The 234,879-nt window shown below is 39.6% G+C and overlaps 3 long non-coding RNA genes across 5 annotated transcripts; 1 reads left to right on the forward strand and 2 right to left on the reverse strand.

The window, feature by feature from the left end:
* Window positions 1–19,403: 19,403 nt before the first annotated feature.
* LOC144322594 (uncharacterized) lies at window positions 19,404–31,301 on the reverse strand. Of its 2 annotated transcripts, XR_013388243.1 has the most exons (7): window positions 31,004–31,301; window positions 30,700–30,798; window positions 29,743–29,820; window positions 27,400–27,768; window positions 27,092–27,190; window positions 24,290–24,361; window positions 19,404–19,926 (listed from the first exon to the last, which is right to left on the reverse strand). It is a non-coding gene; the product is annotated as an uncharacterized LOC144322594 (long non-coding RNA). The 2 variants fall into 2 exon arrangements; XR_013388244.1 differs by lacking the exons at window positions 24,290–24,361; window positions 27,092–27,190 and having other exon boundaries at window positions 31,004–31,297.
* Window positions 26,017–170,317, forward strand: LOC144322597 (uncharacterized). Of its 2 annotated transcripts, XR_013388245.1 has the most exons (4): window positions 26,017–26,281; window positions 118,837–118,929; window positions 125,125–125,304; window positions 126,344–126,518. It is a non-coding gene; the product is annotated as an uncharacterized LOC144322597 (long non-coding RNA). The 2 variants fall into 2 exon arrangements; XR_013388246.1 differs by lacking the exons at window positions 125,125–125,304; window positions 126,344–126,518 and adding an exon at window positions 167,983–170,317.
* On the reverse strand, window positions 86,689–100,358 carry LOC144322598 (uncharacterized). Its single transcript, XR_013388247.1, has 3 exons — window positions 100,241–100,358; window positions 87,234–87,362; window positions 86,689–86,849 (listed from the first exon to the last, which is right to left on the reverse strand). It is a non-coding gene; the product is annotated as an uncharacterized LOC144322598 (long non-coding RNA).
* Window positions 170,318–234,879: the final 64,562 nt, after the last annotated feature.

Raw genomic sequence — 234,879 nt, forward strand, 5'->3', positions numbered from 1 at the left:
ATACTGCAGCGACTTGAGAAGTAAGCAGGAGTTAAAGTTGGAGATATGGCAAGAATAGAGCACATTTAAGAAGCTTATATGGAGAGAAGGAAGGAGGAAAAGAGATCCAGAGTTTTCCAGGTGTGTATGTGTGGCCATATTTAGAACCTAAAAAAAAAAAAAAAAAGTGAAGAGGTAGTAATTAAATATCAGGATGAAAAGGACAACGTTTAGGTAAGGCTGATTACCCCACTCCTGGGGTGTGTTGTCAGAGCAAACAGACAGGAGTAGAGAGAGCTGGCCCTATCTCTGCATCTGGGTGGGAAATCACAAGGGCTATGGGAACAAAAGCACAGCTCCAGAACTTCCTATTCTAGAAATGTAGCCAGACCCTCAGCACCCCACCGGGATGAATCTTTTACTGAGCCTTCAGAGCCCTGCAGGCACCCATAAAGACAGCAGGCGTTTCCAAATTCTTCCCCTTTGGGGTGGAGGGTCTGGGTGGAACACTTACAAACCACCATCACACATTTGTTCCTCGCTTTGTTTTTTGTTTTTCCTTGGGAATCGGCACATTTTGCATTGAGGTTTGCACAAAGCAAAACTGCTCCAGTGTCAAATGGAAATCCAGCAGGCTCTTCCCAAGATGTACTGTTCCCTTTGTACGGGCTGCTGACTTGGGAGAGGGGGCCCAGGACATAATGCCTGTGCCTCTTGGGAAGCACATTCAGACAATGGTCTGTGTGTGAAAGGGGGAACAGATTAACCAGGACCAGGGTATCTCCCAATTGCTTTTCTTAAAGAAAGACTCTATTGCCGGGAAGCAAAGCACACACAAAAACAATACCTAAGCTAACAGAGTACTGGCTTTAATATACTCAGAAATAACAGAACACGGTCAGGCTACAACTTTCCAAATCCCCTCGAAAATCCTTTGCGAGAGCAGAGATGGTTTGTCAAATCTATACTCTTTGTTTAATACATTTGTTCTTTTGTTTGATCAAGGGGGGGAAGCCGTCTACCTCATTATATTGGGGGAGCTGCATTCATTCCTTTGTGCTTCTTTTTCTTCTTCTAATCTTTATTAAAATCAAAAGAAGAGCCACTCTAATCCTTCAAATGATAATTTATTTCTCAACCTACAGAAATCAGAGTCTTCCCTATGATTTTAAAAACAAATCAATGCAACGACTTTAATTAAAAATGAAACAGGGTAAACCCAAAAACTAAATAGGCATTTGTTAGATCAACGCACATGCTTGTTTACAATTAATGGGCAACAGAGCTCTTGATGGTAAAGAATGTTTCCCTGTAGTTGGTAAATTCTCTGGACTTTCATTTGAGTCTTTGGAGAGAAAAACACATCTAGAAGTCTCCTAATGAAATGCCCTAATCCTGGGAAATTTTATGCTTCAAAATGTGCTCACCTCCCCCATCTCTGCCAGCCGCCTCCTTGGCTGGAAGACTCAGTGGGTTCTATTTTAGCAGGGGTTATTCATCTCAGATAGCAGAGTAGGTTTGGTTTTCTCACAAGGAGAAAAAAGGGCTCTGTGTTAAGGAGACATGCTTTGGCCTGCCTGTTGGTGGGTGGGGCTGGTGCAGTCCACAGATGATCTTCAGGAAGGCTCCGGTTTCTCAGGCCACAGAGAAAAACCACATGTAATAGGAGGTGGACTCCCGTGCAAATGCCACTGGAAAAAAATAGTGATTTCCTAAAGAGAGACCTAGTTGAGACCGAACTTGAATATTTAAATGCGTTCAGTGTGTATTTATTTATTGAGAAGCTACTGAGTTCCAGCAATGGTGCTTAGGGATTGAATTTCAAGACATGATCTTTCAATGAGTTTATCGTGGCTCAGCAGTCAGCTGGCACCCCCTGAGTCAGGCCCTGAGCTCGGCAAAGGCAACACGGAGAGAGGATTCACACAGAGTCCAAGTTCACGGTTCAGCGGAGGAGGCAAAAACTGATGAAAGCTGTGGCTGTCGTAGATGCGAAGGGCTGTGGGAGGCCACGCGGACGAAGAGGAATCCTTCTTTGTTGTCACCTCCACCTCCAGACTGGGACAGGGGAGTTAGCACACGTGAATTTCAATTTCACATGGGCTCTGAAGACTACATTAGACTTGAGTAAGCGTGTAAGAACCAAGAGGAGGTTCGGATGCAGGGAACAGTGTGAGCAGACCCTGGGCATGAAAGTGTGTGTCTCAGTGTGACTCAAGCACTGTGAGGTTACGGAGGTGGGAGGGGTGAGACCAGGGCAGATGGTAATAATGGCAGAGGGGATGCCATTGCCCCCTTGCTTGGCCAGATAAGCTCTAATTCATCCTTCTGATGTCAACGTAAGCTTTACCTATGAGAAGCGTTCCCCGAGATCCCAGTCTTGGTCCTGGGGACTCCCCTGCTCTGTACTGTGTGTTCCTTGTTGGTCTGCCCCTTCTAAACTTTGTACCCCTACCCTGCATACTCCTTCTTCCCTAAGTGCCCCACACAGTGCTTGTGAAGTGGGCTGAGAGCAGGGCACCGGGGCCAAACAACCAGATTTCCAGGAGCAGGGTTGAATCAGATATATAACCCTTTGGGGCAGCTGGGGCCAACCCGTCATAGTTACACGAAGGATATCCAACTTAGGTTCCATCCTTGTAGAAACAGACCATCTGAGAGAAAACAGTTAATAAGTGCCAGAAGCGTGGCTATGTTCGCAAGTCATCAGGCAAAAAATTAGCAAATTATAAACAAGTAAGTAACACCCAAGTCCAGCAATTCTCTAAGTGTAATCTTCTGGGGGCAATAATATTAGTACAGGTCTTGTGGAAAGCAATTTGGTGATACATACCAAGAATTATGAATCAAACTGAGCTAGGAATTTATCCCCCCTCGCCAATCATTTAAAAAAATAAAATGCATCTGTAGAAGATAATGCTCTGCTCAGTATTTGCTTGACTGAGGAAAATATGTGAAACAGACCAAGTGTCCGACATTAGGGGACAAGCACACCACGGGAAAATCTACAAGGATAGCCACGAAGGCTAGGAGAAGGTGTAAAAGATGTATGATATAATTTAAATGAAAGAAGCAAACATTTTAAATGTCTATGAGGATTATGATTACCTAAAATCTGAGCCGATGTAGATAAAAAAAAATTTAAAAAGAAAACTCAAAGTGGTTTTGGTTAGCTAGTTTTCCTTTTCCAAATTTTATTTAGCATCATTATATTTTTTTCACTTTTAAAAATGTAACTAACAGATGATTCGCATGATTTGGCATCAAGTCCCCTTGAATGAGCAAAAGAGGGAATTAATATGAAGGAACAGAAAAGCAGACCTCAATAACCTTAGCCTAGAACAGGACTTGACCTTCCCCTGACTGCTACTGAGGCAGATCAGGGTTTTCTTTTCTTTTCTTTTTTTAAAGATTTTATTTATTTATTCATGAAACACACAGAGAAAGAGGCAGAGACACAGGCAGAGGGAGAGGTGGCTCCCTGTGGGGAGCCCGATGTGGGACTCGATCTCAGGACCCTGGGATCATGACCTGAGCCGAAGGCAGACGCTCAACCGCTGAGCCCCCCAGGTGCTCCCAGATCAAGCTTTTCAAGTGGATGCATATCATTTGATAGTTGCTTTTGAGCTTTACTTCAAGAAAAAAAGTGAAGTCATAATGCTCAAGAGGCATCGTGGTTTACGAAAAGAAGTTCTTGTTCCCAGTCTCTCAGGCTAAAGCAAATCACCCCCATCATACAACTGTCTCCTGAGGGCAACCCTCGGTCACTCTCCTTTATAGCAGAAGAGGCCCCATCACGCCTTCATAAGAAGTTCGCCTCTGGAATCCCTGCATGCCATGCCTCCAGGGCTCCTGACTCCACCTTGCTTCATGGTGCCTGGCCTGTGGGACTGGGTGGTTCTTAGATCCCTTAGCTCTGACACCCCAGGTAACAGTATGCAACGCCTGCATATCTTCTAGGTACCAGATATGTCTCTGTGCTGGGCACCACGCTAAGGTTCTTAGCTACATTTTCTCATCCTGTCCTTCTACTAACCCTGTGGCTAGCTATCACTATTCCCACTTGAAATATGAGGAAACTGAGGTTTACAGAAGGTTTTAAAAATCAGCTCAAGGGGGATCCCTGGGTGGCTCAGTGGTTTCGTGCTTGCCTTCAGCCCAGGGTGTAATCCTGGAGTCCCAGGATCAAGTCCCACATCAGGTTCCCTGCATGGGGCCTGCTTCTCCCTCTGCTTCTCTCTCTCTCTCTCTCTCTCTGTGTGTGTGTGTGTGTGTCTCATGAATGAATAAATAAAATCTTTAAAAAAAAAATAATCAGCTCAAGGGATGCCTGAGTGGCTCAGCAGTTGAGTGCCTGCCTTCAGCCCAGGGCATGATCCTGGAGTCCCAGGATTGAGTCCCACATCGGGATCCCTGCAAGGAGCCTGCTTCTCTCTCTCTCTCTGCCTATGTCTCTGCCTCTCTCTCTCTCTCTCATAAATAAATAAATAATATCTTTTTAAAAATTAAAAAAATCAAAATCAAAATCAGCTCAAGGTCAGAAGACCAGGAAAGTGTAAGACCCAGCCTCAAACCAGGTATATAACCATAAAAACCATGTCCTGACCACCACTCCTCGAGACTGTGTCAATTTAGAAAAGAGTTGACATTCTCCTTTATTCCAGTGAAGAGTATTTTGAGAAATTCCCTTCTCTTGTTTGCCTGAAAAGCACCATAAGTCTTGGGAGACATGACTACTGCCTTGCAAAGCATTCATATTAAATATGCATTACACTGTTTAGCTTATCCTGGAGACGAGCGATTCACCTTTCTTTCCCTTCTCCACTCTGCATCTCTTTATACAAGGAAATTGGTGACCCTGGCATGTGCATGATAGAGGGCAGGGGAGAGGACAAGCCGAAAAAGGAAAGAAATATGTGGGAATGAACTTAGCTCATGTCCAGAGACCCAAAGGGGAATGCCCTGTGGAAATGAGCTGTGAAAGCCGAGCCAACAGGGCTGTCTGTCGGGTCCCTTCTGCCCACCGTGTAGCTTCAGAAGATAATTATCATAGGTTAATCAGGTCAACAAACTTGCTGGGCACTCTGACAAGCCGGGCAGCCTCAGGTTTGCTCCCAGTGGGCAAGACCAAAAGGGCTCTCTGGCTGCTCAGAAAAGAAAATCAACTGGGAACAATTGCTCTGCTGAGAAATCTAACGGGCGCCCCATGTGGGATTCGAGTCTCTAGGATCACTGGGGAAGGCTGCTGGTCATTCTAAACAACTCCATGGTTTAGACCATGGTGATCCAGCTGCTTTCGTCCCTAAATCTCAAGACTGTTATCATAAATCTGGAACTGGTTTGTATTCTAAAACCCTGGCAGAAATAAAATGTTCAGTTGGCTCTGTTACAACAGGAGACAGAGTCTAGGACAGTCAGCAAAGTGAGTGGTATAATTACAAAAAAGAAGTCCAGCGCCCTTGGGAATGGCTGCACGGGGGTCTTTTACCCCAGGGAGGGGTGTGTGGGGGTGTATACATGTGGCATTTTCATCTACTGCATGCAGTGTAGAGGGAAGGCCAGGGCTTGAAGTGAGGATGGGAATTTAAGCTCCTGGTGGGCACTTAGCAGCTGTGTGACTACAGGCAAGACGCTTAACGCCTGCGAGGCGCATCTGTACGGTGGGAGTAATTATATCCACCTCTCCGGGGGGGCAGGGGGTGGGGCGTGAGAATGAAGTAAAATAAAGTACATAAAAGCCCCCAGCACTGGTGTACTCAGAAAAATATGAGCTACTCTTTCCTTTCATTGTTATCATTATCAACATGCCCACCTTCTTTTCATCATCGTCAGTAACGGTAGCATCAACCAGCACCCTGACTTTCAGGGCGATCATGAAAACACCCCAACTGCTGCTAAGTTACTGGCAACAAGGAACTGGTGAGTAAGTTATTTGGGGAAGTCAGGTCTTATCAGCGTGCATCGAGTTCCTTGCAGACCTCTCTGTCAGTCATTCTTAAGCCCTTCAGATACCCAGAACCTGTCTACTGAAAAGAACTGAACTATTAATGTCCCTCCTAGAAGAAGAAGAAAGGGAACCAGCTCCTGTGAATGTGGGTCAGGAATCACCAGGGTGGTAATGACTCAGTCTGCTCTGTGTTCTCCGGCCCTCCTTGGTCCTTCCATAAAAGCTCTCTGTCAGGAGCCCTGCTTGGCCATGGCGTGATCGCCCTTTTGTTCTACAAATTCCTGGATATGACTCACAGAACCGTTTAAGCACGTCTCTCTTCATGTTCCTAGGAATTTTCCTGACAAGAGCAGTCCCTATCCTGAGGCAATAATATTTCTCCTTGACTTCTCTCCAGTATCAGCTTGTTGCCTGACACCCCTGCATAGCTGATTTCATAACGTTGGTGAGTCTGGCTGCATTTTCCTCAGATGCAAGCCTGGTTGCCCAGTGCTGAGGCAGCATCATGGCGACAGTGAATCATTTATCCTCCGTGCCTTCCTCTTCAGCCCTCTGTGAGGCAGAGTCCTTGAAAATGTCACCTCCATCCAGTGGGTATTGTTGCAGTGATTTTTGGGAAATTATACCTAGAAAGAGAATAAGAAGTACTCTTATCCTGTGTCTCAGTAATTCTACTTCTGCGAATCTGTTCTAAGAAAATAACCTGAAATAATTTGGTCACAGGGGCTAGTAGTTACTGCACACTCACTATGTGCCACACATTTCTAATTGTTGTGTGTATATTGACTTAATTAACCACCTCAACAACTCCGTGGGAAAATAGTAATATTATCCCCATTTTGCAGATGAGGTGACCAAGGACCTGAGAGAGAATTGTGTTGCTGCATATAAGAGCTGAGCTGTGACCCAGGTGATCTGATGCCACAGGCTTTACTTTGGACTTCTTTGCTAGTGCTGCCTCAGTGTGCAAAGCTTAATATTGAAAGGAAGACAAAAAAGAAGGAGATAGAGGAGGACAAGGAACACATAGAACACATGACCCAGCAATTGGACTCCTGGGCATTTATCCCAAAGATACAAATGTAGTGATCTGAATGGGCACCTTCACCCCAATGTTTATAGCAGCAATGTCCACGGTAACCAGACTATGGAAAGGGCCCAGATGTCTATCGAGAGATGAATGCATGAAGAAGATGTGATATATATAAGATGGACTACTACTCAGCCATCCAAAAAAAAAAAGAAAAAAAGAAATTTCTTGCCATTTGCAATGACGTGGATGGAACTAGAGGATATTATGCTAAGCAAAATAAGTCAATCGGTGAAAGACAATTATCATATGATCTCACTCATATGTGGAATTTAAGAAACAAAACAGAGGATCATAGGGGAAGGAAGGAAAAAATAAAACAAGATGAAATCAGAGAGGGAGACAAACCATAAGAGACTCTTAATTACAGGAAACAAACTGAGGGCTGCTGGAGGAGAGAGGGGTAGGGGGATGGATTAACTGGATGATGGACATTAAGGAGGGCATGTGATGTAAGGAGCACTGGGTATTACATAAGACCAATGGATCACTGACCTCTGCCTCTGAAACCAATAATAAATTATATGCTTATTAATTTAATGTAAATAAAAGTTAAAAAGAAACAAAATTTTAACAGAAAAAAAGAATAAGAAAAGGAGGGAGCTCTTAGGGGCAAAAAGTTAAGGACCTTTTTGTAAAATATTTTATTTATTTATTCATGAGAGACACAGAGAGAGAAGCAGAGACACAGACAGAGCAAGAAGCAGGCTCCCTGTGGGGAGCCTGATGTGGGACTTGATCCCAGGACCCAAGCCAAAGGCTGGTGCTCAACCACTGACCCTCCCAGGCTTCCCAAAGTTAAGGACTTTTAAAAAGTGTGATATATATATATATATATATATATATATATATATATATATATTAATAAAATGATGTTTTATACTCTTGTCACTGAGGATCAACCTTCTAGAAAGTTTAGGACCTCTATCCTATACCAAAAAGTCTTCAGAATAGTTGACCAAGGAATTCTCTTCCTACAAATTTACTACAGTGAATTAATTAAAGAGAAGCATACAATTTTACCTGGGAAAATTAATCCAATGTTATTTATAACAACAAATATTAGAAATGACTCAAATATCCAATGGAGAAGTAGTTAAGTATCTTAGATTATATCTCCTCCATGGAGTAATATGCACCAATAAAAGCGATAATTTTTAAGATAATGTAGGAAATTGGGAAAATACTTATTATTTAATGAAGTACTGGAAGTAGAAGAAAGATTGTGAAGAGATTATTATTACCATCAAATGAAATACAGTTTTGCACAGAGGGACAGACACTGGAAGAGTATGCAAAAATAAACCAGATTTTATGGTGAAGGGATAAGGGATAGTTTTATTTTCACATACTCTTCTCCACATTGTATATTAAATGTTCAGTGATAAAAAGGCAAGGCATTTTATCTGTTGCAGCACAGAGGAAGTCTGGGGACAAACAAGGAGATAGTGGGAAGGTGTTGCCCTAATCAGATGTGAGATCCTAGTAGTGAACTTGGGCATCACTACAATAGTGAATTTGGGCAGCTGTGGGAGGGATTCTAGAGATAAGATACAGTGAGTGAAGGCAAGGGGGGAATGGCTAATGATTCCAAAGTTCAGGGCTTGAACATAAAATAAGGAATAACAGAAGAATAAGACTAGGGAAGATTTCAGAGATGTTATGTGGGAGGTGCCAGTGGAACATCCTTTTGGCAATATCCAGTAGGAAATTGGAAAGAAGTTTGGAGCTCAGAATAAGGTGTGACTGCGGTCCCTAAGTGGATGTATGCGCAGAGGATATTTTGCTGGCCATATCAGGATCTGAGCCCATGGTAATTCTTACTGTATAGAGTGTGGAACTCGGGCCTACATATTATTTGTCAAGATTCACCTTAGTGATTGCCAGACTTAGAGCTCTATTAGTTATCTATTAGCTACATAACATATCACCCCCCAAATTATCAACTTTTATGATCTCATAAATTATCTCAAAATTATCAACATTTATGATCTCATAGTTTCTGTGGGTTAGGAATCCAGGTGCAGCTTATCTAGAAGTCTTTGCCTCAAGATCTCCCAAAATGCCACAATCAAAGTGCCGCTGAAGCTGCAATCATCTTAAGGATCATGTTAGGGGGGTCCATTTCCAAACTCATACATGAGACTATCAGTAGGCTTAGATCCTCCTTGGCGGTTGGCTGGAGACATCAGTTCCTTGTCACATGGACCTCTCCTTCAGGTGACTAACAACATGGCATCTGAGAGAAAGAGAGAGAATGAACCCAAGAGAAAAGCCATAAATAGTCTTTTTATAACTTAAACTCTGAAATGATATCACATTACTTCTATTATATTTACTTATTAGAAGCAAAACAAGTTCAATTGCAGTCAAGGGTAAAGAATTATACAAGGAGGTGGGCATCACAGGGTGCCATCGTAGAGGCTGCCTACCCCAAGTTCTACAGAGGTAAGCTGAAGCCATTCTACACCATTAACACCATCATCACCACCACCATCTTTGCCATGTTCCTTCACTACTTACTGTTACGAAAAATGTGGAATGGACTTTTGCAGAACTATAGAATGTCAGATCTTGAAGTTCTCTTCAAGGTAATCCAACTCAGAAACTCTAAAGGCAGTAGAGGAAGATGTTGCCATTGGCCCTTAAGATGTTGCCATTGGCCCTTCTCAGACTCATGTGAGACACAACAAATCATTCAATTCCCCTTCTTACATGCATGCTAAACTTAGCTAATCATGGAAGCACATTTTTCCACTAAACCAAGATCTGCCCTCAGACCTTCTTACCCAAGCCAGTACAGTATAAGCAATCAGCGAACTGTATCATCTGTCACTGATCCAGTCTAGGCCTCTCATTTTACAGAGGAAAACTGAAACTCAGAGAGGTTAAGACTTTACCCAAAATTTTACAGTAGATGACAAAGCTGAGATTTGAATTCGGATCTGATGCCAGTGTCTGTTCTCTTCCCATTGCTTGCCATACACCTTACGACTCCACTTCTGGCAAATGACTTCTGCGTGCAGTATGGATTTCCAGTTCTAGCATTTAGGTGGTTGAGTGACCGTGAGGGTGTGTGTGCATATATGCTCTGACATATTGTATTGTTTGAAACAGTAAGCCCAGCCCACACTCACATGTTCACACATATGTACACACACATATATGTAAATATAAGGGTATATGTGTGTATGTCCTTTTTTCATTCCCACCCAATCTAGTCATGTCACATCAGTGGGGATGTTAACAAATTGTTCTCAGCATCTAACAGAGGATGGTGCAGAGTACCCAGGAAGAGTATCTAAAATTTAAAGGACAGGGACCAAGGCAGAAACTACTCATCATCTGTATACTCCTTACCCAGCATGGGGCCTGGCCTGTGATGCGCCATAAACACTGGATGAATAAACACATGAATGAATGCTTACATGAATGGAATTGGTATTTCCCAATCATTAGTCACTCAGGCACCACTTCACTATTTTTGCCATACATCTGTGTTATGTAAATGTAATGTTTCTCTTTAAATTGATTCATTTTTTAAAACCTAAATAAGTTATTTTTTAAATATCATCATTTGCTATCATAAGTGGAAAAGGGGTTCTTCCTAAATCATACATAAATAAATTTATATCTATTTTAAAAATCCACAGATCACCTAGATATCATCTTGCATTCCACTAGGAGCAAATGCACTGTAATAAATAAATGAATGTAAAATCCCACAGCATGTTCACGTTCGGTTCACGTCTGGGACTGCAAAGATGGCTCAAGAGGCCCTTTAGAGCCAGGGGCAGTGGCTGCCAGAAGGAGCCTTGCAAGAGTAATTGGTCTCTTTAACCCTAGGGAAAGATTATTGTAAAGTCAGTGAAATATAAGTGGGATTGAAAGAGGCGTGGTCAAGGTGGCAGCAGATGAGAATCCATTAAAATATTCTTGGGGGAGGCTGTTCTCACTCCCTGCCAGCCTGCTGGTCACATTCATTCACTTGCTCATTTGTCCAGCACATTCTCAGTTACTATTATTGTGCCTGGTCCTGAACTAGGCTCCATGGAGACCAAAAAGAATAACAGCTCAAGAGCTCACAATCTACTAGGGCAGTGAGAACTGCAAAAAAACAAATGAAACTCCTTCGTACTCTGACAAACGCTCTAATGGGGGACACACACAAGATGTTCAAGATCCTGACGAAGCAAATGACATTGCCTAAGAAAGCCTTCACAGGATGCACAAAAGAGGTAATACCTGCTTCTTGTTACAAAGGATATGTATGTAAGAGCACAAAGCAGAAATGGTATAGGCTATGGCCCAAGAGGTGAAGGACAATGAGCTTGACACCTCTGTGGCCAAAGCATTGAGAACCAGGGCAGGAGCAGTGGCTATAGGAAAGGAAGTTGGAGGGGAAGAGGTTAATGATGAACCATGAGCTGTAAGGGGCTGGGAGCCTAGTGACAGGGACTGGAATTTATCTTCAGGGCAAAGGAGGCCACAGAAGGATTTTAAGCAGAGGAATGAAGCAGCCAGTTCTACAGTTTAGAAAAGTCACTCTGATGTGAGGACTATATACACTCAGTTTTCTCCTATGTGCATTGGTGTCCATAAGTTGCTTCAGAGGGATAGCAAGAGAACTGAATTAACACTGAAGTGGGCACTTTGATTTCACATAGAAAAGCCAAATACTTCTTTGAAATAAAATACCACCACCCTTGCATTCCCATCATCTTGTCTCTACCCTTCCTCACCCACTGGAGCCCAGTGCCCCAGGAAAGAAGATGTCAAAATTATTCAGAAGCATTTAATTCTGCTGGACAGACTGTGTTAGAGTTTAAAACCAACCATAGTTAATTTGAATACAAAACAATAAGAATGCCATATACAACGTAATTAGCTCATCGAAGAGAATTTAAAGGAGAGAGAATCGGTCAAGAGAGGTGGAGGTCTCAGCTTGGTCACTAACCATGTGGATTTGAGCAAGTCTCAGCCTGTCTGGGCTTCACTTTTCTCAGCTGTAAAATGCTAGGATGGGTTTTGAAGATCCCCAAGACTCTTCTAATTCTGATGTTCTATGCTTTTAAGATGCTTTATACTTCATGATGATAGGAATTCTATAAATATCTGGGCTGAGAGCATTCTGGGTACACAAATTAAGCAGGGCAAAGGCTCTGGGGCAAGGATGAGTTTGCTGTACTGAAGGAAAGCCAGAAAGCCAAGATGGCTATAGCACAAGTGATCAGTGGAAAGGTGATAGAAAATGAGGTCAGAAAGGTAAGCTATGGCTCAATCAGGTAACACCTGGTAAGCCATTAAGTAGTCTGAATTTTATTCTCAGTAAAATGAGAAGTAATTGAAGTAGTTTTGGGAGGACAGAACATAATTCTTTTTAAAAAGAACACTGGCTGCTATGTAGAGAACAGGACTGGGTGGAGAGAAGAGGGAAGAGTAGAAGCAATGAAATCAATTTGTAGGTTTTTGTAGTCCAGGCAAGAGAGAATAGTGACCTAGACTAGAAGTGTTGGTAGCCAGCGAGGGAAGAGATAAGATTAAAGTAAAGCTGGCAAAATTTGCTGATGAGTTGGTTGTAGGAAACGAGGAGAAAAGAGAAATCAAGAACAATTTCTAGGGTTTAAAAAAGACTGAAAAGAATCAGAGTATTTTGAGGGGGGAAAGAGAGAACTAGCAGTTCTCTTTTGGCCATATTAAGTAAAATATACATAATATACATCCTAAACATTCAGTGGGTGTTTGGTATTTCATAACTCATGGAGGAAGTTAAGAGAAGAGATAGAAATTTGGAATTTACCAGATTGTATGAGATCTCTCAAAAGTAAATGCAGGTGGAAAAGAGGAAACAACAGAGAACCACACTGAATCTCTGAGTTAGTGCAACTGCAAGCTGGCTTAGATCAAGAAGCCAGTAAAAATCTAATAATGGGTGACCAGTGAAGGACAAAAAAATCCAGAACACACTATCCCAGAAGCCGAGAGAACAGAGTGTTTGAGGAAGGGAGAAGTAAACAACTTTGTCAGAGCTCCTAAGAGTTTAAAAGTAGTACTGAGAATTCATCATTGAATTTGACAACATGTTTTTGGTGACATTAACAAGTATGGTTTTAAAAATTGTTTTTGAACAATTGGGAGCCTAAGCCTGATTAGCACAGGTTAAAAAGAGAATTCAAGGTAAGAAAGTGGAGAGAGAGCAATTATGGATGGACAATTCTTTCTAGGAGTTTGCTTTAAAAGAGACAAAAAATATAAGGTAAGACCTGGAAGGGAATGTGAATTGAAGGCAAGTTTTGTTGTCCGAAGATGGAAGATAGTAAAGCATGTTTGTCTGCTGATGCCAATAATCAGTAGAGAAGGGAGAAATGATCATGAGGACAGGGAGAGGACAACTGCAGGAACAAAGTCCTGGAAAAGGAGATACGATCCAGTATGTAAGTGGAGGTGTTGGTCTTAGTAAGTGTGTGAACAATTTTGATGAATAAATACATAAATAGAAGGAAGGCTGAGTCTGTAAGTCAAGATGCAGACTGGTTGGTAAATTTGGTCATGAGAATAGGTGTGGTAACCATCAGCTCATGACTACTTCTTCAGTCAAACAAGAAGCAAAATCTTCATTGGAAAGTAAGGAGAAGGGAGCAGGGTAGGAAATTTGAGAAATGAGAAGCCTTGACCCTGGGTGTCTTGAAGAATGAGAGCCAACTGACTTGACAAACAGGGCCAGATTACCAAGTAGGGTACAGGGCCCACGTGAGGTTTGTGGCCACAAACCGGAGGCAGGACCAGTGAGCCTGGTGGAGTGTTTTTTTCTAGCCCACCATCAGTGACTGTGGGATAAGATATGAAGTGGGCAGGGCTGGGTTCAAAAATTAAGCTTTGCTCGTTGAGAAAGATGGAAGCGCTGAAGGGCTAGGAGAGTGAGGGTTTGCAAGAGGATGATTTTAGGTGTGGGTTCTGGAGTCTAAACCGAGTACGGCGTGAAAGGAAGACATAAAGGGGATGGGGCACTGAAAATGAAGGGGATCAACTGACCAGAGGTCCAGAGGTGGTCAAATAACGTGGGGAACAGAGACTAGAAGAGTTCGATCATTTTCTACTGGAGCAAGTGTGGGCATGTTTTTGTTGGTTTCCCACTCGCATTTTCCTCATTAGTGAAGCAAAGGTAATAATATCTACCTCAACAGGGTTGATACCATAAAAATATGTTGTTAAACAGTTAATATTCACCAAGAGATAGAATACTGGCACACAGTGTTTGCTCAAAGTCTTCTTTATAATGTTTTACCCTTTCTACAGCCAAGGCATTTGTATGACTTCAACTCAATCTACACAGTGTCAAGTAGCTTTATGAAAAGGAAAAATTCAGGGAACGGCTAGGTTGCTCCTATACCCACTTCGGAAGAGATATGGATTATGCCACTTAAGAATTTTTCTAAACATCCAGCATTGTATAAACATACACTAAATCATTTTGAATTACCACCTCTGTCTCTGAAACTATGGAGGGGTGGGAGCACTGGAAATAGGAAATGAGGTCATGCCTCTCAATTTTAGGTATATATCCAAGTTTTATTGAAAACAATCCTTCTTGTGTTTGAAGTACAAATTTCAAGTCACCATGTTTTCCCTCATTCGCTTGGTGTGTCACTGAGTTAAATCATACTTCCTGATATATGTTTTAAGTCTCACAGAGAAAATAGCGATACCATAATCACATTCCAAGGAACAATCAATACCTATAGCCATACTAAATTTAACAATCCCTCTCCCCACCCACCCCCTAAACTTACAGGCTCTCCTGTATTTCCTTCCTTGGTGAACTGGCCCATCTCCTAGGCTAGAAAATCGAGAGGCATTGAAGCTTCATCTTTCCTCTCTCTCACCTTCTACATCTGGTCGATTGTCTATTCTAGTTATCAATCCTAACTCCTAAATAGCCTTTCTACCTGCCAGCACCATCTCCAAGGTTACTACTTCACTTCATTCTCATCTCTTGACTGTATTTTTCACCAACCTTCACATATTTTCCTCCACTTTTTCTTCCTTCTGAGATAACTGTAATGGCATTTGATCTTAATCATTTTGTGTCACTGACCCTTTGAGGCTAAAGCTGAACACTACCCTGAGAAAACAAAGTCACATACATGTAAGACATAACTCTTCACCTGCAAGTTTAAGGTATCCATCATATCTATGACCATTGTGATGTCACAAATGTTAGCATCATCACTGGTCCAAAGTGAGTTTAGAAATCTCAACCCTTATAGCATTCTCTTCCTAAATAACTCCTTATATAAGGATGTCACTGAAAACTCGTCAGTGTAGATTCAGTGCTCATCCAAATCTTGCCCCAGATTTTCTTCCCAGACTCAACTCGTTGCATCTGTAAATCAAACATATCAAATATAAAATCTTGCTCCATGCTCCACATCTCTCTACTTTTGGTGACTAGCATGGTGCCCAGTGCTAAAAAGATTGAATAAATGTTTTGGGGGGGGAAGGAAGGAAGAGAGATGCTTTTTATGAGCTTGTTTTTCAGAGAGCTATTCAAAAGGCAACATTCCCCAAGAAGAACATGAAAGATGGCAAACATCTTTGGCAAATACTAATAACAACTTTACAAATCCTACTAATCTCGTTCTCCTCAGCCTTGCTCACTAGATCAATACTGGAATCTATTATTTTAGTGCATTTCCACCTCCATTCTCCAACCCCTATTTCCCCAAGGACTCTACAGTTCACTGGTTTTTTCGCTTATTAAAGTCATACCACTGATTTCTCATTCTAAAATGTCCTTACAACAAAGTAGTTGAGAGAATGGGCTCTGGAGTAAAAAAGTCCAAGATGGGAATCTTGGCATTATCAGTGATTAGCTGTATAATGTAAGGAAAGTTATTTAATCCCTCTGAGCCTAACTCTCCTTATCTGAAAAAATGAGTGTCTGTGTATATCTAGGTAAATATCTAAACAACTATAAATACGGTGTGGTATCTAAGTAAATAAAACACTACTTTCAAATTGCTTAGCACATTCTTTGGCATGTAGTTAATAGTTAATATTTGCTGTTCTATCCCAAGACTCAAACTACATTCCAATAGCTAGATGTCTTGCGGACCCTCAGGGGGAAAAAAAAACACATTTATTGAACACTTACTATGTGCTAGGCTATTTATAATCCACTGTCTCATTTAATCTTCATAATAACCCCCAAATTAGTAATCAATCAGTAATCCCTTTTAAATATGAGGCTACCGTGGCTACAAAATTTATGTCTCGTGCCTAAATTACCGGGAGAGAGTGACTGATAGAGTTGGGATAAATAATGTCCTATGCTAGAATCTGATCTCCACAGAAGCTTTGGACTGTCCTTATTCAATCTCCACATTCCTTATGAGTAAACTGTAGCCTTACATTGTTTGTTGGAGATACCACTCCTGTGTTGCTTCTTCTACTGCCAAGATGGGGTTTGCATGGCTGCTGAGACCAGGATTAAAGACTAAATGTCCATATAGAGCCTACAAAAGCTTGAACATAAATACAGTTTAAAGCCCCATCTCTCCTTGATGATTTAGAATTTTTTCAGTTTCTATTAAGCAAAGCAGAAATGTTTCTAGAAAAATGGAAATATTCCACGGAGTCCTGGACTGATGAGTTGGCTTTCATTATAGATTTATGGAGTTAGAAGAGACCTTAGCATCCTATCCAGAATCTCCTGAAATGATTAAAGACCAAACATTTGGAAAGGCTTGGTTTTGGAAGTTTCATTTCTTCGAGGATAGAGGACTAACCTGGGAGCTGACATTCTGGAATAATTGCTCACCAGAAAACAAGAAATGGTTGCTAAGGTTGAAATAACCAGAATGCTCAAAGGAAAATTTCACCTCTTAAAATCATCACAGAATACAAGGCCAGCCTAGGTCTATTGGGAGGCAGATCCCAGAGATTCAGAACACAGGACTGGAAGGAAACAAGGTACAGGAAGGCTAAGGTACTTCCAGATATGTTGTGATTTTTCAACGATCAATGATTCCAAGAGGATCACAAGGGAGAAAGCTGAGAACAGTGAGAAAGCATAGAAAGCTCTCTGACAGGCTCAGCTTTGCAGATCACGATGGGTGAGATGGAAATAAGGACATGTAACCACAGAATCAAATGAGAGAATGCTATAGAGCCGCCTAGAGAATCAACAGAGCACAGACCTAAGGGGATCACCCTTGCCTGGTTTATTCCTTCATCCACTTGTTTAGCAACATTGATTGTCTGGCCTTGCCAGTAACTGAACAAAGACTCTTCCTTCAGTTTGAGCTTGAGCATTAGGTGCTTCAGTCCTTTCTGATTCCTTCTGATCCAGCCCATGCTTATTGTCTTTATTTTTGAGTCATGCATCTATGGTCTCCTTTCCTCTCTGATAGCAAGGCCACTTGAGTTGTGCTTTCCTGAATGAAGTAAATGTCTGTGCCAGTCAATGCACAATTGTCGTTTGTGACCTTCCTGAGGTTTCCTGTTTCCTCCTAATGCATTAGAAGAACAAATCAATAAAGTCTGTGTCCCAGTACCTTGGGTAACTGCCATCTTCATGGTTACATCACTATCCAGGGCGACTGTGGAACACGGTGGGGCTCTTAACCCCAGGAGGAGTGGGAGGACTGGATTGGATGCATCACAGCCTAACATAGAGACAGTGAAATTACTCCTGCCTCCCATGGAGGCACAAAGGCTCCCCAACCACGTGGTGATTTGTATTCAGCAGCAGTCCCATCCCTTGGCACCGGGTAGATGGGGCCCCAGGAGAGAACTAAGGAAGAAGGAAGGGGCTGTTGTCCTTGACAAGGAAACGATTGATGTCTCTGCTTTCTCACCCTCTTTAAATCGAGATGGGGACAAGATTAAAAGTTCAGGCAGGAAGCCAACTGGTGACTTATAACACTGATCAACCAGCCCAGTGCATGAAGAAACCTGTGACCCAACTCTCAAGAAATGAGCTGCCTGAATTTTTTAAATGTTCTCCATTCTTGCCAGAATTTAGACATTAAGACCTTATTATGGCAGCAATAATAATAACAAGCCCTACTTATTGGATATCATATATTCTGTATTATATATTCTGTATGTCTTCTAATTCTCATAATGACAGTAGAAAGTGGGTATAATTATCCCCATTTTGTAGATGAAGAAACTGAAGCTCAGAAAGGTTAAGAAGCTTGATTGGGATGATACAGCTAAGAAGGATAGAATCAGGATTCAAACCTAGGACTGCCTGACTCCAAAGCACTTGATATTCAATTACATCACGTTGGGTGATGCACAATGACATAGTTGGCTTTATTCAAGACAAAGATACAGTTGGGTACAGTCTGAAATGAGTGCAGCTCCTTCTTTAGTTAAGAGTTTTCTAGGATGTATGCATGGATTCCTCTCACAGCTTAAGGACAAGGATAGTGGAGCACATCCTCTCAGGCCTGCAACCCTTCAGACTTTCTTGGTGGGTCCTGCCTCTGGAGTGAGAGACCTCGTGGAGTTATCAGTGTTTTCACAGAAAGAGCAAAGCCAAAAATGGAGCAGGGGTTGGAATCAAGAACAGGCACTGACAAATGGGTCTGATATCAACACCCACCTCTAGTACAAGTAGGGAAAGTAGAGTCAGGTTAAGTCAAGGTCAGGTATCAAATCAATAAGACTAGACATGTCCAGGATGAGAGTGTAAGTGTAATAAAAATAAATTAAAGGTAGATTTGAGATCAGAGATGAGACAGGTGGTAATGAGACAGGTGGTAATGAGACAAGGTAAGGAAACTAGAAAGTAGGCAGTTCTAGAAACATGATAACCTGCATGAATAGTTTATGACCATACAGGTCTTTTCTTTAGGAGGTCCCACACCCAGCTTTGAAGGTAAACCTTGACTTGTCTTAAAGGTATAGTGCTTGAAACATGATATCTGAGCATCCCATCTTCTGTTTTATGGAATGGCTGAGGCTTATTTGTAGGGGAGGCACACCCAGTTAACTCGAATGCTTAGAACACTGTAGTGAAAGGTCAGGCATGCGATCAATCCCCATGAGAGCCAGTTAGGTTAGCTCTGTCTCAGTGTCATATCTCTGCCTTCAGCCTCAGGCAGCTCTCTGGGGGAATAAATGCCATTAATCAGAAGGGGCACCAGGCAAGTTCATGTGGACTGAGCAACAAAAACCCATTCTTTCTCTTGGAAAAGATCTCAAAGCTCATGGTGACTCAGCAGCATGCTCCTTTTATGAGGACAGCACAGACTTTGGGGGTTTATCAAAGAGCATAACCATTTCATTTCTCTCCATAGAAATAACAAACTTAAGATAGAATATTATTTAAGTCATGTTTTTTAACTCATAATATGATTATTTAATGATGTTGGGTTGATCTTTGCACCCCCTTAATTTAATAACTTAGAGTTGCTCTTCTTTCACTCACGTACAAATAATCAGACAAAAACACTTCCCAGATAGGCAGATTATTCTGCATTTCTCAATCAATCTCATTCTGTCTTATTAAATTAAAAAAAGAAGACAAAAAATCTGAGTCTTTTCTGTGCCACCTCGAAGCATGCTTCCTGGGTCTTTTAGGCAAAAGCAAGACCTCTAGGATCTCAAATGAAGTTGTCTTGATTTAATCTGGAGAGATTATATCTTGGGCATTTTCAGTGTTGTCATGTTTTTCTTCTTTGCATTTTGTTCCCCATTGCTTGGTGAAGTGAGCTTCAGCTGGTATTTTATGATTTGAGTGGTTAACTCTTCTGATTCTGAACAAAGGACCATACTTCATTCTGACAATTTGTACCCTCCAGGCTTTCCTCATGAGTGGTTCCTTCCCAACCTCTTTGGAGAGAAATGGCGAAAGTCTATTTATTCAGTACTCCTCATGGGTAAAGGCTCTTCCAACCTATAAATAAAACAAATTTAACTTTTACAAGGTTACTGAATGCCATGGACAGTGGGCTGGCAGGCCCAAGGATTTTCACAAAATAGCCCAGGGCTGTGTGTGAAGAGTCTTTTATTGTGATAAGATTTTAACCAAATACTATTACTACTACTATTACTACCAATAATAATTTCCTGTTTGTTGCAGACTTCCTTACTAAAAAGGAAGAAAGCCAAAATTGACCATACCCTGAGAATATGATGGTTGAAGGATTTATGGTCACTTATTACATTTGAAATTGGGGTAAAATCTCCCAAGAATAAGGACTCTAGTGAAAGCTCTATTTGTACACTGAATGCCATTTCATTGAGTATTTACCTCTTGCCTACTGATAGGTTTAAATTTTTACACCAGGACATTTAAAGTGACATAAGAATAAATAAAATGCTATCCTTGCCCATTAATAGAATTCGCAAATGTAGCTAATCATGGTTTTTAATTTTTGTAATCTTTCCTAAATGTCAGAATATAATTATTACTTTTTTTAGTGTAAAGGATGGAAGGCAAGGTAGTGTGAAATGGAAGGGACATTTGAAATCAGACGGATATGGGTTCAAATTTTTACCCTGGTCCTTACTACCTGAGCAAACTTGGGAGCAATCTACTGAAAAATGAAGAGAGTGATAATTACTTCATGAGGTTCTTGTGAAGAGTATAGGTATCAATACTCCATAGACTGTGCTCAAAGATGCAGTTTCCCTTTCCCTTTCCTATAATAAACTCTTATAATAATGCAGGGGGAATAAAAGTTTAAATTGGGGGGGATTCAGGAAGGGTTATAGGAAGAGATAGCATTTTACCTGGGAATAAGTAGATCCAAGAAATCAGATAAATTCCTTACAAAGAGAAATAAGAATATGGTTAACTCAAGGAGGAAAGTTTCCAGGATCAAAGACCCAGAGTTAGAGGGAATTAGGAAATGGGGAGGAAACAATTTTAGGAAGAAGAATGGCATCGGCGAAGGCTAGTATGAGGTAAAAACTGCATGTATTGATGAAGAAGATAGTCGAAAAAAGTTATAAAATAGATAGAGTAGAAGAAATAAGGAAGAGGAGGGCAAAATAACATTTATCGAGTACCTCTTATATGCCAGGCATTGAACTACCTGCTTTATATACCTTATTTCAATTAACGCTCACAACAATACTGAGATATGGATTATTAGTTCCTCAGCAGACTTAGAGAGTTCCAATTATGTGCTTAACATAATTACATGACATAACATAACATAAGGTTGTACAGATAGTTAAGGACGGGGGAAAAAATTCAAATCTAAGCCTATATTACTCTACATCCTATTCATTCAGTAGGCCTTTCAGGAAAATCAACTTACTGGTTCTTGTAATCATTTAAGCATGAGATAATAAAGGACTGCAATGGGCTAGTAGCCAAAGAGAGAGATTGAGAGAGAGAGAGAAATGGATAGACAAATACATGGAAAAATGAATGGATGGATGGACATATGGGTGGAGACTGGATAAATGGTAGTATCAATACAATAAAGGAACTGGAAAGAATAAAGCATTAAATATAACTTTTGGTGCTAGAACATCTAGTAAAATCTGACAGCATTAATCAAGACCAAATGCAGGAAGAAAGAACAAGTTACTAAAAAAGGGGGAAACATTCAGTGCTGTGACTCAGACTAAAATTCTATGGGAGTTATCTGCTAAAACACTGCTAAATGAGACTCTGCTCCGGGGATGGCCAGGGCTGCATGGACAGATCAGCCACCTTGTCCCACGGGCAAGTGTGCCTGCTGGTGCCAGACAACAGGACCGACTGTCAGCCTGCATGAGGAGACTCGAGCCAAGTCTGTCACAGTACTCACCACCCTGCTCACAGCAGAATGCGGATGGAAATAGTTAATTAGTGAAAAATTAGGAAAATAAATTCTTCAAATGTTCGGCAGGCGAAAGAACAGGTTGTTTCTCTTTCTTTTGAACTCTGTACTGGCGTCGCTTAAAAACAAATCACTCACAGAGCATACTGGCTGAGGATTCTAAGGATGCCCTCCAACTGTAAAATCCTCATTCATGCTTCAGGTCAAGTTCCAGTGTAACCTCTTCTCTGAGACCTTCTCCTCTGTGTGGCCCTGACTGAATCACTTAGCGAAACAGGAATGCTAAGTTTCAGAATTTCCTTCCCTACATTGTTCCAAGTTAGTGTGGGTCATGAGACATTTTGCATGAGTTTCTGATGGTCGAATTGACACAGAATCCATATTCGTTTTGTATCCCAAAGGTCATCACAGGAGCACCAGGAGCTGCTGCAGATCATGCCTGTTGTCACTTATCTGCTGACCTATTGCCATGGAGCAGCAGCCAAACCAGCAGCAACTCCAGTCCCCGCTGGGTCCCCTTTCAGCTTGTCCAATTTCTGAGTCACATATAGGTTTAGCTCCATGAGGAAAGGCATCCCTTCTAGTGGACACTCACATCATTGAAGGTGAAGCTTTGAAGACAATGAGAGCCTGACACAGGTTCCAGATCATCTTGTAATGCTCTAGTTTGTCCCTGCTGCCTTCCACTTCACATCCATCTTCTTTGCCCAATGTCCATTCCATTGACTCCAGGCTCTGCAACCAGTCCCAAAGACAAGGGGTCGGTAAACTATGGCCTACAGGACAAATCTGGCCCGTCTCCTGTTTTTGTAAATAAAGTTTATTGGAACGTAGCCATGCTTATTTGTTTGTGAACTGCTAAGAGCTGCTTCTGTGCTAAATCAGCAGAGTTGACTAGCTGCTATGTAAAGATCTTGCAAAACTTGAAATATTTATGCCTGGCCTTTTATGGAAAACAGTTTGCCAAAGCCTGGCAAAGACCACAGTCATACATAGAATGTTAAACCGATTCTCACAATTGTGTAAGGTCAACCCCCTACGTATAAATACATATATGTAACACACATGTCTGTGTGTGTGCATATCCACCCATAGGAATATACAGACATTCATCAGTTTTGTTTCTCTGATCAAACCTTGGTAATTACACAATCTCTAGTCCAGCTGACACTTGTGAAACAGGAAAGTTGAATGCCTGCCTCTCCTGTGTTGTCACAGTGTTTTGCCATTATAGCTCTTGCCGTGTTGTATCGTAATCGGTTTGTGTCTCTGTCCATGTAGTCTCTTTCATTAAATGATGAAATCTTAGGAGCACGGTTTCTCCAAACACAGTGTTCAATAAAGAATAATTAAGTGAGTGAATAAGTAAGTGAGTATGCAAGTGAGTGAATGAATAAATGCAGAAAAGAACAAATGGATGATGGTTCTCTTCCTCTCGTTTGGTCTCTCTAGCTTTTCTAAATGTGCGTGGTCACATACCAGCCCTCAGAGCCAGAATCTGGCAGACTGATGTTTGATTCTCAGTGTTGGTGCTGACCCAGCCTGCTCAGCACGGTGGGCCATGGAGCTCCTTCCTGGGGGCTGTGTTGTCCTCCATGCCTCATAACTTGACAGGGACCAAGTCCAGTTCTGGGCAAGCAGTGCTCCACTTGACAGTGGTGCCATTGGTGGCAGACAGCCTCACAGTCACTGCCGTGACGATGGCCCTTTGCCATGGCTGCTGTAGGAGAGCTGGCAGGTGCTGGGAGAAGGAGCACTGACTTGTGGAAAGCACCTGGTCTTTGCCAAGCATTTTCATGCTCATGGCCTCAATTGAGTCTTACGATAGCAAAGGACATAGGGGAGAACTCAGTGAGGTTCCTCCATGACCTTGGTCAAGTCACGTTACGGCTTTGTATTTCAGTTCCTCACCTCCTGAGTTCGAAAGTGCTATCATTTTGTGGTTAAGAACTCAGCATCCAATCCATGGCTTTTGACTCCTACTAATGTAGGTTTTGTCTGCCCCCATTTTGCCTCTAAAAAAGAAGCCTATTCAGAGAGGAAAATGAGAAAGGAGTGCATGATAACTTGGGAATTCGCTGTACTGATATTGTTGTAAATAAAAATAAATGTAACTAACACTTACGAAGCACTTATGTGCCAAAATCTCTGCTAAGCATTTCAAATGACTATTAGTTGCTACTGCCTTTAGAAATTGAATTTTGTGGGTAGGAGAGTATCTGCGTGTGTCTGTGTCTTATAAGATTCTCCACATAGCACACACAAGAAAAATCAATTCAAATAGTGTTTAATTTTTGAGGGGGCTACCCTAAGTCATACATGCCATTTCTGCATGTAGATATGCAGAAATATACATAAATATATATCAATATATAATATAGATATCTATGTATTTCAATATATCAGTCTATCATATATGTCTCTGCTATTAATTTTCGATAACAATGATAAAAATCATGCTAAGATTTGCTGAGTACCTACCATGTATCAGGCACATGTATTTCATATATTTCATTGAATCTTGTAACAGCCTTTCATAACGGTTCCCCAATTCTGCTTTGGAAGAAACAGAGGATCAGAAAGCCCAAGTGACTTGCCTGAGGTCACACAGCCAGGCAGTGACAGAGCCTAAATTTGAACTCAACTCTGACTCTGAAGTCAACGCTATTTCTCCTGTGCTCAGCAGCCCCAGTTGCAGTGTATCTGGAAGGAATCGGACTGTCCTGTAGCTACATGAACATATCCATATGCCTCGGTGCTAATCCTAAAAGCAAGGTCTTAGATAGCTTCTTAGTAGGTGGATCTGTGGCTACCACCCACAGCCAGACCTTTCCAGAAGGTGTCAATACTTCTAACACATGAGAAAGACTATGTACTGAGTCAGGGTCAAAGCTGTGAGGGAGTCAACGATCGGCACCCACGTTCTCCAGGTGAGAACACTGAGCCCATAGAAGAGAGTTGTCTGGCTGTTCACACAAAGGTGGAGCCTAAACTAGGTCTCTTTAGCAGGTCATCTTTCTACTCCACGGTCACTGCCTCCCCTGTGCTCCTGTCCTCCTTGGGAAACTGAGTGTGAGCATGTGTGTGTGTGTGTGTGTGAGTGAGAGAGAAGAGAGAGAAGAGAGAGAGTGCGGGCAGAGAGGAGACTCAGTTGAGGAAGGAAGGCAGGAAGACTAGTATCTTTTTTAAGCCAGATAAAGCCTTTTAAATGGCAAGAAAGAAAGGCAACATCTTCATGATGGTTTCCCATCCTGGATTGGAGCAGACGCAGGCCTTTGAGCGCTTTTCTGAGGCTCTCTGCCACCGCTTTGCAAACCCTAGAATTGAGAAACACAGTTAATGAATGCCCTGGTGCTTTGGAGGTAGCAAAGACAAAGCAATTGTGTCACGGTGAGCTGGAGCTGGGGCCGCCACCTCGTTTCCTTTCCCATGGGAAATGGGAGCGTCATGAGCCTTGGGGAGCTTCTGTGATCCTGTGTGTCCGTCTCTCTGCCCCTCTCTTCCAAATGCATTTAGAATCTAATGATTCTTCTCCTGGCATGAATTGAAGTGATCCCTCTCCACACCCCCCACTCCAATCGGCAAGGATTCGTCAGTGTGAACCCTGCAAAAGGTAGGCAGTAAGAGCATATGGAAAAGGAAAAATCCAGGGTGCTCCAGATTCTCACCCTCCAATATAATAAATAACGTGTGAGATGGGGCTGGGGGTGGGCAGGGAAAAGATGCATCATTCACTTTCATTGAGGTCACACTGCCCTTCTCTGCTCTTTTCAGAGAAAAGCTTTTTTTTTTTTTTTTTTTTTTTTTTTTAATACATGCACGCCACACTCACTCACACGTGCATGCTCCCTGCAAGAAGCCAACAAAGCATTTTGGTCATCTATAGGCCCCTCAGCTTCTTCAAAGTTGAGTAAGATTAAAAAAGCCTGACATCTCCGAGATTCCTCAGCAACGGTTTATGTACCTGCATAGGCAGATGAACAAGAGACTGGGGGAGGCATTAAAACACATGTACGTGTATGATGGATAGGAGAGAGAGAGAGAGAGAGAGAGAGAGAGAGAGAGGAACAGAGCAAGAATATGATACAGATCAATGTCTCCCCATATTGGGGGAGTCTTTTTGTTTTAGGCCACAGTGGTAGTGCATTGGAAGGGTTCTGGAATTTCAGAACACAAAGTAGCAGTTTTAAATAATGAGAGAAGATTCCACATGGAACGCTCATCTGGCTGTGGCAGCCTGTGACTGAATGAGAGAAAAGTGCCCTAGAAGCTATTCATTACGAATTCACTGGAAGCTCTCAAACGAGGCTGGCAGAAGCTGAAATTGAAGTGGTCTCTGACCTAATTTTCTTCTGCATGAAACATCTGCATCAAGGCTCTCTTTGATGTATTCCACTTGGCTCTGTCTACGGGATTGTATCACATGGCCTCCGTGTTGCCTCCTTATTGAAAGACATTTCCAGCCTGTGCAAGGTAATGCGATGTTACTGTTACCCAAGCTAATCACTCAATGTGCTCCTAAAATAGAAACAATAGCAGTTCAGAGACAATGTTGTCTGCTGGCTGTTCTGCAGCCTGGGCTCCTGGTTTTCCAACTTAGATCTGTGGCATTCGCCTCATGTAATTCCAAAACAAAGGAGAGGGAGAAGACAGGCAAAGCCATGCAAGATAATGTTGAAGGACCAGCAGCTTTATGTGTGAGAAGCTCCATCTTATTTGGTCCTTCAAACCATTGACTAGGATTGGGGGGACCGTTTACAACCACGCAGAGCCCTACTGAAAGACATCTGCCTTGAGAAAGGAAGGATCTCTTGATGTGGGTGTTGCATTTATTCTAAATTCAGATTGACACCCTCAAGTCAGATTGAGAGAGAGAGAGAGAGAGAGATGGGTGTGCACTGAATGTTGAGTGTTTTGTGATTCTTTAGTGATCTATGAACTACCTTTAAAAATTGCCTTTCCCCTCTTAAGTTCTCCCAAGCTAGGTAGCATGCAGGAGCAAATTTTAAAAGGCAATAATGATAATAATCTTTTTTTTTTTTAAACAACTGTAATGAGCATCTTCTTTATCCTGGCTGAATAGCTCTTGCCTTTCTCCATAAAGGTTTGCTGCACAGACTTCGTTAATGGTGTGCTACTGTCCCCCACCATCCCAGCATTATGTGAATAACGGTGGTGTCTTTGTGTCCCACCCCCTGAAGAAGAAACCTTTGAAATTCTAAATGACTGTGCTGCAGGTTTTAATGTCTGCTTCTAAGAAAGAATTGAGAAATGCTCACTCACCGAGCAAGATGCAGCACGCCTTTGAAAAGCCTTTCTGCCTGAGTCCTCTGTCCCACGAATTTAGATGAATATACATTCTTGTAGATGCCCCCTAGTTCTCTTTATGCCAGAAAGAATTACAGATGTGATCAACAGCCTCCTTTTGCCCAAATATTGATACCTGCCCTCCCCCCCCCTTCTAGTGTTTCTGCATCAAACAAAGCAATACAATTAGAAGAATTTGGGAGCCCACAGAATCTGAGGTCAGGTTCTCTGCTGGGGAGGGCACAGTGGGAAAGAGTCAGATATGTGGGGGCACACTGTCCTACCTATTAAGGAGATTTCTGTAGAGCCCATTTGTGTTGGGGCCACAAGGCAGGCATCTTTGTTGATCTGATCCTCCAGAGTTAAAGCAGATATCCTCCTCTGCCAGGAAGCCTTCCCTCATTGCCCTCACTGTACTGAGGCCTTGCAAGTGTGCAACCCGCCTGAGCGACCGGGTTCTCCACTGTTGAAGCACTTAGAACTCTGTATTATCTGTCTCCTCTCCCAGGCTGTGACGTCTTGAGGGCAGGCACCATGTCTTGTCTTTGTAGCCACGAAGTCCACCACATGTAGGCTCACTGCAGTTGAGACTTTCCAGCTTTTAGCATGGAAAGTCTGGGGTCCTGGGAATCTCCTCATCCCTGGGAAAACGACTAGGTACACAGTATGTGCTCAATAAGTGTGTTAAAAGCATCAATAAGAACAATGTTATATCACCTTTGTTTTGTAAATAGTAAACTCCAGGGTTAGTATTGATCGCCCACAGTACTGATTAGTATTCATTACCCACAGTATCTCTCTGCTAGAAGGTGAAAATGTCAACACAGCCTAACTCTCCCAGTTGTCATGCCCACCTAACAAGCAGCAGACCTGCCAAATCCTGCAGCCACAGAGTCAGAGTTCTGGACTATGAAGGGAACCTGATGCCGTCGGGTGCTAAATGTTATTCTGTGCTCGGGCTTCCTCAAGGGTCTTATTGACAAACAGGAGACATCTCTTACAGAGACATGAGTTGTCATAAGGTGTGGAGAGAGAAAGAGGCGTGGAGAGACGGAAAGTTCAAGGGGAAAAGAAGAGGGAGGAGGGAAAGACAAAGCTCCAAATTGCTGGTGCTCAGCTTTCATGGAGATCCAAGGATTATCAGGACCTGCAAGGCCGTGTGTGATCTGGTCCAGACTCCCTTTCTAATTTCATCCCCAATGACTGCTTCTTCACTTACCCCATTCCAGCCAGAGAGGCCTCCCTGCTCTTTCTCAAACACACACATGTGACCTCTTGGACATTGTAGTAAGTACTCCCCTACTTGGAATGTTCTTCCCCTAGATATCCCAGCCTCCTTCATCTCCATCCAGGCCCTTGTTCAGAGATCTTACCTTACCACCCAGGGTAAGTGAACACCTCTCTCCTCATCTCTGCTCATCCTCTGTCCCTGCTTTAATGGTCTGCACAGTCCTTACCACCTCCAGATACACTGTATATTTGTTCATTGTCTATCTAGAACGGTATTATCTAATAGAACTTTCTGTGACAATGATGAACTCTACATCTGTATCCTCCAGTGTGCTAGCCAGAAGTCACAGGTAGCAATTGAAGGACTTCAAATGTGAGTATTTGAGTACTTGAATTTTGCTGGTGAAATTGATGAACTAAATTTTAGATTTTTTACACTCGTATTAATTTCATTTCAATTCAAATAGCCACATGTGGATAGTGGCTACCAGTGAGGTTCCAGAAAAGTCCTTGAGAGCAAGAATTATTTTCTCGGTTGTTTCCTGTCATATGTGCCAGTTCCCAGAGCAATGGAAGGCACATGGGGGGGACTTGAATAAATGTTTTTAAAATAAATTAAAAGTCTGGACACGAAACAGCCATCTCTGATTAAGGAATAGCCTAACAAGCCAGGCTAATTCTAAATCTGATTTATCCCAGGTCAGGGTTCAAAATGACAACATGCCTGAGAAGACCCTTCAGATGCAGAAGTTGTCACAGGGGCTTCCTCTGGTCAAAATATTACCTCCCTCCCCCACCTCAGTTTCTTTATCTATTGAATTGGGAGGATTTGCCTCTTGGTATTTAGATCGGTCCCTGAATAGGTGCTCAATACACTGAGTTCTCCAGTGACACGAAAAGCGTATGTGTAAGCATATGGCTATATGTAGAAAAGCACTTTGAAGAATGCTAATTTGTGATGCTCTTGCCAGTGATTACTATTTTAGAGGAGGGGGATGATTTATTTTCATTACAAAATGAGTCTTTGCCTAACCAAAAAATTCCGCAACAGAATTTTCTGAAAATAGCTAACTCCTTGATGCTTTTTAAGTAAGGATAATACGTGAAAAACCCAGGGGCCATGCAATTTATTGTACAAAGCAGATTCACCTGTATTTTCAAGAATGCTCTAGGATATTCCTTTGACTTAGTTACCTTCTCATAACATATTTTTTCTAGAACTTTGCTTTAATTTAGTGGCAATCATGGAAGGGTCTGGCATTCATTCCTTCTCCTGGTTTCAGCAAGTTTTTATTAAATCCCAAATGTGCCAACCGCTCTTCTTGACACTGGGAATATACTTTCACAAAATGAAAAAATTGAATAAGGTAATGCATATGAAGCTTTTAAAATAGTACCTGACACACTAAATAACCAATGACAGCTGTTGTTGTTGTTGTTGTTGTTGTTGCTATCATTGTATAGAACTTGGAGTCCTGTGGGGCAAGGAGACAAGAAACAACGGAACACATATATGACCAGAACTATCTCCAGTGTAAAGTGCTATAGCAAATATAAAGTAGGGTATAGCCTGTGACCTCAAGGACAGCACCTGAGGCTTCATCCCAGAGTGGCCCACTGTCCAGCTATTAGGAAGTAGGATTTCCGATCTTGCTTACAGAGGTAATAAGATCCTGCTTCTGGAATATTGTTGAGTCTGCCTCAAGTGGCTTATGAAAAGTGTGGTCAGACCACTTAAAAAGACAGAGAATTATTATTTCATCTCCTTGATTGATTTTTTTTTCCTACTGGCCAATTAATACTGTTTAGTAAATGTCTGTAGATATGGCCCAAAAAAACACTCCAGCAGAGGAAGTGATGGAGTTTCTGGGGCAGGGGCTACTTCACATTAGGTAGTCAGTGAACACTCCTGCTAGGAGGGGAGGGAACAGTCCATGAATGCCAAGGAGGAACCAGATCCAAAGATCTAGGGGCACAGAGTGAATTCTAGTTAGTAGACATTGATTGAAAACTGCTTGGAGCAAATATAATACTGGGGCAATGGAAAGACAAGAAGGAGGGTAAGACAAGTGTCTCCCTTCAAGGACTTTACAGTTTGTAGGGGGTTTGAAATGTAGCCACTAAAGCAGAGAATGGAGAAAGCTGTTGGAGAAAATCTAAAAGAACTGAGTTGGAATGAAGAAAGGATCCCACTTCATCTCACTCGGCTGCCTCCTCTTTTTCATCTAGCTCCCCCATCTCCCTTCCCCCTCCAACACCACCAGCATTCACCCGAGCTTCCCTGAGGACAATAGAGAAGCAGCCCTTGATGAGGCTGGGGGGATTCTCCTGTCTGCCTCCCAGCCCACATTTACCTCGCTTTGACTTTGCTCGATGGAAAATAAATCACAGCCACTCCATTCCCAGTCACCGTCCCCAGGGAGCTGAGCCCTCACCTCCTCCCTGGAGCCTGCCTGCAACATGGGGTTGTCAGGTACAAAGAGAAAACCTTCAGAGACCCACACCCCATTTGGAGAGTGAGGAGGGTCAATGGGAATAATTGCTAGCCGTTGAATGTGAGCGGCTGTAGAGGGATTGGAAGGAAAAGGTTTCAGGAAGGAAAGAAAGAAAAGGAGGGAGAAAAGCCCTGGCCCCCTCCACTGCCCCCCCTCCCCGAACCTCCATAGTCTGTGCACAGAGAACTGCATGGTGGTCTGGGTCCTTGTAGAACATTTGTGTGCCGGACAATAGCACAGCCTGGCTTCAGATCATCAGCTGCTGTTTTCTGGTTAGCTCTCCCTTTATGTGACTGCACAATGCAAGCCTTCAGTCACAGTGACTCTTGAGGAATACATCTGGTTTTTTCTTTCAGACGCTCTGAAAAGGTCAGCCTGTTCGTTTCTTAGACGCGAGACACCACATATTTTTTTTTTTTCTCCCCCTGAACTGGAAAGACAGACCTACACCTTTTCTTGCCTCCTGGTACATAATTAGACATGGTGCGGCTCTAGAAGCCAGCCAGCCAGCCCATCCTCTGCACTCGTTCAGAGCCTCCTGGGCTGCTCACAAGCTCTGAAGGGTCCTCCTTCCCTAGCCCCACACCCTGGGGTTCTCCACTTGCTGTTTTGTTAATTATGACGATGATCCCCCACCCTCCTACTCGCTTCACTCCCCCAGTACAGTCCGTGACCCATGCTGTCTCTGGCAGAGGGAAGGTCTGAGGATTTCTGGGGGAAAACAACAACAACAACAACAACAACAACAGCATTTTAATCATTCTCACTCCAGTGATGGTAAAGATTCTTCATGCGCATTGTAACATAATAATAAATGTGCCCATGAGGAAAGAATGATCAGCAGCTGGTGTCTGACAAATTATCTCATTCCAGACAGGCAAACAGTCCACAGTGGGGAGGGACTGGAGCCTGAAGAGGCAATTTGGCGCACGATTGGGGTTTCACCTCTCAGATGATGGAGGCCCAAATGGCCCACCAGGCCTGGGCTTGGGTAGACGTTTTCTCTGGTGCTCCCATTGTCCCATCGCCTTCAAGAGCTCCTGACAGCCATGGAAAAGGGATTACTTTCTGGGCTCAGCCAGCCCATCTCTCACTCCTCCTCCAGGGCATTCGTATTCCAACCACAAGAAGCAATTACAGTCCACCCCCGCCATGGGCCACGTTCTTCTGGGCAGTGTACACGCTGTTTCCTCCTGTCATGACGCCCCGGCCCCACCGTACACTCCTATCTTGTGTTCAAAACCCATCTCGGCTCCTTCTCTAACTGTGCTAAAGACTATGAGTCATGCTCTCTTCTGGAAGCATCTTCTCCCAGTAATTTTACCACACCATGCTGTGGTTATTTGTTTTCTCTGCATTTTTGACAGCAGCTACCATGTGTTTTTAATGAACTCCGAGTGTAAGGTACCGTTCTAAGTGCTTTTCTTCTATAGCTTGTTTAATCCTCATGACCCTTAAGAGGGAGGAATTCTCCCCTTTTTTAAAAAAAGAGGAAGCTGAAGATTTATTTACTTTGCATCCTTGGCTTCAGCAGAATCCCTGCAGCGGGTGGTGCAGCTGGAAAAGCCCCACCTCATCTCTGCTCCTGTCTCCAAGAGACCTTGTGGGCTCGTTGGCCTCTATGGGCCCCTCTTTATAGTCCACCACACGGCCTATACTGCCCTGGTGGGTCGTTATGAGGTTCCAAAGGAATGTGCTCTGGGGATGCCTGGGGGGCTCAGTGGCTGAGCGTCTGCCTTCTGCTCAGGGTGTGCTCCCGGGGTCCCAGGATCGAGTCCTGCATCGTGCTTCTTGCAGGGAGGGAGGCTGCTTCTCCCTCTGCCTGTGTCTCTGCCTCTCTCTCTGTGTCTCTCATGAATAAAAAGTAAAATCTTAAAAAAAAAAAAAAAAAAAAAGGAATGTGCTTTGCCTATGTTGTTCTTATTACAGGTCCTAAATGTGAGTTTGTTTCTGGTGATTTTTAAAATGCTGGTTTCCTTCCAGAGTGGGCACTGCCTGAGGGTCAGGATGCTGCCCCCCTGTTCACATCTATATTCCCAGTGACTAGAATAGTACTTGTCACCTGTTAGGAGCACATTTCTTAAAGAATGCACGAGGAAGGAATTGAGCAATACCATGATATGATAACCTGATCTGTGTTTAACCTGGGTCATGATTGCGGCCAACATCCTATGAAATGAGGCTCTGGGACAAAACAGAACCCACTGAGAACTGGGAACTTTTAAGCAATTATTCCTTGGATTGCTAACTTGGATGGAGCAGCCCAAAGCGCTCATAAGCATTTCTCCCCTGCTTAAAGTGTTACATCCCTTGCTGGGGGTATGATTGGCCATATTGGGATCATTCTTTTGATTTCTTCTCTTATCACCAAGGAGGAAAATGGAGGTTGAGCTATCTCTTAAAATAGCCTTTTAGAACAAAGTTAGGAAGCAGCTATTCAGCGACTATTATCTGCATCCCTACTATGTGCTGGGCAGTTACCTACACAGAGAAAGGTATGCCGTGTGTGAGGATGGCGGTCACAGTTTCGGCCTCACTCAGTCTCCACGTGAGAACAATATCATTATCCACCTTTTATAGATGATGAAAACTAAGTCTCAGACTGATTCTATGACCTGTCAAAGATCTTATGTCTTTTAAGGAACAGAATGGAAACTTGATTGACCATGGTACAATAAGAAATGCTAAAGGCTAAGGTCAGAACCTATTAATTCTGTGAAAAACTATCAAATGGAAAAGTGTGGAAAGGTTGGCAATCTCTGTTTATGAGAGTAATTAAGACATTGTATATTTGGTATCTGTACTGTTGGAAAACAGAGCAAAGAAGAGACACAATAAGTTGCCGATGTCCTTAATGGTCAACACAGAACACAGGGCTGCTTGTAAGCCTGAAGCAGGCAGCTTTATTTTATTTTTTTAAGAGATTTTATTTATTTATTCATGAGAGACACAGTCATAGCCAGAGGGAGAAGCAGGCTCCCTGTGGGGAACCCATACAAGACTTCATCCCTAGACCCAGGGATCACGACCTCAACCACTGAGCCACCCAGGCATCCCAGCAGGCAGCTTTAATACACGTGCTTGCTGCAAGTGTTTGGAGATGGGACCAGCCTCTACCTTGAGTATTCCTCCCAGAAAACCTGGAAGTGAGAGAGATCTCTTTCTTGACTGGGGTGTCTCTAAAGAGACTCCAAGACTTCAGTCTCTTAGGTTGTATCTTTCACTGTGGGATTAAAATCCGGCTTTTGATTTTCAGTCTGTAGCAGCCTCCTTTCCGCCTATGTTTATGCTAGACGTATAAAAGACTCGGTCATCCATTATCTCTGGGGTTTAGAAATAGCCACGTCTCCTGTTCTTGTGTTGCAATTTGGAACCGAAGAAGACCAAAGACAAAGAGAAAAAATAGTTTCTGGTATTAGATTTCTTGATTGGTTTAAAAACCAATGTTATATTTTTAACAAGAAACCCAAAGGGACCCAGCCTGCTCCACAGCCAGTCACTGAACAGTCATGGCTCCAGGACACAGAAGGAGCAGTTGAAATCTTCATTAACTCCCCTCTGTGGGAATAACCCACACTCACATGGTTAGGCTGATGGCTTGATGTGTGCATTTCCTTTTGGAACACTGGGTTTGCAAAGATCTTATTTAAGTTGGGACTCTTTGTTTCTACCCTGAGTTTTGAAAAACTGGAATTGAAGGGAACAGGGATATTAATAGGACTTGAAGCATCCCCTGCTAAGATAGGCCTGGTTGAAGTCACATTCCAGACACTCTCGTCCCTGGAATCTTGTCTGAGGTAGTTCTGAGTTGAGATGGAGAGCCGCTGAGATCGCTGTAGGGGTTATGGAAACTGGACCTTAACAAAGCCTGCCGAAGGGATTCACTGAATATTACAAAATACACATTCTGTGCAGGACTAACTGAAGCTTATCATTAAGTGTAACCTGTGATATGCAAATATATGCAGTGTTTTATGTAATAATGTATAGGTAACAATGGGTTCCTCCTAAGAACTTCCAGTTCTTCCTCACTAAAATCAAAGACAACTTTAGGGAAATATGGCAAAAATGAAAAATTGTCTGGCTGGTCTGGTCTGGACCACTGGGCGTTGTCCTAATTCCACTGGGCTCCATGCACAACCTTCTCCAAGTAGTTGTTTCTGTTACCATGGGCCGCTAACATTGGCTTATTTCCTAGAGTTCTACTCACAGTTGTTCCAAGTTCACTTGGAGTACCTAGATCTTATCAACAATAATCTTAAGATGATGTTCTAACTCAAATACTCCCCAGTGTTGCCTAGACTGGCATAGTGATTACTATTCTGGGGAGGATTTCTCTTTCCACTTGCTTTTAATTGCAACTCTGGAATTCTAATCCAGTGCTGTCCTATAGCAATATGATGAGAAATACAAATATGAACAACATAGGTAACGTCAAATTTTCTACTAACCACGTTAAAAAGAGCAAAATAAAAAGAAACCAGTGAAATTAATTTAGTTTATATATATATATAGACATATAAAAACATCAAGCATGCTATTTCAGCATGTAATCAATTTTTAAAAATCATTAGAGATCTCTTACATCTTTATTTTTTTATGTCATATTGTTTTCCAAATCTAGTGTTTATTTTGCGCTTCTGGCACATCTGAATCTAGGCTAGTCGTATTGCATGTGCTCAAAAAGCACATGTGGCTAGGTGGCTACCATATTGGACAGCACAAATCCATTCTTGGGGCTTTGTGTTCTGATCACATGAGAATGGCAACAGATTGTCATCCTGTTCCCATTTTGGTAGGATACATAACTTCCTGATTCAGAGCGACTTGAAAATAACTCCCTGCTCCCCCACCAAGGAGTTGCACCATGACAATTCCAGTGCACTGAACTCCGCAGCCTCGTCCATGTCCACGCACCTTGTGCTGTCATTGTTTAGTCATTGCCTGTATAGTTACCGTGTTGAGCACAGTAACACAAAAAGCATTTCCATTCCATAGCTTTCCTTTCATAATGTGTTATTGTTGTTGCTGCCATTGGTTGTTTTTACCTAGGTACAGCAAGGATGTGAAGATGCAAAGATTCTTTGACTTTACTCTTTCACTTGCTTGTTTCCTTTTCCTCCTCTTTTGTTTCCTGTCCGTGGAGGTATTGTCACCTTCCTGCTTCTATGCTTCACAAAGTTTCACCCCACCTCCTCTTCCTGGAAATCTTCATGTGCAGAATGTTCAGTAGGTCATCTCAGAGCTTCATTCCAACTCCACTCAAGCTGCTTCATGCCTACGAGGAGAGTAGGAGAAGAGGACAGACAGGGACTCAGGCTTGAAGGCAGTGGGCACGAGGAGTGATGGGAAGTAGAAAACAGAGGAAGAAGGTAAAATCGCAGAAGAGAAAGAACTGAGAGCAAAGAAGCCACTGAGTGTGTGGACAGCATAGAAAATGGCTGGAGATTACTCTTAAGCTGGTGGGACAATCAAAATATACGAATTGTAAAGGTTAAGTGAAATGTTTATTTTATTCCTTTCTCCTCAGTCAGCCTGACTGAATATGATTAACAGGAACACTGCACTAGCTGCATACTAAAATTAGATGCTAGTTCGGCTTCTCACTCACCACATTAATGCACAGACACCTCTTACACATAAATGCCTTTCTCACCAAGCTCAGGCACCTTGCACATCCTGCCCAAAAGTTGTATGTTAGAGAGGAGTCATGGAGCTTCTGTTCAGGAGCTTGCCTGTGCAAGTTGGCACCTGTGGTGCTGTGGAAAACATACCCATTTAGAGCCATCAGACCCGAGGCCAAGTCCTGGTTCTACACCGTCTTGGCGATGCACTTTTGGGCAAACCCATCTACCTCGCTGTTTCCTCGTCTACCAAAGGGACATGCACATCTCTTCCTTACCTACCTTATAGGGATTTGGAAGAAAATAAATCAGACAATGAATGAGGAAGCACTTACAATGTCTAAAATCTTATGCACCAGGATGAATGTAATTATGTCTACGTTGGTCATATGTCTAAATACTTGACAAAGTGCTCCCAATTTACAGGTAGACAGAACGAGACCCAGATGAATCATAGTAACTTGCCAACATCTCTCAGAGACCAATGATATGAGATGAAAACCTATTCTACTGCTTTCCAGCCCCAGGCCATGTCTAAATCGTGTTGTCTTTCTGGAAAAAACATTCCTCACCCAACGTTCTCTCCAACGGTATGCCCATTCAGCCATTAAGAGAGAAAAAAGCAAAGGTGTTTTTCAGAATTTTTAAAAATCTGTCTTGAAACAGTAACTCTTTGGAAAGATTGACATCAAAATGATTTCTCCCAAAATATCTTTTCTTCCCCATCACTTATGTTTATTACTTTGTTATTACTTGTAAAAGCTGAGACACTAGGCATTTTTACCTTAAATGACTTAAACATATGTCTTTGGGGTTTTTTTCTGTATTAAATGCACTTATAGCAAGAATATACAGATTTTTAAAAATGTATTTGTTTTTTTAATTCTACTATAACTAATATACAGTGTTATATTAGTTTCAGGTGTACAATATAGTGATTCAACACTTCTATATATTACTCAGTGCATATCACAGTAAGAGTACTCTTGATCCCCTTCACCTACTTCACCCATTCCCTCACCCGCCAGATTTTTTCACTTGCTAAATATTTTCATAAATAAATACTTTGTTAATTAATTGATTTTTCAGTAAAATATTTCACAGAATAAAAGAATTCCTTTTCAGTTCTCAGTTATGACTTGCATATACAAAGCCAGCGATCATCACATTTATAAGCACATTCACTGTGTACTAATACTGCTTAAATATGTATTCTTCAACTCTACTTGGTGACATGCAATAATGACATCATTACTAAGCTACTGAGCTGATACAAACCCCTGATCCAAGGCCTTGGCATATTACATTCACCCATGAACCTTAGTTTCATCATCAGTAAAGTGAAAATAATCTCATCCGTGTCACTCTTGAGATAAATAAAATACACAACTTTTATGTAAGAGCTTTAAGAAATTCAAACTCATATAGAAAATACATCTTTTTCCATTATAGTTCAAGCTATTGTTTATTAAGCAAGGATATTCAGTTTTGCACTACTGTACCCCAAAGGTCAGTCTTCCATTGTGTTGATCACTAATAGCAAAAGAAAAGGCCTGTGACATTAAAGAGGGCAGGAATCTGAAAGGGTGGAACAGACATACTAAGAAATTCAGCCTATAAATCTCAGAATTATTTGGGGATTATCTAGTCTATCTCTTCATTTCTCGGCTGAGGAAACAGAGCAGGTGATGTGAGCAAGGAAGGCTTTGCTTCCACAGTGCAAGAATGAAGACCAAACCAAAGCCAGAGAATAAGCAGCATTTTCTGCCTCTAGATGTGTCACTCTACCATGCTGCCTAACTGAAGAGGATCAAATTCCACATCCTCTGGGTGGTAAAAGGCCACCTGTGGATGCTACAGCCTCAGAGAGGTCACTCAAGAACTCTCAGAGGTAGAATGTTTACAATGGACTCTGTAATCAGACCTGCCGTGCCAACTTTCCTCTCCCAAATTCCCATCAACTGTCAGCTGTCCTCTTTACCTACCCCTGATGATGGGAAACGCAATGCCCATCTATGCCATGTTGACCTAATTTTCAAGCATTTTCTCTTTTTCTGAGTAGGATGCCAGGGTAGAGCCATTAGTCAGCATGGTTACAAACACAAGCAATTCATTACTGAACAAGTCATCTCCCTGAAGTTGTATTAAGATGTTTAGAAGAAAAGTATCCAATGTCATGAGTGAGTGTGACAGGAGACTGAACACACACCAGTAGTCAGGATAGAGTTCCCCCAGGCCACGGTGACAGACCGAGAAGTGAGACAAATATAAGGAGGAGGGTCCCAGACCAAGGAAAGAGCTCTTGGAAATGTTCTCAAGAAAAAGGGCCAAGGGAGTTCTGGGAAAGAAAGGAAGGCCACAGTGGGGGAGCAAAATGTGGAAAACCAAGATGGGAAAGAGGTCAGGAAGCCACTCTGCCCACGATACAATACTTTATAAGGCCTTGTTCCTTTGTCTTTCAAGTTTATCTATAACTGCCTTGAAATGGGGTGCCTAACTACAGGTCAAAGGACTTTGATTCTACACCAGACTGCACGGGTACAAATTCTGGCTCTGCAGATTACTAGCTGTGAGATCTTAGAGGAGTTATGTATTTTTCTGTGAAACCTCATCTGTAACTGGAAATAATAGTAATGTTCCCTCAGAGTGTCTTGAGGATTAAATAACTTACTCTACATGAAGCATGTAGAACAGTGTCTGGCACATCGTAAGTGCCATGGGAAACCTGGTTGTTATTAGGATGGTCCAAGTCAGCAGCCTGACTCCTAGTTTCCTTCTACCGTTTGCTTCTGTGTCAGTCAGGTCTTCTGAGAAGCAGATTGGGTAGGGAGAGTTTCAACTGCAGTGCCCATTGGGAAAGTCATAGAAAATTCACTGAGAAGCTCCAGAACAAAGTTTGCCTATTCACGGAACCCTACCTGTGTGGAAGTGGTCAGGCCCTAGTAGAGCCAACCATGCTTGGTAACCAGTCAGGGAAGAGTGCTGAGGGAGAGAGCAGCCTCAGCTCCAACACAGTACGCTGCAGGTTCTTTTCTTTTTTCTTTCTCCTTCCCCCCCAGATTTATTGAGATATTATTGACCTATAACATTTCTAAGTTTAAGGTTTACTGTGTGATAGTTAGATACATGTATTATTGCAAGATGATGACCACAATAAGATTTATTAACATTCCAACCACCCACATAATTACCCTTTGTGTGTGTGTGTGTGTGTGCATGTGTGCTGATAATATGTAAGTTCTACTCTCTTAAAAAATTTCAAGTATATAATACATTACTGTTAATTATAATCACTATTCTGTGCATTAGATTTCCAGATAATATTTATCTTTAAGAGCATCCGAGGAGTGCACATATGGCTGCCACAGCTTCTGGCTCACTGAATAGGTCCCCCCGCTCGCCGACTCTCTCTTGCATCTTCCAGACACTCAATTGCATTCCTCTGCTGACCCCTGGTCCTCTTGGTCTGTTTGCCCGATCTGACCTCCTCACTAGGCTCCTAACTTCATTGTTTCCATGGATGCCACTTCAGCTTAACCCTTTCTACCCTCAGGTGCACGTGCTCCTTTCAGTTTCCTTGTTATGGGAAACTAAAAGCCTTGTCTTTCTGATACATGGCAGCCTTTTTGGGGAATCTGAAAATAAAGATCTCATGAAAAGGGGATGGTAAAGAGGTACCAACATCAAATAGAATGAGATTTCAAAGCTGGTTCTACCCTTTATTAATTGTTCAAATTACTAAACTTCACTCAACCTTAATTTCTCTATCTGCAAAATGGAACTAATGCCTGCTTTTCAGGATTGTGGTTAGGATTGGATGAGATAATGTATGTGACAGGTTCCAGCACATTGACTACCATATAGCAGAATACTCAATAAATATTTTCTTTTCTTCCTTTTTTGACATTTTTGACTTCTCAAAATTAATGACTGCTAGCTTCCTTCTGGTCTTCAGGTGCTCTTCTTATGCTACAATACTCAGTTTTAAAAGTTCCAGTCTATCTATAATAACCTTAAAGAGGTATTTGCAAAACAGAATGAAATGCCTACTCCACACTGTGGTGGTATGACCACCATGAAATACATTATGTCTGTCCACTAAGACCCAGCTTCAGTGATTGCCCATTAAACCTAAGATAATATTCAAGCTCCTTAACATGGCCTTTGTCATTTGGTTCCTTCTGCCAGGAATTCTTTTCCTCTCAGACACCCACTAGTTGTGCCCTTCAGCACTCACTCTCCCCAGGGAGGCCATGCCCACCTCCTAATCTGAATTAGCTCTCCATTATAGTCTTTCCCTAAACTCTATTCTTTTCCCTTAAAGAATTTACCACAGTTTATACTTTTATACCTATTTCTATGGCTATAATTGTCTACCTTCCCTATAGACATTAAACTTCAAAAAAAAGGCAGAAATTATATCAAATCTGGGGCACCCAGCATGGGCAATCAATAAAACTATAGAATGAATGTATGATTCATCTCCCTCCATTCAAACCAAGATGGCACTACTCTTTTTTGGCAAGTCATCTCACTGTTGATTCATATTCAGCTTCTTGTTCACCAAAACTCCTAAGGCTTTTAGACACTAACAGTTAGTCATCATGATCTATATTATGTGCATGTATGTGCACATGTATGCATGTTTACCATGAGCAAAGACACTATTTGGGTAAATAATGGGTTTTCAGGACAATTGAAAGGCATATGGTGTGTGTGTGTGTGTGTGTGTGTGTGTAAGGATAGATAGGGTATTGACAAGGTCATGTAGGTCAAATCATGGAACATTTATAGCAGTGAGAGGCATTGGATAATATTTTGTATGCAAAAGTGGAGTAAAGGGACAATGCTTTTATTCATAATTCAAGAATTGGGCTCATGAGCAGGCAACTAGGACCAGCTCATGGAGATCATGAAGAAAACCCCAAAGCCATGTTCCAAAATGGGGCTTGAGTGCTGGGAATCAAGGTTTAAAGACTCAGAAACAGAAATGAAACAGACCTTAGAGCGATGGAGAGAGATGTCACTGAGCATGTACCTAGAGTAAATGCAGAAGGCAGAAGCTGAGTCTAAAAGACAACTTGGCATTTATAGCAGCAAACTATGCTGGAAGAAAATGATAAGTTTTGAGAAAAATGATGAATTCATTATGGAACAAACTATAGGAAACTCAGATGTGAATGAGCTATAGGGCTGCCGAAATCCTGAATTCAAAGGATTGCTAGATGGAGATGGAGAAAGAGAAATTGGGGAGGGAGGAGGGCCAGGAGAGGAGAGAATGTCAAAAGGGAAGACTGGTTGACCTCTTCAGTATTGCAGAGAAGATGATGCACACTGATGGAAGCCCAGAAGACAGAGTGGAATTGGTCCCTGATGATCTTGGGTAGAGCAATTTTAGAAAAAGTGGATGTGCCAGAACCATGTGGTGGGTGGGTGACGCACAAGTGAGAGGTAAACCTATAAAAGCAGATACATGATATGAGACATAGTGTGCACCATGGCTGGGTTTTCTCTGACCATATTTGTTTAACCTTCTCTGGCCTACTTCATACTTTCCAACAGTTTCAATACATCCTGAGTTTTCTCTACAATGCTTTCTCCTATTGTCCTTTGTTACATGTTCTATTTTCTGTCTTTTTTGTTACAGCCTTCTTTATTCCTGGACTCTCTCCCACTTGGGTTATTCCATAGATTTAGAGTCAGAATTACCTGTTTGAGAATTATGTCCACTTCTGTTGACACTTTCCCGACTCAAGGAGGCATGTTGTGGAATCACAGCTAGTCCTCCTTTAAATTCAGCCACACGCACAAACTTCCCACTTCCAGAAGGCTGCTTCCAGCACTCATGGGGATGTCTGTTATATGGAATAGATGGTGCCCCCTTGATGGTTAATCTTCAGACAAGAATACAGAAAGATAATTAATTAACAAAGGCTGTGATGATAAATAAATGTGTAAACAGTATTAAATTTGTGAACTATGTGAATGTAGTATGGACTGTAGGGATGTTAGGCCATCTGAGTCTGAGAATGCACATCTTGTTCAACTATGAAGGGGAGAGAAGTCTCCTCTCTTCCTGTGTCTTTTGTCAGTGTTTCTGGAATGTGTACTTCTTCCAGATTTGTGCATACACACCCCTAAAAGACTCCAAGCATTTTTTCTCATCAGAAACATCAGTCTGTACACTGCTATCAGATTTCTCTAAGATTTTTGTGGTTGCCAACCTGTAGCCTATAGCCCACACTTGGTATTAGAGAAGGATGGAAAAAAACAATGGGATGCCCCACTCACATAAAATTGTCATATTTTTTCTTTATTACTTCTGGCTTAGTTATTCTTCCTCCAGTCTCACAACAATGAACAATTATCAGGATCATCTGGATGCCTAGACTCCTCTTATTCCCTGGTCTAACATGACATGGTAGCTTTCTCTCAAGTCTCTGTTAGTAGAATTCTTGTGTTGGTCAAGGAGAAAAGCAAATTTTGACAGAGGTGTACAGACCATTCAATGGGGAGTTATGTTCTCAACCGGATGACTGGATATCCACAGGCAAAAAAAAAATTACAAAGAAATATAAAATCTCTCTAAAAAAGATGTGCAAATGACCAATAAACTCATTAAAGACTAGTCAGCATCATTAGTCATTAGAGAATTGCAATTCAAAACCACAATGAGATATCACTTCATACCAAGTAGGGTGGCTATAATCTAAATGACAGACCAAAAGAAGTGTTGACCAGGATGAAGAGAAATTAGAACCCATGCATATTGCTGCTGGGTATGAAAAATGGTGTAGCTACTTTGGAAAACAATGTGACAGTTCCCCAAAATGTTAAAATATAGAGTCACCATATGACCTAATAATTCCATTTTTATGTATATAATGAAGGGAAATTAAAACATATGTCCACACAAAATTTTCTGCACAAATGATTATAGAAGAATTATTCATAATACTCCAAAAATGGAAGCAAGCCAACTATCCATCAGCTAATGAATGAATAACCAAAATGTGGTATATTCATATAATGGAATATTATTCAATTATACAAACGATACATGCTACAACATGCATGAGTCTTTAAAAACATTATGTTAGGGGTGCCTGGGTGGTTCAGTTGGTTAACGTCTGACGTCAGCTTGGGTAATGATATCAGGGTCCTGGGACTGAGTCTCACATCAGGCTCCCTGCTCAGTGTGGAGTCTATTTGTCCCTTTCCCTTTGCCCTGCTCGTGCTTGCTCTCTCTCTCTCTCTCAAATAAATAAATACATCTTTAAAAAAATAAAAATAAATAAAACATTATGCTAAATGGAAGAAGGCAGACACAAAAGGCCACATATTATATGATTCCTTTTATATGAAATATCTGGACTAGACAAGTCCAGAGATAAAGTTTCTAGTGTTGTCTAGGACTGTGGGAAGAGGGAGATAGAATGAGGAGTTTGCAGGAGACAGGGGCATCGTGGCCGAGAGGTGTGGGGTTTCTTTTTGTAGTTATGGATTTTGAAGGTGATGGTGGTTGCACAATTTTGTGAATATACTAAAACCCACCAAATTGTATACTTTAACTGGTGAATTTTATGATATTTGAATATCTCTATTTACAAATATAAAGGAAGAGGAAGAGAGAGAAGGAAAAGTAAAGTAATGAATGTTAAATACAATGATTTCCAGGAATGGAGAAAAGTGACCAGAAGATAAGCTGGCCACCTTTGCAATAAGATCAGGTTTATTAAAACTCCAGGTTTCATGCATCTTTTCATGTATCTTTTCAACTCATCATCTAATGACCATCTTAAACTGTAACTCATAAACTCTAGGGGTGTCTGGGTGGCTCAGTCATTTAAGCATCTGCCTTTGGCTTAGGTCATGATCCCAGGGTCCTGGGATCGACCCTCTTGTTGGGCTTTCTACTCAGCGGGGAGCCTGCCTCTCCCTTTCCCTCTGCCACTCCTCTGCCCCCTCTCTCTCTCTCTCTCAAATAAATAAATAAATAAATAAATAAATAAATAAATATCTTGAACTGTACTCACCAGCTACAACATTATGCCCAACATACGTAACAGTGGGCTTTTACACATCATGCTATGGGTGCTATGCATTTGGATAGATATTTGATGTGCCCTAGACAAAGCGATGTGTGCTGCCCACTTGCTCAGTGGGGAGTCTACTTGAAGATTCTCTCTCCCTCTTCTTCTGCCCCTCTGCCTGCTCACACACACTCTCTCTCTCCCTCTAAAATAACTAAATAAATCTTTTAAAAATTATAATTTTAATCTGAAGAGTTTTAAAGATTTTTATAATAGTAATAGAATAATAACTAATTTTGATATAGTACCAAACAAATCTCTATTCAGCTGGGATGACCTCTCTCTCTTCTGAACTTCTCTAACCTAGGATTTCACCTCTCTTGGTAGCCTTGATGGTGCCCTATCTTCTATTAGTCATTTTCAGGTTGGGATTATCTCACTATAGATTATATACATCCTTCAGGGAAGAATTAACATTGCATTCCAGGACCTAACACAGGGCCTGCCTGCAGTATCTTGGGCTCAGCTGATGTTTCTTGGTGAACAAATCAATGAACCCTCAATTCCATTTGGAATGGTCAAAGTAGACATTCAAGGAATTTTTTTTTTAAAGTAGTGTAAGAATGTTACTGATCTCAAAAAAAAAAGGGAATTTGTAGCCTGTGCCAATTTTGGCCTTCCCCACATTAGCCCCACTCTCCCAAGTGGCACAGCTCCAACCCTATCCTATCCTGTTTAGGTTTTTGAACATCCACAGCGTTATGTACAACTGGAACACTGTTCCCCTTACAATACTAGGTAGGTTTTGGAAAACCCAGAAAACCCTGGCTGGGCTTAATGTTTAACTCTCTGGAAGCAGTTTCCTGCATCTATAAATGTTCTTTTAAATATAGATGAATCCAGAATTCAGAATACAGATTGGTAATTTTCTTTCTGGATCTCCTGTGGCATCCTCAAGATTACCTTTTATGAGGCCACTATAGACTGTGGTTCCTGCAGCGCAAGCACATTCAAAGGAGCCCTGTGGGCAGTGAGTTGCTCAAGGGGAAAGCAAGCTTTGTACAGGATTTTAAAGGCCCCAGAAATCTGTGAACACCTTCTGCTACTGTTGCCTACGTTCATAGACTTTGGTACCATTTGCTTTCTCATCCCATAGCCGGTGGAAAATATTTTCGGAAATTTTGTTTCAATATAAAACTTTTATTTAGGAATTGATACTGGAGAGGGGAATTCAGAATTCTGTAAAAGAATTAAAACATGTCCAGTACATTTTTAGATGTCTTTAGAAATCCAATGTCTATTAGGTTACAGAAAGAAGTGTGGCTCTTCCAGGATTTTGTTTGCTCACCATTTATTGCATTTGATATTTCCTAAGTATAATAATATATGCAACAACCTTTGGCTTTACAAAGTACTTTTGCAGCCTGCTTTCATCTGTTGCTCAAAGGTGACTGTGAACTTCATTTGAGAAGCAGAAATTGAGGTTGAGGAGGGTGGAGTGACCTCCTGAGAACAAACCATGTTACAGCAGAACTGAGACCCCAAACGCAGTGGTCAGGCTCTGGATTCTATCCATTATATTTAGACATATGAAGACCAGACCCCAGAGGGAGATAAGCATAATGATTTAAGGGCGTATTTTCCAAAATTAATATTGATAGGAAAAAATTAGCCCCAAGATATGGAGAGGATGTATACTGTGGGTTCATAATCACATCCCCCTCTGATCACAGTGAAAATGCTACCTTGGCCCCGGACTGAATTTACAGATAATAGGAACTTCCAGCTCTTAGGTCTGGGATCCAGGCAAACATTCCACAGGACAAAGGTTCACTGCTGTACATGCTAGCATAAAACAGAAATGCTGTAGCATTCCCATATGCAAACAACTTGGCAAAACAGTGTAGTGTTCCAAAAGCCATGTACTGAATGGAGACAAGATCTCAGTACAAGCTGTGGGAGCAGAGTGAATTTATGAAGCAGAAAGTATGGGCTGAGGAAGAGATCAGCCCAGTAACAGTTTACTGGCCTTGCTGTTCTCTTAAGAGGCACTAATGGTAGTGGACTGGTGCAATGGAAGTAAACCCAGCTTCATTTAAAGCAGTAGCATGAAATTGGTTGCAATAAAATTATGCATTAAGTGTGCATTATGTTTAATAAGACTGGATTGCACTTCCCATGTTTACTCTGTGACTATTGAGGCTGATCCAATTTTCTAAAGTTCTCCAATTGGCTCACGATCGAGTTTCCGGCCAGAAGGTCAAATTTCCCTTGCTGTTATTATATGTCTCTATTACTTTACTATGGCATTTACACTTTATATTCATTACTTTTTTTTCTATCTCTTGAACCTTCCCCATTCCAAAATGCTCCCTGTAGATGGCCCGTGTGACACAAATTAGAACAACCTTGATAGCTGTCAACTGGAGACTGTCCGAGAACAAAAGGACATTATTGCAAACCAGCACTGGAGGTAATCTCTTGTGCTTTCTCTGAAGGCTTCTTAATGGCCTTTGAGAAATAATACAATTCAGATCTGCAACCAGGAGACAAAAGAAGGAGGTTGGACAGCATGGGAAACATGTGACTTGGTCTTTAGATCCTACTGTCCTGGGGTTAGGAATAATTGTCATTAGAAAGCAGAGGTATCTATTTTCATTTCACCATGTATGTATTTATTAATTCATCTGTTAGCAAACACTCATTGGGGACCTACTATGTGCCACTTACTCTGAGTGTGATGGGAATATGTCAATTATAAGACATGATCCTATTATGATTTTATAGTCTAATGGGGATGGGATATAGGGAGATTGATCATAAAAATATAACTTCAATACACTGAGATAAGTGAAGTGTTAGAGGAAAGAAGACAATGCTTTAGTAGAAATAAGGAAGGGTAATTAGTTTTTCTAGTGAGGAAAATGGACTTTACAGAAAAGATGAAGCAATTTCTATAAAAAAGGAAACAAGAAAAAAAAAAGAAAAAGAAAGAAAGAAAGAAAGAAAGAAGAAAGAAAGAAAGAAAGAAAGAAAGAGAAAGAAAGAAAGAAGGAAAGAAGAAAAGAAAGAAAGAAAGAAAGAAAGAAAGAAGAAAGAAAGAAAGAAAGAAAGAAAGAAAGAAAGAAAGAAAGAAAGAGAATTAAGGGCATTCCAAGCAGAGAGAATGGCATATGCAAGGATGCAAGGTATGGAGGTGTGGAAAAGTATGACATATTTAGGAAGTCACAAGTAGATTTCTAGGGGCGGCCTTAAAGGGTACCTGGGCTGGCATGGGATATGAAATGACAGGAAATGAGACCAGAGTGTGAGGAAGGTTCAAATTCAATGCCACTGGGGTTTAGATGCATTGTTGACAAATTCTCCCAGCCTGAGAGATTTGGTCTTTATTTCTACAAACTGGTTTAAACCAGGTGAAAAAAAAATAGGACCCTTTTAAAACATCTTTCTGAAAGATTACATTGAAGGAAATGTAAAGTAGCACATGGTATATACACATGCATACATATTTCTGTATATATCACTATGTGTGATATGCAGTGATCTAGTGATATGCATATACCATATATATGTATTTTATTATATCTCTATCTACTTTCTCTTTACCCTATAAATGGACTCAACAGTACTCTCCTATGACCTTTTAAATAGTCACAAAGTTCTACCATGATAAATTCATGGGCATCAATTTTACTGTCCCACTGTAGAATAGGACAAAATATATGAAGCAACTGTTTTCAGGCATTGGACGACAAAGAGTTCAGAACTCTTATCTTGAAAGCAGAGGAGCCCACAAGGTGAACTGCAGATTCATCCTATGTTTCTGCATGGGAGTATTCTTTAAAGTTCTGCCCACAGAAGTGGAGCGCAAACAGAAAGTGTAGGAAAGGAAACATAGATAAGAAATCAGAGCTGCCCTAGCAGCGAAAATTTGCAAGGCAATATACTAGAAAGAAGGGAACTGTGCAGAGAAGGACTTCCAGAAATTTTCTTTGAGTCTTATGTTTCCTATAAAACACTGCAACAGAAAGACGTTTAAATAGATATAAATAAAAAGCCAGTAGATAAATTCAAATGGAGTTCTAAAACAAAAGCATTTTATTTTTATCATGCTTTCTACTATTAATGGATTTTAAATTCAACTTTCTCAAACTTCCCTACCCAGAGTTGGATTTTTTTTCTTCAGTACCCCAAACCATTTTTTATAGCCTTTCCTAATATCCCCTACTATGATATATTGTGAGTATTCATTCCCATGTTTGTTTTCCACACTCTGCTGTGGGTTCCTCCAACTCATGAACCTAGCACACCGTGGCTAGAGTGAATGAATGGTGGATAAATGGATGGATGGATGAAAAAGGTTTCTGCCCACTCGTGCTGCAATGGTCAGGAAAAAAGAAAATAACAGGGAGGCAGATTCTACATTCCTCTCCAAAAGAGGGAGCAATAGAGTTATTATCACCTGGAGAGTTCTCAGAATTAGCAAATTTAGGAAATTCAAGTTATTGCCAAATAAATCTTTGGCTTGCTGAATGTATTTTCATTTAAATCAGTTATGAAATTACTTATGCTATATAAATTTCATTTTATGTTTTATTTTTAGCATTCTATATTTCTATAGAAATATACAAAAACTTTCCTTCTGTGCTATGGGTACTGCGCTGAGATTCTGCTGCTAAATTTGTCACTTTTTCATTAAATCAGTTTGGCTGTTATTATCTTACTAAGTGATTTATTTTCAATTTTTCTCTCAAACATTTATTAAGTTTTCAAGCATACAGAACAGTTGAAAGAATTGTACAATGAGCACTAATATAACCACCATCTAGACTCAATAATTATTAACATCTTGCCATATTTATTTTATATCTCTATTTATATACAAAGAGTATATTTATATTTTTGGTGAAAGTAAATTATAGACGTTATGAAATCTCACTACTTAAATGTTTCAACCTGTATCTCCCAAAAATAAAAGCATTAGTTTTCATGACCTCAATGCCATTATTTCATCCAGAAAATAAGCATCATCTAATGACTAGTTCATATTCAAAATTTTCCCAGCTGATCTCAAGATATATTTTATAGATTCTTTTTCAGGCTGGGATCCATGAGGGCTCATACATTTTGTGTGTTATATATCTTTTGTCTCTCTTACTCTACAACAGTCCCCTTCACACAGTTTTTTTTTTTTTTGTGACACACTTTTTTGGAGAGACCAGGTCAGTTGCCTTCTAAATGCCCATATTCTGGATTTGTCTTATGGTTTCGTTATAATATCATGAACTGTTTCCTCAACTGCCTGTGTTATCTCTAATCTAGAAATTAAGACTAAAAGCTTGATGAGATTCGAGTTAAATATTATTTGGCTTTGTTGCAAGAATACTGTAATGGTGATGCTGAGCATTCCCTATTCCTCCAGGAAGCACATGATGTCTCAGGCTGCTGTGTGATTAGTAAGGCTAAATTTGATCACCCCATTGTAAAGCTAAGACTTTGCATATACAATGAGTCATTAATCTCAACATGAGCCTTTAACTGAGCTACCATCTGTGGAATGTCTATGTGCCGGTCACTGTGTTAATTTTCTAATTAATTCTTATAATAATCCTATAAAGGGAAAGATAATTATCTCCATTGAAAAGATGAAGAGGGGAAAAAATAAAAATAAAAGATGAAGAGGGGCACCTGGGTGGCTCAGTCAGTTAAGTGTCCAACTCTTGATTCAGCTCAGATCATGATCTCATGTGTGGGATCTAGCCCTTTGGCTCCTCGCTTAATGTGGAGTCACTTGAGATTCATTCCCTCTGCCTTTCCCCCCACTCATTCTCGTGCTCTCTCTCTGTCTCTAAATAAATAAACCTTAAAATAAAAGTAAAATAAAAATAAAGAATCAAGACTCAGATATGTTGACCCTTTGTCCAAGGAGAAATTCTGCTTTCTAAGCTCCATTCCCTACCATATTAATGGATATATTATAGAGATAGTGTCAGGGGAGGGCAGTTGTTTCTGGTTCCTAATCTATTTCTTTGCCTTAGTCAAGAATAATTATGATAAAAAAGAAGAAATAATAATTTTTTCCAAAATCAGTAGTTGAATCTTCATGACTAAATAACCTTTAAAAGTGCTTTAAATTTTTAACTAATTTCAGAACTTTCTACAGTTTTTTTACTTCTAAACAAATTTAAATGTGATTGTTGAGAGAAGTAGGGCTTAAATTTTTATTTTACACAGTTATTAAAATTAAAGTATAATTTCGGAACTGTATCTTCCCATTTGAATTTGGTGGACAGGGAAGCAGGAACATTTGTGATGATAGCTTACCCTCATACCTATGAGAATTGTAGGAATGATGCATAAATCTACCTCAGGTTTTAATAACAAAAGTATTCATTGCTACTACCCTATAACCTGCTCCATTGTCTTCCATCTTGGGAAGAAAAGAAAAGAATACATTCAGTATTTTAGAGACCTTTCTTACACTTTGCTGCAGATGGACTCTTCTTCAAAAGAGCAGTCCCAGAAGCTGCAGCCTCTGAGCTGGTAATATCTGGAGTTTTGGCAGAGTATACGGGGTAGAAGACAAAGGAGTGGCAAGGGGCAACTGTTGGCTGAAAAAAAAGATAATTACCTTCGTATGGGGATTTGCATACTTATTTTAAATTTAATAAAGGTCTTTATACACATAGGTTGGAAAGTTCCAGCAGTGTATACTCCCTCTCTGCACCTCATATTGAAGTCCCTATAGTCTGGCTTCTATCCCCATCAACTTCACTTAAAATTGTTTAGTCCTTACATTACTTGCCTTCTCTTCAATATTTAATCATATTACATACTCCTTCTTTGGCTTTCTCTCTTCCCTTGGCATTCCATGACACTCTACTCCTCTGGCCTTTCTCCTATCCCTCTAATCACTCCTTTAGATCTCTTTTGCCAGAATTCTCTTTCTCTGCCATACTGCACACACTGATATTCCCCAGAGTCATGTCTCATGAGTCTGTGGCCATCTTCTCAATTTGCATGCTCTTTCTGAATGATCTCACCATTCCTGTGGCTTCAACCATAGCTGTGCTTGGATGAGTCCCAACTCTATCTTGGGGATCCAAATTCTACATCTCTCTCATGAGCAACACTCAATGTGTATAACTTCCTATTGTACATCTGTATATTTCCATAGGTACATCCTATGGGGACTGGATGTCCCCAAGGAAGCTTAGCACACCTAACCTAAACTTATCACTGCTCCTCCTCCTTTGTTTCTCATATACTTGAATGTACCACCTCTCTCTTACTTCCCCAAGCCAGAAATGCAAGATTCATCCTTGACTCCGCTTGTCCCTTCCCACTCCACACCCTATAAACCATTAAGTCCTGTGGAACTATTACTTAAATAATTTTTTGTTCTCTTTATACCTATTGCCCCTTGCCTTGCTCCATTTTGGTGCTGGATTTCTGCAAGTTTCTTAACTGATATCTCTGTCCCAATCTGTCTGTGTCCCCTTCCCCAGTCTCAGCAATCTGACTTCCATTAGTGTTTATCTAAACTTCAAATCTAATTATGTTATTCCTCTATTTAAAACATTGCACTGATCTCTTTTGCCCTTGGATAAGGTTTGAATTCTTTAGCATAAAAGGTCTTTCTAATCTGGCTCCTGCCTCCTTTTCTAGCATCATATCTCAGCACAACTTCCTTTAGTTACAGTGAAATATGTGTCATACCCCTCAGTTTTGCTGAAGCATCTTTCCAACCTTTCATAGCTAACTCACACATGTTTTTTAAGATTAAGCTCAGACATCACCATATCCAACCAAATAGCTTAGTAGGTCATTTATTTTGTTCATTGTCCCATCTACAGGTTTTCAATTCCAAATAATTACACATTCTTCCTATCTTTAGCATTGATCGATCTATTTTAAAATGTTCAGTCCTTATAGCGTGTGTGTTTACTTAGTGTTTATACAGAAATATGGGCTCTCTTTCCTAACCAGTAATGTAATTCTTGTTGGTAATAGAATCCAGCTCTCAACCCAACAGTCTTGACTCAGCCCTGAACCATGCTAACTCTTGCCTATAGTTATCCATGGAAAGCTAATTGCTGTCCACATTTCTCAACTGTTTATCCAGGCAAAACTGCCACTTATACTTGTGCAGGTGTACACTGCACACATTTACGGTAGAACTTATGTGGAGCTCCTGCTCCAAGACTTTCCTCTGTGGCAAATGATCACCTGAATCCTGAATACCATCGTATACTATTTATGTTCCAACCGTATCTGGTGGATTGGGCCACATTACATGATGAGATCACCCAGTTTTAGACCTTGTTGTTAGCATTTCTCTAGGGAATTGCATTTTGGTTAGATAGTTAGCTGAGCTTCTCAAGAATGAGACCTACAATCAGCAAGAGACAACAATGCATGTAAAAAGAAAGAAGAAGAAAGAAGGGGGGAGAGAGAGAGAAGAAGGGAAGAGAAAGAAGAGAAGAGAAAGAGAGAAGAGAAGAAGAGAAAGAAGAGAAGAGAAGAGAAGAGAAGAGAAGAGAAGAGAAGAGAAGAGAAGAGAAGGAAGAGAAGAAAGAAAGAAAGAAAGAAAGAAAGAAAGAAAGAAAGAAGAGAAGAGAAAGAAGAAAGAGAAGAGGAGAAGAGAAGAGAAAGAGAAGAGAAGAGAAAGAGAAGAGAAGAGAAGAGAAGAGAAGAGAAGAGAAGAGAAGAGAAGAGAAGAGAAGAGAAGAGAAGAGAAGAGAAAGAAGAGAAGAGGGGAGGGGAGGGGAGAGGAGAGGAGAGGAGAGGAGAGGAGAGGAGAGGAGGGAAGGGAAGGGAAGGGAAGGGAAGGGAAGGGAAGGGAAGGAAAGAGAAGAGAGAAGAAAGAGAGAGAAGAGAAGAGAAGAGAAGAGAAGAGAAGAGAAGAGAAGAGAAGAGAAGAAAAGAGGAGAGGAGAGGAGAGGAGAAGAGAAGAGAAGAAAGAGAAGAGAAGAGAAGAGAAGAGAAGAGAAGAGAAGAGAAGAGAAGAGAAGAGAAGAGAAGAGAAGAGGAGAAGAGGAGGAGGGGAGAAGAGAGGAGAGGAGAGGGGAGGGGAGGGGAGGGGAGGGGAGGAGAGGAGAGAGGAGAAGAGAGGAGAAGAGAAGAAAAGAGAGATCTTGCATTTGGGAGTCAGCAAATCTGGGTTTGAATTATTTTTAATTTTTACTTATTATAGTTGACACAATGTTACCTTCATTTCAGGTGTACAACATAGTAATTTGATAACTCTGTACATTATATTATGCTTATCACAAGTGTAGCTACCATCTGTCAACATATACCTCTATTACGATACCATTGACTATATTCTCTATGCATTGTACCTTTTATTCCTGTGACATATTATTCCATAACTGTAAGCCTGTATCTCTGATTCTCCTGTAGTCATTTTGTCCATTGCCTACGCCCCTCCCCCTTTGCCAACTGGTAGTTCTCAATATTTATGGGTCTGTTTCTGTTTTTTGTTTGTTCATTTGTTTTTTTTTTTATTACACACGTTAAGTATTTATCTTTCTCTGTCTGAGTTATTTCATTTAACATAATACCCTCTAGGTCTAAGTATGATTTCACAAATGGCAAGATCTCATTCTTTTTTTATAGCTGAGTAATATCCCGTTGTATATATAAACCACATATTCTTTATCCATTCATCTGTCAGTGAACATTTCTTCTGTTTCTATAATTTGGCTATTGTAAATAATGCAGCAATAAACATAGGAGTGCATATATCTTTTTCAATTAGTGTTTTCACTTTCTCTGGATAAATATCCAATAGTGGAATTACTGGATCACATGGTAACTCTGTTATTTTGGGGGCGGAACCTCCATCTTGTTTTTCACAGTGGCTGCTAAGTTTGAACTTTTGCCCTGCTAATTGTGTAGCTCTAAGCAGACTTCTAGTCTTCTTGATCATTTCCCTCCTTCATTGGATAGCAACACTTCAACTTCCAGGGATGCCATAGTAGTAAATAAGTTAATGTTTGTAGACCACCAAGCACAGATTCAGATCTTGACCAGTTTATGTGTGCTCTTTCTTCCCATCAACCTAACAGGCTTTGTGTCATAATAGGGCCATAGATCAAAGTACAAAAAGGACACATATTTTTTACTGACTTGACTATTTCATCTAGGTGCCCATCTCATTTAGACGTACATAACACCCAAGGCACAAAGACTAACAAGGATATTGGTCAAAATCGCTTTAGTTGTATACTCTGGATACAGAGAAGAGAAGCTTCAGTCAAAATCATTTTTTGGTTTGCGGAGATTTACTCTTACAAGTGCTTACCTATTCATTTACTATGTTTGTTGCTTGAATTCTCAACAAATTTATCATTTCTCTCTTTTAGCTGTTAGTGTTTCCCTCACTGCTGCTGCTGCTAAGAACATTGGGATTAATTTATTGGAGAAATGAGGGACTGTAGGATTCTCTTGTTTTCAGTAGTGCAGGTTATTTGAAACAACTCCACACAAAGCAGCCCAGGTAGAGACTCTTGAAGATGTAGTGTCCACAGGATCAAAGATAGCATTTGGAAACAATAAAGAACAATGTTTCTGGGATTATCTCCATCATCTCTCACTCCCTCCCCTGTAATTTTATATACTTGAAAACTTATGTATAACTGCTTTTTTTGTGTGTATGTATGTATTGAGAAGGCCGGTGGTAAACCTGGCAGCAAGTTTCAATGGTAGATGAAATGTGTTTCCTCTGTGGAGAGAATAGCTATCATTCCTTTGGACTTGTGTTCCGGGTAAATCTTTGGACAATTCACTTCAGAAAACATAACAAGGTTCATCAGAGTTAAACTTTCTCAGAGGAGCCTAGACCAATGTCTCCCAGCTAGACCATACTGTCACATGGAAAAGGGAAATTGATTTATATTAACATCCAAAAGGCTGTGATCTGGGAAAAGAACAGATACCAAGAAACAAAGTTGAGAAGCAAGAAAATAATACAGGATTTTCCCAGCTAGTTGGATTGCTTTCTATCAACCTCAGCCTTGATTCCACACTTAGCATGAAGAGGCAATGAGCTCAATGGGAAGGACATGGATTTGCTAGGACAGAGGGAATGTGTTAGAAGCTCACTGCTAGCACTTTGACAGTCACTAGGACTCTTTACAAATAGTCCACTTCTCTGTCCTGTGACATAGTAGGACTGAATTTTCCACCCATTTAAAGTTAGCTATTATCTGCCTTTGGCTATTAAAATAAGAGTAAGTCAGAGGAGTCGCTTCTAAAAGGTGAGTTTAAGGCCGGGACACCTGTACCCCGATGTTAATAGCAGCAATGTCCACAATAGCCAAACTGTGGAAGGAGCCTCGGTGTCCATCAAAAGATGAATGGATAAAGAAGCTGTGGTCTATGTATACAATGGAACATTACTCAGCCATTAGATACGACAAATACCCACGATTTGCTTCGACATGGATGGAACTGGAGGGTATTATGCTGAGTGAAATAAGCCAATCGGAGAAGGACAAACATTATATGGTCTCATTCATTTGGGGAATATAAAAATTAGTGAAAGGGAATAAAGGGAAAGGAGTGAAAATATCAGTGAGGGTGACAAAACAGGAGAGGCACCTAACTCTGGGAAATGAACAAGGGGTAATGGAAGAGGAGGTGGGTGTGGGGTTGGGGTGACTGGGTGATGGGCACTGAGGGGGGCACTTGGCAGGATGAGCACTGGGTGTTATGTTATATGTTGGCAAATTGAACTCCAATAAAAAAAATTTAAAAAATAATAATAAAGGGTGAGTTTAAGAGTTGAATTCTCTTTTCCTTTTGCCGTGGCAACAAACAGTTATAACTGCCCTGACAGCACGGGTCCCAGATTGAGGACCATGATGAGGCAGAGGAGGTCTCTTGGTGGGCCCTCAATTTCACACTTAGCATAAAAGGGAATTAAACTTCCATTATCTGGTATCCTGAAGATTTGGGGATTGTTTATTACTACCACGTAATCCAGCCTATCCTGACTGATGCAAGTCCTTTCAGTGGATTATTGAACAAAGTGTTGCTTCTTTGAGCATCAGGTTTCTCATCTCTATAGGGGAGATAACTGTAATAATAGCTACTTCAATCAACTTCTCCAAAGATCTGAAAGTAGCATATAAACAGTAAATCTTTTTAACAGTGGCAAATGTTGCCAGATATCCATTACTAAGGATGGAGGAATTTGCCTTCCCAAAGTGACTTCAGAACACATTTCTTTCAAGGTTTGGCCTTGGAATAAGAGCAGTCTCAGAGATAACAAAAACCTCCAGTGAACTTTATCACCAGACTTTCATTAAGGAGCAGAATCCACTGCTTAAACATTACCTAATAGAATCAGATGCTTAAAACTAAAAATTGTATCCTTGAAACATTCCAGATCCAGGAGATTTACATCCCATTGACCACCTGGCTAGAAGCTGACAGGCAGCAGAATGTCCCTTCAGACTGTTTTTCTCTACCCAAACCTAAAATGATATCCATTTACCTGCCAGAGCTCTGAGATGGCCTGTTGAATAGTAAATGCCACCCAGGATTCAGGATACAACCAGGAAGCCTGAACCTTCCATGTCGCACAACTAATGATCTCTCTTCACCCCTCCCCACTCTTGAGTTTACTTTGCATTGGGTGTAGGTCTGTGTCCCTGAGTAGCACAGATTCCCAGCTCATCTTCTGTCCCTGTGAGCAGTTCCTGCGATAGTATTTACACGGGATGATCACAAACTTCAAGCATTCTCTGTCAATGGGGACCTTGCTGCATCTCAAACCTCTTCTACCATTAAAACAGTCATCTTTTTTTTTTTTCTTTTTCCAGAACAGACCTCTTCAAAACTCTCATCCCCTGCTTCTACTCCCAACTCCTGAAATAAAGCAGAACATCCCTGCCCTCTCTTCTATGGAGAATAAAAAGACACTCACCATGTTGGCCTTTCATCTTCAATGGTCTTCATGGGCCCTCGTGTCCAGATTCCCTATCATTTTGGTCAGGCCTAGACTCTAGTGTTTGTTATCCCTCTTAAAATATGGTGCATAGACCTATGCTGTCCAGTAGAATGTTATTCCCTTGGTGGCAGAAATAGTATCTATCGTGGTAATGGTTGATTCTTCACTGCCTAACAAGGTTTCTGACTCATTGTTGGGCTCAATAAATATCACTGGGTAAATTCATGAATATAAACAGCACCCCCAGTTGGGATCTACACCAGTTCATCTGAGACCACATCTCTTTATCATAACCACAGACCTCCTCTGTCCCACCAGTTCTCACTGCCACTTCCTTTCCTTCCTTCCTGACCACACAAGAAGGCATCTGACTGTTGTTTGTGTCTTATCAGAGCAGTAGAGTCTGTATGAGGCTCTACTCAGGCTCATCTTCCCAGGCACACTGTGCAGCAGCTTCCCTGGAATCTGCCACACTGTAGTACCCCTGAGGTATCTGAGGAATATAACTCCCTGAACAACTAAGTGGACAATGGGGCCTCACTCTAGTCTAGAATCTTCCATGAGATCTGTTCCCTTCCAGATCCATCTCATGTCGCCCACCATCTGCCTCCACCCTGCACCTGCACCTCAATCCTCTGGCTTCCTGAAGATGTCATGTTTGGCCCTGTCTCAAGGCCTTTGCACATGTTATTCCCTCTGTCTTAAACATTCTCTCTCTACCCTTCCATTCTATTCTCCTTCATCTAGTTAGCTCTTCACTCACCTGCATTGAATGTTTACTGGGAGTCGTTGATCCTGACCCCCAGACTAGGACTGGATGTTATTTGGCTTTCTTAGCATCACACACCTTAGAGAACAAATCATAGTGTGTAATTACACATTTATTTATGTGTAACAAAATAAATGTTTCTAAGTTTCCTAAGAGCAAGGACTTTATTTTGATCGGGGCTTTGTCCCAGTATCTAAAATAGTGCCAAAAAATTAATTAATTAATTAATTAATTAATTAATTAATATAGTGCCAAGCACACAGTAGGTACTTAAGAACCATTTTTTGAAAGAACGAGTCATCATCTTTCTCCTTCACTGAACTCGAAAGCTCCATGAGGAAATATGGTGTTATTTTTGCAGATCATTGTATACCTAGGGACCTACACAGTAACTGGCACACAGTAGGTACTCAACAATAATGTAAATAAATAGGAAGAAAAGCAAGATGAAGAGGAGGAAGAACAGGAAGAAGAGACATAGTTAGCAATATCACCTCCTTTATTCTCAAAAGTGTTCCAGTTTAGAAAATAAATTATATGGTCAATGTGGTTATGTTTCATTATTGATTCAAAGTTTTTTTTAAGGTCAAAGAGTAAGGGATATGAGAGAGATTAGGAGTTGGAAATGTGCCATGTTTCTAGAGAGGTCAAAAGGCAGTCAGAAACCCAGATAGGACAATTTAATTCCTGGTAGTTCCAGAGTCGTCTCAAGGAGTATCAAGGGTGCCCCGAGTCTTCAAAGGGCTGAATCTATCCAACTGCTTGGGAAAGCTAAGATCTGGACTTGGTTTCTTTGTTGCAGTCGTGGAAAAATAAAAATATCTCTCAAACACTCTCTTACCACACCAGACACACACACACACACACACACACACACACACACACACACAGTGATGGAGAAAGCAGAGAAGGAAGGCATCAGACTTTTATATTTTCTTAAATTTCCAAAAGTCAAGGCTTCTGACTTGAAACTTTCTGTCTAGTTCATATTCCCCAGGTTGAACCTGATAAAAATCTTGAAAGAGACAGACATGTTTGAGCCCAGATCTAAAGGACTAAAAGCTATTTTCCCTGGTCCCTTTACCTCACCTTGCAACAAAGTTTTCAAAGTTGAAATTCTATGTTAGTTTGTTATCAAGTTTAATAGAAGACAGAGTTAACTCCTGACCGTTAGGTTCTGGGAACCAACATAGTTCTTGAAGTCCAAAATCTATCTCCTAGTGTTTAATCAGTTTCTTTTCTTTTCCAAAACTTCTGGTCACTCTGAACTTATCTTGCTATGGGGTCTCATGATAGGTTCCTATAGCTGGGGTGCACAGAGTCACCCATATAACCCCTTCTATATCCTACAGTGAGTTGCTGAACACACTCAACAGGAGCAAATACTTTAAGCACACACAGACTTTTACTAGTGTCCCTCAGTTTCTTTGAATAGGTACAAATATATATATTCACATTACACCAACATGCATGGTTATAGGGATGGACATTGTTACTCTTGATATATGGATATGGCCCAACAAACTGTGTGTGTGTGTGTGTGTGTGTGTGTGTGTGTGTGTGGAGAGAGAGAGAGATTTATGTGGATGTTCATACATGAATCCATTCATTCAACAAATATACAAATGTCTTCAATGAATCAGACTGTGTTCTAGATGCCTGGAGTATACCTGTGAACACACCAGACAAGTAGTCCTACCCCCTTCTAGAGATCATATTCCAGTGGAAGGTAAAGTGGTAATGATAAAAAGCAAATATAATAAATAAGTAAATTTATATGATATCTTGAAAGTGACAAGTGCTACAAAGGACTAAAATTAGAAATATGGCTGGAGTGAGTGGATTGCAATTTTAAGCAGAGAGAGTAGTTATATAGATTTCATTGAGTAGCTGACCTTTGAACAAAGACTTATAGGAAGTGAGGGTACAGCCTGTGTGATATTGGCTGGGAAGGGTTTTCCAGTTACAGGGACAACCAACCAATGTAAAGACCTCGAGGTGAGAATATACCTGACGTTTATGCAACAGCAAAGAGTAACTTGAATATAATGATGGAGGGACAGAATAGTGTAAGAAATATGTCCAAGAGATAATGGGAACCAGATCAGAAAACGCATGTGGATATTCTATGTAGGTGCTGTACGCGTATGTAGAGTACACACATGGACATGTTTAGATTTCTAGTCTTAAGTGTATTTTTAGTCTTGCATGGATTTTTATTGTCTAAATACCTATTACATGCATTTAGAGAGATATAAATAGTATGTTCACATTTGTGTGACACCGTTTATTTGCTTCTGTCTGTATGTGCTGTGTGTATGAGAACAGATGTTCATGCATGTTACTATTGTGCAATTGAATGCACGTGTTACTTTATGGAACGTGTGTAGTATCCCCTACGTAGGTGTGCGTGTGTATTCATTTTATATTACACTAAGGCATGTGTCTACAAATAGCCATGTGTCACTTCAAATGTCAGGAAAATCTCACAAGTGTATAATTATGTGAACTGTCCACAAATTCTTGGGCTTTCTCTGCAGACATCTGGCAGAAGGCAGGAACCCACGTCATTCCTCTTATTCCTCCTTATGCGAGAACCCTGCCCCAAGGCAGAAAGCACTGGAGCTGAGGAGACAAGCTAAGGCACATAGGGTTTCAGAGATTGTGGGTCGTAAGTCATGAAGAAGACCCCAGAGTCATGACCATCTGAGAGAAATGCAAGTGTTCTCTGACACCAATAAATGACTGATCTGATTCTCGTATATGGTAATTTACCACAGGAATTAGAGGTGCCAGCCTGTTTTGTCAGACCCGACAAGGGAATTTCTTTTCATTGCCATCATACTCTTTGTCTTCAGCTGGTTGCTGGGAAATAAATCGCTAATAACATATGGATTTTAATTTGAGATTTTATTCTTAAAAAGTTTGGTGTACAGGGTGAAATGTAAGGGTTTTTTTTTTTTTCATTTTCCATACTTGCCCGAGTTGTAAACCTAAGGCCAAGTTAATTAAAGTCAATGGAGAATGTATTTTTTTTTATTAAACTTTCTCCTTCTATTGATTTTTCCCTCTCATACAAATAGTACAGACTTAGTCCTCAAAATCAAAAACACTGTAGAGCAAAGAAAAGGAATAATCAGGCTCCCAAGATGATTTACAAACTCCAACACAGGATTTCAGAGGTGGCTAGGATTTCAGAGGTGGCTAAACTGGCAAGATGTTGAGAATCTAGGTCATCTAAGGACAGACAGACCCAGCTGTGCGCCAGCTAGTCTGTGAGGCCAAACTCCCAGGTACATTTGGCTCATAAAAACAATATTGGTTTCTTCGCAGTACAAACATCTGGACCATTGCAACAGCCTCCTAATTTTTATTCCCACTTTCACGCATTCCCTCTAATCCATTCTCCAAGAGCTAGATCTATCTTCCCACGGCATAATTCTGATGATATCATTTATAAGCTCAAAGTCTTCAAGGGTTTCCTCTAACCTCTACAGCCCACAGGCCAGATCCAAACCACTGTCTATTTTTGTAAATAAAGTTTTATCACAACACAACCATGCTCTGCTGTTGATGTGTTATTTAAAGCTGCTTTCATACTACAAGAGCAGAGTAGTTGTGATAGAGATCATATGAGCGTAAAACATTTACTAGATGGTCTTATAAAAAAAAAAAAAAGTTTGCTGATGCCTGTCCCAACCCATCAAATAAGAACCATGGTCACAGGATAACACTAGACCTTCTAAACAATTTCCTCAATTTGGCTTCCCACTTTAATTCCTAATCTCTTCCTTAACATTGCCCGTATCAGAATCATTATGGACTACTTGGTTTTCCCCCAAACATTCATTGGCACAATTAGATTGCCCCGTGTCCATTTCTTCTTTTCCTGGTTACAGCACTGGATTGCCCTTTGAAAACTGCCCCTCTTCAACCCTCAGTTTTTGTGGTTCTTGGGAAGCTAATTTCACTTTTATCCCCAATAAAGAATCAATAACAAAACCTGGCAATTGGAGCATTCCATTCTCTCTATCACGATTGATTTTTTTTTAAAAGATTTTGTTTATTCATTCATGAGAGACACACAGAGAGAGGCAGAGACACAGGCAGAGGGAGAAGCAGGCTCCATGCAGGGAGCCTGATGTGGGACTCGGTTCCAGGTCTCCAGGATCACACCCTAGGCTAAAGGCAGCGCTAAACCACTGAGCCACCCGGGATGCCCCAATCACGATTAATTTTGAAATAGGCATGTGACCAAAGCCACAACATTAAACTGTAATTCTGGACTTCTAGTGGAACTGTTGGGAAAGAGAAACTCTTTTTTTCCACCAGAATTCTTGAGCCTGTCAACTGCAGATAGCACTGTGGAGAAGTGAATTGAGAATGGAGTCAATACAGAGGGAAGCAGAGCCAGTAGATGAAGACTCCAGTCCTAATGGCATATTTTAGGCACCTGGTTCTAACTGTACCTGAAGCTAGACTATTTCTGTACCCTCCATGTACAGGGACAAATAAGGTCTTCTTATTTCTTATTTTCTCTCTTCTTGAGAGAGTTTAAATGGGTTTCTGTCATGTATAATCTAAGAGGTCATTGCTCTGTCCCCTCCCTCTACCTTTGATGCCTTCATCTCACTTCTCCTGTGAGAATTTTATCCTGTTTTCAAGACCCAACCCAAACCTCAGCTTCTTTTATAAGATCTCTCCTGAATTCTCAGTGAAATACAGTCCCTCAGTTTTGAGCTCCACAGCTAATCCTGCCCTTTCCAATTATCTGGTTACCATACTTTGGACTTTGTTTTGAGTACATGAAAATATTTACTGGATAAATTTTTTAAAAAATTCCTGGTGTGGAAAGAATGACCCTTTCCAACATAAACCCAGTGTACCTTTTCACTCAGGTAATCAATATCAATACAGGACAACCAGATACAGACCCCATTCGATTCTTGCTCTTTTAAGAATGTCCTTATTTACTTTGTGGCCCAGGATCCAATTTAGTATCATGCGTTTACTTGGCTTTTATGTCTCTTAAGTTCCTCCTTGTCTTTCTTGAACTTGACAATTGTAGATGATAAGCCTTTCATTCCACGGGATGTCCCTCAACCTGGATCCATCCCACGGATCCTCCTCGTGACCTTCTTATGATCCTCTCATGACCAGACCCTTTAGCAGAATATCATAAATTTGGTGCTCTGTTCCTCTTAGGATAGTCCATGTCAGGGCATCTAATGTCACTCTGCTAACCCCTAGTGATACCAAAACTTGATCACCTGGTCAGATTGCTTTCTGCCACATTTCTCCACTCTAGAGTCACAGCTTTTATCTTTGTGATATATAAATATTTTTTATAGCAAGATGCTCCAAATGAACCAATATCCTGTACTTCAACAAACCTCTACTCACCTACTTTAACATGATTAACAATTCCTGCTTTAAAGAGCCTCCACAATGACAATTGTCAAATAATGACTTTCTATCTTCATCATCCCCACTTTATTATTTAGTTGGCATTTTACTTCAAGGAAGAGCTCCCCTCCTTTCTCTCTCTTCACTAGAGACCTTCAAATTCCTATTTTACGCAATAGGTGGTAGTCTGCTACAATCATTTATTATAATGCTTAAAGTATCCTAGATTTGGTCATCAGGAGCTCCTGACTCCAATTTTCTTGTGACTTGTCCCCATATTCTTAACAGCTCTTTCCTATTTTCTGTTGCCAAAAATTGGGGGGCTCAGCTTTCACTTTTCCTGCCCCAGCCCTAGAGTCAAACCTTTTTCCAAGGGCCTCAGTTCTTTTTAGTGGAAAATTCTACTTGGAAAGCAAGATATGGAAGGCTGGTCTGCTCATTGCTTCTGGAATAACGTTGCTTCTAGGCCCTTTCAGAAGACAGAGGTAAGAAATACCTGCATGTATGTACATACATTAACACACATTTCATATACATTAATACACATCTATTTCTGTATTTAGATAGATGATAGATAGATAGATAGATAGATAGATAGATAGATAGATAGATAGATAATAGATACTTTAAAACTAAGCTATGAGTTTATTTATATCTCCAATTCTAATCTAATACCTCGAGTTTCTTTCTGTACTTCCCTTTTCATATTTAAGAAACTTTTCTCTGATTACGCTCCCTATTGACTCTGATATTTTTTTTTAAACTTGAGAGCAAGGGCTTTTCTTGCCTTTGCATTTCACCTGAGAGCTGCCAACGCGTTCAAGATACAGGGACTCACTAAACCAGCACTGTCCCTTGGTGGCTGGGTCATGTAAAAGCTCAGCTTTAGCAGTAAACCCTCTGACTGGAAAACTCGGGAGACCAGGAAGCTCCTTGTGTGCCTTGCAGTATAGCTCTTCACCTGGCAGTAGACATTCTGCAACTGGCTTCACAGTCTTCTTAAAATGAGAAATGAAAAAATATTCTCAAAGTCTCTCAAAGACTCACCAGAAGCAGGTGCTATATAAATACAAAGTATAATCATTGTTGCTGTGTGGGAAATGTTTTTCTATCCATCTTGTTCTACAATAGACAGAATGCTTTCCAGCATTACTGCTCTTCGCAGGCTTCTCAACAGATGACCCAGCTAGAGCTTGCATTAGGTGCAAGGGCACCAGTTGGAATAAATTACAAACAACTTCAACTCCCAGATTTTTTTCTTTTATTTATTGTACCTTTAAAATCTTACAGCACAACACAGGGAAGGCACAGGAACCTATCTTATTCCTTAAAGGGGGTAAAGCTCTCAACTCGGAGACCATGCAGAGTATACCATCTACAGTAAGACAATAGATAAGCCAGAAGTGTCCCAGTGGCCTAACCCCCATATCTTCTCTGTCTTTTCTTCAGCGTTTGACATCACAGAAAATGATGCTCTCTTGCTAAGTCCCTTCTTTTTGGAAGGAGGAAGTTGATTAGGTCCTAGAGGTTTCTGTAAATGGATCACATGATTTTTCTCAGCATCACATGAGGGCAATAAGTGAAGCAGCTCCATTTATCCAATAGTTGGGCATTGACCCCCAGATACAGGCCTCTTATTCATTGCTGGGTGGATCTCAGTCCATCTGACCCAGAGGTGTACATATGCATAATCTGTGTTTCTAGCCCTTCCTAGGATCATTCAGAATAGCCAGGATGGAAGGACCTTGAGAGATCTTCTTGTCTAACTTCCTCACTTTGTAAATCAGAACACAAATATGAAGAGATTTGTCCAAAATAAGTACTACTCCACTCTGCTTTACTGCCTCACCCTTGTATTTTTTCTCCTGCATTTAAAAGCTATAGGTTGATTAAGCTTCAGCTCTGAGTTTAGTTACTTTTCCAAATATTGCATTTCCTCCATATTTTTATAACTTCAAGGAAATGACATACTAACGCTCTCCTCTCAGCCTCACACTTCATGCATAGTATACATATGGCATAGTGGAGAACACACTAAAATGATCCTAATTCTGGCACTGCCACCAACCAGACTGGTGATCTTAGGGAGGTCTCCATTTTTTATTAATAATAAATTTATTTTTTATTGGTGTTCAATTTGCCAACATACAGAATAACACAGTGCTCATCCCATCAAGTGACCCCTCAGTGCCCGCCACCCAGTCACCCCCACCCTCCGCCCTCCTCCCCTTCCACCACCCCTAGTTCGTTTCCCAGAGTTAGGAGTCTTCATGTTCTGTCTCTTGGGGAGGTATCTTGACTCAGTTTTCTCATCTGCGTGTGAAGGTGTTAGATTAACATATCTATTTGTTCTACAAACAAGTGTTAAACAAAATAAAAATAACTAGTTTGTTTGGTGCATGACTTTAGGCAAGTTACCAAACCTATCTCTAACTCAGTTTTCTTATCTCTATAATAGGGATAATAGAAGTACCTACTTCATTGCCTATGGGTCAATTACTGTTGTAAGGATTAAATGAGATGATCATGTAAAGCACTTAGAGCAGTAATCAACGCATTTGGCAAGCACTCAAAAATTGCTATAATTATTATTAGTAGTAGTAGTACTATCATTATTATTGCTATTGCCTCTGTGCTCCCAGTCTTGGCTCATGCTGGTTCCTTTGCCTGACTTGAGCTTCCTCTCATCTGCAAATCCAAATCCTACCAGGCTTTCAGAACCCAGTTCAAATACTCTTCCACAGCGCCATCCCTAATTCTCTCTAGTTTCTTCCCTGGTATTCTGACTTCGCAACCTCATTTGAACATTGTGCATTCACATGTATTTTCTCCATCTAGACTGCTTGAGTACAGGGTTTCCCTCTGACTCATCTTTGAATCTAAGTGCCAAGCATAGAACCCAGCGACTAGGAGGGAATTAGTAAATATTGGTTGAATGAATGAGGTATATAACATTGCTTAAATAGCAAGTCTAGATGGTTGTATAAATAGTTCTGTTGATTTTACATAAATACAACCAAGAGAGATTTTTTTTCCTAAACGTCGTTAATATAACAACTGATGATGTAGACCAAAAAATCTACATTAATGATGCCAAATACTGGTCCTTAGATCAGTTCATTCCAAGTTATCTTTGGGATTCTTGAAATGTATAAAACCCTTGCGCCTACCTCCCAAACATTCTGATTCAGTAGATCTTGGTGGGAGTGAAGAACCTCCCCCCATTTTCTACCTTTTTAAAGGTTTTAAAAGTGATTGTGATGTGCAGCCAAAATGAGGATGCTCAAGTATATATTATGTCTTAATAACTTTCTCAAGGTTTCTCCCCAAAATGACCATTTAAATACACAACCACATAGCCTGAAAGGTTTTTTTGCTCTTTTTATGTTCATCACAACCAATAATTTTTCTCCACATTGAGAATCTTCGGTGAATGATACCAGCCATTAAGACAGAGCATATTGAAAAAAGCAATGTTTTAAATGGCAAGAGACATAGGTTCTAGAATAAATTCAGCCAAATATGTATGAATTGAATAATCTACTTTACCTCTCTGGGTTTTAATTTCCCCATTTTTTTTTTAGATGGAAGCAGTTACAACAGCAGTATGAAGTTAGTTTGGAGACCTTGAGGTCGGCTTGGCTCTTTAGCAGTGCTGCTTGATTTTGCTAGATACAAATCTGTCATAAGTGCAAACATCTTGAGGGTATCTTGGAAGCAGGTTGCGAAACACTGGTTTTGGCAGTAAAGGGGCAGGAGCTTTTCTGCATTGTTTGGAAGCAGAATCAACAGCTTTGTGTAAACTGTGCTGTGAGCCACAGAATTCCACAGAATTCCACTAGTATGTATCCCTTTATGGTCTAGGGGTCGGGAAAATGCTAATTGTCATTCAGCTCAAACCATCTCTATTAGTTTCAACCCCTTTTTTTGTTTGCAGGTGATAGAAACACAACTCAAATCATTTTAGGCTAAAAGGATTAAGCAGACTTACAGCTGAGCTTTGAGAATAGCTGAAATTAGAAACTCAGATGTTGCAAGAGTGTTCTCATCTCTTGTCTCTGCTGCTCTTCACATATTACCTTGATGTGCTCAGCCCAGCTTCTTCTACACAGCAGGCAATATAGCTGATACTTATATTTTCATCTTTGCCACCAGAGAGGGACTGCCTTTTTCCTTGTTCCAGTGTGGAAATTCTTGGGGAAGGATTCTATCTGGCTAAGGTCATATGTCCACAACCTGAACCAGTCACCCATAAGCATGGAGAACGAATACTCTTATTGGCAGCCTTTATTTTATATTACAAAATTTAAGGAAGAGGGAGAGCAGTTTCCTCCAGAAAGGTGGTGCTACTCCTAGAAAAAAGATAGGTGCTGAGATGGCCAAACACTCGGTTCCCACTGTGCTATCCTATAGGCATTTAGGTAGGTGTGTATAACAAAAAAGTTGTCAGCTTAGCCAACCTCATGGGATGTAATGTAATGAAACATCTTGGTTCTGCCACCAACTAGCCATGTGACCTTGGGCCACATTCCTTATTCATCTCTCTGCACTCTGATTACTTAAATAAATGACTATCTCTTCCACTTGACTCAGGTTTTTTGACATTGGACAAGAGATATAATTCAAATTAAAATCTGCAGAACCTAGTACAAAATAGGGTCCTTAATAATTACCTAATGTTGTGTTGTGGGTTTTTTTTAAATCATACCCGAACAAAATTTTTGACATGGTTTACTGAAACACTCATAACAATTAGATTTTTTTTTTTTTTTTTTTTTTTGGAAGAAGAGAAGGGAGCTTCGGGGTTGGTGAACACATGGAGATGCCAGGAATGGCCGGGCTGGAAAATGCATAGAAGCTCTGTGCCCTTTCCCCATATCTTGCCCTATGCATTTGGCTATTTCTGAGTTATGTCCTTTAGTAATAAACCAGTGACCTAGTAAAAAGAAGAGAAGGGGATATAAACAAATAGAAAGGAAAGATAAAACTAAGTGCATACCATAAAGTCCTATTAGAAAGCAATGCTAATATCTTTGTTTTTGGGCTTCCTAGCAGTCAAAGTAAGGATGGAATTTGGAAAGACACTTTAAATAGGTTGCTGGATAGAACAAAGATAATAACAAGAAGCTGAGTTAAATCTGAATTTCTATTTTTAAAACATAAATAACTTTAGTATTAGTTATCCCATGCAATATTTGGGACATACTTTAACCCCCCCCCCAAAAAAATTATTTTTTATTCATCAAAAATTTAGCTTCATTGGGCTCCCTGCATCTTATCCAGCAATACTATCTATAGGTAGGTTCCTCATGGCCAAAAGATAAGGGCAAAAATCAATTGCTCTGGTGAAATAGGGTTTCTTTCAACACCAGATTTCCCCTAACAAAGGTCCTAATAAAGGGAATTAATGAGTTGCTTAATGATGCTTGATTAACTGTGCTCCCCGAGATTTTCCAGGTCTCAGTTTTCCCCTCTGTACAATGAAAGTGCTTGACTCATTGACCTACAAGGCCCCTCCTTGTACCAACACCCTATCATTGTTCCAGTCGGGGATTTTCCATGCCTGAGCTGTGAACAGTCCTATTGCAAGCACTTTGATTTAGCTGAAGTCTTCACCCAGGAAGCTGAACTGGAGCCATACTCTGGATTTGACTCTGGCTGGTGGCCCTTAAAGGGACTGGAGGGAGTCAAGTTCTCTATCTCACTCACTGTACATGTGCATTTTACTGTTGAGCCACAGTCCCAGCTGGAGCAGCTGTGGATGAAGCTTTCCTGGAGAAAGTTAAACTGAGAGCTAGAGTATGAGAACTTCTTAGGAAGCAAAAGAAGGCTCAGGGAAATAAAGCAGCTTATCCTGGGTGGCATGACCAGTGAGTCACTGAGCTATAACTCATATCCAGTTCTGTAGTCTTTCCACCATTGTAATGCTGTCTTATAGAAAAGCCAACACTCAGAGCCTTGAAGAAGTTTGCTCAGTATTCCACAGTGAGACCCAAGAATTTAAAGAACATGTTGCCCTAGTGAAGGTCTCTGAGTTTAGATTCATTCCTTTATCCACAATCTTACTGGGATTCTTTTTGAAGCCTGAATGATTGAGAAAAGAGAGTCTGAAAAAATCCTCTCTCCTCTCTGGAATCAAACATTTTCTTAGTGTCATTGGACCAAACTGGTGATTTCAGTAGCAAGATGTCAGGCTTGTGAGTCAGACCTCTAGGTTATCCCCCCAACCTCTTCCCTTGGCTTCTGTCTGCCCTGAGGTGGCCTAACTCAGCAGTCACACAACTGTTTGCATTTCCCTGAAGATAGCACACTCTGCCACACTCCAGGACTTGGATCCCTTCACTGTCCCCTTCAAGATCTAGCTCCAGTCACAACTTCTGGGAAGTATTTCCTAATTCATTCCATCAGATCAGGCATTGCCAAACAGCTGAGAGTGCCTACAGCTCTTTTAACACTGGATGGGGATTCTCAGTTTACACATCTTTCCTCCAGTAAGTCATGAGATCCTCCTACAAAGTTTTGTTTGTTTGCTTGCTTGTTTCCTATGTGTGCCAGCACTTAGTGTAGCACCTAGCATGAAGTTGGAGCCTAGTATGTATTGTTGAAGGGAGGAAAGAGGGAAAGAGAAAAAGGATAGATGAAGGGAGGATGGGGAAAAGAAAGTTCTTTGCTGTCTCAAGAAAGAAATACACTGAAGTTTTCCTTTTCTAAAAAAATTATTCTCTTGGTAACTTCTGTTAACATTCCATTTGTTTGTAGGCTTTAACTATAGTCAATTTTAATAAGTTCCAATTTTTTAATACTAAAGCATTAGTTATATAGCTTCTAATTATTGGGACTGTGCCACAATGCCTGAATCAGGGCTGGTGGCACTTTGGGAGGAAATGAACTATTGTCTATATCAACTTCATTGGTTTGTCTCTGCTCTCATTGTGCTTTCAGGCATAGGCTCAGTAAGTCTCACATATAAAGATAAATGCAATTAAAGCAATATGGCAGTGGCCCTCACTCACACATCCAGTGCATTGGATCAAGCTCTTAGCCCCTCTCATCTGAACTATTGCCACGGCTTGTTTGTAGTCCATCATTCCCATGCTTCACCACTTCCGACCCCATTCTCTACCCATACTAGAATGGGTTTCTAGTCTCAATTCTAAATGGCTTGTCTTCATTGCTCCCCATCATTTATAAAGTAAGTTTCGAATTTTAATTGGAAGAGGAAACCACAGTGTATCATGGGACCCCTCCCATAACTTGTTCTGAACCTTGTCCATTCTTGCCATCTTCATGCCCAAACAAATTACCGATTACCAAATTGTATTAGTTTACTAAGGCCTCTGTAACAAAATACCACAGACTGGGTGCTTGAACAACAGAAATATACTGTGTCACAAATTCTACGGACTAGAAGTTTGAGATCAAGAGGCCAGCAGAGTCGATTCCTTCTGAGGGCCATGAAGGAAGAATCTACTTCAGGCTTCTCTTCTTGGCTTGTAGACAGTTGTCTTCTCCCTGTTTATTTATAGTTTTCCCTCTCTGTGTGTCAGTGTCTGAACTTCCTTTTCTTAGAAAACACCAGTCATATGGGATTAGGGCCCACCCTAAGGACCTTAGTTTAACTTGATTATGTCTGCAAAGACCCCATTTCCAAAAAGATCACATTCTGAGATACAAGGGATTAGGACCTCAGCATATAAACTTAGGGTGGGGGGTAAATTTCAACCCATTCGCCAGGAATTCTTTACCACCAACCCTCTAATTTCTACAGATAGAGTTTATGAACTAACATTTTTTTTTTCTTCTCCTTCTTGGTCACCATTTTCTTGCATTTCTCATATTCCTTCTTTCAATAAATGAATGATATTTGTTTCCATACCTCCCTCCTCACCTATCCTTAATCTAACTTGCCATTTTGATCCCCCACCCCAGTACCTGACATGGTTTTGGCACATGGTAGGATAATTAAGGGTTTGAGGAAAAATGAATGAGACATGATGAGCTGGAGGAAGTGACACATAGGCTGAGTCCGAAAGGAAGTCTAAAAATTATCCAAATGAAGAAAATGAGGAAGAGCTTTCCAAGCCTGTCCAGAGAAGTGAAGCAATACAGTGTATTTGTGGAACTATTAGTATATAAAGTAGTGGGTTAGAAATTATAGGAGGGAAAAAAAAAAAGAAATTATAGGAGGGGTGGTCCCTGGGTAGCTCAGTCGGTTAAGCATCTGACTCTTGATTTTGGCTCAAGTCATAATCTTAGGGTTGTGGGATTGAGTCCTACATGCTCAGCATAGGGTCTGTTTGTCCCTCTTCCTCTGCTCCTCCCCCCCTACAATCAAATAAATAAATAAATTAAATAAATAAATAAATAAATAAATAAAATCTCTTTAAAAATTACAGGAAGTATGGCTAGAAATGTAGTCAGAGGTAGTTCATGAAGGGTCTTGTGAGCCAAGGGGTTCTATTACTATCTTATTCATTCATTTTATACACACACACACATATATTATTTACTGACTTCTTAGCATATCATGTAAAACCATCGAAAAGTGTCAAGCAAGGAAGTAACATGCGCACATTTATTTATTAGAATTTTGATTTGGCAACAAGTAAAGATAACTTGAAGAAAGTCAAGACTGGAAACAGGGAGACCGTGAAGAAGCTGTTGCCCTGGCCCAGGCCAGAGATGTTAAGGGAATGAACCAGGAGAAATATTACAGACATTGAGCAGCAGGTGAAAGGTTAAAATCTGCCCCCCTAGCCCTGCCTCCATGAAAGAAAATATGGAAGTCAAATCTTTGCCTGGTAAAGATCCCATTCCACCATTCCATGAAATCCTCCCCTTTTAGAGATAAAAACTAGGAGATTATTATTGGACATGTCACAATTGATCTTCATAAAGAGTCAGCTAGTTACAAATTCTATTCCATCAAGCTACCAACCTGTGTTCCCTTCTCTCTCACATCTCAGTCCCTGTTCCATTGTTAGAATGTAGATATCCAGCTCAGAACATGCAAGAATATGGTTGACAGGCCTACTTTTCCTCAATAGCACCTATGGTATGTGAAGGTCATTAGTCTATTTCTTAACTGTTACATATGTCTATTCTTAAATATCCTGTCTAAATTTTCAGTTTTTTCATTTATAAAATAGAAACTGTACTGATTTTTCTACTTCATACTCTTGCATTAAAAACTAACTTTGGCTTTGACTATTCTTCCTCTAGTAAGATCACTGGTATGGTTTCCCTGCTGGGTTAAGCCTTTCTACTTCCAGGCCCTGTGATATCATAATGCTTTTGAGTCGAAAACCCCACTTCATATTATACTGAAAAAATAATCCAAAAGGAAAAATAATTTGTGTGCCAGAGACATTCATTGAAATATTGTCTACCATAGATAATATCTCACAATAGGAGATTAATTAAGTAAATATCCATTCAACAGAACTTTATGCAACTCTTGCAATGGTATATTCGCAAATAAAGAATGGGAGGAGGGAAGAAGAGATGTCAAATGATATTTCTGTAATAATTATAGCTATGTAAAAAGTATATAGTCATATGGATAAGAACTTTAAGAGAACTCCCCTAGATAAATTTTTTAAAAGTCAAATTCTATGGTTATCTATTGAGTTCCATATATATTATATATAATATATACATATTGTTCCTATGTATTTTTATATTTTTTAATTTTTTTTTCATAAAACTCTGTGTTGTGGTAGATGTAGTCATCATTGCTATCTCCATTTAACAGAAGGGGAAATTTTGCTCATGAATTGTCCCCAAGACCAGTTTTAATATTATTGGAGTAGCAAGATTATGAATGGATTGCCATCTTTTTCTTGTGTTTTTCATGAATGATTTTATGAAATTTTTGTTTTAACATTTGCTAGAAAGGATAGAATAATGAGCTTCATCTTGCAATAATTAAAAGATCAAGCTTATTTTAAATTCTGTGGTTAGACATGTAAACTTTAAAATTGGGCAGTCTCCTTATTCCATTGCGAGGTGGAAAATCCCTTCCAGTTCACTGTGGCAGTGAACATCTCTACTCTGTCTCCTGGGTCCTCAGATGGAATTGTCTATGTACCTCACCCTTAAGACTTTACCCAAATTCACTGATGACATTGGCCAACAATCTCTGTTGATCATTAATTGAATATAAGAAATCAGATTGAGGCATGGAGTTGACTGAAACTGTTAGGTTGTAAAATGCAAGAAGGAACAAGCCTTGAGGCTCTCTCTGTCTTGGTTGGCTCCAGCCCCTTTAAGACTGCTAATGTAAGCTAGCTCAGTGCATCACTGAGAGAAGACTTGAAGACTCACTTAAATGATTGACCTATTTCTGAGCTCTCTGTTGTTGTAAATTACAAGAATATACTGTGTGCATTTTCAGGTAATTTGATACTATTACCTTAAAATTCACTGGTTCCGCCTCCCCTTTCCCTCCCCTGTTCAAATGGAATATCTGACCTTTTCCCTTGGCAGCCTGCTTCTCTTTTCCAGGTAACCAATGATGATTTTATACCCTGGATGATAATCAATATGTAGAAGCTGTCTTTATTGATTTGGATAAAACCACCAATTATGGCTATTTTGAGCAGAGCTCAATGGGATTAGATGTGATTACATGGCAATGGGGTGTGAGCCCATCAGCAACCAGGGGCTGCTGTAAGGCTATTTAATTGTTACAGATAAAATGCAAATGACTACCTATAACCAGTGCCCACTCGGTGGGCATTATCTCTACCTTCCATAGGGCAGAACCTGCAGGCTGGACCATCTAGTCATGCACATTTCAGGCAAGTACTTAGTACCCGGTGAGCCTGTCTCAGAGACACAAAGATAGAATGTCTCAAGGAGAAGCAATGATGTGCATGAAAACTATTTACTCCAATCTCTGCTGTGTCATTTACTCAGAAATCAGAAGCAGCAACATTTCCAAGAATAAATGGATTTCAGGCAGATCGGTAAGAATGTCAGGAGGCAGGGAAAGAGAATACAGCAGATTTTAGCTAAGGCAGATATCCTTGGCGTGGAACACTCTCCCCCCACAGTCCCCACACATTTTGATGGCCCTAGATTCACTGTTGCCTCTTTGGAAGACTCTTCATCTTGTCTGGAACACGGCTTCATATTCCAGTGATTAGAAGCATGGACTTTGGAGCTAGCCTGATACTTTTAGCTAAGTGACTTTAAGCAAATTACCAAATCTTTCTGTGTCCAGTTCGTAAAAGAAGGACAATAACAGAAATACTTAGAACTGCACTTGGCCCTCTCTCTCTAGCCTTCCTTTGTATGGAAAAAAACACTGGAGTCAGAAACCTGAGTGCAAGCCTCTGTTCTTTGCACTTCCTAGCTAGGTAGCCTATGCCTACTTTTTTTTTCACCTGCAATAGTTACCTGATTTAGCATGTGCAATGACATTGGCCCATAGAAGATGCTATACCTGATTATTCTATTCTTCCTCTCAGTCAGCTTCGGGGTAGACTGTCTGGGCCTCAGCCACCTAGAAACACATATTTCCTCCAGCCATTGAGGGCTTAGGTAGCACAAAAAGGTCATAATATTCATAACAACACAGCCGTATTCCTTTCATTGATTCATTCATCCATTCATTCACTTAAAAGTGTTGATCGAGCATTTACTAAATGAGGCCAGTATTCTGTTTGCTAGGGCACGGCACTGATCAAAACAAATGAGGTCTCTGAAATAGCAGAGCCTACATTCCAACAAAGAGAGAGAGATACTAAGCATATGTAAATAAATAAATGGAACAAGATAATTGAAGTACTGTGGGAATAGAAAGCAGGATTGTGTGGCTGAGAGTGATTAGTGCATGGGCAATGGGGAAAGGCTGCTAATTTGATTAGACAGTGCCTCCCTAAAGAGATGGCATCAAAACTAAGATTTGAAGGCTAGGAACGATCTCTCCAGGTGAAGTTATGGGCAGAGTTGCAAGAAGGCCATGAGGTGTTGGAAGAGCACGGCGCCAATCTGGAGAGTCTATGCTAAACAAGAAGGAGTTTCCTAGAGCAAAGTGCCCCAGCCCCCATGCAAGTCATTAACTTTAATTTGGGGGTTCCTGCAATGATTCAGGAACTGCCATGACAACTTCTGGCTCACTTATGGTGACTTTTTCAGAGTCCCACTGAATGTGGGGCCCAGCCTTACTCTTGCAACGCCTGCTACACCCTGCAATATCACCTGTGTTGGCAGAGTTCTAGCTACTGCCCCGTCCTCCTTCATAATCACCACGCTAAAAAGCAAGAACAGATGCACATCTGGATGCCTGAAATGTCCCCTTTTCCCTGAGTGTTGCTCACAGCTCTCGGCCTACAGTGTAGTCTTGGTGCTGTTTCCCCACCAGTTCTCCTGGGGTAAAGCCTATTTCTGCTATCCTATCTTTAGTCCACTCAGGAAACCTTAGAAGTGGCACCTAGAACTCTCTTGCCAAGTCTGGAGTCTAGGCCATTTTAAAAGAATAGAATCATGCTCTAATCTGCATCACCCCTTTCTTTTCTAGTATAATACTAAGGTAAGAACACAGGCCTTGGAGTCAGATGGACCTGGGTTTAGGTCCCTCCTTTTCCTCTGATTAGATGCATGAACTCGAGCAAAGGACATACTTTCCCTGTGCATCCTCCTCCTCATCTGTAAAATAGGGAGCATAAGACTAACTGTACCATAGGTTATAAAGTACTGGCACATGGCCTATTATATAGAGACATTTAATAATTTTTTGTCATTGTCATTATTTCCAGACCAAGATGTGCACCATGACTTTCTTCTTTTAATGACAGTTCCTTCCCCACTTCCTCTGATGCTAAGATGTGGTTTTTATTCCCTCTGGTTTAGTTGAGACTCAGCCTGGGAATTGGCCATCAGCTCAAGTTCTGAGTTACTGATTCCCTCAGTGGTGGTCCCCAGACTCTCATACAAGTAGAGCCCTGAGCACCTGCCCAGCAGCCTCTGATTTTTCAGCAGATACACAGCCTTGTTCCTTTCTCTGAGCCACTGACTGCTGCAGAGAAATTAGAGCTCAGAGTATCCTAACCACTCTGATGTGTACACACACCTGGATATGCATTGCATTCATAGTGTCAGAAAACAAGCAAGAAAAACCCACTGAAGACCCCTTACTTATCTTTTTTCCCTCTTGCTTTTCATGTGCCTTTGAGTTGCCAAAGAACCTTCTTATTAAGCCAAAAAGTAATAATAATATGAGCATATTTTGCTTTTGGAGAGAACTTCCTATAAACACTGCAAGCTTTTTGGGGGCTGAAAGACAGAACAATTGGAAACTCCAAGTGTGATTTCTGGCCCCATCAGTTAAGACCATCTTTGAGACACAGTGATGGTCTCCCTTGCATAATTCAGGTCCCGGCATGCACTTAAGTCCTATTCACATAAAGAGTGGCTCAGCTTGCTACAAAGGTAGAAAATGCAATAGGCTCTGTGGTAGCACTGGAATAGTGTTGATGAGAGAATTTTCCTGCTAATCCTCTATCCATCCTGACACCAGCCTGCCATTTGAGAGGTGGGAAGAGGATAAAGATCAGGACTCCATAAGTAAGCAGAGATATTTAGCAAGTATATACGCGAGTCTCACTTCTCAGATAAAAGACAGAAATGGATCCTATTTTACACTAAAACTTTGTACCCCTTCTTATATCTTGCCTAAAACTATTCAAAAGACATACTGGGAGGAAGGGTCTCCAAGACTGAGAAGAACAGGCCCAGCCGTGGAGTAGGTCAGTACTTCTGAGAAAGTTACCTTTACTTTTTGCAGCCATATTTGGGGTCCACATCATTGCCAAGGCAGGAAACCAATCTTTTTTCTTTGAATTAATTTTGGTTATTTGACCATCAGATTATACGATCAGAGACTCAACACGCTGCAACTCAAGTCAGCTGCAAAGATAGAAAAATACGTTTTTAAAAAATCTATGGATCCTAATTGCACAATGTCTGGGCTTCCCAAAGCACATTTCCATCTTCAGCTTGATACAATGAGACTAATTAGTCTTCACTAAGTGATATACATGGTTCCTGAGAAAGGAAACAAGGCCTATCCCATGCCTGGGTCTCTTCCCCCACCCCACCCCCACCTTCCCACACCTACCATTCCTCCGTCTCCATCCCCCTACCCCACTTGCTCCCTGGGTGACTTCCTTCCTTTATTTATTCATTCAGTTGTTTCAAACTGTATTTCAGCAAATGAATTCATTCCAACATTCCCATGGTTTGAGCCACCACGTATGCTAAAGGAAGCCTTGGTCTTGTTCTCCAAATGTGTATTACTATCTGCTCAATGTACATCTCCACTTAATGGTCTTACAGATACCTTAAGTCTAAAGCTCAATTCATCCTCTTCCCTCCTCCCTTTCCTTAATTTCTAACTCATGAAATGCTATCAGCACATTTTGCCCACACCAGAAAACTGAGGGTAGGGATCCCTGGGTGGCTCAGTGGTTTAGTGCCTGCCTTTGGCCCAGGGCATGATCCTGGAGTCCTAGGATCAAGTCCCACATCGGGCTCCCTGCTTGGAGCCTGCTTCTCTCTCTGCCTGTGTCTCTGCCTCTCTCTTTCGGTGTCTCTCATGAATAAATAAATAAAATCTTTAAAAAAAGAAAAAAGAAAACTGAGGGTAATTATTCTTACAGCTCCCTGGGTAACCTTATACAATTGGTTCATAAAACTTACCCATTCGGCCTGTTAATCTCTCTCAATTCTATGTTCTTTTCTGGTTGTCACTTTAGCTCAAGCCAGTATCATGTCTTAACCTGGATCACTGTATCAGCCTCCCATCAGTTCTCCCTGCCTCCATTCTTGTCCAAGTCCAGTTGATTCCATGCAAGTAAGAGCAAGCTTTCTAAAATGCTATCTGATTGTGCCACTGACTGCTAAAATGCGTCAGTGGTCTCCATGGCCATTGGTCCAGGCTCCTTCATTTGGGTGAAAAGCCTTCCCCACCTGACCCTCCTATGCCTGCATAGCTCCATCTTTCATTGTCATCTGTACACTTGGAGCCCTTGACTAACTTTCTCCCCCTCCCTCTCCTTCCTTCTCCTCCATGAATATGTACATGGCACTCTGGCTTTCAAATTGCCCTCCTTTTCTGTACCCATTCTTCCCTCCTTATCCAGGACTAAGCTGGTGGAATATTCTCAAAAGAGTTTCCTATGTTCACTCTCCTTCCTAACTAGACTGTGGCCTCCTTAAAGGAATAAAAATCTCAATGTCAATGTACAATAATTAGAAGGGCAGCCCTAGAGGCAGCTCACCATCTTGGCCAGAAGGCCTAGAGCCTTCCTGAAAAAATACCCCCTGTGTTATCTATCCTAGGTTCTCCCAGGGTCCTGACATGGGTATGCAATTAGATCTCCACTGATTTTCAGCTATGAGTCAAGCAAACCTTCCTCATCTTCTGGAAACTCTCAGTAGCTCTGTTTTCACTGTGCAGGCAGGATAATCAAGGCAAGAGCATTAGTAGGAAAGATACCCTCACAGTCTTGAGCAAGTCCATCTTCATATATTATGAATTGAAACTTAATAGGCATACAGGAAGCAAGCAACTTGCTTTATTTTGGAAGAGGAAATGTCAGTATATTTTATCAAAACTTAGAGAAGAAGGACAAACAAAATGCAGAGTGCTAATGCCAATCCCAAACAAGAATAAAACAAAAAGAAAGAATCATAACAAAATTGCTATTAATAACAATATGTCAGCTTATCTCATTTAATCCTCACAACAACCCAATCAGGCAGGTACTACTTCTATCCCCATTCATCATAGGAAGAATTTAAAGCTCAGCTTGCCCAGAGCAATACACACTCTAGTGAGCACCAGAGTTGATATTTGGACACAAGTCTTCCTGATTTCAAAGTCTATATTGTCCATCATCAAGCTATATATTGCCTCTCTAAAAAGAAAAACTTAAAAATTTCAAAAGGATTGTTTCTTTAAGTGTAGTCAGTGCTGTACATAGTAGGCATTGGTTAATAACTGCTCAGTGAAAATGAGCAAGTGAAAAATCCATCTAGAATTCTCTGCTCGTTCATCTTCAGACTTCTTTTATCCATAGAAGAGACGTCCCAGGAGTCCTAAAGCCAAACTGGACAACATCTCTTGAGTTTTTTTTTTTTAAGAAAAATCTAACCATTGGCCATGTTGGACATGAACAAGAAGCAAGAACATTGTATTTATTGGCTCTGTAAACATCTAAGGACACATTATTCATTAGAGCTTTATATGATTATGAAAATATTCTGTAACCACACTGTCTCATTATAGGAATAGCCACATGTGGCTATTCAGTACATGAAATGTCCCTAGTATAACTGTGGAACTGAATTTCCATTTTTTTAAACTTTTAATCAAGTTTTAAACACTGCATGTAGCCATTAGATAGCAAAAGAGTTTCATTCAACAAGTATCTGTTGGGCACCTACTACATGTCATCTCAATAGCTGTTGGGGGAAAAGCAAAGTGCAAATAAAAGCCATCCCTCATTCTCATGGAGCGTCAAGTCTAACAAAGATAGATATCAGTCAAATAATTATACCAATAAAAGTAAAATTACAATGGTGATGAGTGTCGTGAAGCACATTTATAGGATCTGTTGAGATCTGGACCACTCTGAGTGGCTCGTGGAAGTTACCTGAAGGAGGAATGTTCACCTTGAGATCTGAGGGATGGCTAAATGTTAACCAGGTGAGACTCTTCAAATAGAGAGGATTTTATGGTAGAAATTCTAAGGCAGGGGGCAGCTGTCAAGGGAATTGCAAAGGAGCGGAGGGCTGGAGTGCTGAGATCATGAGGTTAGTAGTACAGGGAGCCGTAGAGGAGTGGTCTGGTCCCACCACACCGGGTCTTATGAGGCTGCATTAAAGCTTTCAGTCTTTGTACCAACCACATTATGAATATGTTCATTGATTTCTAGCTGGGCAGGGGAGGAATGGAAGAAGGGGGTATAGTCAGAAAAAATAATAGTGACCAAGGTGTTGACTTGTTGGAAAGAGTTAAGAGGGTTCAGGGAGACCCGTGTCAATGATGCACTCAGTGAACATAGGAGATCAACACTCAAGGCCAGGGCATTACATCACCCTGCATCCACTTGTTCCTGCCTTCTGTATATTGTAGCTGACAGGGATAAGACTAAGAGCCAGCAGAGCGGGCTTCAAAATCCAGTCGTGCCTCCCCTCACTAGCTCTGTGCTCTTTCTAAGCTACAAATTCCCTTTGAGAATGTAGCTCACTCATGTGTAAAATATATGCTGGGAGAATCACTAAAAATTAGGAGGCATAGGGGGTATGTGGAAAGTAAAATACTATACAAATTCTCATAATCACACCTGTCAGTGTGATTTTTATGTAATTCACCCAAGGATAGGTACATGAAATATTATGAATGATGATTATCCTTTTCTAGAAAGCCAAGGAGTATCTGAAATGCAGCATAAGCTCTCTCCCATCCAAATTATCATGAGAACCTTAATTAGCTAAAGGTACAATGGAATATAAATCAAACATTGAGCCTGTGCTATGTAGCATCACCGAGAACTTGCGGGTTATCTTGGTCTTTAGATGCCATTCACTTTGGCTACAACCACTGGCTCTCTCCGTTCCTTCCACCCTCATGCCCACTGCCACTGTATCTGTGTGTGTGTGTGTGTGTGTGTTCATATACACAGGCATGCACTCCAGCACATGATTCAGACCACCAGCCTCCCACTTATCTCTCAAGGTGGGTACTTTTATTAATGAGATATATATACACATATATTTCATATTTTGTATTGAAGTATAGTTGATACACAATGTTGCATTAGTTTCAGGTGTACAACATAGTGATTTGACAACTCTATGTTATGCTGTGCTCACCACAAGTGTAGCTACCATCTGTCACCAGACAGTGTTATTACAATACCATTGACTAAATTCCCTATGCTGTGCCTTTCATCCCCATGGCTCATTAATTCCATGACTGGGAGCCAGTACTCCTTCACTCCCCTTCACTCATTTTTGCCCATCCTTCAATTCCCCTCCCCTCTAGCAACCTATCAATTTGTTTTCAATATTTCTAGATCTGATTTTGTTTCTTGTTTGTTTACTTATTTGTTTTGTCTTTTAGATTCCACCTGAGTGAAATCATACAGTATTTGTCTTTCCTTGCCTTTCTTATTTCACTTAGCATATACTCCCTAGGTCCATCCATGGTGTCACAAATGATAGGATCTCGTTCTTTTTTAGGGCTGAGTAATATTTCATTCTGTATATTTGTGTTGCTTCTGTATTATGGCTATTGGAAATAATGCTACAATAAACATAGTAATGCATATATCTTTTTCAATTCATGTTTTTTGTTTTCTTTGGGTAAATAGTTGGTATTACTGGACCGTAAAAGTATTTCTACTTTTAATTTTTTGAGGAACCTCTGCACTGTTTTCCACAGTGGCTACATCAATTTACATTCCCAACAATGCACGAGGGTTCCTTTTATTCCACATGCTCTACAATACTTGTTATTTCTTGTCTTTTTGATTCTAGCCATCCATTCTGACAGGTGTGAAGTGATCTCTCATTGTGATTTTTATTTGCAATTGCCTGATGATTATGATGTTGAGCATCTTTTCCTGTGCCTGTTGGCTATCTATATGTCTTTTTTGGGGAAATGTCTATTCAGGTTCTCTGCCAGTTTTTAAATTAGATTATTCATGTTTTTAGTATTCAGTTGTACAAGTTCTTTATATATTTTGGGTATTAACTCCTTATTGGATATATCATTTGCAAATGTTTTCTACTCACAAGATTGCCTCTTCATTTTGTTGATAGTTTCCTTTGCCGTGCAAAAGGCTTCTATTTTGTGCAGTTCTAATAGTTTTATGCTTTATATCCTCATTATTAGTTAAAATAATGATTTTTAAAAAAATCAATGCAGCATATAAATTTCCAATGTTTGTGCCTGTGTTTATAAGGAATATGACTTTACCTTAAGTGAAACAAAAACTGTGCACTAATTAAATGAGATGGTTTACCATGGGGAAAACTTGAGTAAAAGGGGCTGCCTCTGGTCTAGGATGAACATATAACTAACTTATTATCCTCATCATGACACCTTTGAGAATAAAGGGGATGCTTACAGTAATTACATTGAAACAATGGGCACAAACTGGAATCTCCCAGAAAGACCTTGGGATGGTATTGAGGTGCTCTCCCTTTCCCCAGACCCAGCCTGCCTACAGCTACGTGCATGTTGAATCAAGGGGCTGGGTAGAAAGCCTCCTCCCACTTGATTGTGTAAAACCAATTTTACCCTCTGCCACAGTTCCCGCTCTGAATTCCCCCTGCAATGGACTGAATGGTTGTGTCCCCTCCAAAATCCATGTGTTGCAATCTTAATCCCTAATGTGATGGTATTAGGAGGAGGGGACTTTGGGAGATAATTAAGTCTTGAGGGTAGAATTCTCATGAATGGGGTTAGTGTCCTTCTAAAAGGGACTCCAGAGACTTTTCTAGCCCTCTTTTCTCCCATGTAAGGACACAATAAGAAGTCTACAGCTTGGAAAACGGCCTTCATCAGAACCTGACCATGCCAGCACTTACCTTAGACTTGTAGCCTCGAGAACTGTGAGAAATAGATTCCTGCTTTCTGTGAGCTACCCAGTCCATGGTACTTTTTTATAGCAGCCCAGACTGACTAAGACACCTCCCTTTGCCATCTGCTATGAATCCATCCACCATGCAGGGGGTGCTACTTGGCTAATACATTTTTGGCCCACAGATCATTAGGGTGAACCATTTTGAAGGTTACAAGAGAAGAAAATTTAATAGGCTTACTGGCATTAGGGTTTTGTGGGGAAGTGGAGGTTCTGTTTCTGCTCTGTTTGTTGTGGGTTTCTTTTTAAATGAAAACCAACATATTTTATTAAAACTGCATAGCTATACCTTGTGATAAGAAAACCCACAACAATAAACCATCACTATAACAAAATGCATTAAAGTAGCAAATTATTTTTATTTTGCCTGAGTATATAAACTACTAAATTTTTCTGGTTTCTCTCATGAGTGTCATGCCAATGCTTTTATATTGCTCTGGTTCAATGAGCCTTATCTTAGCTATCAGCTAGCATTTATAGCAGAAAATCTAAAACAAAAATCTGAGGTCAAGCAGTATTGTGCTGAAAGCGAACACCTGGCCCAAATGGCTGCAACCTCAGGGTTGCTTGGTTATCCAGGGAATCTCTTGATGTCTACATTTTTGAGTTGGAGAAAGCAGTTTTGTGAATTTTTATTTGAATCTTGAAGTAACAATAGCAAAGAGGCAAATCTCAAAGGCCCGAAGTTGTCTTGGATCCATAGTTTTTAATATATTTCCTTCAGCCCACCACTTGGACAAAATAATAACAAACATCCCTTTAAAATCTCACTGAGAAATGATCCTATTGAGTTGATCCCACAAATAGATATGGGGAGGGTATATGCAAGTTATGTAGCAATGCTATCTCATTAATAAAGAATAATAATAAATATTTCATTAATAAATAACAAAAGCCTTCATGATTAATCTCAACTCCTCCTCTTCTGAGTCCAAATAGAGGCATCACGTTTGGACCAACCAATCCTCAACTCACTTCTCATAACTGGAATAGCCTACAGAGACTGCTGTGGCACTCTTTCTGAAGTGCAGGCTGATGTTCTAGGATACAGAGATTCTGGGTTCTTTTCAGAAATTCCTGGGCTTGGTGAAGGTCCTAAAATCCAAACCATGAACTCATAATTCAAGAGCTTACTCACAGGGGCTGTGCAACATAAAGAGAGGTCCAGTCCCTCCTACTCCCTTTTGACTTGTGCAAGTTACAGATCACTATAATAAGAGAGACACACTGGTAGGTGCAACAAAAGAGGAGTGTGCTAGGGATGGACTCTGGATACTAAGGAAAGAAAATTCACTGCTGGGAGGCCTGCCTGGTGGAAGTGGTATTTCAGTTGCACCTTGAAGAGCCCTTAGTCTTTGACCATGTGGCAATGAGGGGAGAAAACAGTGTGAAATTAGATGTGGTGGCAAGAAAACGTGACATGATAATGGGGTATCTACCCCATCTGAATTAGGAGAAAGGTTTGCAAAGGATAGTCATTTTTACCAAATATTTATTAAGAATCTCTGTGTCGGGTTTTGAGGATAGAGAAATGAATAAAATAAACACATGAACCTGCCTTCCCAGAGCGTATAGTGAAATGTGGGAGACAGACAATTAGGGGAAATAAAGTTGGACCAATTCCCACAGAAGTCTGGAAGGCCTTTGATACAAAGTCACAGAATCCCTTAATCTCTACTGAATAGATGTAGTATTCAGAAGGAATTAAGATCAAGAGTTGTAGATGTGAGTCCAGTTTGCCACTGCATCACCCATGTATCCATCAACAGTTGACCCTACTCATCCACGCTTCTCTTTCCTATGTGTTATAAATAGAGAAAGGATCAACATTAGCTACTTCCCAGCATCTCTAGGATGATGATAGTAGAAAATAGAAGTAACAGTGTTGTGAAATGTAAAAGATGTTATGCAAATTCATATTGCTAGTGTTACTATTTCTCTGGTCTCCAGGGATCATATTATAGGTAGTACCGATAACCTCAGAACATGGAGAGAGCAGAAATGACTGTTCACAACTACTTGTGGATAATGGAAGATGGGGTACGTGAGCATAGGTTTTATAACCACACAGATCTGAATTCAAATCCTATCTTCACCATCTGCTACCTGCATAACTTTGGGCAAGACATAATCTGTTTAGGCCTGCCTTCTCACCTATAAATCATATCTAATAATATCTATTTCCTAAGGCTATCATCAGAATAATATCAAAGAGTTCACCACAGTGCCTAGTACCCAACAATCATCAATAAATAGCAATAGAGATTATTTTACTTATGGCTCATATAACTTTTCTAAGATGATAGAAATAGTGATATAGAATCACAGAATCAAAGAAGTTACCTCAAAAAATTTTTTTTCTCTTCCTGAGCGTATGGTCTTATGCATCTTGTTCCAGCATTTCTCACTCCAAAAGCTGTGATCCTATTTATGTATTACCGAATTTTCTCTTACAGTTAAGCTCATTTTATCTTATTTAATTTTTCTATAGAATAACATGACTGAAGAAAGAATCAGCTGGACAAGACCAAGACCCAGAGTGACCAATTGTTCTACTTTGAACTATGACTGAGGAGTTTCCCAGAACACTGGACTTTCAGTACTAGAAAAAGTACAGTCCTGGGCATTTAGGGTACAGTTGGTCACTCTACCTCACTTAGTGTAGAATTTTGATCTCTGGTTAAGCCAATAAAGCCAAGAACTGTAAAACTCACTACATTCTATTTCCACTGTGTACAACCAGGAGTAATAAGCTACCAGAGGCAAATGCCACATACAGACCAGTGTAGTGTATACACTACCACCTTACCCTTTAATTAAGCATGGTCTTTGGCCGATCAGCTAGGAGCCTTGTGGCAATGGATGCACATTGTTTTGGTGGTTGTTGTGAACTTGGAAGAAAAGAGATCTTTCTCCTTCTGTCTCTGATGCTGTTTCAGATGGTGAATCTGACAGCTCAGTGCCAAGTGGTTTTTGAACAAACAGTCCATCCTCAATGTCTGTAGGGAGGGGCTTGTTTTGTGTCCTATCTTATCAAATCTGGATCAGAATAAAAACATAGTACCCCTCTTTCCTCAGTGACTACATATGACTTTTATCTTCACTCATTCAGGCTAAAGTCAAGTTCTTTTCTTCTGTCACTCTCTCTGCCTGATTAATGAAAGTCCTCTCTTCTCTGGCTGGGATGCTTTAAGCACTTCATCACGTAACTTGTAAACCATGGTGTTGAGTTTTCCAATAAGTCTGGATCATTTTTCTAAAATTTCTGTTTCAGTTGATGACCATTATGTTTTATGAACTCAAAATAACTTGTGAAACTTTTTTGCTTTGGGATACTTTATTTTTTTTTCTCACAGAGACAAAGTCTTGAAGTCAATCAGGACAATGACTAGTTACATAGGAAATGAGAAATACTCCCTCTTGAATGCCCTCAGTTCCATGGAGAATTATGGGAAATGTGCCAGTAATGTCCGGCGGTCAGTCAGTTTTTCCAGTAACATGAATGACTCACAGTGGCATAAACCAGGTCCTATTCAAGAAGCATTACACCATTCCCTGTGATGACAAGCAGAAGCTTCTTGGTAAAGCTGTACAAACCCAACTTTCAGAAGCAACAGCCATATAATCACAGTACATATTGATTTTTAAAGCAAACCTTTAAAAAGATACATCTGGAAGTATTATGACAAATAACAAACTACAAAAAAAATTACAACAAGTATGACATATGACTTCATATAAATAGTCTGGTTTCATTAATATATAAAGAGCTCTTATAATTCAATAAGAAAGAAAATTAACCACCCAGTAGAAAAATGAATAAAGATCATGAGCAGGCTTCTTCACAGGATATACATATCACAAGATATGTCTTATCAGGATTTTATGTTCAACTTTATTAAAAGCAAGTAAGTGCAAATAAAAATAAAACATTTTTACCTCTCAGTGGACAAAAATCAAAGTTTTATAATACAGGATATTGGTAAAAATATGTAGATACTTTCTTGAAATGTTCCTTGAAGTATTAAGGGTGCAGTCTCTTCAGAGGGCAATATCAGTACTCAAGACCTATAATGAAACAGTAGTAGAAATTTATTTTATATTGAGCTTGCATTCAGGGATATATACAAGGATATATATTAGAACATTTGAAATAACAAAAGAATAGACATATACTAATATTTCTCAATTAGAAATAAGTGGACAAATGTTATGGACTGAATATTTGTGTCCTCCCAAATTCATATATTGAAATCTTAACCTCCCATGTGATGGCATTAAAAGATGGGGTCTTATTAAGGAGGTATTTGGTCATGAAAGTGAAACTTATAAATGATATCAATGCCTTTATAAGAATAAACATGGGAGCATTTGCTTCCTCTCCCTCTCTTTCTGCCATGTAAGGATACAAGGAAGAGATAGCCCTCTGTAAACCAGAAGGAGTGCCTTCACCGGGAAACTAGCTATGCTGGCATCACGATGTAAAACTTTCCAACTTCTAGAACTAAGTGAGAAATAAATGTTGTTTCAGCCACCATGTCTATGGCAATTTGTTCTAACAGCTGGAACTGACTAAGAAAGGTATCTAAAAAATACAGTGGTGGAATACTATACAGCTACTACAAAGACGGAGATAGATCTGTATGTACTGATATGGAAATTTTTTAACTAAGTTTTTAACTAAGAAAAGCAATTCAAGAAGGATGCTCCCATTTGTGAAAAAAACGGGGACTATAAAAAAGATATAGACAAAAATAGAGATACAGGTATATACCACATTCATATGTGCTTTTGTATATCCAGAATATGCTGAGAAGGCACACAGAATCTAAGTTACCTTTTTGGAAAGGGTCAGGGTGAGAGGGAGACTCCTTTCTATTGTATATCCTTTTATAGTTACAATTTGTAATCCTTTCTAAAGGTATTAAGAGGCTTTTGCCATGGAGGATATTTATGCTAAGTTTGTGTCTCAGTAAATCAGCAAAACCCACTGGCGACCAGTACCTTCGGGGGGGGGGGGAGGGGGGCTGTAAAAGGCAGTAAGATAATAACAAAAATAGTCAGTTTCTATGTAACATTTATTCATCACCACTAATAGGAACCATTTATCTCTGTATCTCCCTTATATGTAACTCCCCATTCATCCCTGATTAGTAGCATATATCCTGTATAGTTATTATATGTTGGGGTTTGTTTCCCCCAGTTGCCTGTGACCTCTAAGGATAAATTGGTGGTGTTTCATGGAATGGGATGGGGTGTTAATCTGGCTTCCAGCTCTACCACTCACGTATCATGGTTCCTGTTTTACAGATGAGGAACCTAGAGTTCACAGAGAGGACAAAGGAATTTTTGTCTGAAGTCACATAGCCAGTTAGCAGTTGAATCATGGCGAGAATATAAGGCTTCTTTCTCCAGTCCTATTTCTACTTTGAGAATGATGGAGGGATAGCCAAGGTTTAGAAGAAACATTGACCTGATATGCCACCTGGTACAAGAATGGAGATTCAGATGTTCTTTCTTAAAGAATAGTCATCTCATAACCCTTCCTTGTTCCAAGGACAGACTTCCACAGATCAATGGTTGGAATAGTGGTATTTCCTTTATTTGACCTCCAGAGATGCAAAGTAGGGCTACGAAGTTCTTGCGTTTTGGGGCAAGGCTGTATGTTTGGCAGAAGTGCTGAGAGTCCAACATGAAAGAATGAATCTAGCTTCTACAACTTCCTTGCTGTGACTGCAGACGTGTCTCTTAACATTCCTGAATTTAAGATTCCTCCTCTATAAAACAGGGGTAGCACCAGTGTACAGGGTTTTCATGAGACTGATAAAATCATGCAAGTGACTTGCAAACTATGAAGCACTATAAAAAGTGAATTTAGGTCTCCTAGCCACATGCCCAGGTGGACAGCATCCGGAGGGGAGAGATGCTGGCTGATGAACTTCAGGGGTCTCGAAGTTCCCAGGGTTGGCTGCCCAGGACTTCCCCAGGGTAGGCTGGAGAGGACCGGGTCTGGAGCCCTATATCTCCCAGGTGTCTGGGCACCTGAGACCAGACATGAAAATAAGTTAGCTCTGAACTTGAATGAGACTTTCAGGGTGGGGGCAATGAAGGCAGGCATACTGGAGAAGCAAGTGGAGCACCTGCACGTGCCCTGGAGAGCAGTCTCCTGTGACCTCCCCACCTCATCTACTAAAATACATAAACAAATTAATTAATTAATTAACTAATTAAAAAATTTTAAAAGCCCCCCCAAAAAACAAAAAAAAACAAAACAAAAAAACACTAAAACTTTAAGTGAATTTATTTATTATTTATTTATTTATTTATTTATTTATTTATTTATTTATTTTACTTTAAGTGAATTTAAAGAATTATTTCACAGATGATAAAGCATATCTACTTATATTCTTCAACTGTTAATACTGCAAGCCTTTAGAGATCATCTGTGGCCACCCAGGGTCAAATCTGGCTTGCACTATGTCTTTTAAAATTTTGAAGGAGTTGTCAGCATTTAAAACTGAAAGCACAGATTTTTTTTAAAGTCTAGAAGATCTGGCAACGTTAGATGCACATTCTAGTGCAGTGACAATGGACTAAAAGCAGGTAGTAGCACCTCTTTCAAATGGACATATACCCTCTACTTGGCCACAGTCCCCACTTTTCCCTTTTTTGTCTTATGCTTCACCCATTTCTGTCCCTGTCAGTAGGCCTTTTGAGTTGCAATCCTGGAGCTAGTTTAACAACCATATTTGGCAGAAGAAATAATTTCAGTTCAAGATAGTAGAGTATCTTGACCACCCTCACACAAGAACTCAAACCCACCAATTTCTGCTTCAGAGTCCCTTAGTCTGCAATTTATGTATGCTTCACACACTGCAGCAACTGTGGAGCTCTGTGCCCATAATCAAGCCTATTTATTTTCTGCAAAACAAGAGAGAAGAGGCTCACTTTGCTCCATAGCTGATTAGGGCTTCCCCTTACTGAGAAAAAAAAAAAAAAGCTAGGTTTCAAAAGAAAATCCTCAAATGAAAGCCAGCCTAGATTTCCCTCTTTAGCTCAGCTACTTTTGCCCTCCACCATTTTCATTATGCAGTTTCTCTGCTGTAGTTTCTATTTCTGCATGCTCACGGGCCCAATCAGTTTATCAGTAGCTTAGCTTCAGTAGGATGGTAATATCACATGGCAATAAATCCTGTAGGAGCCCTCCTGCTGTCAACAGAAACTTGGTTACAGTTCTTGGAGTGCCTGGATGGCACAGTCGGTTAAGTGTGACTTAGGCTCAGGGCATGATCTCAGGGTCCTGGGATCAAGCCCCAAGCTGGGCTGCCCAGGGAGTGGGGAGCGTGCTTGTCTCTCTCCCTCTGCCCCCTCCCACCCTGCCACTTTTGTTCTCTCTCTCTCTCAAATAAATAAAATCTTAAAAAAAAAAAAAATCTGGCTAAGGCTCTAAGGAACCTTTTAGAAGATGCCCCAGGAATCCTCTATCCCAAAGGAACCAACAAACCTGTGTGTGTGTGTGTGTGTGTGTGTGTGATTTATGAGTAAATATATTAGAATTACACAATAAGTAGCAAATTGGATAAAAAATGGTCCCCACAGTTCCTCTGCCTAAAGAGGAATATAGAAATATATTTATAACTAAATATAATGTTAGGTAACTGGGTTGACACAGTCAACATTAAAAATGGAACTTGGTGATTTATGGATGCATTCATTCATTCATTCATTCAACAAGTATTCATTGGGGACCTATTATATTCCTGACATTTGCTAAGACTCCAAAAAAAAAATAATAATAATAAACCCAATTCCTAGCCCCAACAATCACTCAATTCTTCCATTAACTACCTACAGAACTAAACAACTTGACCTAACCTCTCTTCCCATGCCAATTTCTTCACCTTTACAGCACTCTGTTCTGTGGATTTTGTTAGCCTCCATGAGTTTTGTGTAGGTGAAAGTCTTAAACCATGTCTTAAACGGCAGAGATTTCATCAACATTGGTCCAAGCTGAGCCCATCACTTCCTAGATGCCTAGAGGGATCTAACTTCCTAGTTGTTGGCTGAGCCAGTTCCCAGCATTACCACTATCTCCACCATTACCTAGAGCCCAGCAGATCTTCTGGGCCCCTTGGCCATACCAGGACACCTTCTTTGGTTTTGGCCCATTTTATAGTCCTCCTTCTGCTACCTCTGAGTTCTTCATTTGTAGAAGAATTTCAGGTAATGCCTATAAAATTTATGCTTTCTTGGATTTAAAGATTGTGTCTGCACTCATGAGGGCCCATAATTGCCTGATGTCAGAGCCTTCCCTTCACTTCAGGCACTCTGATTGGAATTTGGGGTATGAATTAAATATCATAAAAATAACTTGAGCTTACATGGCTTCTTTCCTTCATGCTTTAGAAAAAGGAGTTCTATATCCAATACCTATGAATTCATGGTCTCTGTGAACATGGATAAGAAAAAGTTACATCTTGGGGTTCCTGGGTGGCTCAGCAGTTTAGCGCCGCCTTCGGCCTGGGGTGTGATCCTGGAATCCCGGGATCAAGTCCCACATCAGGCTTCCTGCATGGAGCCTACTTCTCCCTCTGCCTATGTCTCTGCCTCTCTCTCTATGTGTCTCTCATGAATAAACAAATAAAATCTTTTAAAAAAGAAAAGAAAGAAAAAGTTACATCTTAATTTCCATCCGTCTTGAACTAAAATTTAACATTACCTTTAAATATAAATCCATAGTAGTCTTAGAATTTTGTCACAATTAAAATCACAGATGTCTTCATATCACATAACAGTTGTTACAGGTTTCCTGAAATATCATATGAGCTCACCACTACTTCAAAAGTAAGGTAGTTATTTGGGTCCACTTTTAGATATTTTTATTTAGTATGTTCATAAAGAAATACATAAATTACCATAGCACAAATTTGTGGGTTTTTAAAAATATTTTGATAACTTTAATATAAATGTTTTCCTATCTTATTCTATATGTTTTACTTCATACATTTAAGAACATTAATCTGAGAGTCTCTCGTCTTCTCCAGATCACCAAAGAGGTCCACTGCCACAAAAATTTAAAGAGTTCTTGCTTTTGGAGCAGAGGTTCTTAATCAGGGATAGTTTGCCCCTGTCCCCTGGGGATATTTGACAACGTCCAGAAATAGTTGCTACTGGCATCTAGTGGGTAGAAGACAGGGATACTGCTAAACATTCTACAGTACACAGGATAGCACCCCCACACAAAGAATTATGGCCAACTGTCAGTCATGCTGAGTTTGAGAAACCCTATTTTAGAGCAATATTCAACAAAAGGCTAAAAAATTGCTAGTCCTTCTGTTCCCACCTAATTTCTATTTATGTTCACCCTTTTAACCTTCCTGCCCTCCCTCTGAGTTATCACAAAGATGAAGTAGGTTTTGTTTTTGCTTTTGCTTTTGTTTTAATTCTTGCATCCATCCCAGATTTAAGTATTACAAGTCTCCCTAGATCTGTGAGCCAGAAGCTCTGGGCAAGGCAGTATTATGAGTGTTGACAAACTTACTGGACCTTCTTCTTAGACGTGTAAGTGAGGAGCCAATGTCCGTAGGCAAAACCAAGATGGTCCATATGCCCTCTGTCTAGCTCCCCTGATCTTACATGGACTGTATGATTAATTCAGTACTTTCCACAAAGGTGGCCTCACTTAAAACACAGGGCTCCTTTTCAAGGCAAGGAGGGCAGCAAGAAAGGAGGAGGTGAGGAAATCAAACATCTTCTCCACCCAAGAACCAGTAATAACAGTCTTCCTCTTCCTCCTTTCCCTTTAGCAATGTATTTGTCTCCAAAGGAAAATCTTCCTGTGTTGAGTTAAAATAAACTTCACAGATTGAAAACCCCACAATTAAAACAATAACAACAACAGTACAAAGGGTAGAAGTTGGAAGGGTGTTTTTAAACCTCTTGTAGGAGAAATCTTGACAAATAACTTGCCTTCATGTTGGCACTTTTTATGTTACCCATATTTGGGTAACATTCCTTTAAGGGACGTTCCTTTCTGCTTAAAAGTTTTGAAAAACATCTGGCTTGGTCTGATACAGACCACTCTTGCTGGTGAATCTCTCTTGCAATGTGATACCAAAAAGAGGACAAGTCACTGATGCCCCAACATAAGTACAAAATGTTGATCAGGGACTTCTCATGAGTAAATAATTAAGTTCCTAGTGGGCTGGTGGAATTGTTAATTTTATATGTTCAACTTGACTGAATCACAAAGTACCCAGGTAGTTCGCTAAGTATTATTTTTGGATGTATCTGTGACGGTGTTGCTGGATGAAATTAGCATTTGAATCAGTGGACTCAGTAAAGCAGTGTGCATAGGCATGATCCAATCCATTGAGGACCTAAATAGAACGAAAAGGTGAAGAAAGGGAGAATTTGGCCCTTCCTGCTTCGTTGTCTGAGCCAGGATACTGGGACATTGATCATTTCCTGTCCTGGGTGCTCCTGGTTCTCAGGTCTTTGAACGTAGACTGAATAACACCACTGGCCTTCCTGGGTCCTTAGCTTGCAGATAATAGCTCACGGGACTTCTCAGTACCCATAATTGAATGAGCCAATTCCTTATAAAAAATCGTATTTGTTTGTTTTTATGTTTACAAGTCATATCTATATATCTCTATTTAGATAATATCTCCCGTTGTTTCTATTTCTCTGGAAAATCCTGATAAATACAGCTAGCTAACTCCTGAATCCCTATACCACAATACTTGGTACTGGGAAGATGTTCAATAAACATTTGTGGGGGTTTTTTTAAGATTTTATTTATTTATTCATGATAGACATAGAGAGAGAGGCAGAGACGCAGGCAGAGGGAGAAGCAGGCTCCATGCCAGGAGCCCAACGTGGGGCTCGATCCGGGGTCTCCAGGATCGCGCCCTGGACCAAAGGCAGGCTCCAAACTGCTGAGCCACCAGGGATCCCCTCAATAAACATTTGTTAAATGAATAAGTTCACTCAGTAAACAAATCACAACCATGTTCTAAGGTAAAAATTTCATTTTACCAATTTGTAGTTGAAGGCAGTCAGGGACTTTAAGTATGATAGCCCAAAATTTTAGAAATTCTTATAGACTAAGCCAGTACCTGAGTCCCAGTTCATCTGACTGGAAACATTGTACTTCAGACACTATTTTTTCTGTTAGGGCTTTATTAAAGGAAAATTTAGTCTCAACATACCTTGAATGGGCTAAAGAATTATCTGTCGGTGCCATTAATCACACAACTGATCATCAGCATTGATGGCAATAGATAGTTTCGGAAATGCTATGTTCAGCAAAATATTTTTGTGTTCTAAGTTAGAGTTAATACATATACCATAAAATGTGACTTCTTGTTTTCTTCAAAGTCCTAGGGCCAAGTAGGAAGACAGGCATACGAACATTATACCAGTTTCACTTTCATCTCTTAAAAGATGATTTATGCACATAGCAAAGATGAAAGAATTAGGTCACAAACAATCCGCACATATACCCCAATGAGGTACAGTAGGTGATCATCTTGGCAGCATCTTGAATGTTCTTTACGTAGGGCTTATCAGAGCTTTTAATATGCCAATCCTTAGCAGGAATAGAACACAACACTTTCCAAACCTAACCCAGAGCGTGTTTTGGATAGAATGTAAACCAACGATGTGTGGTGCTCCTTTTGAGAAATCTGGGGTAACCATTTTGCCTCTCTTGTCCTTGCTACTTGATGGCCAGAATGGAGAAATCACCTCACTTCATCTTCAGAACCAGCCTGGTGAGGCAACTATTCCCCATCATCTGGGTATGAGACACCAATTTAGAGCATTTCAGGATGAGGACTTAGCCCCCTGGTTACTCAACGAAACAACAGCAAGAAAGAACTATCTGTGGTTGTTTCAACCCTACTTAGGAACAGAGCTGCTTTCTGGAAGGCAGTGCAGTGGCTGCTCATCCTCACTCTCTCACCGGCAGTTAGAGTGCTTGATTGAATACATATGAACAAATAAAGTTGAAATAGTCTCTCTCCTATCTCGCCCTCAGTGAAGAACTGTGACATGAAGTACATTTAAGATGCTGCCAAGATGATCACCTGTGGGACCTCATCGGGGTATACGTGCAGATTGTTTGTGGCCTAATTCTTTCATCTTTGTTATGTGCATAGATCATCTTTTAAGAGATATGAAAATGAAACAGATATAATGTTTATATGCCTGCCTTCCTACTCGGCTCTAGGACTTCCCAGAAAATAAGCAGTCACGTTCATGGTATATGTATTAACTCTTAACACAGAAAAATACTTTCCAATGAATAGATACATATAGACCAAATTATTTGATAGGTACTATTTTTTCTTTTTTAAATTTTTATTGAAAGTTATGTCACTACAAGGTAGAGTCTCTTTTTCAGATGTCACATCTTGGTGCCTTTGGTGCTTGCTCTTTGGAGGAAAATATTTGAGGAATGGGCATCTAACTAAAGCAATGCTGAAACTGCCGTGGTACGTAAATCCATTGCAGGGAAAGAGGAATCAGAAGTAGCATCAAGGAGGCATTTCAGGATAGTCAAGAGGTTGTGAGATTCAGAGCCCCAATTCAGTTATACTTAGTATAACACAGTGGTTAAGAGCACAAATAGGGAGCTGGATTTGAAGCCCGGCTTTATTCTTTACAGTGATAAAGGCTATATACTAGCTGTATAACCTTGAAAAAATGATTCAAACTTTCTATGCTTCAGTTTTCCCTCTGAAAAATGGGGTAAGAGTAAGACTCAGCATATGTAAAGTGCATGGACCAGTACTTGGTACAAAGTAGACTTTCACTCAACATGAGCAATAACTAGTATTATCGCTGTGTGACTATGAAAAGTCAGTTTACTCCTATAGATCTCACTGTCTCCCTCTATAAGATTGAGGTCATCATAATTATGTTGCAATATTATGGTCAAGATCGAATAAGACAAGGGACAGAAGCTAAAGTGCAAACATCACCTTGCAAATGTAAGAAAATTATTTTCCTGCTGCGATTCAGTGGTTCCTTCTCCCCTCCATAGAAGGTATTTCCTCTTTGTCCCAGGCCATCAGATGTCCTCTCCGTGCACTGACCTTTCTAGTGTTCAAAGGGGTACCTCCGTGCCCTCGGCCATCAGTCCTTTCCATCTCAGGGAATGACACCATCCGCCACCAGCCAGTGGCCAGAACCAGAAACCACGTTGCCAGCCATGACTACTTTGCCTTACCACCTTATCAACTCAGTTGATTGGCACTTCTTGTGTCCATCTCCAACTTGGATACCTAACCCCTTCCACTGCTCTGTGTTCATAGCTGCCACCCTCATTCATGTCACCATAATTTCTGGCCAGTAATGGCCTCCTACAATCCTGCTTCCATGCTGGTTTTACCTAATCCACTTCATCTCCCCAATACAGATGGAGAAATCTTTCAGGAATGCAATTCCAGTAAGGCTCTTCCCAACTCCAAATCCAGCAACAGCTTCCCATTCTCATATCCCTTACCAGGACTTAGTCCTCACAAGGCCCCTATCTATGTCTCCAATCTGATCTCACCTCACTCCAATCTCCCCAGTCCACCGCCCCCCTTTTATTTCTACACCCTATTCCACAGGCTTTTCCTGGCAATTTGAATACACTAAGCTTTTCCCTGCCTCAGGACCTTTGTTCCTTCCCCTGACTCTTTAAATAACTGACCCCTTTGCATCCTTCATATCTCAACTCAAATTTTACCTTCTTTGAGAGGCCTTTTCTGACTGTCCCCAAATGTCCATTTCATAGCATTTACCTCCCGGAATTATTCTGAAGATTAATGAGAAATGCCTTTAGAACAGTGCTTGGCACAGAAATACTCGTTGAAAGTTGTAAATAATTATCATCATCACCGTCCTCCACCACAGTAACCTATTAAGTTGCATGGAAAATTCTAAGGAGGGTGTGAGACTGTGATGTGTTTGTTCACTCTCATTTCATCTGATTGTTACTTCCATGAGGTATACACCCTGTCTGTTTTGCTTCCTGGTATCCTCACCTCCCAGTAAACCACCGGTCAGAAAGCAAGCTTTCAAATATTTGTTAAAGGGATGAATGGAAATGAGTGTCTCTTGCTGTCAAAGGGGTCAAACTGCTGAAACCCCACAAAGACCTAGGGCAGTCTCACCTCTGAGGTGGCCCCACATCTGGCTCCATGCACCAGCCCTGTGTATGCTCCAAGGGAGCCATCCATCCCTCTCCTACCCACTCCCTCCCCTCCCCCATGTATCCCTCCCTGTTTGTATTCAACACCCCCCTGCTTGTGCGAGGAAAGCAAAAGACCCACAAAACTCTTTTCTTTATCCTCTTTCCAAAAAAATGGGCCAATTCACAGCTGCAATCGTTGGGAGAATTTCCTGCCTGGGAGTCTGGAAACTGCCAAGAGTGAAAAGCCGCAGCCAGCCAGTGAGGCCTCTGTTGTCATTGGCCCAAACAACAACAAAAACAGCCACAACCACCACCACCACCACAACAAAACACGCCACGTGTGCACAAGCACACACAAACACGCCCACAGAACCAACCAAACGGACAAGGCTTCAAGGAGAAGCTTCTGGGCTGCACGTTTGGGCAGCAAGGCCTATCCGTTGGCACCAGGCCACAGCAGCCCAGTTCCCAGCCCCCCACCATCTGTCATCAGCACTCTGCCTACTGTAAGTGTGCCGACACAGTCCAGGGAGGCCAACCAGTAGCAAATGGAGGGGAGGAACAAACAAAGCCACCACAGTCAGCAGGAGAAGGTGGCTACGGCTTTGACACAAACTGACAAAAAGCCGGGAAATTTAAACTGAAAAGTTTGCCCTAAAGATCTTCAGCTGTGAGGGCTGGACTTTGGGAGGGGCGGGGAGTGTGACCAGAGGGGGACTGGCAGTCTGCAGTGGCTGGTGCTCTCCAGCTAACCAGGCCGGCCCTTCCCAGCCCCTGTGAACAGGAGACGTGATGGAGAATCCGTTCCCACTGTTTGTGGATTGCCCAATTAGGCTTTCTCTTACAAGAAAAAGGGAATTCAAAAAAAAAAAAAAAAAAAAGCAAAACCTTTTTTCTAATAAAGTTTCTGAAGGAAACGTTTAATCAGGACATCATGTATCATGTGATTAAACATGTGATTAAATTCTTCATCAAATCATCATTTGAATTAATAATTACCAAATGATTAAATTTAAGATGAAAATGTAACCTATTGCAATTATTAATAATCCACCAGGTTAGGATAAATTGTCCTTACTTTGCTGTCGAGAAGTTGTGGTGTTGTTAGTTTTATGTTCTAATTTGAGAGACCTCCGGGGGGAAAAAAAAATCCAGATAGTTCACATTTTTCACCGTTGATCACAAAAATATTTTTTTACAAACTGATTTGTCTACCAGAGACTGCAGCAGCAAAAGAACTCAAGTCAGCTAAGATGCCTACTGACATGTGTCTACATTTCTGCTTGAGTGGCATGGATTCTGTTTGCACTTGGATGGAGGATTGTCTTGGAGTTTTCATTCCTTGTCATTAAATCCAGGAGCTCTTTCTCTTAAAATCTTAAAAACATGGGCCCAGGGTACCAGGCATGTTATGACCATTCCAAAAGCTTGATATTATTCTCCCTACATTAGAGATCAATGCATTGAGGCCCAGAGGGCTTTACATGACCCCAAGATGAAATGGTAGACCTCGAAGGCCTTCGGACTTAAGACCCTACCGTCCTTCTGTCTTAGACAATGAGATCCTGTTAAGCCTCTGATTTCACTTTGCCCTTGTAGTTCTTGCCATTAAGCCACAATACCATATCATCCCCACTTTTCAAAAACTATGACTTAAGCAAACAAAATTGCAGTGAGTTTTAACCAAGGTGGCCAGAAACAAACCAGCTTTCATTCTGTTCCCTCATCAATTAAGTATTAGTATTAGATCACTCTTTAAAAAAAAAAAAAAAAAAAGATTTTATGTATTTGATGCAGAGAGAGAGAGAGAGGCAGAGACACAGGCAGAGGGAGAAGCAGGCTCCTTGCACGGAGCAGATGCGGGACTCGATCCCGAGATTCCAAGATCATGCCCTGAGCTGAAGGCAGATGCTCAACCGCTGAGCCATCCAGGCGTCCCTTTGATCACTCTTTAATAGTCGATTAACAAAATATAAGCTCTGGAAAAGAAGTTTTAACCCCTAAACAATTCTGATTGATGGCCTAATCTTTTGGCTCATTATCCCTAATCGACAGAGTATACATATATTTACAAATAAAAACACACACCAGATGTATTTTCATCCACAAGGTGATGCTGTCAACTAAAATAGGGAATGTGCACCAATGTAGAGCATCCATCATTTTTAAGACAGATTCACCACGAAATCTTCCACTTCGTGACCCACAGATGAAAGTCTGAATGCGTCACAGGGTGGCTGTGATATTGCCATGTTTACAAAGAAGGGCTAAGGGCTTGAAACAGCACCAGCTCTAAAGTCGGGAGAATTAGCTTTGAGTGCAGGCTCTGCCATTTCCTAGCTTATACTTTTATGCCTCAGTGTCTTCGTCTGTAAAATGGGAATAATAATAGCATCTTCAGAATTGTTTTAAGTAGTGAATTAGATGGTGGATATGAAAATGTTGTATAAATAGTAATGTACTACCATTGGTCTCCTTTCTTCCATATTTTTCCATTCCTTCCATTGTACTTCTGTTTCTCCCAGACTTACCAGTGTTTTACTTTTTTTTTTTTAAGATTTTACTTATTTATTTGAGAGATGACAGTGGCGAGGGATAAGGAGAGGATAAGCAGACTCCCGTGAAGCAGAGAGCCCAATGCAGGGCTCGATCCCAGGACCCTGAGATCATGACCTGAGCCAAGGACAAACACTTAACCAACTGAGCCACCCAGGAACCCCCCTTATCAGTGTTTAAAGGAAGACAGGACAACTCCTACCTTCTACCTTCTTCTGAAAAGTAATAGTCAGTCAACCACCAGTTGAAGGGGGTCCTATATCCGAGACCAGCTTGACACTCCACATCAAGAGCCCATTTTGAATTTCACCTATGAAGAGAGAAGTACATAGAAATAGTTTTCATTTCCCTTTCTTATAGAATTTAACAGATTTTTAAAAAATCCTATGCAAAGCTCTTCTAAGAGCATAATGAGTGAAATGAATTTCCAAACCATGCTTCACACATGTCTGAGTGACCAAAGTAAGTTAGTACATTATATCAATATCTATAACATTCATTCATTCATTCATTCATTCATGTGTTCATTAAACAATTATATTGGGTGCCTACTTTGTATAGGGCAGTTTGCCAAGTGCTAGGATGATAGTTGAAAACACACAGACTCAATAGGGACAAGTGATATAATCTTCTCAGGAGAGTTTCTTATTGTGTAAAGAGATAGAAGTGTTTTCAAATTTTTTTAATGTTTTTGGATTTTTAGAAGATTGCCATTCTTATGAAAGAGTCATAAAATGAGAGCCCAGGAATCTGGTTCCCTTCTTGACTTTACCAACATTCAAGGCCTTGAACAAGTCACTTTCCTGCAGTTTCTATGCTCTCCTGACATTTAAGGGCTTTCAACCTCCCCTCGCTTTGTTTTCTGAGTTAGTAGCACTAAGAAGTGCTTCACAAAGGGTTAAATAATTTTTAAAAAGCATGTGTTCTCCTCTTCTGAAGTCCGTTTTTATCAACTCGAGTGTCAGGGCAGGGAGCTAGACAAGGATTTAATCCAACTGGGGACTTTGGGTTGATATAGCAAAGTGGACATGAACAAAACACAGCTTTCCAGACCCTTGATTAGGTTGAAAGCTCCATAGGGCCAACGATCAAGGAAGCCATACTCACCACTGCCACACTCCTACCAGTCCCTAAAATGGTGCAAGCCCATGATAGGTATCCACAAGTATTTGCAGACTGAACATGTGAATGAGCCAGCTTATCATAATCAATAATATCACAACATAAAATAGTTGCTATAAAATAAAATATCAGCTCAGATAACACTTCCCAACTGCATTGCCAAACCTTAGGAAACTCCCCTTAAGAGAAGACCATGATTCTTCATGGCTGCAGTTGCCCACTGCAGCAAATCCGTGGTGTGTGCAGGAGCAAGCTGATTGCTCCCTGATGCTGAAGAGTATCTCCAAACCCCTCAATGGTATCCATTCATGAATTAAAAGATTGGAATAGAATTAAAACAGCACTTTCCGGAAGTCTGAGATCTTGGATTCTGATCCTGGCTTTTCCCTAGATAGCCATGTGGCTTTGAGCAAATCCTCTACTTCTCATGACCTGAGTTTTCTCATCTGTAAACAAGAGGTTTAGATTTCTAAGGCTCCTTCCAGGCATAGGAATTTAGGAAGAAAGTGGAAAATTATGCACATGTGGGCATTTTTAAAGTAAAGCTTCACCATCCAAAATGCCTGTTACTTTATTAACTCCATTCCTGTTTTGAGCTTGGAAAATTGGCAAAGTGAGTGCAACTGTTTCAGAAGTTAATGTTGTATTAGATCAACATAGCAAATAGACACTTGCCTAGAGAGTAATACTTTTTGCCAGAAATGGGTTGGCTCTGAAAAACACTGCCCTGAAAAGCCCTATCCAGCTCTGTTTCCTCATACCCCTTCCTTCCCACAACTCAACCTTCCCCCAAAGACCAACAAGCAGGGGTTAGAGGTACAAGGCAGGAGGAGTCTCTCGCTATGGGACTCAACATTGAGTCACTTCTGCTAATAGTTCAACCATGACCTGGTATGTCAGTTTGGATAATTAATCTTTAGCCTGGATCTTTCATCCTGAGTCTGGGAAAAATTGGAATGATTTATTCATGCACTCATTCCCAAGTACTTACTGAGTCCCTAGGGAGTGCCATCCCCCCCTAACTCATTGTTGACTCTTGTACTAGACTCCTCCCTGTCTCGCCCCATGCCACCATGCTGTCCTCACTCACCCACCTATTGCTCAACTCACTTCCTTTGGTGACAGCCCTCCTCCTGTCTGTTTCACAAGAGGAAACTCTGGCTTCATGTAATTGACCTGGCCCAGAATGGTCTGAAACCATCAAAATTTCTAACACCTGGCTAAATATCATGTACTTGGACCAGGTGAGTTAAGCCTGCCACCTGCAGAGAAAAACAAGGGAGACAGAGCAGAGCCCCAGTAGGTACCTATCCATAGACTAAAGGTCATGGTTGTATTGCTTCAGAGATTGCAGACTGCCTGCCTGCTCACAATGGCTAGGATTCATTACCCGAAATGTAACTATTATAACCCTGCAGGTAAAGATGCAGACATAATAAGGTTTTTTTAATTGGCAATGCTATTATGACCCGGTAGGATCTCTGGAGCCATTAGAACCTCAATCGTGTCAGAATCCTCAACACCACCACCATCAGGAATTAGAGCCCAAACTCTGAGTTCTCGTCCAGTAGATGAGGCCCTACTCTCCATCCTTGTTTCCCACCGTACACCTACATCTTGGGGTACCACTCTGTGCTCATCCATCAGAAACCCTGGTAAAATTTTCTTAGGTCCTTGATTCCGTTTGCTTCTACTTCACCTATTACCCATTACCACATTCAGGGGCTGCCAGTGGAAGTTAGCAAAAACTGCTAAGCATCATGCCCATGGCTGCAGAGCTCACATGGGTAGTGACCAATGTTAGGTTCAACCAGGGAAGTCTACAAGCAGTCTATCTGGGTGAAATGAAATCTTATGGAAGGAAGTTTAGCTGGGACTATAATGCCCACCATAAAGTCCAGAGGGCAAAGCAAGCACAGAAACAGAGAATGAGTACTGAGGTTAGCAATAGGGTGGATCCTCAGCAAAAGAGAACAAGCTTCAATAAATGATTCAGAGTAAGAGGCTGAGAGCTAAAACTGTGGACACAGGTAAAAGATGTCCTCTTGGGGCACCTGGGTGGCTCAGTCAGCCAAGCGTCTGCCTTTGGTTCAGGTCATGAGCCCAGGGTCCTGGGATGAGCCCCACACCAGGCTCCTTGCTCAGCAGGGAGCCTGCCTCTCCCTCTCCCTCTGCCTACTGCTACCCCTGTTTGTGCCCTCTCTCCATAATAAATAAATAAAATCTTAAAAGAAAAAAAAAAAAGATGTCCTCTTACTGAACTATCAGGTACATGGGGTAAGCAGAGAAGCTAGCAAGAGGCCATGGGAGCTAGAAGTACATGTGTTTCGGGCCTCACTTTTAAGCTGGATTGAACTTCCTTGCATTATCTGTGGATGTAGCCCAGCCTCAGAGAGAGGCCCACCCAGGCTAGTCCAACTCACACAGTTTATGACACCGAGCCAGACTAAAGCTTCATTTATTTCATGTGGATAATACATTTGGTCCAAATTTGTTTCAGTTTCTATGAAATGAAATTTAAAATAATGGCTAGAAACTTTAAGTTTGATAACACTCTATGTACATTTATTTATTTTTCAGGAGATAGGGAAAGTATTTCCATCTACTAATAATGCATGTCAGAGAAATTGACTTACTTTTATAGGCTTGTTCTAAGTGAGCTATAGGGAACTCAGAGATCATTTGCCTCCTACCCTCCTTTTACAAATGAAGGACTGTAGGGGCAAAAAAAGCTGACAACTGACCCCAGATTGCACAGGTAGCAAGTGCTGGTGTTAAGAGTATTTATTGCTTAAGGCTGCAAGATGGGCAGCAAATGGCCTAACAGTCTTGTTCCTCTGATTTGCCTGCACAAACTGGCCCGAGGTCTTTGTTCCAGGGGTGTTTGTGCATTAAGTGTATCCTCCAGGCCCAAACACAGTCAGACTCCTCAAGATCAAAGGTGAAGCTAAAACGGAATGCACCACAAAGAAAAAAAAAATCAGCCCAAAAGATTTTACCTCCATAAAGATTCATCACAGCCCTAGCTAGCTGCCTCTTGGTCAACCGGTGACACTGAACCTCACTGACTGCCAAGAGGCCACACCCCAAAGAGACAGCAACTTCACACTCCACCTGTGTACAACCATGACATAAAGCGGGTGAAATAATACAGCTTGGTTGAGTGGCTTTGCCAGTCTGTGCCTTAACTTTCTCTACGCTTTGGTTTCTTCTTCCAGTTCCTCAGCTGTGTAGAACCATAATGCAATTTTGTAGAAACTAAGCAAAAAGGAATACATTAGTCTAGTTGCTTGGAACTGCTGCCAAAGGAACAGTATCTTCAACTGATTGCCAGCCAAGTCCCTTATGAGATTGTGTAGACTCTTACAATATTGCTCAGGGAGCGAAACAAAGAGGAAGAGAAAAAGAAGGGTCGTGCTTATTATAATTTATAGTACATGGTTATGGGAAGCTTCTTATGTTACCAGAAAGCTGGTGTCTGGGGTTTTCCTCTTCCCCCAAAGGAGCTGAAAATGGGAAGGGGGAAGGGAAGGTTAGCTTACCAACTTTTTGCAGCCAAAATCACGAAGGCCAAAATTCCTTCCTAGAAATGTCAGTGGTGAGATTCAGACAATTACCACCAGTTCAACAACTACCCCCCCCACCATCATTAACATCATCCCTGACATCAACAATAAAGTCACTCCACCCACCCTTGAGGAGCAGAAAGTCTCAGAACCTCTTGCCTTAAGAGCCATTCTGATGGAGGCATCATGGAAGGAAACCCATTTATTAAATATTTGCCTAGAGGATTAGAGCACCTTGGCTGCTGGGTTTCTGACTAGTTTTATTCTCTTTGTTCTTCATCTTAGAGAATGATGGGGTTTCAAGTATTCCAGTTAAAACTCTACCTGCGGGGAAGGAAAACAAATGGTATGGTGTGTTAACCAATCCTCTCCAAGGGTTATGACTTCTACTAACCTCCATGGATTACATTCTCTCATTAAATCAGTGTCTTAGCCAAACAAAATGTAATGCCAGGAGTCACGATGCTCATCAATAATGGCTTCATTCCTGCTCTCCTCTCAGCATGGGTTCCATGACACAGAGGCCTGATGTAAGCTAATGGCTATTCTCGAATAGATTGCCTTGACAGCAGGAAACCTCCCTTATTCATCTTTGACTCCCTATTCCACAGCCTAGTTCGTGGTACACAATGTTGCATGAATGTCACTGTGAAGCAGAAGGGATAGGAAGGCCAACCATTTCTCTTTGCTTGTTAGCTCAACAACTCACAAACTGGAGAGCAACATGTTGGCTAACTCATACCCCAGCATATAAACACACAGGTTGTTTCTACCAAACCGATCAATAGTAATGAACATTCTTGTGTGACATAGTTGCTCTGGAGAAAGAAAACCATCAAGGAAAAACGATGCTGACCCTGCACAGGCAAATGTTATCACAATGAAGACACACTGATGAGTATGTTAGTACTAAGCTATGGACTTCCGGGTGGCCTGACCGACTCACCTAATTGCCTACTCCCCATTGATGACCTTGTGGCCGCAGGATCCATCCACAGGGTCTTCACTGAGTGCCAGTCCATGCCTGTTAAACATGTGGCCCCCGTTACCTACATGAAGCACCTTCAAGATCAAATACTAAATTATCCTAATTCCCTACCCATTAGGTTTTACCCCAGAAAACCAAAAGGCCAAAGACTGATATAATTATTTTATTCTTAACAACGATACCCTTGAAGCCATTCTTAGGTTCATTTATAAATTTCTAGATATCAACTTTTGCTGATAACAAATATTTGATGCATTTCATGCATTCACTCTTGACTCCTATGACTTACCCGTGGTGAGATGGTGAGTCTCAGGCACCCCATAGGTAAAAGTCTGCCCTTAATACCCTCCCTCTCCATCTTCCTTCTATCTAGCTTGGGAGCCTTGGCTCTGCATTCCAGTTCTGGTCTGGTTCCTACCTCTTGCAATATTTGATAGATTATTGTCATTTCCCTCACTCAAATTTCAGCACTTCCTAAAACTTCTGGCTCAGACTCACTTTCCGGTTCTTCCACTCCTGTTGTTTTCAACGTGACTCTTTTCTCCCCCGTACCCCCGCCCTCCCCAGGCCTCTGCACACCTCCAGACCTATCCACGCAGGACCCACACCCAGTCACCAGCGGGGGCAGGTACCCACAGGGCCTCAGGTGACCTAAATGCAGCAGGGCTCGGAGGCTGAAGATGCCACAGGACAACTGCTCTTTCATTCTGCTGCCAGATTTCATATTCAAATCTCAGGAGTGAGAGGGACTTGAAAGCTCATCCATGCCTCCGCCTCTGATTACACCAAAATATTAGCCATTAAGGAAAGATTAGCATTCCATGGCGTCCTCAGGGATCTCTGAAGTGGATTCCTGTGCCTCTCTTAGTAATGCATTCCAGAGGCTCATCGCACTCAGAGAGATTTTCCTCATGCCGAACCTAAATCCTGCTGGAAGCAATTTAAACCATTCCCCTTTGGCCTGTCTTTGTGTGGAAAAAGAGGAAAGCTCTTTGCCACTGCCCTCGCAGGGTCCCTTCACGGATTCCTTGGCTCCCACAGGCGCTGCGTTTACTGATTGAAATGAGAGCAGAGCAGGGGCCGGGCAGCAGGAGAAGGAGACAGGGGTCACCGGGCCACGCAGGCCTTCGGCTCTCTGGTCAACCTCTCAGAAGAAGCACCGAGGGCTCTAGGCCCCGGGTTTAACCCAGCTCTCACTTCTCATTTTCCTCGGTTAAGTCTCGGTCCCCTTTCACCGCCTTGTGACCTACTTTCATCTCCAGTGCAGTTCTCCCCCTTGAAGCGTGTAGACAACGTGCAGCCCGACGCAGGGGTGAGGCAGCCGAGCTGCACCACTGCTCTGACCTTTTCCTTCATCTCCTGAGTAACATGAAGGAAGGAATAGAGACGATCAGGTTTTCTGCTGGCCAAACCTGCTTTTCTTTCCTGGCAAAAGGACACGAGGAGACAAAGTATATTCTTCGACCCAAGACAGTAAATAAAAGAAAGAATGCTGTGGGTGTATAGGACGCTTGGAACATTTCATTTTTGTAATTGTGCATTCTGAGCTGAGAGCCACCACAAAAGACCAGTCTTTGGAAACTGAGGGGGTTTGTGGTTGTATCTTGGGGCTTGCTGGCCGGCCAGGATTCTGTTTCCATCTTTCCCATTAGTCCCTCAAGTGCGAGCCGAGGCCCCCAAGATCCTGGGCCATCTGACCAGAGGCGGCTGCCAACGTTTTCCCGTGAGCACTGGAATGTGTGTTGGCTGGGCGCGTTTCTCTGCCAGGTGTTTATAAAGTCTCTTGATCCTTTTTTCCACCTGGTTTGCTTCCTGGACCCGAAGGTTTAGGGAGGACAGTGTGCTGTGGAGGAACAAAAAAAGAAAAAAAAAAAAAAGGAGTATAAGCACCCTCCTCTCTTCCCTGAGCTTCTCCTGGAGAACTTCTTATTTTTAAAACTCTCTCACTGTCTTCATTTTTGTTTCTTTTTCTCTTTTTTCCCCCCCCTCTTTGGTGTCTCTGTTTACACAGTTTAGAGATTGGGAAGATTTGGGTAGATTTCCAGCTGCTTCTGCACAAGCGTAATTGAGTCATTTATTTTTAGTGATGTCAAGACTTCGAGAACAGATATAAAAGGAACATGGCACACTGACTAAAATGTAAGAGAGTCCTCATTTGGAGGATGAAGACACAGTGGATGTGATGATTTTCAAATTGGAGGCTCTTCGCTCCTCGTTTCGAAACCACATTTGGAACACAATTTATTTTATTTTCAGTGGGGAGGGTCTCCGGTGTCCAGCGAAATTTGATGTCTGCCCTTCCAGGGTTGGTGGTTCACCTGCAGCAGCTCCCTCACGGAGGAGCCTCACACTGTGCCTGTCATTTTCTCCTCCTTTAAGCAAGAGAGCCCTACCCCGATTATTTCCTGGGTGGAAAAGATGAGGCTTAAATTAAAGACCTGTGACACATCCTGAGATCCTCCAAGAGAAAGGCCACTGGAACATCATCTGTCATTTAAACCAAAACAATCAAATAGATGCAATAACTATGCATTTGATGACCAGCACATTCCAAGTATATTGAGTTCTCTTTTCCTTTGCACCTACATTTATTTCGGGTGTAAATCAAACTTGGATCTGGAGAAGTATCACTTGTTCTTTGCAAAGCTGTCACAAAGTGTAAATGGTATTGACACAGACATTTTTTTACTTTCCTTTTATCCTCCCCCCCCTCCTCCCACAACTCTTTCCCTTAAAAAGATATAAGACAACTCTTCAGTTGGCTCAATATAAAGCAGGGCATTTGAAAATAGACTTCTAATTAATGAAACTAGTTAGTATTGAGTGCACATTATACTCTAGGCACTATTCCAAGTTTTGTACATATCAGAAAGATAGCACTATTAGCCCAATTTATAGATAAGGAAGGAGATGAACAAAGATGTGGAATAATTTCTGAGTTGTGCTAAGAACCCAGAGAGTCCAGCTCTGGAGTCTCTTTACTTGTACTCCCGGTACTACATGCCTCTCACAGCAATGGGCATGCAAATGAGAGAAACATATGCAAGATAGATGCCAAAGAGGTATTATTTTAACTATAGGGAGAGCTTTTGCAAGACAATAGGAAAAAAGGCAGACACCTCAGTAGAAAAATGAGAAAAGGACAACAATGGACAGCTCACACGTATAAAAACCTCCACATGGCTGACACATTTTTAAAATATTAAATCATATTAAAATCAATGAAACATAAATTCAAAGAACGATATACCTTTTTTTTCTATTAAAGAAATTAAGATTATAAGAAAAAAGGGCTATTCAGTGTTGACAATGGTGTACAGGAATAGCCACCCTCAAACACAGCTGGTATGGGGTGCAATTGTTCCCACAGTAATGGAAAGCAAATTTTCAGTATTAGTGAAAATCTTTAAAATAGGTTTAGTAATTTAGTAATTCCACTCCAGGATATTTATTCTAATAAAAAGGAGCCCTAAGCCTCCATGTATAAAGATACCAACTTTAGCGTAAAATAACAGAGCATCTTTGTTATAGAGTACCAAACGATTGTCAAAAATCATGTTCTTAAGGAAAAGTAACAGAAATTGAAAATCTCATAGTATATTATTAATTAAAAGGGGAGTTTATGTAACAACATGTACAATCGATCACAACATTGTGAAAGTACATCTATGCATAAAAGAAACACTGGAAGACCAGAAAGTTAACAGGTGTTATTTCTCAGCATGAAACTACTCATGATTCTTTCCTCTGCATTCTTCTTCAGTGAAAACATATTGTTTTATAATTTTTTTAAAAAAATTACAAATTGTAGCATTGGAGTAAATGTAGGAAAATAGAGATGTGTACAAGTATCTGTAATGAATAACCTCTTGCAAATTACATTTAGGCATTGACTTTAGTTCTGAGAGTCCCAGCAGATAAAGCAAAAAGAGAAATAAATGTCATGTGTTATTTTTTAACAGAAAGAATACAAATCTATCTTTCTTTTGGGGATATTTAAATTCAGATTGATCTTTCAAAATCTTTTTTCCCCCGATTTTAAATTCAAAGAGGGTCTCATTGACTATATATACTTTTTAGTTTTTATTTATTATATATTTATTTGAGAGTGAGAGAGAGAGTGTGTGCATATGAGTGGGGAGAGGAGCAGAGAGAGAGGGAGAGAAAGAATCTCCAGCCGACTCCATGCTGAGCACAGAGCCTGTCGCAGGGCTCAATCTCACAACCCTGAAATCATGACCTGAGCTGAAATCAAGAATCAGATGCCTAACTGACAGCCACCCAGGTGGCCCTGACTATATTTATAAAAGAGACACTGGGTGTCATCGGGCAATGCCTTCTCATTGCTTCTGTGAAAGACACAGAAAGTTTCTGCACGTGAACAGCCTTATAGTGGCCATCTGAAAAAAAAAAAAAAAAAAAAACACTGAGGCAATAAGAGTAAGTAACTCAGAGAAGTCTTTTTTTTAAGGAAGCAAAGTAAGATAATGAACACATTTTTACCCTGGAATACCTAACCTCTTAATGCAAAGATAGATCTTTGAGAACTCTGAGGACCACTTGGGTTGAAGGAACAATGTTTTCTCCCCAAAGTCATTTAGAGTAGATAGTGTTAATAATGCAATAAACAACATTGTTGACATATAAACAACTCCCAAGTTTAATGGAACAAAAATTATATTACCTTGGGTCTCATAGAATTCTCTGGTAAAAAACATTCCTCCATAATATAGAATTAGCCTCAGATTCAAGTGAAGAAGGTGTGATTTAAAGGGATTTGTGAAAATCCTTCTCCCTGTAAAAATATTTACTCTATAAGTCTTACTATGAAGATGGAACATCAAAGAATGATAAAATTTTCAAACATTAAAAAGCCTTTAGAGTTCCTATCATCCAGAGGTGATTAACTTCGAGGAGGGCATGAACTTCTTAGAAATCTAATGAAAGCTATGGGGTTGGAGTCTCTTTCCGGCAATACACACATGTACCATGCTTTGCATAAAATTGAAGAGGTTCAGGACTGCCCTCACATTCACCCAAAATACCCTAGGATAAGAACACCTGAGTCAGTTCAACCTTGTTTTTCTGAGACGACTTAAGAACAAGACACTACATTCTGCCCCAGCAAATACTTTTTCTTACTTTTGCAGAATTAGTCCCTCCCGAGTGAGTGAAGTAACTTGCCCAAGTTTCTAAGGCAAACCCCCAGGAAAGCAGATCTTCCTTCTCCCACATCACTTAGATTTTAAGACCTCCTTAGTTTCCTACAACCCTGGTTAAAAGAGAAATCTCTGTCACACACATCTACAGAAACCCTGTGGGAATACAACACTAAGAACATACTCGGAGTAAAGTTAGGCTCAAAGGGATATGCCAAGTCACCAATACCATGGTTTTTCAATGGACCAACATTTATGAGAGCATCATATCCATTTTCAAGTAAATCTTGGACTGTCTGTCTTCTGATTATGGTCAAAATATCTGAAACTCAAATGTAATGTTTTGCTCTGGTTTGGGAGCAGCAGAAACCAAAGTTCTCCAGCAACCCTGGTAAGTAAGAGTCATGATGTGCCTGAAAATAAGAGAGGCAGGCCATAAACATCAACACCACCAAAGCCCTGCAACCTATTTTCATGATAGTAAGTAATCATTATTTTCTTTATTCACCAGGAGGGATCTGTGATTCGTGAGCAAAGGAGAATTGTAGGATGCTTCCGTATCTGGGAATTCACACAGAGAACTTAGACCTCTCCTGTTACTTAGACCAAATAACTGAATTCAGTATTCCTACCAATCGACTTGCAAGGTTAGGTCTGCACACTGGTTGGGGCTGGAAAGTCCCTCTTAAGTACTCTGTTTATTGGAGTGCTACCCATCTCCTAGAGCCATTTCACATCTCACCCTTTCCAGAGAGATCTTCCCGATTATCCCAGCCCACACTCATATTATCCTTTTCAGCGGTCCTTACAGCACTTTTATTAGGACATAACTCGACAACACTTGCTTACATATTGCTTAATAGATCTTACTCACTGCTTCATGAATCTTGTTTCCCTAACCAGATTATAAGTTATTCAAAGGCAAGAATCATGTTTCCCCTGCTGGTTCACACTGAGCACATGGCAGGTATTCAAAAATTGTTTGTTGATTGACCGATTAAAATGAGGAAACAGCCAGCCTCCCACCTGAATCCAGTCCAGCAGCATTCTGCTCAGAACAGAGTAAGCTTTCCTGCCTGAGGAACCCCTGCTGATGCTTCCCCAACTCTCCAAATGCCAACTCTCCTGCAGGAGCCCCAGTAACAGAAAAGTTCTGAGAACTCCTTATCAAACCAAATAGCATGGTACTTCTGTGGAGATGAGCAACTTGCAGAGACCTAGAAGGACATTCCTCCCCTCTTCTCCCAGTAGGAGGATTGTTTTAACACAAAGCGACATTTTGAATGGTTGTGAATATCATCCTACTGCCTCCTTCCTTGAAATCTAAGAAAGGCAGTGGAATTTCCCAGAGTGATAAGTGAAGAAGAACCTTAAACATCATTTGAGTCAAATTGTGGTCCACCTCACTGATGGAATACCAGACAGCCATCCAAAATAAGAAGATGCAAATATATGGATTCATGGAGAATGATGTCTAAAATATAACTTTCTATGGAAAATAAAACAAGTTATACATAAACATTGATTGCATTTCCGTGAAAATGTGTACATGAATGCACATATACATGCATACACGTATGGTATATATGCGTAGAAAATAAAAGGAAATATTATGAAAAAGAAAAAAACCACCTGTCAATCATGATTCTCTCTGGAAGTGGGATTTGGAAACTAGAAGAGTGAGAAATCTAGAACTTAACATTTTACTTCAGGCAGTTTGGTAATTTATCTTAGACTTTTGCAGTAAGCATTACTTGATTACTTAGGTCACTTTAGAGTCAGCATTTTTCAATCTTCCAAAAAGTCACCAGTTCAAGCCTTCAATAATGTGACCTCATCTGCCTCTCACCACTCTCCTGTGTGCTCTGGGTTCCCACCACCACCACCACCACCACCACCTCTATGCTCCTTCAACCAGTGCTCCATCCTCTCTCAGGAATGACCACCCCTCCCTCATTTCTCTGTTGAACCCTTACTTGTGCTTCAAGAGCCACCCAAAATCTCACCTCCTCCCTGATGCTCCCAGGAGGAATTGAGTGCTTGTACTTCTGTGCCCTCGTAGCACTTACACACATCTCTGCTAGAACACGTGCAAAACTATACTTTTAAAAATTACTTTTGTCTCCCCAGCTACAGTAAGCTCTAGGATCTTCCTGGATTTTCTACGTTTTTGGGTCCCTAGCACCGTGAGCAGTGCCTGGCACCCAGTAAGCACTTAGAGAAATGAAATGTTTAATGAATACAAAACCTGCAAATCTAAATTCTGAATACACAACCAAGTACTCCAAATGTCTAAACAATTTTGAGTGACAATCCAGTTGCTGGTAGTCTCAATAAAACATCTTTGCCTCCTAAGCCAAAAGATGAAACCCATGTTTGTTCCCTGTATTTTCCTCCAGATAATGATTTAATGTCATAATCTACTATAGGTCAGCCCAAGGCAACTCCTTTGATTGAATTAAAGAAATATAATCAAAATACAATGTCTTACATGACACATCACACAGACAATTCCAGGCAGACTTTTAGGAGAGGCTTCTTGAATCAGCTTAACATAAATTAGGGCATAGTTTCCATTAAGTCCGTATGTAACAAATTTTCTTTCCATGTTGATATTCAATAGTTGATCTGATTTGAATGCCCTCCATGTTCTCAGTTACATGTCACCTCTGAGAGCTTCATGACCACTTCAATTTCCACTAGTGTTTACCAGACAGAAAAATGGATTCCAGGAATCTCACCCCTGTCCTTGTACCTGACATAAATTAGTCTGGAATAAAAATAACAACTCCAATACTCTATAGAAACTATCCTAACATACCTTATATTAAGGTATCTAGTATAATAACCTTATATTAAGTTATCTGGTTGGCAGTCTGGGTTCAGTCTGTTGTCCCCTATTCTATAAGATTCTATACATAGTTCCACAGAAACCTTTGTTCTTGTCCTGAGGAATAAGCTAATGAATGGTATTTTAACAAATCGTTGAAATAAAAATTTGTCACACCAAACAAAAACCAAACCAACAATGACAATAACCAAATAATAGCTCCAAGAGGTAGGAATAATTAACCTTATCTTATTAAGGAGAACACTGACGACCAAACCAGTTAGATAATTTGTTTGAAGTCACACAGTTGCTAAGTGGCAGAGTGCAGAGGAGAGCCAAATCGTGTGACTCCATCCCCTTGGCTTTTCCCATTAAGCCATATGGCCTCCTCCTGAAAGATGTGTATACATCCAATTCCAAACCAGGGAACTTTCCTAGTCATTAAGACACCAAAAATGGAGGATTTAATTTTGTTATAGCAGCCACAGATTTTTCTCCTTTTTCTTAGTTTTGGTCTGCAACTAATCCATATGTTTATCTATTCATTAAACACTTAATGAGCACCTACAATTTACCTAAAGTTGTGCCAAGCACATGGAATGAATTCCAAGAGACAAATATGTGTTTCTGTGTCCCCAAGGTAAGTTCATGGATTGTTTAGTGATTAGAATTCCTTGATAAGTATGGCTATGTCTATCTCAACAACATATGGCTATGTCTATCTTTTTTTTGTAAAAAGAATAATTGCTAAGGATATCTGCAGTCAACATTTTTTGAGGACTTACTCTTTTCTAGGCATTGTTCTGAGACAAACTCAATTACTCCCTAAGTTTGGTGAGTTTTACTAATCACATTTTACAAATAAGGAAACTGAGGTTCAGATAAATGTGTTATCTAAAGTCAGAGAGCTAAGAAATGGCAAAGCCAAGATTAAAAACCAGACAGTGTTGGGGATCCCTGGGTGGCTCAGTGGTTTGGCACCTGCCTTTGGCCCAGGGCGCGATCCTGGAGTCCCGGAATCGAATCCCACGTCGGGCTCCTGACGTGGAGCCTGCTTCTCCCTCCTCCTGTGTCTCTGCCTCTCTCTCTCTCTGTCTATAATAAATAAATAAATCTTAAAAAAAAAAAAAAAGGCAGGGGTAGCACTCCTCAAAAAAAAAAAAAAAACAGTGTGAATATAGAACTTCACCGGTATTTTATAAAATCTCCCAATTTGATATATTGAACACTTACTCTTGGGTCGTCAAGATGAACAAGATGAACAAAAACTCCTGGCCTCCAGGAATTAATGAAAAAAGTAAACAAGTGGAGAGTATGATACAAAGTGATATAGATGGGGTGATTGGACTGTGTGTAGTGAGCTGTAGGAGCATAGGAAAGGGTGTCCTAATAGTATTTGCAACAGCCCATCTGCTATCCTCATATGGACATAGCCCAGGCATCTTCTGCTTCGTTCAGTGCCCAGAGACCCTGGTATTCCTATCTTAGAAATGTGCAAAAGCTTGGAAGACCACATGTAAATCTGGTCCTGATTGTTCCCCTAGTCTCCAGGGCAGAACAAGGAAAAGAAAAGTTTCCCTCTCTTTGTACCCCTCAGGTACCTTGATCACTGATCAGATGACAATTAGGGATCCCCATGACTCCAATATATGAATATACTCCAGTAAATAATCTGCCAGCCTTTTGTGTTAGACATGCAGATTGTTTTCAGTCATCTGCAATTATAAATAATGTTGGAGTGAACATTTTTATAGTTGCATTTTTGTACTCCTGGGTTTCCTAGAAAAGATCCTAGAACACAATTACTCATACAAAGCATATATTCTCTTTTTGAACTCTTGATCCACATGGGGGAGAAAAAGGCGATGATTTCCAAAAGAGTAGCAACAAATTACATCCCACTGATAATATTTGCAAGTGTTTATTCAATCACGCTTTCCATAGCATTATTATATGCTTTTAAAGTTCATCATTTTGTGAGGAAAAAAAATGTTAGCTATTATTTTAATTTTCATTTTTGGAATACTGGTGAGGTTGATTATGTTTGATAAGTGTATTAATCATGTGTATTAGTTGAGATCATGCATTAAACCTAGTAGATCTTCAATAAAAAGAGATTTTTGTTGTTGTAGTAATGAGTTTGAACAAAATTTGTTTCTGGCTATGTATATTGCTCCTTATAATTTTAAACTCAAAAAATAATAATAATAATTTTAAACTCACTTATTAAAAAAATAAATAAATAAATAAACTCACTTATTTTTCTTATTTCTCCATTGAAGTTTCAGTGGTTTCTTTTTAATGAGTTGTATGTGTGTGTGTATATATATATATATACATATATACACATATAGTGTGTGTATATACATATACTATTATATATATACACATATTAAGTATATTAAACCTTTGTTTTAAAGGAACATTCATGTTTTAAAGGATTGTTGTAACCTCCAGAGTAATTATATATAAAGGCATTATGCTTTACAAATATAATTCCATGTTTTAGTTTCATTGATGAAGAAATAGAAATTTAAAATTCAGTATGTGTTTTTTCTTTTTTTTTTTTTTTTTGGTAAAGTTTATATGCAGTGAAATACACAAATCTTAACTGTATCATTTGATTTCTTTTTTTCTTGAGAAAAAGAGGATGTGAGCAGGAACAGAAGGAGAGGGAGAGAGAGAATTTCACAGAAATTCTCTGATGATGCAGGGCCCAGTCTCAGGACCCCAAGATCATGACCTGAGCTGAAATCAAAAGTTAGAGGCTTAACTGACTGAGCCACCCAGGCACCTCTCATTTAATGAATTTTGACTAATGCATATATCTATGTAACATAAGCCCTTACTAAGATACAAAAGAGTGTCATCACTCTAGAAAGTTCTCTTATGCCCCTTCCCAGTCAGTTCTGCCTTTATCCCAATTTACCCTTCAGAGGAAACTTCTGTTCTGTTTTTTTCCAACCTAGATTGATTTAGTTGGTTCCAGAGCTTTATAAAAATGGAATCATGCAATATATGCTTTTTTTTTAAAGTCTGCTTTCTTTCACTTAGTATAGTGTTTTTGAGATTCACTAACATTGTTCTATGTATCAGTAGTTCCTCTTCAACAAATGGTATTGGGAAAACTGGACAGCTACAAACAAAAGAATAAAATGGAATCGTTTTCTTATGCCATTCACAAAAATAAACTCAAAGTGGATTAAGGACCTAAATGTGAGACCTGAAATCATAAAAATCCTAGAAAAAAGCTGAGGCAGTAATTTTAGCCATAGCAACATTCTTCTAGATATGTCTCCTGAGGCAAGGGAAACAAAAGCAAAAATAAACTATTGAGACTACATCAAAATAAAAATCTGCACAACGAAGGAAAACACTCAACAAAACTAAAAGATGATCTACTGAGTGAAAGAAGATATTTGCAAATGACATAGCTGATAAATGGTTAATATCCAAAATACATAAAGAACTTATACAGCTCAACACCAAAGAAACAAATAATCTAAAATAATCCAATTAAAAATAGGCAAAAGACAGGAACAGACATTTCTTCAAGAAAGATGTACAGTTGGCCAACAGACACATGAAACTGCTCAACAACACTCATCATCAGGGAAATGCAAATCAAGACCACAGTGAGATATCACCTCACACCTGGAAGAAGAATGGCTAAGATCAAAAACACAAGAAGCAGCAAGTGTTGGTGAGGAAGTGGAGAAAAAGAAACCCTTGTGCACTGTTCATGGGAATGCAAACTGGCACAGTCACTGTGGAAATAGTATGGAGGTTCCTCAAAAAATTAAAAATAGAATTAACATATGATCCAGTAATTCTGCTACTGGGGATTTACCCAAAGAAAATGAAAACACTCACTCAAAAAGATATATGCACCCCTATGTTTATTGCAGCATTATTTAAGATAGCCAAACTATGGAAGCAACCCAAGTATACATTGATAAATAAATGGAAAAAGATGTGGTATATATATATATATATATATATATATATATACACATACATATATACACATACATACATACACACACCATGGAATAGTACTCAGCCATTAAAAAATGAAATCTGAAATGAAAAAAGTGAAATATATATATGTATATATATATATACATATAAATATATATATATACATACACACACACATACACAACATGGAATATTACTCAGCCATAAAAAATGGAATCTTGCCCTTTGCAACAAGATGGATGGATCTATACAGTATAATACTAAGTGAAATGAGTCAGTCAGAGAAAGACAAATACCATATAATTTTACTCCATGTGGACTATAAGAAACAAAACAAAGAAAAAAAGAGACAAACCAAAAAACAGATTCTTAACTAAAGAGAACAAACTCATGGTTACCAGAGGGCAGGTGGGTAGGGGGAATGGGTAAAACCTGTAAAGGAGATCAAGAGTACATTTATCATGATGTGCACCGAGTAATATATAGAATCGTTGAATCATTGTATTGTACCCCTGAAAATATTATGACACTGGTAACTAGACTGAAATTAAACTTTTAAAAATTTCATTTCATTTAAAAAATAGTTTGTTCCTTCTTATCGCTGACTAGTTTATCCATTCATCTGTTGATGGATATTTGAGCTGTTTCCAGTTTTTTACTATTATGAATGAAGTTGTGATGCATATTCTTGTACTAGTAATTATGTGAACAGATGCTTTATTTATTTCGTCTTGGGTACCATACCTAGGATGGAACTGCTGAGTCATAGGGTTAGGTGTATATGTGTTTTTAATAAGAAACCTCCAGATCTTCTTCCATAGTGGTTATACTCCCCTCCCTTTTTTAACAACACAAGAAAATATCCACAACATATTACGACATTGTTTAAAAATGGCAATATAACTCTGTTATGTATCATATATGTTTATAGGGGAAAAAATGGAGGTCAATCTCTCAAAAGTTAATAGAGACATTTGCATGACGGCTTGCAAGTGATTTTCACTTTTTTTCTTTGTATTTTTCTGATTTTTTCTAATTTGCAGCATCATGTATGTACCAGTTTAAGACAATATTAATTTTTCTTTTTTTAAAAAAAGGGAAAAGAAATATCCATAAACCACCTAATCAAAATACTCTCCTCTATTTATAAAGGTCAAGAGAGACAGAGAATTAATCATGAACCCAGTTGCCCAGAGGAGAAAATAATCTGTTTGTGGCACTCTGAAAAAAGCAAGAAGTTATACGGTAAGATCCACCCACAACTCACAAAACTATTCATTTGTGCAGCTCTTTTCTTGAATTCTTAAGTCTGTGGTTAGGTAGAAGGACTTCCTTCGTCTGCCCCTATTTATTTTCCATGTTTGCAAAGCACTTTGTAACATTACCTTGTTACATTCACATTGGGTTCCAAAGCTTTTTGTCTAGACCATAGGCACTAGACATTGTGTCCTATCACTTGGAGGCAAGAATATAGTTGTTCAATGTGTTTATAGAAAGATGGTATCACATGGAAAGTGCATTTGACATGGTGGCCATGTCTAAACACAATCATGTCATTAATACCGATAATGGGGAAATTTAAGATACACTAGGATGTTTTGCAAAGCATGAAAAAAATCCCCAATTACACATTGCATTGGAATACTACCCCCACCACAGGCACACAGGAACTACTTAAACTTGAGCAACTACTTGAAAGCCATTTTCAATATGATTCTTATTTACCTCCCAACAGAAACTCAAATTACAAGGAGTAACTTTTCTTTCAACCAGCAGAATCCAAAAAACTTAAGCAGAATAAATAGCATTTATCAAATAAAAAGAAGAACTCCCACTTCTAGAATACTTATTTTATGCATCAGGTCTTCAGAAGGGAGTTAATGCATATCTTATTTATTCTTTTTCTCTAATTCCTGTAGAGTTAACATGCAGTGTTAGTTTCCAGTGTACAATCTAATAACTCAACAATCCTATACTGTGCTCATCATGATAGGGTCATTATGATAGTGTCCTCTTAATTCCCTACATCTACTATTTCATTTATAGAAACAAAAACTCTGTAGAGGACAAAGCCATCACACGGAATCATCATTTGCCCCAGTCCACATACCCAGTAAGAGGCCAAGTTAGGATCTGAGTTCAGGTCTAGGCAGTCCAATTTCACAAGACAGATGCAACTGAGTTCCAATCGTGCGATTTTAGAACCTAAGCACCTTAAAAGCTTAGGTTGCAGACTGCAGAAGCAACATCCTTGGGGGATGATCTGGAATGAAACATCAACTAATTACTAGATCACAAAGATGTTCTACTTCTAAGTGTAATGCTGTAAAATCAGAAAATTGTTAAACAGAAATAATGTGATAATAAGAATGCTGACTAGAAAGAAAGAAAGAAAGAAAGAAAGAAAGAGAAAGAAGAAAGAAAGAAAGAAAGAAAGAAAGAAAGAAAGAAAGAAAGAAAGAAGAAAGAAAGAAAGAAAGAAAGAAAGAAAGAAAGAAAGAAAGAAAGAAAGAAAGAAAGAAAAGAGAAGAGAAGAGAAAAGGAAAGGAAAGGAAAGGGAAAAAAAAAAAAAAAAAGAGGCTGACACTGGAACCAGAATCCTAGCTTTGCTTCTTGCTAACAATATGTCCCTGGACAAATTGTGTAACCTCTCTGGGGCTTAGTTTCTTCGTTAATAAAAATGGGAATGATAATTGCAGCTACTTCATATAGTTGCCTGGTGAAGATTAAGGGAGTAAATCCATGTAAATGAGTGAATCCATGCTTAAAACCATGCCCAACACATAATAAGCACTGCGAACCAAGGTAAGCTGCTGCTGTTGTTATTACGGTGTTTCCGTAGTACGTGTCACTCACTTGTTCAGAGCAGAGTGATTCAGTCAGGATAATTAAGGAAAAATATGCTTGAATTGGTGAAAAATGTAGATTAAAAATACTTATAATAATCCTTTATGTTACTTTCAAAAAGATATGGGTATTTAAATTAAAGTAACAAAAGTAAACCGAAAGGCCTAAAATGTCTTAATGCAGAAAGTTTCCTAGGGACCTACTTCAAAAAATAGGTAACAGTTTGCTTATAAATGCATATGTCCTTTGAAAAGTGTCTTCTCTTAAATGGTATAAATATTCCATTACACCAGAGTATTTGCTTGGCTAACAATCACTTTCCCTACGAACAGCAATTTTATAGATTAAAAAAGGCATTGAGAAGCATCTTTAAAGTAATTGACGCCAATCTTACTCCTACCAGGAAACTCAAACTACGCAGCACTTGGTGTGTCACATGCATTCCATGAGAAAACTTGTACTCTCATTTCAGTCCAGTCCATCTTTGGAAAGCGCTTCCTTAAAATGGACTGAACTCTCTCTTCGTAGAACATGCACTCTGTGTCACTGCTCCTTGGAGTTACACTGAGACCACATCATTCCTCTTCTTGCTGATGGCAGTTTGAGAATCGGAAGATAGCTGCTGTATCTTTCTCTGAAGTCTTCTCCCTGCAAGAGTATCCTAAGTTCTGTGACAGTTTTTCACTGTCATGTCGTTAGATGCATTTTCCACCTTGATTGATTTTTTTCTGGACTTCCTCTTGTTTGACCTTTTCCCTCCTATGTTGGGATTACCAGAACTGAGCATGATGCTCCAGATATAATCTGGTCAGAGCAGAATAATGAGTAAGATATTGCCTTGCTTGTTTTGGACCCAAGATTAATTTTGATGTTTTAGTAGACATTAACGCTCTTGACTTAATACCAAGGCTAGCATTTGCTCCCCCCTCTTTGGGGGTGAGGGAGGGAGTCAGGGAGAGGACTGCATTAGTCAGGGTTCTCCAGGGGAAAAAAGAGAAAGAGAGAGAGAGAGATTTACTATAAGGAATTAGCTCATGCTATTATAGAGGCTGAGAGAACCAGATTCAACAGAGCTACTGGTAAAGTCCAGTGCAGGTCCAAAAGCCTAAGAACCAGGAGAGGCATTGGTGTAAGATCCATTCTGAGTCTGAGTCCCTACACAGGAGACTGATATCCCAGCTCAAAGACAGTCAAGTGGAGAGAGAAAATTCCTTCTTATTCTGCCTTTTGTTCTCTTCAGGCCTTCAACAGATTAGATGAGGCCCACCTACATGGAGGCTAGCAACCTGCAATATTTAGTCTTTGATTCAAATGTTAATCCCAACCAGAAGCACCCTCACAGATACACCTAGAAATGGTGTTTAACCAAATATCTGACTGTCCTCTGGCCCAGTCAAGTTGACACATAAAATTAACCATCACAGAGTGCTGGGTGCTATGTCAGTCATATCTTTCCTATCTTCTACCTTCAATATTTTTCCCAGCACTTTACATCTATCCCTATCACATTTCTTCCAATATTTTCCCGATAATTTCAGATTTGGGGAATCTCAGATACTGATTCCCTTATCATTGTATTGGATACCACTTCCCAACTGCCATGTGAAATATCACTCAACAAGTCTTCTTTTATTTTTTTTTAAGATTTTATTTATTTATTCTTGAGAAACAAAGAGAGAAGGGCAGAGACACAGACAGAGGGAGAAGCAGGCTCCATGCAGGAAGCCCGATCCCAGGTCCCCAGGACCACACCCTGGGCTGAAGGCAGGCTCTAAACTGCTGAGCCACCCAGGCTGCCCAACAAGTCTTCTTTTAATATAAAATACTAAACTGGAAACTACTAAGAAAAGCATCATATGGAGTTCCAGGTTTCCATATATCCAGTAATGACACTTTCTGGATGCTCATTGATTAGTTACTATCTAGTTTAATTATAGTGTCTGTTGCTATCATCTTCATAAATTATGAAGTTGAAGATGAAATTATGCCTATCCCCCCTTCCACCCATAGGACTCTATAGTCTTCAGGGAAGTACAGACACCTCTCTTGTTAGCCAGTTTTGAAAAAAAAAAAAAAAATCCAGCATGTCTAGGTCTCAGTGGGCCCATTCTGGGCCCAAAGGTTCATAATTTCTTTTATGAACTATATGAGACTTCTCCCTGGGAACAAACTTTTAAGATTATAATTAATAGCATTTGCCCTCTTTTCCATAAACATTTATCCGCTTCCTAATCAATTGTATGTGGATTAACTAATTCATCATTTATCCCCACACACACACACAGCTAAATCATATGGTATAGTAGAACCTTGATCATTGATCAAAGGATAACACTACTCATGTCTTTAGACTTCTCCATTCACAGTTTCAGACTTGAAATTCCTTGGGTACTGAATCAATCATCTAATATATTTGATATTACTCCCCAAACTGGAAAAAAAAAAAAAAAAGATAAGGGGGAGGAAAAGAGGTTTCACATGCCTGAGGGCAAAGAAATTAATTAAATAAGCTTGATTTTCTTCATGGACAAGGTCTACAGTTCAGGAGGCTTCATCTAAGATGGAGTTCAAAACACTTGCCTGGGGATGTTTTAAGTTTACCCCTCCTGCTCTGTGATCCCATCATGATGGACTTAAGCCTCACTAATATTCCTATGTTTTATTCTGATTTTTCAAGATAGGAAGATTTGAAAGATATACTGCATCAATAAATTAGGAAACCGAGTTTCACAAACACATAAAATTTCTTCCATCAGGAGGTTTCTGAAACTGTTACACATAAAAAATGCAGAGCAAGAAGGAGCTCCAGAATATGGTTGTAACCACAGATTTATGTGCAGAAGCAACTTGCCTTTTGAGACCCTCTGGCCAGCTCACTTGCCTGTAATTCTCTTCTTATTTTGGGACCGATCCCAAAACTCCCTAACTTTCCTGTCTTTGCTTGGTTAAAGGTTCTTGGAACCCTGGCCCATTACCTTCATTTCCTGGTTAGTTGATTCTCTGGCTGATGACATATGCTTCCCTAAATTGGCTTTTCTCATCCAATCTTTGGTAGCCATCTTCCACCTTGACGGAAAGCATTTCCTCTCCTGGTTCAGAACTCTCAATAATGCTCCCTCCTGGCAAATGAATGTCAGCAATGACTGTCCTACTGCCCCCTGCTGATAGCTCCCACACTTATTAATCCATCCCACCTTTTAAGCCCTCATTCTACAAACAAATTGACCAAAGTCAAGTTGGTTTAAATAAAAAATGAGAATTACAGTAAAACTCAGCCTCGGTCTGATCCCAGCCCATTGAATCTATCAGGATGTGCTACAACAGAACTGACTGGGTGATGATTTAGAATAACTATGTTGACTAAATGTCAAGACTCTGGAATAAATCCCAGTTCTGTTCTCTGAGTCCTTGGCAAGCCATGTCTCCTCTCCAAGCCTCAGTTTTATAATCTGTATAAAAAAGATGGTTTGAGCAGAAAGTCCCCAAGGTCCCCTTTAGCTCTCAAGTTCTGTGGATCTATGGATCTATTGTAAAGTTGCCCATTATTAACTCATCACATTTGTGTCATAGCCTGACCCAGCTATAAGCAGTATAATCACCACTTTGGAGGCAATGAAAGAATGGCAATTCTTAAAGAAATCAAACCAACTTTCCTTTTTTCTTCTCTCTATGTTTCCTGTTTGTTATTCCAGTTTCCCAAATCTTCGTGTATTATAGTAAAGGAGATACTCCTTTCTAGTCTGAATGGCAGTGAGGAGCGCTGAAAATGTTGACAACACCTGTCCTCAATTGATCCAGTACAAATTTGCAGATGCAAGAGCTTCAGATAGTCATCCCAATTTCTGGGTGTTTGTCCAAACCAAACCTCTGAGTCCTTGGACTCAGGCCCTTCTTTTAAGAAGGATTAAATTGAGACTTGCACTTTCATTCTGTCTCAAAAGATCTCAGAAACTTTTGGGTAAAGCTAACCCATAAATGCAAATAGACATGCTCTCACACACAATACCTATATGTACAGATGTCCATATGTCCCAGCAGCTATAGGTACTGCACCATGGCATCCTGCACTCTTCTACAACATCAGGAGGAGGACATTTTTCTAGAAGATGAGAATGTCAATTTAAAGGCAGCTAAAAGGATGAGGTCTCCAGGAGGCTGCCATTTCCAATGATGGTCTTAGCTGGAGTTGCCCACTGTGTGGTTCTGCCAATGATCTGATCACAAAGAGCTGTCTTTATTTACACGCTGTGTCTGAATGGTGGAGACAGTATGGCAAAGTTTTGGAAAAGGAGTTTGATTGCCACATATCTTTAAATGCTAACTGCTTTAAACCATTTTTTTCTGTATATCATGCTATATTTATGAGACAATAAAGGGGTAGGAGTCCAATGAAATGAAAATGAGGAGAGGATTAAACAAGAGAACAGTCGGTAGCTCTGGCCTTGGTGAGACTAAAAATATTTCAAATTCTCAATTCTATTGTGCTCTGAAACTACCAGTTCATTTTCCATGAGTTTCCATTTAGTATATGATGTAACCCAAAGTCTAAACAATATGTTGATTCTATCTCTATTTCTACATTCATTCTTTCAGTAAATATGCTTATCGACAGTGAATTCTGTACAAGACATTAGGCGAAAGCATCGTAGAAAGGATATATGAAGCATAGCTTTGTCCTTTACCATCTAATTGTCTTACGAGGAGATAAAATAGAGATGCATAGGACTGTAATTTAATCAATCTGCATTGATTATTAAAAGAATTAAAGAAGAGGTATGTATTTATTTTAATATTTTCTTTATTTATTCATGAGAGACACACAGAGAGAGGCAGAGACACAGGCAGAGGGAGAATCAGGCTCCCAGTGGGGAGCCTAATGTGGGACTTGATCCCAGGATCCCGGCATCATGACCAGAGCCAAAGGCAGATGCTCAACCACTGAGCCACCCAGGTGTCCCTAAAGAAGAAGTATTTAAAAAGTACACAATAGGATAAAAAGGAACAGAATCCCAGGAAGACAGTCATATGAGCATAGACTTGGAGGCAAAAAGTACAAAGCTATTATAGGGCATGACTGAGTCAGTGTGCTTGGACATTAGAGGAAGGGAAGGGAAGAGTCTTGGAAAGATATGAGTAGATTGGGGCAGGTTATGAATGACTTTACATCTCACACTGGCAAGTCTGGCTTTCATTTACTAGAAATGGGGAGTCAGTGATGATTTGGAGCAGGGAGCGATACAAGCAGAGTGTTGCTTTCAGAACACTGTCCTCAAAAATGGGTGCAGGGCGGGACTCATTGAAGTCAAGAGAGCTTGGGGCCATGATGCTCAGTCACAAGGCTCTCAGTCGACTCAGTGCAAGCTAATAGTGACCTCACCTAGGTAAGTAGAGATTAGAAGACAAAAAAATTAAAACTATAAGAACAAATATGGAAAAGCAAGACTCCATATATGTGGGCTAAGTAAGGAGATATAGAAGACTCTGAAATTTTAGAATAGAATAACAATGGCTCCACCGAGAGACAGCCAGTATATGAGGAATGATGTCAAACTCAGTTTTAAACATTTAAAGAGTAAGAAAATGTTTCAAACTCTGCCTGTGAGAAATCTCCCTTTTCAAAGTTAGACTTGAACTGTGAAGTAGTAAAGTCTAATGATACCTTCTCGTAGTTTATAAAGTCACTTTAAAGTACAAACAAGAAGGAAAACAAGAGCATTTCATGTCTTCTTTGTCTAATCTCCAATAAAACTGATTATTCAACATCCATTTACTTCTGTTGCCTTATCCACATTGCTGACAATAATCAAAACAGAGCACAGAATGGGTCAATGAAGCATATTCCATCCTTGCTTCCACAAGACTGCAAGTAATAGCTTGAGAATAACCAACAATTGGAGAAAATGAATCCAGTCTGGATTGAGAAGTCATTAGCATCAAGCCCAGAAAAAGGACTTTCTATTATCAATGATCATGGGAATAAATGACTCCCCAAGGAAAAGGTGTGTTCTCTTAATAGCTCACACGTTACACAGGTTAGTTTGATCAAGTCAAGCAGAGCTAGCAGGGATACAAATTACTGAGGTGGTGGCAAAACAAAGCTTCTTGGGAAAAGAAAATTCGAGGTGCAAAGGAGATTAGCTTTTTAAACAGATATATGGAGCCCCCTCTTGAAATATGTTTGCTTATGTTCTTATTCCATTCCAATGTCCAATTTTCTAAAGATGAGACATGGACAGGGGAGTGGACTGCCTCCGCTCTCTCACCTTGCCCTGTGATAGTCTTTGGGGCAGAGTCCATAACCCAAATGTCTGCTGGGAGAGAGAGGTGTTAGGACAAACCTATGGAGGACGAGAAGTCCTCCTCACTTTCTGACTACCTTTCAGCATATAGGGTTCTGTTAGGGTCAGAAGCATCCATTTCATCTCCTCTTTGGAGCCAGCTATAGAAGAGAATCTGCACTGGCAAACTGCAGCTCAAGCACACAGCCCTTATTTGGCTTCAGTGAAGTCATTTGTCCCATATCCTCTGATCACAACACATTGTGGGGGAAAACACAGCTCTTCACTCAAATGCTGTCAGCCAGTGATGATTCCAGAATAACCAACAGGGACCCAGAGGACAAGTGGAACCCCCACTTTTCATGGCTTTCTAACAACTTTCAGGGAGGTGTTCCTACAGCTTCAAAGGGTGACACATTTGAGCAAAGACTTGAGCCACTTCAAATTAATTAATATTCACGATGATTATTATTAACATCATAATCAGAGAACTGGCCACTCATTCTACTCATTCGATGCTGGTAAGAACACTGGTAACTAATTATATGACTCATGTCACACTTGTATCTCAGTGGATGGTAGAGAGTGCACTTCCACAGTCATTGCCAGCACTTACTCATCGATCAACATCTGAGTTCTCTGTTGATGCCATGTCCATCCACAGAGGAAGAAACTGAGGCTCAGAGAGGTTAAATGATTGGCTTAAGATCTCAAAGCTCGTAAGAGGCAGAACTAGGACTTTAACCTGAATCTTCTGAGTCTGAATCCCTTGGATTTTTCTCACTGTCCCACACAGTAATTAGAGGTCATGTGCATAAATTGGTACATGCACCAAATCTAAAATCCCACATAATCTCTAATTGTCTCAAATATGTAGTCAGCACTGGGCCAGTTCCATTGGGGGAAAAAGTCAGTAAGGCTGGTTTTTTTGGCAGGATGTAGTCAAAATGCCCAATTGACCCACTAAGTGGATCCATGTTGAGTGGATTTCTTGGCAGTGAGTCATTTATTTATTAATTCCATATACAACCAATATTTACTGAGTGTGTACTATGTTCTAGGCATAATACTAAAACTTTCACGTATTGTTTTCTTCCCTGTAACATAGGGTAAATAATTTATCCACGTCGTAGGTGTAATACACTTCTTTTTGCATTTATATCCTACTGTGCTGAATCCATTTTTGGACTAGTGAAACTCTCCTCATTTCTCCTCAGAAGAAAAAAAAATTGATGACATATTTCCGCCTGAGCACCACCCTCCTCATTTTTCAGATCTGTTCATCTCCATGACCCATTTATTCAGATTCTTTGGGAAAAAAAGAATTCACCCTCCGCAGATTGCCCTATTAATTACTCTTCCAGGGAACTGATTTATGGGCACAAAGCCCTTCATTGGTGTTTGAGAATGGTGCTCCACAGTGGGACATGGAAACAGACTGATCAATAAGCCTCCTGGAACCCCTGCTTTAAAGCTGCCCTCAAAGGTGGGCTATGGATTTCTTGAACACCTAATGAGCAGCGCTTCTGCCGGAATGGAGCCCTGTGGAAAGAGGAATAAATATTGTCTTTCAACATAGCACAAAGACCAAAAGACACTACCATGAGATCGATAATGAAACAACACTGAGGATGTATTGGGGGAAGGAGGCAGGTTGGACACAGGGAGGAGTGTAGAACTTTCCCTGGACTTGGAGTCAGAAGATCCCGATTCCAGCCCTGGCTCTGTCCCTTATCGGTGAAGTAACCATGAACAAGTAACTATGGATGAGCTACTTAATCTGTCTGAGACTCAATTTTCTCCTCTATAAAGTGGGGATATTGGTAGCACCCAGGCAAAGTAGAGATTACAGGAGAGAGTCAAAATTCTAGGAAGTGCCAAGGAGCAACCTCTCAGATAGGCTTACATCAGACCCTGGTTTTTGCTCCCAGTCCCCATTGCCTTGCCCGTGGACTAGGAGTTGGGTGAAGGCAGGACCACATCATAGGTAATGCTTTCTGATTGGCTGGCACACTGCAGGTGAAGAGTAGGCTTCGGCCGAATAATAGTCTGCATCTTTCTTTCTATTTCTTCTCCTTGCTTGCCACTTCAATTCCTCTTAATTATCCACAGCTCTCATGGTTGCTTTATTAGGAAGCAGCAGGGAGGGCTGCTTAGGAAGGAATCCTTATTATACCCCTTTCTCTCCTTTGTGTTTTCTCTAGGCTGGCCAGAGTGCTATCTTGAGCTAGTTGGATAAGACCACTGAGTACAGAATGTTGACTACCAACCAGGCAGCTACATCCCACCCCTTTGGCTTAAAGGTGGCTATTGCAATTCCCTAAATAAAATCTTGAGAAATCCTGACCAAAAGAGAGCAAAAAGGTTTAGCCTGGCTGAATTTCGAGCCAACTGTAAGCTAGAAAAAGAAGGAACAAGAAGACTCACCACAAGACTATATCAATAGCCCCAGTGTGAGAAGGCTCACGGTGTCTGGCCTAAAGCTCAAGCTGCCACAGTGGTGAAACTGTTTCTAATTTTAGAAATATTAAATAACTGATAATGACACGACCTTGTTAAAGAACCATGTTGGGGGGGGGAAAGGGACACTGTTAAAAATAGCATGCAATCTCCCAGCTGAAGTTTCCAGGCAAAATATGGGTTCACATCCATAATGTAGACTCCAAATGCCGAGCACCCCATGTTGCTGCCAAATGTGTCAAGTCCAAGGCTCATGTGTGTTCTGGAAGACATCCACTTTAAACACCCAGCAGGGCGCCTCTTAGCATCCTTAAGGTGTGAGAGAAGATATAAGCACTGGGAAAACAGAGAGAAATAGGACAGAGTCCTTGTCCTTAAAATGTAGTCATCAGCCTAGTGGCAACTCCAAAGCATCATAATTGTAATGTGTGAAGCTGTACTGCAGCATACAAAACCTAGTCGGGGAAAAGCAGCCCCGTGTATTGCCTGGGAATGTCTGAAATGTCGCTGCTGGCATCATATCAAACAGCCATCTGAAATGCAAAACCTAAATAAAACCAGCGAGCCCCACTCTGGAGGACAGAGGATTGGAAGATGCGGCAGTGCTGGAAGGTGGACAGAACCCCAGACAGTGTCCCCAACCCGCTCCACCCTGCAGAGAGGCACCTCTAAGGCTTGGCTACCTCGAGGATCATTAAATGCTTTTAGCAAAGCTGTCTCCTAGGAGTAACCAGCTTTGAAAGCCAAATTGAAAAAGGTCCATCTGATCATGTAATTGGAGAGAAAGTAGGATCCGTGCCATGATAACACATTAGAGGCATTTGGAGATGAAAGAAAGTAAGAGGTGGTCTAATAATTAGCAGAGGCCTGAGAGTGGGGAGATGTGGTGCTTCTGGAGGCAACGCCGGAATTCATTTAACATCAGATGCCACTGGTCCCTCCTGATGTGACTCTAAACATGGGAAGAATTTGCCGAGCATTGGCTATCTGAATTTCTTCTTATCTACAACACTTCCATCCATACAGTTTAGAAAAATGATTCTCAACAGGGGCAGTCTTGCCCTCCAGGGGACATTTGGCAATGTCTGGAGACATGTGTGATTGTCACAACTGACGAGGGATTTTCTCTGGCATCTAACGGGAAAAGGCCAGCGATGCTGCTAAACATCCTATAATGCAGGACACAGCAAAGAATTATTCAGCCCAATGTCAATAGGACTGAGAGTGAGAAACCCTGTTTAGAATTACAGATATTTTCTGAACTTTCATGCTTTACAGGCTTATTTTATTTTATTTTTAATATGTACCTTGAAAAGCAACACCCATCTTAAAAAAAAAAAAAGAAATGGCTTACCTTATCATAATTATGGTAATGAAAAAGCCAAATGTGAGGATGCATGGTTTCTTATCTGATGACAGTGGGCAGGACCGCACCACTGCCTGAAAAGATCTTCCTAAATGATAGACTGGATTGTGTGATTGTCCTCTTGGCACCCCCAATGGCTCCTCTTGATTGTACACAGGACAAAATACTGTGTGGTTCCCCACAATCTAGCTCCTATCCGCCTCTCCAACTCTATCATCTCCTGGATCTTCCCAACTCACATCTCTTGCCTTAGTCACACTGAATTTCTTGTCTTCCCCAGGATGTAACAGTCCTGTCATGCCTGTTTTCTTGTTTTTAAATGTGGGAGCTTTTCTCTGCCTTCAAGATCCTCCATTCTGCCTCCTACCATTCTCAAAGACTTACTCAAACCTCAACCACTTAAAAACCATTTTCTCACCTGACACCCACCCCAGCCCCAGAAAACTCCAGCCTGAGTCCGATGCCCTTCTTGTGGACACCCAGAAGCACTTGTTCCTACCTCCAGCATAACACCTGCCATTCTGCATTTCAACTAATTGTGCATTGTCTCTGGGCACTTTGAACAGGAACAGTTTCCTGCTCATCTCTGTCTGGTTCACCAACACCTTGATCCCTTCCATACCCCACACAGGACTTGAGTCCCCAGCAAGCTTTCCACAACTATTTGGGAAAGGAATAGAAAGAAAACTAAAGAGATAGGGAAGGTGGACAGAGAGACAGAGCAGCAAAGAGAAGGATGGAAGAAAGGTGACAGAGAGGGAGACAAGGGGGACAGGGAAGGAAGGAAAGAAAAGAGGAGGATGGAGGGATGGTGGCAGGGAAATAGGGAAGGAGAGAGGAAAAGAAAGAGAAGGATAGATGGAAGAAAGCAGACAGGAGGAAGGGAAGGGAAAGAAGGACAAAGGGGATGGGGGAAGGGAGAGGCAGAAGGAGGACAAGGGAAAGGGAAGGAAAGGGAGAGAAGGAATAGCTCTGCCCTTGTCCTTTCCTCAGAAATGACTTTTCCGATTTCTCAGATCTAAGCTAAATCCCTGCATGAACTCTTTTTAAGAGCTACATGGCTCTCTCTCACAGCACTTACCACTTTGGTAATTTTGGATGTGTTTGCATCATTATTTACTATGTTGAAAGTTCCATGAAGTCAGCATCTGTGTTCCTACACACTATTGTAGCTTCAATACACAGTGTGTCTATAAAAATTATTTGCTAAATAAATGAAAAGGTCGGCAAACTGATTGAGTGGTGCTAGCAGCTCATTTTATTAATAAAAAGTCAGCCTCTCTGTGTTTTAGAAATAGGGCCGAGAATTTAGATTTTTTTTTCCCCCTCCATCTATACTAAAAAACCTCTTCTGCTTCTAGGTAGAACTGTTCTAAAGCATTCAAGACAGTGGCATATACATTCTCACTTTAAAAATCAATCCCAGGAGCAATTTATTACAGGGAAATTTCCTGGACTCCAAGAAGCACCTTGAAGTCAGGAGATGATTAATTTGATAGAACTGAAGAGCTGCAAACATCTGCTCCCCGTTGACATCTGCCTCTCATTAAGTTACAGCCCTCCGTCTCCCTCTGCATTGGGGGGCAGGCTTGTGTGTTGATCTGGTAACTCTAATTATATGGTAAGCCTGGTGCTCAAGGCCCTTGTGCCAGCCACCTGGTGAGGGCTCAATAAAAACTTGCTCTATTGCATTGCACTCCAGATCCACCCTGAGCACTTTGTAAGTCCTCTGTCCCTCCTAAATCATAGAAATAAAAAATAGTAATGAGGTTAGCGAGTGCATTTTCATCTTGTAGCCCTGGGTAAGGCTGCATCTCGATGAACTCAAACACTTAGTCGATTCAAATAAACAAACCAGTTTCATTAAAAAAAAAAAAAAATCTACCAAATCTATTATTTTGGCACTATTATATCTTCCGTAATATCTCTTACTCCTTTTTCCCTTTTCCACTGACTCTACTACCAATGTAATTGTCCTAAACCAGGTCTCTGGTACTGAACCTCCATATTCTGAAATCTCAGAAGCTCTGCCCTGCCCATGAGCACATAGCACCTTCCCAACCCAGACTTCTGAGCCCTCCACTGGTGCAGTAGACCTGACCTCTGTCCCAGCACTCTCCTCAAACAACCGATCTCTCAGCATCCAGTCTGACTTCTTGCTTCCCCAATTCTGCTTGTGCTCTTCCACCTTCACAGCTTAGCTTAGCTCACTCACACAAAGCCCAGTGCCATATAGCGCCATCTTGAGTATCAACCCAGACCCAAAAATGTAAAATTAATTAAATCTTTACAAGTCTTTCTGTGAAAACACCAAAAGGGAGAGCGTGCTTGGAACACAGAAAAATGCCCTAAGACCTGTCTTTTTCCCATTCCTTTCCCTCATTTTTTCACCTGTGTCAAGGCTGACCTGGAGTCTCCTCCCCCCAGCTTTAAGCTTCTACTCCAAGGCTTCCTTCAGGCCCACATTCAGGTTCTTTTGTCCCCCTCTCTGATTAAGCTCTTCATATCATTTCAGCCTCCCAAGCTTCTTTGAATTTTCCTGTAAGAACCCCAGAGCTGACCCAACAGCAAAAAGTTCTCCACTAGAAGACAGGGTAAAAGGGAGGGGCTGCGGGGGGGAGGGGAGGTTTTTAATATAGTTTGTCTTATTCCTATCACATTAACAGTGTACGCTCTGCACAGAACACCCTCTGCCCATTTCTATTCAATACCCTACTCAATTGCCAAAGCCCAGAACAAAAAGTCCTTCCTCCTTGAAGCATTCCATGATGCCCCCTTAGAGAACTTTGCACATTTTGTCTTAACTTAGCTTTTGGTATAAATATGTATCTCGGCTTTTGAAAATTGGAGCTCCAGGATCATCTGGCATTTACCCTTTGATACTCCATTAAATATCATTTCCTGGGAAATGACTTTCCTCACTTTCTTTTCATCCTTGGTGTGGCCATCCCTTTGAAGCTACAGCAACCAATACTTAGTTGATACATCACAATGAAATTTAATGGATATCTGTGTCCATTCGGACTACTATAACAAAAGACCATGAACTGGGCATCTCAGAAACAACAGAATTGTTGTTTACTATTCCAGAGGCTGAGAATTCCAAGGACAAAAGATTCTGGCAACTTCCATGTCTGGTGGGAGCTCTCTTCCTCATTCATTGACAGCTGTCTCCTCACGGTGTCCTCACAGGGTTGCAGAAGGGGAAGGCAAGCTCTCCTAGGGTCTCTTATAAGGGCACTAATCCCATTTGTGAGGGCTCCACCCTCATGACCTAATCACCCCCAAAGGCCCCATCTCCAAAATAGCAGCATGCTTCAAATTAGGTATGAACACATGAATTTGCAGGGACGCGAACATTTGGTCTCTAGCAGTGGACACTTTTAATTATCTATTACTGTCTCCTCTAACTCCAAACACATGCACACTGTGAAAACAGAAAAATTTCTTATTTATCTTACATCTCCAAGTGTACCCAAGTTCTTGACCAGAAATGCATTCTTGGAGAACACCTGTCCATGCAGTGACATGTTTGCTATTTTGCATGCTCCCCATGGTACCCAGTGCTGTGCTTTACTCACCGTAGGTGCTCAAGAGGTATAATTGGAATCGAATTAAGCATCTCTGAAACATTTAGCTTGATTGGATTTCCTTTTTTTTTTTTTTTTTTTTTTTTTTGACATGACTTTGTCTGCATGGTGGTCCAAAATTGTTTTGAAAGTTAAAAAATGGTGGAGGAAAAACAAAGGATTAAACATAAACTGGTTTGACCAGTTTCTTTCCCTCTGGATACAAAGCCAGCTTGAAGCTTTGTCTGAGAAAATCACACTCTCAGGCAAAAGCTAATAGGCTGAGTGTTGGTCCTTCTTCCGCAACCTGCAAGGCTGCAAGACCTTTCATTTCTGTATTAGAATATTCTGTTATACTAGGCTCATGTGGCTCCTTTGGTTAATGGTGACAGAAAATGTGACTCTAGGGCCACATAACTGCGAATACTACTGGCCTAGAGGCTGGAACAGATTGATACGATTGGCAAACCCCACCCAGGCTGCTCTTTGTAAGAGGGGGAGAAAATGCAGTGATTAAACTTAACCGCTCTCGTGCATTGTGCAATTAATCTCCAGCATCCCTGGACTGCTCTCCAGGCTGCATAACTTACACCCAACCCACAGAGACGGGCCCATTGACTATGCTTCCAATGTATAATGGAGTCTACACACAAAAATTCATTAATTCTTTTAAAATTCAGTCCTTCTCCTCCTGTGTAGTGGGGGCTTGGAGGAACAAGGTTGTATTTTCTTTGGCAAAGCTTTTAAGTCAGAAGTTCAAGGTAAAGGCAGCCTCGGGAAAGCAGATACTGTTGGTTACCTATGCGTGCCCTTAGCTCCAGCCCCAGGGATGGGTCATGAACCCATTCCCCTTGACAGTAATTGGTTTAGATGGTGGCATGGATGTAATTCAAGCCAATGAGGTGTGAGAGAAAATCTGCTGGAGGATTTTAGGAAACTTTTCCTTTATTAAAAAAAAAAAAAAAAAAAAAAGACACATAGGAAAAGCTGTTCTCTTTTTCCTCTGGTCATTGTCATGCCTAGTTGCGATATCTACAACCGCAGCAGCCATCTTGCAACCAAGAGAGAATTCAGCCTGAGGACGAGGACAAGTATGGCAGAGGTGAAAGATAAAAAGACCTTGAATTCTTGATACTAGCATTGTGCTGCTGAATAACCAACACTGGAACCCCCTTATCTCCAGATTGCTTGTAATATGAAGTAATACATTTCTTTATTGTGTAAGCCACTTAGAATTCATTTTCTTATGTTACTTGAGGCCAAAATAATCTGAATACATTTGGTTTATTGAGTTGGCTGAAACCTTGGAGGATTTTTTTTTAAGTATCGCTCTTGCACATGCTGCATCATAACAAACAAGTGAGACCTGATACCTATTTTGGCCACTTCTCCCTCATATTCCTGGTCTTATATCCCTGCTGAGGACAGTGTCACTGGCCTTCATCTCCAGCTGTGTGACCCACTGATTTAGTGGGTTAAATCTACTGACTATATACAGCTTCTTAATTTCAGGCCCAAATCATAAACCACTCTTTCCCTCCTCCCTTAAGCTTATAAAGAACACTCACTTGCTAAACCAGCCCCCTGATAATGTTTTGCAGGAAAGGGAATCTAGACTATGTGCAGACAGAGGCAAACTAGGTGATCTTGTCCGTGTCCATCTATTTCATTTATTAAGTTCCTGAACATAGCCAGCACTTGATTAGGCTCTTCATGAATTAAAGGGGATAAGTTACTTGACCTCCAAGTGATGGCAAGCTCTGAAAGCCACACTTCAAACAACTACCTTGCATCAATTCATTTATTTCATTTTCTCAGCATTTAGGGAAAAATCTCTTCCACTCATTCTGTTTTTTTAAGTTTACTTATTTATTAAGCAATCTCTATACCTCCTGTGGGGCTCAAACTCATGACCCTAAGACCAAGAGTCATATGCTCCCCCAACTAAGCCAGCCAGGTGCTCCTCTATTCCACTTTTTCTGCTAAGCACTGGGTGGGAACAGAAAAACAAATGCACCTTTTTTTTTTTTTTTTTTCATTTAACAAACAAACTAAGCATCTACTTTGTGTAGGCAAACATTAGGGAAAACATGATGGGAAAAATCCTGGAACTTGCCCACAGGGACTGTCTATGGAAGAGACAGAACTTTATTATATATTCACCCAAACACTAGGTAAAGGGGAAGAATAGAGAAAGACAGAACATTCTAGGCAAAGGGAATTGCAAATACAAAGGAACTGAGGCAGAAGAGAGAATGGTGGAATTCACAAAATCAAAGGCCAGTGTGACTGGAGCACAATGAGTAAGCGGAAACTGCTTCAAGATGTGGTCAGAGGGGCAGGAGGCGAGGTCAGCAAATGCCATTTATGCCATATTGAAGAGTTTGGACCTTCTCCTAAGGGTCCTGATGTGACATTGGAAAATTTTAACCAGGATAGTAAACTGACCAGACTTTTGCTGGAGAGGCCAAGCCTAGAGTCAGAAAGATGAGTAGAAAAATAAACATGAAATGCAGAATGACTTAACAAAGGTTGTAGAATGGAGAGGAGAGGATAGATGACAGATGTCAAATGGGTGGATCAGCAGACGATAATGGCCAACATGCTATTAGATGAGGAGCTGAGGAAGAAAGACCAGAAGGTGGGAACGAGGTCCAGGGTTCAGGTGGTATCAGTACGAGAAGGAGTGGAATTAGACTGCATTTAGTTAGCAGGACATACTGTGTCCAGGATGGAGTATCCAAATTGGACATTAAGATATATAAATCTGAGGCTCAAGAGAAAAATCTAGATGGGAAAAATTAATTTGGGCTCCATAGCAAATAGGTGATATGAAGACATGGGAATAAATATCACCCAAAAAAAAGGATATAAAATGAACAGAGAGAAGGTCTAGTGGAGATCCCTGAAGACAGTCTATATTTGTGGGGCCTTGGGCAAGAGTACCAGTGCCCATACATATGCTTAAATATTTGAAAGTGAAACATCAAACTAACAGGTTATTAAAATGTCTAATCCTCCTACTTTTCATATTATATCTTCATAACAATGCAATTTTAAATATGTAAAATAATGGCTTTAAATGACTGGAATTTGGTAAAAAATAGAATGAGTGAATTCAATTATTATTTTGAGATGGCTGCATGTTCTTCTGGTGGGCCAGCAATGTGCAATTGAGGAATTAAAAAAAAAGTCATACACATTTTGTGAGTTATTATACATTTATCCCAAGAAATGTATTTTCTTCATTTCAACAAAATCACTAATTATGTCGTTATAATCAAGATTCTCATATAATTCATATTCTTCTCACAGGAGTACCAAAATATAAAACTGAGGCAGTAGTGATTGAAAACGTCAAAAAAAAATGTTAAGCCAACACTTCAATTCAGAAATGAACAATTCATTTTACGTATCATGTCCAAGCATTGTAATATACAGAATATATAGAAAATATTACAAAATATTTTAAGTTCATTATCTCTTAGAGTAGTATCTAGATCTATAGAGCAATATAAAAATTCAATATACTTCATGCTCATTACATCTAAGCCTGCATATATACAAATTTAAGAGGAACACAAGTTGTTGAATATTACAAAATGTTTCCCTGCCTCATTGTGACACTACTGTAAATTCCACATTAATTCATGAATATTTCTAGAATTCTGAATCAGACAATGAAGAGAAGCAAAAAAAAAAATGGACATTTGGTACTTTGGACAAATGATACTTCATTATATAAGAATGTATTGCATTCATGTTATCTCCGAGAAAAGATTTGACACATTAATTAATTTGTCTTTTCTCTTCTAAGCACTTTTGCCACTCAAATCCTCCATATACTCCAAAGCAGTATCCACCTTTGCCTTCCACGGCAGCAGAACACAGGCATCTTTATGGGGCTTTGACTTTTGCTTAGGATCCATGTGCAAAAGAAGCAGAGAAGGATTTTCCTGGGCCCTGAACAAGATTAGTCATGAGAGTAACTGTTATGAGACACAGTGTGCCCCTACTGAGCACTGGATCCCAAATGGTGGGAGCGCCCTTGTGCTCTTCAATAAATTGACTGAGAGGAACCTTCTAAAGGATGTTGGTCAGGGCAGGGCTCCCTAGTGCTGAGTCTAGAGAGCGGTACTAGCTGAGGAGCATCAACAGCTGCAAAGTAATTGCAGGAGAGGATCCCACGAAGCCAAGAAATAAGAGGAAAATCAAAAGTGGTGTTACAGAAATGAAGGGAAAAAGGATTTCCAAGGAATTACCAACAGAGTCAAGTGGCACGACATTGGGTAAACAAAATGTGGCATATCCGTATAATCAAGTATGATTCAGCAATGGAAAGAAATAGAGTGCTGACACATGTTACAACACAAAGGAACCTCAAAAACACGATGCTAAGTAAAAGAAACAAATCAAGAAAGACTACATATAAGATTGAGATGTATTGTCCACTACAGACAAGCCCTGGGAGACAGGAACTAGTTTCGTGGTTGAGAGGGGCAGCAGAACTGATGGAAATGACAGTAACTGCTACTCAGTATGGGATTTCTTTTCGAGGGGATGAAATGTCCTAAGTTTAGAGTATGCCAATGGCTGCACACCTCTGTAAATACACTAAAAGCCATTAAATTGTACACTTTCAATGGCTGAACTTTGTGCCATGTAAATTGTATCTTAATAAAGCTGTTTTTTAAGAAGGAAAAAGATAAGAAGAGATAATCACTCCATTTAAGGTCACATCATCCTTTGTCTGATCCACCAAATGCTGGCCACCTAACTGTAGAAAATCAAATCTTGGGAGCTGTCAGATGTCTAAGACCAAGCAATCCACCACTGTGATTTGTCCATGGCCCCTGACAAAAATAAATAAATCCATCTCCTATTCCTTGAAAAACAAGAGATGAGATAGAGGGACTGCTTCATAATAAAGGTCTTTCACACGAAGGTAAACTTGAAAACAGAGAGCATTTATGCAAAAAATCCATTTACTGTGTCAGTAATTTCCAGCATTTCCCCTGCTGTTATTGTAGATAATTGAGTAAAAGCTTTTCCTTCTCTACATCAAGCATCAGTATCCAACTGATCCTCTTAGAAATTCAGTTTTGAGATTTCACTTCAAGATCATGACTGCAGAGTTTATGGGAAATGCATGTGTGTTTGGGTAAATGGAACTATTTCTTTTTCTTGAGGCGAACACTTAGAACAACTGGAAGAAAACAGAAGTGGGGGGAGTAAAATCTCCCACCAAATTTATCAATACAGAGCACAGCTATCTTTCGTCCAGTTGACTATATGTCTGGGTTATGCATATACATCTTTCCCACCCAACCAATTATTCAGCATTTATGTGAATTCAGGGTACTAAATGCTAATATATTTCTATTGCTTATGTTTTTAATGAACACATTAGTTCTAAAGTCAATAAGCTGGCTGATGTCCACATTCTGGCTAATGTGTAGCACTGAATTTAGACCTTCTAAGAATTTATTTCTTAACACTGTGAGTTAAGGGTGGGGGAACTCTGTGAGCTGGGTACATGATACCTACAGACAAGCAATATGTAACAGGGCTATTAATAACTCACAAGGGAATCTTATCAAGGTCATAATAACAATTCCAGACAATAGGATAATTAACATTTACATTTTTATAGTTTATGTGATACAGTCATATATATTACTTTGATTTTTATGAAATGAGGGGAGCAAGCACTACTATCCTCTCCATTCCTTAGACAAATAAACTGAGATTGGTCAAACAATTAAGTGACCAGGATGGATCTCCTTGCTGGGTATTTCCAGAGTACCCTATCTTTACCACTCACTCATGTCTACTTACTTGAAGCTGGTCTTCCCCTCGAAGCTTTATGGAAGCAGGAACCCAGCATAGCAGCTGGCACACAGTATGTGCTCAATAACCATTAGCAGAATTGAACTTATCAAGTTTCTACAGCTAGTAAGGCACAGAGATGAGATGTCAGACTCCACATCACATGTCCTTTTAAAGCGCTATTAATGTTTATTTACCTATTGTTACTACTGTCTCATTTTTTAAAAAAAGATGCTAAATGAGTTGGCTAAACCAAGAATGTGTCTATTTTTATTTTCTTTTTTTTAAGATTTAATTTATTTATTCATGAGAGGTACAGAGAGAGAGATGGAGACATAGGCAGAGGGAGAAGCAGGCTCCCTGTGCAGAGCCGGATGTGGGATTCCATCCAGGGACTCCAGGACCACTCCCTGAGCGGAAGACAGATGCTCAACCACTGAGCCACCCAGGTGTCCCTGTGTCTATTTTTATACCTAAAGCTACCTGTATGGAGCAGCATTTTCGCATACTAGTTCAGTGGTCATATAGTTCTGTAGTCCAATAACTCGTGGTTATCTTGCCCTACGGGTCATGTAGGTCCATGGTCATATAGCTCAATGATCACATAGCTAAGTACTTTTTTAGCCCAGTGGCTAAGAGTCAGAGGGCTGTGGTATCAGGTCTTTACCCCAGACTTTACTGTGGGCTCTCTAGCCACAGTCCTCCAGTACATCACTGAACTTTCCCAAGCCTCAGTTTCCTCATTTGCAAAATAGAAATAAAAATTAAAATCTCTCAGGATTATAATTATGACCAAATGAAATCAAATATGTAAACCATGCAGCATAATGCCAGGTACTTAGCAAGCATCCAATATCCATCATGATTATCATCATCATCATTACTATTACTTATTATGTGCCCCTAGTAAGAAAAGCAAAAGCCTCTTGGGTTGAATACAGAATTGTCGACAGCAGAAAAAGCAATTTGCTGATAACTGATACTTGATATGAAGATGGAAAAGCTTTTACTCAATTTTCTACACTAGCAAATGAGTAAACGTTAGCTGTGCCATGTCTTTTAGGAGCACTGAAGCCACCAGAGGCAAGAATGGCATCTCCAAATTCCTGGGGCAAAGTTCATTGAGTTGCCAGTTGAAGAATCTGGGGAGATCTAGAATATTCTCCTCTACTTCTCTTTTACCACCCTTGGGTCATTTAATCTCCTCACCTCACCTCAGCTTCTCTGTGCAATATTTTTTCTAGGCTACAACCCTACTTGATCATTTTAAGAAAGGGAATTCTTAAGTCCCTTTGTAGCTCAGAGAAGTGTGTTCTTTCATCTGCATATATATCTTTCTCTTTCCTGCGAGGCTATTAGTTCTTATTTCAACTGCTTCTTATGAACAGATTCCCAACTGTTGTGCCCTGAAGGACTACGTTGCCCTTCTTACTCCTTCTTCAGAACTTCCTCCTTCTCCTCTTCTGTCTGTTCCTCTTCACACCTCTCTCAGCCTCTGAGACAGTCAGCAGTTCAGAATATAGTTGAATTATATTTGCCCAGACACTGATACCTCCATGCTTGTCTTTGTGGATTTTAGAAGCGTTATGGCATCAGGAGTCAGAGACTTGGGTATGAATCCTGATTTAATCATGGATTAAATGGCCTAAGTTTTGGGCAAACTATTTCATATCCACACACTTTAGTTCACAGATTTGTAAAATGGAAATAATGATAACACTTAATTTATTGACATGTAATAAGACCACATAAATAAAACACTTTGCAAAATAGGACATTGATCAAAAATATCTTAATTGCTAGGAATGATAATCAAGGAAAATAAAAAAATGAAAAATTAACAGGAATTTAGGAACCACTGGGTGATGGATAATTTATAACTTTTATGGGGGCTTTTTGTTGTTTTTTATAGTTATATAGTGATTGATTGATTGATTTCCTATTTATGCAGGTTTGTATTTTACTAGCATTAACCAAAGTTTAAAGTTTTATTACCTGTATTCTTTCTGGATAGATACATAGTTTGTATAGAATTACATCTTGTTCTCTTGTGTTTATACGAGTTCTGCTTTTTCTTTCTTTTTTTTACTTTTTTAAAATTTAAATTCAATTTGCCAAAATATAGTACAACACCCAGTGCTCATCCCATCAAGTGTCCTCCTCATTGCCTGTCACCCACTTACCCCATCGCCCCACCCGCCTCCCCTTCCGCAACCCTTTGTTTGTTTCCCAGAATTAAGAGTCTCTCATGGTTTGTCTCCCTCTCTGATTTTTTTCCCACTCAGTTCTCCTCCTTTCCCTTATAATCCCTTTCACTATTTTTTATATTCCTCAGATAGATGAAACCATATGATGTTTGTCCTTCTCCGATTGTCTTACTTCACTCAGCACAATAACCTCAAGGTCCATTCACATCAAAGCAAATGGTGGGTATTCATCCTTTCTGATGGATGAGTAATATTCCATTGTATATATACTGTATCCTTCTCATCTATTCATCTGTCGAATGACATCGTGGCTCCTTCCAAAGTTTAGCTACTGTGGATATTGCTGCTGTGAATATTGGGGTGCAAGTGTCTTGCCGTTTCACTGCATCTGTATCTTTGGGGTAAATCCCCAGCAGTGCAATTGCTGGGCGGTAGGGCAGATCTATTTTTAACTCTTTGAGGAACCTCCACACAGTTTTCCAGAGTGGCTGCACCAGTTCACATTCCCACCAACAGTGCAAGAGGGTTCCCTTTTCTCCGCATCCTCTCCAACATTTGTGGTTTCCTGTCTTGTTAATTTCTGCCATTCTCACTGGTGTGAGGTGGTATCTCATTGTGGTTTTGATTTGTATTTCCCTGATGGTCAGTGATGTGCAGCATTTTTTCATGTGCTTGTTGGCCATGTGTATGCCTTCTTTGGATAAATGTCTATTCATGTCTTCTGCCCATTTCATGATTGGGTTTTGTGTTTCTTGGATGTTGAGTTTAACAAGTTCTTTACAGATCTTGGATACCAGCCCTTTATCTGATATGTCATTTGCAAATATCTTCTCCCATTCTGTGGGTTGTCTTTTAGTTGTGTTGACTATTTCTTTTGCTGTACAGAAGCTTCTTTTTTTTTAAGATTTATTTTTATTGATTTATTTATTTATTTTAATTTATGATAGACATAGAGAGAGAGAGAGGCAGAGACACAGAAGGAAGGAGAAGCAGGCTCCATGCCGGGAGCCGGACGTGGGACTCAATCCCAGGACTCCAGAATCGCACCCTGGGCCAAAGGCAGGCGCTAAACCACTGAGCCACCCAAGGATCCATGTGCAGAAGCTTCTTATCTTAAGTCACAATAGTTCATTTTTGCTTTTGTTTCCCTTGCCTTCATAGATGTGTCCAGCAAGAAGTTGCTATGGCCAAGTTGAAAAAGGCTGTTGCCTGTGTTCTCCTCTAGGATTTTGATGGATTCTTGTCTTACATTTAGATCTTTCAACCATTTTGAGTTTATCTTTGTGTATGGTGTAAGAGACTGGTCCAGTTTCATTCTTCTGCGTGTGGCTGTCCAATTTTCCCAGCACCATTTCCCGGCACAGTCCTTTTTTTTTTTTTTTCTAAGATTTTATCTATTTATTCATGAGAGACACAAAGAGAGAGAGAGGCAGAAACATAGGCAGAAGGAGAAGCAGGCTCCATGCAGGGAGCCTGATGTGGGACTCCGTTCCAGGACTCCAAGACCACACCTTGAGCCAAAGGCAGACACTCAACAGCTGAGCCACCCAGACATCCTGAGATGGTCCTTTTTCCAGTGGATAGTCTTTCCTGCTTTGTTGAATACTAGTTGACCATAGAGTTGAGAGCCCAAATTTATAACTTTTGAAGTACTACTTTGTTAATTTATGGGCTAATGCATTATGCCAGGCTGCTCCTCTCTTTCTTTTTGTTCAAGAATTTTTCTTCTATTTCACTAGTGTAGATGCAATGGGCAATGCTTTACCTATATTCATCTTTTCTCTTTATGCTCTGTCTCTTGTCAAGCTCAGCCTTGCCATTATTTCAGCTATCAACTGTGGACAGATGCCTCACAAACCTGCCTATAGGGTAGGGAGTCATGAGAAATCCCTTCACCTTGACCATATAAGGTAACCTCATCATGGGAGTGACATCTATCATATCCACACATACATGACCTCCATCGTATGAACAGTTCCTGCCCACATTCAAGGGAGGTTTTTTATATAGGGCACGGATGCCAGGGGACAGGAATCTTGGGGACCATCTCAGAATTCTGCCTACCACAAGGATCTGTCATCTGCCAAGGGAATGTTTGCTTGGCAGAAGACATACAAAAAAGAATTTGACATGATGTTTATCTTCAGAGAGTTATAAATTGGATGCTGATCATCCCTACCTCATGAGGCTATAATAGATAGGATTATATGCAAAAAAAAAAAAACACATATCAAGTGTTTATCACAGTGCCTGACATATGAAAATTAGTGTTCAGAACGAGTAGCTATTGGGCAGCCCGGGTGGCTCAGTGGTTTAGCACCGCCTTCAGCCCAGGGCATTATCCTGGAGACCCAGGATCGAGTCCCACATCGGGCTCCCTGCATGGAGCCTGCTTCTCCCTTTGCCTGTGTTTCTGCCTCTCTCTCTCTCTCTCTGTGTGTGTGTGTGTCTCATAAATAAATAAATAAATAAATAAATAAATAAATAAATAAATAAATAAAATCTTAAAAAAAAAAAGAAAGGGTGGCTATTATCAAATAACTGGTACAGAGTCTGTTAAGATATGTATGGAAGTTCTGAATAAGGCATTGGCTGAGAGGAGGAATGCTCAGTTGTTGGGGAGGTCAACATGGCTTCAAAGAATATAAGTCACCTGGCCTCAATAATCTCAAAAATCTCATCCAGTAGGCTGTATTAAACCCATTTAAAAAAAAATATTTGAAAACTAAGATTCAGTTCAATTGCTTAATTTTTTAAGATTTTATTTTTAGGGGTACCTGGGTGGCTCAGTCGGTTAAGCCACTGACTCTTGATTTCAGCTGTATCATTGTAGTGTTCATTCAGCTCAGGTCATGGTCTTAGGGTCATGAACTGGAACCCCACACTGGGTTCTATGCTCAGTGGGGAGCCTGCTTGAGATTCTCTCCTTTTCCCTCTGCCCCTCCTCTCTCTCTTTCTCTCAAATAAATAAGCAAATCTTTAGAAAAGATTTTATTCTTAAGTAATCTCTACACCAATATAGGGCTCAAGCTCACAACCCTGAGATCAAGAGTCACTCTTCTGACTGAGTCAGCGTAGTGCCTGCAGAAGCTTATTTATACAAGCCTATTCAGCTAGTAAGAAATGAAGGTGAATTTCACACTCATGCCTGAGTTTCACTATGTGTGTATGTGTATACAGTAATCGGGAGTCCATTTTAGCCATAGTGAGGAATGTGGGGGAACTAGTGAAAAATAAGCTTATGCAGAGAGAATACACAGGTTTAAATCACTGACTCTCAGGGAAAGGAGTTTAAAAATAAGCAAAACAGAAAAGGCAGGTGTCTGACAGGAGAATTACCTAATACCTAATCAGAATGTTATTTCCTGACCTTGGTGGGCAAGGTGCATTATAAGAGAACAAGGAAGTGCGTGACAGGGATGAGCCAAGGAAGCTACACCTGCACCACAGTTGGGAAGCAATTGAAACTAGGAACTGGGGCAGTGAGGCTAGAAATGGAAATGGAAATGAGCAGTAAGTAAGAGTCAGAAGAAAGGCCTGGTGAAGATGAATCCCTCCTTAGAACTCACCAACTTTTCACCTGTAGGCTTTCTTCCATCTTCTGTCCCCTGTTCACAGGCTGTGCATCAGCCAATCTGGACCACCTGAGCTGTTAGCAGTGCACTCCAGACTTACCATGCCAATGTGCTTTCTTTCTTGGAAACAGTCCTCCTCATACCACTCTGGCAAAATCCTAACCTTCCTTCAATGCCCATTTTTAAGTGTCTCCAATTTCAAAGAACCCCCATGATTTTTCCCCTTCCCAAACTGATAGGATTTCTCACTCCTCCAAAACACTAAGCACTTTGATATGTGCCTTATGATGATCTCTAAGTGATTTCAATTCAATTGAGAAAGACCTTTCCAACAATTAGAGCTTTTTGCCTATGAAGAGATGAGTTGCTTATGAAGGAAGAGAACTGGTTCTTAACAAAAGTTTACATGCAATCACAGTAATTGTGGGGGAATTGAGATGAATCTCCAAACCTGCTGTGGAGACTTTGACATCTAATGAGAATGTGAGACTGATAAATCTTTGAGATGCTGTATCATTGTAGTGTTCATTCAACTAACATCTTCTGAGTACCTACTTTGGAGTTCAATAGAAAGCACAAACCCAAATGCCTACCAGTGATTTGTGAGGTGGGTGACTTAAATGGGTTGAGTATTGCAGATCACTAGAGAGTGGTGGGGAGAGGGGTACACTGGAGCAGACATGCCATGTTTAATTCTAGTACTTACTTCACAGCCCCATGCATTATTGCTGAGTAGAAATGGGGGTCCAGCATTATCAGTCATTTTGATTATTCAAAGGAAATTTGAAAAACAGATTTTGTATAAAATGTCTCAATTTTTTTAAGGTGACATTTCTTTTGTAAAGAAAACAAAGCAAGACAAAAAATATTGTGCAGGCCCAACCAAATACATCCAAAGGGTTGAGTATTCCCTTAGGCACCATTTTGAGACCCAAAACTAAATACCATACTCAATGCTTGGTATGACAAAGATAAACCCCACAAATGAGAAAGAATGCACATTTAGCATATTTCCATTTTTTCTTCAAAAATGAATAAGTGGAAAATGAAGAAAGCGAGAGAAGGAATTAATCTAAAAGCATGCTCTCAGTGTGCATGGAAGTACAAAAGAAGAGATGAAAGACCTAGCAAAGATTTGGGACAGTAAGAAAGCAAGAAAAATAAGAAGTAAAGTGACTTTTCAGTATGAGTGAATACAGACCTGAGTCTCTCCCTTTGGGCAACTGAACAGAGAAATGGTGTTTGTTTAAAGAGGAAAATGATATATTCAGTTTAGGACAAGTTGTGCCTGATGTGGCCACAAAACATCTAGAAAGCCATGTTTAATTAGCCAATTTCATATAGAGTTGGAAAGTTGAGAGAAGAATTAAAATGGAAAGTGAAGGTTCGGTGGCCAACTATCAAGATATACTGTTTGAAGTCATGGATATGAATGAGATCAACAACTGTGAGAGTTTGAAGTGAGGAAAGTAGAGAATGGGGCTCATATCCTGGGAGGGAAACATTTTAGGACAAACAGAGGGTAAAAAAGTCCAGCAAAGGGAACAGCAAAGAATATTGGGACAGCAAAGAAACCCAAGTCCCTAAGGCCAAGGAGGGGGCATTTGCGGAGAAGTCATTCTCCTCTATAAACTAGGTCACCCCCCAAGGTACAGCTGCTAGAGGGGGCAGGGGGAGAAAAAACTGTAAACTTTTTCTCTAAAACCAATAGGGCAAATGATTTCCAACCTGGGCAGGAACTGTATTCCAATAAAGAACCGATAGTGAGTCTTGAAGAGAATATTGTTGGGTGGCCGACTGAGCTTTTCATTTTGGATTGGCACGAGGAAAATATTCTTTCCATAGCTGAGAGAAAGAAGGTTTCTTTTCATTTGAGAAGAAACAGATTTTTGCCCCGACTCTGCAAGGGCAATGCAAGTCATGAGGAAGGGATTCATTATTTTCAACTGCAGTCTTCCCACATTCCCAACACTAACGTTATTCCACACGCAGACACATTCAGACCAACTTCAGAGCAGTTGAGCACATACATGTTCTTAGGTTGCAACTATTCATCACGGTCAACTTTATTTTTCTTAAGAAAAATAAATTAAGGTCTTGGGAAAAGAAGGAAAATGAAGCAGGCCAAATGAGGAGTTTAGTGGACTCGAAATGTGAATTTTCAGAAACTCCCTTTTCCCCCATTAATCCTTCTTTTTTGTCCTTTATCCATTATGTGGGATTAGTTCTTTGTAAATTTGGATTTGTACTGATGAATTAAATTCTTGGCAACCGCTGTTCCTGCTGACTGGGTGCTTCTTTGTGCTCTTTGTAAGATCTATAACTCATTGCACCTGTTGCATCTGAATAGTCCTCTGCAGTCAGGAGTGTGTGTGTGTGTGTGTGTGTGTGTGTGTGTGTTCTTTAAAGCATTCTACAACATTCAATGTAAAAGGAAGAACTCCAGTAAACGGGAGGGGTTGCTAAACAGTGGACTGAGTTACGAAGACAAGTTGTAGAATCTCTTTCCTTTGTGATCTTTTAACGAAAGTGCCAGACAAAGCTCTAAGTAGCACAATGAGCATTGGGTGCTCATTTAGGGCAAGAGGTTATAAAATATGAATTCTGAAGACCTCTCCAGCCCTCAGCGGCTGCTGTATGTTTTCACCAGATATCAAGAAAGGAATTCTATGATCCTCTAGTCAAAACAGCACAATTTTCTAATGGGGTAAGTCTAGGTCAGAGAGGGGTTAGTAGTAACTTACCCAAAGGTAACACAACTAGTTAGTAAAAGAGAACGAGAATCTACACCTCCTGTCCACTCTACTCCAAATACACACAGTTTCACTTTACATCCTCCTTTGTTCTTTGAGATAAATATTAACCAGCTGTTTGCAAGCCTTTGTGGAGAGGCTATTTTCATCAAGTTTCACATTTCTGAAAAATTACATCAGAATTTATGTCAAAGTGATGTTGCATTTTTTCAATGAAATATATTTTTTAATAGGAAAAAGAGAAAGCGAACCGGGATATATATCTTAGCAGCTGAATAAACAGGTCTACAGAACAAGCATTTTTGGCTTGATATGTTATATATTATTTATAATGCAATCATTCAATTTATTAAAGATTGAACCATTAGTTTCATAATATAATACATTCTCTTGCTTTATTTCCCATCTAGAGCTCTTTCTGAGATGGAAATTAGCCAAATGGAGTACAACATCTTTCTTAGAGGTTCTGTTAGGTTTCCTTCTGTCTTATTTTTCCCCATTCCACACAGCTACCCACCCCCATCAAATCATATTGCTTAGTAGAAGTGGTTGAGACAAGATGGAAATCCCCTAGCAATGAGCCATCCAAGAGCATTACAATGGAAGTCACAAAATCTAGGTTTAAGTGTCATCTGTGCCACTTCACTTATTCTAGAAAGCTATTTAACCTCTCTGCACTTCATATTGCTCGTCTGTAGAATGGATCTATTTAAGTCCTCCCTCCAGGTTATTAGGAAGATATAGGAATATGGCAAATGTGCGAGCATTTCACAAATGTGCTCTGTTACTATCAGGAAGTCTAGTATATCTACTTTCACCTATCCATGCAAATAAAAAACAGGACTAAATGGACAGATAAAAAATAATGATTAATCCAAATCTTTTTAGTAAGGGATGTCAACCCCTAAAAACAATGATTTCAAAAAAATATACTGGAGTCATTTCTCATTTGTGTCTTCTACACTCATTCCCATATCTCTTACAGCAAATATAAAATATTAGTGGGTGACAAGGATAAGGACTTGAAGGACTGTTATCAATTAAATCACTTGAGGGTCACAGGTAAGCTCTAGGAAAATTCTGGTTGAAACTTTCTGGCTTTCATTTCTTCGCTGAACATAGTCTGATTCAAGAACTTCAGGTCCCCCTAAGAGCTGCTGCCTTAAAACGTAAAAGTTCAAAACTCAGGTGTGTTCCAACACGTGTAAGCTAGAAGATTATATATAAAGCGTGAGGGATCATATAATTGATCCATGTTGGTGGTGATGGTCTGTCTCAGGTGTGTCTCCTTCAAGAAGCTGTCCTTGGTAAAGGACAAGCTCTCCCATACTGATTGTCTAGAGCACATCATGTTACAACCAACACTTTGGCATTTATCAGCCTCACTTAAACATTTTATAACATTCTCATTGGTTTTCATGGTACTGCATTTGGAAATCATCACATCTTCCTTAACTAAATAAACATGTAGGGGCACCTGAGTGGCTCAGTCAGCTAAGCATCTGCCTTTGGCTCAGGTCATGATCCCAGGGTCCTAAGATTGAGCGCCACATCAGGCTCCCCGCTCAGTGGGGAGTCTGCTTCTCCCTCTCTCTCTCTGCTTCTCCCCCTGGCTTTTGCTCTCTCTCTCTCAAATAAATAAAATCCTTTAAAAAGTTAATTAAAAAAAAATAAACATGTGCCACTAGTCACCCAGACTATGCAATGTAGAGCTGCCCACATAAGAAGCAGTTCCATTTCTATTCCACACCTGCATTTCAAAGCATCTTCTCTTATGATTTTTATGCGAGCCTGTATTTAAAATAACTGATATTTTCTCGATCCATGCAAATTTCTTTATCTTACATAGGCTATAATTATATCAGACCATCTCAGATATACCCTCCAGATTTGGGGAACATCTATCTAGATATTTTGCTTAGCAGGACAACAGACAAGCAATATATGATTGTATTTATGTTAATTCAATAATTTATTCATTAAATCAGAAAACACTGTTCAACACTAATTCTGTGTTAGGCCCTCTGCTAAAACTTGGGTGTGGATGAAATGGACATAGTGCCTGCTGTGAAAATGCCTACTCACAGCCTCCTCTGAGAGTCAGGCAAATAACTAACTCACCCCTATACTATCTGAGAGCTGTAATCAAGTATGTGTAGGGCACTGGAGAAACAGAGCAGTGAGGGTGTTGGGTTTTGCCTGAAGAGGTATGAAGGAGGACTTCATAAAGAAGGTGATATCTGAGTTGTGCTTAAAGGATGAGCAAAAGTTCTCTGGGCTGGGGCACAAAAGATAGGCCTTCTAGACAAAGGGGATGCTGTAGGGAAACAGCATGAGGTACAAAGCAGCTACTGTGAATTGTCCTGTGTGACCAGAGTGTATCACGCATGGGCGGGCAGAAGAGTTAAACGGGAGTCTGGCAACAGAGGTTAGGCTTAGATTATAAAAGGCCTTGGACGTGTATTCCAAAGAAATTCGAGTTGTCCAGGAAGCAATGGGATCATGGAAAGATTTCTGAAAAATTATTCAGGTGGCAGGGTTGATAAAAGGTCCACGGGCACTTGGGTGGCCCAGTCTATTAAGCGTCTGCCTTCGGCTCGGGTCATGACCCCAGGGTCTTGGGATCGAGCCCTGCATATCAGGTTCACTGCTCAGCAAGGAATATGCTTGTCCCTCCCTCTCCGCCCCTCACCCCCTGCTTGTGTACTCTCTCTCTCTCTTTCTCTCTCTCATCTCAAATAAACACATAAAATATGTAAAAAAAAAAAAATGTCCAAGAAGAGAAGTGGTTACAGAAGATAAGACCATGCATTAGGAATTTACAAATATCCAAAAAAAATATCTGAATTAGATAAGGATTCAAAGAGACATTTCTGGATTAGAATTGCCAGCACTAGTTGACAGGATGGAGATATACTTCAGTGTCCACCATATACATTTTTTTAAGATCGTATTTATTTATTTATTTATTTACTTACTTACTTATTTATTTATTTGAGAGAGAGCACAGAGGGAGAGTGGAAGAAACATATTCCCTGCTAAGCAGGAAGCCTGATGCAAGGGTTCCATCCCAGGACCCTGAGATCATGACCCAAGCTGAAGGCAGACGCGTAACTACCTGAGCCACCCAGGCCCCCACCATATACATTTTGAGTGCACAAAAGTCTGTAAGCTCCTTAAATGCTTAAGTAAAGACACGTAATTTACTAGGTAGGTACTCCAGGATTACGCAAAAGCAACATTAAGGTACTAGCTCTTCTGGACTCTGGGTCAGCATCCACTGGGATGGTATTCAGGTACTCTCCTAGTAGCTGGTTGGACAGTAGATAAGTCCCTTCTCCATTTTAAGCCTCTTTTGTGTCCCAAATGGAGGAGGTGGCTGGGATGATTTTCTCCAAGACTTCCCCTCCAGCTCTCACACTCTGTGAGTCAAACCCTTGTGATAAGGGGCCACCAGCCCTGGCCTTTCCCAAGCTGAGTCACCTCTGAAGCTGAGATTATTCTGGCCCGACCGGGAAATGGGAGTGCAGTCACTGCAGTAGCATCCCAAGATCCATTCTCAGGAGTTGGGGACCAGCAGGTCCAGTCTGAGGCTGAGGCAGCTGTCAGAGGCTATTCCCTGATTACACAAACCTTTCCAAACTTCTCCCTCTCAAATGCACAACCACACTCTGTCCAATAGACCAGTCAGAGCTTCCACCAAAGAAAGAGCCCTCTCTTTCAAGTCTCTGAATTTCTCAGAGTCTGTTTTTCCTGCTTGGGCAAATCCCCACACCCAATTATCCTATTTACATTGTTCTAAAGCTGCTCACAGGACTTTGCCACAAGAATGCAAGGTTCTCAGGTGGTTTTCCTTTACTTCCTCATCCCAGAGCAAGCCAGGAATCCACTTCCCTCCGACTGCAGGCCTTGCTCCTTGGTCCCCTAACCAGTAGGGGGCTCCACCTCTGCCTGTTTCCAGTCATCTAACTCAGTGCGCATTTACGCACACTGTACTGGGGCCAGAGTACTGGGCCAATGGCTCTGCAAGTCGAGACTTCCCACAGCAACCCCAAGAGGTGGGTGTGACTTCCCAATTTTAGTGTGAGGTTTGGTGAAGGAAAGGTGGCTCCTCCGAGGCAGAACTTCTAGGATGTGCCAAACCAGAATTCAAACCCAGGTCTGTCTGATTTCCAGTTGGCTGTGGTTCTCCTTCCTGTGACCAGAGTTAAGCTCGAAATGATGTTAATGCCCGAGCGTGAACTATCTGCAAAGCCTCTACCTCAAAGCTCTAGAGGTAGAGCACATCTACCTCTGATGTCTTTGTTACCCAAGGAAGGTACAGTCAAGGTTATTTCAGGTCAAGACACCAAAAGAAGGAAACGGGTCATTATTCACCTAACCAAGGGCACTAATGTTGGACATCCAGGTTCCTTCCAATTTTTCCCAATAAAGTTGTGATGTCCTGCTATCAATCAGTCTCACATCATCATTAAAATGAAGGAACTCTATGAATCAGGTTGCCCTGCTTTGAATCTTCTTTATTACACAGTAGCCAGGTAACCTTGGCCAAATTACTGAGGCTCCCCTAAGCTCAGCTTCCCTTGGGTAATGGAGATGAGAATAATACTCACCTCACAATGTTGTTATGAGGAGTAAATAAGACGATACATGTAAAGCACTTAACACAGGGTCTGGCATATGGTATGAGCTCGATAAATCCCAGCCATTATTATTAGCATAATATCTTTGCACGTAAATCTATCTGCAGCTCTGATTGTTTTCTTAGGAGAGATTCCAATGAGTAAAATCACTGTATCAAAGGATGGCTCTTCTACATAGTGCTTAATTATCTTCTACAAATTCTAGGGCAATTTATACACCCAACAGAAGTGCTTGCAGAGGTTAAGTGCAGCATCCTTCACAGCAGTGGACTCCAAAGGTATATGAAATGTAGATGAGTATAATACAATATAAGGTGTTTGAACATCTTACAGTTCTCCCATACAAAGACATAAACTTTCTTTTCTTTTTCAGGCCTCTTTAGTCATAGACTAACCAAGGCTCAGGCTAATCAACCCACAGGCCTTTGATTTAAGAGTTAGAGAAGACGGGTTCAATTCCAAACTCCGCCACTTGCCAGCTATGAGAGTTTGAGCTAGTTTAAATAGGAATTCTATCTGGACAGTATTTTCCTCTCATATTTTTTATAGCTCCAAATGCAAAATGCCTGTTATCCCCATGCCTAGTCCTATTTACATGACTCTCAATATTTTTTGTACCTTTTTCTACAAAGGAATTGCATTTAAAAACAATGTTTCTATGTTTATTGTATAAATATTTAATGCATCAATATCAAATAGGGTACAAATCTAGCTCAACCAAAATTTTACTGTGTAATCAAGGGTAAGTGACTTTACCATTCTGGGCCTCTTATTTCTGTCTATAACTATAAAGGCCTTGCTCCAAATTATCGCCATTAGCTATGTCTATTATTTTGCCTTCCCATACATCAAGGTTTCTCAGCCAAGGCACTACTGACATTTTAAGCCAGATACTTTTTTGTTGTGCTGAGGAGGGGTGGTTGTCCTGAGCATTGTAGGATGTTTAGCAACTTTTTTAGATTCTACTACCTTACTGATACCCCCATCCAAGCTATGACACTTAAAAATGTCTCAAGATATTGCCAAACATATGCTGAAGGTCAAAATCATCCCCAGTTAAAAACCATTTGTTATATTCTTAAGGGTTTCAGGCCTTGGGTGTCACTTAGAGAGTTGGATTAGATGGGCTTTAATACCCCTTCCAACCATAAAATTCCACAGGCCAGTGATGCTGTTACAGATTTGAACTCAAACTCACCCATACTCCACAGATTTGAGAGAGGCCCTTGTTACCTCTAGTATCTCTTCTACCCGCTGAGTTCCACAGATGTGATTGACTCATAATCCATGTCTTTGCTAGAGGTAACAAGTGAACTGTCCCAATCACAGATTTGGGGTTCATCCCACCCATTCACCAGTCAGGTATCTCTGGGCAAATTCCTGAGCTTTTCTCAATTTGTTCATATGTCAAAGTGGATGATACTTCAGATCAATTCAAGAAGGACTAAATACAGCCAGTGTGAATGTGCCTGGTACCAAGGAGGAGGAAAAGTCCAAATGGAAGGCTCTTGTTTTCATTTTTCCCTACAGAAATGATTACCACTCAATCATTTCTCAGCCATAGCCTTTGGGTTTGGATCCAGTTTTCTTTTGATTTAGGTGTTTCCAGTCACAATCAAGGAGCAGCTCCTGAGGAATGGGGTAGACAAATGATCCAGTTAGCAGTCAGAGGAATGCAATGGACCAAGAGAGTGACTTTGGTTCCAGCTGAAAATGTCAGCAAAGTGCTGGGAGAAAGGAATCTGTTTAGCAGGTGTGCTTGGAATCTGGCAGAGAGCACTGGGCCTGGGCCAGGGCCACTGAGCTGGTCTGAATGCCTTCTATGTTGACTCCTTGGGACTGAGACCCAGGATTTAAAGGGAAGAACATCTAGAGTAAACACACGACAGTCAGACAGTGGCTAGAATTTTTCCCCAGGCCTTCCATGTATCTTGCAGAACACCGAGAGGCCAGCAACAGAAGTGGGGCCTGAGTGCTCAACCTTCACCCACCCTCTTCCACATCACCTGATCTGAAAGGAGCTCCGAAAATAGCTCAGAATTTGGGCCTGCCTGGGAGAGACATAAAGATCCATTTACATGGGAAGGTGACTGCTCTGAATACCCACAGCAGACCAATCTATGCTAATGGCTCAGTCTCCCTCAAATCTGGGATTTATATAACTGGCTCCTACACTCTGTCGTTGCCAGCAGAAATGCCTGAATTATCTTAATTCCAGAATGTAAATTATTCCAATTTTGTGGCCATCATTTTAAAGCTGTCAAAGTCAATATTTTTAACAGCCTAGAAAAAAATTACAACTGGAAAATGTCTAAACAAGTTGTACTTGAGGTCCTGAGACAACTTCTGGCAAAAATCTGTGCTGAGATGGAGAAATCCCCCACACTAACTTCACAACTAGGGAAAAACATCGATTTGTCCCATCACCAATTTGTCTGCAGGGGAGCCAATGAGTCAGTCTACCTACATTGATCACTTTCAATCTGTTACTTTCCACTTATGGATTAATCATTTGTCTTTTGGTCCTAAGATTTTTTTAAAATAAATTAATTCCTAAAAGAATAACATTCAATACTTGGTCATGAAGAGGAGGAGGAAAAATGCCGCCCTAACCTGTATTCTTTCCAAGTTTCCATTCCATTTCTATCTTAACTCACTTTATCCATGACTCTTTGAGAACCACTGTGTGCTGAGCACGGCCCTGGTGACACTGAGATGGATAAGAACTTCCTGAAGGTGAAGGAGGAAGCTTTCAGGAGAACTACCTTGCACGTGGCCAGGAAAGAAAAGGCAGCTCCTCTTTTTATTGGCACATCAGTGTCCATTCAAGTGAATCATCATCTCTTCCTTATTAACTGTCCCAGAAAGACACCTGAGAGTGAAGGAGGTAGAGTGGGTGTATGAGGAGGGGAATGTGCAAAGCATCATCTCCGTTCTCATTTGTCTTAGTGACAGAGGTGACGCATTAGCATCTGGGCAGCCAGCCAGGTTGCAAGAATATGGCACCACACAAGTGGGCACATCTGCTCACCACTGCCCCAGACACCAGGCTCAGGGTGGTCCTCAGGATAGCACTGGAGAATCTCTGTGATGGGCCCATCTCCTATTCATAGGCTGGAAAACACCCCATTCCCGTAGCTCTGAAGCAGGATTAATTGATTGGTCTCATATGAACCTAAAAGCCGTTAAGAGCAAGGAGGATGAAAAGCAATTCAAATTGCTTTATTACCATTTTCTAGTAAAGTACCAGTTTAGTCCTCAGCCCTACTGTGAAGCAGCAGGTTTCCAGATATTGACTGTGCTGGCATGTGCTCCTAGAAGAGAGGAAATGCCTGGGTCTGAAAAGCAGAAACATCTGCTCAGATCTCCAGCGGGTCTGTTACTGGAGCCATGGCATGGGGAGAGAGGGTGTTCCCTCCAGGTGGTGTCACTGCAAGCGGGAGATGGGGAAAGCACCCCCAGGAGGGGAATTTCAAGCCATGGGTGGGGGCTCTTCTCTTTTCCTAAGGCTTCATTCACTTTGGGGGGGGGGGGTGAGATTATAAATGGTTTTATAAGGTAGTCTATAGATTTTCTGATAGAAGGCAGCCAAGATGACTATAGTAGTTGTATAGTGCTTGTATATGCTGGGCACTGAGCACTTTACATATCTTCAGTCATTTAAACCTCAAACAACACTATAAGTAAGTACTACTATAATCTCGTTTTTATAGATAAGAAAACTGAGGCACATGGGGCATCTGGATGGCTCAGTGGTTGAGTGTCTGCCCTCAGCTCAGGTCATGATCCCAAGGCCCCCGGGATCAAGTCCCACATCAGGCTTCTCACAGGGAGCCTGCTTCTCCCTCTGCCTGTGTCTCTGCCTCTCTGTGTGTGTCTCTCATGAACAAATAAAGTCTTTAAAACATAAATAAATAAAAAATAAATGAATCCTTGTGAGTGACAGAATGGGATGGACAAATAACTAATAACCTACTCACTAAACCCACTAGTGTGTCCTAGGCAATCAACTTATGTCATGTTTTTGTATTCTACTCAATAACCACATGTAGTAGATCCTTTTATCTCCATTTTACAAATGAAAAGCCAAGACTTAAAGAATTTAAGTCATGTATCAAAGGTCATCTAACAGTATACACTCTCATGTTCACCATGTTGAATAAGTCACTTCATTCAACCACCTATTTTTAGAGATAAAAAATTGAGACCAATAAAAATACTCAAGAAATAGGCATTTAAGGCAACTATCTCAACATAATAAAGACCGTATATGAGAAACCCATGGCTGCTAACATTATTATGCTCAGTGGTGAAAGACTCCATGTTTCCTCTAAGACCAGGAACTAGGCACCAATACCTGCTTTTTCCACTCTATTCAAAATAGTTTTGGAAGTTCTAGCCATAGTAGTTAGACAAGAAAAAGAAATGATAGTCATCCAAGTAAGAAAGGAAGAAGTAAAATTATCTCCGTTTGCAGACATCATGATCCTATTGTAGGAAACCCTAAAAGATTATGCACACACATACGTGCACAAACTGTTAGAACTAATAAGTTTAGCTAAGTTGTGGGATATAGAATTAACATACAAAAATCAGTTGCATTTCTACACGCTAACAACGAACAATGCAAAACACAATTATAAAAACAATTACATTTACAACAGCGCAAAAAGAATAAAATACTTAAAACATAACCAAGGAGGTGAAAAATTTGTACACTGAAAACTGCAAAACATTGCTAAAGAAATTAAAAGATACAAATAAATGGAAACATCTCTGTTTTGATGTACTGAAATTTCACATTGTTATAAAATGTCAATATTATTCAAAGTGATCTACAAATTCAGTGCTCTCCCTATCAAGATCCCAAAGATGTTTTTGCAGAAATGGAGAAACCCTTTCTAAAATTTATACGGACTTTCAGGAGACCTTGAAATAGAACAAAACTGGAAAAGGACAAAGTTAGAAGATTAACACTCTCTGATTTCAAAACTAACTACAAAGCTACGATAAAAAAACTGGGTTACTGGCATAAAACTAACATATCATCAACTAACGGAATAGAAAAGAGAGTCCACAAGTAAAATCTCAGATATGTGGTTAAATGATTTCTGACAAGAATGCCAAGACTTTACAAAGGGAAAAGGACAGCTTTTTCACCAAATGGTACTAGAAAATGTGGACATCCCACAAAAGAATGAAGTTGGATCCTTACTTTACACCATAAACAAAAATAACCCCAAATGGATCAAAGACCTAAATGTAAGAACTGAAGCCATAAAACTCCTAGAACAAAACATGGGAGAAAAAAATCTTCACTATATTGAATTTACCCATGACTTCTTGGCTCTGACACCAAAGCATAGGCAACAAAAGAAACGTAGATAAAATGGACTTCCCCCAAATTTAAAACTTTTGTGCATCAAAGGAGACAGTCAGAAGAGTGAGAAGCCAACACACAGAATGGGAGAGCATTTTTGCAAATCATTCCTAATAAGGAACTGATATCCAATATATATAAAAAGAAGCTCTTGCAGCTCAACAACAAAAAGTAAATAGCCTGACTTTAAAATAGGCAAAAGATTTGAATATATATTTCTCCAAAAAAGGTATATAGGTGGCCAATAAGGACATGAAAAGAGGCTCAACATCACTATCATTAGGGAAATGCAAATTAAAACCCACAGTGAGATACAGCTTCACACCCATTACTGTGGCAATTATCAAAAACAACAACAAAAGAAAATAAGAAGTGTTGGTGACAATATGAAGAAATTGGAACTCTCATTCATTGCTGGTGGAAATGCAGAATAGTGCAGCCACTGTGGGAAACAATATGGGTAATTCAAGATCGAATCATCATATGATCCAGCAATTTCACTTCTGGATATCTATAAGAACTGAAGGCAGGGACTCAAACAAATATTTGCACACTCCTGTTCATGGCAGTACTATTCACAATAGTCAAAAGGTGAAAACAACCCAAATGTCTCATCAACAGGTGAATGAATAAACAAAATGTGATACACCTACAATGGAAGATGATTCAGCCTTACAATGGAATGAAATTCTGACAGCTACTACAACATGGACAGACATTATGCTGAGGAAAATAAGCCAAACACAAAATGATAAACAGAGTATCATTCCACTATGTGAGGTACCTAGAGCAGTCAAATTCATAGAGGCAGAAAGTAGGATAGTGGTTGTCGGGGAGGATAGAGGGGAATGGAGACTTATTGTTTAATGGTATAGACTTTCCTTTTGGGATGATGAAAAAGTTGTGGAGATGGATAGTGGTGATGATTGCACAACAACGCAAATGTTGCCACTAAACTGTATACTTAACAAGGGCTAAAATGTTAAGTTTTATATCATGCATATTTTACAACAAAAGGAAATCTGAAACCAAGATAAGAAGACTTCCCTAGGATCACACAGCGAGCTTGTTCTTGACCCAGCCTACACTAGAATTCCCAGCTTCCGGAAGCCCCGTGTAGTGCTGTTCTTATCTTCACTTTCAACGAAAATAGGACTTATAGTTACAGTGCATTTGCAAACACGGTTAAACATCAAGTAGCTTGAACAGAATGAACCAAACTCCTCACTTATTATTTCCCCCCCAGGTTCTCCAAGTAAAAGAAAAAACTCACAACCAAAACATATCCTTGGTGGAGGTGGTGATAATGATGGTAATGGTTTTGAGACAAACCCTCCATCCCCTGAGGCCTGGGCCAATTTGCATTTAGCTCAACTCTTTGAACCCTAGACTCAATTATAAAATATATATATATATTATATAAAATATATATCTATATATCCCGAGCCCATTACTCAACAAATTTGACTCTGTTTTTATTTTTTATCTTGGTAAGATGGAACTAAGTAGAAACTCAGTTAATGAGAAATGCACTGATTTCCCAATTCATTGTGATTTTGCTTTTTGGGTCTCTTGGGAGTAATTTCTTTCTAAAACAGGAAATCAAAAAACTACCTGAAAACTTAAATTTTCAGGGCTGAATCTGGGTTGGCCTCCTTTTGCTTCTTGTCCCCTCTTTTTTTTTCTTCCCATAATCAGATGGACACTTGTTAGGCTACTAAAGAAACTGTTTATGTCATACTAAAACCTGTCTTGCAAAGACAAGTAAGACTATTATGTATAACATTTGTTATAGGTCTTTGACCACTCAACTAGTCTTTATTTCTCTTGGTCAAGGGTTAGGAAAGAGAAAAGAGCAAGAAAAACACTAAGATTTGTAGAATAGGATTACAGCCAAAACTAGCTCACTGATGCCAATGAGATAATTCTAAATTAACATAAGTATTCCTCTGCCCTATGCCCTAAAGTAGTGTTTATGGCAACACCCTTCCTACTACAACTGGTTTGTCTCCCTATTAATGTCCAGAGTTATCCAAATTCCCTGTTACGACATACTTTCTATAAACTGAAATATTAAATACACAGTTACACTTTTCTTTCAACGTAAAAAAAAAAAAAAAAGCCTCAGGTATAGCCTCATGAGTAAGGTGAATTTTAATTGTTCCACTTTCCCACAGCAACCTGAATACAGTTATTGATTTTTCTTAAACTAGATTTAGTGTTCAGAGGGATAGCATTGCTTCTTTCCACTTAGTCTCTTCATGCTTCTTGTCCATTAAGAATACGTATTCACGGGGAAGAACATATATGCTACCAAGGTTGAAACATTAAAAAAAGAAACCCTGATTTCATTTTTTTAAAGTTCAAGGTGTTTTTATCAGAATTGAAAAGAAAAAGAAACATTTATATGTCATTGAATTCCAACTACTTCTTACTTTCATCCTAAAGACATATACTTTTCTGCCCTTTTAAAATATTGATGGTCAGGGCACCCTGGTGGTTCAGTCGGTTGAGTGTGTGACTCTTGATTTTGGCTCTGGTCATGATCTCAGGGTCCTGGGATCCAGTCCTGCGTTGGGCTCTGTGCTCAGCAGGGAATCTGCTTGAGGATTTTCTCTCTCCCTCTGCCTCTCCCCCTGCTCCTACTCTCTCTCTCTCTCTCTAAAATAAATAAATCTTTTTCTTTTATTTAAAGATTTTATTTATTTATTCACGAGACACACAGAGAGAGAGAGACAGAGACCAGGCAGAGGGAGAAGCAGGCTCCTTGCAGGGAGCCCGGTGTGGGACTCGATCCCAGGTCTCCAGGGTCACACCCTGTGCCGAAGGTGGCGCTAAACCGTTGAGCCACCCGGACTGCCTAAATAAATCAATCTTAAAAAAAAAAAAAAAAAAAAAAAAGCATTGAGTTTCAAGGACTTGAAAAATCACTCCTGACCCTAATGGGACATGTCAACATCTTAGTCTTGACCATATCCGATAGATCGGCTTTTAATTTAAGCTTTACTCCTTCAGATGCATATATTGTTACTTATGTCTGTTACTATTGAACAATTAGATCACCTGGATTTGTGTTAACAGATGGAAGAAATATTATGTGGACAAGTTAACTTGTTGATTCTACCTCACATATTCCTTGAGATCACAATCCTTCTTTTCTCCTCCAAATATGAAAGGGTTCGTAGACATTAACTGGTTGCTCTCCTCACACAGTTCTGTTATAATATTTCTCCAACTAGTCCTTTCCCCAAAGGGAAACATCTGATAAATTTTTACTTGGGAGTCTAGCTGGTGCCATTTGTTCCTCTCAGCCCCTTCTTTCTGGTCTGGCCTCTGACCACCCTCTCCTAGCAAAATCCCTGCCCTCCCATCAATTTCCAGTAATGTGTGAGCTGATCAAAAAAGAAAAATTTTATAAGTAATATTTAGAAAGCACTTTACAATTTACAGAGTACTTTTGTTATATTCAATTTGCATTTTATGCTCTTGTAATGCATTCATTTTTTAAATACAAAGACAAATTTTCTTAAAAAATTCTTCATCATTGCACAACCCACGTAACTCTTCTTATAAACAAAAATAATACATTTATCATCTATAGTGACAGAAAGCAGACCAGTGGTTGTCTGGGACCAGGTGTGAGAGGGTGCGAGAATTGAATGTAAGGGGCAAGAAAGAACTTTCTAGGGTAACAACAGTTTATCTTCCCCACCCCCAGCTTTACTGAGGTATAATCACCATATGACATTGTGTGAGTTTAATGTATACAATGTGATGATTTGACATACATATAGACCACAAATGGATTACCACAATGGGGTTAGTTAATACATTCATCACACACATACTCACCATTTTTTTTGTGTGGTGAGAATTTTCAACATCTCCTCACTTAGTAACTTTCAGATATAAAATAGTTAAAAGTAAGTCATGCTGTGCTTTAGATCCCCAGATCTTACTATCTTATAACTGGAAGTTTGTACCTTTTGAGCACCTTTAGTCATTTTCCCCATCCTCCTGCCCCTGGAAGCCAGCAGTTCACTTTACTCTCTGTTGCTATGAATTTGGTTGCCATTGTTGTTGTTGGGTTTTTTACATTTAGATTCCACATATAAATGATATCATACAGTATTTGTCTTTCTCTGACTTCTTTCACTTAGCATAATGTCCTCAGGTTTCATCCATGTTGTTGCAAATGGCAGGATTTCCTTCAACAAAAGTATATCTTGACTGTGGTAGTTATATAGCTATATTTCTTTGTCAAAAGTCATCATGCTGTACACTTAAAATGTGTATATTTTATTGTATGTAAATTATACCTCAATAAAGTTTATTACAATGTTTTAAATAGTCATATATTCACAAGGAAATTCAGAATGGACTCACAGTTCAATATGCTAGATTTATTTTATGCTTCCTCTCACTAAAATGGTAGTAAAGGAATGATAAAAGACACCCAAGGACAAGAAGAACAGGGGAAAAAAAGTCTTCAGAAGGTAAGAATTCAACAGATTTCAGAATTTAGCAGAGCAAAGTGAGTTACAAACTCAGTGCCTACAGTTAGATGAAAAAATCATGAGAAGTTAGTGGGCAATTTCCCCAGCAGGAACCCTGGAGGGAAAGAAAGAGAAGCTTGGAACATAAAGGAGGGGGTTGAAATATAAAAATAAAAGCGGGATTAGCTGGATATCTGTATGAAGAGGAGTGGGACCCCACCCCTTCACTCTGGGCAGCTGGAAAATCACCCCCCCTTCACCCTCCAGAGTAGTAGAATGGAGGTTTATTTCACAGAGACCCCCAGACTTTTCCCCAATGGAAACAGGCCATTTGCAAATAACTTGACCTACTGCAGCCCCCACAGGTCAGTAATCTAAAAAGTTCAAAGCCGACATTTTGAAGATCTCCTTCTGGAAAAATTAAACAATTCGAGGGAAAATACCACACACACACATTCCAGGGTCTCACCAATGGTTAAGGTTCTTGATCTCTCTAGACTGAAGCCCACCAGTTCATACATACTGTCTCAACACACATTCCTACACACACACACACACACACACACACACACAGCTTCCAAATAATGACTCAATTTTAAATAAGAACAGAGAATAGAAAATCATTAGGCATTTAAGAAAGAATATCCTCTTTGCCACATCTATGGGAGTGAAGATCATTCTCGGCAGTCAGAAAGGGTTGGGACTAGGAATTGTCATATCTTACATAAGCTTCAGTCCTACTCTGTGTTCAAACTATGTGTATCATGCACATAATTTTTAATAGAAAAGAAGATCGATCTCCTGTTTTTACTATTACAAATAATATCACAAAGCACTTTTGCTTCCCTTGTCTCATTTGGTTTTCACAAGAGTCTGCAGACATAGAAGTTACTGTGAGCTCTATTTTATAGACAAGGAAATGGAGAATTCGAGAGGTGAGATGAGCTATGACAAATCTACTGATTCTAAATCCTTATCTTTTGTTCCATCCAAAGGTTGAAGAACAAAATTATAACGTATATTTATTTACAGTTCTGCCTGACTCTCAAAAGGTACTTAAGGAAACTCATAATGATGAATAAAAATTTAGATAAACTGAATTTTTTTTAAAAAAAAATCACTTGAGAAGCACATAGGAGAAGGAATAAGAATAGCAGATTCAAGGATTAAGATTAGTTTATTGAATGTAAGCCAGCCAATCTCTATAGACAATAGAGAATTGTCTATATATTACAATAGAAATGGAACTAAAATTTGGCTCTGAGCTTCCTAGTGACCAATGCTAAAAAGGGAATAAGACTGATAACTTAGAAGAGTCATAGTGTCCACAAAGTAAGATCAAGTCAGATTATTTCCCCATTGGCAGAATTAATATTGTGAAAATGTCAATGTTACCCAGGGCAATATACACGTTTAATGCAATCCCTATCAAAATACCATGGACTTTCTTCAGAGAGTTAGAACAAATTATTTTAAGATTTGTGTGGAATCAGAAAAGACCCCGAATAGCCAGGGGAATTTTAAAAAAGAAAACCATATCTGGGGCATCACAATGCCAGATTTCAGGTTGTACTACAAAGCTGTGGTCATCAAGACAGTGTGGTACTGGCACAAAAACAGACACATAGATCAGTGGAACAGAATAGAAAATCCAGAAGTGGACCCTGAACTTTATGGGCAACTAATATTCGATAAAGGAGAAAAGACTATCCATTGGAAGAAAGACAGTCTCTTCAATGAATGGTGCTGGGAAAATTGGACATCCACATGCAGAAGAATGAAACTAGACCACTCTCTTTCACCATACACAAAGATAAACTCAAAATGGATGAAAGATCTAAATGTGAGACAAGATTCCATCAAAATCCTAGAGAAGAACACAGGTAACACCCTTTTTGAACTCGGCCATAGTAACTTCTTGCAAGATACATCCACGAAGGCAAAAGAAACAAAAGCAAAAATGAACTATTGGGACTTCATCAAGATAAGAAGCTTTTGCACAGCAAAGGATACAGTCAACAAAACTCAAAGACAACCTACAGAATGGGAGAAGATATTTGCAAATGACATATCAGATAAAAGGCTAGTTTCCAAGATCTATAAAGAACTTATTAAACTCAACACCAAAGAAACAAACAATCCAATCATGAAATGGGCAAAAGACATGAACAGAAATCTCACAGAGGAAGACATAGACATGGCCAACATGCATATGAGAAAATGCTCTGCATCATTGCCATCAGGGAAATACAAATCAAAACCACAATGAGATACCACTTCACACCAGTGAGAATGGGGAAAATTAACAAGGCAGGAAACAACAAATGTTGGAGAGGATGTGGAGAAAAGGGAACCCTCTTACACTGTTGGTGGGAATGTGAACTGGTGCAGCCACTCTGGAAAACTGTGTGGAGGTTCCTCAAACAGTTAAAAATATACCTGCCCTACGACCCAGCAATTGCACTGTTGGGGATTTACCCCAAAGATACAAATGCAATGAAACGCCGGGACACCTGCACCCCGATGTTTCTAGCAGCAATGGCCACGATAGCCAAACTGTGGAAGGAGCCTCGGTGTCCAACGAAAGATGAATGGATAAAGAAGATGTGGTTTATGTATACAATGGAATATTACTCAGCTATTAGAAATGACAAATACCCACCATTTGCTTCAACGTGGATGGAACTGGAGGGTATTATGCTGAGTGAAGTAAGTCAGTCGGAGAAGGACAAACATTATATGTTCTCATTCATTTGGGGAATATAAATAATAGTGAAAGGGAAAAGAAGGGTAGGGGGAAGAAATGTGTGGGAAATATCAGAAAGGGAGACAGAACGTAAAGACTGCTAACTCTGGGAAACGAACTAGGGGTGGTAGAAGGGGAGGAGGGCGGGGGGTGGGAGTGAATAGGTGACGGGCACTGGGTGTTATTATGTATGTTAGTAAATTGAACACCAATAAAAAAATAAAAAATAAAAAAAATAAAATAAAATAAAAATAAAAAAAAAAGATTATTTCCCCAAAAAAGAACCTCAGCTATCCTTGCTGCTGAAACGAGGGAGAACTTTTACCCACTAACCTTCATAAAGAAGAAGTCAAATGATGTAATGAGCATTATCCTCAGCAATATTATTAAAATGAGTCAACAGCAAGTAGAATCTGTGTCCTCCAATGTAGACCAAATTTATCACATCAAAAACAATTTGATTAAAAATAAATTAAAAGGGTAAGAGGAGGAGCATCAAAATAATGAGACCTAGAGATAAGGGAAAATCCGAAACAAGTATAATGTTCCCACTTCCATGTATACATAACACATGCATAGGCATATGTATCTATAAAGACTTTGAAACAACTCAACTTTTTAGTGCACTCACCAAGAGAAACAAACTACAAAATGTATCTTATTTATGCCACTTTTTATATAGGATTATTTCCTAAAAATGAGTTTAAAATTGACTTATCTACCCTAAATTAGTAACATTAGTTTTAGGAATGACATTAGTATTAGGATTAATCAGCAGCTATTCTTGTTGTTAGAAAATTGTCTCTTAAATCCACTCCTGATCTATGAAAATAAAACCATCTCGTCTGTTAAATGTTGATTCTAAATGAGGGAGGTTGAAGTTATCTCCCCCTCTATCTACCTCTGCTCCTTCTTGAGGAGAGTTATCCAAATTCCATGACATTTCATTGGACCACAGTCCCAGGGAGTGCTGATTTGACTGAGCCACACTGAAGAACATGTGAGAAAGGAAAACTCTGGAGCTGGTCATATGTCATGTCCTTGGAACATCAGGTCTCTCTAGTACTCTTCTGCTGTTGTCTGAGTGAATAATGGGCATTCCGAGGGGTTGACATCCTGGGATGACACCCAAAGCTATTGTCTTCCGAGGTGCTACAAGTTCTCCTTTAGTATTTAGTGTATTAAGACCCTGCTGAGTTCTATGCACAAATGAAAAAAACAGGCCTTTCTCATGCAGTCTAGACCTGGTTCCATATGGCCTACTGGTGGCAAAACCCAATGGTGTCTCTCTTCTTTCAAACCTTGCACTCAAAATCTCCATCTCATATGTACCCTTTCCTTCATGCCATCCCCTCCTGCAAATAAGTTTGGGCTTAAGGAGATTGTCTAGCTCCTACTATCAAGGTAGCCATTGTGTCCCCAGGACAAACCAGTGTAGGGGATAGAAAGGGATTCTCATTAAAATAATACTTCAGTAGGTCCAACTCTACTAGTTCTCCTAAAACTCAGTGTACTCTGGCTTTACCCTCATCATTTTGCCTATTGATTCTCAGGAGTTCCCTAAGGGCTGTCTCACATGTGCTCACTCCCTTATTCTGTCTGCTTCCACCTAGATGGGACCTCATCTTCCCTCCTAGTCCAAAACACTTCCCTATGTCCATCACCTTCAGAGCAGTGTAAAAGTACCAACACCATTTCTAGGGCACACCATTGAAACCCCTCCCACCGACCTACCAAAAATGCAACCAATGTGCTATAGTTTCTGAAGTTGCCAAAGCAGCACTTTGTTTCCATAAGTCTTTAATGTGCCTAAGTCGCCTATCTTTGTGCAAAAGTGGAGGAAAGTTCTACAAATTCCATTATAATTAGAAATATTATAACAACTGGGGTGCCTGAGTGGCTCAGTCAGTTAAGTGTCTTGTCTGACTCCTGATTTCAGCTCCGGTCATGATCTCAGAGGTGTGGGATTGAGCCCCATGTTTGGCTCTGCGCTCAAAACAGTCTGATTACCCCTCTCCTTCTGGTCCTCCCCCTGCTCACTCACTCTCTCTCTCTCTCAAATAAATAAAATCTTTAAAAAAAGAAAGACAAAGAAGAAGAAGAAGCATTATGATAACTGTAGTAAGGTTGTATTTATGCTTATTTGCAGTTCCATCTTTCCCTGGAGTTCAAATATGAATCTACAGAGGGCTCGTCCAGGGGAGAATTCTGAATAGCAGACACCATGGATGAAGTTGGGGGGCAGGGGGTGCCATCCTTCCCTGTAAATTTCAAGGCTTTGGTACGGTATTTGGTATTTCCTAGTTTCTGGTAACTGTCAGTAATCTTTGTCATTCCTTGTAGCTGTACCACTTCAACATCTTCCTCTGGCACCACTTGGCCTTTTCTTTTCTTTCTTTCTTTCTTTCTTTCTTTCTTTCTTTCTTTCTTTCTTTCTTTCTTTCTTTTTCTGGCCTTATTTTCTATGTATCTTCACATCTTCTTTTCTCTCTGTGTCTTCATATGACTTTTTATAAGGACAGCAGTCATGGGATTTAGGGCCCATCCTAATCCAGTATGGCTTTAACTGATTACATTTGCAAGACCCTATTTCCAAATAGTCTTATTTCAAGAATCCAAGTGGACATGAATTTTGAAGGGACATTATTCAATCCAGTACACCCACACTCCATCAGACTCAACAATTGCCAGATAAGGAAGTACAGGGGCTGTGGGAGCCGTGGATTGGGACCTAATTCAGATTTAGTCAAGGAAGTCAGGGAAAGATCAGAATCCAAGAAGCTAGAGAGCTGGTGAGTGCCCAAACCAGAAGTTCACTTGTATGAGGACAACCTAGCCACTTCTCCTCAACGCCTTCCCTCTGGCCCCTTGGGCAGAGGAACTTGGATGGCTGCCCTCGATCTCAGAAAAATGGAATCTAGCATAAACTGAACGAGGAATGTGCTAGTCACTTTCACATACCTAGCAATTCCCCTAAAGTTGAATCCTGATTTTAGTAAGTGGAAAAACCAAGACTCAAAGTTAAGTGATTCATCCAAGAATACACAGCTCTTTGCCAATCTGGCCCCAAAGGTCATGCAATTTCAATGCACACGCTTTCTGCAGAGAGGACCTTGGTACAGTCCTCGGCTTCTCTGCTTTCCCAAGTCACAGTGAACTAGCTCAGAACAGAAATTATATTTTACTCCTGTGGCAAAGAGGAAATGCTGCTGGGACACAGCTGAATGTCCCGTCACATTGAATGCCCACAGAGGTTAAGAAAGGTCCATGAGCTCACTCATCACCCTCTGCATCCTCAATGCACCTCTATCCAACCCCACTTTCCTCCCAGGAGAAAACCAGATTGGCTGGGAGTATTTGCACCAAGAAAAATCCATCTCATAGCTAACATTCTTCCAGTCCCCAAGGATTCTTCATAAGAGCTTTCCACTGCACCCACTCACGGGGCAGACACTGTGCTAAACCAGCTGTTTAACACAAGAGGCTCCTGGTCCCCAGAGACCTGAGACAAGCTCCGGAGACGTGCAATATGTCTCCATTAGCCAAGCAACCGGCTTTGGGTGTGTTTTCTAATTCCATATTCTTGTGTTCATTAGCTGCAAGCTTGCCAGAAACTCAGGGCTCACCAGGTTTTCCAAACAGAGAAGAGAGAAATATTTCACATGGTTTGCCTCATAGATCAGTTTTTCTGAGGACCTCATGCTGTAGAGGCTTGTTACCACCATAACCTGTCAGACTTAGCTGCACAGACTGCTGGGGTGTCTGTGCTAAGTCAGCAGAGAAAGATGAGTAAACATGAATGTGAGGAACAGGCAACGCTGGGAGAGGAGCTGACCAGCTTGCAAGATGGTTTCTGTGAGAGAAGGCAGCCCTCTAAGTCCTGCTGTCCAAGGGGCAGGAGGGAAGGGGGTTTAGCACAGTAGGTACGAGTTTCAAACTCCAAAGAGAGACAGAACTGGTTTTGAATGTGGGCACTGCCACATAGCGACTCTGTGACCTTAGGCAATTGTCATAACCTCTTATGCTCCAGAGGTAATAAAAGAACCTCCAGATTATTCTGAGGCTAGAATGAGATAATGCTTATAAAATTCTTAGTACACGGGTTAGCCCGGGATAAACTATAGTTGACACTCTTTGCAGGCTGATTCAGTCTCCAAGGGAAGACAGTCTCCACTGGCAGACAGTGACCTCCCATCAAAAGTAATCTCATGGAGAATGGCAGCTCCCCTGCCCTGGGTTCTCTTCCAGGCTGTAACAGTGTCCAAATTAAGCAATTTGGGATGAGAGTCTATATTGCTCACTATGGTAGCCACCAGCCACATGTGGCTGTTGAACGTGTGAAATGTGGTTAGTCCCCATTGAGATGTATTACAAGGATAAAATCCACAGCAGATTTGAAAGGGCTAATGTGGCAAAAAATAGTAAAATATCTCATTAATACTCTATCTTGTATTCCTATGTGTTGACATGATAACCCTTTGGTTTTATTGGCTTAAATAAATTATATTATTAAATTAATTTCCCCTTTTCTCCCCCTTTTTTCTTTTTTACCTTTTCCAGTGTGGCTATAAGAAAACTTGAAATTATGTGTGTGGTCTGCACGCATAGCTCACATTATCTTTCTACTGGACCATTGTTGATTTAGGCAGGCAAGTGTTCCAGCCAATGGGTTGGATTCAAGGGGCCCAATTCCCATTTTTAGGATAAGTAGAGCGCATTCAAGAAACCAAGGCTGGTAGGGTTCTGAGCTAACACAGAGACCACAGGTACTTGGGCCAGGGCCCTTGGAAATGAAGATGAGGATGACAGCAGGAAGACTCATATCAGACTTAACCTCCTGTCAGGGGAGGAGCCCCTGACAAAGGGCCAAGCCTGTACAGGGCTGGCTGTGTGAATGGGTGGGACTGAGCCCGCAAGCTTCAGGACCAGCACTAGGCAGGGCTGCCTCCAGGGACAGAGAGTTGCCATGTTTGGGATTGTTTATAAACCTGGTAACAGGTAAGCACTTCATAACACCACGTGTCCCTCCCTCACATGTCATTAGCAGAGATAAGGAATCAAGACACCTCCCTCAAATGAATTCACATCCAGCTCAAAATCCTGAGCTGGAAGAGAAAGCCAGAAAGAGCAGGGAGGAGAAGCAGAAAGATTTTGGAGGAAAGCTTTCAAAGTATTGAGTGTGTCCTCAAGCCAAGCTAGCCACAGCCAATTTCTAACACGGACATAAGAAGCATTCTTGGAGCACTCTATCTCATAGGCCCTTGAAAACATGATTATAGTTAGAACCATATGTAGGGCCTAACATGTTTAAGGAAACTTCTGGCTACTCCCTTCAATCTCTCAGTCCCAAACAGCCTCTGAAATGTGATTAGGTACAACCTAAACCCAAGGCTCCTCAGAGGCATGACATCAAAACCTGTTTAGTAACTCCCAAAGTTAAAGTTTTCCAAGAGTATGTGTTGTCCTTAAACGAAAGAGGGTGAGCAGTTTGTTGAGGAATTTCTCCAGTTTAGAAACAGGATTTTATCATCTCTTCTTGTCTCCATGAAGTATAAATCAGTGAGCTATGGAGGCGTATGGAAAGCACTGGAGGCATACGGAAAAAGCAAACAAAGGAGGTGTACGGAAAGTACTGGAGATTGAAGGAAGGTCGAATGGTTCCACAGCTGACAGGACCTCAGTGATATGCTGTGCTCTGGACTTGGATTATTTTTAGGCTTTGGCACTCAAATCAGGATTAGCATTTCCCTCCCGGGCCTCCGAAGATACTCATATGACTTTGTCTTTCTGGACAGAGCATGTGTTCTGGTGCCGGTTGTATGAAGACCACTACCAGATTCAGCAAGGCAGCTCTACCCCTGAATAGAATGTGCAAAAGGCAGGTCTGATCCCTACATATAATGTGGATTTTAAAGGGCCACTTAGCCATGCCCAAAAGAGAGAGTGAGAGAGAGAAAGAAAGAAAGAAAGAAAGAAAGAAAGAAGAAAGAAGAAAGAAAAGAAAAGAAAGAAAAAGAAGAAAGAAAGAAAGAAAGAAAGAAAGAAAGAAAGAAAGAAAGAAGAAAGAAAGAAAGAGAAGAAAGAAAAAGAAAGAAAGAAAGAAAAAGAAAGAAAGAAAGAAAGAAAGAAGAAAGAAAGAAAGAAAGAAAGAAAGAAAGAAAGAAAGAAAGAAAGAAAGGAAGGAAGGAAGGAGAGAAGGAGAGAAGGAAGGAGAAAGGAAGGAAAGAAGGGAGGAAAGAAAGAAGAGACAAGAAAAGAAAGGAAAGAAAAGAAAAAGGAATTCTGCTTCTGTTTCTTCTATGTGAAGAAACCGTGAATAACTTCTGGAAACCACTGGAAGCCCCCCTGCCCCCCCCCCGCCCAGACCTCCAAGATGTCTTATGAAAAATTCATTATATTTGACTGTCTTCAGCCTGTTGGTATTGCCTGTTTGTTTCTGCAGCATGGATGAGTCACCTATGTAACCAGGCATCACATGCTCAGTCCCGTTCTAACAAACAGGCTGGGACACAGGCGAGTGGGGCTGATTCCTCCATACTCTTTGGGACCCCTGAGCTTACCCCCTGTTCTGTTTCATACACGCCCTGTTGAGACTGTCCACTAACTTGACTGGCTGCCCCACCGGGGCCACTGTCGTTTACATCTGCTCCATTTGATCCTGACACACATGGAACACTTTGCAAATGTGTGTAAAATAAAAAAGAGTGAATTACTGCCTAAACCTCTAAGCCTCATGTTTCTCAGGGCACCCTGCACTCCGCAACTGGGAATACTAAGTCATCATGCGGCAATGCACTGGGTTGTACAGCCGACTCCTAGCAAGAACTGAAGAAAGCTGGGTGGGAGGCCATGGAGAAATGGGACCAGGTCAAGGTCTTCTGAGGTTCAGTGTTGGTTAGGTAATCAAGAGACGGCCAAGTCTGGGGTGACCTTGAAAGAGGTTGAAATAACCCAATCTCCCCAGGAAACATTTCCATTGTCATAATATTAATGATGCTAATGACAATGACAAGAACATTCTCTTACTCTTTTAATACTTGTGTCTTAAGTTCCTACAACATTCTAGACCCTGTTCTGAGTGTTAGGCATATGGCAATAAAATAAGTAGAGTCTCTGCCTCCATGGATGCAAAGCGACAATGTAAGGAAGTAAGTTTTTAATATATACACAAGAGCAGAGGTGTCGGGAGAGGAGCTGTGACCTTATATCAGACTCAGAGGGTGCATCATGTAGCTTTTCCACTACAAGGAGTGCCAGTCCCTGGTGTCCCATCTGGAAATGGATCATTCAGTGCGTCTCATGGTTGTGTCATAAAATTTCAAAAACAACATCAACAACAAAAACAAAACTTCTCACCAAAACCAAGGCCTTTAGATATGTCTCTTACTAAGCACTAGACGAGGGGACAAGTGACCACCTCAGTACAGCTTATTTTTGACTCCTGGTAATAAATGAACTACTGCTGTCAATGGCTTTCTTAAACACAACTTAGCACCTTCTTCTGTGCAGTCCACATAAAACTGCACACAACTTTACAAGGGGCCCAGGTACTGCTGGATTGTGCTGGACTATGTTGGGCTTTCAACCCTCTTTTCAATAATTTAAGCCTCGTTAGGACAGTATCAGGTAGATGTCATCACTTGCGCCGTGTCAACAGTAAAATAAGCCTCCAAAAAATTATTTTTCCCCCAAATCACCCAGCTTACAAGTAGCACCATCATAATTTCCACTGAAATGTTCCTACCCACTCGATGCCATTAGTCCCTTGCATCATTTTGTTCATCTCCCTCCAAAGAGAAGAAGGAGAACAGCAGTAGGTTCCCTGTGTGAGTACTGGGGGAACTGGGAATAGCCTCAGCCTATGATCCTTAGGTCCAGAAGATGTCCAGGATACGTGTAGTCCCTATAAGGGTTAGCAGCAGGGAAACATGACCACTTATGTCCTTGAATGGCCAGAAGCATTGGTGGGAAAAAAAGAACCTTGACGAGATGCCTTTGAAAATAGGAATGAAATCAAATCTTCCATGATAACCGGGTATCAAAGAGCCAAACTAGGAAACTACTGGACTAAATATTGAGCTTTCTAGGGATTTTTCATTCATTTATTCCATTCATTCATTTCATTTACCCATTTAACATGTATTGAGTGCAAACTATACCATGTATTCACCTCCTACAGTACTAATCTCCTGTTTGTAGCATACCCCGGATAAACTCACTTTCCTAGGAAAGAGAAGTTTACATGAAACCTGCCATAGTCAGAAGGTTTAGCTTTGACCCAAAATGTTATTGTTACTTGGTTGGTGCACAAATTACCCAATCTCTCTATTTTTCCAGTTGTTAAAAGAATATAACAATAATATTAGTCCTACCTAAAGATTTCCTAAGAAAAGTTTTATGAGAGCACCTGGCACACAGTCAAAATCCAGAAAACGTTAGCTGAATCTGAATTTGTGGGTTTTTTTATTGGGGTTAAGTCTATTGCTGGTTTTCAGAACAAAATTCAGAATGTGAGATAAAAGGAAATAAGAGCTGGAGAATCTCAGGTAGCCTCCTTGCACACCTGCTTGTGGGCAGCCTCGTCTTGCTGGTACTGCCAGGATGAGGGGAAGTACCGGAAACCTTGAACGTGGTCCCGACTGAGACCAGGCACTAAGGCTGTGAAGCCTTGGTGAGAATGGTAGATGTTGGAAGAACCAGCCATTTCAGCTTGTTAAGCAGTTGCCTGTCTTGTGAGAAGTGAAGGTTTGAATACACCTCTGGTATTTTCCCTTTCTTCTAGAAGAGCAGCCCGTAAAAACTGATTTGGTTATGCAAATATAATGCAAGTACTTGGGCACTGTTTTTGGAAACCCACTTTAGAATAGTGGTTTTCATTAGCCAGCATCTAAAATGGAGATGCTTGAAACTCACTTGTTTAAAAAGCAAAACTGTTTTGGATGACCTAAAAAATATTCTATCCTGTCTTGTGCAGTAATGTAAATTTGGGGTATCTTTAGGCTGAGCTGTGTTTCTACTTTCTGCCATTTCTTTACAAGTGTTTCTTCTCTGGAACTGGTTACTAAAACAAGAGCTGGGATTGTCCCAGACACAGACACGGGGAGGGCCTATTAAGCCCTCGTACGCAGGGCTTACGACAGAAGATTCGACACACAGAAGAATTCACAGGAAGAACTGAGACCAACTAGCCTTCTCAGGGAGCCCTGAATCTCTGGCCATGTATACCGTGAGAAGTATGGAAGGATAGAGCCTGAGGCCTCTGAGTAAAGTATTTTATATAGCCCAAGCAACATTTGGCCAACAGTTACTTGTCCTCATGGCGATGTGTTTGTTCTAGTGGGAGCTTCCAGCAGGAACCAGAGCCAGCACCAGAGGAATGTAAGAGGAACCACCATGAGGTCTCCCCCTTGAACTGGAGAAAGAACTATCCAGATGCACTGGCCTCAGATGGGTGTCATTCCCTCAGGCTGGTGTATTCAATGTCCTGAACATGGTGCTGTGTAAGAACAGAGAACCCAACTCTGATAAACATTAAAAATGTGAGAGCTTGAAGATGGCGGCACATATCTGTGAATAGACTAAAAACCATTGAATGGTACCTTTGGATAGGTGAATCATAGAAGATGGTGATTATATGCCCCCCAAAAAAGTTGTTTCTAAAAATATGAAAGAGATGTCTTTTCTTTGTATAGTTTAAAAAGGAGAGTGGCAACAGAAGACATCCACTATTTATTTATTTATTTATTTATTTATTTATTTATTTATTTATTTATTTATTCTATGACTCTTGGGTTTATTTGAAGTCTTTGTCTGGTAAGAGCCATAGGATAAGGTCTTAAAATTGGTGGAAGAGCATGCCACTAAACAGGTGATACCCTGTGCCTACCCTCCCACTAAGTTAATCATCCCTGGAAAAAACAAACAGGGACAGACAGAAAATTAGACCTTATGAAGCAGGCACTTCATAAGACACAGAAGAAGAGGACACTTCTTTCACTTCTGGATACATTGGAGTTGAGACCTGCTTAAAGGCAGGCCTGAATAGTAGGGATAACAAGACTTCATAACATGGAAAAATCCCTTCAGAAGCCCCAACCTAGAGACGAGGAAACAACGTCCTATCAACTCAGTTACCTATTTGTACGTGTCTAGTTCCTTTGGTTATTCCTGAACCTCCAGTATAGTCATATCTGTGAACCATCATCTTCTCGGCTGGTTGCAACAGCATGTTGTTCTGGTTGTACAACAAATACAAGTTACATGTCTTGAGTCCTCACCTACTCCCCACAAAACCTTTGTTAGACACTATTGGTATTAGTCTGCTCCAGCTGCCATAGCAAAATACCACAGACTGGGTGGATGAAACAATAGACATTTATTTTCCCACCATTCTGGAAGCTAAAAGTCCATGATCGGAGTGCAGGTAAATTCGGTTTCTGGTGAAGGTCATCCTTTCTGGCTAAGAGATAGCTTCCTTCCCATTTTACCTCGTGACTATGGCCTTTCCCCTATGCTTATGTGGAGAAAGAGAAAACTCTGGTGTGTCTTCCTCTTTTTTTCATTGTTGTTCCTCACAGGTATGTGTGTGTGTATTTTTTAATGTAAGTTGATGCACAATATTACATTAGTTTCAAGTGTAACATAGTGATTTGACATCTCTATATGTTACCCTGTGCTCACTACACTGTAGCTACCATCTGTCACTATACCATGCTGTTATAATACCACACAGATTATATTCCCTATGCTGTACCTTTTAGTCACATTTCATAACTGGAAGGTTGTATCTCCTATGCCCCTTCACCCATTTTTCCCATCTTCCCATCCTCTCCCCTCTGGCAACCATCAGTTTATTCTTAGTATTTGTAGATAGGATTTTGCTTCTTGTTTGTTTATTCATTTGTCTTGTTTATTAGATTCCACATATAAGTGAAATCAAACAGTATTTGTCTTTCTCCATCTGACTTATTTTATTTTAAAAAATACCCCCAGCTCCATCCACATTGTCACAATGGCAAGATCTCATTCCTCTGTATGGCTGAGTAATATTCCATTATCTATCTATCTATCTATCTATCTATCTATCTATCTATCTATCTATCATCTATCTATCTATCTATCTATCTATCATCTATCTATCTATATCTAGATATAGATAGATAGATAAGTGATATATATATCACATCTTCCTCATCCATTCATCTATCGATGGACATTTGGGTTGCTTCCATATCTTGTCTATTATAAATACTGCTCTAATAAACAGGGGTGCGTATATCCTTTCAAAATTAGGCTTTCACTTTCCTTGGGTAAATACCCAGTAATAGAATTATTGGATCATATGGTATTTCTATTTTTAATTTTTCAAGAATCTTCCAGACTGTTTTCCACAGTGCCTATACCAATTTACATTCCCAGCAACAGCGCGCAAGAATTTCTTTTTCCCCACATCCTTACCAACACTTGTTATTCTTGTCTTTTTGATTGTAGCCATTCTGACGGATGTAAGGTGATATCTCATTGTGGTGTTGACTTGCAATTCTCTGATGATTAGTGATGTTGAGTATCTTTTTATGTGTCTGTTGGCTATCTGTATGCCTTCTTTGGAAAAATGTCTATTCAGGTACTCTGCCCATTTTTTTAATGGGATTTTTTTTTTTTTTTGGCGTGTGTGTTAATTTGTAAGAATTCATTATATATTCTGGATATTAACCCCTTGCTGGATATGTCATTTGTAAATATCTTCTCCCATTCAGTAGGTTGCCTTTCCATTTTGTTGATGGTTTCCTTTGCTATGCAAAAGCTTTTTGTTTTGATATCATACCGGTAGTTTATTTTTGCTTTTGTTTCCCTTGCCTGAGGGGATGTATCTAGAAAAATGTTGCCACAGCCAATGACAAAGAAATTACTGCCTATATTCTCTTCTAAGAATTTTATGGTTTCAGGTCTCATGTTTTTATAAGGGTACCATTTCTACCAGATTAAGACCTCCTACTTTTAACCTCACTTAACCTTAATTTCAGTCAAAAGGTCCTGTGTCCAACTAGAGTTAAGTCTTGAACATATGAATTTTGAGAGACACAATTCGGTCCATAACACTATTATTTTCCCCATTGTACATCTGAAGAAAACTGAGACTCAGAGAAGTAAAGTAATTTTGTCGTAGTCAAAAAGCCAAAGTGTGAGCCCAAGATGTCCGAAGGGAGAAGAGTGTCTTTATCCACTTCATTTGTACCACTGTAGTGAATTAGTGTATATGTACACTCTAGCTAACATTTCATTAGGGGAACAGGTCGGGTCACAGTGGCAGAGAAATCCCCAGGGAAATGGAAATCCTGTGAAGGCTAGAATTATGGCAACCACAATCTACCAATTCTCCCCACCCTGGGCTTCACCCTCCATTGCAAATTTGGAGCTTTAGGATCTGAGTTTATTAAGGGAGATGACAGTGTCACTTACATGATTCTGATAAAGAAAAAAAAAACATTATAATTCACTGGAATCTCCAGGAGTTTGATAGTCCCCTGTATGGTGACAAAGCGCGTAGCCTGTGCTTCAAAGTCACTCTGTTCTTTTTGACACTGAGCATCAGTAAAGCCATAGGATCACAGAGCTCCTCATTATTGCCACAAACAGACCTGCTCACCATGGATGACCACATGCTCCAAACCTTTCCTCTTTTTCCCTAACATTTCATTGTATTTCCCCAGTGTTCTATTCCCTCTGCCTGGTATGCTGGGGGAAAAATAATAATTTTAAAAATGCCCAGTGATAATAATGGCTAAAATGTCTTCTAATGGTACTTCACTTATTTATTCAACAATTTTTTTTGATCTCCCAATTACAGATCAGATACTATTCTAGGCATCAGCAATAGAGTAGTGAGTAAGTCAGAGAAGATCCTTGTTCTCAAAGCACACATGTTCTAGTAAGGAACTTATATTATTATGAGAATCTTAATCTTTATCTTAAGCAGAACAGCTCTACTGCTAAACCAGTCATAAGCAGTGTGAAAAATGGAGCTTGATCTGCAGTCATGATTAGAAGATCCAGTTTCGAGCCCTGGCTTCGTGTCTTTCATTTATTCTTGTAACATCCACTATGAACCAGGAATTATGCTTGGTGCTAGTGATATAGAAATGAGTAGGGGAAAGAGGCAGACCATTACAATGCAATGTGCTAAGTGCTATAAAAGAATCATCGTCAAAGTGCTTTGGAATTACAGAGGGAGCAGTTTGGTCTCTTTGAGAAAATATAGGCAGCTTCACAGAAGACATGAAATTTGAGCTAAGTAATTAAGGAGCAAATATCTTCTAGGTAGAGAAAATGAGGTTGGTCTGCGCTTCTACATGTATTGAGGTTTATAGTGTTTGGGAAGAAGGGGGAAAAATCAGCATGGCTAATGAGAATTCCAGGCAGGTGGGAAAAAGTGTAAAGAATACAGATTGGCCAGAGATCTGTCTCTGTATTTCTATGACCATTTCACAAACCCAACTCTGTCAGTTGCCACACATCAAATTTCAGTGGCACAAGCGGGGAAACATAAATAAATTTACCTTTCTAAGTGTTTCTCTTCTCAGGGTGTACATACATACATATACATATGCAGATATATATTTTATCCTGTAAAAACATCATAAGGAGATATAACAGTACTGAGATACTTTACATTCAACATTTTGATGATTTGATTTTACAATAGTTATTCAAATTTGACTTATAAAGTATCTTCACCTCCTATGAAGACAGAAGAATTAGCTTCAAATGCCATTAAACTGAACACATCAGAGCTTACATCAGGAAATCTCACGCGTACACTTTCGAAATTTTTGACTCAATTAAATGATGTTGAAAATCTATTGCTTCAAAATCATTATGGTAGATTGAAAACAATTTTCTCCCTTGAAACAGAGGGCAATTGATCATGAGAGGGCTCAGCACTCTAAAGAAACTTGCTAGCCCTCATTCTGTCCAATAATCCCATGCACCAGCCTTCATGAAGAGATTGGAGAAACAATAAAGAATAACATTGTTTTGCTAGCCCTGGTGCGATTTGTCACATAATTCCTGCTCTCTGCTTTCCAAGCACATGGGAATGTTACAGTTCCTTCAAGCATTCATTCTAGACTTTCCCAAAGCTTTTTTTTCTATCTCTCTTGACCAATGATAATTGCTGCTTCATCAGCCTGATTCCAGAATCAAGACAAGACAAAACAGATATCGAGCTACTTTGTGATGTACATACCGAAGAAAAAACATGTATGAAGTATGTACCATGCTAATATATGCTACATATTTTATCCTCATTTTCAAAGCACTGGGTAGGTAGGTATGTTTTATAAATGATGAAACTGAGGCTTCAAACAGTAAGTTGAAGAGTCAAAAGACAAACCAAGTCCTCTTACTCCAAGGTTGGCCTTCCTTTCACTCACTATACCTCATGACCTCTTCCACTGGGGCAAGGTATGATCTTGCCAAAGTAACCCAGATATACCTGAGGCTTGACCCTTAAGGTCTAGACACCTGACTTGAATCCCATTTCAATGCTTTGTGAAAGTTGAATCCTTCTCTAAGAGTTTTGCACATTTTCAGAGGACTTTTGAGCCCAAGTCTTTGTCTTCTTCCTTCAATTCTGATTCCTTATTCCACATCTACAAAATGGAATACTAGAGATGAAACTTAGCCGTTTTGCCAATTTCTTAAAAAAAAAATTAAAAAAAAACTTATTATACATACACAAATACACAGGCATTGGGAAAGGTGGTTTGACAGCATATCTGAGATCAAACAACTAAAAATCTCCTGTTAGACATTTCTAGTCTGAAAGCCCTTTCAAGCCACCCTACCTCTAAGAGAGTTCCTTTTGTGATCTATGCCCCCCAAGATACATAAATTCCCACAGCTCCTGGCTCAGTTTTTGCCTCTAGCTCCTCCCCCTGTCCTTCTGGATTTCCCCTGGAACTCCAAATTCCACTCCCTCTACTATTCAGAACAAGTCAATTCTCCCTAGTTCTCGCTGCCCAATTTGGGTAGTCAAACTCAGCAAGACTCTCAGCCTTCCATTTAACAAAAGTACCCTCTTTTACAGTTGGTTGTGGTTATTTTTAAAAGCACTTTTTCTGTTACACAAATTTTAAAAATGTCTTTTGTTTAGTCTTCCTTGCTGTTCTGTATAGCCCTTTCAGATACAGATGTAGGATCTCTTTTAAGGAAATGAAATTCTCTTACTCCACCTCCATCAGACAAGGCTTGAGGCCTGTGTCATGCAAAGTAAGATATAAAAAAGATTCCAGCCGCCCCCCCCCCACCTCAACATGTTTACCTTCGAGTTGTAGATCCATGGTAATTATACATGAAATATCTTGAAAACCTCAAGTTGTTATCTGTATAGTAGCATTTGTGAAGGCACTAGGAATTCAGTGAGGAGCTGTCTGATGGGGAAAGTGGGAGCAAGAAAGGGCTAAAGAAACGTGCAGATACACAAGATGGAAAGGTTCAATCCCAGGCTGGGACTAGAATATAAGTGATAGAGTGTAATTCAAAACCAGCTGGCAGGAGACATCTTGGTATGTGCTAGTGACATTTCATCCCATTCTCAATCTCTTTCTGGACACCTATACCTAGAGTCATATAGATATAACAGTAAAAAAGTAAAAGATGTATCAAACCCAAGTGTTTTTTACCTCAAATCCAAGACTCTTTTCTTATACCTCAAATCCAAGACTCTTTTCTTATACCTAGTTCAAATCGTGATCCCACAAAACTAGTTTATCTTGAGTTGGACTAAAGGGTTCTGCATCTAAAATCTCGTCTTTTTTTGAACTGTTGAGAAAAAATATTAATGCTTAGTGTTTTGTTTGATGTTAAGTTTTTACTCAAATCTCCGCTCACTGACAACAAAATGATAAGTTGTAAATATATATTAGTGGGGAAAATGAGAAACAGTCTGCACTTCTAGTTTTTCTTTCTTTATCTGTCTGTTCTCTCATGAGCAAGTGTTCATGAAAACAGGAACTCAGGCTTTGGAGACATTCTGCCTAAATTCACATTTCTACCTTGCTACCTGTGAGCTGTATGTTCAGCCTTGGGCAACTTATCTAACCTTTTAGTACCTCAGGGTCCTCACTTGTAAAATTGCTTATAACACCATCTCATGGGAATAAGACTACAGCAGGAATATTGGTGACAATATAATAACAGCCACTATAACAATAATATCTAACATTTATTGAGAACTTACTATGTTTCAGGCACTCTAGGCACTAATTAATTTTTCAATAAATGTTAGTTGTTGTTGTTGTTGCTGTTGTTATTATTATTGTGTCATAGGTATTCCTGATGGTAGAGCTGTTCCTAATGTGTGTAATGGAAAGAGTGAAATATTATTTCACAATGTTCAGAAATAAGCTCCACAACTGTTGTGGTCTCTGCCACCTGAAAAACATGGGAGGAGTCCCACATTGCTCCTCAAGGAGGTTGATGTCATTCTTCCTTCACATACACTTTCATACCAATAACTTTCCATCCAAATTTCAAAATAGAACATTTGCTTCTAGTTGGACAAAAATCCCTGTTCTGAAGCCAACATGGCATGCAGAATTCATGGACTATTCTGGTATATGCTAGATAGCGGAGGAGAAGCCCTAAAGGGAATGCTTAAGATTTTCTACTTTTGTTGCTGTTGCTGTTTGGGGGTTCCTCTCTGCATACGTCATAGAGAGGGGTGCAATTATGCAGTTCCATAGTTTTCAAATGTAATGTATTTACATGTTCGAATTATGGTCAGAGCTTCTTTCTATGGCTTCAATCCCACCACTTTGAATAACAAGATGAATTCTTATTACAATGGAGAAAGCTGAGTAAGATGCACTGCAAATCCACTTTAAGATTCTCCCAGTAAACAAATTAATCCTGACATCACCCTGAAATCGAGTACATTCTGTGATTAAATGATAACACTGGACTACACTGAGGAGTCCTTGTCAGTCATCCTTCTTCACAGAATGTATGTGTGAGGATGTTTTCATTCAATCCTCAACCAACCAGATAGAGAACTTCCAGATGGTAAGAATTCGCATAGATTCTGCTTTCTACCTAAGGCAAGGATATGAAATTGAATGAGCAAATTATTAAAGCAGCACTTTTCTTCTAACCATTAGTCTTTGTTTAGAGACTGACATTTTACAAATAAAATGAACATCCTGCTAAGGACATAGCTATTTGCATCACAGACGTATCCCTTCTGCCTTGAGACTGCAGATTTTGGAATTTATTAATGTGCATATTTCAAGATTATCCTATTTGAAAAGATCACAATGAACCAACTTCTGTAAGGTCTCACTGAATTGAAACAGTATGGTCATTTCTGATGACCTGGGGAAAAATCTCTGCATCAAGGCTGCATGATTAAGTATCTCAGAAATCAAAGACATAGCTTCCACAAGAAGTTCTTTCCACAATGCACAGACAAAAATCTTTAAAAAACTAACTTGTCTGATCAAGAAAGTACCTGTACAGAATCTCTATAGTTAATTTCAGATACGGCAAACCCAACCAAGCTTCAGAGACTCACATGAAAACTACTCACAAGTTTAGCAATATGAAGTGCAAGTTCTCCAAAAGGAAGTATAATATTAGCCTAGCATGCTCTTCAGAATCCATTAGACTGGAATCCAGGAACATAGTTAACAGTGCCCATAACCTGTCATCAAGAGTTCTGGATTATTCAAATATAGTCAATGCCAAAGGTTGGACCATACTCAGGGAATATATAGGTCAAGTTGCTTTTGATAAATACTTAAAAATAGTGTTACTAATTCTAAAAGCTTCATATCAAGCATTTCAAATATTATTTCCAACCTTCATAATAACTTTGTAAGGTGAGTGCCATTATCCTCATTTTACAAATGAAATAAGTTAAGGATTAAGAGCACTGAGTCATCTTCTGAAGGCTTAGGACATAGTAATTGTCTAAACCAGGAAAAGTCAGGTTTACTCAACACCAAGTCAGATGCATTTTCCTACATACTGAACTATTTCCTCAATGTTTGCATGGTGCCTTTCTGCATATTAATTGCCTCATTGGCTCTAGTCATCATCTCTCTGATGTAGACATTACTATCCTTGTTTTAAAAAGACAAAAACTGAGGTTCGAGAAAATAAGTGGCCTCTAAAGGCCATACAGGGAATAAGTGGCAATTCTCTTCCAATTGTGCCACAATGCACCTGCCCTAGAATTAGCAACAGAGCTCCATCATCAACCAGAAGAGTAAGATTCAAATTGAACAGAGTTGTGGTAGATCCTTAATCAGACACATTCCATTTAACTTTTTTCAAAGTCTGTTGCCATGGTTGTTAAGACCAGCATGCATTCCTTGAGATTACAACAATCTCACAGCTGACGATGCTGGAAATTGCGTTGCGAGGTGTCATTACAAAGGGAATGCAACCAAAAAATCAAAAAGGAGAAAATTTAGTTTATAGCAATAGGTTTCAGTGCCCAAGGTCACCATTCCATTTGGAACTGTATCTAAATATTGTATCAACTTTTATTATTATTATTATTATTATTATTATTATTATTATTAAAGAAATGCATGATCTTTATAGAAAAGATTTAAATATTTTTTAAAAAGTAGAAAGCAGACAGGGGAAAATCCACAGTTCCAGCATCTCAAGTCAACTACAATCAATAGTGTGCTTTATTTTTTGCTCTTTTTAATATATTTATAGTATTATATATCCTTATATATCTTCTATAAAGTTGTTATCATACTGGTATATAACTTTTGTTGTTTTTTTATTGAGATATAATTGACACACAACATTATATTAGTTTTAGGCATACAACATAATGATTTGATATTTGTATATTTGTATATATTGCAAAAGGATATATAACTTTAGATCTTACTTTTCAATATACATCCTATATTAAATGTTATCTTGGACATAACATAGTAGCAGGTTAATGGCTGCTTAATTATCTACTGAGCATGATTATCATAATTTATATATTATTTTTCTCAACAGAATAATCCTTTCAGGTTTTACCAGTTGATCTTTATCATGAAAAACTTGACAATCAGCATCTTTATGCAAGATTTTTTTTAATATTAGGCTTATTCCATTGGATAAACACTCATAAATAGAATTAATGATCATTTTAAGATTCTTAGTAGAGGGGTACCTGAGTGGCTCAGCTGGTTAAGCGTCTGCCTTAGGCTCAGGTCATGATCCTGGTGTCCTGAGATTGAGTCTCTTACTGGGCCGCCTGCTCAGTGGGGAACCTGCTTTTTCCCTCTCCCACTACAGCATCCCCTGCAGGTGCTATTTCTCTTTTGTCTCTGTCAAATAAATAAATGAAATCTTTTAAAAGAGAGAGAGAGATATATATACTTAGTAGATATTAGTTTCAAATTATTAGTAGTCAAATTATTTTTCCATGTATTTTCCATTTGTACTATCATTAGTATCATTTGAATATCCTAATTTCAACAAATTGACAGAGATCTCCCAAAGTAGTCTCTGAAAATTTATTTGAGCTTGTGTCCGTCCATCCTGCATTTACCCATTGCACCAGTTGATTCTTATGCTAGAAATCATTTTGGGCTCCAAAGAAAATAATTGAAGACTTTTCAACAAATAATCAGCATCCTCAAGCCAGCAGTGCCATTAACCCTTCACTTCACAATTGCCTAATAATTGAGCACTGTAGAGAATGCAGCTAGAACTAAAAACTTTTAAGCAGTATCCATATGCAGTATCTTTGGACAATCTATTCCTGGATGTTCTTGCTGGTGTGGGGACTTTGCAAAGCCTAGCTTTGTCCAAGTTGGCCAACAGCTGATCTTTGATGATGCAACTATTACTTGTGAAAGACCATTTCAGGTTACATACCATCCCTTTGGAAAACCTTTTCCCCATAAAACTATCCAGTATTGGGATAGCTTTGGAGAAATATTCCTTAAAAGAGATGAAGTTAGGGCTTCAGTGAGTCTTCAAGAAGGAAAGCTGATACAGATATCTGCAGGGAGGTGGAGGACTTTATTCACTAGAATCCTTCTCTGGGCTGAGGAGTACAAGGAGTATTTCCAAAAGGAAAAGAGGAGCATTGTCTTGAGTGAAAGAGGAAGAAGGAAGGGCAAGAGACATAGAGGGTTAGAGATCGACAAAGAATCAGGTAATCTTTTTGTTTCCATAAATGGGAAAGAAAAGGAGGGGATTTTTTTCATGTCTTTGAACAGATGTATGAGTAAAGAAAAATATTAGCATATTTAATATATTTTGCTGAATAATATAGTATGTAACCCCTGGAGTAGCCATTCAAGAAAAGATAGTAAAGACTCACATTATTTTCCAATCTTCTGGAATTAAATTTATGGTGTTTTGGGATGGGGTGGTGGCAGTGAGTTGTTCTTATCAGGCTGTTTTATGTGTCACCTGGCAGGTTTCAAGGTGACTATATGAAAGTTACAAAACTATGTTCCCAGGAAATCACTGTGAACCAATAGGGCCCTTCCCAAAGCTCATATATTTTATATGCTGATATGCTCCTTTCAACTTCCACCTCTCTCATCCTATCACTAACACTCAGATTATGTCTTTCATGATAGACTTAAACCCTGGCCACTGCTCCCACCTATCACCCCCATTTTTTGCTCTTCCTCCTAGTGTGGGCTTTGCTGACCTATGTACGCTACACTCTCGTACCATTGCCAGCCCTGCCTGGTTACTAGTATTTGGCTCAGTAGTTAACTTGGTATAAGCAGCTAACATCAGTCTATGCAACAGAGATAGCACACCAATCATACAGGCAAGGAAAGATGAACTCGTGAAACAACTTTTGGTTGCCATATATCACTTTAACAAATTCTAAAGCAGAGGGAAAAATCTAGAAGTCAAGTTGGAACTTCAATATCATATTCTGATGCTCTTACATTAATACTCTATCCACCACTCAATAGGAGTAGAGTCACATCTTGTTTGAAGATTAGTTTCCAGTGTTAGTTTTAGGTGTAAATTCAATATAGTAAGAAAAGAAAATTACTTTCAAAATACCTTAAATCATCCATAAAATTGTATATAGTATAATCCTCAACAATTCTAGAAGCCAAGCAAACAATTTTTCCTCTAGGATTAGCATGGATTGCTAATGCTTCAGTCGAGCACCAGAGAAAATCATTAGCGTGTGTTTAGAGGCTATGTTGTATTAAAAAATATAAACTATATTTTAAACTCTTGACATAGAATCAGAGTAGGAAGATGCTCCCACTAGAAGAGACACAAGGCAACTTGGAGAGACAAGGAAAACCATAATCATAGCTTCTAATTCACATTCACTCATTAAGTGGAAATATGAGCAAAAATATCTATGCATCATAGAGTACTTATGACAAATCTACTCTTAGACTAAAGTAAGAGTGCCAAGCCTTCTCAGAGTATTGATACACTCATTCATTTATTCCAGAAACACATGCCATATGCCTACTCTGTACCAAATATGTTGGTTTTGATTCTCTAGGAGCTCCTTGTCTCATGAAGGAGAGACAGACGCTCAAGCCAGTATTGATTAACAGAGGGCAAGTATGAATTTATGGAAACACAGTGAAAGGTCATATTAACTTGCCTGGGATGGGTTATGGTGGTAATCACAGAAGCTTCAGAGAAGTTCATTGATTTACAAATCTCAGTGCAAAAAAAAAAAAAAAAAAGCTGGTAGCTTCCACTCTAAAGGTAAAGAATATATCATATCATCCATACAAGAGTTTCTCCAAAAGAAAAGCTCACAATCTTCCTAGTACTATTTGTTCATTCTTTCATATACTCATTCACTTAATTTTCTAAGCACTATACTGTAGAGATTTGAGTAGGAGATTTGGAGTCCCTCATCCAGGATATCGTATGTAAATTTGACAATTACCCAAGCTCTCTAAATCTCAATTTCCTCCTCTTTAACATGTTAATAGTAAATGGGATTTTTTTCATTAATTGAGATGATACATGCCAAGTACCTAGCACAGTGCCTGAAACAGACTAAATGGTCAATAAATATGCCTGGTATCGGTCACTGTGCTCTTTTTAAAGAGGACGAGGCACTCTCTGGGAAACACTAGAGGCCGGATTCTAAGCCAAGGGAAAAGCTTATGCAAACAAACAGGATTAAGAAAACATGCCATGTGTTAGGGGAACAAGACAGTTCAGTTTGATGATTGTGTAGAGTGTGTGGTTGAAGGGAGTGGCAAGTGATGAGATTGGAAAGATAAGTTGGGTTCAGATTGTGAAAGACTTTATAAACTGTATGAACGAGTCTGAACTTTATCCTGCTGGCAAGAAGGAGACAATGGACATCTTTAAGCAGAGAAGTAATATTATGGCTTTGTTTTTGTTTTTTTTTTTTTGTTTTTTTTAGGAAAAAAATTCTGGCAGCAGAATATGTGAGAGACTGGAGTGAGGAACATAGGAGGCAGGGAGAGTAGTGGGAAATGTTTGCAATAATCCTGGCAAGAAAAATGCAGGGAGTGGGAAATGAAGTAGAAGAATTGGATTTGAGGGATATTTCTAAGGTAGGATTAGCATAACACAATGATTGATCAAATGTAAGGAACAAGAGAGAAGGAAGTCTAGAGTGACTCTAGCTAGAATTAAGAGAGACAAGAAAACAGAGGCATGGTAGATTTTGTTGGTCAGATAAGTAGTATGTGTATGCCAAACATGTTAGTGGACTGTTGAACAGGCAGTTGAAAATTGGGTCTGGAGTTCATTGCAAAGCTCTGAGCTAAAGAAATAAATTTGGGAGTCATCAGAGAATAGTGAGCAGTGAAAGCTCTGGGAATGATTCCAGGAAGAGGAGTTCAACATGCTATCTTCTTGGTCTATTGCATTACTTTCCCTGGTATTCACTCTTCTGAAATGAAGTGAAGCGTAATCCATGTCACATGGTCTCCAAAAATAAGGTCTTCCAGTCATCCTAGAGCTATTCAACTTTCACCACATTTTATTCCACAAATTGTAACCATAGTTAAATCACTTCACTTTCTAATGCAGAGGAAGTGTCCTATGGCATTGAATTAATCAAAAGATACATGCTTCTTGGACTCTGTTACTTCTTGATGGTGGACAGAAACCATGGCCTCTCACTATGAATAATTTGCTTCAACTTGGCTCAGCCACAAAATGTTAGAGAACTAAATTGCTTATTTTTTACAATGCAAGTATTAACTCATCTTTAGAAAGTAACTGCATACACATTGACCAAGAAGCCCATCTTTTTATGACAGAAATCAGAAATCAAGGTTTTAAGGCCTCCTTCCCTTTTGACATTTGTCTTCCTCACAAATCTTTGGGGAGGGAAGTCATTCTTCTCTGTAGATGAGTCTAAGCTCTTAATTATATCTCAGATATATAATTATTTTTGTATGACTCTTCCAGGACAAGAAATTTCTATTGTAGTTGTTTCTAAAGGGCTTGCGATGATCCTGGTTCCACCTTAAACATCAGCCCTGGGCCAGTTATTTGAAGCAAATGAAAGTCTAAAACACTATCATTTTTTTAAAAATAGTTCACCATTTACCTTGGTTGAGTGCAGAGAATTTATGGGCAGGAGCATTATTAGGAACTACCATGCTTCATCACTCTCAAGCTAAATGTTGGACAAAAAAGAAGATGCAGACTACCAAGGATACCCACAAGCTGACTGATGGACAAGATTAACCAGAATGGCTTAGCAATTTCTTCATTGATCAATATAACATGTCTTATCAACAGTAGAAGCCAGTTTACCGAATCACCAAAGAAAGAATGTAGAATTGAAATTTAGAAAACCTGAGTTTACATCTCAGGTCCTATCTCAGGCAAATCAATTAAATTTCCTAGGGAGTCCGTGTCTCTATTTGTTAGTGTCTCTCTTTGTAAGAAATGAACAAACAAAAGCCTTGCATTTTTTTTTAAAGCATCAACAGGATAATATAAGTGAAAACACTCAGCAGAGTGCCAAATAAATAAAGATCCAATACTGGATTTGAATTACTGTTTGGGATCTAAATGAGATCATGGTCTGCTTATACCAAGTGTTGAGTCTTTGCTGTAGTGAGTTAGTGAGATGGAACTATTGAGGTCACAGACCTTGGGTCATATTAATTAGTTGGAGCTCCATATTCATATTAACTATCAACAGATACAATCCTATTTGGGTGACCAAAAAATTCAAGACTTTTAGGAAATTGTTGCTTTTCTCATTGTGATTTTTTTCAGGTACTCCACAATTGAACATACCTTTACCATGACATAAAAAGAGCTGTAATCAGCTTCAGTGCTGAAGCGGAAAAAAAAAAAAAAGGCTGGGTTTTTTCACTTACAGAACTCGAGACTGAAAAGGTAGAGCATACCCAATTTAGTAAAGTTTAGTGTAGAAAACTAGCTGCCTCTGAGACCCTAACTAGGCTGCCTTGATATTGTAACATAGTATGCATGACCAATATCATGCATAATTTGCAAACCTATTTCTATTCCCTAGGGAATTTGGCTATGGATATTTCCTGCCCCAATATAAAACTGGGGAGGGGAGAGGGGATTCCAAAAGAGTTAAACTGAATACAAAGAACTGAAGAGAGCAAACTTAGCAAATAAACCAGTTTTTAAAAGATCAAAGGATATTTAAGGGAACTTGCCAAGATAAATAGCATAGGTTCAAAGAAAAAAACCACTGATAATAAATTAATATTTTAGAGCTCGATCTCGTAACCCAGTATATGGCATTCTCCTTATATATAATAATGAAATGAGTTCATATTTAGCAGATACTCACCAATGGGAAATTGATTTCTGGAGCCCACCTGACATTCAACCCACAACTTGTTACTGATACAAAGATTAATGTACCTGCTCATAAAGAATCAGTGGAGGAGGTTTGAGGTTGCATCTTATTCATGACCAAATCCTCTCCAGCCAACCATGCGACTTCCTGGAACCATCTGTGAGAAGCTGTGGACTTTGTCATCCTGGGCCATTTATCCAGGCATGATGTTTAATTAGTGCACACAAAGTTGATGTGAAAGGCTTGGCAGCTCATCCCCTCACCCCTGTTGGGTTCATTGCCTCATTAGAAAAGCCCTGGATGGCTGACCAGCCAGACAAAATTAACAAGCACATTTTTCTAACCATCCACAATAGCAGTAACTAACATTTTCATAAAGATTTCAGGTTTACAAAATGCTGTTATGTATGTAATGCTCTTTGTTGCAGTGTAGTAGACAGAGCACCAGACCTTGAATTAGGAAATCCCAAGTCTAAATCTCAATTCTGCTATTACATAACATTGGAAAAAGTGTTCTGTCCTCTTTATGTCTCAGTTTTCTGCTCTGTGAAATGTCTGCATGGGAGTTGTTTGGATTAACTAAGATGGTACGTATGAGAATAAGTACACCTTTGCTGGTATTTGGTGATTATTGTCGTGACCCAATCTACTGCCTTCTAACTTTTCCATCCATCTAGATTAAAGAGGAAAATGCTCTGCCACGCACCTGAAAAGGTGGTGGCCCCAGATAGACCCTCTGAATATATTGGACAACCATTGACTATAGAGGTTTGCTGAGAAGACTACACTAGGAAATCCAGGTGGGGAAAGTGGAATGAAGAAAGTGTCAGATAGGTTTACATGTCTTCAGATAAGATCTCATTGGCAATCCAGACTTCCTAGAAATTATTTTCTAGCTAAAGCAAGGTTCTTGTTGGTTGCTGACGCAACATGGTTATTCTGCGTCCATTTGACCAAAGGGAGCACTTTGGACAAATCACAGAAGACTGTTAAAATTTGACTCCAAAATAAAGATCTAGCCTCTTGCATCTTTTTTCCCCTACACGTTCTGTTTCAAAATTCCACAACTGAATCCTGAGCTCTCTCAAGAGAAAGGGGCTGGAGCTCATGCAGGAACTGCATTTGAAGGAAAGCAGTGATTACCTCTCCTATCTTTCACAGTCAAATAAATATTTACTAAGTAAGGACACACAGCATACATTAAAATTAATGCTTCGCACAGCTTTGGAAATGTCTGTCATTTCTGTCAATGTTTCAATAGCTCCATGACTGTGAATGGCTCTGCTGTCTCTCAGTGAGAGCTGCCATTTTCCTGACGGTGCTCAGCAGGAGATCGGGGCTGATTATATACTCAGAGCCAAAGGACGAGCAGCTAAGCAGAGGAAAGCTCAAGGGAGAGGGGACAAGCTTACATTCAGTGAGGTCTGCAGCCGTTCTACAGTATTTGGGGAGAGTAATTTAATGGTGATTTCAAATAAAGAAAAGGGGCTGCACCTAATAGGGACATCCGTGTTTATAGACTATTAGCAAAAGAACACTGGAGAAAACTGACAATCATCTTTCCTTGGTTAAATAGCCTATGCAGAGCTATGTCTTCTGTATGTCAAGTTGTCACCAGCCCAAGGGTTTAGGAAGGGACAGTTTGCACTTAAAAGATATTGATGCACGTGTTTACCCAAGTGTCATTCATCCAAAGCCTGTGCAGGGTGGAGATATTTGGACTGGAGTAATTTTATTTTAGTGCTTTCCCCTCCTCTAGGAATAATGTCAACTCGTGACACTAATCTGGAGGTGGAAGTGATGGCTAACAGTTTCATTAATGGTATATTTATGATCTCTTTAAAATGCCGGTGATCTACTCCTCTTGGAAAATATATACAACCATTAAGAAAGCCACTTTTTTCTTAGCCATTGCTCTTTCCATTGGCACCTTGGGTCCTACGGCAGCTACAGTCACCAGAAAATGAAAGAAATTTGACCAGCTGTTTTTGGGACAGTGAGAGAAACAGATCTGGAGAGCTGTAAAATTGGAAAAAGTAAGAGGTGAGATGGGAAAGAGCAAACAGAGAGGTATGTGTTACACAGTTGACTACATTTTCCAAGTATTCAGAAATGAATTAGTGACATTCCTGAATGTGCTGGAATGTCTTGCTTCATTCCAGCTGTGTTTTCTCTGTGACTCATACTTTAGGGTCCCATCTCTTCAGTTCTAATACACGAGTGGTCCTATTTAACATCAGTGCTACCTTCCTGCACTTCTTTTTGTTAGGAAGAAAGCCAGTGCTCTCTACCAACATATTTACCGATGAAAATGCTTCCCCATCAAAGGTATTTTACATCATAAAAATGGGTTGGAAACTCACTACAGGAGCTCCATCTCTAATGCTTCTTGAAGTTACCTGGGTGTTTGAAACATTTTTATTATTTCAGCCTAAGTTTCAAAGAAACTTGAATGTATAATTCCAACATTCAGAATCAACATTGCTTTTAGTTGAGGTTTCCTAAAAGCAAAACCTGAGATGAAGATTTTTGCAGGGGAGATTTATTGAAGAAATGTTCTCAGGAGAAAGCACTCTCAGTGTTCTAAGGGTGGGGAAATCAGGACAGCAAAGGGAAAGAAACAAAGCACAGTCTAAGCTCAGGTGAAGTCCAGCCTCAATCTGAACCTGTGGGGAGCTCTGGCGGATAAATAATTCCATGGTGTCCTTTCCACTTTGAGGCAAGGGAGCTAGAATTTCATACTTCAGAACCAGTAAACCACTAACTCCAGGAAGCCCCAGAGGAATGTAAACTACCAAGCACTTTGGGTTCTTTGAAGATCTAGGCAAAGAATGTCCAATGGCCTAAGGCTAGCCCTCTTGAGAAGGTATGAGCTGTTAGGAGCAAAACATACAGGAGTTAGGGTATGGTATTTGAGGGGATCTGTGTGGAGTACCAACAACATATACTATGACATAGGATCATATGGTCATTTAGTCACCAAGCAATCATTTAGTGCCTACTATGTGCCAGGTACTGGGCCAAGTGCTGGACATATAAAGATGAACAAAAAACCTTTTCATGTAAAACATCAACAGCTAGAGGAAAGGCCGGACAGATAAATGAAATCACAAAATGTAATGTGGTTGGTATTTTCAAAAATAAAAGTGCTATGAAATCACAATGAATAAGTACCTAACAGCAGGGGTGGATGTCATGCAAAACTTCAGAGAGAACCTAATCTTACATATCTGACTCTTTTGAATAAAGTAGAACTTAGAAATCTTTGTGAAGGGATGAAGTTCTGCACACTCAGCTTAGCTGAGCTCTGCTCACACCCTGCATTACTGTTGTTTTCTGAGACATTCATTAAATATTCACCCAGAAAACATTTAGTGAGAACCCGATATGTTCCAGGAACAACAATGGGCACTGGGGAGACAAACAGAAAGAACAGTCCCAACCCTTGGAGGAGCTTACATCCTGAGCCCCTCAGTTTTCATGTGGAAATGCAGATTTTCCATCTGAAAAATAGGGTTTATAAATTCCTGATACCTATCCATACTCAAGAATAGTTCATGAAATGTATGGCCTCAATGGAATTGCTTCCAATAATTAAGATCTCAAGGCCCCCCCACCGGGTTGGGGCGGGGAGCAGTGGCCAGGAAACAAGCAATTTTTCTTTTTTTCATCATTGTGAAAGATATGGATAAAGTTAGCCACAGACTTAAATGCAACTCTTAGTGACTATTATCCCCAGTGAAATATCCAAAATGTCTTAATATATGGTCAAAAAAAAAAAAAAGAAAAAGAAAAGTAAATGAATCTTAAGCTCCCTGTGATAGTTACTACCATAGACAGCCAAGCAAAACCACATATGAAAATGCATCAGAATGAAGGATGGTGACACCCAGGGCCCAAATCTGGACATAACTGTCAACAGAAAATGAAGAAGGAAAGCAAATAAGGTGGAGGAAAAGCAAGTCCTAAGTGATTCTTGTTCCATGTCATCTGCCACAGCCCACCAGCTGTGATGCCCTCCTCTGGCAGGTCCAAAACTTGCCCGAACTTTCCTAGACAGCCAGGTTCTACTTCTCGAATGAAATAATCCAAACCTTTCTCTTAATTCTAACAGTTCTTGTGTCTATGCCACTCATTGAATTCTTTGCAAATAATCTGGTCTTATTTCTTAACTGTCTCTTGTATCCCCAACAAGTCTGTAAACTCCTGGAAAGTAAAAAAATTCTTATTCTTTTTCATCTCCTCAAGCTGAGTACAAGGCAAATGGAAGAAAGCAAAACTCATGCTTGCTAATGGAGGAACAGACAATGTCCCCAAACTCCAAGTGTGCCCTCAAATTCTGATGGACAAAGCACAATGTGGGTGCAGGAAGAGATTGTATATTGGCAACAATGCAGATGAATCATCAAGCTTAGCAAGATTAGCCTGGAAACAAAACAGAAGCATGAGATCAGATCTGTGTCTAGTGAAAAAGATGACAACCCTAATCAAAGGGTTGACAGAAAGCAAAGGGCAAGAATCAGTTTAAGGAATAAATCAGGTTCAGAGCTGGCAGGGGCTGAAAGGCAAGATGTTGGGGAAATAAAATTTGAAAGTTAGGTCTGGACCATACTGTTTAGATAACTCTGCTGAGATCAACCTCCTTTTTTATTCTTTTTTTTTTTACATACAAAAAGATGTAAATAATTAATGTACATGACTTGCTAAGTTTGGACATAAGTACACATCCACCAATCCATCACCATGATCTATGCCATAAACCTACCCATCATTTTCATGGTTGCTCTTGCTCTCTTCTCCTTATCCTCTTCTTCTTTTTCCTCTTCTTTCTACCCCTTCTCCTCCTCCTTCTCGCATTGTTATTACTATTATTTTGTGATAAGAACACTTAACATAAGATCTACTCATCAAAATTTTAGTGTGCAATACAGTATTAGTAATCCTACTGTGTACAGTAGATCTCTAGGACTTACTGATCTTGTATAACTCAGACATTCTACCCTTTGCCTCATAACCCCTCATTTTTTTCCTCCCCCCAGTTTTTGACAACCATAATCCACTCTCTGCTTCTATGACTTGATGATTTTACATGATCATGTAATTGGTATCATGTAGTATTTGTTTTCCTGTGTCTGGCTTATTTCACTTATCATAATATCCTATAGGTTCATCCATGTTATTGAAAGTGGCATATTTCCTTCTTTAAGGCTGAAAATATTCCATTGTATATATATAGATAGAAAAATAGAGATAGATAAATAGATAGATAGATAGATAGATAGATAGATAGATAGATAGACAGATAGATAGATAGATAGATATATGCAACATTTTAAAAAATCATTCATCCATCATTGGTCCTTTAGGCTGTTTCCATGTCTTATCTACTGTGAACAGTGCTGCACATGGAAGTGAACATGGAAGTGCAGATGTATCTTTGGGATCCTTGATTTCAACTTTGATATATACTCAGACATGAGATTCCTAAAGCATATGATTGTTCTATTTTTAGTTTTTTAAGGAATCTCCATGCTATTTCCTATAGTGGCTGTACCAATTTACTGTCTCACAAACAGTGTACAAGGGTTCCCTTTTCTCCACATTCTCACCAACATTTGTTACATTTTCATTTTTTGATAAAAGCCATCCTAACAGGTGTGAAGTAAGTGACTGTCCTCTTTTGATGACTAAGTCTCTACTTAGTGATTACTGTCGAATTGTGTGGATGCCTGCCTCAAAGGAGAAGGAGTTACATGTCTTCACAGCTTATATGAAATTCCATTTTTGAGACTAAAATTCTTAAAGACTACAACAATTCTCTGTTCTTCAATTTAATCTGCTGAAAAGATTACAGAAACTCTGAAATGGCTATACCCAAAGGAAAGAACATGTGCTCCAAGTAACAATTTATCAAGATGCTCCTGTTGTTTCCAACAAATATCTTTGATTTTTTGTAGGAATAAAAGTAAGAAATAGGTAGAAATTAGCTGAAAGTAGTGAGGGAAGCCCTTAAGGAAGCAGAAAAATTGAATGCCTAGATCAGCACTGTCTTCAGGACTTTCAGTGATAATGGAAATTCTGTATCTGCACTGTCCAATCAATATGGTGGCCACTAGGTATTAAGCAATTGAAAGGTGGCTAGTGCAACTGAAAAGGAACTGAATTTTTTATTTTCACTAATTCTAATTAGTGGAAATTGAGATAAGCACACGTGGCTAATGGTTCCCACACAGCAGTGCTAACCTAGATCTTTACTTAGACTGATGAAGATAAAACAATAAGACAAGGTGGCTAAAGGAAAAGAACAAAAGAGACAATGACCAAAATTGAGAATATGATGAAAATGGGTAACAACATTGGTCAATAGAAGGAAAGAGTGAACAAGACCATCTGGGAGATCTGTTTTTATTTTGGAGAAGATGTGTTGCTAGGAGATATATCAGCCTAAGACCAGAGTTAAAATAGCTTAGCTAGGAGAGGTTAGACTGGCAAGAGGCCTTGTCAGGAAATATCAACCAGTTTCTACAATCTGGATGAATGTTGAACTAAGAACTCCTTCCATGTTCAACTTCCAGGATCCTAAATAAAGCCATGTGCGGTATCTGTTTTGGTTTTAGATTAGGCCAAGGAATATCCCTAAAAGCCACTTTGTTTGATGCTACTTTCCAAGGAATGATAGTTCTCATTATTTAAAAGACAGCTCTGACTGGTTGAGTCTTGAACTCCAGAAAAGAACACTGTAGAAAATGACACTCATCCTTGAGTGCATTTCATTGATTTACCAAATGAGTCGATGTTTGTAGCACTTTGCCCATCAATCCACAGAAAAGAAAGCAGATGACTTTGTTTCTCATTGCTGAAAATGGAGAGCTCTCTACATAGATCATATGACCAAACATAGACCAAACAAACCAATCTACCTTGTTCATGTTCAATCAGAGATATTTTCCAAATACTGGGAGACTCTACTGAGGTCATTAAAAATGTCAAGGGTGGGGAAGTTCGGGCAGAAGGAGGACAAGAAGAAACATGCTTTCTTTTTTCTTTAAACATAGGAAGCTGCTCCCAAATCAAGTCATTTGCATTGTTTGTTTTGCACCTTCCCCTTGAGTAGGCTATGCCCATCTGACTATCATGTTTATATGTTACACTAAAAAGCTATCCAGTGGAGAAAAAATAACTAGCATCTTCATAGAGCTAAATTGTTTAGGAAGCCTTTCTAAACCATTATCTCCTTGATCATCAGATCATCTTTATTTTGCAAGAGACAACAGAGACTCACAAGAGAGGGTAATCTGCACAAGGTGACTGAGCTAGAATGGGAGAGACCAAGCAGCCCAGGTTTCCTTCGGCCAAATCTGAAATGAAAGCACCTCCTTCAGGGGGCGCCTAGGTGGTATGGTTGGTTAAGCATCTGACTCTCGGTTTAGGCTTGGGTCGTGGTCTCATGAGGTCATGATCTTGGGGTCATACGATTGAGCCCCACCTCAGGCTCTGCATTCAGCACAGTCTGCTTGATATTATTTTTCCTTCTCACTCTGCCCCTCCCACTTATGCTCTCGCTCTCTAAAATATATAAATGAATCTTTAAGGAAAAGAAAGAAAGAAAGAAAGCAAAAAAAGAAAGAAAGAAAAAGAAAGCACCTACCTCAGGATCTGACTCTTGGTGCTGAGAATTACCTCCTTCCTTAAGAACACCCACAACAAAATCCATATTCCTCAGGCCAAAGAGTGTTTCCAGACTACAATATCTAAAGATCATTGGCAGGTAAACAAAGAGGCATCAATACATTAAGGTAGACACTGTTAGGTCCACTGTATGTGAGACACAGACCTGGCAAACTTTGACCAGAAGGGAGAAGAAGGATTTAGGAAAAAAAAAAATTTTTTTTTTCAAGAAAAGAAAGAGTGCAAGAAATTGTCATGAGTCAGAAAGATGAGGTAGACATTTTAGGTTGGGATTAGTAGTTTATTGATAAGAAGAACTACTCTATTCCTGGCTCCAAACAATGAGCTAAGAGTTTTGCAAATAGTTTCCTTTAAAACAAACAAACGTGATTCTGTAGTGGCTGTGTTGACTATCCAGCATTTATTCCTCCTGAGATGATTGGTCTGTTCCAGTCATTATAATTCCAGGTATTACTTTGGCAATAAGCTGCTAACCCAGTAGTCTTTTCCCTCACTCCTAAGCAAGGGACATGGAATACATGGCCTCTGTTTCCCCTCAGAAAATAGTGAACCCTAAAGATGATAATATGCTGAAGGGTGGAAAGAATATTACTGAGTCGCTGACTCTCACAACCTTGGAATCCACTGTGCTTTCAAATTTCTTGCAATGTGAAATAACCAATTATTTTATTGCCAGAATGTCTATTACTTGCAACCAAAATTATCCCAACTGATATAGTCTATTAGCCTCATTTAAAGATAAAAAAACTGAGGCTCGGAGACATGAAGCAACGAAATTGCACAACTAATAAGCAAAAAAGTTGGGATTTAAGCACATGTCCTTCTGATTTCAGAGCCCAAGATCTTAACTACAAAACAAACTAAACTCATTTTCTTGAATTTCTAAAAATTTTTGGCCACTGACAATCACTTTACCAAAAATGTCTTTACTTCATATTAGAAAAGTGCTAGACTTGAGTTACCAAAAAATTACTTGACCAATTATCTTTTTAGATCTACCAGCCCTGATTCTTATGTATTACTCTTTTTTTTTTTCCATTCAGATACAAATGCACACCCTCATCAAACTCAACATCAAGTACGGTGGTGCTTGATTCTTTTTGCATTTGTGATACGCTTTTAAATATTAGAAATTTGGGTGTGCATTTGAAGGGTTCAAGTTTTCTCCATCCATCACAAAGCTACTATTGGGGTAGATCTAGGGACTGGCTTGACATAGATTTGTGATCTTTATTTATTCCTGGACTACTGTTGACAGTTCTTACCTTTCCCTGCAGCAAATAATACCTTGTTTTATACCACATTGCACAACTTATTCAGTTTATCTGTACCTTATGACAGAAGTCACTGTAATAAATGCATGTACTCAGCTCTAACAAAAATAAACCTTATGCTTAGATCAAATGTTGGTATGTACATGAGGGAAAGTTCCATGATACACCTGTCAACCTTGACACAACAGTCAAGAAATACCCACCTGGTTAAAAAAGAGAGATTTGTAAATAACTAGTTATAATACAGTCTAAAAGAATTCTAGAAAAGGAGGTCAATAGAGAGGATGGAGCAATTAATTCTTCTTGAGAGGTTACCAGAGAAGGCTTCACAGAGGTGTGGACTTATGAGCTGGACTTTGAATGATGAGTAGACTTATGTCCATCTGAGAAGGCAAGTTGGGAGGATTGTAGGGAGAGGATTCTATGTGGAAAGAACAACATGGGCAAAGTCATGATGGCATGACGTTTCCAGCTGTAGTCACAGAAGAAAGGGCACACCAGAGAAGCTGGGCACAACTTGTACTTGAAGGGGTCTCAGTCAGTCGATGTCCAACAATAAGGAGAAGAGTGCTTTGTAAGGATATCTATGAACTTTATGATAGAAATAATAAGTATTATTCCTAGACATATAAAACATCCCACACTTTAAAAGAAAATTTATTTTATTTTTTTAAAGATTTTATTTATTTATTCATGAGAGACACACAGGGGGGCGGGGAGAGAGAGAGGCAGAGACACAGGCAGAGGGAGAAGCAGGCTCTATGCAGTGGGCCTGACGTGGACTCACTCCCAGGTCTCCAGAATCACACCCTGGGCTGAAGGCAGTGCTAAACCGCTGAGCCACCCGGGCTGCCCTAAAAGAAATTTTAGATATATTATCTAGGTTGGCATTTATGATGACTCTATTATTTGCACTATATTGAGGAGGAAACCAAATTTCAGAAAAGATGGATGTCTTGTTGATAATCACACAGCAAATATTTAGCTTAAACTTTAAGTAAAATGTTCTTTTTATCAGAGCAAAAGCATCCCCCCTTGAGCATCTCATAAACTAAAGGTCATGGGAAATTAATGTGCATGTTTACTTTGATGCCAATGAACATAGGACAATTACTCAGTAAGTCAAGGAATTTGGAAAGATAGTACATTTTTTATTCCTCCTGGTTTATATTCTCCAAAATTGTACTTTCTAATTCAGAGCAAAATTAGGAACATTGTGGAGTGCATTTAAGATATAAGCAGTGATAGTTTTCTAAATTTCAAAATTGTTCCTTATTTTAATATATAAGAGTATTGATTTCTTGATTATAAAGTAACATTTTTACAAAATTTGAGAGAGAAAAGCTCACTTTAATCATCTATTAATATTTTGATTCTTCTTTTTTTGTTTCTAAGTTTGTATGCATGTATGCATATATATACCCTGTGGGTCACCAATTTTCTTCTCAGATTGCTCATCCACAGAAGTAGAAGAGAAGACAGACAGCATGAATTCTGTAAGACTATTCATGCTGAAAAAGCCACAAAATGGGATTGCTAGGATTTCTGTAAGCCTCACTATTGGAACAAATAGAGTATAGCAAAGAGACCTTGACCCAGTTCAATTGAAGATATCTGAACATTGAGAACATATTTGAGTTGCTGGCCTTTCTCAAACGCAGGAATACCAATTGGATATACCAAAGTGAAAGGATGTTGGTTTGTGACATGACCCAGTAAGATATCACAGCTTTGTGGTCCTAGTAAGGATGGACTCATTTCATGAGTCTAAGACTCAAAAGGTATAACTACCACTTGCTAGTCCCCATGATGTAATCTGAATGTTATGTCCATTTTGCCAAAAACATACTGTCAAAATGTGTTAAGATACAACTGTGAACGATGAAATCTAGAAACATGAAGTTGGTTGTCAACACTTAGATAGCAGTTAGTAAGGAAGTCAGAAATCAGGAGGATATTCTTAGGATCTGGAAAGAGAGAAAGCTAACTTGCCCTCTCATTCATGTTCCCAATGAAGTATAGAATCTTAGAAGAAGACCATCCAAGATGATCTTCTGAAAAGCACATGATCACAACTTGAAATAAATAAGTTAATCAATGAATCATCTTATCTTCCCCATCTGGGAATACCATATCTCTACTCACACTTGAATGGAAATGACCGCTACATATGACTCATCTCTGTGCTTGTGCCACCATTAAACATCTCCCTAACTTCAGTTAGTGAAGCATCCAGCCTCAGGATCTGGCTCCCATTCATAATGAGTAAGGGGGTCAAATCTCTACACAACTGAAATTCTCTATCACCAGTTTGGGTTTTTTTTTTTTTTTTTAAGATTTTATTTATTTATTACACACACACACACACACACACACACACAGAGGCAGAGAGAGAAGCGGGCTCCATGCAGAGAGCCCAATGTGGGACTTGATCTCGGGACTCCAGGATCACGCCCTGGGCGGAAGGCGGCGCTAAACCGCTGAGCCACCGGGGCTGTCCCTCTATCACCAGTTTGATTATAAAATCAAGCTGTTTTCATGGGATTTCTCTGTGTTAGGAATGTTCATCTTTTGTAGATGTCAACTCTGAAAACCTCTGAGATTCTTCATTCATCCCTACATGATATTTCAATCATTTAAGCACTATGCAGAAATGTATTGATCACTTATATATCAAGCTTCGTGTGACATACTAAGAGGAAGAACAAATTAAAAGAAAGTTTACTCTTTCTGCTTTCCACAAGCTTGCAGCCTGTTAAGATAAACATGAATAGCACAGGAGCCAAGTATATACGTCAAGGGAATGTGTAATTAAATAGTGCATGGTGAGGAGGCCACTCTGATATATTAGGAGAGGATAGGACCCTGTGGGCTATAGACAGAGTTGTTCAGTGGAAAACATATCGAAGTCAGAACCTAAGTTCAAGTCCTGGCAGCACTATTTTCCAGTTGAGTGATCTTGGGCAACCTCTTTGAGCCTTTGAACTAGATGGCTTTGTCCTCTTCCTGCCATAAAACGCTAACTTTCCGTGACTCATCTTGAGCTACAATGAAGGTGGAATAAACTTTGTATAAGTAGAGAGGAACAAAAGGGCATTTAAGATAGGAACAATGTAAAGCAGTAGAGCAATGGGTTGTGTCTGGAATAGAAGACCCTAAGGCGATGATAGTAATGCTTTCTGGATTGAGAGTTAACAAAAATAGACTGTCAACACCAGGGCTGCCATTTGCTGTCTTGTCCCAACCCAGAGCCCTCCCTTAAGATTACCAGATCCTGGGCAGCCTGGGTGGCTCAGAGGTTTAGCACCGCCTTCCGCCTGGAGCATGATCCTGGAGATCCAGGATCCAGTCCCACCTCGGGCTCCCTGCATGGAGACTGCTCCTCCCTCTGCCTGTATCTCTGCGCCCGCCGCCCCCCCACCCCCCGTGTGTGTATCTCATGAATAAATAAATAAAATCTTTAAAAAAAAAAAAAAGATTATCAGATCCAAATATCAGAAACCTTACCCTGCCATACCTAGACAGCCATCCAGATAGACAAAAAGACGAGTTCAGAAGGGCTCTGGTCTGAGAAATTTAGCTTTGTCAGGAATCATTCTGTTGTTTATAACAGAAACTCATCGAAACTAGTTTAAGTAGGGAAGGATTTGGTGAACCAATACAGGAGGATCCTATGAGATCCAACTGTAGAATATAACATCTGGGCGTCACATGATCTAGAAGGTCATTATGCACCTACTCGGACCATCTCACTGTCTGAGTCACATGGTCTCTTCCTCTGCTGGGCATCTACTTCATTCTCCTCTTCCTGTATACCAGCTTGGTCATTCTTGTCCCAACCAAAACATGGCCATAGCTTAAGCCCATGACTGTAGTCTCTTAGGATCCAACATAGCTGGGCTTCAGCTTTTGTGACTCATTTCAAATTCTAGGGAAAGTCTTGGAATTGACCAGTGGTCAGCTGATGAGTTTATCATATCTCTAAAATTTCTCTACTAGCCAATGGATAGATTGATAAGTTCTGTAAAATGTCTCTAATTATCAGAGGCCAGTAGAACTTGTAGTACTCAATTCTGGCTCTTCCAGGGCTTTGAGTGGGATAGGGTAAGCTAAAAGGAGAATTTAGTTATGACAAGCAAATCAACTTCTATTTTTGCTACCAGCTACTGTTATGGCTTAGAAATCTGATGAGTTAAAAAAAGATTGTGTCAACTAATCTAAGGACCTCACCATTGTTTATAATATATAACATACTTTTTATGAGAAAACATGCCTCCAGTTTCAAATTTCAACAACCTTTGGGGACAGAATCTGTTTTTAAGTTGGGGGCTATCTCCATACAATGTCTACCAACTAAACATGACATGAAATGAAGGCATTGGTTAGACTTGTCTCAACTTATTCCACAAGAACATTCCTTCATACCACAAAATCTCTACCAGTCATGAGCACAGATCTATTTTTTCATGCAGAGCAGAGGCCAATCACTTAGAAAAGAATTTACTTTTAGAATGGTAGATGAATGACTGAGAAGAAGGTAAGATGGCCAGTCTTCCTCCGTGACATTAGGGAGATCCTCAAATAAAACAAACTTTTGTTTCATGACAGTCATATGCCAGAAACATGCATTTTTCTTATTTAATTCTCATGAAATTTTAAAAGGAGGTTATTGTTAACCCCACTCTCCAGATAAAGGGACTGAGACTCAGTGAGGAAAGCTAACTTGTACAAGTCATAAAAGTTATGATAGAGTCAATCTTCAACACAGAGTGCATCTGACTCCAAAGTACATGCTCACCAACTTTCTTTACACTCTAATCAGCATAGCGCTTAGGGACATGGACTTTGAAACCAGATTCCTGAGGTCTTACCCAGCTCCATCCCCAACCAGTTGTAGGACAGAGGGCAAGTGAACCTGCATCTCAGTGTACTCAGTAAAATGAGTTCTTTAGAACCTATTCAAAAATCTGTGAGAAGGATTGAGTGAGGTTTTTTTTTTAATATTTTATTTATTTATTCATGAGAGACACACAGAGAGAGGCAGAGACATAGGCAGAGGGAGAAGCAGGCTCTCTACAGGAAGCCTGATATGGGACTCCATCCCAAGATCCTGGGATCATGACCTGAGCCAAAGACAGACGCTCAATCATTGAGCCACCCGGGTGCCCTTGAGTGAGTTTAAATATGTGAAGTGTTTTTTAAAATTCCCAATACATCTTAAGCTCCTCACCATTCACTTTGGTGCATCCAGTTGGGATTCCTGGGCTCAAAGAGGACCAGCAACTTAGATATGCTCTCGAAGTCCAGAAAGCTTCAGTGGAATTGAATCAAGTCCCCTTGCATATACCCTGTTTGCTCCAATAATCAGATTGGGAGCAATCCTATTTTTGTGATTCATTCAGCATGCAGAGTTTAACATAACTCAAATGACCTGCTTGTCTTTTCTTCAGCCTTGGCTGATGAGCAATCTAAGAAAGAAATTGGTGGCCATGAGGTACATACAGACATACATACATATATGCATGGAAGTGAGAAATCCTTCAAAGATGTTGTCATTGCCACCACATTGCTTTGGAGGCTTATAACCCATGAGCAGATGATTAATACCATGAAAATCATTTGCCTAGATCTGATTATAAGCACACAACATAATTGGCAAATGAGAAAATGTATCTAAATGCTGAAGAAATGTAAAGAAATCCAGGAGAATGTAGCTACTCAAAGAAACAAGGTGAAAAGCCTGTCAGCACAGACATTTTGGAATAAGGGAGAACCGAATACAGAAGAAGTAGAAGAAGGAATAAAATATGCTATCAGAGTAATCTTCCATGCTGGCCCTAGGGGGATAAACTAAGTAACCTAATAGGTGTTTTCCATCTTTGAATTCTCTGACTAGAATAGCAATGAAGGTTTTAGCTCAGAATTGGGATGCTACAGCCAACTTAGGAGGTCTGCAGAAAGAGGCTTTTATATTACCTACCCACACCATGTCTGGCTTAAACTAGTGCTGACTGATTTCTGTTTTCTTAAGTGCTCACCCACCATAACAACGTTTCTCCACACTATGTGCAATCATCGTGCACACATGCATACAATTATGGCTCAAGATACATGAGCGTTTGTGTATAGATAGATTTTGAAAGGTAATGTTCATCCCTGATGCATCGGGTCTCTGATTTACATTCAATACATAGAGAATGAAAGCATATTTCTTTTAGAAGGAAAAGGAAAAAAAAAAAAAGAGGAGCTGATGTACTTTGGAATTTATGGGTCAAATATTAATTCTCTGAATATTTCAGTAAATGAGTATTATACTTGTAACTTGCAATGTTTATCAAAAATGATAGTGTGTGTTGGGCGAAAGAGGCTGGCGGGGAGAGAAAGCTATAACTTCCTTCAGACTTCATTATCTACATTACTTGGCCTACCTATTAAAATTATTACGATTATGTCTTTAAAGGTAAAAATATGCTCATTCTGATCACATTAATTTCCTGATGGTGGTAATGAGTTTGAATTACAATGTAAAAATATCAAAACCAAATAACCACTAGTGCGCTTGCAAAGGTTATTAAGAACAGAAGATTTCTCCAGATGGTCTAGAAATTATGCCAGTTAAATCACAGTTAAATAATGTATGGGTCAAATTCCATGATCTCAAATTCAATAAAAGTATTTTTTGTTATACTACTTTTTATGATAGTATGTGAGGTAGATAAATATAATGTTAAATGAACAGATTTTATGATGTGAAATGAACAGATTATTACTTGGGGCTTTTTTTTTTTTAATCTTTTGCAAACAGGTATTTGTTGAAATGGAATCTGACCCACATAAACAAATTTATCTTTATGGATGTGAATCTGATATGCAGAAACCTTTTCAAAGTTCTATGCCACATGTTCTTTCCATTACTAAACACTTGCAAGGATATGTTCTAAGTGCATGTAAAAGTTATTTCCATTGACTAGGGCATTAAATTCGATATGAATCTGAAAATGTAGTAAATTATTATAAAATACTGACTCAAACTGTTACATGTAAAGACACTCATTGTAAAATATATGGGTGCATGGAAAAATGCCTGAATAACTATTTCAGCATTTAATGCCCTCAGATTAGAATCCCTAATTTGCAGGAGATGAATATTGCATATTCAGACTTTTTGCACTTTTTCTTCTTCCAAGGTAGTCTAGTGACATTAAAAATAACTTTCTTGCTTAGAGTCTCCCACCTTGGATTTTCCCCCAACGTGCTTGAGTTTACAAATAAAGTCCTAGGGCACTTATTACCAGGAGACTATCATTGTACAATTTAATAACCAGCGAGCATCCTCATCTGTAGGCACCAGCCAGATGCTGTGTTTAGAGTTTGTGCAACCCTCATTCATTCGTACATTCTTTTTTTGACTAATAGTTATTCATTGTGCCAGACACTGTTCTGAGTGTTTCATGTGGCTAGAGACGGAATAACAGTCAAGTAAGGAGCAGAGAAGAAATCCTACATTCTTGAAGCAAGGCTCTGATTATACAGTACTTCCTTTGTTAACAATAATTGCTTGTTACCTTACGACACTATCCTTTAATTAGAAATGCCAATACAGGAAAACGTTAACTAGGTCTCACACCTATTATCAAGTGTAAGATACGTCAAAATTACAAGAAGTTGTAGAAATGCACACTCATAATAATAATGATAATAATAATATTATAATAATAGGAACATCTACCGCTTATTAGTGCTTAGCATGTGCTTGACACCATGACAAACACTTTACATTTAACCACCAGACTGTCAAAGCTCTTAGGGCAGGAACCACGTATGCGTCTTGTTCGTGACTACATCTCCAGTGTCATGCAAATTGTAAATATTCAAAAAGTACTTTTGTCAAAGGAATGAATAGATGAAGGAATGAATCTATTATCTCATTAAGTGCCTAAGAGATAGGAATTATTACCTATCTTTACAGATGAGTAAACTTAGGGACTCATGAGAGAGATAAAGTGCACGTAGCAAAACTAGGATTTCAATCCAGTTCTGATTGACTTCCAGGATCTGTGGTTATGAGTGCTCTGCAGAGCACCTCCTGGTATGGTGGGTCCTGTGTCTCAATTGCTCATTAATCGAACCATATTCTTGATTAGAATAAGCATACAATTCTCTATCATTTGATAAGTACTTTAGATCACCTACTATTTTTTAAATATTTCAAACCATCCCTCTATAAACACTGATTCAGACTTTATGTAGAATACCTACAATTAACTTTCAAAATAAATGTATCTAAAAACAATTCTTCTCCCTTTCACCCCCAAAATGTAACGTTTGCGTTACCAAAAGCAAGAGAGCCTCTCAGGGATGCACATATGGTTTCAGTAATCCAAATCGCTCTTCTTTGAATTGAAACCTGGTGTAGTGAAAGTAACATGAGTCTGAGTGAGGCAAACCTGGGCTCAAGGGCTCGCTCCACTCCTTCACCAGCTGCATGACCTTAATACTCTAACTACTGTGAACCTCAATTCCCTGAATGTAAAATGGGAGCAATCGGAAGAAATAATGATAGACTATCTGCAAAGCTCTGAGTGCAGTGTGGCATATAAAAGGCAAGTTAAATATCAGATTCCTTCAGAGAACATGTTGAAAGGAAGCAAACTGCAACAGCCAGAAGCAGATAGAAAGCAATGGTGTGTGGTGGTTATGCCACCTCTGGAGAACACCAGCAAGAGGTCAGGCAGGGGAGCTAGCCCAAGGAGGTCTCTGGAGTGGCACCTGCTGCTGGCCCTGGCTAACAGACAGGTAAAAGGGATATTCTTCTCCAGGAAAGGTGTCTGGAGGACAGTCCTTCAGGATGCAGTGTGGAAAGAGGGACTTGTCCCCTGATGCTGGAGCTGAGTTCTATTCCTTTTGAGAGGTCGATGTCATCTCAAGTAGGGGAAATCTCTGGAGCAGAAGCTGGTAGAGGGTCTAAGGAATGAGACTAGATGATCTCTGAGAGTCAATCCACCAACCACATATTATGCTTCGAACTTCTGACCAGTTTGCAAAAGCAATTTAAATCATCTCAAATGGCGTGTAAGTGCATCAAAGCAGAACGCCACAGTGTTGAGGAAAAGAAGGGAAAAGAGAAATTTCACATCATAATGCAAATCTGGGTGAAATTATTTTAAATGGAACTAGGAAACAGAGCCAAGAGGACGTTAGAAAGGGGAGTGCTCTCTTCTTCACCTCAGCACCTCAAGAAAAAGGCATTCTGTGCTCACTGAATCTTCCTAAATATATGTAAGTACAGCCTCAGATAGAATATTCTAAAAGCATACAGGAAGAATAACTTAGCAAATTTCACATTGAGGAGGGAAGGCTCTGCTCTCTAGCGTGGCAAAGAACACCAACAATATCCTGAATATCTGATCTGTGCCTTTTACTGGAGAGAGATTAAAAAAAGAAGAAGAAGAAAAGGTTTTACCCCCCAAATCTTGTCATTTAGTGGAAGAAGATAGCCACCAACATGGCAAATTAACTTGATCACTAAGAGGAAGTACAAATAATGTGCCATGGAAAAACAATTCAAACTAAAAAACTAGAAGAAAGTTTCATGGAAAAATTGTGTCTTAAATTGAGCTTTGAAGAATAAGCAGAATTTATAATAAGAATTTTACAAAACACAGAAAAAGCAAACCCTCTAATTAAAAAATGGACCATGGCCATCGACAAGCAATTTCCATCTAAAATGTGATATAAATGACCAATAAACATGGAGAAAAAAAGAGGTTAATCTTAACAAAGACTTTAAAATGCACATGAAAATAATGCAAAACTATTTTTCATCTATCTGGCAAACATTTTGTAAATGATAATATCCATACTGGCAAAATGGGGATATTGTGCATAGTGTTTATTAGGAATCAAGCAATATATATCAAGACCCTTAAAAATGTTAATATAATTTTACATAGTAAATCCAAATCTAATATTCTGTTTAAAGAGGGGAAAAATCAGAGAGACATATAAAGACATATATCAAAGCATAATTTATAAAAATAAAATATCTGAAATCTTTAAATGCTCAACAATATCTATATAGTAAAATATAATGTATCTATTACATGTGTTTTAGAAGAATATTAAATGACATTGGAAATCTTTGCTTATACATTGAGAGAGAAGTGTTCCAAATATATGTGTTTATATATATAAAATATGTATATGTGCTTGAAATAAACAGTGGAAGATATATATAAAGATATAATACTATTTCTAAATTATGGGATTATGTAATTTTATCTTATACTCAGTAACCTCATATTCCAAAGTTTTAATCAGACAAATGTTATTTAACAACAATTTTTTAATGAGTTGAATTTAGGCAAGTAGGGAAGTGAAAATAACATTTTAGGCCAAAGAACAATGAGTAAAGACAAAAATATAAATATTAGAGACACTTCTAGAAAAGATAGAGTAGACCTATAAGAAGGAATGTAGCAGTAAATAAGATTGGAAAAGTAGTTGGAAGCAGATACTGAAGACTGTCATGCTAATGAATTAGTTGTGTGAGTAGCAGAGATTCTTAAAGAGGGTGGTGGTGCGATCCCATTGGTTTGTAGGAAGACTGTTTAAATGGCAATTTAGGGGGAGGAGGCACTTGAGTGGCTCAGTCAGTTAAGCATCTGCTTTCAGCTCAGGTCATGCTCCCAGGGTCCTGGGATGGAGCCCCAGTCTGGCTCTCTACTCAGAGAGGAGTCTGCTTCACCCTCTCTGCCCCCCTGACTTGTGTGCGTGCTCTCCCGCTCTCAAATAGGTAAATAACATCTTTTTTAAAAATGACAATTTGGAGGATGGAAGATGGATCAAAGGGAGAAAATTAGAAGCTGAGAGAGATTGTTGTCTCTATGCTCTAACCTAACAGTAGCTTCCAAAATTTCTAGACCATGACCCACACAGTAAGAAATATATTTTATACTGTGACCCAAAAGAGTCATACACACACACAATTATCCTATATATGACTGAAACAGAGGTTTCATGAAAAAGTGATACCCTTACCTTATGGAATCTACCCTAATACTTTCTGTTCTGTTGCGTTCTATTCCTTTACACTCTATAGCATTACATTTTTTAGCTGTTTTTTCTTTTTAAGATTTTACTTTTTTATTCATGAGACACAGACAGAGAGAGAAAGAGAGAGAGAGAAAGAGGCAGAGACAGAGACAGAGGGAGAAGCAGGCTCCATGCAAGGAGCCCGACGTGGGATTCTATCCCGGGTCTCCAGGATCACACCCTCGGCTGAAGGTGGCGCTAAACCGCTGAGCCACCCGGGCTGCCCAACATTACATCTTTTAAAAATTCTTGTCACAGCCCACAAAAATAATTTCAAGATTCATATGTGACAACACTACTCTGGGATAAATCCAAGCCTCCCTCTCCTCTCCTCTCTCCAGCTCCATCCCTGAGGAGTAGACCAAGCTCTAAGAATGGGTTAAGACCAAGAACACAGAGCTGGGCCATAAAACTAGGAGCTGGAGCTTTTTGGGGGGAGAGAGCAAAGGGGAAACAGCTTTTGATCTCATAATGAGAAGTATTTTGGGATATCTTGCTTGGCCTCCCTTTCTTCCTAGGAATACTTCTCCTTCTTGTAAATCACTTCCCATATAGCTAGTGAGATAAGAAGTCTTAGGTCTTGTCATCACCTTCTGCCAACCTACTCCACCCACAGGTAGCCAACAGAAAACAAAAGGTAGCCCAGAAAAAAAGGATCCTGAAGCAGATGAGCAGCTGGCCCAGACATAAGCAATCTTTTCAGCTGGCGTGTCATCCAACCTAATTCCTACTACAGGAATTTGGAACAAAAGCCCAGGCCAACAGGAAAATATGGTAAATTGGTGGACCACTGTTGGTATAACTTTCCTTCAGACACAAGTTCATAGTGACTGTGGATGGAAGTCATTTTTCCACTTATCTTGACAGAAAAGAATTCACCAGTCCTAGTAAGAAATGATCCAGGCCTTGCCTAGAACAGGAGTTGTAGGTATGCAAATAGAAGATTCATCCAATAAACATATCTGTGTTAGAATCTGCTAAATTTGAAGACTAGTTGGATTAGGGAAGAGAGACATGGCAGAAAGAGAGAGGTTGGGGGGTGGTGGTTTGGTAGGGAATAGCTCCTAGATTTCTGATTGGAGAGATTGGGATTGAAGCTGAGTGAATTTTGACATCATTAACAAGGATAGAAATAAGGGAAGAGGAACAGGTTTGATGAAGAAAATAGTGAGTTGTGTTTTGGTGAAGATCCAAATCAATGGAGATTCAAAGCAAAAGGGGTATTGTATCCTCCTCCCTCAAATTTTTCCTATTTCCAATGGGAGAAAACAGACTATGAAGGTCAGTCAGACCAAATCATAAGTCAATTCATTATTACAAACGTCTGGATTTGGAGTAAGCTACGGTATATCCCACTTCCCATATCAAATGCCAACAGCAACACTACACACACAACCAAGTTTTCTTGCCTGCCTGTCTCCCTGTGTTCTCACAACAAACCTCACAACTGGGAGATACAGGGGTCGTTACTGCCAGTTTGTAGATGAACAGCCTAGACACAAAGAGTTTAAGAGGCTCTCCTGAAATCACATTTAGTTCTAGGACTTTTTTTTTTTTTTTTACCACTGCGTGTTCTACCCTGCAGCCTCCTCTTATTAAACAGTGAGCCTGCAAATTTGATCATGAGAGAGGGAAAACACCAGCTGAAGAGGCCCAAGTGGAAGAGTCATCTCTAAAAGGAATTTGGAATATTCCAGAAGCCAGGAGGAAAAGACATGCCTGACTCAGGTTGTAAAATAGAATAAAATTGTTGAACATAAAACCCAGGCCATTAGAAAACATTTCCATAATTTGATGCTAGTTATGTTATGAAATACAGCCCCGATGAAATCAATCTCTGGGCTTTACAATCACTCAGGAAAATCATTTCAGATAGAGAAGAATAGTAAGGGAATTTAAATGTTTCCTGCCTCGAACATTCTGTTGTATTTTCTTAGGCAGAAAACAGTTTTCAACCACTTTTAAAGCATGTTGACATAAATCATACATGTTTTAGCAATTTTGGCAAGTTAGTATATATGAATTATATTTTTATTAACAATTAGTTTGATCCTTTTGATTATAATGACTGAGTCATATTTTCCTGGGTAGACCAGTGTCATGGAAAAAGAACTTCAACATTCAAAGAGGCCAGGATTTTAATTCTGGATCCACCACCTACTAGACTGGTGACTGCAACTGGACAAGTGGTAGCAGAATTTATCTGAGCCACAGTTCCATCGCCTGGTAAATTAAAATCATAATACCCATCTCATACAATGGGTGTAAGGATGAAAAGAGAAAAAAATGTATATAAAGCCCTGAGTCTGATGCCTGACATAGCAGAAGCTCAATGAATAGTAGCTATGATGATGAAAAAGAATGAAGAAAAAAAAGAAAACCCGCTACTAATCGCCAGCTTTGGAGAGATGTGGTAATTTTTTAGGTCACTAGGGTAAAATTCTTTCAGAGGTTTTAAACTTTTAATAAAATACAATATACCCTTGCAAAATACATGTTTAGTTCTAACACTCATATTTTGGGTGACCCTGGAACACATAAGTTGTCTTCTTTGGCTCAGAGTTTGCAAAACCAGGATAAAAACACTTAACTCTGACCTTTCCAGAAATATGGTGAATATTTGCTTTTGAAAGATCAGTCATGGTTAGAGGTTTCCTATATCAGAAGTTAGTCCAGCTCTTTCCCTCGGGTAAACACATACCCACTCATAATCATCATGCATATAAAACCAAACCATTTCAGGCAGATAAGAGGTGAGCCTTTTTTTTGGTCCATGTTTTCAGAAAGGAAATGTAGCCACCTTTCTAGGGAACCCTTCAGGGTATTTAGAAATTCACCCTCTTGGGACATTCTTCCTTAAAAATAAACAAAATGTCCGTATCTCCTCATGTTCTAGCCTCAGCAGAGTTGAAGTACAATTGGTTGCCACCCTCTGAGTGACACCTCTTTAAATGCTGGAGGATTTATAATAGCTTCCTCTCACTCTTCTCTTCTCCAGGACAAATCATCCTAGTGCCTTTAACCTCTGCAGAGCATACTAGAATGCCCTGACTCTATTAAAGTGCTTGGCACCACATAGACCTTAATAAAATACTCTGGACAAACTGGCTAACAGGTTGACTTTTGCCATAGATCTTATTTCCCAAAGTTCTAAACGTGCTTGTAGCTTTCCTGTCCAAGTTCAAATATAGTATAACACATCACAAGTGCTGAGAAGGAGGAAGTCCATCACTGAATCTGGCATTATAGTCCTGGGTGGAAAATACCATTGGTTTCCTTGACAATCTATCCCTGGTAACTGGACAATGTGGGGAGCAAAGGGTTAATAATGCTCCCAAGGAAGAACCTCTGCACCCTGCCAGTTCTCAGAGGACAGGGAAGGGTGATAGTGCCTAGAAACAGGTGGAATTCCTGGTGCTGTTCAGCAGGAAGTTGGGTAAAGGGTCTAAAGTTCTAATGGCCTCATAATTAAGGGCTTCTTCTCCACAACAAGTTTATAATCAGGAGTTGTCCTGCAGGAAGAAAAGGGAAGGACAACAAGTGGGAAAGTCACTTTTGCGTTGAGAGTTGGCTAGCACAGAGGATGGAAGGCAGAAGACCTTTCCAATGTGTTAAGAGCCAAAAGAGTACCTTTTAGTGTTTGTTTTGATTATATTTGCCTGTAACCCAGCAACTGGGCCCAGATGCCAGGAGCCCAAAGAGAACACTGCTGATGACTGGTGTACAGAAAGAAAGAGAATTCCTTTTGTTTTCTTACTTTTATGGTTCTTCTCAAGGTGAGTGAAAAGGGCTAATCAGGATCTTTTGAAACTGTTTAGAACCCTTACTCATTTTTCTAACAACAGTCAGGATGATTTATAACACCACATGTTCTCATTGGTGGTTTCCTCTTTTTTATTTTTGAAGACAAGACACAAGTGGGAAATGTGAATCTTGAGCCAGAGTTAAGCTGATCTTTTAAGCAACCAAATGAATTTTCCAGTCCCTATCGCCCCATCTTGAGGCTTTCCTCCCTGAATCACTGAGCTCTCCCCCTCACAAGGGCAATCATTCCTATGCTCAGTGTCACTCTAAACTTTTGGATTTCAAGAGCTCCATGTTGCTCAACATTTTAAGTTGGTTTTGCTTAATACATTCTCCTTCTGTGTACTGAAAAGAAAAAGTAGCATATTCAATGCCTGAAATTCATTAGATCTATTACAAAATCACACCAAAATGGTCTCAAACCACATTACATTATTTCAACAGATATATAGAAAAAGGACAATACAAAACCAAGTCATTCTTGATAATCTTTGCAACCAGGTGAGTCTCCTTTCTTCAAGCTAAATCTCTCCTCTGTTACTATTTTCTCTTGTTCCTAACTTTATAGATATAGGGAAGTGTGTGTGTTGTGTGTGTGTTGTGTGTGTGTTGTGTGTGTATTGTGGTGGTGGTGATGGTGGTTTTATTCTCATTTAACTCTCACCACTCAGGCATTTGAAGGCAATTACTAATACAATCCTTGACCTCTTCTTTTCTAGATGAATTAATACAAGTTTTACGATTCCACCCCCGCCCCCCCCGCCCCCGGCCATGGATCTTATTTGTATGTTAGAAAATAACTTGGAATTAAAGTACTTCATTATTCCCCAGTTAATTTAAAGATCCTAGAATTTCCCATAATGTGTTAATGTAAATGAAAAAAATTACAAGTAAATTTCATTTTCATTTGGCCGACATATTTGGGGAATATGGTTTTCTGATTAATCAAATATCCTCTATATATTAATGTTCAAAAATTTTGGAATATATGTAACAATAGAACTATGTGCTACAGAATTTAACCACCAATGATTCAGATGTTTTTTAGAATCGTGTACTGCTTCCATACCGGCTTTCAAAACTGTGTCATGCAACTTCATGTTGGTGGCTTGAAATCAGAAATGATGGGAGTATTTATAACATAGAAAGCAGTCAGTTCTATGAGGAGACTCCATTGTTAAACATTCACTAGCCAACTAGCAGCTTCTAGGTCATTATTACAAATATTAGAGTCAATTACTTATAAAATACTGCTTCTAAAATCTATGCCCTCAAATATACCACAGCATAGTGGAATAAACAGAGAAAAAGTGAATAACCAAATTTGGAAATTATCACTCATGCTTACAGTTTCAAAAATGCAACCTGATTTTATTCATCATTACTAATCACTTTCTACGTTTATAACAAAAAAAAGTTCTCGTTAACTTAAAAGTGAGCAAAACAGTAAATACATGCTGAAAAGACAGAATGTTTTAACCTATTTAAAAAGCTAAAGGAGTATAGTCTTTACATAGCAATATGTAAAGAATCCTTGAAAATCAGTAAGTTAAAGATGTGCACCCAATAAAAATTTTGGCACAGAAATATAAATGACTACTAATTTGGGGGGAAAAACCTATATAATGTAGTAGACAAAAATCAAAATAATAATAAGATTCTATTTTATCTACAAGATTGGCAAAGCTTAATTTCTTAATAAAAACATCCAATGCTGGGGTCCCTGGTTGGCTCAGCGGTTTAGCACCTGCCTTGGGCCCAGGGCCTGATCCTGGAGTCCCGGGATCAAGTCTCACATCAGGCTCCCTGCGTGGAGCCTGCTTCTCCCTCTGCCTGTGTGTCTGCCTCTCTCTCTCTCTCTCTCTCTCTCTGTCTCTCAAGAATAAATAAAATCTTTAAAAAAATAAAAACAAAACAAAACAAAAAACATCCAATGCTGATACAAATATGGAGAAACGAGCATTCCTATACAGCTAGTAAGAATGTAAAATACCAAAACTTCCTAGAAAATTTAGCATTGTGTGTCAAAAGCCTTAGAAATACATATACTCAGGGCACCTGGGTGGCTCAGTGGTTGAGCGTCCACTTTTGGCTCAGGTCATGTTCCTGGGGTCCTTAGGATGGAGTCCTACATTGGGTTCCCCACAGGAAGCCTGCTTCTCCCTCTGCCTATGTCTCTGCCAATCTCTCTGTCTCTCATAAATGGATAAATAAAATCTTTTAAAAAAAAAAAAGTATATATGCTGTATAACCCAGAAATTATCCCTCCAGGAACTTATCCTAAGGAAATAACCAAAATTTGAAAACAATTAAATATTCAATAATATTAGAATGCTAAAGTAAATTAGATGATTAGCATTCCATTAAAACAGCTATGTTGCATCAAGTAGCTCATACAGCACTTCACATTTCTGCAAATAAATGTAAAGGATAAGGGATAAGTCTGATGTGGACAATTTTAAGGAACCACGTTCAGAGCACATTTGAAACTAACATAGAACTGATTTATCACTCCAGATTCTTTACATAAAAATTAATATATTCCGTTTTAACCAAGAGCATTATCAAAAACAAAACAACTAAAATGTGTTGCTCTGTTTACTGAGGCAGGGAGCCATGCCTTGGGTCTTACAGGCCCTAAATTCTATTCTTTGCACTATCTGTAGTCTTTCCTTCTACAACATTTCTAATAAACTGTCACCCCCTTATCATATTTTTATTAAACATTTGTATGGATCTCACCATCACCCAGGCTATGCTATCACCATCTCTTGCTCATCATGGCAATAGCCTCTTTAATTTGTCTGTGTTGCCCTGGACCCTCCACAATGCAGCACTGGACACTCGCCACTCTTAAATTCTCAATCCTTAATACAACCCATCGTGATCGAGTTTCCATGCTTGGCCCATGAATACCACTCTGACTTTTTTCATTTTTCTCGTTTCAGTCCAGCATCCTTCCTTCAACTTCTCCAAGACACGATGCCCATACCCTTTACACAAGCTGCTCCCTGTACAATGAATGGGCTTCTCACTGCCCTCCCCACCGTCATCTGCATCCCACTTGATTCTTCTTTTAAATCTTTTTTTGTTTCAGATCTCACTTCATTGGTTACTTCTCCCTCAACGAAACCCTCCTTGACCTCTCCAACCATTGTAAACTCTCCTGGACCCTCTTTTCTGGTACCCTGTTAGTCCACCTTGGTGAAAATAACAAAATTTGTCACTCTTCCAGATGCCTGCAGAAAACTCAGCAGCCAGAGCTCTGGCTGGTGTTCAGGCACCACGAACCCCTTGGCCTGGTGCTTTTGGGTGAGGCCCAAGCTGAACAACTGCAGTGGCCCCGTCTTCCTTAACATGTCACACGGCTGCAATTTAACACTTTTATGTGGAGCCATATTTCTTCCTATGCCAGCCTCCTGCTCTGCCCCACTAGAATATAACCTTTGAAGATCTGTGACACTGTCTGGATTTACTTACCATTGTATTCCCACTGTCTAACATGTTGCTTGGCATGGAACAAGCACCTAATAGACATTTACATATCAGGGATTGAATCTAATTTTCTTTTCCCTACTCTCACTGTCACCACTGTGTCCTCCACTTACCCTTGCCGCTTCCACCCTGTTGATAATCCACACACAAAAATCATCCAAACCTTCCCGGAAGTCTCTACACGTGACTATGTACACCAAAATCACAGCAGGAATAGGGAGACATTGAGGGCCTCAAAAAACAGGGAACCACAATTTTCACAAAAAACCCAACACATGCATTATCATTATTTAGAGTTCCTTTGGTTTTCTTCTAGTTGTTGTTGTTTTTATAAAGATTTTTTGAAATTTATTTACTCATGAGAGACAAAGAGAGAGAGGCAGAGAGACAGAAGGAGAAGTAGGCTCCCCATGGGAAGCCCGATGTGGGACTTGATCCCAGGAGTCTGGGGCTATGCCCTGAGTGGAAGGCAGACACTAAACCACTGAGCCACCCAGGTGCCCCCAGATTTTCTTTAATGTATATTTCATTTTTGTCATTTTCTGCATTTTAAGTGTGAAATGAATCATGGGATAGTTAGAAAGTGATAAGGGTCAATAAGATCTCATGCCCAGCACAGAGCCCAAGGTGGAACTTGATCTCACAACCCCAAGACCCAGGCTTGAACTGAAATCAAGAGTCAGACGCCCAACCAACTGAGCCACCCAGGTTCCCCAAGGGGTACTATTCTTAAGCATTTGCTAGATTTGGAGAAAATATATACTAGGTGAGACACTTTTTTTCAGTAATATTTATCATGTCTTGAGAGTAATAAAATATTAGGAAGGATAATGCTCTGCCCACTTTTTTGTATACAGAAGTTTCTGGAAAATCAGTTTCTGCTGTGTAGAGAAAACAGAAAGAAAATTATTGAAGTAGAAATATTATAAATAGCATTCTATTCATCCTTTTATTTAAAAAAATTTTTAGATCCACCTAGTACCAAAAGGATTTCATCTGGGTAAAACAAATATTAACATTTTTGTGTGTTTATGTACAAGTCGATGTAAATATCTCATTAAAATGAAATTATTCCTAAGTTCATCTAGTGAACTACTGTCATTATCGCAAGAGGTATCTTCTAACCTTGATAACCAATGGGTCTTAATTAAATAGATAATAAACTATTTCCTAGTATAGTTTCTTACCTTTCTGTGGGGAACTTATTCACATAGATATACCTCTAGTTGGTGACACAGACTATCTGAACTAGGTTCTTTTTTTTTTTTAAGATTTTATTTATTCATGAGAGGCACACAGAGAGAGGCAGAGACACAGGCAGAGGGAGAAGCAGACTCCTCACAGGGAGCCCGATGTGGGACTCGGTCCCCGGACCCTGGGATCATGCCCTGAGCCAAAGGCATCCTTGAACTAGGTTCTCACTAGAGGGCCCAGTTATTCCAAACAAATAACACAGTTGCAAGCAGTGCCATTTACAGAGGATTGCTTGAAGCCCAAGCATATATCCTACCCTCTGGTTCTCTGAATTGTCCTGGATGAGGTCAGACCATGGGAAATATGCCCACACAGACAGCATTGCTTTGGCCCTTCTAGAACTACTCTTATCCAATCAGTATTTGATAATATCCCACTGGCCTACTGAGGGGCTGCAGGTAAATCCACAGATGTAACGGCTCTCTTAAATGTTTAAAAACAAACGTAAACAGAGAAAACTTTGCCTTTATCTTCTGAGTGCCTTGTCCCTAATATTGTGTCTCAGCTGTTCTGACCTGCTCCAAACACACATGTAGGAGTCTATGACATGCATTATTGTATATTAATTTACCTCTCCTGTGATTATCTTTCATTTTTACCCTTGCTCCCATTTCTGTAACTTTTTCCCTTTTTATTGAATTTATTTTTATAATTTGACCCGAACCTTTTGTAAAACTTAAAGAGAAATAAAAAAGAAAGATGGCAGGTAGATAGGTGACTGGGATAAAGGATTTGTGAGCATTTAGGAAAGAATACAGTGATTATTGGATCCAGTATGGGTTCAATAAGAATAAATCAGGCCAAATTAACAACTACAGGAAAATGCCATGCATGTAACGGATCCTAATTTCAAGAACATGTTTTCTGTTTCTCATAATATAATACATCAGATGCTAACTTAGCTAAGTGAATTCATTCCTGATTGAACCATGATAACAAAGGAAGATTGATTGAACAATGATAACAAAGAAGGATTGATTAATGAACCTATTCCAACTTGGAAGAGGTCATTAGTAACACAATTCAAAACTCCCTCCTTTGCCTTGAATCTTCAGAGTTCACAGAAACATTGGGCTTTAAGGATTAAGGGTTTCATAAAGCTGGGTGAAATATCTAATAAAATGGAAAACAATATCAAGACTGAAAAACAATTTGACAGTCTGAAACGGTAGACCAATTATTTCTTTAAAGATTGCATTTTGAAAAGATAATAATAAAGTCCTGATTTAAGAATTAAATATAAAAGCTTTAAAAATTCTATTTGACGAGTTCAAAGTGAAAGAAAAAACCAAGACTGGATGGGTGAATATTTGTTAAAACAAAAATGTGGGGGAACTGAGTGGTATTAAGGTGACTTTAGGGATCCCTGGGTGGCGCAGCGGTTTGGCGCCTGCCTTTGGCCCAGGGCGCGGTCCTGGAGACCTGGGATCGAATCCCACGTCGGGCTCCCGGTGCATGGAGCCTGCTTCTCCCTGCCTGTGTCTCTGCCTCTCTCTCTCTCTCACTGTGTGCCTATCATAAATAAATAAAAGTTAAAAATTAAAAAAAAAATAAATAAGGTGACTTTATGTAGGTATATAACATTATGGCTATTAAAAACCAGAACCATTATTGCAAATATTAATTTAAGTCAATATTCAAATGAAAGTCAAACTCCCTCTGTTACTACCATTAGCATTACATTGTTTGGGTTCAAAACCCTGTCTTTTAAGGACAGGATCAGATACACATTTAGAGAAAGAAAATTGAAGTGGAGAGACTGGAAATCCAGCAACAGTTGAAGATCTGAGGATATTTAGTGTGAAATAACAAATTCAGTCAGAAGTTGAGTGGTTTTTATTTAGGTGTGTTGGGGGATGGATTTGTTTTCAGACTCTTGGAAGGCACTCTGGTAAAAGAGAACAGGTATTCCGTGCTTTTCCAAACAGAAAAGGCAAGATTATAAGCTGTCTGAGGGTAGAAACCATGTCTGAAAGATTTTAATATTCTTGGCAAGTCCAATTCCACTGCAGGTGTCATCTGATACTCATTAAAGTAAGGAATTGATGTTATTAGAAGACAGATTCCACAGGGCACCAGGGTGATTCAGTTGGTTGGGCATCTGTCTTCTGCTCATGTCATGTGCCCAGAGTCCTGGGATTGAACCCCGTGCATCAGGCTCCCTGCTCAGGGAGTGGTGAGGAGAGTCTGCTTCCCCCTCTCCTTCTGCCCCTCTCCCATGCTCATGTGCTCTCTCACTCTGTCCAATAATTAAATAAAATCTTAAAAAAAAAAAAAAGACAACAGATTCCAGCACTATATAGAGAACTGTATAAATGGAACAACAGACTTTCAGTATATCGAGTTTCATACCACTGGAAATATCCCAGCTGTAAAAACAGTAGGGTGGAGTGGCTCAGATTAGGAACACCGGTTCTGGAATAAGGCTGACTTGGATTTAGATACAAATTTCAGCCTTGTGAATTAGCTGTGTGTCCTCAAACAAATTACTTAACCACTCTGGGTCTCAGTGTCTATCTGTAAATTATGTACGATGTTAACTAGCTTTCAGTTTTGTGGCGATGTTAAAGTCAAGACAATGTTTGTGAAGAGTTTGAATGATATCTGGGACAGTAGTAAACATTCAATAAATCATTATTATTCTGGCAGAAACTACCTTACCATCTTGTTATGGAAGAATAACAAGAATGTTGTGGAAGGAATTCTTACACTGGATGGGAAGTTGGATAAATGATCTCTTGGTCTTGCTCAGTTCAAACATTCTGTGATTTGTTAGCAGTATTCTTTTCTATATCCTTAGCATTTATAAATGTGTCTAGAATTGCATTTATCTCACTAAACTGAAAGCATTAAATTAAGGCAAACTTCAAGCTCCTCAATGGAATGGGCTGGTTCTTGTTCATCTTTATGCCTCCAAGTGCCTAGCACACTGTCTGGTATATGGTATATAATACTACAATGAAAAAATTGAATATTTAATTCATCTCAAAATGTAGATCTGCTGTCCTTCAATGAAAACTTCAAGTACAAATGCTTGAAAATATCTGTTTGATCCAACCATGCTTCCTTTGAGCTCAAATAAGAAAAGCAAATGATAAAGATTACAATTTATTTATCTCTAACCTTAGCCATTTAAGAAACCAACATTTTGAGCACCTACTACGGGCCAGGTATTTTCCTACATAATCTCATGTGATCCATTTATGGAGTAAGTATTATTTTACTTAATTTGAAGATAAGGAAATTGAAAATATTCAAGTCATGCAACGACTTGATCTAGGTGATACATACCTAGACTTGAAACTCAGTCAAATGTTTGTTTCATTCAAATACTAAGCTGCCTCTTTTAAAATATTTTTAATTGCAGAAGCACCTGATACATGCTTATTTTGAAAATTTTGAATTTAGCAATATACAAACTAAATATTAAAGCTCTTTTATAGCCTTTTCCCCAGCCCTGTCAACCTCTGCATTAATATGCTCTGATCTATAAGAAATCATGTGTAAAAGCAAACTTTTAAATACTGTTCTATGCATTTACATACTTATATGATATAACAGATAAATATAATGTTAATAATATAATATGTAATATTAAAAACGTAGCATTTAAAATATAAATACAACAGTTTTTAATGTAATGATGTATCTTGAAGATCTTGCCATGTCAGTGTAGTAGGTCTATCTTAATTATAATGAAAATATATAAATTTATAATGGTGTAAATTTATATGCTATAATTTATAAAATAATTCCACTATTGTTGGGTATTTAAGTAGTTTCAGATTTTCTCCGATTAGAAACAATACTTCAATTTACACCTGTACACATATGCAAATATTCCTATAAAATGAATTCTTAGAAATACAGTTTTTGGGTCAGGAAGCTATGAATATTTTAAATTTTATTAGATATCACCCCATTGTCCACCAAACCACTGTACAGATGTATGTTTCCACAAATTCAGTACTTCAGTATCTAGTGCCAACACTAGATAATACAAATTTAAAAGATATTTGACAATCTGATGAATGAAATAATTTTATGATTATTATAAGTTTCACTTTCATGATTATTAAAGGTGTAATGTCTTTTATGCATTTTATATGACTTCTGTGAACAGTTTGATGATTTTCTATTTCCATTTTTAAATTGTAGATTGTCTTTTTCTTTTTCTTTCTTTGTTTTTAAAGATTTTATTTATTTATTATTTGAGAGAGAAAGTGAGTGAGAGAACACGAGTGGTGGGAGTGTCAGAGGGAGAAGCAGACTCCCCACTGAGAGGAGAGCCTGACACGGGATGAGGCTTGATCCCAAGACCCCAGAATCATAACCTGAGCTGAAGACAGGTGCTTAACCAACTGAGCTATTCCAGCACCCCTAGATTGTCTTTTTCTTATTGAATTATTGGAACTCTTTACAAATAATACTTACTTTTGTCATATATGTTGAAAATATCTTCTGCAGGTCTGTCATTTGTCTTTTAACTTTCTTCACCTATAAAATTTATCATGTAAATTAACTGGACAATCTATGACATTTTAGAAAATCTTTTTACACCCAAGATTTTAAAAATATTTCCCCATGAGACCCAGTATGTTACAGTTGTTTTTTCATGTTTATAATTTTAATCCATCTGGAATTTATTTTTATACATGGTGTGAGAATATGACTATTTCTTCCCAAGTGGAGACGTGTTTCCAAAATTAAATCTGAAATAATCGATTATTTCCAACTGATCTGAAATACTATTTTTTATCATATATGAACCCTAACATGACAGGCTCGTTTTGGGTTTTGTGTTCTTTATTGTGTTCCATTCTGTATTCAATTTGCATTCAACTGTTGTCACTATATCTGTATACTAAATTTTAGGATATATGATGAGGCATTAGACTTCATACTAGCTTATTTTTGAAAATGATAATTTCCTCTTACATAGGCTTTAGAATCAGTTATCAAGCTGAAAAAGAAAAGGGCATTTTGATTGGGACTACTAGGGATTTCTAGGTTATTACAAAGGGAATCAACAATATTGAGGCTTTTCATGTAACAATGCAATATGTCTCTCCATTTCCATGTCATAAGTCTTAAGTTCTTTCAGTAAAGTTTTAAAATATCATCATGTAGGTTTCACACATTTCATTATTTACTTCAGCTACATTATAGATGTTTTAAAAAATGTCATCTGAAAAAAAAATGTCATCTGGGTGATTGGAATCTTCTATTCCCATTGTATTTTCTAAATGGTACAGTGACATACACTATGAGTCATCTACCAAATAGTCCTCTGATCACTTCTTCCTTGCTAATTTTATTTGGGGTCCTAGTTTTATTTGGGGTCTGCAGTATGCCCATTACCTGAGGATGAATCATGGTAAGGGCTAAGCCAGCCACGCAATCTACATGATTGTGCTTTTACTACTTGCTTACCTTCTCTAGCACTCTTGCCACCAATGCTGGCCATATTACCTAGTATTACACAATGTGTGATAAGAACATTCTGATAATATTTATTACTTGATACAAGTAAATTCCCCTTTGCTCCTACACCCATTCTTTCTTCTACTTTTCAATGCTGATGACCAAGCATGACACCTGATTGGGATAAACCGTAATGTGGCCATATGAAGACAAAAAAGGCAGCATGTTGAGATAATGTAGCAGAAAGATGAAGTGTTTAGGTACCAGGAAATGTTACTGAGCCACTAGACATACCAATGAACTGATTCTCTTTTCAGTAAATAAGATTTAAACCTTCACTCGGCATTCTCTAACTGAAGCTGAATGCATTCAAACTTATGTAGGTATTACTGGCATATGAGAAAATTAATAGATTTTTGTATGTTTCCGTTGTCCTCAGTTCTTTTCTTGAGCTCTCAGTTCTATTTGTTTTTAAGAGGGTTGTTTGAGAGTTTCTAATTTGCATTTGCAAATAATGATGGTTTTTTGGTCTCAGTCTTTCTAATATTTATTCTGAAAATTTCTTGAATTATCCCAAAGGCCGAGACCTCAGTGAAATGTTGAAATGTCTCAGTGAATAACAGGTATTTTCTTCTTTAATTCCTGACCTTAATGGGAATGCTTCTAATACTTCAGTAGTAAGTTTTGCTGTAATTTCCTGGTAGATATTCTGATAATGAAAAAAGTTTCCTTCTAGTTGTGAATTACTGAAAATTCAATTTTGTTTTATTTTGTTTTGTTTGTAATCAGAAATGGATATTAAATTTTATTAACAACTTGTTTTGGCATCTATCAAGATGATCACATGGTAATTCTACTGTCTTCAGTTAATGTAATGAGCTACCTCAATAGATTTCCTGGTTTTGAGCATCCTTGCTTTTCTGGGATAACCTTATTTACTTATGGTGAATTATTTCTTTGATACACTGTTGAATTTTTACATGAAATATGTTATTCAGAAATTTCACATTTATATTTACAAGTAATATTGATATAAAGTTTTGTTTCTGTATTTGGTTTGCTTTGTTGGATTGTGGGGTTATAGAATAACACAAAGAATTGTATTCTAAAAATTCTAAGACACAAAGAATGAGTATAAAATCTTTAAATAGCCCAGGACTTACACTTTGGTGTCTAAAACTTTCTATATTTTAAAATTTTTTCCATGAATATCTATTACTTTATAATAAAAATATTTAAAGATAAATAAATACATACACATATTTTTCAAACCCAGATTATCATTTCTATCAGGTGTAATAGTTTACCTAGTGCCTCTGCTGTGGGAGTTGGGGATTTAACTATGCTTTCTGTTTTTCTGCGGTAATTGGTTTATTTTTCTTTTTTCTTTCTCTTGAGTCAATTTTCATTATTATATAGATTTTTGGAAAATTATCCTTTTTACCTAAGAAATTCAATTTTATTGATATAATATTCTAATAACTTTTTAATCTCCTCTGTAGTTATGTTTCTTTCCTTATCTTAATGTTGTATATTTGTGGGGTTTTTTTTTTTTCAGACTTCTCTGACTTTTCTGTTGATAGTTTAATTGATAAAGTTTACTTCTTAATTTTCATAGAATTCTGCTTTTAACACTTAATACATTCTACTTAAAAAAAAACTGGGGGAGGATTTTTAACTCCTTCAATTCAAAGTCTTGTGTATTTTAAATGCATTCTGCTTCTAATTAATGCACATGAGGATATTAATTTTATATAACTAAAATTGGGTCACATCATGTAAGTTTTCATATGTAGTATTCTCAGTTTGTTGTTTCTACTTAAATAGTCTGTAATTTCAGCTTGATTTTTTTTTATTTTTTTTAATTTTATGATAGTCACAGAGAGAGAGAGAGGCAGAGACATAGGCAGAGGGAGAAGCAGGCTCCATGCACCAGGAGCCCGATGTGGGATTCGATCCCTGGTCTCCAGAATCGCGCCCTGGGCCAAAGGCAGGCGCCAAACCGCTGCGCCACCCAGGGATCCCCAGCTTGATTTTTTTTTTTTAACCAAAGATGATAATGAAAGGTATTTTAACGTTTTCGGGTGTGTGCGTGGGTATGGATGTATGTGTGTATGGGTGTGTGTATTTCTGTTCTTTGGAAGTTATTTATAGTTTCTTGCATACTGATCTGTATTCTGCTTTCAATATTTATTGAGATTATAGAGCTTTTATTTTTGTGGCTGGATGGTCAATTTTCGTGACTGCTTAACGGGTATTGGAAAAGAAAATCAGGCATACACTCCTACACATACATCTACAATCAAGTTTGATGAGTGTGTTACTCAATTCCTCCATATTCTTTTGTATTTGAGGGCCACTTAATTTGTTATTTTTTGGTGAGGCATATCAAAAATCTACAATTATCATATAGTTTTGTAAACTTCTCCTTGTAGTTTTAAAAAATCATACTTCACAGATTTAGAAGCTGTATTATTAGGTACAAAAATGATGAATTACTCTTTTTACCAATTAAAATGTTTTTTTCATTTTAATGTTTTTAACCTTGAACTTTATTTTGTCTGATATTACTATATTTCCTCCTAATTCATTTCTGATAGTATTTATCTGATTTCTGGTTACTCCTTTTTATTTCCAAAAATTCCTGGCCATTTACTTTTACTTGCGACTTATTTAAATAGCTGTTTTGCATTTTTTGTCTCTTAGACCATCATATTGTTTAACATACCTTTCTTCTGGAAGCTGACAGATTCTGTGACCCTCAGGTAACAGAATATAGAGGAATTGTACAACCCATTTAATCAACTTGAATAAAGTTTATGGTTATTAACTTGGTTTAGCAGTAGGAGACTCTATATCTCAATAGAGAAACTCCATCCATTAACATTTATTCTGAAAATCGACACAAACATATTAACTATACAATTTTATTTCCAACTTCTTATTTTTTCTGATATGGTGTTTGTGTTGTCTATTGTCAAATCCTCTTGTTTGTTTAAATATTTTATTTTCTTTCACTGTATTAGCTGATTTTCTCATTTCTCTTTCCTTCCTCAATTTTGAAGTCACTGTTCTAACACCTTAACTACCTTCTTAGTGAGATGAAAAAAAGTTGAACAGTGAATAGTCATATAAGATTTTGGACTCAGAATCCCGAATCTAACTATGTTAAGAGAAAAGCCAAAAAAACCCCAAACCAAAACCAAAATAAACCCCCAAAACCAAACCAAACCAAACCAAACCAAACCAAACCAAACCAAAGCAAAGCAAAGCAAAGGAAAAAGCAGATACAAAGTTTTGAATAGACTGGTAACTCAATAACATGTCTACAATTTTGTAAAATGATAAAGCCATGATTTGGGATCATAGGCAAAACAATAACCTGTGTACCTACTGAAGGAATTTGGACTAAGTTAAATTACATGCAAATTTATACATATACATATAAATGTGCCTATTACATATATGTAAATTTATACATATACATACAAATTTATACATGTAAATCATTACATATTATATAAATTTAAACATATATGTATAAATTACTACTTATACATATGGAGAGAGAAATTCTGCTCAAATAATAAAAATCTTGACACTTGTGGGGGGGATAAACACCCACATAGATAAGTAGTTGTCCCATTAGGGATTTGAAGGCTTTTCTAAAATATGACAATGAGGTGGAAAGCCAAAAGAAAATGAGTGATAAATATGAACACAAAATATTTTAACCTCAGTATTTTTTTTATAGAAGTAAACCTTTTTTTTTTTAAAGATTTTATTTATTTATTATTGAGAGACATACAGAGAGAGAGAGGCAGAGACACAGGCAGAGGCAGAGGAAGAAGCAGGCTCCATGCAGGGAGCCCGACATGGGACTCGATCCTGGGTCTCCAAGAACAGGCCCTGGGCTGAAGGCGGCGCTTAAACCACTGAGCCACCCGGGCTGCCCAACCTCAGTATATTAAAGAGCAGTATTATCAAAGTTAAAAGCAAAACACTAAGAAAAATATTTTATTCCATATTGTAAGGAGTAAATATCCTTATTCTATAAGGTGACATCACAAGTAATTGTAAAAACACAGACACACAGTCATACGAATAAAAAATAAGCAGAAGACATAAACGAATCACAAAGTACAGAGGAAAGTACAGAGAAAAGAGTTAACAGTAGTTCTCTCTGTAATTTCAGAGTAGATATTATCTTATATTTTCTTTTGTTTAACTTGTCTGTGTTTGTCACAATATATATTACTTTTATAATCAGGAAATATAGATATATCAAGAGGTATATAGCGACATGATGCAAAAAATAAAAAAAAACACATATCACTATATTATATTGGGAGTTTAATATTTGACAATGAGGAAAGATGGTACTATCCAGAATCAAAAGTCCTGAGTTCAAGACCCAGGGCTCATTGGATGATCTTGAGTGAGTCACTGAACTTGGAGCCCTGGTTTCTTCAACTATGAAACATAAGAAATAATCCTCATGTCATAAATGGTTATGAAGAATAGATTTTTTTTTAAATGTATGTGATAAATGCTTTGTAAGGATCATTTACAGATGTCAGAGGTTCCCATTACTGATCTACTGTGCTGGGGCTCTTCTCAGCCTCCAGACAAAATCTGTGTCTTCTCTTACAAATACCATATCCCTTTGCCTGATAAGGGCTTAGGTTCCTAAATTGAGAAGATGACAGCTGGACATGTCTTGGATTTTGCAATCTCCTCAGTAAATGGGAATGGAACACCTGCTAGAGCCTGGCTACATACAGATTAACAGTTAAATGAAATTGTAATAATAATCACTGTTGCTTTTCTTTCTCTATGTCATATGCTTTATCATTCAGTTCTAGGATCCACAGAGTTAATTCAATTGCCAAATTGATACTACAGTTTCATTTTATGACATTTAAAAAGTTGGGATCCCTGGGTGGCGCAGCGGTTTGGCGCCTGCCTTTGGCCCAGGGCGCGATCCTGGAGACCCGGGATCGAATCCCACATCGGGCTCCTGGTGCGTGGAGCCTGCTTCTCCCTCTGCCTGTGTCTCTGCCTCTCTCTCTTTCTCTCTGTGTGACTATCATAAATAAATAAAAATTAAAAAAAAAAAAGTCTCTACTAGGGCACCTGTATGGCTTAGTTGGTTAAGCATTTGACAATTTCAGTTCAGGTCATGTTCTCAGAGTTGTGCGCTCGGCTCCACGCTGTGCATGGAGCTTGCTTGGAATTCTCTCCCTCCCTCCCTGTCTGCCTCTCTCTCTCTCTGTCTTCTCAAAAAAAAAAAAAAAGTTTCTACTAATTTAAATTCAATCATCTGTCATAAGTCAGATGAAAGGCCAATCTCCCTTTTCAATAACAAGAATAAGTCCTCTGTGAATGCTGCATGATATAGAGGTGTAGAGGGATTGCAAAAGGACCAGAAGAACCGACTTTTCTTTTCTATGATCCCTGATATGCAGAACAGCATTAATTCTCCATTTATATCTCTATGTGAAATAAAAGCAGAATTACAATTTTCCGGGTGAAGAGCCCTGTGCCTCCTTGTCTTTTGTGTTTTTTTTTTTCTTTTCTGATTCTAAGCCTATAAAAACCCTTTTAGATTGAAAGATGAGAAAGAAAAAGTGGAGAAAACCCCTGAACATCCTCAAGGTAGAGAAGATGTTGATATACAGATAACATAATTAACTGTTCTGCTAATCCTCTGAGTTTACAAAAAAAGATGAAATGGACTGAGAGTCATCAAAATACTTTAGAGAAAGTATAAAAATTATTTATTGCTTGACTAAGCTGCTAATTATTGTGGGTTATGTGACGTATAAAAACTCATTTCTGGGAAACCTTACGGAGGAAGGGAAGGAGAGATAGAGGGAAAGAAAGGACTGAGAAAAGGAGAAAACTGAATTTTTTATTCAATACCAGCTCAAGGAAATCTCTTTTACCAAGATAGGCAAATTGGTTTTAGTAGAAATCACCATAAAGAGAAATGGAATAGGTATGGATCTTCGATCACTTTGGTATGTAATCCTGAGCATTTTTGGTGAGACCATTTTCTCATCTGGAATGGATCAGTGGTTTTCAAATTGTGCTCCAGCAGAACATTGGTGATCCAGAAGCTAAAGCAGTGAATAGTAGTGGTCTCTATACAATTTACAGAAAAATGAAGGAAAATAAAGTACAATATACGGAAAAATAAAATTCCCCCTTTGCTCTGGTTTATTTATTTATATTTACTATAACAATTCCCACACTGCATGGTTTTTTCTGAGCATCAACAACTGTTTCTTGGATTTGAGGTATCAATAAACAACATTTTCCTGATTTTAAGATTTTTTTTTCCATTTGAAAAAACCTTTGGCACTAAGGTCTGGTAGCTCTGAGTTCTAGCGAACAACACACTGAACCAGCAAGCATCAAGTAAATAGTAATAGGAGAACTTAGATACATTAATTTGCCTAGACTTTTTATTATTATTTTGATTTTTAAATTTTGTTAAAATAGTAATGGATTGGCGTTTGACAAGGGTGCGTGTTTTGGTTTTGAATTCAAATCTGGACTAGAGACCTGTCTCTTGACTTTAGAGCTTTTCTTTCACCTATGCCATCTCACAGTGAAGCTTTAAGGACTTGCATCGTATTAGCTTACATTTAAAAACTCCCATGTTCTTTATATGCATTTTAAAAAAGAAAGCTTCATAGCAATCTTATAAATATTTAATTGTTCTTTTTCTACAGATGTAGAAACTGATGCATGGAGTTCAAGGTCATCTCTAGTAACAGCTGGAGCTGGAAGTTAGTGAGTAGATGTACATTTCTGGATTTGGTTTTGTCTTTCTTCTGAACATTAAGTCAATAAATACTTAAAACATGCTCCTTGGCATGAGCAGATTTTCAGGATAAACATTAGAATGATACTAAAAAGTACATTTATTCTGCATTTTAGAAACTTAAAAAAAATATAACCAGTGAGTAACTTTTGTGAAACATTGTTCTTAGCAACTCACTGGGAAACCAAACCTCAACCTAATAGGTAGGAGAGAGAATGTGTAGATTCCACTTTATGGTGAAAGGGCAACTAACATGAAATCTGCAAGGGATCAGTCAAGGGTTAGTGGTTAGTGGATGAAGAGTCAAGTCGGGATCCCTGGGTGGCGCAACGGTTTAGCGCCTGCCTTTGGCCCAGGGCGTGATCCTGGAGACCCGGGATCGAATCCCACATCGGGCTCCCGGTGCATGGAGCCTGCTTCTCCCTCTGCCTGTGTCTCTGCCTCTCTCTCTGTGTGTGTGTGACTATCATAAATAAATAAATATTAAAAAAAAAGATGTTGAGAAGATTTAATACTTTAAAAAAAAAAAAAAAAAAAGAGTCAAGTCAACCTGATGCTCATGATCACAGTTACTATCCAAAATATGAACAGTGAACTCTTGAGTAAAGGCTGTCTAGGAAATCAAATGAATATATGCAAAACTACTTCAAGATGTGTATGTTTTAAAATAATAATTAATGGAACCTTACAATACACTAGAAAAAAACATTTGGTTCGGTCAGTCATTATGATGTAAAAGAAATTCTGTGCTGGCAAAATTTACTTGCAAGTTATAAATTTTTTTCTTTCTAGCTGCAAAATATATATATACATTATAATATATATATATATATATATATATATATATATTATATATATATAATAGAAACGTTTAAAAATCTGAGAAGCTGGGGCTCCTGGGTGGCTCAGCAGTTAGGCGTCTGACTCTTGATTTCGGTTCAGGTCATGATACCAGGGTCGGGGGATTGAGCTCCGCGTTGGTTCCTTGCTAGATATTGAGCCTGCTTAAAGTCGTCCCTCTCCCAGGGAGACAAACCCTGAAAGACTCTTAACTATAGAAAACAAACTGGGGGTCACTGGAGGGGAGGTATGTGGGGGAATGGGGTAACTGGGTGATGGGTTTAAGAAGGGTATATGATGTGATGAGTACTGGGTGCCCTATGCAACTGATGAATCACTGAACTCTACATCTGAAACTAATGATGTATATATATTCTGGCTAATTAAAAATTTTTAAAAAGGAAAAAAACCTAGTCTCCCTCTCCCTCAGTCCCTTCCTCCATCCCCCCAAGTCTGAGAAGCCACAGTGAAAAAAAAAAAAAAAAATATATATATATACTCATAATTACATCACCTAGAAAAATTACATCACTTGGAAAAAATATTAACAGTTTTATTATACTTTCCTAATCATTTTTCAATGCCTCTATACACACAAACACACATGTATAAATGCAGAATAATGCTATATGAATTGTTTTGAAATCTAGTTTTCTCTTATCAAAAAATCATGTATTTCAATATAATTTAATATTTCTTATAGAATTTGATAGCTATATAAAAATGTATTATTTTCTATTACATAGATGAATGTATTTTCTTTATATTTATTTATTTATTTATTTAAAAAAGATTTTATTTGTTTATTCATGAGAGACGCAGAGAGAGGCAGAGACATAGGCAGAGGGAGGAGAAGCAGGCTCCATTCAGGAACCCAATGCTGGACTCGATCCCGGAACTCTAGGATCATGACCTGAGCCAAAGGCAGATGCTCAACCTCTTGAGCCACCAGGTGTCCCGATGAATGTATTTTCTTTAGCCAGTCACTTGTTAGGTATTAATGCTGCAGTGGACCTCCTTGTACATAAATTTTTGATGATAGTCATGGATATTTTAAGTCAATTTCTAAAAGTTAAATTTCTGGGGTAAAGACTTTTAATATATCCAGAAGGATTGAAACTTGTCATTGTTCCAATAATAGAGAATGGAAGGGTCTATTTGTCCATATCCTCAACAACAAGGAGTTATGTATACTCTTAATAATTGGTAAATGTGGGATCCCTGGGTGGCGCTGCGGTTTGGCGCCTGCCTTTGGCCCAGGGCACGATCCTGGAGACCCGGGATCAAATCCCACATCGGGCTCCCGGTGCATGGAGCCTGCTTCTCTCTCTGCCTGTGTGTCTGCCTCTCTCTCTCTCTGTCTGTGACTTAAATAAATAAATAATAAATAAAATATTAAAAAAAATTGGTAAATGTAAATACACACACATATATGCACATAACGCAGTATATATTTCTGCCAACTTGTAAGTATGAAAGGGTATCATACCTTTCATTTTCATAACTGATGAAATTGAACTTTATTCATACTGGCCATCAGTAACTTTATTTTGATAATATTTGGTAATATTTTAAGTATGTAGTAGAATTCTAGATTTCAAAATACAAGAGTTGAGAAGTTAGGAGACTTGGATTTTAGTTTTCTTTACACCACTGACTTGAGAAGACCTTAGGTTAAATCATTCAATCCCTTTGGTCTTAAATTTCCTTTTGTATATAAAATGTACTCAAAATGCCCACTCAAATCTTCCTATTGTTCCTGTGAAAAGCAAATTATTTTTATGAAAAAACAGTTACTGTATTTTATTAACAATATTAATTAGCTCTTTGAAACTCATTTATAATTACCAGACACATAAAAGGAAGTTCTATTATTTAACTTTAAAATGTTTTTAAATACTTAAACAGATAATTGACAATTCAGTCCAAACAGAGCAGTCAACTCCATAGCAATATATATGTATGTGCATGTATATATAAGTATATGCACATATGGATGTATGGTTTATATATAATTATATAACATATAAATACTATATATAAGTTCCACATTTTCTAAATTTTTTATGAGAAGTCAACTTACTATTGATACATTGGTGATTTGCATGTGCATGTGTATTATAAAAGATAATCAGTGATCATAATTTTATATCTAGGTCTTTAACCTAGCAGGAGGCTATTTTTCTATTTCATTACAAAATCTTCCTAACAATTTTAGGCTGCCTAATATATCATAGTGGGCATATATTCTTATTTACCATTCCTCTTCTCTTAATCACAATTTTATTTTCAATTACTCACGTCACCTGTACCATTTTTTTGTGTAAGTTTTTTCTATATTTCTGATTGATTCTTTAGGGTAGACTCTAAGAGGAGGAATAAGGGAACACAAAGTGTGACCATTTTAGGACTTTAAATGTATATTGCTAATTGTGCTAAAAAGATTTGTGCCATTTTTTTTCCAATTTTTAATTTCTAGCAGGAATATATAAGGGGAGGGCTTAATTTGGGGCTATACTAGCCTCT

The sequence above is a fragment of the Canis aureus genome, chromosome 10 (assembly GCF_053574225.1).
Source record: "Canis aureus isolate CA01 chromosome 10, VMU_Caureus_v.1.0, whole genome shotgun sequence".
In the NCBI taxonomy this organism is placed as follows: domain Eukaryota; kingdom Metazoa; phylum Chordata; class Mammalia; order Carnivora; family Canidae; genus Canis; species Canis aureus.